Below are 275,606 nucleotides of genomic sequence, written 5' to 3' on the forward strand. Positions count from 1 at the left end.
CCAACAACAGGGCAGAGAGGCCAAGGCCTTCCCCTGAGAAGAACATCAGAAGACCCCTACTGGGTCAGACCAGGGAGGGTCCATCTAGTCCAGCATTCTGTCTCACCCAGTGGCCAGTCAGTTCCTCTGGAGGGCCAACAACAGGGCAGAGAGGCCAAGGCCTTCCCCTGAGAAGAACATCAGAAGACCCCTACTGGGTCAGACCAGGGAGGGTCCATCTAGTCCAGCATTCTGTCTCACCCAGTGGCCAGTCAGTTCCTCTGGAGGGCCAACAACAGGGCAGAGAGGCCAAGGCCTTCCCCTGAGAAGAACATCAGAAGACCCCTACTGGGTCAGACCAGGGAGGGTCCATCTAGTCCAGCATTCTGTCTCACCCAGTGGCCAGTCAGTTCCTCTGGAGGGCCAACAACAGGGCAGAGAGGCCAAGGCCTTCCCCTGAGAAGAACATCAGAAGACCCCTACTGGGTCAGACCAGGGAGGGTCCATCTAGTCCAGCATTCTGTCTCACCCAGTGGCCAGTCAGTTCCTCTGGAGGGCCAACAACAGGGCAGAGAGGCCAAGGCCTTCCCCTGAGAAGAACATCAGAAGACCCCTACTGGGTCAGACCAGGGAGGGTTCATCTAGTTCAGCATTCTGTCTCACCCAGTGGCCAGTCAGTTCCTCTGGAGGGCCAACAACAGGGCAGAGAGGCCAAGGCCTTCCCCTGAGAAGAACATCAGAAGACCCCTACTGGGTCAGACCAGGGAGGGTCCATCTAGTCCAGCATTCTGTCTCACCCAGCGGCCAGTCAGTTCCTCTGGAGGGCCAACAACAGGGCAGAGAGGCCAAGGCCTTCCCCTGAGAAGAACATCAGAAGACCCCTACTGGGTCAGACCAGGGAGGGTCCATCTAGTCCAGCATTCTGTCTCACCCAGTGGCCAGTCAGTTCCTCTGGAGGGCCAACAACAGGGCAGAGAGGCCAAGGCCTTCCCCTGAGAAGAACATCAGAAGACCCCTACTGGGTCAGACCAGGGAGGGTCCATCTAGTCCAGCATTCTGTCTCACCCAGTGGCCAGTCAGTTCCTCTGGAGGGCCAACAACAGGGCAGAGAGGCCGAGGCTGTTCCTGATGCTGCCTCAGAAGATCAGCTCCTCTGGAGGTGGGGGCTGATCTGGAGGCCAAAAGAGACCTCCAGGTTCCACTGCTTACTTGCTCCCCCCACCAGCACTCCAATTCTCTGCTCTGCCCCCCCCCCCGACCGACCAACCTACTGGAGGAGATGGTAGAGGTCGCCCCCCCCCCCCTTCCCATACTCCTGGCAGGCTGGTCTGAACCACACTGACTTGGAACAGTGCAAGCGTGGGGCCTCTCCCAAGAAGGGGGGGTGGGGGAGACATTTCCTCTGCTCAGAGGCACTCTTCTTCGGCTCAGGAGCCCTGGGGCTGCAACCAGCTCAGGGTCCAAGTCCCATGGGGGGGGGGCTGGGGCATGCCCCCCTCCCTCCCATTGTCCACAGAGTTCAGCAGCAGGCAAGTGAATGCAGACAGAGGCCGGCTGCTGCCCTGCCCTGCCCTGCCCCTCCCTGCAGGAGCGGCGCTTTGCTGACAGGCCGGTGAGGTGCCTGAGCTGCTGCGGCTGCTACTGTCAAGCTGCCAGCCACAGATCTTCCTGGGCTGCAATGCAGAGAAGGAGACAGGCAGGGGGCCAAGAAGGGAGAGAGAGAGGGCCGGGCTGGTGCATTCCGGGGCGGAGGGAGGGAGGGAGGGAAGGCAGCTCCCCTCCTCTCCCATCTGGCCTGCCTTGGTGAGGGGCAAGCGCAGCATTGGGCAGGGGGGCGGCGGGGGGGAAGGGCAGGAGCCCTGCTGGGGCTCAGGTCCCGGGGCAGCTGCTGCAGAGGATTGTGGGAAATGCAGTGCTGGGGCTGGGGAGGGGGCAGCTCCCAGAGCAAGCCAGAGGAGGGCAGGGGGAACAGAGGGGAGGCCTCCCCCCTCCAAAGAACCAGCGGGGCTTCCGTGCCTTGTCCTTCCTCAGGGCTTCAGCTGGGAAGCTCCCCTCCCCTGCCCCTCAAGAGTGGCCACGCCCAGGTGCCCCAGGCCAGTCTGGGGAGAGGGGCGCCCAGGCAACGGGCGGCGGGGGGGGCTTCCAGAGTTGGGTCTGCTGGCGGAGCCCCGCTGGCCCTGGGGTTGGGCTGCTCTGTGACCCAGAGTGTTGGAGCGGATGGGCCACCGGCTTGCCTTCCGTCCTTCTGCCTCGTGTTCTTGGAGCCTGGGAGACAAGAGAACTCTGAGTAGCCTCACTGCTGGGCCTGCTCCTGGTGGCCCCGAGTTGGGGCCAGCCAGCCGGGCCTTCTTGGCTCCCTCTGCTGCAGGAAATGGGGCTGCTGGGGGGCGGGGGGGGACCTGCCACCCTGCCTGCCTGACGCCCCACTGGAAGGGAAGCCAGGCAGAGGCCTGCAGGCCCTGGGGCGCGGAGAAGAGAGGAGGAGGTCCTTGCGCTCAGCACCGCCCCCGGGGAATCTCCTGGGGCGGGGCGGGGGGGAGTGCCTGCTGTCGGCTCTTCCGGGGCCCCCAGAAGCCGCTTCCCCAGCCAGCAGCACAGGGCTGGGGAGGGGGCAAGGAGCTCCCTCCCTCCCCCGCTCTCCGGGGGGCAAGCGGCTCCAGCCAGGGCGCGCTTCGCCCCCCCCCCCACGTGCTCTGCCGGGGCAGGAGCCGGGCGGCCGTCGGGGATCTTCGCCAGGCCTTCCGGGGGGGGGGCGGCTGGGGGCCCCGGGGGCGACACGGCTGCCTGGCTGAGGCCACTCCGCGCCCCCCCCGGAGGCTAGCTAGCCGCAGGCAGGGAGGGAGGGAGGGAGGCGGCGGCGAGGAGACGTTCCTCGCCGCCGCTGCTGCTGCTCGCCGCCAGAGCGCCCGAGGAGGAGGAGGGCTCGTCGTCTCCCGCCATGCCAGGTAGGCTCCCGCCCGCCGGGAGGGCTGTGCTGCGGCCGACCAGCCAGCCAGCCGGGCGCCCCGCGGGGGAGCAGCCCGTGGAGCCCGCGCTCCCCCCTGCCCGGGCTGGGGAGGGGAGGAAGGACGGCCTTCCCTTGGCCCCCCTCCAGGCTCCCTGGCGCCCCTTCCTGGGGGGGGGGGCGGAGGAGATAAAAGGCCTGGGGGGGGAGCTGAGGGACCCCGCCCCCTCTTGCCCCCCACCCCGAGGCAGGCAGCCGGGGAAGGACGGGATTCGCCCTCTCAGGCCTGAGGGAGGGGCGCTGGCTTGGGGAAGGCTGCCGCCCCAGTTGCTTTGAGCCCCCTTTTGTGGCGGGGGGCGGGGTCAAGCTGGCCCCACAGCCTCCCCTGGCACCAGGGGTCTCTTCGCCCTTGGGTGTAGTGCGGCCAGGCTGGCCTGGTGGTTAAGAGCGGGCAGACTCCTGCTCTGGAGATCCGAGTTTGATGCATGCAGCCAGCTGGGTGACCTTGGGCAGCATCAGTGGCTCTCCTCCTCCTTGGCCAGGCCTGCCTCTAGCAGCGCCTCCGTTGCCCAGGGTGAGGCAGCTCTACTGCTGGGACCTGAGGCCCTCTCCTCCCCCACCCCCCTCCCGTGCTGAGGGATGCACAGTTGCCTGGCACCCCCCCCCCCCCCTTGCTGTTCTCCCTGCCCCCCAGGGGGGTGATCCAGGGCTGCTGCTGGGTTACCTGCCCGCAGGGACTGTGCTTGTTGCCAGGGAGCCCCAGAAGGCACCTGGGCCGGAACTCTGCAGGGTTTGCTTTCCATCCTTCCCCAAGAGGGCCTCCGCCTGCAGGCATTTGCGTGACTTCTGTCCTCAGGCACTACAAGGCCTCCTCCTAATCCTCCCACCCAGACTGTCCCTCCAGATGCTGCCTTCAGTGTCTTCCATGCATGCAGACTTCTTCTCAGGTGGAACCCAGAGAACCTCCCAGGCTTGCCTTACTTCTTACAACATTTAGAACTTGCTTTGCCCCCTGAACAGACCCCTCCCACAGGACTTCATTTGACCCTTGTCTGGCTGAGGCCTGCACAGGGACTGCTTGGGGGCTTTCCTCTGGCCCCTGATGGCCCAGGTGACTGTGGGGAAGGGGGCCACTCCCAAGCAAGGCCCTGTGCCAACTTGCAAGGGAGTGAGTGGCCCTTGGGGTCTTTGTGCATCCAGCCATTGGTCACTCATTCAGAGGGGGGGATAATGTCTTAGAATTTGAAAAGACCTGTCCAGGGAGGTGGGGGTGGGGAAGCTCAGTCCTGGTGGTTTCCTCCCAGTGGGCCAGAGAGTGGAGGGCCCGTTCATCTTGGCCCCTTTCCTGCGTGGCCTGTGGGCTGACAGGGCTTGTGGGGGGGGGGGAGTTCCTCTTCCACGGCCCAGCCTCTCCGTGTCAGCGAGAGCAACAAGGCCACGAGTTCTGCTCTCCCTCCCCATCATGGCCTGCTCAGCTTCTGACTGTGGAGCATTCGTGGTGGGGGTGGGCTGGTTGAGGAGTGGGTTTTGCGGGTAGGAGCCCAGCTGGCTGCAGGAGCTCTTGTTGCAGCTGGTCAGGTGGTGTCCGGGGGGGGGGGGAATCAGCATCCCTTCCTGGACCCAGCTGAGCAAGCGTGGCTTTGGGAAGGAGCCTGGGAGGTACATGGAAAGGACTCCTGGGGGCACCCAGTAGCCAGGGCAGCGTCAAGAGTAGAGGCTCAGGCCCCAGGGGAAGGCAGCGGGGTGGGGGGAGCAGTGAGAGGAGCTGGTGCTGAGTGGAGCATGAGCTGTGCCCCGGAGCATGTGGACAAAGGACGACAGTGAGATGCAAGGGTGCCTTTGGACATGTGCAGAGTCCAGGGCTGACAGAAAGCTTGAGAGTCGCCTCTGCTGCCCCCCCCCCCCACCCTGGCTGGGTGAGCATGAAGGCCCTGGGGCCTGGCTGAGGGAGACGGTCACCCCAAGCAAGGGACCCTCATAAGAGCCCTGCTGGGTCAGACCAGGGAGGGTCCCTCTAGCCCACGGAGTGGCCAGCCGGTGCCTCTGGAGGTCCAACCTCAAGCACGGCAGAGAGGCCGAGGCCTTCCCCTACTGGGGCCTCCTGGCTCTTCTGGGATTAGTGCCTCTGGAGGCTCCTCAGGGCTGCTGCCCACTACAGACCCATCCTCCTCCCACAGTCTAGCCCCCTTTTGGTCATCACTGCATCCTCAGCAGCCAGCTCCACGTTTGTTTATCCAGAATCTGCTGCCCATGAACTTCTTTGCATGCCCTCCAGCTCTGGCGTTTAGGGAGAGGGAGAAGGCGCACTCTGCGAGCGTCCTCTCTCTCTGCTCCACGCTCGCTCAGCTCAACACTATGAGCCTCTTTCCTGTCCCCTCCCTTGCCCTGCCCCAGCCTCTCCAAGGGAGAAGGAGGCTCCAGCTGCTGCTTCACCATCTCGGCTGCCCTCCCCCTCCCCACTTTCCCCAGCTCTGCAGGGGTCTCCTTCGGGCAGGACCAGGGCAGCAGCCAGAAGAGAAGCACCTGAAGCCCTCAGTCCCCTCTTTTCTGGGAGGAATCAGAGGCAGAGGGAGGGGCCCCTCTCCTCTCCCTCTCCCCCCACCCTATATGGCAGCACCAGATTTGGGAGGAGGGTCCTTGAGCCCCCTGGGACTGCATCCGTGGCCTCAGGGAGCTCCCGGAGGGGAGGTGGGGCCCTTGCCCTCTTTGCCTTCAACTATTTCTCCTTTGCCTCTGGGCTAATGCGGAAGCGAGATTAGAGTGTACTGAAGGGCATAACGCCATGGGGGGGCCTCTGCTGGGCAAGGCAGCCTTGGAACCAACCGAGGTCTCCTCTGGAAGAGGGGCTGGAGAAGGGGGCACTGGGCTGAAGATCCCCTGGGAAGCCTGGGGGCGTCGCAGCCACCCAACCCCCGCCAGAGGCAGCAGCAGCTCTGGTTGTGTCGGAGGAGGGTGGTGGTCTGGGTGCAGACCACCGCCTCTACCCAAAGGACCCAGCCTTGGCAAGAGGGGGGCGGGGCTCCAGAGCGGTGGGTGGGGAGTGTCTGGCTCCTGAGAAGGGAGGGAGGAGAGGTGGCTGCTTTTTCTCCTCCTCTCGGCTGGCCTCCAACCTCTGGGCTGTCTCTCTTTGCAGGAAGGGAGTCGGTCAGCCTCTTGGGCCTGATCCTGGGCACCAGCCTCTCCCTCCTGCTCTTGGGCATCCTGGGCTATGCCTTGGCCAAGTGGTTCCGGGAAGGACACTTCTGGCACAGTGAGTGAGTCAGTCCGCACAGACAGCCTCCCGGCAGGCTTCTTGGCTCCAGCTGGGAGAGAAGCTCGGAAGGCGGGCAAGGCCAACTGTGGTGCAGCAGCCTTCCCTCCCTCGTCCACGCTGCTTTGCCTGGGTTCCCCACAGGCTCACGGCAGCTCTGGGGAACTGCTCCTTTTCAGGACAAGCAGAGGCCGGGCATCCTTGGAGTGGTACCACGCCTGCCTCCCCCCAGCAGCCTTCTCATACAAAAACGGGGGGGGGGGATAGTCATGTTACCCCTTTGGCTGCTCCAGGTGATTCATGTAGAGCAGCAAAACTGGCACAAGAACTCTGCCCTCACTGCTGGGGGGGGGGTTGTGTGAGCAGGCTGCTTGGAGAGGAGGCGGGAGCTCCCTTCCCCCCCCCCCACCCTGCCCTGCCCCGTGGCAGGGTTTCAGGCCTGTTTGTTAAAAGGTGCAGTTTCCCAGAGCAGCTGTGTGGCTGCAGGGAGGTCAGGCCAATGGAAGGAAGGCATGGGGGGGGGGCTCCTCCCCCTCCTCCTCCACCAGCCTGGCCCGGGATTGTTTCAGGTCAGGGAAAGGGGCGGGAATCTGGATTGTGTCCCCTTGGGAGCCCCAAGGTGCATCAGCCTGGCAGCCCCCACATGGGCTGCCTGAGAAGGTTCGCCTGCATTTGCAGAGGCAAGCATCATGTCAAAGAAGGGGGCTTTCCCAGGGATCCTCAGGCGGGGGGGGGGGGGTCTCTTCCCTGCAGCACAAGCCTCCAGACTGCCCAGGCAATGCCAGCCCCCCCCTCCAGTTCTCACGGTTGGTCCCCTCTTCATTTCCCCTCCTAGGGCCTCATTTTGTCTTCAACCTCTACCATATTCGGTGAGTATCGCCTCCCCCTCCCTCCCTCCAACTGCAGCTTCAGCTGGTGTGGAGCTGGACACACGCCCCCCCTTCGTGCCTGGTCAACCCCTGCCAGCCTGGGCACCCCACGGAGAGGAGAGAATTCTTTCTGCTTTGTCCCTTCCAGCAGCCTGAAGTCCGTGGAGCTGGAGCTGCCCCCCCCCTTCACCATCAGTGGCTCCGTGCGTGATGGCGGCAGCAGCTACCTGCGCTTCCACGAATGAAGGACCCCAGCAGGTTTGGGCACGCTCAGCCAGCTCTCCCCCTCTTCCTAGCCCCAGGAAGAAGCAGCCATGGGGGGTGGGGGGGGATGCCAGCAGCCTCCAAGTGGGGCCTGGGAATCCCTGGGATTACAGCTCAACTCCAGCCCCCCCCCCCCCCCGGAAATGGAGACTCTGGAGCGTGGTGGGCGCTGTGGCATGGCTCCACCCTCTGGATGTGGCAACCCTGGGTGGGTGTGAAGCCTGTTGGGCCTTTGCCCCCAACACCCCCCCTCCCGCTTCCACTCCCACTGATGGGGGGTAGGTGGCCCCTGCGCAGCCACTCATGGGGGGAGGAGAAGGCGCTCCTGGAGGTCACGTAGCAGGGCCTGTGGCTGGGCTTGGCAGACAGGTGAGGGGCAGAATCTGCCATCTTCCCAGCCCCCTCTCCTCCCACAGCATGCATTTATTGCAGCTGTAGCCCCCCCCCCCCTCAGAGGCATGAGATGCTGCCGCCTTTGGGGGTCTCTTTGTGTTGCAAGGGCAGGTGCAGGCGAGGAGAGAGCACAAGACAGGCTCCTGAATGCGAGCTTTTATTCCTCCGTCTTTCTTACAGCCTGGCCTCTGTTTCCTCCTCCATCATTCTGTAGGGGTGCAGTCTCCCTAATGGGACACCAGAAGAGCCCTGCTGGGTCAGCCCAGTGACGATCCATCCACTCCAGCCTCCTGTCTCACACAGGGGCCAGCCAGTTCCTCTGGAGGGCCAACAGTAGGACAGAGAGGCCGAGGCCTTCCTCTGATGCTGGCTGTGGGGTTCAGAGGATTAATTAGCGTCTCTGAATGTAGAGGATCCCCTGAGTCCCCAGGGCTAGGAGCCACTGAGCCTTCTCCTCCAGCTGATTCCCTTTTCCTGTCTCTTCCTGTTGCCATCACTGCACCCTTCTCAGCATCAGCAATGAAATGCACCACAGGTGTTGGAGCACAACCCCTCCCCCTCTTTTAAAAGAAAACAGGAAGCACCAACTGCACTCCAAAGTCCGTTGCAAAACCCTCAAGCCTTTGAGGCAGCTTTCTTTGCCTCTTGCCCCCCTCCTCTTGGCATGGTACACAAAGGACCGGGGTGTGGGGGGGAATCTGTTCTGGTATTCTCAGGGCTTCAGCAATACCTGTCAGGCCTTTCCGCTGCTTTCTGGACCTTGGGCAGCTTTGAGAGGTTCCATTTTCTTCCCTCCTTGAAGACGGCAGAATCCCCACGGATGTCTGTTGTCTGCAATGGCCTTGAATACCTGGAACGTCCCTTTCCGACCCTTATACACACACACACTGTGGCTAATAGCCACTGATGGACCTCTGCTCCATATTTTTATCTAACCCTCTGTTGAAGCTGGCTATGCTTGTGGCCGCCACCACCTCCTGCGGCAGTGAATTCCACATGTTAATCACCCTTTGGTAAAGAAGGACTTCCTTTTATCCGTTCTAACCCGACTGCTCAGCAATTTCATCGAATGCCCACGAGTTCTTGTATTGTGAGAAAGGGAGAAAAGGACTTCTTTCTCTACCTTCTCCATCCCATGCATAATCTTGTAAACCTCTATCATGTCACCCCGCAGTCAACGTTTCTCCAAGCTAAAGAGCCCCAAGCGTTTTAACCTCTCTTCATAGGGAAAGTGTTCCAACCCTTTAATCATTCTAGTTGCCCTTTTCTGCACTTTTTCCAATGCTATAATATCCTTTTTGCATGTGTTCTCTTATGTTCTTAAAAGGAGATTTCTGGGCAAGCAGTGAATTGGACCTTGCCTTCTGTCATAGAATGAGGAGTAGTTCTCTAAGCAAACCCCCAGTGTCTCCTGTGAAGCTGGTGTCCATGCTTGTGCAAGCTGGGGGTACTCCTTTGCCAGCCTGTTCGATCTCTTAACTAGGCCGCTGGCTCTTGGGTGCTACGGAGAAGGAGAAGGAGAGGCGTGAAAGGGAATTTGCTTCTCAGCAGAGACTAGTTGAGCCCCATCTTTTGTCAGGAGCTCTTGAGGAAACCCTTCTCTGGAAATGTATGAAAGGCATGAATTTGATCACTTCTTCTGCGGCAGCCTGAGGAGCAACGACAGCTTCAGCCATGTGGACTGATTTGCATGGTCAGTCTTCGGGCTGGTGGCCGTTCTTCAAATGGGCCCCCTTCTGTCCTGGGCCAGCTGGGCAGCTCCCTGGGGGTGGTGAAGTAGTACCAAAGGTTTCCTCCCCCAGTTCCCAGCCATGTCACTGGCTTGTTTGTCCCTTCTTGGCCATAGGAGTCCTGCTGTGGTGGCCTTGTGGGACAAGCCATTCACAGCTGAGCCGTGGGGTAGGGGGAGGGAAATGAAACGCCTCACCTGTGTGTAGGAACAACCAGGTGGTCACCGTATTCCACAACAGCTGCCTTGGGCAGGTTCCCCAAGAGAGGTGGCACAGAAATGCCCTCCATAAAGAAACGGAATGATCTGCTCTGTCATGGCCAGATCCTGCAGCACCTGTTTGCATGATGGAAAGGCTTCTGACATAATCTTCTTGGAAGGCCAGCCCTTGGTTATGTAAGCCCTTAGCACCTTCTCTCCGGGACTTGGCCTTCTCTCCGAAGAGGTGACACATTCTGTAGCTTTAATTATCCCTTGAGTTCCGGTTGCACTGTGTGACATGATCCTTTCTCCACCATCATCAAATTCCACTCTGTCCTCCTGACTGCACAGTCAAGGGAGGTAAACAACCTCGGTCATAGTCAAGGTCAGGCAGCTCCGGCTGCCCCCTTCCCCAGGCCTTAGGGGAGGGACGGTGGCTCAGTGGGAGAGCATCTGCTTGGGAAGCAGAAGGTCCCAGGTTCAATCCCCGGCATCTCCAACCAAAAAGGGTCCAGGCAAATAGGTGTGCAAAACCTCAACTTGAGACCCTGGAGAGCCGCTGCCAGTCTGAGTAGACAATACTTTGATGCTGAGGGTCTGAGTCAGTATAAGGCAGATTCATACCTTCAAGACCTAGAACTTTGGGGAGGGACAGTGGCTCAGTGGTAGAGCATCTGCTTGGTAAGCAGAAGGTCCTAGGTTCAATCCCCGGCATCTCCAACTAAAAAATAAGTGTGAAAAACCTCAGCTTGAGACCCTGGAGAGCCGCTGCCAGTCTGAGTAGACAAGACTGACTTTGATGGACCAAAGAGGGTCTGATTCAGTATAAGGCAGCTTCATATGTTCATGTTCAAACCTTTGTAGCCAGACCTTCAGGCCTCACAAGTCAATTTCCCACCCCTCGGACTGATGCCCCCAAATGTGACAAAGCCTCCAATAACAGAATATGTTTTTTTTCTGAGTCTGCTAGGGCTATGGAAACAAATGTAAGAGTAACTCCTTTACCATTTTTAGCAATTATGATGATGGTGCTGGTGAAGAAGAATTAGCTTGCCTGTCTCAAGAAAAACCAAGAGGGTTGAAGAGGAGGCAGAGCGGCTCCGTATGTGAGGAGGGGGGGTTTGTTTGTCAGGAGATACTGGAGGAGGAGGAGGAGGAGGGCGACAGTCCAGTGGAAGGTTCAGGGATGGCAGCACCATCAGTGTTGTGACTGGTCTGCTACAGATTTCTGGAGCAGAATGAGAAGGTGGGTGTTGCTGCCCTCCTGCAACAGCTCGACAGAGTTTTCAAACAAGATGACCCAGGAGTTATGGCGGCTTCAACTTCATCATCATCATCATCATTTTACTTTTATCCCGCCCTCCCCACTCCCCTGATGTGTGGCTGGGAGAGAAACTGCAAAGCATCCACAGTCAGGCATGTGTGCCTGCCAACTTCTTTCATCAAATGGTGGAGGAAGCCACGAGAGACCTGGCCATACTTGACTTGATATTGGCCAATGGGCAAGAGGTGACAGATAGGGTGAAGATGGCGGGGACTTACGGGGGGAAGTGACCATGTCCTGTTAGAACTTTTGCTGTGGGGGAGCAAGGAAGTTTGTAGCCCTCTATATGTTAAATTTCAGTAGGGCAGACTTTAATAAACTCAGAGGCATGATGAATATTCCATGGGCAAGACTGCTGGAAGGGAAAGCAGCAAGTGAGGGGTGGGCTCTCCTGAAACAAGGGCTCTTGCAAGCTCAAAGCATCACTATTCCAACAAGAAGGGAACATGGAAGGGGACCCAAAAAGCCAATGTGGATGAACAGAGAACTTTGTGATGTGCTGAGGGAGTAAAAGGAAACATCCAAAAAATGGAGGCTGCGACATACCGCTAAGGAATGTTATCTGTGGGTTGCTGGGCACTGGTCAGCCATCAGAGAGGCCAAAGCTCTCATTTTGCCATCAGAGAGGCCATCAGAGAGGCCAAAGCTCACAGTGAGCAAAAGCTGGCCAGGTAAGCTCGATAGAACAAGAAAATCTTGTTATATGTGAGGAGCAAATGTATGATAAAAGAGACAGGGCCTATTGTTGGGAGAAAATGTGACAGGACAGAGAGAAAGTAGAAAGGCTTAATGGCTATTTTGCCTCAGTTTTCTCTTGAAGAGCCCCGTGGTGCAGTGTGTTAAAGCTGCAGTACTGCAGTCCTAAGCTCTGCTCATGACCTGAGTTTGATCCCCGGCGGAAGCTGGGTTTTCAGGTAGCCGGCTCAAGGTTGACTCAGTCTTCCATCCTTCTGAGGTCGGTAAAATGAGTCCCCAGCTTGCTGAGGGGAAAGTGCGGATGACTGGGAAGGCAAATGGCAAACCACCTCGTAAAAAGTCTGCCGTGAAAGCAACGTCACCCCAGAGTTGGAAACGATTGGTCCTTGCAAGGGGACCTTTCCTTTCCCCTGAAGAAGAGTACAGGCTCATCTAGAGATGGTAGGAGGCAAGACACGGCATCTGGGCTGCTGGTTGACATGGACAGAGAAGTAGTTGAGAAGCATCTGGCTGCATTGAATGAGTACAGACCCCTCCCCCCAGGCCAGATGGGATGCCCCCAAGAGGGCTCAAAGAACGTTCTAGAGAGCTTGCAGAGCCCTTGTCCACCTTCCAGACCTCTGGGAGGACAGGAGACATGCCACAAGATTGGAGGAAGGCAGATGTTATCCCAATTTTCAAAAAAGGGAGGAGGAAACAACACTAAGGGGAAACGATACAATAGAGTCCAACCAAAAATACAAAATCTGTGGCTAACAGGCATTCCACAATAATAAAGAATTCTTTTTGAAAAAACTCTATTCTTCAATATTAATGAATATGTTTGCAATGTACAGTGGATTAGTTGCAGTGCAATCAGAAATAATCACTGACTAAACCATCATGGTGTTTCTCAGAGGTATGATTACACACCATGTTATGTACCACAACTCAATTATGTTCCTTTATAAAGTCCAAAAGTACACTCCCAAGTACAGTCAACAAAGATTGCAGATCTCTTTAGCTTCATTTTGGGTTATTTTCCACTAATGGACTGCTCTTGAGCACACATTCCAAAATGTGTGTGAACATGCCAAAGTATCTTATCTTCTCTCTCTTGTTCTTATAGTGAAACACCCTTCTGTAGTTCACACAGTTGTTATTTCCAAAGTGCTCCCATTCTACAAGTCCCTAGGGATTCAGTCCTACCACTTATACTTTTGGATTGAGCAAACAGCAGGCCACTCAGCCTGACTTCTGTCCCAGGAAGGTGCTGGTGCAGATTTTAAAAGGATCGATCGGTGAGCACCTAAAGAACAACTTGGAGATCCAGGGGAAGTCAACATGGATTTGCCCTCAGCAGGTCCTGCCAGACCAGCCTCATTTCCTTCTTTGATGGAGTGTCACTTTGGATTGAGGGAGTGTTGTTGACCTTAAACTTTTGACAGGGATCCTCGTGATGTTCTGATGGGTAAACTAGAGGGCTGTGGACTGGACTCTAGGACAGTGAGGTGGATAGAGGAAACTGGTTGGAGAACCCACTCAAAGAGGAGTTGTCTTCAATGGCGTTTCAGCTGAATGGAGGGAGGTGTCCAGTGGGGTGCCACAGGAGGGCTCAGTTCTGGGCCCAGGACTTTTCAGTATGTTTATCAGTAATTGGATGAGGATGTGGAGGGGCTGCTCATTAGATGTGCAGAGGACACCAAACTGGGAGGAGCAGCGAATACACCAGAAGATAAGAGACGGAATTCAATGAGATCTGAACATGCTGGGAAAGCGGGCAGATGTGAACAAGATGCAATTAAACAAGGATAAATGGCGAATTCTACGTCTGAATAACAAAAATTAGGAAAACACCTTCTGAATGGGGGATACATGTCTGGGTAGGGGTGGACTGTAAGTTAAATGTCCCCCTTTCCCCCATATTCCATCAACCCAAGGGGTTTACAGGTATTGTAATTATCACCATATTGGACTAGGATGCAATAATATTTGTCAGATGAATTGTTTTATTGTATTTTAATATTACTTTAATCCATTGTATGTATTCTTATTTGATGTAAGTTGCCCTGGCCCCACTCACTAGGACAGGTGGCCTAGCAAATTGAAATTAATAACTATGAGCAGCCAGTGTGATGCAGCACCAAAAAAGGCAAATGCCATCTTGCCAACAGAGGCATATCTTCCAGATTGCAAGATGTCCTAGTCCTGCAGTACCTGTGTTGGTCAGGTATTTTATAAAGCTCTGGAGGCCTCACTTCATGAAGGATGTGGATAGAATGGAGCATGTGCAAAGGAGAGTGAAGAGGATGGCCTAGGGACCCAGAAGCTGAGGAGGGAAGGTTCAGTCTGCAGAAGAGGAGGGGGAGGGGGACAGTCTAGAGAAGAGGAGGAGGGGGGTCTGCTTTTCTGTCTGTCCTCCAAGCACCAGCTGTGTATTTCAGCCCTGGAGGTGGGGGGGGGAGTGAGAGTGTCTAGCTAAGGTGCCTGCCAAGCTGCCCTGTGGTGGAGATTTTGGGGAGCCCCCTGCCAAGAACCCCCAGTCCAGGGGATCCCTGGAATGGTGGGCAGGGCTTCAAACTACACAACAAATCAGGAGTGCGAGTCCTCACAGACCAAGGGTGTCACCTGTCACCGTCCTGCCTGCCAGCGGGCAGATTCCTGAACTTTCTGGGATTAGAGCAGGGAGTCCATCTGCAAGGCTGGGCACTTGCAGAACGTGTTTCCATGGGCAGCCAGCTGGAAGACGAGGCAAGCCACAATTTTCGCAGAGCTGTTCTCTCAAGAGCAGTTCTCTGAGAGCACTCTCAGCCCTGCCTTCCTCACAGGGTGTCTGTTGTGGGGAGACGAGGGGAAGGAGATTGTAAGTTGCTCTGAGACTCCTTTGAGTAGTGAAGGAAAGGAAAGGTCCCCTGTGCAAGCACCAGTTGTTTCTGACTCTGGGGTGATGCCGCTTTCACAACATTTTCACGGCAAGACTTTTTACAGGGTGGTTTGTCCTTGCCTTCTCCGGTCATCAACACTTTCTCTCCAGCAAACTGGGGACTCCTTTGACCGACCTCGGAAGGATGGAAGGCTGAGTCAACCTCGAGCTGGCTACCTGAATCCAGCTTCCACGGGGGATCGAACTCAGGTTGTGAGCAGAGGGCTCTGACTGCAGTACTGCAGCTTTACCACTCTGCGCCACGGGGCTCTCTTTGGGTAGTGAAAGGCAGGTATAAATTTAACTCTTCTTTTTCCTCCTCCTCCTTCCTACTAACAATTAACCAATAGGTGGTTGCTTTGGTCTAGGTACTGAAATTAGATTGCACTTCTGAAGTACGGAACAACTCTTTAATACAAATTTTAATTTTTTTAATACAGGAATATTTCTAGATAACAGAGCAATGAGCAGAAAAAAACAAACGCTACATCTTAAGTTCTAGCTGCACAGTTGAATCTGAACACACAGTTACCATGAGTGAAGTCAGTCTCCTTTGTGCGTCAGGCCAGGGCCTCCCCAGTGCAGGATTAACCCCTCCCTTATTACTCCAGGAGAGAGAGCTGCAGCTGGTCTCCTCCAACTAACCGCTAACAGCTGCAATTCCCAGAAGCCCTTCAGCCTCTCCAAGCCCCAGGCTAACAAAGTTATGTTTGATATTGATCTGTGACAACCAACAGTCCAGCAGCGAAGCCATTCATGGCAGCAGGATGCTTTTCTCTGTAGTGTAAATCACAACCTCTCCCAATGACAAATGGTGCTGCTCCTTGTCACTGTTATTCAAAAGCACCAAGTCAGACATGTCCACTTTCTCATGAACCCCCAGAGGTTTCCCTTTGCTTTCCTCCCCCACATTTTAAGCCTGAGCCAAAGTGCCATACAAGAAGGAGGAATTGCACTGGAGGGTTGAACCCCTGGCTGGGGGTGTCTGGTCTGCCTCTCTCACCTTCTGCCTTTCAGGGGTGGCCCTGCCGGCTCTACACCTGTTGCCATTTATCTGCAGAGCAGAGGAATCCACCCCAATGGTGGGTGAGCCCTGCCGCACCTGCATGCCCAGCCCTGGGCCAGGGCGTTCCTTAGCTGAGTCCCCTTCTGCCCTCCCTGCTGACACTCGGGAGGTGTCTGCCTCTCTGTCATGGAAACCCTGCCTGTGTGCTTCACCTGGTGGTTGGGGGGGTGTCATGGCTGGACTCAGGGCTCTGAGCCACCATCTCCTACATACATCTCACAGCTTCAAGACACCACATCAGATTCATGGCCTGCTTTGGGGTTGGGCTATCAAGGGTGAACTAGGGCTTCAAGCCACCATGTCGACGTATGTCTCATAGATTCAAGTCTCCACATTTACATACGTTGTGGCACCCTTTGGGGACTGGGTGTCAGCCTGGACTCAGGGCTTCTGCACATGGTGCACCCTTGGGGGGCTGGTGTCCAGCTTGGACTTCGAGCTTCAAAGCACCATGTTTACACCTCTCAGGGCTTGGAGCCAACCTATCTACAGGCACTGTTGCACACTGGCTTGGGTTTGGGTCTAAGATGGACAGGGCTTTGAGCCATCACTAGGGGTATGCATTCAGATCTACCTGAGCCAAAAATATACCTGGAAAATACTTCTTTGGTATTCTTCTGGTAGTAGAAGAAGATATTGGATTTATATCCTGCCCTCCACTCTGAATCTCAGAGTCTCCAAGCAGCTCACAATCTCCTTTACCTTCCTTCCCCACAATAGACACCCTGTGAGGTGGGTGGGGCTGAGAGAGCTCTGACAGAAGCTGCCCTTTCAAGGACACGTCTGTGAGAGTTATGGCTAACCCAAGGCCATTCCTGCAGCTGCAAGTGGAGGAGTGGGGAATCAAACCCGTTCTCCCAGATAAGAGCACTATGGCTGACCCAAGGCCATTCCAGCAGGCGCAAGTGGAGGAGTGGGGAATCAAACCTGATTCTCCCAGATAAGAGTCCGCACACTTAACCACCACACCAGACTGGCATATTTCAGAATCCCAAAGTTATCTAGACCACACCCCCTCCCAGGAAAGTAAAAACAAAAATCCCCCCAAAAATCCTGGCTATATTTGGGGATTACTGGGTATATTTAAGAAAAACACAGCAGAGAGTCTGGAGCAAATTGTTCCCACGCTGCTTGCTGGGCTTCTCCAGCATCCCTCCCAAGTGCTCCTTCCCCAGAGTTGCAGAGGTGTGAGGAAAAGCCCCCTTTTTCCGAACATCGTAGTCACCAGTATGGTTGCCAGGGCGCCTGGAGAAGTGAGCTCACACATGTCTGGCCAGAGAGTGTGGGCAAAACTATCCAGGAATATAAAGGGACTTATGTGTACAAGCAGCCACAAGTTATACAGGCATTCTAAACCGGTACAGAATGCTTGCTAACACAAACGGACGTTTCCCCGTCATCGCATGGGCCAGCCATGGAGCGGAAGAGTCTGCGCCGCCACGGAGCTATCCAGGCAACCGGTTATGAAGCGCTGAACATGGAATCCATCGTGTAACGCTAACACCACTCGTAGCCATCTTCCCGCCAGGCTGGACTTCATTTCCTCATAGTGGAAGGCTCACGTACACACCCTATGTCACCTTTTAGCCCGCAAGCAACCCGTCTGCCCCATGAGTGGATTATCAACTCAAATGTCATCCCTGTTGTCTAGCAAAACCCTGGACAAAGACTTCTGCCCAGGAGAAGATAGGAAAAGAGGAAGACCATCTCCTGCCAGAGCCAAGTCTTTTGTCTAAACCGGGGGATACCTAGGTCAATATTTGATTCCCTATTATCACCTTCCCAGATAAGTCCGTCTAATCTTAAGTGTTTCCCCACCCAGTAGCCATTTCCATTCTTCTTCCCGACTGACACCTTGGAGCCGCCCCAGGCCCTGTTGCAATCTGGAAGTCCTTTCAGGTACACAGGACCTAGGCGAAGTTCATTGGTCAGGAGCAGGTACCCAATTAGGTGCCACCAAGGAACTTGCTATTGGCTCTGCAAGTGTCCACCCCTCATGGTCACTGCAGAGCCTCCCCTTTCTCCTCCCTCATACCTCCCATTCCCTGAGGGCTCAAGAGAGTCCTTATAACCTGTGGACTAGCTACCCACAGGTGTGCTTCTAGCAGTATCCCACCTCCCACTGCATAGATCCATCCCCGATTCCTGATCAGTTTCGGGTCCCTTACCCATTTCCTCTCTGTTGCCATTGGAGCCTTCCTCGAAGACTACGATAGGTAATATTACCCTGTGTGTCTACCCTTTTATGTTCCCCTATCGATCTATCTATTTTTACTAGGACTGTGTGTATGATTGTATGAATATTTTTATCTTGTATGGAAGACTATATTTTTCTCAATAAATTATAATTGGTTTTTACTAAATTAGAGTTCCGTTATTTAAGCATCACTCTCTGGTTGGTTAAATCTTGTATACATTGGTAAAAAGATCCCTAGTGAGCCAGGTGCCCACCTAACTAATTCCCCAACCTCGTTTGGAGGGCATTTTGGCTACCAGAGGAGAGACAGCCAGAGGGCCAGCTCTGCGAGGGGGGGGCGGGGGGAGGGTGCTCCTCGCTGGCTCAGCTTCGGGCAGGCAGGCTTCTGGTTTAGCCCAGTTTATTTGTTTTCACAGACTAAACATTTCCATTTATTTATTTTATTTTATTTATATTTACCCACACAAATGCCAACAACCAAACCAAAGCATATGATGACCCCATATCCTATATAAGAGATGATTCCCTCCTCTTATGGTCAGGTTCCCACCAAAAACAAAAGAAAGAAGCGATATAAACCAGTAAGCAGAAAACAGCTACAAAGGAGAGTCTGCCGGGGGGTCTTGTCTTGAGCTTGGCGTCTTGAGCCTTTGCTGAGGAACTTTTGCTGAGGAGAGCCAGTTTGGTGTAGTGGTGAAGTGTGCGGACTCTTATCTGGGAGAACCGGGTTTGATTCCCCACTCCTCCACTTGCACCTGCTGGAATGGCCTTGGGTCAGCCATAGCTCTGGCAGAAGTTGTCCTTGAAAGGGCAGCTGCTGTGAGAGCCCTCTCCAGCACCACCCACCTCACAGGGTGTCTGTTGTGGGGGAGGAAGGGAAAGGAGATGGTGAGCCGCTCTGAGACTCTTCGGAGTGGAGGGCGGGATATAAATCCAATATCTTCATCTACTTCACAGGGTGTCTGTTGTGGGGGGGGGAAGGAGATGGTGAGCCGCTCTGAGACTCTTCGGAGTGGAGGGCGGGATATAAATCCAATATCTTCATCTACTTCACAGGGTGTCTGTTGTGGGGGTGGAAGGAGATTGTGAGCCGCTCTGAGACTCTTCGGAGTGGAGGGCGGGATATAAATCTAATATCTTCATCTACTTCACAGGGAGTCTGTTGTGGGGGGGGGAAGGAGATTGTGAGCTGCTCTGAGACTCTTCGGAGTGGAGGGCGGGATATAAATCCAATATCTTCTTCTTCTTCTTCTTCTTCTTCTTCTTCTTCTTCTTCTTCTTCTTCTTCTTCTTTATTAAAAGCTTCCTGGAAGTCAAGGTAAGCAACATCTGTTGGGTCCCCTAACTTGCTCTGGGGCAATTTTTCAGAGCTAAGACAGAAATGTGTGAGCCAGAGTCTAAAAAATGGCGAGCCTGCTCACACTCACTCAGCTGAGAGGGAACCTTGCTCCAGCCCTGACCATCCCTCAGCAAAAGTCAGCCCCCCCCCCCAGGTGTCTGAGGCTGGTCCGTGCAGCTGGCCACTCGGCCAGTTTTGCAGAGGGAGGGAGGGGCCCACAGGCTCTGGGGGGCAGCGGGCAGGCCTGCACCCTGTTTGACGGGGGGGGGGAAGGGGGACGGGAAGCCGCTTCGCACACCTCCACTTCCTGGCAGAGCGGGTGCTGAGTGCTTTCGATGTCGCACTGGAAACAGTGACTGGTCTCTTGTAGCCTGCCAGGACTGGCTCCACCAGCTCGCTGAGAAGCCCTCTTCTGTCCTCTTCTGTGGGGGGAACCTCTGAAGACTCCAGGAAGAAGGGGAGACACCATGGTGGCTGTGGGGAGCCCCACCAGGGCCTTGGCTCTCTTGCTCTGCTTGTGTGAGTGGCACCAGCTGGGCGTCGTGGGGGGGGGCTGGGGGGGCCACTGCGGAAGGAGCTGAGGAGGGTCTGGCTTCTGTGGGGCTGGAGGAGGTGGGGGCACCCCAAGTGAGTCAGCCAGGCCTCCTTCTGGGATTGGAAGAGCTCCTGCACTGGCTGGGTGACCAAGAGCTGAAGGGGGAGGGGGCTCTAGCTGGTGGGGTGCAGCTCGAAAGGCCCCTTTTCACCAGACAGCAAACCGAGGCACAGAGCTGGGGTTGGGACTTCCCAGGCAACTTTTGCAAACCAGCTTCTTTCTCCCCCCCTCCCCGCCCAGAGGGACTGAGGGGCCTGACCCTCCACCCGCACTCCCCTCTGCGTCAACAAGGCTCAGAGCAGAGACAAGCAGAAAGGCAGAGTGTGCCCCAGCTGCCCTCCCCAAACCAGGTCTGTGGAGGGGGGGAGGAAGTCCCTCTGACTGGGTCTCTCAGGCCCTGGGGAGCAGAGCAACTTTCCCAGCTGCTGCCCCACAGTCAGGAGGGCCTTCCTGCCTCCCTTTGAAGGCCAGCTGTCCGGAGGGACCCTGCCACACAGGCTGAGGTGAGGGGCCAGCCTAGGGCAGGTGATCCTGACAAGAGGCCTCTCCCGTCACACCTGGGAGGGGGAGACCCACCCACCTTGGGAAGGAGCTTAGAACAGAAGAGACCCCCAGAGTCAGGCTGGAGGAGGATGAGATGATTTGTGGATGGCCCCTCCCTCCTACTGCAGGCCTCTGGCCAATGGTAAGAGTCCATGAAAACAGAAATAAAAGAGTCAGTAACTTAGAAACAGTTTTAGAATAAGATGGCAATAAATTAATCCCAGCCCATCCGGTCCAGCCCTCTGGGAGACACAGCAGGGACCACATCAGGAGGGAGTCCTCCCCCCCCCGCCCCGGGAGGGGCTGCCCCCTCTGGTAATTTGGAGGCAGAGCGGGGGGATGCACCACATCTGGCCTCCAAAGCAGCCATTTTCTCCAGGGCAACCGATGTCTGGAGATCTGTTGTCATTCCTGGAGGTCATCTGGCTCCAGCTGGGGGTTGGGTCTTGTCGGCTTCTGGTCTTGCTGGCCTTTTTGCGGGGGGGGGGGGGGGCTGCATGGTTTCTCCAGTGGCCCCCGAGTGGGAAACCAGCAGGCTGGGGAGGCTGAGCAGGGCCCACCAGGGCTGTGGGTCGGGAAGGCCTCCCGGGGGCAGGTTGGCGGCAGGGGCTGCGTTGGGGCTGCTGCTGCAGTAGCAACCAGGCTCAGAGCCGGCTCCAGGGGCTTTCTGAAGGGGCTGAAGTGACCTTTTGCTAACTGCTCTTGTGTTCCCTTCACAGCCAGCCCTGTTCGGGGACAAGGGAGTGAAAGTAAGTGAGACCCTTCAGCCACTTCCAGGGTGGGGGGGAGGCTTTCAAGGGCTCCTATCCCATCCTTTCAGTTGCCTGAGACGCTGAGGCTGAGGGGAAAACAGGGGCAGGGAACTTGTGGCTACCGGCTGCTCCGCAATTTCCCCCAAAACTTTGGAGTAGCAGGTTTGGGAGAGATTGGAGAAAAGCAGTAAAACCCCAGGCAAAGCATGAAGACACTGCAATGCTGTGGGGAACCACAGGGAATCTTGCTTCCCAATCCCAGCAGCATCAGTCTGGGAGGGTGTGGAAAGGGCTGTTGGCTTAAACATCCAAGTCCTCTTGCAACATCTTCCTTTGCTCTCTAGCTGGGGTCCCCCCAGGCAGACTGCAGGGAGCTTGGTCAAAGCCCTGCTTTTATAAGGGACTGGCCACAGGAAAGGCTCCTGATGAGTCTAGAGAGGGGCCGCCTTCTTCTTGCATGACTGTGGAAAAGGGGGAGCTGCTGGTGCCCCAAAGAGCAGGAAAGGGCGGACCCCAAGCACATCCCCCCTGACCTGTCCCAGGCAGGGAGGGCCACTGACCCTTTGTGGGGCCAGGAAATCTGGCTTCCTTGGGGGAGAGAGATGGGAACCCCCAGGCTCCGGCCTGCCCAGCCCCCCACTGGAGTTTGGCCAGAAAGGCCCCAGAGCCTGCCTGCGAGGTGGAGGTGGGCTGGTCAGCCGGACCTCTTTGGGCCGTTGCCCCTTGTCTTTCTCAGCCCGTCTGCTCTGCTGCAGAGATCCAAGTCAGCCTGGCTGGGAGCAACGTGACCCTCACCTGCCCCACAGAAAGTGACTCCTGGTGGAAGGAAAAGGGGGGCAAGGAAGAAAAGATCAACTGCTCCTCCCCAGCTTGTACCATAGTGGACTATCAAGGGACCCGCCACAACGGCCTGTACAGATGCCTCACGAAAGGGACCAGCATTTACCTGCAGGTCAAAGGTTAGTGCTGAAGCTGGGGAAGGGGGCGGGGAGGGCAGGAGGAGGGGCTGGCGGGGAAAGGAGCGGGTGGCTGCTGCAGGGGGTGGGGGCAGGGAGGCTGCCTAGAGCTTGCTGCAGTGGGGTGCCGCAGGGCTTGGTACTGGGTCCCATGCTCTTTAACTTGTTCATAAATGATTTGGAGTTGGGAGTGAGCAGTGAAGTGGCCAAGTTTGCGGATGACACTAAATTGTTCAGGGTGCTGAGAACCAGAGAGGATTGTGAGGAACTCCAAAGGGATCTGTTGAGGCTGGGTGAGTGGGCGTCAACATGGCAGATGCGGTTCAATGTGGCCAAGTGCAAAGTAATGCACATTGGGGCCAAGAATCCCAGCTACAAATACAAGTTGATGGGGTGTGAACTGGCAGAGACTGACCAAGAGAGAGATCTTGGGGTCGTGGTAGATAACTCACTGAAAATGTCAAGACAGTGTGCATTTGCAATAAAAAAGGCCAACGCCATGCTGGGAATTATTAGGAAGGGAATTGAAAACAAATCAGCCAGTATCATAATGCCCCTGTATAAATCGATGGTGCGGTTTCATTTGGAGTACTGTGTGCAGTTCTGGTCGCAGCACCTCAAAAAGGATATAGCATTGAAGAAAGTCCAGAAAAGGGCAACTAGAATGATTAAAGAGCTGGAACACTTTCCCTATGAAGAAAGGTTGAAACGCTTGGGACTCTTTAGCTTGGAGAAACGTCGACTGCGGGGTGACATGATAGAGGTTTACAAGATAATGCATGGGATGGAGAAAGTAGAGAAAGAGGTAATTTTCTCCCTTTCTCACAATACAAGAACTCGTGGGCATTCGATGAAATTGCTGAGCAGACAGGTTAAAATGGATAAAAGGAAGTCCTTCTTCACCCAAAGGGTGATTAACATGTGGAATTCACTGCCACAGGAGGTGGTGGCAGCCACAAGCATGGCCACCTTCAAGTGGGGTTTAGATAAAAATATGGAGCACAGGTCCATCAGTGGCTATTAGCCACAGTGTGTGTGTGTGTGTGTGTATATGGCTTCTCTTATGTTCTTATCCCTCCCCTCACCCCCGCCTCCCGAGCAGAGTGTCCTGGGTGCATGGAGATGGACGTCTGGGTCGTCACAGGCATCCTTCTGGCTAACCTCCTGGTCACTCTTGGAGTCCTGGTCCTGACTTACCACTGCAGCCGGAGGCAGCGGGCAGCCCGAGGAGGCCTGGGCGGGGGTCCAGCAGCAGGAGGCCCCCGAGCACGGCCACGCGGTGAGTACCCGCCACGGAGTAGGTTCCTCAAAAGGGAGGCTTCTCCCATTTCTGTCCAAGGCATTTTGGTGCGGGGAGGCCCGATGATGCTTGTTCAGCCCCCCCCCCCTCGGTGTGCTGCTGCAGAGTCTCCTCCTCAGGGTGTGTGAGGCCATGACTTGGGGGGCCCAGAGTTGAACTTGGGGGGCAGGAAGGATGCGGCTGCTCCGTTCCTTCTCCAGTCCAGCTGAGCAAGGGAATCCTGGCTGGGGGGTTCTGCAGGGAATGAGGGGGGCACCTCAAAGCTCTTGGGGCCAAAGCCTGCCTTGGGACCAGACAGCGGAGTCCAAGCAGCTTTGGCACGAGTGCCTGATTCTTTGGTGCTCTGCTGGGGGCACCCTGCCTGCCTGCCTCCCTGCCTCTCTCCCTGCCTACCTCTCTCCCTGCCTGCCTCTCTCCCTGCCTGCCTCTCTCCCTGCCTACCTGCCTCCCTGCCTGCCTCTCTCCCTGCCTGCTGGCCTCCCTCCCTGCCTGCCTGCCTGCCTCCCCTCCCGCCTCTCTCCCTGCCTGCCTGCCTCCCTCCCTCCCTGCCTGCCTGCCTCTCTCCCTGCCTGCCTCTCTCCCTGCCTGCCTGCCTCTCTCCCTGCCTGCCTCTCTCCCTGCCTGCCTGTCTCTCTCCCTGCCTGCCTCTCTCCCTGCCTGCCTGCCTCCCCTCCCGCCTCTCTCCCTGCCTGCCTGCCTCTCTCTCTCCCTGCCTGCCTGTCTCTCTCCCTGCCTGCCTCTCTCCCTGCCTGCCTCTCTCCCTGCCTGCCTGCCTCCCCTCCCGCCTCTCTCCCTGCCTGCCTGCCTCCCTCCCTGCCTGCCAGCCTCCCTCCCTGCCTGCCAGCCTGCCTCCCTGCCGGGGAGTACTTCAAGCCCAAATCAGGCTTTGGACCAGGGAACAGCAGACCCTTCAGGGGCTGAGGACAGGCCGTTTGGGGAGGTCCAACCAACGCTTGCCTCTTGAGGGGCAGAACTTCTGAAGTGGTGTCAGGGCTTGTGGCTGGGCTGGGGAACAGGGGACTGCCCGGGGCGGGGTGGGGGTGGGTGGGCTGGGAACCAAGCTTTTCTTCCTCCGGCTGGTCTGGGGGCTCTGAGGGGGAAGACCTGCCGTGTGCTGGAGGCAGGAGCCCCCCTGAAGCTCCTTGACAATGAGAAGCAGAGCCAGGAGGAACATCCCCACAGCACGCCTGGGGCTCAGCTGAGGGAGGCAGGGCCAGCCAGGGTGGGGGCATGGGCGTCCTTGCAGAGCTCTGTGAGGGGCCCCCAGAGGTCTTGCTGGTGTGTGGGGGGGCCACAGTCATAGGAGGAGGCTCCACTGTCCTCATCTTCTGTTGCAGGCCAGAGGGCAGAGTGCCCCCCACCTGTCCCAAATCCCGACTATGAGGTAAGGATAGCGCTGCTCTGCTCAGGGTGGGAGAAGCTGGAGGGGGCGCCACCTGGGGGGTTGGTGGGAGGGGGGCAGGGCTTTTTCCCAGGGAGGGGGAGATTCGACTGAGGTCCCAGCATTGCCTCATAGCGTCCCCCCCACCAGCCCACCTAAGGGTCACACCAACCCTTTCTTTCTGCAGCCCATCCGGAAAGGCCAGCGGGAGGTGTATGCCGGACTGGAGCCCCAGAGCTTCCGAGAGGGACCCCCTCCGGCCGGAGAAGCCAGCCCTGGCCTCACTGCTGCGGAATCTGGAACAAAAGGGGGAATTCGGAGTCCAGTCCGGCACCTATAAGACCAACAGAATGGTGCTCAAGGTATCAGCTTCCGTGTGCATGCACACTTCTTCAGGTACAGCGGAATGGAGGCTGCCAGTGTAGTACATGTAGGCAGAGAGTGAGCAGCAAAGTTGGCTACAATTTAATAAAGTTGCAAGGACCAAACTGGAATAATAAGCTCAGTTTATATGGTCACCATTGGCTTGGGTTTAATTCTGAGGGGGAACACAATGAAGAAAATAAATGTATCAGAATCAGTAGATCAATGGTGTAGTGCTGAGAATAAACAGGTCAGGCTCTGTGCCAAAGGATAAATGGACACAAATCTGACATCCAGAATCAGAAGCCAGAAAGGCCTGTCAGAGAACAATTCAGCCTTCCAGGACATTCCATGGCTGTTTTATTGCAAAGGAAGTTCAGGAACAGACTAGAAAGGGAAACTGCTGAGTTGCTAGTTGTTGCAACACTGAGAACAGTGGAACCCTCAGGACTTAACAGGGATATTGGGTTCTTATCCTTGCATCCATCAAGCACCATCTTTCTTCCTGCCGCCTGCTGCTTTGCTGCTCACCCTCTGCCTGTATTGCAGGGGTAGCCCCTTCCACAGCGCTATAACTGAAGAAGTGGGGGGGGGGGGCACACAAAACCTCATCCCTTGAATTAAACTGTGTTGGTCTTAAAGGTGCCCCTGCGGGACTCAAACGTTTTTCTGCTGCTTCAGACCAACATGGCTACCCACCAGCATGTCTGTCCAAGTTGGGGCCTTCACAGGACAGGATGGATTTTAAAAAGACCTTATGTGAACTAAATGTTTTAGTTATTGCTCAAGAGTTTTGGCTGGCTGTGTGACTTTGGGGTTTGGGTTTGCATCTGGACACTGGTGGAGACTCCAGGGAGGTCAATAGGAATCCCAGCATGGCCATCCTGAGCCTCTCGGAGAGACGGGCAAAGGGGCACTCCTCCCAGGGAGTCACAGGCGGGGGGAGCGGGGTCTCATCCTGATGCTCCCACTTCTGGCCTCGGGCGCAGGAGCCAGCGTGGGCTGCTGGGCAGGGGGTGAAGGAGGCAGGGCTTCACCAGCACATCTTGGAGACAGAGCAGGCCATGATCAGAGAGGTGCTGCAGAGCCCTCGGCTGTCTCCCTGGGCGTTCCCCCTCCCCCCGCATTTGTTAGTTTTTGTTAAAGGCCTTTTGGCATTCAAAGGAATGAGCTCCCCCTGGAGATGCGGGCCCTGCGGGATCTGCTCCAATTCCGCAGGGCCTGTAAAAGAGAGCTCTTCCGCCAGGACGTCACTTGTTAGAGGCCTCCCCACCCCCCTTCATTCCATCCCAGGGCTGTAGGACCTGCTGGACCTGGACAACAGGCCACGCCTGGGAGGCAGAACCTGCCATTTTAGTCTCTATTGTCACTCTGTAGCTTTAGATTTTATATGTCTTAATTGGTTTTAAGTGTTGGTTGTCTTTTATGATGTAACCCACCCTGAGCCTGTCCTGCAGGAAGAGTGGGCTAAAAATCAAATCAAATCAAACCAAGTCTTCCAAGTAGCTTGGACAAGTTCCAGACTGTCTCCAAGGGCGTTTCGTGTTTTCTTTTGGGTGGCTACAGCTGCTCTTCGCTGCTCTGCTGTGGCCAATGAGCAGAACCTGATGGGCTTTGGAAGGGGATGACTGGCGCCCTTTGGCATGGTCAACTGGAAGGTGTTTCCCTGGCCTGGGGACGGAGATCCCCTGCCCAGCCAATCCCCACACTGCAAAGGGGAGAAGGTGGCAAGGTCCCCTCCCCCCCCTTGGGGCTACTTGGGCTGCTCACTGATTTGGCGCAAGTGAGCCAGTATTCATGATCAGAACCTGGCCAGCGTGAGGGTCCAACTACCAAAGACCCAAGGCCAACTTTCTGCAAAGTGGCCTTTGATGCCCAACAAGGACTTCGGGGGGCAAACTGTTGGCATTTCTTAGTGATGACCGGGCAAGTGAGGGAGGAGACCTTCAGAAGGGTGTCAAAGTAGGAGCCGGGCTCCGGAAAGCCACAGAGGCTCTTTGGCCTCTCCTGCCCAGTTCTCCTCGACCTCCCTCTGGGGGAGTCTCCAGAATCTGGATGCTGACTGCTCTGACTGGCCAGAAGCCTCTGGAATTGCATGGCTCCTGGAAATGGGTGAGGCTGGTGTGATCTTGAAGCTCTGCAGCAAAGTGTGTAGAGAAACTGGGCAGAACCATAGAGTTGGAAGGGACCTTCAGGGTCATCTAGTCTAACTTCCTGCCCAATGCAGGAAATCCACAAGTACCTGCCCCTCCACCCTCAGCGACCCCCTGCAGGCTCCATGCCCAGAAGATGGCAAAATAATCCTCCAGGATCCCTGGGGCCAAACTGGCCTGGAGAAAAATTGCTGCCTGACCCTTAAGTGATGACCAGCATCTCCATGGACATGTAAGAGAAAGGGCCATGAGAACTCAGCACTGGCACAGCCCTTCCTGCCCTCCTTCTCATGACCTGCCTGAGTTCACAGAATCAGCACTGCTGTCAGGTGGCCATCCAGCCTCTGTCTGAAACCCTCCAAAGAAGGAGAACAGTGGAACAGATTTCCTCGGGAGGTGGTGGCCTCTCCTTCTTTGGAGCTTTTTAAACAAAAACTGAGATAGGCATTTGACAGCAATGCTGATTCTGTGAACCTTGGGGGAGATATTTGCCAATTTCCTGCATTGTGCAAGGGGTTGGACTAGATGACCCTGGAGATCCCTTCCAACTCTATGATTCTATGACAGCCCATCACCTCCTGAGGAACCCTGTTACACTGAGGAACCACTCTATCAGGAAGTTCTTTCTAACGTTTAGCCAAAAAAATGTTTAATTTCAACCTGTTGGTTCTGGTCCACCAGAAAACCCCACAACATTCTCCTCCATATAACAGCCCTTCAAGAGAGCCAGTTTGGTGTAGTGGTTAAGTGCGCAGATTGTTATCTGGGAGAACCAGGTTTGATTCCCCACTTGCACCTGCTAGAATGGCCTTGGGTTAGTCATAGCTATTGCAGGAGTTGTCCTTGAAAGGACAGCTGCTGTGAGAGTCCTCTCAGCCCCACCCACCTCACAGGGTGACTGCCAAGGCAAGTCTCCCCCCTCCTATAATTATGCATTTGATTTTCCCTACCTAAATGTAGAACTTTACATTCATCCCTGTTAAAATTCATTTTATTTGTTTTAGCCCAGTTTTCCAGCCTGTCAAGATGAAGAAGATGAATTAATTAATGAACCTTTTTGCCTTAAAATCCTTCTTTTTGTGTAGCTGCCATAAAGTAGTTAAACAGTATTTGTGTTGTGTTCTTTTCAAATGGAATTTAGCTTCTTTGTACAGAGGACTAAAAGATCCCTGTAAGAACTACAACACTGTTGGTTAAATCCAAGTAGGCAGCGGGTCTGAAGTAGTAGAACAAAATAGGAGTCAAGTTGCATCTTTAAGACCAACTTAGTTTTATTCAGAACGTTAGCTTTTGTGTGCTCTAAGCACACTTCATCAGACAAGGAATCCGGCACAGCGAGCAGAGACAGACATAGCTGGTAGGCAATGGCTCAAAATGTAAAATGGTGCAGATTTAAGATCCAATGGCACTGCCTACCAGATAATTTTACTATTCTGTCATTTTACATTCTGAGCCATTGCCTACCAGCTATGTCTGTCTCTGCACGCTGTGCCGGATTCCTCGTCTGATGAAGTGTGCTTAGAGCACACGAAAGCTAACGTTCTGAATAAAACTAAGTTGGTCTTAAAGGTTCAACTTGACTCCCACTTTGTTCTACTGTTGGTTAATGCTGTGATGAAAGAGGCCTGCTGGTGGAGGAAGGACATGGGGTGTGCTCCCCCCCACCAAGAAGGTGCCCCTCCGAACATGGCCTCTACCCCGAGTTGAGCCGCCTGGAAAAGCCCTCCCCGCTGCCCCTGCCTCCTGCCCAGCTCAGCCCTCCCCCAGGCCCAGCCTCTCCAGCTTCCTGCTCCTCCTCCACAGTCAGAAAGTGCTCACCGGAGTGTCTTCTTTGGCCCTGTCAAGGAGTGGGGGGGGGGGTTGGTACTACTGCTGGGGGCAAAGCAGGACCCCCTCCCTGGCGGCCAGAGGCAACAGTGAAGGCCCCCCATTGCTGAACCCTGAACACAAGAACCCCCCCAACCATCCCACAGTTGAGCAGCTTCTTGTTGGGGGGGGGGCAGGAGAGCTCAGCCCAGCTCAAGGCTTGGGTGGAGGGGTTGGCAGAAGCAAGGCCTGCTGGCTGCCCCCTGCGGCAGAGAGAGGGAGAAGCCAGGCCAGGCCTTCCTGCCCCACAGCTGCCCGGCCGAGAGGGCCCCCCCCCCCAGAGACCTCCCTTGCAGGAGGCAGCCTGGCACAGGAAGCGGCAACGGCAGGGGAGGGGCAGGGGGAGCATTGTGGTCTCCCCCAAGAATGTTGAGCAGCTCCCATCCCTGCCTCTGTTCACAGGATGTGGTTGCAGCAAGCGCAGCTGCACGGGGAGGGAGAGCAGCTCTGTCTGCCTTCGGAGCCTGCCCTTGCCTCTCGCCTCAAACCCACACAGCTCTTCAGAGGACACTTCTGAAATCAAGCCAGCAAAGCGTTTATTGAGGAGCTGGGGGGGGGGGGGCGCTGCAAAGACAGCTGGGTGGGGGTGGGAGCGGCTGCAGTTCTTTCAAGTCAGCCCTCCACCAATGTAAGTGAAGACCAGGCCCTGGGTTCAAGATTCTTTGCCCTATTCTGCAATGGAGCCCCCAGTCATTAAACCGGGAATGTTGGTACTGGGGGTCCATTTTTACCTGAAAGGCACCTCCCCTTGCAGAAACCACACCACATGTTCAAAGACAGTCCACAAGACTTCGCAGTCCTCTTCCCAAAGACCAGCCACTCCCTTGTTGGACAAAGTGGAAGGAACAAGCAAGCATCTCCCGTTCCTCTTCTTTAGAGACAGGGAAGCTCAAATCCAGGCCTGGACCAGCAACACTCAGCCGGCAGCTGCTTGGCTCTGCGAAGCCAGAAGGGCCAGCTGCTTCTGCGGGGCGATGGGAAATGGAGCCGGCTCCTCTGACGGACGGACGGCTGTGGCTTGAAACCTCCTGCTCCCCAGCAGCCCCCCCTTCCCAAAGGAAGGACGGTCAGCGGCAGCCAGATGTCAAGTGCGGCCACTCTGAGCCAGGCGCTCCTCGGCAGGCCAGCAGCGATCCCTTCTCATTCTCATCGGCGGCGGGCCTTGGCCACTCCAATGTGGCTGTACTGCCCATTGTGGCGCTCTCCAAGAGGCTGCGGCAGGCAGAGGGGAGGGAGAGAAAGAGAGGCCCACGTTTAGCGCTTGCCAGCAGCAGCTGCATCCTCCCAAAAGCAGCCAAGACCTTGGGGCCACTTCTGAGCCAGCCTCCCTGTGTGTTCAGCAGCCCATTTGCACACTGCTCCTCTTCGGGAAGATAAAGGGTCCTAACAACTTCACTGTGCCTCTGGCTGTGGATGGCCGCAGACGGGGAGGGTCTCATCCCTGCCCGGGTCTGAGACAGGACAGGCATCTGTCCAGATGCTCATGAAGCCCCCGAAGCCCAGGAGAAGAGCCCAGCAGGGCCACAAGCAGCCTCCCCCATTCTTGTCCCTCTGCATCTGGGATTTGGACATGGACGTCTCTTTTGCTATCAGGGCCCACAGCAGGCATGAGGCCTCTCCTCTTCCTCTGCGAATGTGCCCAAGCCCCCATGCCAGCCTCTCCACACAAGCTCTCCCCAGCAGCCCCCTCTGCAAGTGGCAAGTCAGATGCCCTCCTCCCACGTAGGGCCAAGAGCCCCAATGTCCCGGCGGCCAGGGCAGAAAGGACAGAGCAGAAGCCAGGGGAGGGGGGCAGCCGCTGGGGAGGCCAGAGAGGCCAAAGCTCTCACTCACCTGGTAGAGCTGGTCGGAGGCCAACAGCGCCTGCTTGTCAGAAGCTGCAGAGACCAAAGGCAGAAAAGCCCTGGTTAGCAGGGGTGGGGGTGGGTCTCTCTGCAGACCCAGGAAGGGGGTCTCTAGCACAGCATGCCTGCCCTCTGCCCTCTTTTCCTGGAGCCAGGTCATCAGGGTCTCAACAACTGCCCCCCCCAACCCTGGCCCTGGCCTCCTCCACCAGCAGGCTCCCTGGCTGGAACCCCTTCCGAGCGTCCCCCCCCAGCACGGCCTGCCACCCTCCAGGCAGCCCCCCTCCCCTCCCCCCCCAGCACGGCTTGTTCCAGCTTCTTGGGCAGGGGCTCTCCTTCCTCCCCCAGGGGTCCACTCGGCAACACAAGAAAGGGAGGGACTGTGAGGCCCGGGGACCCCCAGCTCCAGGACAGGCCCCAGTGGGAGAGGGGGAGGCCTCTGGCTGCCCATCCCCTACAGCCCCCCAGGGGCCATCCTCATCATCCAGACCTTTCCTTCTTTCCCAGCAGCCCCCTCTTCTAAAACCTCTCGCAGAGACACCAGAAGGGCACCCCCACCCCCCTGCCCACTCACACGGGTGCCCTTCTGCCCCACAGGGGACAGGCCCGAGCAGGAGGAGCCACAAACACCACTGGCCTCCCTCTCCTGCCAGTGACAGATGGAGCAAGGCACAGTGCAGGGACCCCCAGTGGCCACATCAAGCGGGACTGTGGCACGCCAGAGACCTCTGCAGCTCTGGAACAGCATCACCAAAGCTGCTTCCGCCCGCCGATGATGCCCCCAAGGGCACTTGGACTGCCATCTCTCCGAAAAAAGCAGGGGTGACATTTTCTGGATGCTGCCCCCCCACCCGCTCCCCTTTGAAAAATCTCCAGGTGGCAACAGCCCTTGTAGTTGCAGAAACATACCTTTCCTCTTGTATCTGCACAATGATATTTTTCAAAAAGAAATGCTGGGAGTTCAGAGGGCCTGGCGGATGGGTCGCCATAACTTGATCATGTCAAAGTCAGAGGCTGATGCCAGTTTTTGAAGCTTGAAAAAAAATCCCCTGGCTTTGGTCTTCTGACCCCCAACTCTCCCAGCCCCCTTTCACAGCCAGCCTCCCCTCTCCTCCACCCCCCCAACGCCCCCCAAAGCCCCTCCTACCTCTAGAGGGCTGGCCCGGCTCCTGTGCAGCAAGACACCACACTGCCCCCATAAGGGCCGCCGTGGCAATGAAGTCGGCCACCACAATCCCCAGCACTGTGGCCACGTTCAGCTGGACGCAATACTGGCACACTGTGCAAGGGCAAGAGAGAGCGTGAGTGTGGGCCTGGCACAGACAGCCTCCCTCCCGAGTCCAGATATGCTGCTGAGCATGTGCAGACTGCCTGCCCCTCCTTTCGCCACCCACTTACAATCTGTTCCGGAAACATTCTTGCCCTCAGTTGTATTCCTTTACACCTTGCCTGAAGGGCAATCACCCCCCTTGCTTACTCTGCAGCGTTTACGCTTGGCCTTGTGCCACAGCCAGTTTCTGCCAGCGTGGCCAACACAGCAACCCCCCCCCCCCAGCCAATGAACAGGGCAGAACCTCCCCCCGCCCCCCCCCCACATGCAGTGCCTTGGATGCCCTCTCTGGGATGCCCCCACCCCAGGAAATGGGATCCCAGGACAGCCTGACAGTGCAGATGCTGCGTGACAACAGGCGAGGTGGGGGAAGGGATCCTCTGCCCACCGAGCTCCTCTGCTCAGCCTCCAGCTCTGCGGGCGGCGGGGGGGGGGGACCTCCCTGGCGCTCCCCTTGCCTCTTCTCCTCTGGCTTCTGGTAGGCAGCTCCCTTGGTCAGAAGCAGCAACAGGACAAAGTCTGAATGCAGCAGCCGGGGTACCTTGAAGACCGGCCAAGTTTCATTCAAGGGAAGGGAGGAGCTTTTGTTTTCAGGTACAAGAAGTGGGCGGGGCCACACCACAAGGACTACAACTGGGCTGGCCTTCAAGCTGCCCTGCTGGACTCAGCCTTGGTTCTCTTGGCTTCCGTGAGCTTCAAACCCAGCCGGGATGGAGGAGGCCAGCCGGAAGGCCCCGAGCTTGATATTCACAGAAGCCACTGAGCTTTGGATTTACTTTCCTTCTAACAAAAGAGAAATGAGAATGGCACCAGTCTCCTCTGCCTGGTCTGATGCTGGCAGGAGGCTGGATCTCCAGTTCCCGCATCACACCCCGGCTGGATCCAGCATCCCAGAGAGCTGAGCATTGCCTTGCTCTGACACAGACCCACAGTGTGAAGCCAAATGCTCCCTTCTGGAAGAGGGAAGATCCCTTCAGGACTCAATGGGAGGATCTGGGTCACAAAGGAGACCTCTGCAGGGGGCCTCCCCTCCCCCTCCCTTCCCTGCCAGAGGCTGGGGGGCAAAAGGCCAATCCAGCCACACCAGCCGGCCTGCAGGGGAACTCTGGGCTGCCTCCTCCCTCCCATTCCTGCTGCCACCTGCTCCCTCCCTCCCCACAGCCACTCTGCAGGCTCCGCCCCTCCCAGGCCACATGCATCATGTATCAATATCATATGGATGCTCCCCTTTAACTGCAGGGGGAGGAGCACTTCCGGCTTTGGTGGGGGGACAGACTTCCTGGGCGGAAGAGGCCAGCATGTGCCTCCTCAAGGGAGGGGGGAATCTCAGGCCACGATTATCACTCAGCTGCTGCATGGGGGGCTCACAGGTTCCGGGGTGCTCAGGTGGGGGGTCCTGCGACATCCCTGACACGAGGACATCACCCTGAAGTGGCGTCATTGCACCAGGGACATCCTGCACTTATGCTCCGTTTTTTGGGCAAACTCTATGGTTTTGTAGCAACTCCCCCCCCCCCGCCGCCATAGCCACCGTGAGCCTGCTTCAGTGGGGAGGGCGGGATATAAATCTAATAAATAATAATAATGCTAGAGTTTTTGCTCCAAGCCCAGAGCCTCCTGTGGGGCCACGTCTGGGACTCCCAGGTCTAGCGGCCCTGCCAGAGGGGCTCACCCACTTCGAAAGTACAGCTGCAGGGATGCATTGCCCTCCGTGGAGCGGCACTGGTAGAGGCCTCTGGGGTCCTCCGTGGCCAAGCCCACAAGCAGCTTGCTGGTATTTGCACCGCCGATGTTGCTGCCATCTTTGCTCCAGCCCAGCACTGAGCGGTCCTTTTCCACCTTGCAGTGCAGGAAGACACGGTTCTTTTCATGCTTCACCTGGATGGAAACACCTGCAAAGCCAACAGGGGAGGGGAGGGAGGGGGGAGGCATCACCACAGGGGCCCGAAGGAGCTGCTTCACCTGCAGCCCCCACGCCTCTGGGCAGCACGCTCTCGCCTAAGCCTCTGGAGCAAGTGGGCCGGCGGGCGAAATGCCCAGGCCTCTGATTCTCAGGACAAGGGACCACCAGTTCAGTGCTCACAGGTCTCTGCGGGAATTCAGGATGGGAAAACCAGATATGTAGCAATGGTCTTGTCAGAGGCAGCTCTTAAGAGAGTGGGATACCTCTGCGGAGTCATAAACAAGACAGGCAAGAAATGGGGCGGGGGGGGGGCATGATGGCTTCTTTTCAAAGAGCTGTCCAAGGGAAGAGTGTGAAAACAAGGAGGGTCAGTCTGTACCTTGGCCAGAGTTCCCAGCGATGACAACAATCCCTGAGAGAGAGAGAGAGAGAGATGGAGAGGTTGAGAAGCAGCCGCTGCCCTCCAGCGACAAGGGTGGCATGCCAAATGTGCTCTAGGCTAGGTGCCCAAGCCTGGATCAGGCACCCATCAGAAAGGGGATCTGCCAGCGGAACCTGTGGAACTCATGGCCACTGAGGTAGGTGGCTGTGAAAGGTGACTAGACGGATCAGAGATGGGCTGCTGCTCTCCAAGGCTTCTGGTCACGGCAGCTAAATGGAAGATACTGGATTTATATCTCACCCGATACTCTGAATCTCAGAGTCTCAGAGCAGTCACAATCTCCTTCCCCTTCCCCCCACCCGCAACAGACACCCTGTGAGGTAGTGAGGCTGAGAGACCTCTTACAGCAGCTGCCCCTTCAAGGACAGCTCTGCAAGAGCTATGGCTGACCCAAGGCCATTCCGGCAGCTGCAAGTGGAGGAGTGGGGACTCAAACCTGGTTCTCCCAGATAAGAGTCTGTGCACTTCACCACTATACCACACTGGCTCTCGGAACAGCCTCTGGACCAGTCACTGCCAGGTGGGGTGCACCACCCAAACCCAAGACCTGGGGCTGGGGACGGGCATGCCCAGCTCACCGGCTGCCCAAAAGCACCAGGCCAGCCTCTGCGGCTGCCGGGAAAGTGGAAGGATGGCTGGCCACCATGTTCACACAGAATGGGGAAATACAACAATCCTTTGGGGGGGAGGGGGGAATTAGCTAGAAGGAACTCGAGGTGGAAGGTCTAGAGGCTCAGAGCTCTCCAGAACACTTAGGCTGGCACTGAAAATGGAAGTGCTGACAGAATTTCTGCCACAGCTCCAGAAACGTACAAGCCAGCTCCAGAGGATGCCGGTACAAGCCAGGGCTATATCTTTCTGTCCAGAGGATGAGAACACTGAATGCCTGTGGCTTGGAGGCCAAAGTCAGAGAAGGCCATGCTGGTGGGCTTCCCGGAGATACCTGCTTGGCCACTGGGGAATTCAGGATGGCAGACTAGGGGCTCTCCCCTCCCTGCCTGACTCTGCTCTTCTTCCCTTGTTCTCACAGCATGCATGTGTCCTGCTAGTTCTGGGCTGCCTTCTGCTCTCTGACCATGGTTTTCCGGGGGGGGGGGGGGGCAGCAGCATCTGCAGCACCTATTGCTTTTCAGAATGAACTATGGAAAGCCAATGCGGTAGAAGAATCGACTTTCCAAGTGCACTGGCAACTTCTGACATATGCATATTCTGAGGAGCACTTCTGAGGTACAGGTAACAGGTGAAAAGACCCCACCCCACCCCCCAAAGCAGTGATCTTTCTCTCCTCTTTCTCTTCCTTGCATCTTGGTCCCCCAGCTAGGACTGGCAACCCCCGCTTGGGAAATCCTTGGGGACTGGGGTGCTGGTGGAGGGAGGAGACTCTGGAAGGCTGCTCAGCAGTGATGGGACACCACAGAGGGAGCAGTGCTGGTGGAGGGAGGAGACTGTGGAAGGCTGCTCAGCAGTGATGGGACACCACAGAGGGAGCAGTGCTGGTGGAGGGAGGAGACTGTGGAAGGCTGCTCAGCAGTGATGGGACACCACAGAGGGAGCAGTGCTGGTGGAGGGAGGAGACTCTGGAAGGCTGCTCAGCAGTGATGGGACACCACAGAGGGAGCAGTGCTGGTGGAGGGAGGAGACTCTGGAAGGCTGCTCAGCAGTGATGGGACACGACAGAGGGAGCAGTGCTGGTGGAGGGAGGAGACTGTGGAAGGCTGCTCAGCAGTGATGGGACACCACAGAGGGAGCAGTGCTGGTGGAGGGAGGAGACTCTGGAAGGCTGCTCAGCAGTGATGGGACACCACAGAGGGAGCAGTGCTGGTGGAGGGAGGAGACTCTGGAAGGCTGCTCAGCAGTGATGGGGCACCTCAGAGGGAGCAGTGCTGGTGGAGGGAGGAGACTGTGGAAGGCTGCTCAGCAGCGATGGGGCACCACACAGAGGGAGCCGACTGTGGAAGGAGGGAGACTGTGGAGGGAGGAGACTGTGGAAGGCTGCTGAGCAGTGATGGGGCACCACAGAGTCATCCACCCTCCAAAGCTGCCTTGTCCTGGGGAAAGTTGATCTCTAAGGTCTGGGGATGAGTTGTAATTCCCGGAGCACCCGAGCCCCACCTGGAGGCTGGCAGCCTGTCTCCCTCCTCTTCCCTCCTGCCTGCATTGCTGGATCAACCTGCTGCCTCTGCCCGAACTAGGGTTGCCAGGCCCCCTTGGTCACCAGCTGGGGATTGGAGGGGGGTGGGGTTGCCAGGTCTGGGTTGGGAAACTCCTGGAGATTTGGGGACAGAGCCTGGGGAGGCAGGGACCTCAGTGGGGTACTATGCCACAGAGCCCACCCTCTCCAGGAGGACTGATCTCCATCGTCTGATGGTGAGCTGGGGTTCCAGGGGCAACCAAGACCTGCTCCATCCACCTGAGGCTTGTCCCACAATCAGACCCTACCTCTGACGATCAGTGCAAGGGCCATCACAATGAGGAGATGCTGGCAGCCACCCATGCTTTCTTCTAAGCTCCAGCGGCTTCTTCCCTTTGAGCAACAGGAAGAGACACAGAGCAGCAGGTCTTGCTGGCTGCCAACTTGAGCTGAGAGAGGAAAGCAGCAAGAAAACTTTTCTGAAGTCAGCAACAGGAAGCCGGCAGGGAGGGGAGGGGTTCTCTCTCTTTCTCTCCCCCCCTGCACATGGAGGTACATGTCTGTGTAGGTTGGAAAGAGAAAAAATACATCAATTTGAAAGAACTCTCACCTCAGAAAATGGATTTGAGTCACCAACACTTCCTACCCTTTAAAAAAGGGTACTTACTGGAAGATCAACGTTTATCAGGAAATAAATACATGCTGACGAGTTGGTAAAGTGTGGTTTGGATCCTGTTACCGTTAGGTGGATCTGGTTGAAAGATCACACCCAAAGAGTGCTTGTGAATGGTTCCTCATCCTCTTGGAGAGGAGTGACAAGTGGAGTGTCTCAAGGATCTGTCCTAGGGCCTGTTTTGTTCAACATCTTTATCAATGATTTGGATGAAGGAATAGAGGGAATGCTTGTTAAATCTGCAGATGATACTGAATTGGGAAGGGTAGCAAATACAGAAGAACACAGAAACAGGACACAGGATGATCCTGACAGGCTGGGAAACTGGGCTAAAACCAATAAAATGAATTTTAACAGGGATGAATGTAAAGTGCTGCATTTCGGTAGGAAAAATCCCATGCATGGTTATAGGATGGGGGAGACTTGCCATAGCAGTAGTATGTGTGAAAAGGATCTAGGGGTCTTAGCGGATCATACGCTGAACATGAGTCAACAGTGTGATGTGGTGGCTAAAAAGGCCAATGCAATTTTGGGCTGTATCGACAGAGGTATAGTGTCCAGATCACGTGATGTGATGGTATCGCTTTACTCTGCTCTGGTAAGACCTCACCTGGAGTCTTGTATTCAGTTTTGGGCACCACATTTTAAGTAGGATGTAGATAAGCTGGAATGGGTCCAGAGGAGGGCAACAAAGATGGTGAGGGGTCTGGAGACTGAGTCCTGTGAGGAAAGGCTGAAGGAGCTGGGCCTGTTCAGCCTGGAGAGGAGGCGGCTGGGAGGTGACAGGATCGCCATCTTCAAGCATCAGCAGAAGCAGTGTCCAGATCACACGAAGCGATGGTATCGCTCTACTCTGCTCTGGTAAGACCTCACCGGGAGTCTTGTGTTCAAGGGAAAGGTTGGAAGGGGGCGGCTGCGGGGGATGAAGGGCCGGGAGGGACCAGCCCAGAGGGGAGGGGGCGTGGCCCGGCAGGGGGGTGCGCGTCCCCTCCCCCTCAGGCGCGCAGCGGGGGGCGGTCTCCCCGAGGCCCCGCCCAGCACCCTCCTCCCTGCTTCCGGCGCGAGGCGGCGGCGCTTCTGTCCCCGGCTAGTGACGCAGCGGCGCGATGGGGTGACGTGTGCGTTGCCAAGCTGACTGGCCGGAAAGTGGCGAAGCGGCCCGCTCAGGTCAGCCGAGCGCCTCAGTCGGGCCCTCGGCGGCCGGGCAGCCCCGGGAGGAGGAGGAGGAGGAGGGCGCGGGCCTGGCGGGGATTGTGCGGCCGGCCCCGCATGGAGGGCGCGGGGCGGTGAAATGACGGACCAGGAGAACAACAACAGCGGCGGCGGCGGCGGCATCTCCAGGAACCCCTTCGCCGCCCTCTTCGGCTCCGTGGCCGACGCCAAGCAGTTCGCCGCCGCCACCCAGAAGCAGCAGCCGCCGCCCCCGCTGAGGCCGCCCGCAGGTGAGAGAAGGAGGCTGTGCAGGGATGGGGGGGGGATGGGGGGGGGGCAGCCAGCCTGCCAGGAACAGCCTCCCGGGGAAGAAGGCAGCAGGAATGGAGAGAAATGTGGGGAGGCTTTTGCACAAAGCCACGCCAGGTTCTCCGCATCTTATATTTCTCTGCTTTCTGGTGGGCGGGGCTTTGACCTTGCAGTGCCCTGGCTTGCTTCATAGATTCAGCTCTCCACAGACAAAGGCAGACATTGCTTAGAACAGGGGTGGCCAACGGTAGCTCTCCAGATGTTCTTCGCCTGCAACTCCCAGCAGCCCCAGACAGCATGGCCAATGGCTGGGGCTGATGGGAGTTGTAGGCAAAGAACATCTGGAGAGCTACCGTTGGCCACCCCTGGCCTAGAATAAGGTTTGGGATGTTCTAACCCAAAAGGGAGCAGGAGGGCTGTGGCCTAGAGGTCACTGGAGGAATGCAGAGGAGGACAGAGCATAAACAGGAAGCAGACCTAGACAGAGGGGGTCCAAAGGAAGAAAAGAAAAGGAGTACAGGGCAGGGTGTAGAACAGGGGTGGCCTACGGTAGCTCTCCAGATGTTTTTTGGCTACGACTCCCATCGGCCCCAGCCAGCATTGCCAATGACTGGGGCTGATGAGAGTTGTAGGCAAAAAATATCTGGAGAGCTACAGTTGGCCCCCCCTGGTGTAGAACATGGTGACAAAACAAGTATCCCCTTCAGAGGAGATGGTGTAGGTGAAAGCCAGGTCACAAAGAACAAGCTGTGTGCAGGGGTGATTGCACGTGAGTTTAGTGCAGGGTATCTCATTCCAGTTCAGAGGGGACATCATTTCTCAAAGCTGTCATTCCAGTGCCAGACATTGATGTTTCACTGAAAGGGCCCTCATTTGGTCTAATGGACCATGTTTGACTCACTTACTTCTCCTAATCTATACCTTTTTTTTGCTCTACCTTTGCACTAATTTAGTGGTGTCCTGTCAAGTCAGCTGTGATTCCTGGCCCTGCTACATCTAGGGAACTCCCTTTTTTTCCAAAGGGCTCCTTGTCATTCATTTTTATTACACCTGAAGCAGGTCAGCAGGCTGAGTCCCCTTTTGCTGCTGGTTTCCATGTAGGGCTCATGTGGGTGGTGGAGGTGGAAGTTCTTGGGTGCTGCATGCCCTCCCCGCAACCAAGAGTTGAAGGGTGTTCATTTGATAGTCGTCTTGTCCCAAAGGCTTGGGGATCTCTCCTGGACCCTTTGTCTGACCCAGCATCGTGTTCCCTGCAGTGGACAGACCGTGGCAGTGATACAGATATACTAGGCTTCCTCCTCTCCAGCTGGCAGTCAGAGAGGGGGTTATGTCTAGCTGTCATGGTTAATAGTCATTGATGATCCTTTTCTCCTTGGAACAAAAAGCTGCAAAACATAGAGTCTCCTAGGAGAAGTAAATTAGTTGAAAGTGAAACATCTGTTAGAAATCCCCACTGGTTACCTGAATTCCAGCCTCTGAGATGGAGGCATCCAGCTGTGCATCTTGAAGAGGAGGAGAGTTCCTGTTGGTGGAGCAGCTGTTGTGGTAGCTGCCCTGGCTTGGCATACAGATGGTAATCACACAGTTATTGGTACTGTATTGGGACATCAAGGGAAGGAAAGAGCTAAAAATGCCCAGCCTGTGTGTAGCTGGCAGGTAGCCTCCAAAGAAAGCAGTGCCCTTCAGTGAATCCCCTGAAGCTGCTGCTTTCCTTGAATAGAAACCAGTCTGAGCCACAGGCTCTGGGAGATTCCTCTTGCATCTTGACACTGTCCTTTGAGGGCTGCCTGCTTTTGGCCATAGTGGGTTGGGCTAGGCTTCTCATTAACAGCTGTCCTCTTCCAGTGGAAGAAACTTCAGCCAGCCAGGATGAGTCTGACAACAGTGTGTCTGAAAGTCTGGATGACTGCGATTACTCTGTGGCCGAGATCAGCCGTTCCTTCCGCTCACAGCAGGAGCTCTGTGAGCAGCTCAACATCAACCACATGATCCAGAGAATTTTCCTGATCACTCTTGACAACAGTAAGTCAGGGGCTTTGCTCTCTGGGGTTCTTGGCAGCCCAAAGTAATACAGCTGGGATGAACCAAGCCCATCTTCCATGGGGGTTCTGGTGGTTGTGTGGGTACTGCCTGAGGTCCTTGTGGAGGACAGGTGCTGACTTGGCTGCATTGGAGCCAAGACATCCTGGGCTGCTCAACATAGGGCCCTCGTGGCCTAGCAAGCCTGTGTTTTGTGGTTCACTGCCCCAGAAACTTTGTACTACATCCTGTTCTTCTGTACAGCATGAGACTAGCAGATCTCAAGGACTGGCCGCTTCCATATGAAACCACCACAACCATTGGCTATTTTCAGAGGACACCATTTAAGAGTAGGTGGGGGGCTGTCTGAGAAAAGGTGTTCTTGGTCATCATGGCACTAAAACTGTGGAACTCCTTCCCCAGTGAGATTATTTCCTTTATTTACATTATAGTTGGCCTTTCTCACCGAAACTCTGGGTGGATTACATCACATGAGTCAAATACAGTCCACAGGATGGAGCACCCAGTAGAATGTGCAGTAGGGTTTGGATTGCAGGAATCTGGAGCAACATATAAGTGTTTAAACATGATCCCTTAAACGATGCAGAAATTGCCTAGAAGGAGCATACCTAAAGCAAGAGACAGTATGTAGGAGTGTAGTCTACAGCTGCTATCCGTTTGTCAAAGCATCTTTTTGAACCATTTCGTTACAGTGTTGCCCTACCTGTGTGTATAAAATAAAACTCTCCTGAGTTTTCCCCCTTTTGCATAGTTTGTGGGAAACTGGGCCAGTGGCTTTCCCTTACAGATCCTTTTCCCTGTTTATGTATTTAAAGTTATTCTTAATGTCTTTTTAATGGTTTGCTGCCTTGAAAGCCCTAATTGGTGGGAAAGGCAAGATAAAAATGTCACTGACTTAGCTGTTCTGTGAGCTGAGGGTCAGCATTCTGAGCCCTCTCTTCCCTCCCACCTGGGAAATTTATCTGCTGTGTTTGTGGGATGCAACAGAGACATTTTCTTTGAAGGGGCCATGGGGTGGACCAGCCATTTAAGTGATGGGGAAAATTCATCCTGCATGCCTGACTGCAGCCCACCCAGAGGGCCCCATCCCAGCTATGTTCTGCTGGCACCTCTCGCCATTCCTCATTGGACTGAGCACCCGCCTCTCGCTGGGCCTCACACAGGGGCACGATGGGGCCACAGTGGTAATCCAGAAGCTGCTTCCAACTGATGCCTCTTGTGGACCTTGTGGCAGCTGGCTGGGGGGGATGGGGCACGGCTTGGGCTCTGCCCACTGCAGGGAGGGGTGGGGAATCCCCTCTGCCAGCTGGTTGTCATGGATTGAAAGCATAGCAAATGCCAACGGTCTGCTCCAGTATAAGGCAGCTTCATGTGCCATGTGAGCCAACCCAAGGACTCCAGTGAGAGCCAGTCCTGGCTTTCTGTCAATTAACTGGAGCAGGAGATGATCCAAAAGACCTCAGAAAGCATAACTCTTGCAGAGGGACTATGGCTCAGTGGAAGTCTCTCGTTTGCATGCAGAAGGCCCCAGGTTCAAACCCCGGCATCTACTCAGTGCCAGCCTGTGTAGACAACATTGACATGGGTGGACCAAGGGGGGCCTGATTCCATATGAACGTGAGACATGCCTCTCTGTCCCTTGACCCTTAAGGTCTGTGAGGCAGACAGCCTTGGCGGAAGGGGGAGTATGGTGTAGTGTTGGGGTAAAAAGTAGCAAATATTAGTTTAAAAGTTCTTTAGAGGTGCTAGTTCTGAATGCTGCTTGATTAGAAAGTGTTGTGGGATAATTTTGGGGTGGTTATATAGTTTTAATGTGTCTATTGTATACTTTTACTGACTTTTTAAAAGTTGCTTTGAGGCACGCAAAAAGCAAGAGTTAAAATATTTGTTAGTAAAGAGTTGTAAGTGCCTGCTGGTGACTTCTGAGCTTCAGAACCCTCTCCCCACCCCCAGGTGATCCCAGTCTGAGGAGTGGCAATGGGATTCCCTCGCGCTGCGTCTACCTAGAGGACATGGCAGAGGACCTGGAGGACCAGGACTGGCTGGACATGGAGAATGTGGAACAGGTGCCTGGGGAGGCTGGCTTTGCCCTTTGGGGTTGGTCTTGTGAGTGGGAGATTTTGGTCCTCTCTAAAGATTTTTTCGTGGCTTGGTTTCTACAGCCACCTCAATTGCTGGGTGGAACTTTTCCTTGAATCATAAAGGCGCTTCTGCCTTGCAGCCCATAATATTTAGTTTTCATTTATTTAAAGCATATATATGCCCCAGCTCCAAAATAAATCCAGTAATTGACCTAATTCTAATTATTGCTGCTAAGCGTTAAGGATGCAGCCTTTAGAAGAAGGGCTAGCCAGCATCTGATTTCTAAGCAAGGGTCTGATTTCTAAGCAAGCAGTGGTGAGTGAGAGCACTTGAGCACTTTCCACACATGCCCTTATCACCATCTTGGGATTTATGTTTCCAGGCACTCTTCACCCGACTGCTGCTCCCAGAGCCAGGGAATCACTTGATTTCCATGACTACCACCACTGCGCAGAATCTCTCAGCTGAAAGAGATGCAGGGGAGAAGCGCATTCTGCACTACCTTTTTGCCTGCTTCCAAAGAGCAAAAGAGGAGGTAGGTAAACGTGGCACGCCTCTCATTAGCCTGCTGGCCCTGAGCAGAGCAGACCACAGGCAAAGTGCTCTCTTCTGTTGCCCTAGATCACCAAAGTGCCAGAGAACCTTTTGCCCTTCGCAGTGCGCTGTCGGAATCTGACTGTGTCCAACACCCGCACGGTCCTCCTCACACCAGAGATTTACATCAACCAGAACGTCTATGAGCAGCTGGTGGACTTGATGCTGGAGGCCTTGAGAGGGGCTCGTAAGTTGAATGTGTGAAGCTGCCCTGTACACAACCAGAGTGCTGGTCTCTTTTCTCCTCTAAAGAGCAACAGCTCTCTGATGTCTCTGGCAGAGGCCTTTCACATCACCTCCTGCCTGATCTTTCTAACTGGAGCTGCTGCCAGGGACCCTCTGCATGCAAAGCCAGTGCTCTGCCCCTGAGCATGGCCCCCTCCTCTAAGCTGGGGCAGAACCTCAGGGCCCATGAAAGTTAATGAGCTGCAGCTTCTAGAAGTCTTTAACGGGTACTTTTAAATTTGCTTTTCCTTTCTCTGACCCTTCTCTATAGACTTTGAAGAAGTAACTGAGTTCCTGGAAGAAGTCATAGAAGTCATTACCTTGGATGAGGAAGTGCGGGCATTTGGGGAGGTCATGGTGCCTGTCTTTGAGATCCTTTCGGGGCGGATCAGAGAACTGCACCTTTGCCAGATCCTGCTGTATTCCTACCTGGACATGCTCCTTTACTTCACCAGACAGAAAGATATAGCCCAGGTGAGCCCTTGGCTGCTGTTTCCCGATGGTGCCAGGGAGCAGTAAAGCAACCTGCCACATGAACCTCCAGCCAGAGCTGCCCTTCTGAGGAGATGGCTGCTCCTTCTCTGCCGCACTTTCCTGCAAGACTCTTCCTGATCCACTGGACTGTGATGCTTGCCACGCAAGGAGCAGCTTCCGTTGCAGAGCCTTAACTTTCTGAAGGGAATTGCAAAGGGCTTATTTGTTGATGCTCATGGGGCAGCTGTTCTTGTTGTCCTTGTTTATCAGCACCTTTGGCTTCCCTTTGTTCAGGTCTTTGTGGAATACATCCAGCCAAAGGACCTGACCAATGGGCAGCTGTACCAGAAGACTTTGCTGGGAACCATCTTGAACATTTCATGCTTGCTGAAGACTCCGGGTGTTGTTGAGAACCATGGCTACTTCCTGTCCCCGTCTCGGTCCAGCCCTCAGGAGATCAAAGTGCAGGAATCCAACATTCATCAGGTGGGTGGAGGTGGCGCGTCTTCACAGCCAGTGCTGCTCATGTAACTGAACCAGGTAGCGGCTAAAATAGGGGAGGATGTTAGATAATGACCACTGCTTTCATTTTTAAATGTATAAACGCTTATATGCGGCCATTCCTTCCAAAATGGATCCCCAAGGTAACTCACAACAAAGGCCAAAACATCAAGTACAATACAGCCATGCAGACTGAACAACTAACCAAAGCCAGTCAGCAGAAAAAGAACAAAAAAATAAATAAGTTGGTCAGACAGACATTTCTCATAGCCTCCTTTTGTAAAGTGCTAGCAGAGAGGTCAGGGCAGCCAGCCCCCCTTGGCAAGGACTTACCCAGAGCAATGACCTCTGGTGTGTCCTTCTCACCCTGCATGTCAGAAGATGAGGCCTTTGAAGAAGGTCCACGTAGAACCACTTCATGGGGGAGAAAGTGGTCCTCAAAACAGAAGAGACGTTTGCCAGTGCCAGAGGGGTAAAAAGTTAGCCAGGTTCATTCTTAAACATATTAACACTTCCATGCTGCCATTCCTTCCAAAACGGATCCCCGAGGCAGCTCACCAGAGGCCTCTCTGATCTGGGAAGCTGCTGGTGTTCATTCTACAAACAGGGCACTGGGAAATACGACTGGTATGCAGGCTTAAGACCCAAAGAATCTTCCAGCTGTTAATGATGCTCACGTGGACATGTGTGTTAACAGTTCTGTTTTGGCAACAGTTCATGTCTCAGTTCCATGAGAAGATCTACCAGATGCTGAAGAATCTGCTGCAGCTGTCTCCACAGACCAAGCACCGGATCCTGTCCTGGCTTGGGAACTGCCTCCATGCCAATGCAGGCCGCACCAAAATTTGGGCCAACCAGATGCCAGAGATTTTCTTCCAGATGTATGCTTCAGATGCCTTTTTCCTGAACTTGGGGGCTGCACTCCTTAGGCTGTGCCAGCCCTTCTGTAAGCCCAGGTCTCCCCGCCTCCTCACGTTTGATCCCACCTACTGTGCTCTGAAGGAGCTGAACGAGGAAGAGCAGAGGAGCAAGAATGTGCACATGAAAGGTGAGCCACAAGTGGTGAGGCACTGCCCAGGCATGTGCTAGAGCTTCGTCCAGCTTTGCTTCTGGGAAGGTCTGCCACAGGGTTGCCATGACGCCAACTGGACATGTTCCAGGCTGTTCTGTTGTAGGCCACGCATTTTAGAAACCGTGCTAGACTGCTCTTAATGTGTTGTTATCATACCATTACTCTTTATTGATGTCAGTTAAGTCTCTCATGTGCCAAACTTCTTCTTTAATTGGTGTATTTTCCGTACTTTCTTGCTCTTCTGCTTATCTTTAGTGCATGGAAGAGAGAGGCCAGAACTTCTGAGATCTCTCTCATCTGTTAGGTATAACAACCTAGCTGTCCAAGTCCTTGACATTGAGAATCAAACCTGATTTTTGATACCAGACTGATCTATGACATCAGCCCTCAACTTCTCCTGTTTCCCCTCCCCTTTTGTAATTTGCTGGTTAAAAACACCAAATTATTTTCTGTCTTCCCATTGTATCTGAAGAAGTGAGCTCTGACTCACAAAAGCTCATGCTGAATAATTGTTGTGGGTCTTTAAGCAGCCCGACAACTTCTGATGATGCCCAGCCCCAGAGACGTCCATCTGACCTCGACGAGGGCCAGGGCCTTTTCAGCCTAGTAGAATGAGCTCCCCCTGGAGATCCAGGCCCTACGGGATCTGCTTTAATTCCGCAGGACCTGCAAAGCAGAGCTCTTTCGCCAGGCTTCCAGCTGAGGCAGTGGGCGTCACTTGTTATCAGCCTCCCCCCTTCATTCCATCCCAGGGCTACAAGACCTGCTGGGCCTGGACAAGAGGCAGGGCTGTGAGGCAGAACCTGCCATTTTAGTCTCTGGTGTCACTCTGTAATTTTAGATTTTATATATTTTAATAATTGGGTTTTTACTGTTGGTTGTTTTTATGAGCCCGTCCTGCGGGACTGAAACAAGGTGCTGCCGGGCTCAAGCCCTTGAAGGAGGCTGCTGGAGTTCAAGAATAGATAACAACTAACTGATAATTTTGGGGGTGGTGTTTTTATTGTAATATTTTCAGTTTTTGAGCTGCCCCAAGAAGGTCTCTAGACAGGCAGAACATAACGCCCTCCCCCCCCCCCCCCCCGCATAGAGCACGAACTGGGAAACTGAATCCTCTGCCAGCCCCTTTGGGGGGGCGGGGTGTTGCTTCTCAGGGCTGGTGGGAACCACTCACTCTGCCTTCCTTGAAGGTCTGGAAAAGGAGACCTGCTTGATCCCAGCTGTGATGGACCAGGATCCCGAGTTTGCCCCCAGCTACAACCTGGTGACAGAGAACTTGGTGCTGACGCAGTACACGCTCCACCTGGGCTTTCACAGGTACTGCCTCCAGGAGGACCAGTAGGGGGCAGGAATGGCAAAGCCATTGGGAATCCTGCTTCCTGGTCCCGACTCCAGCAGGTGGGAATGAGCAGAGGGCGTTTCTTCAGGGGCTCTGCTTGCTGATGTCTCCTGGTGTGGGAATAAGCGTGAGCACGATGTTGATTCTGAGAAAGGCTGTGGGTGAAATCGGGGCTGCTGGGCTGATGAGCATCTCCTCTCTAGTCCAGGCCCCCTTTCGGAGAAGAGGCTGCACTTTCCCGGGGACTGCAGAGAGAGACCAGGGTGCAGGTTTCTCCCTTGGGCAGCTGTCTGTCTTGTGCTCTGTCCTTGATCCTTTCCTTCCTTCTGGCTCATGCTTGTGTCGGTGTGGGCTGTACAGGTTGCACGACCAGCTCATCAAAATCAACCAAAGCCTCCACCGGCTGCAGTTGGCCTGGCGAGAGGCTCAGCAAAGCTCCAGCCCCACGGCGGAGAGCCTTCGAGAGCAGTTTGAGCGCCTCATGACCATCTATCTGTCCACCAAGACCGCTATGACTGAGCCACAGGTGCTGCAGAACTGCCTCAACCTGCAGGTGTCCATGGCTGTTCTCCTGGTCCAGCTGGCTGTTGGAAACCAAGGCACGGAGCTGGTGGAGCTGACCCTCCCTCTGCCAGAAGTGAAGGAGAGTGCCCTGGCCTATGTCCCAGGTGACTGAAATCTCTGGCAGCCAATGGGGTCTCTCCTTCCGCAGGACCTAAAAGCACTCCATGCTTGGGGCGCACTCACCTGCACATTAAGGCCTTGTTAAGTCACCTGCGTTGCGGGGTGGATTTCTGGCCGCGCTTGTCTGCTCAGCCTACCATGTCTGGCCATCTGCCGCTGGTAGATCGAAAGTGTTGTCCTCTCCAGAGGAGGCTTAGTGGAACGGTGTTAGCCAAGGGAGAAGAGGGTTGCTGATCTGAGCCACAGCACTGCACAGCCACTCCATGGGCTGTGGGGAAGGGGCGGGCGGGTGGCGGCGCCGTGACTAGACTCATTCCCAGCAAGCAGCTTATGTGGGGCTTCTGTTCACAGAGTTCTTGGCTGATAACTTGGGTGACTTCTTCATTTTTCTGCGCCGTTTTGCTGATGACCTCCTGGAGACATCAGGCGACTCCTTGGAGAACGTCCTGGACTTTGTGACAGTTTTTACTGGGGATGTGGGCAGGTAAAGGCATCCTTGGCTGCTTCCCCACAAGGCTTAGTGCATTTGCTTCTAGTGAATGGTGGTTGGGGGTGGGGTGGTCCAGGTGAAAGCCTTTGCCCCAAGCTGCGATTCCTCAGCCTGCTGCTCTGGCCTTTCTGGGGCTATGCAGACAGCTGGTGGCGATAGGTTCACAAGGGCAGTGCCCAGACCTATCTTTTCATGGGCTCCTGTGTCTTGGCTGCGTACCCAGAAGCTGGGCCATACCGGGCCTAGGACAGCTGCTTGGCTGCCGCTACTGTTGGGGAAAGTGATGCTGAGTCGAACCCTCCCAAGCCTTGCAAAGGCCAAACAAGCAGTGTGAGCTTAGAAGACCAGAGGATACCTGTGCAGTTGCTGAGGTTCCATTGTTTAAATTGATTGGAGACATTTATGCCCTGCCTTTTCATACAAACATCTGCCAAGTGGCTTCCTGTGGTTTCCATGTTCTGTTTCTGTGGCTGATGAAAGTATGTAAAATAAAACTCAACCTTTGGGCTATTTGAAGGCCTGAATGGCAGGTGTCTTGGACATCCCAGCATTCTTTTGTCCCTTGTAGGATGAAAAACCCACATCTGCGTGCCAAGCTAGCGGAGGTGCTGGAGGCTGTCATGCCCCACTTAGATCCCGTGCAGAATTCGCTCGTCTCCAGCGTCTTCCATCGTAAGAGAATCTTCTGCTCCTACCGGCATTCTGCCCATCTGGCTGAGGCACTCATCAAGGTCTTTGTGGACATCGAGTTCACCGGTGAGGCAGCCGGGCTTCGTGCCCATCCAGTCAAGCCCTGTGCTGCTGTGGGGGAGGGAGCCCTTTCCTCTGCCCTTCCTCAAGGAGCTCTCTTCTTTCTCTCTCTCTCTCTCTCTCTCTCTTCCTCTGCTTAGGAGATCCTCATCAATTTGAACAGAAGTTCAACTACCGCAGACCCATGTATCCCATCCTCCGTTATATGTGGGGCACAGATTCTTACCGGGAGAGCATCAAGGTAAGGCAAGGGAGACCCTGCTGGGCACGCGGCACACGGGGCTGCATTGGAGACTGGGAGAAATGGCTACCTCTTCCCACTTGGCAGGCACTGGCAGACCATGCCCTGGAGAACCTGGAAGCGATGACCCCCCCTCCTCTCTTTCTGCGCTTCATTAACCTGCTCATGAATGATGCCATTTTCCTGCTGGATGAAGCAATACAGGTAGACCAGTTTCCCCAGGCTGGGGCTGGTGGGGGGGGGGGAGGGGGAGAACCAACAGCAGTGGCGTACCAGTTGCTTTCAGGAGTGCCTGTTGGAAGAATCCCTCCCCTGCAGCTTCCCTTTATTTGGAGAGCTTTCCAGCTTCACCTGTGCTCTGTGTGGGATGTTCGCTTTGTGATAGCTCCCAGGGTCACTGGGCTGCAGAGAGCAGGCTTCCATGGCCAGGCCCTTGCACAGGAGGAAGCAGGCTCCTCCACAGAGCTTGTGCACACAAGTGACTTCTCCCAGCTCTGCCAGAAGGAACTGCCTGGACCTGCCTACCAGATACTCTCCCTTGTTCCTCCTTACTGGCCCGGTTTCTCCCTTGAGTACACTGGGATGAGCGGGGGGGATGGGGGTAGGGGCCTCTCTTCAGGTTGTGCCTGCCTGCGGACTGGGGGCAGGCCCTTGCCAGAAGCTACACCCTTCAAAACCCCTCACCCTCTCCCCTTCTCTTCCGTTCCCACCACAAAAGAAATGGCTTTAGAACCAGGCCACGTTGTCTTAAAACCCTGAATTTCTCCTGACCCCCATGGCCTTGATTTCTGTCTGTCTGGCAGCTTTATTTAGGTAGCAACATTTATTAGCTGCCTTTCTTCCGTATGGAGCTCGGTGGCATACAATACAGATGGAATACATAAAATAGATTACACAAAAATACATAAAACCAAAAAAATTTAATCACAATTTAGGACGGCTACTAACTTAATACAAGGCGGTCCTAAATAAAACTGTCTTCAGCTGCTTCTTAAAGATTGGGGTGGGGCAGGTAGCCGTGGAGCTGCCCCTGAAAAGGCCCTTTTTCATGTGCCCACCAAGCAGGCTTCTAGGAGGGCCTCTCCCTCTGATCTTAATCCCTGGGCAGGAGCCAGTGGGAGGGCAGGGTGCTTCAGCTACCACAGTCCCAAGCCATGCACGGCTTTAAAGGCTACATCCGTCACCACTGTACCATGGTCCCTCCCAGTGCCGAGAGGTGGCTCAGTAGGATACCATGGTGGTTGCTAGTATCAGAGGCCACTGAGAGATCCAGCAGAACGAGCAGGGTCACATTGCTGCCCTCTGCTTCTGGGCAGAGATTATCAACCAAGGCGACCAAAGCAGTTGCTGTTCCAGAACGTGGCCCGGAGCCAGATTGAAATGGGCCTGGAAAAGTGGTCTCTTCCAAGAGGCCCTGGAACTGAGAAGCAATCACCTGCTCAAGCTCCTTGCCCAAGAATGAACAATTGGAGACTAGCCAGAAGTTCTCCAACATGGTAGGGCTTAGGGGTGGCTTTTTAAAAGCAGGTCTAACCACTGCCTCCTTGAGGAAGCATTTTGCACTCCCCTTGCCCCTCCTCCTCAGCCAGCCTCTTTCTGGCTGCTTTTATCAGCCCAGAGGAGCAGGAACTGAGAATACAGGTAGTAGGTGTGTCACCTCTCCAAGGACCGTGTCCGTATCCTGGGGCTTCACAAGCTGAAAGGTACCCATATGAATCAGACAAGCAGATGCCAGAGATCCTCCATCTGAACACGCATCCACATTGGCATCTAACTCAGAGTGGATTGGGGCAGTTTTGTCTGCCAGGTAGCAAGTTGATCACGATGGGCAGTCATGTGATCAGAATCCAATTCCATGGGGCTCTCCTGTGAAAGCCTCTAAGCCAGAACAACTCAGCTGGACAATTGTGTGCAGATGCTTTCCTGTCTGAATGGTGCTTTGAGTCTGGCTTTGGTTCCGGTTATCACCGACCACTTTTTCACCCCCACCCCCTGTCCCTTCACCTCTGCAGTACCTGAGCAAGATCAAGATCCAGCAGATTGAGAAGGACAGAGGTGACTGGGACAGCCTGACCCCAGAGGCACGGCGCGAGAAGGAAGCTGGTCTGCAAATGTTTGGGCAGCTGGCTCGCTTCCACAACATCATGTCCAATGAGACCATTGGGACCCTGGCTTTCCTGACCTCAGGTAAGGGCAGCCCCCTCCACTTGCGGTCGGCATAGAAGGGAGGCTTGCTTGGGAGTCTAACAGCAGTGAGTTGGCTTCTGTTGCAGAGATAAAGTCCCTCTTCGTGCACCCCTTCCTCGCAGAGCGCATGATCTCCATGCTCAATGACTTCTTGCAGCACCTTGTAGGCCCAAAAATGGGAGCCTTAAAGGTCAAGGACTTCAGCGAGTTTGATTTCAAGCCCCAGCAACTGGTCTCTGACATCTGCACCATTTACTTGAATCTTGGGTATGTTGTGTGCTGGGGAGGATCGTGTGCGGTTGGGTGATGCTGGCCCTTGTGGGCATTGCCTGGAACAGGCTGCAGGGAACAAAGAGAAAACAGGTTATAAGGGGATTGTCAGGAAAGGGATTAAGAATGAAACGGCAAATATTGTAGTGTCCTTGTACAGAGATATGGTACAGCCTCTCTTGGAGTACTGGCTTCTGGTCACTCTAAAAGGATGTAGCAGAGCTGGAAAACGTGCAAGAGAGGGCAACCAAGATGATGAAACTGTTGGAACTTTTTTCCATGGAGAAAGGCTGAAGAGGCTGAGACTTTTCAACCTGGAAGAAAAGATGGCTAAGGGAAAACATGTTAGAGGTGTATAACAGGGGTGGCCAATGGTAGCTCCCCAGGTGTTTTTTTTTTGCCTACAACTCCCATCAGCTCCAGCCAGCATGGCCAATATTTTCTCTCCCATGAAACTAGGACTAAGAGACACGACTAAGTTTATGGATGGCAGGCTCAGGACAGAAGGAAATGTTCTTTACTCAGCAGATAATTAAACTGCAAAATTTACTTCCAGTGAACAGTAATGGCTCCAGGCACAGGTGGCTGCAAAAGGATTTGAGACAGATTCATGGAGGGTAGATCACCCCATGGCTAGTAGCCCTGGGGAGTGAAGGGGGAAGCTCCAGATTCAGAGGCAGCAGAATCCCAGTGCCAGGAAGCACCTAGGCTCTCTCACCTCTCCAGGGGAAGTGGACACTGGGCTAGATGGACCACTGGTCTGGAGCAGGAGGGCTCTTCTGAGGGCATACAATATCCAATAAACTTGCATGCTAGCTGCCAAGTCTGCCAGCCGTGGCTGTAAAGGATGGAGGCCCAAGAATCCTCCTGCCGATGAATGCCGAGTCTGTAGTTGCATCCCCTTCTGGTCCAGTGGCTGAGGGCATCCTGCATGTCCTTTAGGCATGCTGTCCTGCAGTGCCCTGGGTGGGAGTTCCTTTTCTGTGGGGTTCTGTGCATGCAGGTGATGATGGTCACAGCAGCCCCTGCTCTCCAGGTGTCCCGTAAAGACCAGGGGAGGCAGAACTGCTCCCCACTTATCAAATGGACAGCAATGCTGTCAGGTGGGATGGCCAGAAGACTTGTTTGCACTCCCTGAACTGCTGGTGAAGGGCGGATGCTGATTTACAGAGGGATCCCTAAGAACATAAGAGAAGCCCTGTTGGATCAGGCAAACGGCCCATCCAGTCCAACACTGTGTCACACAGTGGCAAAAAAATTTATATATACACATACATTGTGGCTAATAGCCACTGATGGACCTCTGCTCCATATTTTTATCTAAACCCCTCTTGAAGGTGGCCATGCTTGTGGACGCCACCACCTCCTGTGGCAGTGAATTCCCCATGTTAATCACCCTTTGGGTGAAGAAGTACTTCCTTTTATCCGTTTTAACCTGTCTGCTCAGCAATTTCATCGAATGCCCACGAGTTCTTGTATTGTGAGAAAGGGAGAAAAGTACCTCTTTCTCTGCTTTCTCCATCCCATGCATTATCTTGTAAACCTCTAAATCCCTGAAGGAGATGATAGCCTCCTGGCTCAGGGAAGGGCTGTCTTTGGCTGCAAGTTGGAAGACTCCTTTGTGCACACTTGGGGAATGCTGTGCCTTCAGCCTAGGATCAGATGTGGGAGAATGTTGAACTTGCAGAGATGCATTTTAAGCAGAGTCCTTCAGAGGGCTCTCTCCAAGAATGCTCTTCTTCTGAGCATTGCTCTGTAGGAAGCAGCGAGTTGGTCTTGGAACCAGTGCAAAGGGCGGGGATGCCTGGCTGACCTCAGGCTTGCCTGTGGCTGATGATGGCGAATTTGCTTGCATAGAGGAAGTAGCAGGGGGCCTTCCCCCTCCGTGCAGTTTCCTTTCAAACCCTTTGTCTGTTACAGGGACGAGGAGAACTTTTGTGCCACAGTGCCCAAAGACGGGTGGTCGTATTCCCCAACGCTCTTTGCTCAGACTGTCCGAGTCCTGAAGAAGATTAACAAGCCTGGTGACATGGTTGTGGCATTTAGCAACCTGGCAGAAAGGATCAAGGTGAGGGGGGGCGGGGCTTGACAGTGCCCCCTTGTATCTCAGTCCTTTCCTCTGCTGTCTGTATTTCTTCGTATGGGAGAGAGATGAGTGGGTGGCTGGATCCCTGCCACAGAAGAGGGAGCCTTGAGATGGCCCCCACCTGGCCTCTGAGCATGCCTTCTGCTCTTCCTGGACTCATCCTTGGCAAACTTTTTCACCCAAAGGGTGATGAACACATGGAATTCACTGCTCAGGAGGGGGTGGCAGCTGCAAGCATCCTTCAAGAAGGGATTGGATCAACATGGAGCAGAGGTCCATCAGTGGCTATTAGCCACAGCATATTGTTGGAACTCTCTGTCTGGGGCAGTGATGCTCTGTATCCTTGGTGCTTGGGGGACACAGTGGGAGGGCTTCTTGTGTCCTGGCCCCACTGATGGACCTCCTGATGGCATCTGGGGTTTTTGGGGCCACTGTTTGACACAGAGTGTTGGACTGGGTGAGCCATTGGCCTGATCCAACATGGTTTCTCTTATGTTCTTACTTGACATGGGCCTGGGCTTCTTTTGCAAGCTGCCCAGCGTTCTTTAGCGGAGTGGCCTGTGTGGAGATAATAATGCCTTTCCCCAGGAGCTGTTGCAGCAGCAGAGCCTGGACTTGGGGGGGCTTCCAGGTGCATTTCTTCTTTTAGGGAAGGGGCTCTGGCTCAGCCAGTCATCACAGGTGATGTGGCGACCCTGGAAAGCCATGGCCAGTCAGAGTGGGCAAGTCTCAGCCTGGCCTGGCTCAGGGAAAGGCAGCAATCTGCGTCCTCTTGCAGTCCCTTGCAGACCGCCAGCAGCTCGAGGAGGAGACCTACTCTGACGCATGCGACGAGTTCCTGGATCCCATCATGAGCACGCTAATGACGGACCCCGTGCTGCTGCCCTCTTCCCGGGTCACAGTGGATCGGTCGACCATCGCCAGGCACCTCCTGAGGTATTCAGAAGTGAACATTTGGCTGCTTCCCTTTCAGAGAGGGAGCACTTGCATTCAGTTCTGCCTCCCCCCTTCCTCCAGTCCTGCTTTTCTTCCTGGCATTGCCCTCCACCGCCTCCCTCCTAACTGCTGATCACGCTTGTGCTCTTTGCCCTCCTCCTGAAAAGCAGGACCTCGTTTACTGGAAGCAGAACTCCCCAAGAGGGTGGCAGAGGCTTCGCGCTCTGTCAGAGCAGCAGATAAGGCTTCCTATATAAGGAGAGCCCTGAGCCTACTTGCAGGGAGGGTGGGATAGAAGTTCAGTGAAATAAATCAGTGCATGAGGAGAAAGAAACCTTTCCAGACTCCTGATTTTGCATGTGTCAAGCAAGTGGATCTCAAAGTAATCAGTCCTTGATTTGAAACAAAGTATGATTTATTCGATAATCCAGGTTTGATTTGAGGATTGGAACTGATACATAGTAACAGTGAAAGGCACACTTAAAGGTGACACATCAAAGCATTTTCTAAACAAGGCTACATTCTCTAAACAATGCTACATTCACGTGTGAAGAGTCACACGGCAATCTCTTATTTCTCTTGTGGTTTCCGTCCTTGAGGTCAGGCCTGAGAACCATCCCTGGAGGCGCTTTATCTTCAAAGAGCAAATTCTTGCATTTGTTAGTAAAAGCGAGAGGTGCAAACTACCCCCTAAACATTCCCTGCTTTGATGTGCCCATCTTGACTTTGGTTAGTAACAGTCATGAAGCTTTACAGATACATTCAATTGCAATATTTCATTAGCATTAGATTATAGAAAGAAAGATTCACATTGCTTGACAGCATGGGAGTCAGAAAAAGAGCAAGCTTCGGTTTAAGTCTTCTTGACAAATTTCTTCTATAGTCTGTGCACAGTTGTTTACAGCAGGGGTGGCCAATGGTAGCTCTCCAGATGTTTTTTGCCTACAACTCCCATCAGCCCCAGCCATTGACCATGCTGGCTACGGATGATGGGAGTTGTAGGCATCTGGAGAGCTACTGTGGCCACCCTGGTTTACAGCATCAGAGAGTTCATCAGCTTATTACTGATATAGAAAACTGAATGTGCTCTCTTTGCAGAACAGCTTGATGCAGTTCACAAAGTGAAACAGTACACCAAAGATGAAGAGCCTGGGGGTATTCCTGGATGCCTCTCTGGCTATGGAGGCCCAGGTTACCCCTCATGACCTGGCCACAGTGACTCAGGCAACGTGCCATTTAGTTGCCCTCTGCTGAGGAGAGCGGGGTACAGAAAGCAAGGCTTGGAGGCAGATCTTGACTGGCAGGCTGGGCAATAAGGGATGAGGCAGGCAGACCCTGGTCGCAATCCTTGCAGGGCCTCCTTCAAGGTAAAAATTGTGCCCAGCAGTAAGCAGGAGGCCTGCACAGGTGGGTCAGTGCAGGGGTGACACAGTCGCTGCATCCTGCCCTGACGGTAGCCTGGACCAGGTGAAGTTTCTGGGCAGTTTTCAAAAACTGGTCTCCTGGAAAGCACGGACATCATCAGGGAATGTTTCCAGGGGCGGGGGGAAGAGAGGTAGTTGGTGTCCACTTACTGGGCCAACAGGGAGGGAGAGAGTGGTCTTGAACCCCTTCTGCTTCCTCTTTTCAGTGACCAGACTGACCCTTTCAATCGGAGCCCCCTTACCATGGACCAGGTCAGACCAAACACAGAACTGAAGGAACGGATCCAGCTGTGGCTTGCCGAGAGGAAGTCAGCAAAAGAGCAGATGGGGGACATTCTGTGACCTGGCTTAGCCAAAGCTGCTGTGACCTCCAAAGTCTTTCCTGCAGGTGACTGGACACTTGAGCCCACCCACCCACAGTTACGGGACTCCTTGGCCACAGAGTTCTCTGGGTGGGCTCTGCCCCCTATCCTTTGGTAGAAATCTCCAGTTGCTCATTGGCTGACTTGCCTGCTGTCATGTCTCAGTGGCAGTTGTTGTCACCAACACCCCACTTCTGTTGCAGCTGCAGCTCTCAGGCCAGAAACTTCTCTTGAAGCTCTGGTGTCACTGTGAAGGCAGAAAAGCTCTCTTCTATCACCCCCCCCCCCATTTTGGACAGGTCTTTGTTATGCAAGCCTGTCCTCACTGAGCCCATGAAGGAGATGCTGCCCTGACCAAGGCTCCCGCCCTTCCTGGTAATGCAGCATCCGCCACCCGGGGGGTTAAGATAGAGGGACTGGGAAGACTGAGTTCAGGGCAGCTTCCAGAGGTTGTGCTGCACATGATGCGTTGGCCAGCCGGCACTGCCTTGGCTTGGAAGGCCTGCTGAGGAGGAAGCACTGCGTACATGTTCCTACAGGTGCCCTATGACTCCTGCCTGCATTTGTACTGTGCCTGGTTTATGTCAATATGTATTCAGTGTGTATATAGCGTGAGAATTATCTTCAAACAATAAAAGTGGCAGGTTCATGTCTGGGTGGAGGGTCTTGGTTTTTGGGGAGCTGGCAGCATCAAGAGGACTGAGTTTCTATCCCAGAATTTCCAGTTAAAAGTTGGTAAGTTCTAAGTTGCTCCTCTGAGTATGTTGCTGCCTCTTTGAAGGGGAGATCTTTGGTCTTGCCTGTAAGAGTCTCTTGGGCACCTGAGGCAGCTTGCTTAGGTTTTATTTATTTAGAACATTTATGAGCTACCTTTCTTCATTAAGATCAAAGCAGCTTATAATAAAATACACAGAGTACAACAAAAATCTAAATTTTAAATCATGGTTTAGGTCTGCTTTAATCAAATGTGGTTCTATATAAAACTGTCTTCAACTGCCTCTGAAAGCTAGAAATGGGGGGGAGAGGGGTTGTTCCTTCCTATGGTGATGGTTCCATAATCATGGGGCTTCCTGACTATGCAGGGGAGTTGCTGGTGTGCTTTAGAGGTCAGAGTATCTGACTGGGTGCTGGAAGGCCTGGCTTCAAACATGCACTGTGCCATAAAATGGGGTGACCTTGGACAGTCACTCAGGCTGGAGGAGGGGAGAGTGATGTTATGCCACCCAGAGTTCCTAGAAAGAAGGATGAGGCAAAAAATTGCCAGTTGGACAGAGGAGGGGAGGGAAGTATGCTGGTTGAGTCCTCAGCACCTTGCCCAAGTAGCTTCTCTTTAGGGGAACATAAAGGCAGCTAGATGTGAAGAAGCGAGGGGAGGCTGGGGTTCAGTGGAAGAACATCTGCTTGGCTTGCTGAAGGTCTCAGGTTCAGTCCTGGCATTTCTGGTGGAAAGGGGCAGTTGCAGGTGATGCAAAAGACTTTGGCCTGGGTAGAGAACACTGAATTGATGGGCCGGTGGTCTGATGCACCTGCATGCGTTTTGTTACTTGCTTTAACAAGGTGAGGCATTCAGTGGCTAGAATTTGAGATTGTGGAGCATTAATCTCTTCCAAATATAGTTGACAACCTCTGTGCTGTTTTGGGGAGTGCCTTTATGAGGACAGTGCGTGTCAGTCACCACCTGGTGAGGTGAGCCCCCTTGGCTCTGAGGATGCTCTTCCCAGCGCTGTGAGGGTTCCAGCAGCACATGCGCACGTAGCGGAGAGCGTGCGGCTGCTTTGGGCAAGACCGGAAGCGTCAGGCAGCCGGAGCCTCGCCAGGCCTTGAAGGCGGCAGGGACCCGCCTTTTCCTCCTCTTCCGGCCTGAAGGCGGCTTCTGCGCATGCCCGTGCATGAAGGGAGCGCGAGGGCGGCCGTTGCGCATGCGCATCCTTCCCCGCCCGCTGCGGAGGTCGCCGAGACGCCCGTCCGGAAGGAAGCAGCTCGGGAGTGTGTGCGCAGGCGCGCGGCGTCCGCAGGCTGAAAGGAGCGCCGGGCAGGCAGGCCTGACCTTGAGGGCGAGGATGGCGCAGGCCGCGCAGAGGCTGGCCAAGAGGGTGGTCACGCAGGCCCCGCAGGCGCTCTCCGGTGAGCGGGGCGGGAGGGCGGGCGGGGGCGCTGGCCGGTCTGCATCAGTGCTTAGTTCTCATGGCCTCACTCCCTCTCTCTCTCCCCCCGCAGCCGCCGTCGCCTACTCCAGGCCGCGCCTGGCCACCTTCTGGCACTACGCGCGGGTGGAGCTGGCCCCGCCGATGCCCGCCGACATCCCCAGGGCCGTCGACAGCATGCGGGGCCTGGCCAGGAGCTTCCAGGCAGGCCGCCTCAAGCACCTCACCGTCAAGGTAGAGGCCCGGGCGGGATGGGGCGGGGGGCGGGGCTTGGGCTCTGCTGATGACCTCATGCCGCTCTTGCACCACGCCTGCTACGCGATGCTCAGACCGCTAGAGGAAACCTTCAAGACGGAGCTGGGCGTGTTTAGCTTGGAGAGGGGGGCCGTAGGATCATCACCTTCAAGGCCTTGTCATATAGAAGACGGTGTGGAATTGTTTCCTATGGACCAGAACCAACAGGTTGAAATTAAATCAAAAGAGTTTCCAGCTCAACATTAGGAAGAACTTCCTGATAGTTCAAGCTGGTTCCTCAATAGAACAGGTTTCCTGGGGAGGTGGTGGGCTCTCCTTCCTTGGCAGTTCTTATAGATGGCCACCTGACAGCAGTGCTCATTCTTTGAACTTAAGCAGATCATGAGAAGGAGGGCAGGAAGGGTTGCATCAGTGCTTAGTTCTCATGGCCTTTTCGTACACATCCAGAGAAATGCTATTTGCCACGTTGGGTAGCTTGGCCAGGGATCCTGGAGGGTGGTGGGGGGTTTTGCTTTTGGCATCTTCTGGGTGTGGAGTAGGTGTCACTGGGTGTGTGTGGATGAAGGTATTTGCAAGTTTCCTGCATTGTGCAGGGGGTTGGACTAGATGGCCCTGAAGGTCCCTTCCAACTCTAGGATTCCTTGTACATTGCTCATTCAATGTCTCCTCATATGCAATGTATCAATTTATGCTGTGTTTATTGTACACAGTCTTTTTGGATGTACTGTTATTAAGCAGTATTGTGTAATGCTGGTTGAGAAAAGCAAACTATAAACATGGTAAGAAAATACACGTGTGTGTGATGTGGGCAACTGTCATTGAATATGGAACCCTGGGAAATAGATCGGAATGTTTAGTGGTTGATCTGTCTCATTTTTATGAAAGAACTGCTAGGGACTGGGGAATCCACAATACCTTCAGGGCACCCCTGACAATGTGATGGTGGTGGCATAATTTGTTGTACTGTCATGGGTGAAGAGGAAGCTTCTGGGGTGTCGTGTCCTGCTTCTGGTGATGGCTTCTGGCATTCAGGCAGGAGCAGAAGGGGTTAAATTGTTTTTCTTGTCCTTCTTGTTTTTCAGGAAGCTCTGAGGAACGGCTTGGTGGCTACTGAAGTGCTGATGTGGTTTTACATTGGCGAGATCATAGGCAAACGTGGCCTAATTGGATACAATGTTTGAAAGTCCTTTGCTGTCGAGTCTGTGCTGTAATCATATTAAATTATGATGCTAAGATCAGTAAGTTTTGGTCTGACAGTACTGTTGAAGTGTGTGGCAGGATTAGGTGTGTGATTGGAAGGCTAAGGAGAGCCCCAGAGCACTCTTTTCTTTCTCTCCTTGCAAATGGGTTTACAGCTGGGTATAATAAGTCCCTTTGTATGAACCAGAAGGACAGATCCTTAGGCCAAATCTAGATAGCTGTTCTCACTCACTGCCAGCATTGGATATGGGTCTGTTAGGGACCCACTCATAGCCAAGGAAACCTTCATCTTTCTGGGGTGCTGCTTTAGGGAAATCAAGTGGAATGTTTTCCTCTGGAGCATATTAAAATACATACACATCTTAATATCGTCACGACTCAGAGCAGCTTTTAAATCACAACTAAGACATTACAAATTAAAATTGATAGACTAAAACTCTAGGCCCTCCCCCACTCTTGAGTTTTTCTGGCTGGTTTCCTAACAAAAACTGGTCAATCCTTTTGTCCTATTTTTTTTCCTTATAGAGCTTGTGATTAAGGAAAGTAAGTCTAAATTCTTCTAACTCGTATCCTAAAGACAACTGTGCTTAAGTATCAACTAGATTGGGGTCCAGTAACACCTTAGAGACCAGGATGGCTTTTGGGGCATGAGAGTCAAAGCAGCCTCTTTGTTGGAGAGTTATGACTCTTGAAAGGTGGCACTTTTGTAGAGCAACAGAACTACTCTCTGAAATTGTTCAAACCTTGGTTACTCTTCAAAAGTGTGTTCAGAGAGGAAAGTGTTAATGAACAGGTCCACTTACAAGGTCATCCTGGAAAAGGCCCTGCAGTCACCTCCAGTCTTGCGTCTTGACCCCTGAAAGTAAGGGAACTCCCAAGCAAGGAGGTCAGGAAGAATGAGCTGATGAGGAGTGCTGCCCTGGAAGGAAGATGTGATAGCAAAAGGCCTTCTTGAGTATCTGATAACTGAACTGCTTCCCGAGAGTGTTTGCGCTTCAGCTCTGAGCAGCCCATAGACTGGTTTTGGCTCTGTGCAATCACAGTTAAAGGACTGCCATCATTTCCACACAAAATGATGCCAGTTTTTGAAGCTGTTGATTGGTCTGTTTGCTTTTCTTGTATTATTGAAAAGAAGAACGACTGTTCTAAGACCTTGGGAACAAGAGGAACATAGTTGCTGCCAGCATTTTTTTTTCCTTTGGGGCTCTTTAGCACAAGTAGGATGGAAAATGCGTATGTCCATATTTATAACATTTCTCTTGAATTCTCCATTGATGGCCTCTAGATGGCTTGCAACTACGTCTGACAGCCATATAGCTTTCAACAGCTTTCCTAAGCAGCATAATTAGCCATCATCATACAATACCAGTTGCCAAAAGGCTGCCCAAACAACATCATCCTGTTACATAAATTCTCTTGAATAATTCAGCCTTGCAGAGTTTCTAGAAGGTTAAAAAGGGCCATTCCCCAGTGGGGGACCAACACTGTCTGATAACTGGGAACAGCCATTCTAAGTTGGTGCTGAGTAGAGAAGCAGAGCTGACCAAGACTGAGAGGGCTGGAGGGGGACAGCTCAGGGACAAACGCAGCAAACTCCATGCAAGGGGTTATTAGGCGAAGGACTGAAAAGAAAGCTGCCATTATTATAATACTCCTCTGTAGATCTGTGGTGCAGCCTAAACTGGAATACTGAGTGCAGTTTTGGGTGTTGGATCTCAGACAATACATTGCAGAGCTGGGGAAAGTGCAGAAGAGGGGAACCAAGAGAATAAAGGGGTTGGAAAGGCCGAAGGGTCCAGGGCTTTGCAGCTTCAGGGAGGGATATCATAGGTTTATTAACTAATGCAGAAGAAGAAGATATTAGATTTATGTCCTGCCTTCCACTCTGAATTTCAGAGTCTCAGAGCAGCTCACAGTCTCCTTTATCTTCCTCCCCCACAACAGACACCCTGTGAGGTGGGTGGGGCTGAGAGGACTCTCACAGCAGTTCCCTTTCAAGGACAACCTCTGCCAGAGCTATGGTTGACCCAAGGCCATTCCAGCAGGTGCAAGTGGAGGAGTGGGGAATCAAACCTGGTTCTCTCACATAAGAGTCTGTGCACTTAACCACTACACCAAACTGCAGGGGCTACAGTTTTTTCTCTTCTCATGCTAGAACTTGGGGGCACATAGAGATGTAAAATTTCTGGAAATATTGAAGCCATTGGTGGGGGAGGTCCTTTTTATGTTCATTTTGGAAAAATTTAAATATATGTAATACCTTTTTGTATCAAACCTGACCTTTTAGTGATTGAATAATGTAAAATACAGCATTTATAGTGTAGCATATACAATTCTGATATGTGGCATATTTACAGAACTTAAAAGTATAAATATCATTTTTGTAAGAAAGATTACAAAGTGCTGCACTCTGAGTTAGCATAGCACACATTTAATTTTTGCCATCTGAGAGAGGAAAATAAAAGTTGATGGTCAAAATGGTTCTTCATCCTCTTGGAGCAGGAGTGCCTCAAGGATCTGTCCTGGGACCTGTTTTGTTCAACATCTTTATAAATGATTTGGATGAAGGAATAGAGGGAATGCTTATTAAATTTGCAGATGATACTAAATTGTCAGGGGTAGCAAATACAGTAGAAGACAGACACAGGATACTGGATGATCTTGACAGGCTGGAAAAGTGGGCTAAGAGAAATATAATTAATTTTAATGGGGATATATGTAAAGTTCTGAATTTAGGTAAGAAAAATCCAATGCATAATTATAGGATGGGGGAGACTTGTCTTGGCAGTAGTTTGTGTAAAAGAGGATCTAAGGATTTTAGTGGACTGTACACTGAACATGAGTCAGCAGTGTGATGAAGAAGCTAAAAATGTCCAGACTGTGAAAAATGATGTTATTGCTTTACTCTGCTCTGGTTAGACCTCATCTAGAGTATTTGTGTTCGGTTTTGGGAACCACAATTTAAGAAGGATATAGATAAACTGGAACGGTTCCAGAGGAGGGCTACGAAGATAGTGAGTGGTCTGGAGACCCAAGTCCTATGAGGAAAGGCTGAAGGAGCTGGGGATGTTTTAGCTTGGAGAGGAGACCTCTCTGGGTTCCCATTGATGGAATTTGCCAACCTGGAGTTGGCAACTGGTAAGTCACACTGGCTGTCATAGGGGGGCTCCTGCTGAACAGGAGCAAGCAGGTAGGCGGCATCAAATCACCTAGGGTGTTGCCAGGCCTGGGGTAGCCAACCTCTGGATGGAGCCTAAAGATCTCCTGGGATCACAACAACTCCAGACAACAGGTCTCTCTCTCCCCCTGGAGAAAATAACTGCTTTGGAAGGTGGACTCTGTGGCATTCTATTCAGCTGAGGGCTCTCCTTTTACTGAGAGAAGCAACTTTGGTGGCCTAGCAACAGCCTCTGGCTAGCAGCTTCCCCTGGCTGAGGGAGGGAGTAATGGGAAGGCAGCGGCCGCCATGGCCTCTGTGGAAACGCTTCATGAGATTACAGAAGAGTGGCAGCCCTTTCTGAGGTGGGTTGATGGAGAGGACACAGAAGCATTGGAGATATGTCTGTCTCTGAGGAAAGGCTGTTTTGGCGGTTCAGTTTCTGGGCCTGCAGTAGGCAGAAGAGTCAGTCAATGGGAACCCAGAGGTGGTGACTGATGCATGATGGGCCAGTGGTTTGTTGAGTGCACTCATCAGCCAATGGGAGCACTCCATTTGACTACCACCATTAGGGAATTATATATGATGCAAGGAATAAAACAACACATATAACAACAAGCTATGAATGTATGTTCTTGGGCATGCAGTCAAAGTAAAACCAAAGCTAAAATTCTTATTCATAGGTTTCCTCTCAAATGGTGGAAAGGGCTACTATAATCCCACAGCATTCAGACAAGAATTCGGTAAAATGAGAAAACAGATAGTTAAAAGGCTTTTCAGAGGTCATGGCTTTTTATTTTAACAGCTTCTGTCAGACCACAGCAGATTTCAAGCAACTCCAGGCAACCTTGCCACACAAACTAAAATTGGGATGAGAGTATCCTTAAATTCACCCCTTTATTCTGAAGTAAGGGGCAATGGGAAGTAGTGATTACTGCTTAGACTCTACTTGCAGAAGCAGGCCATATTCTTCCTCCTGCAGCTTCCAGCCAATGCCCCACTGGTCTCAAAACAGAGTTTACAAAGGTGACAATCTCTGCCCCCCCCCTCGGAATGCGTGGGCCTTCTAGTCACTGCTTGCATTAGTCCTAAGGGAGATCAACCCAGACTGTTCACTGGAAGGTCAGATGCTGAAGCTGAAATACTTTGGCCACCAAATGAGAAGGGAGCACTCCCTGGAGAAGATCCTGATGCTGGGAAAGGCAGAAGAAGAAGGGGACGGCAAAAGAGGAGACTGCTGGACAGCGTTACTGATGTAACAAACACGAATTTGAGCAGACTTTGGAGGATAGTGGAAGACAGGAGGGCCTGGCGTGACTTTGTCCAGGGGGTCGCAAAGAGTCGGACTCGACTGTGTGACTGAACAACAAAAAGCATTAAGACTTTCTGTTCAGGAATGCGCTGTGAGAATGGCCATTCTTGGAAGCAGCAGTTATGTTCCAGTCTTCAGCTCTTCCACAATTTACATTGGATGTGGCCTAAGAATCTTTTGGAACAGCATCTGTGGGGAAAAACCCCTGGCCCATTGCTGGGTTCTCGGCTGTCGTCGTCACCAGTTGGATCTGCAGCTAACAAGCAGTGCAAGGGCAGCTACTGCAGGGAGCTACAGCCCAAAATCCAATCTGGTCAACAGAGGATGACCATTGTGCTGCTAAAATGCTCCAACAGTCATGCCCTGAAATGTTGGCTGGTCTCCAAGGTGCTCCTAAACCTGAATGCAAATGCTAAACATGAGCATTTCCAGAAACTGGGGAGTGAACCTGAGGGGACCCACACTGCCTCTCCAGCAGATTTGGGGAGCCTACTTAGTTTTGAGATCGAAGCCTTCCTCTTAGGCCAGTGCAAAAGCTTTGAGTTGCTACTGTATGCCTTAAGACTGCAGAGATGACTGAAGCAGGAAGTTTAATAAAGCAACAAAGAAGATTTATTAATGCACAGGTTATGTGGTGAATTCTCCTTAAAGATTAACGTGAACAGATCTGCTCATAACCAGAAGAGGTCCTTGCCACTCTGCCACACTACCAGGCAGAGCTCCACTTCAAATTGCCTGCTCCCCTGCTGAGCCCCCCCCCCACACACACACACTTCAGCTCTCTCCCACCCTCTCTGGAAGGAGGGATGCTGAAGCTGCACTGGCAGAGGCTCAGGTGGGAAGGCAGCTGAATGGCAGGACTGCCTCCTGTCTTACATTTCCCTCACATGGAGACAATATAGGGAAAGTGCAATGCTCTTATTGTCTGAACTTTTACAACTACTGTCCCAATATTCCCCACATAAAACTCTAGATTTGTTTGAATAACATCTACAGCACACTTGATTCCCCCCTAAATTAAATATGTCAAGTATTTAGTAGTATTGGGACATACATTGTTTAAGTACAGAAAAAAATTATTTACTAAGTCAAAATAAATATGCTAAGCCAGATCATACTCTAGGGCAGGAGTGGCCAAACTTGCTTAACATAAGAGCCATACAGAATGAATGTCAGATGTTTGAGAGCCACAAAACATGAACATCAGAAAGAAGGCAGGCAGGCAAATGGGAGGGAGAAGTGAAAAGAAAGCAACTTTAACTGCATTCTCCCTGCTACCAGCTGGCTTGGCTTGGAGAAGTGATTTAAAGAGAGAAAGCCAACCGACAAGGGTGGTGGGGGCTTCAAGAGCCACTGCTGCTCTCAAAAATATCCCCATTCATATTTTTCCATCACTGATGGTGACAGTACATTGCTGCCGCCACAAGCTTTTTATAAGCTGTTGTCAGGTTATGGTTGTGAGATTTTTAGAAACCCCACTCCAGACTTGCTGCCCACCCCTGCCCCCACTCTTCACTAAAGCACAGGCCCCGACCAACACTTCAGCCAATCCATGGCCCCCGCAGAAGGCATGTGCCACCAAGCGTGCCTCGGAAATAAAACATTTGTTTAAAATATTTCAAATTGGAGAGCCAGTTTGGTATAGATGGAATGGGCATCAGAGTAGCCCCCTTCTGATTCTGGCCCTCCTAAACTGCTCTCCCCACAGCCCTCCTTCCCAGCTCCGTGCAGCCATATACGCTCGCCCTGCCCAACTTCACAGAACAGCAGCCCACCCAGAATACAGCTGCCACTGCCAGGCACCCAGGAGCCTTCCCCTGCTATGGTACCTACTTTGTAAGGCAATACAGTCTGCCTGCCTGAGTCATATCATCAGATCTACCAGTGAGGAAATGCAGACCACAAGGACTGCTCTCTCCAGATCCTAGACAGGGTGCACCCCTGCTGGGAAGTGATGTTACTTTATTGGAGGTTGGAGTCTGCAGTTCTGCACCACTTAAAAGCAGAGCAGGTGAGAAGTGCACACCTTCAGGCCTTGCAGAAGGGGAGACCTGCTCCCCTGAAGAGTTCCAGCCACAGGTGATGTAAAGGGGCCAGGATAAGGGCATCCAGGCAAGCCTGCTCTTTGGTCCCCTTCCGCAGCCCTCTTGCTACACTGCAGGAATGGATCCGGCGCTTTGCAGAGGCGGGGCAGTGAGCCAAGGGGGTATAACCTGGAGGGAGGGAGGGAGGGAGGGAGTGGCTTCCCCCTCCCTGGTCCAGGCGGCGGGGGTGCGGGCATGCGCAGTGGCGTGGCGCGGGGCCCGGGGCCCTGGATAGGCGCCTGTGTTGTGCAGGGCGGTCGGCGGGGCGCTGCGGCTCATGCGCGTTGCGGGGCGGGGCCCGGGAACGTGGATGGGCGGCGCTGGGGCTGGGCGGCGGCGGGGCTGCGCGTGCGTCAGGCAGGTTCCCGGGCCCGGCCCGGCCCCGCTCTCTGGCTCGTCGCCTCACAGGGAAGATGGCGCACAGCGGTCGGTGGCGCTTCCCAGCCCGGCCGGGCACTGGCGCCTGCGGCCGCCGCGGGCTCGGGGGCTGCCGCGTGAGGGTGCCGGCCCTGCGGAGCCTGCGCGAGGAGCCGCCCGACGAGCGCGCCAAGGAGCGGGGAGCCGCGCCCCCGCCGCCGCCGCCCTCCTCCGCCTCCTCCTGCTCCTCCTCCTCCTCCTCCGCCGGGGTGGCCCCGGGCTTCGACGCCGCGCTCCAGGTCTCCGCCGCCATCGGCATCAACCTGCGCCGCTTCCGGGCGGCCTGTGGCGCTGAGGCGGGCAGCGGAGAGGTGAGGCCGGGCGGGGGGGGGGGAGGCCGGACACGCCCCCGCCACGCCTGCCTGCCTCCCGGGCCGGGCGCTCGGGGGTGCGCTTTCCCTTGGGGCAGAAGGGCTCGCCTCCTGCCCTTGAAGGCTGTCCGGAAATGTCAGCAGGGAGCATGCCTCGTTCTTAGAACACTGGTTGTGCATGCCCTTGATCTAGGAACCTACACGGCTTTCATACAGAGTGCTGCAAGGAGCATCTTTCTGCATCTGGGTGAGTGAGGCCCTGCCTTAAGCTGCCCTCGTTTCTGGGCACACAGCAGGGCCTTCTCAGCAGCTGCCCCTTCTTTGCCTTTTTTAGGAGGCAAGTGAAAAATGTGCCCTGTTTATCTGAAAGAAAGGCTGGCTTTTTCCCCCAGGAGGGCCACCTAGAAAAATAGTGAGCTGTCTTAAATTTACCTACAGCTTACAAATATGTACAGTAATATTCGTGTGTGTGACTCCCTTTTTAGGGGTCATCTTGCGTTCAGCATCATCTTCCTGTTGTTGAAATACAGTCCCTGTTCTCACACCTGTTTTGATTGGAGTTGCAGCTTGGCTAATTAAACTGGATACCTGTTACATTATTGGTTTTGGAATATGTTTATCACTTGATTTTTTAAAAAATGTTTTACTGGAGAGCCAGTTTGGTGTAGTGGTTAAGTGTGAGGACTCTTATCTGGAAGAACCGGGTTTGATTCCCCACTCCTCCACTTGCACCTGCTGGAATGGCCTTGGGTCAGCCATAGCCCTGGCAGAGGTTGTCCTTGAAAGGGCAGCTGCTGTGAGAGCCCTCTCCAGCCCCACCCACCTCACAGGGTGTCTGTTGTGGGGGAGGAAGGTAAAGGAGATTGTGAGCCGCTCTGAGACTCTTCGGAGTGGAGGGCGGGATATAAATCCAAAATCATCATCATCATCTTCTTCTTCTTCTTCTTCTTCTTCTTCTTCTTCTTCTTCTTCTTCTTCTTCTTCTTCTTCTTCTTCTTCTTCTTCTTCTACTTTTGTGAACGGCTTTGGAAGCTTGTTGTAAAGCAGTAATAGAATACAATAAACACAGCTGTAGAACTGGTATTTCAGTTACTAATAACTATCTTGGAATAATAATGCTATAGCTATGTTTACTGGTGGTGTTAAATTTGTGCATAAGTAATTTGGAATGGGAGTGAGTGTAGCAGCCAAGTTTGCAGTTGATACCACACTATTAAGGGTGGTGAAAACAAAAGTGTAAATTGAGAGAATACGAAGTTAAGTGTAGGCATGTGTAATGCGATGCACACTTGAGCAAAAAAAGTCTGACTTTAAATATGTGCTGATGGAGTCTCAACTGCTTGAGATTGAGAGGGAAAGAAATTTCAGGGTTCTTGTAGGTGGCATGATGAAAATGTTGACTCAGTGTGTGGCGACAGTGAACAAGGCAGACTCATATTGGGCATTCTTAGGAAACAAATTGGAAGGTCTACCGGAAGAGCCTCTGCTTGGCATGCAGAAGACCCCAGGTCAGTCCCTGGCAGCATCTCCAGTTCAAAAGGACCAGGCAGGAGGTGCTCTGGGAGACCCCTGCCTGAGAGGCCGCAGAGCTGCCCTGCTCCCAGTTTGAGTAGACAAGGCTCACCTTGATGGACGGATGGTCAGATTCCAAATAAGGCAACACCATCTGTGTTCATGAGTTTTGCTTGTGTGTTTGCTAATGATTGTAATAGATTTTACACTGCAGGTATTTTTTATTCTACTGGTATGATCTGAAGCCCCTTAGTCTCTCATATATGGCAATGTTCAGTTGTTGTCTCAGTATCTCAAAGAGGATTGGGGGGGGAGGGGTCAGGCAGCCATTTTTGTCCATGCCACTTTGCCTGGGGATCCTGGGGGGTTTGGTGTTTTTTCTTTTGCCATCTTCTGGGCATGGAGCACCAGGGATGGTGGGTGGGAACAGGGGCACTGGGGGTGTGGTGTGTGGGGAAGAGGTAGGTGTGAAGTTTCTTCATTGTGCAGGGGGTTGGAGTAGATGACCCTGGAGGTCCCTTTCAGCTCTATGGTTCTGTGTTAGAGAGCTGGGGGAAAATGCACATGAGAGCAACCCAGATGATTGTTTGGGGCACCCTTCCTGTGATGAAAAGCTAAGGAGTCTGGGACTTTTTAGTTTAGAGAAAACAATGACTGAAGAAGTTTATAAAATTATTCATGTTGTGCGAAAAGTAAACAAAGAGAACCCTTCCTCCCTCTCCCATAATGACAGCACTCAGTGTTATGGGGGTTTTCCAGGAAAATGTGATTTGGAAAATTTTCTGAGCTGTTGAAATTAATAATTTAACTATTTAATGTTAGCAAAATTTAAATAACATAAGGCCAAGAAGGCAAATGTGCCGTACACAAGCCTGGATGATGTACAAGCCCTGGGATTTGTCCATCCTTCATATCCCACATTTAGTCCCTCTAACATAATTGATCTACAGCACGAACAGACTAGATACAAACATATGATAGAATCCCGCCCCCCCCAAGGAGAACACAGCTTTGGGAAATGTTCTGCCTCGCTTCACTGTTAGCACTGAACAGCATTCATAAGAACATAAGAGAAGCCTTGTTGGATCAGGCCAGTGGCCACCCAGTCCAGTGTTCTGTCACACAGTGGCCAAAAAACCAGGTGCTGTCAGGAGGTCCACCAGTGGGGCCAGGACACTAAAAGCCCTCCCACTGTTCCCCCCCCCCCCAAGCACCAAGATCACAGAGCATCACTTGCCCCCGATTGAGAGGTCTATCTATATCCTGTGGCTAATAGCCTCCATAAAGCTGATGGGCAAAAGATTCAAGGCAGGCAAAAAGAAATGCTAGAGAGTCTGGGGCTGAAGAGGATTAGGCAGAGTTAGGGAGCAGAGGTCCATCAGTGGGTATTAGCCATAGTCAGTAAGGAGAACCCTAATCAGAGGCAGGGTGCTTCTGAGACCCAGTGCCTGAAGGCAGCACCAGGGAAGACCTTGGCTTCTGTATCCTCTTTGTTGGCCCTCCGGGACAACTGGTTGGCTGCTGTGTGGAAAAGGATGCTGAACTGGATGGACAGCTGGTTTCACCCAGCAAGGTTGTTCTTAATGGAAACTCTGTATTCAGAGAAAGCAAACCTCTGAATGCCAGTAATTGCTGTTCATACAAGTTGCTGGACTCGGCAGACCACTAGTGTGATCCAGCCATGGTTTTCTTATGTTCTTGCAGTGGAGAGAGAGGTCAGCAGGGCTGTAGAGATTAGACTGCCAGACTAGGACATGGGAGACCCAGATCTGAATCCCTGCTTGGCGGTGGGAGCTTCCTGAGTTGCCCTTGGGCCAGTCACACCCTCTTGGCCTAACCTACCTCACAGGGTTGTTGTGAAGATAAAATGGGGGAGGGGGAAAGTATGTAAGCTACTTTGGGTTTTAACATAGTTGGCAGGACACAAGGCTGTGGGGGCAGGGATCAGGTTGCTTCTCACAAAAACATTCTATCATTAACAGCTTTTTGGGTCTAGCAAACTGAGTGAAGTCTGTGGCTTCCTTTATAAAATCAGTTCCTCTGTTGCTGGGTCTTCCTCTTTTCCTGGCATTATTGTTTTTTCCAGTTACTTTTGTCTTTGCATGAGGTGACCAAAGTACAATAAACTGAGTTTAATTGTTTTAGCTTCAAGACGGGATTCAGACTTGATATGATCTAGAACCTATTTACTTGTGTTCTTTGCGGTCCACAGTATCCATAAAACTATTCTCCAACACCATGTTTCAAACGAATCATTTTTCATCATGTTAGCTTTCTTCACCTTCCAGCTTTCTCATCCATACACAGTGATGGGGAATACCCAGTTCCCTTGTTCTGGGTCTCCAGCAAAACATCCTCACACTTTTAAAGGCTCCAGTACATAAGGACATAAGAGAAGCCATATTGGATCAGGCCAATGGCTCATCCAGTCCAACACTCTGTGTCACACAGTGGCCAAAAAAACCAAGTGCCATCAAGAGGTCCACCAGTGGGGCTAGAAGCCTTTCCACTATGCCCCCCACAAGCACAAGAATACAGAGCATCACTGCCCCAGACAGAGAGTTCCAACAATAAGCTGTGGCTAATAGCCACTGATGGACCTCCGCTCCATATGCTTATCCATTCCCCTCTTAGAATCATGGAGTTGGAAGGGACCTCCAGGGTCATCTAGTCCAACCCCTTGCACAATGCAGGAAATCCACAAATACCTACTCCAAATTCACAGGATCTTCATCGCTGTCAGATGGCCATCTAGCCTCTGTTTAAAAACCTCCAAGGGAAGAGAACCCACCACCTCCTGAGGAAGCCTGTTCCACTGAGGAATCGCTCTAACGGTCAGGAAGTTCTTCCTAATGTTGAGCCAGAAACTCTTTTGATTTAATTTCAACCCACTGATTCTGATCCTACCTTCTGGGGCCACAGAAAACAATTTCACCCCATCCTCTAGATAACAGCCCTTCAAGTACTTGAAGATGGTGATCATATCACCTCTCAGCCACCTCCTCTCCAGGCTAAACATTCCCAGGTCCTTCAACCTTTCCTCATAGGACTTGGTCTCCATACCCCTCACCCATTCCAGCTTGTCTATGTCCTTAAAATGTGGTGGCCAAAACTGACCACAATACTCCAGGTGAGGTCTTACCAGAGCAGAGTAAAGCAATACCATCACATCACGTGATCTGGACACTATACTTCTGCTGATACAGCCCAAAATTGCATTTGCGTTTTTATCCACCGCATCACACTGTTGACTCATGTTCAGCATATGATCCACTAAGACTCTTGAAGCTATCTATGCTTGTAGCTGCTGCCACCTCCTGTGGCAGTGAATTCCATATGTTAATCACCCTTTGGGTGAAGAAGTACCCAAAGTACCAAAGAAGTAAGATGCTGATTCTGATTTGAAATCTTATGGTATGTTGAATTGGATCCAGCCAATGTTTTTGGTCAATCTCACCCTATTTCCCTCCTTACTATAAGTCCTATAATTTATTTATTTACTTACTTTTGATTTATATCCCACCCATTCCAAAAGCGGACTCAGGGCGGCTAAGAGTCATAGTAAAACCAACAATCTCAGTTACAAGTTTAAAGCAATAAAACGTAAACAACAATTTAAAAACCAAGATATTAGGTGCTATACAAAATCTTGAAGCATAGGTGGATCAGATTATATTAGGTCTTCTGCTTATCTGTTGGTGGTCCTTCTGATGGTATTGCTCAGCAGCATAGAAGCAGCAGCCTTCTCCCACTAGTTACTATAGAACTGTCGAAAAACTTGGTAATACATAGCTTCTGTTCATGCAAGTCCTGTGATCTCCCAATATAGATTTTTTTTTTTAGAAAAAAATTCAATGGGGTCTCCATTCCTTTTGCACTGTTTGGATGCAACGAATGGGAAGGCAGGACAGCATTTATTGCAAGTATTCCCTAATTGCATTTGCAAGAGAAAGCTAATGTGTCACCATTTCCAGAGTATGAGATCTGTTGGCTATGGAGAACTGCTGGTCCTTGCTAAAATACAAGGAGGCAAGAATTTATATGGCATCATTTTTTGTGGCTGCAACACTTGGCATTGTGCATAACTATTCAGGATGAAGTATGACCCAGTTACTTGAACATATGAACATATGAAGCTGCCTTATACCAAATCAGACCTTTGGTCCATCAAAGTCAGTATTGTCTTCTCAGACTGGCAGCGGCTCTCCAGGGTCTCAAGCTGAGGTTTTTCACACCTACTTGCCTGGACCCTTTTTTGGAGATGCCAGGGATTGAACCTGGGACCTTCTGCTTCCCAAGCAGATGCTCTACCACTGAGCCACCGTCCCTCCCCTACTTAAGCCTTATCACAATATTTTAGCAGCAGTAGACACCTTTGTAGCATCACAAGTCAGATGATGACCTTAGCGGACGGGGGGCGGGTGTGGCTTGGTGGTTGAGCTACTCTCTCCTTGGCATGCTGAAGGTCCCAGGTTCAGTCCCCAGCCGCAGGGGATAGGGAAGCCTTTGCCTGAGGCCCTGGAGATACGCTGCCAGTCTGAGCAGCCACACCTGACTTTGGTGGGCCGAGGGGGGTCTGCTTCAGTAGAAGGCAGCTTCTGTGGTCATTCATCTGGCATTGAAGTTCCCTGAAGGCTGTGATAGATGTGATGCTGGGACCCCTGATGTGACTGGATCCTGCTGTGTATCAGGGAGGGGCAAACTAGATGCAGCCACCTGGGGATGCTGCCTCCATCTAGAAGCATCCAGTGATATGGGTTAACAGTTGTGTGCTGCTGTGATCCTTGAAGAAGGCAGTGATTTATGATGGCGAGTTCAGGGTGCTTCTCTCCTGCAGCCTATCATGCTGGTGCTGAGTAGGTCCAGGGGCTGTTAGTTGCACCACTTCCTAGAGAACTGGAGCAAAATGTGCTCCTTAGTAGTTCTGGTCCAGGAGGCCATTGTTGTAGCTAAGAGCAATAGTGGTTATGGAACAGAGTGTGTGAAGGAATTTATTGCTTCAAAAGTGTATGAATGTAGGAAGGTGCTTTATATCAAATGCTGTCGGAGATTCTTTTAGCCAGAGACGCCAGGGATTAGAATGGAAGGCGGGGGAGCAGGCTTTTGTGTGCAGAACAGGAACTCTGCCTCGGGGGTTGTGGCCCCGTACAAGTCATAGAGTTGGAAGGGACCTCCAGGGTCATCTAGTCCATTCTTCTGGAGAATGCAGGAAACTCACAAATACCCCCCCCCAAGTTCACAGATAGAACAGGAGGTCTATCATGAAGCCGGTTTGTATTGTGTGGGCTATTGCTTGGAGGCTCTGCTCTTCTGCTTTTAAACTGATGAATTTGTCCACAAATACTTGAGAAAGAGAAACTAAGTTGAAACAATCATTGGGCTTCACCTTATTTGACCCTCACACCTGTCTACACCAGAAAAGACCGTTTGGATTTGGGTTTATTGACTTTATACATATCTACATAGGAAAAGTTTGCTTGCAGCAATTTATCATATTTTACTAAGATATATGGATTTGGTTTAGGACATTTGTTGTATTTGTAAATTGCTGATTTTGTATTCAGATATATGATTTTTATGATGAGTCACAATATATACAATTATTTGGAATAGTCTGGAATTGGTTCCACAGTTTCGTTTCCCTGTAAGTTTACAAAGTCAGCATTGTTGTCAGATGTCCATCTAGCCTCTGTTTAAAACCCTCGAAAGAAAGAGAGTCCCCCACCTCCCAAGGAAGCCTGTTGCACTGAGGAACTACTCCTAATTGTCAGAAAGTTCTTCCTAATGTTTTGCCAAAAGCTTTTCTGATTTAATTGCAACCCATTAGTTCAGGTCCAACCTTCCGGGGCAAAAGAAAACAACTCCACACCATCCTCTGTATGACAGCCCTTCTTGAAGATAGTGATCATCTCTCAGTTGTCTCCTTTCTAGGCTAAACATGCCCAGCTCCTTCAGCCTTTCCTCCCAGGACTTGGTCCCCAGACCCCTCACCATCTTCGTAGCCCTCCTCAGGACCTGTTCCAGCTTGTCTAGATCCTTCTTAAATTGTGGTGCCCAAAACTGAACACAAAACTCTGGGTGAGGTCTAACCAGAGCAGAGTAAAGCAGTTCCATGGCTTCACATGAACTGGACATGGTACTTCTGTTGATATAGCCCAAAATCACATTGCCCTTTTTACCTACTGCTTCGCACTATTGACTCATGTTCAGTGTATGGTCTACTAAGACCCCGAGATCCTTTTTGCACATACTGCTGCCAAGACAAGTCTCCCCCATCCTGTAATTACGCAGTGGATTTGTCCTCCCTAAATGCAGAACTTTACAGCTATCCCTGTTTAAATACATTTTATTTGTTTTCAGCCCAGTTTTCCAGCCTGTCAAGATCATCCTGTAACCTGTCTCTCTTTTACTGTATTTGCAACCCCTCCCAATTTAGTATCATATTCAAATTTAATATGCATTCCCTCTGTTCCTTCATCCAAATCATTTATTTTATTTTTAATTTTTTTTTCTATTTTATTCAATTTATACCCTGCCCTCCCCACCAATATAAAGATACTAAGCAGAGCAGGTCCCAGGATAGATCCCTGAGGCACTCCATTTGTCACTCCTCTCCAAGAGGATGGGGAACCATTCACAAGTACTCTTTGGGTCTGATTTGTCAGCCAGTTACAGAACCACCTAACGGTTACAGGATCCAAACCACACTTTGCCAACTTGTCAACAAGAATAGTATTTGGAACCTTACCTAAAGCCTTACTGAAATCAAGATAAACTATGTCTACAGCACTCCCCTGATCCAGTCAGGTAGTAGCCCCCCCCCCAAAAAAAAGAGGCTGATCAGGTAAGCAGGGCTATTTTTGTAGGGAAAACCCAGCAGGAACTCATTTGCATATCAAGCAACACCCCCTGATGTCACCATTGTTTCACATAGGACTTTTTGTAGAAAAGGCCCAACAGAGACTCATTTGCATATTAGGCCACACCTCCTACTGCCAAGCCACCCTGTACATTCCTGCTCAAAAAAAAGCCCTGCAGGTAAGTCTGTTGGGGGCTTGTTTTTGAAAAACCCGTGCTGACTCTTAGTAATCCCAACTGTTGTCTCCATTCCCAAGAAAGGAAAAAGGAGGATCCAGGTAACTACTGACCTATCAACTTAGTAACCATACCTGCTGCCCAGTTGGATCTATATACCTGGAAAAGTTTTAGAATAAATTGTCAGTCACTTAGTTTTTGGGCATTTAGAAAAGACAGTTGGGATTACTAAGAGTCATGTCACAGCCCAGGAAGCTCCCACAAGATAATGACTCAGCCTACCCCGCCTACCTGAGTAGATATAAATTACCTGCCTATCAACTTCTTCTCAATTTGACCCAGAGAGAACTCCAGTTTTCTGGGTTACACCTCTGAGGATGCCAGTCACAGTTGCTGGCGAAATGTCAGGTCTCACAATGCCAAGACCTGGGTGGGCTGGCCTCCTTACCTGTCCAGGGATGGAGACTCCGCCCCCTCCACTGGTGCAGGCCATCTACTCCCAGCCCTTTGCAGCAGGCTCTCTGCTGATTCCAGTGACGGCCCCTCAGGCTGCCTGGTTGAGATGGAGGCGAAGGCTGACCTCGGAGCATGCAAAGGGTCCCAGGTCAATAGTGCCCCTGGGCCAGCATTTCTTTTGTCTCAGCCAACACAAGGCTCTGCAGACTGGTCCCATTCCTCTCTTAATGGAGTAGCTTTTAAATTGTATTTTAAGTAACGTTTGCTACAGATGTGCAACAGTAGATTGAAGGAAAAAATCCAATTTTATATTACAATAAGAAAACAGTCCCACCTAAAGTAATACATTCTGTATATATATTTGAATAGTGAACCAAGAGTCAATTTTTGTGCCGGTAGGATCATAGAATTTCTTTTCTGCCTGGTGTATGCCATGAGTGCTTGTAGCCATACTGGTCCAAAATTAAAATCCATAAACAAGCCACAACAAGCCTTTTCTTAGGACCAGTTGCAGAGAACAAAACAGTGATCATGCTTTCAAGTCCACCAGAACTCTTCCTTGGGAGAGAAGAGTACACTGCAGGCTCTGTTGAATGTTGGATCAAGAAGGAAATTCATACCTCTGAGCAAGGGGGGCGGGGCTGTGTGTCTTCACTGTCCATTCATTGTCCATTTCTGCAGCATTCAAGGGTTTGTGTCACTGTCTTTGACTCATTAGAATACAAGAATATTTTCAACTATTTTACGGGCTGCCAAGACATTTATTATCAAATATGTTAAAATGGGATGTCAGTCTAAAAAAATGCATTAATATTATTGGTTGACTTAATGGTAATTTAAATAGCTGATTTGATAGTAAACAGTTCTCGAAAGAGCTCTCTCAGCCCCACGTTCCTCACAGGGTGTCTGTTGTGGGGAGGGGAAGAGAAAGGAGATTATAAGCTGCTCTGAGACTCCAAGCGAAGGGCGGAGTATAAATCCAATGTCCTCCTCCTCTGCTAATTGTTGGGCAGATAAAATGGAGTATTTCCAGCATTTGAACTACAAAGAAAACACCACTTCTCTTATTATAGAGAGCACCAAATACTCCCAACTTGGTTATACCAGCATCCAGTAAACATGAACACACCTGCACAGACCAGTGACAACACAGTGAAAAATGTCCAGAAAACCTTCCAGTGCCCTGAATAGAGTGTGATCTTATTGTTTATTTTGACATATAGCAAGTAAGATTAAAATACAGCATGTTATGCGTAGAGGCCTGGAAGAGCCAGTCTTTTAATTCCCTGAAAGCTTCACCGCTTCTCCATCTTCCTTTGGTTTTATTTCTTTCATACTCATATATCCCACCTTCAGCCTCCTCTTCTCCAGGCTGCCCCATTCCCTGGCATCTCCAGCTAGAAGGGTCAGGGAGGAGGTGATCCGGGCAGAACTGCTGCCAGTCTAAGTAGATAACACCCTCCTTGAGGGACTGACTGGTGAGGTCTGGTCAGTGTAAGGTCGCTTCAGGTGTGTTCCTGTTTATTGGATGCTGGCATAACCCCAAGACTTGCCATCCCGGGGACAGTCTGTCTGCAGTGGCCTCCTTGCTCTGCTTCCCCCATCCCCACCCCTCTACCCTTGTGGGGATTTGGACTTCCATCCAAGTCACTAAACTGGTTCGCTGACACCTCTTAAGAGCTTTTACATAGTAGTAATGGCTGTAATTGCTTTATGGCTTGTATTCTGTTTTAAATTTTTGTATGTTTTAAGATTGTTGTAACCCGCCCTAAGCCTGCTGCACTGGGGAGGGCACGCTGGTCAGGAATCAAACAGAATAAAGGAATAGGGCAAAGAACAGATCCCACATTAGCAGCCACTGTCATGTGTACAGATGATGAAGTCGTAAGGGCCCCTGAGGAGAGAGGAGGTTGTGAGCTCCTGGTTGTGTTGCAAGGGGGGGCATGGGGAGGACGTTTTGGGATCTGTACAGACTTGATATTTGGAATTGCATAGCTGAAACTGGAAGGCAGTTAGGTACTTTTGAAACCGTTTCAGTGACTGGGGTTGAGAGTCCCAAGTTCCTTTCTCAGACTTGCTGAAACCTCACAGCATCCTTTTCCTCAGAGGTGGCCATAGTGGTCTGCAGCAGTTGATGTCCAGATGTCTGTCTGTCCAGTGGCTCTTTAGAGACCAAGAGGATTGGAGGGGGGGGGATGAGCTTTGAAGAGTCAGCGCGCTCTTGGTCAGGTGCCTTTGGCCCTCGAACGCTTCCTTCCGCCACATCTTGTTGGTCTCCGAAGTGCTCCTGAATACGAATCTAGATGTGCTGCCGCAGACCAAGCCAGGTGCCCTCGGTTACGGTGAGTGGAAGCTACTGCTTGCTTCGTATTCCCTGGGATTTGTCTGCTTGGCTGTGCAGGAAAGGCAGATGCCCAGAGGTCACTGGCTGGCTGCCTCTACTCTCTTCCACCCGGGGAGGCGCAACAAAGGCTTCCTTTGTGTTCTCCGCAGCAGTAGCAGCAGCCCTTGCTGACTTTCACCTGCAGCTCAGTAGGGCAAGCCCAGACCTCTTCAAGCATCTCCGTGTTCTTGTTGTTGTGTACGTCTTGCAGAGAGCCCCACGTGGTTAAGGAGAGAGGTAAACTGTTGGGTTTATCTTTAACAGGATCTCCTTTCGAGGAACCAACAGGAATTTCGTCTGGCACATTTGCCCTGTGCTCTGCATGCCCCCCCCCCCCCGCCTTGCAGGGCTACTTCCTGCTTGACATAATGCAGAGAAAGAAGCCAGTTGTGGGCGTCCCACCTTATCTGTGTCATATCTAAGCAGCACAGAGAAAACTCATGTGGAATAAAAGCTTTTTTAAAAGGGCTGGCAGCTGATCCCTTGGTGATTGGCTGCCTGAGCTGCTCCATTGGAGACCCGCTGCAGCAGCAGCACCGTGGCGCCTGGCCAGCAGCTGGTGCCCCTCTTCTGTGCCCCCCTTCTGGCTGCAGCCTTGCAGGATGGTGGCTCCTAGCAGGACGAATGGGTTGTCCTTGGCTGTGCAGGGCGGGGGGGGGAGGGGACAGTCCCCCGGCAGCCTTTCTGATGATGGGGCAGGTGGGAAGGCTGCCCAAAAGGTGCTGCCGCTTGGCTTTCCACCCAGAGGCAGGCAGGCGGTGGGATTTCCTCTTGGCTGCTGAGGCAGGGCAGTGGCCACGAGACCTTCGCATGGCAGGTTGCCCCTCAGCTTCCCAGCACTGGGGCTTCTGCAGGGGTTTGGGTTTAATGGCTTTGAAATGGGGGGGCGGGGTATCATGATATTCATCAGGTTCACTGAATTCCCAGCTTTCCTTTTTCTTAAAAAAGGAAGGACAGAGAAAGGCAAAAAGGGCTAGAGGCGAATGGCTAAAACGGAAAGAAAGAAAGAAAGAAAGAAAGAAAGAAAGAAAGAAAGAAAGAAAGAAAGAAAGAAAGAAAGAAAGAAAGAAAGAAAGAAAGAAAGAAAGAAAGAAAGAGAAAGAGAGCTTGGATTTCTAAGAAGCTGAGACACAAATAGTTATAGCAGTAACTTAAAATTCCCTTGCTGCCTGGGGGGCGGGGGAGGGAGTCTGGGGCTATCGTCTGGGCAGGGCCAGGGAAATCTGGATTCTCCTACTCACATGGTCTCCATCCAGGGCTGGCTGCCATCTTCCCAGTCTTGGGGAAACCCAAGGCGTACTCAAATGTACCACAGTCCTATGGGGAAGTGGGGCAGGGGGAGACCTGCTTTCAGCAGCATCAAAACCAAGGTCAATAAGCTGTGTGCAAAATTCACAAGGACTTCATCTGTGAAGTAGGATAGAGCTCTCCCCTGCTCCATCCCCCGCTTTCAAGTACTTCTTGACGTCTGCAGTCACAATTGGCTATTCCTGGTGACAAGGCTGCTTCGGTTCCCATTTGCCAGTCAGCCACAAATAGTGACAATATTATAAAAGTCCTTAGTCCAAAATAAGCTTTGGCTACAGCAAATCATACACCTCCATACTTCAGGGGCTCGACCTGGTTTTGGGTTTATATTCCTTCACAGAACACAGGATAATTTGGGGTGGTCCACAGCTTTACTCGGGGAAATGGAATTATTTTGTAGCGTTCTTAGCGGGGAGAAGTACTTTTGCTTGCATGCTCCAGAACGGCTTTGGCTGGAGGAGTGTGGCTTTTTTTGTGGTCTTGCGGACAGAAGTGGTTTCTTCATTATCTTTCCTCCAGCCATGGATTCCAGGCAAGTGCTCCAAGGGAGGGCAGCCTCCAGGTGTGCTCTTCAGTTCTGTTTTGCGTGGGTATCCTGTGCCCCAAGAGCTGATCTGGCACACCTCTCATGGTTTGTGAATAGTGCTTCTTTGGCAATAAGCAGCCAATGCAACACATTTGCCCGACATGCAACATATGTACATCTTGTTATTACCTGCTTTCCAAGCTCCATTTATGTGTGAACAGTTGGCTTTAACTTCATAACTTCTTCTTCCTTTCCCTTCTCTTTTGTAGGATGAGCAGTTCTTAGGTTTTGGCTCAGATGATGAGACCAAAGGACAGAGTCCCACCAAATCTTCCACAGGTACGTTTAGACTGCAGAATGGGCTGTCCGCAGGGATGGGCTTTCCAAAGAAAGATGTCCAGGGGGGGGTTGCCATTGCCTGCCTGCTGTTCCTCGGGGGACTCCCGTCCAAATACCGACCAGGGCTGACCCCGCTTAGCTTCCAAGATCAGGCTGTCTTTGCTCTAGTGAGATCTAAAAGTGGCTGGATGGGAAATGGTTTATTTACAGTCAGGTGCAGCTTGTGCCACACGTGATATCTCTTCAGTTTGCCAGTGGGAGACATGGAGGACTATGGCTAGATCTCACAATTCAGATTCTGCTTTGGGCTGTTTGGAGAAGTGGGGTACAAGTCCCGAAATAGACGGGGTTTCAGGCTGGCTCTGCAGCTGCTGAAGCCCGTTGGGGAGGGCCCTGCCGCTGGGGTGGGTGGGAACTTCTGGCTGCGTCAGCTGCTGAGTTCTTGCTGACTGGCAGTTGAGCAAGGGGTGCCAAATCCAGCAGAAAGGCAAGCATGCACCCCCGCGGACTGAGGCATTTTAATTCCGCTCCCGCTGGCCTGGATCGCTCTCCTGATTCAGTTCTCCCAGCTTGGGGCCGTGGTGTTTCTGGCTACTCAGATTGTTTCAGATGGAGAGGAGGCTTCATCCCTTGGTTGGGGTCATCCTGGGAGTGGTTTGTGGGCTTTCAGATGTAGTAGTTGAATGGTCCTGGAATAATGGAAGCAGAAGTTAGGAATTATCTCCAAAGCTACTGTTCCCATTTTACGGTAACTTTAGAAGTCTTGGGAAAACTAATCCATTATCATCAGCTAGAAAGAAGAATTTTTCCAGCGGCAGAGCCTGTGGGATGTAGTATTCAGTGTACCTTATCTTGGTATCTTATTATCGCAAGCTAATCCATTGGCAGTGGGCTCACTCTCATACCTGTATACCTAGTGTGACTTCTTGATGCAGGTTTGGAAGTGGGGGCCGTGGCAGGATGCAGAGGTGCTGAATGTGCTCTCTTCCTTTCCTCCTCTCCCTTTCTCTTCCGTCCCAGCCAAGTCTAGTGCACGGAAACCACGTGGGAGACCCAGAAGCAGCTTGGACCGAAGTGCAGCCGTGCTCTGCGAATCACCTTCAACATATTCCCCTTTGAGCAAACCGGAGCTCTCATCAGCAGAAAAAGTGAAGAAGAGAGAACTGAAAAGTGGAGAAAAGAGACGAGGGAGGCCTCCTGCACTTGCCAGCATGAAGTTCAAAATCAGCCACATGAAGGGCACCCCAGATGCTCCAAAGGGGGGCAGCAAGGAGGAAAAGGAGAATCTTAAGAAAGTAAAGCGGGCGCCATCTACAGCTTTCCAGCATGCAACGAAAATCAAGAAGCTAAGAGCAGGAAAACTCTCCCCATTGAAGTCTAAATTCAAATCTGGCAAGCTCCAACTTGGAAGGAAAGGTGTGCAGCTGGTGCGCCGGAGAGGACGGCCGCCATCTTCCGACCGCTTAAGCCCGTCTCTGGTGACAGCGGATGGCTCTCAGCCAGAGAAAGCCCAGAGGATCCGGAAGGAGAAAGAGGGCATATCTCTGCTCCCCAAAGAAGCAAAGGCTGCAGTCAGGCAGAGCCCACGCAGGATAAAGCCAGTGCGGATCATTCCTTCTTCCAAGAGAACAGATGCCACCATTGCTAAGCAACTCTTGCAGAAGGCAAAGAAGGGGGCTCAGAAGAAGATTGAGAAAGAAGCAGCAAAGCTGCAGGGCCGGAAGGCAAGAACTCAGCTCAAAAATATCCGCCAGTTCATCATGCCAGTGGTGAGTGCAATCTCTTCCCGGATCATTAAAACTCCCAAGCGCTTCATCGAAGATGAAGACTATGACCCACCCATCAAAATAGCCCGCTTGGAGTCTACCCCAAACAGCCGGTTCAGCGCTACCTCCTGCGGGTCCAGTGAGAAGTCCAGCGGGGCCTCTCATCACTCCTCACAGATGTCTTCGGATTCCTCCCGGTCCAGCAGCCCCAGTGTTGATACATCCACCGATTCTCAGGCCTCAGAAGAAATGCAAGCACTTTCTGAAGAATGTAGCAATACCCCGGAGGCTGTTCCCCCTTCGTTGCCTGCCTCCCAGTCTCCTGAGAATGAGGGTGGTGAGAGAGGGGGCAGGAGGAGGAGGTTTTCAGTGGCAGAACGAAATTTTGGGCCCAAAATAGCTAAAAAGCTACCCAGCCTCCAGAGCATCTCCCAGCAGCAGTCCTCGTCTGCCTCTCCGCCACCGCCACTCCTCACCCCACCACCTCCCCTCCAGCCAGCTGCCAGCATCTCTGAGCATGCCCCTTGGCTCATGCCTCCCACAATTCCTTTGGCTTCACCCTTCCTGCCCTCCTCTGCAGCACCCATGCAAGAGAAGCGGAAGTCCATTCTTCGCGAGCCTACATTCCGATGGACCTCGCTCAAGCACTCTCGGTCTGAACCTCAGTACTTTTCCTCAGCAAAATATGCCAAAGAAGGCCTCATTCGCAAACCCATATTTGATAATTTCCGGCCTCCTCCACTGACCCCTGAGGACGTTGGCTTTGCCTCTGGTTTCTCAGCCCCCGGTGCCCCAGCTCCGACACGCCTGTTTTCTCCTCTGCACTCTGGGACAAGGTTTGATCTACACAAGAGAAGCCCTCTCTTGCGAGCTCCGAGGTTCACGCCCAGCGAGGCCCACTCACGCATCTTTGAGTCTGTCACCTTGCCCTCCTCTGTGAGTCGCGCTTCTGGGGGAGCTGCTGCCACCTCCGTCTCTCTGAGGAAGCGGAAGAGGAAGGTGTTCAGCCCGATTCGGTCTGAGCCCAGGTCTCCATCACACTCCATGAGGACGAGAAGCGGGCGCCTGAGCACCTCGGAGCTGTCTGCTCCCCCACCACCAGTCTCTCCGTCACTCGCAAGCATTTCTGTAGGTTCCTTGACTACCAGTGCCTTAAATGCCAGTTTCTCCTTCCCTGCCCATTCCCTTTCCCCACCTGGGGGGGAGTCGGTAGAGAAGAGTCAGAGACTGAGGAAGCAGCCAGGGGCTGCAGCTGAGCCCTTCTCCTCCAGCAGCCCTGCTCCCCTCTTCCCATGGTTCACACAGAGCAGTTCCCACCCAGAGAGGGGCAAGAACAAAGACCGAGCCTCTGAGGAGTCATCCAAAGACAAAGAAAGCGACCGAAGTGTTGAGAAGGAGAAGAGCAGAGAGAGAGACAGAGAGAGGGAAAAAGAAAACAAGCGGGAGTCACGGAAAGAGAAAAGGAAGAAGGCTCCTGAAATCCAGAGCAGCTCTGCTTTGTTCCCTGGGGCTCGTGTTTCCAAAGGGAGAGGGGTTGTCCACGAAGACCCTACCATTTCCTCATCTGCCAAAAAAACCGTGGGGCGAAAGAAGTCGACAGCCGCTGACCCAGTGGCTGACGTGCCTGCCGTGGTTCTGGTGGACTCAGCAACAGCCATCAAGACCAAGATGGCAAAGAGAGGCCGAGGAGGGCTAGAGAAAGCCAGCCTGGACCTTGCCCTTCCAGCCCCTGCAGCAGAAAAGGAAGGCGTGCTCAAGCTGCCCACCCCCTCCTCCATCAGCTCTATGCTGGCTCATGCAGACAAGCTGCCGATGACGGACAAGAGGGTGGCTAGCCTCCTCAAGAAAGCCAAAGCCCAGCTGTGCAAGATCGAGAAGATCAAGTCTCTCAAGCAGGCAGATCAGCCAAAGGGACAGGTACTTCCCCAGAGAGAGGCTGGGGGAGGAATGAATTGCCAGGCAGAGTTTTCTTTCTCTTCATGCTTCCAGTGGTCTGTGGTGCAGAACAACTGCGCTGTTTGCCCCCAAAGATGATGGACTTCAGTATATGACTGGCCCCCCTCTAATAGCAAAAGGTTGAGCATAAAAATGGGTGGCCCTGCACTCCAGAGGTTCTGCCTGCTGGGCCCCTGGGTCTCCTCCCCCTCTTGCTACCTGGCTGAGGGATGCTCCAGAGGCCAGCAGGTCACATGGCCCAGCTGGGGAGAGAGAGGGATGTGGCTCCTCCAATCCACCCCCACTCCTGTGGTGCCTGTCATTCCCAAACCGAAGGCATCCCTTCCCCTTCTAGCTGAAAACGTTTTAAAATGTCACCTTTTAAAATGTGAGTGACTGCAGTAGTTCTCCCCGTGTTCCCAAAGACTTGGGAGTGCATCCCTGAGATGACTGCTGGATATTTCCAGCCTCTCTGACGTTTTCCTAGTGCCCATTGGCTGCTCCGGTCAGAGGCAGGCTGCTCCGGTCAGAGGCAGATATTAGATATGATTTCTACGGGCAGCTGAGGGCAGAGTCCTTTGCAGGTGAAAACTGGATGGCAAATTTTTGGGATCTTTTACAGAATTAAGCTTGCTTTTAAAACTTGCTGGTTTCCACTGTGCCATCCGTGACAGGACAGTTTCACTTCCAAATTCTGAAAGCTGCAGCTGGCTTTGAGTCCCCTGAGAGAGCTTCTCTGGCTGATCCTTGTCTTCCTGCTTCCTTGGGATTTAGGGTCAGGAGAGTGACTCCTCCGAGGCCTCGGTGAGAGGGCCACGCATCAAGCACGTCTGCAGGAGAGCGGCTGTCGCACTTGGGCGCAAGCGAGCAGTCTTTCCGGATGACATGCCCACTCTGAGTGCCTTGCCGTGGGAGGAGAGGGAGAAGATACTGTCTTCCATGGGGAACGATGGTAAATGCCTGGCTGCAGGGGCTGAAGGCTGTTGGCCTCTCTGCTTTTTAGAAACGTCGTCACTGCCTTGAGTCTTGGGAGGAAGGCAGACTACAAATGGCAGCAGTGACAAGTTTTTTGGAATCTTTTACAGAATTAAGCTTGCTTTTTAAAATTGCCAGTTTCCACTGTGCCATCCGTGGAAGTACTGAGAGGCACTTGTGGGGGGAAGTTAAGTTCTTCTCTTATTGGCTGCTGAATTCACAGCTGATGTTTCCTTTGACAGACAAGTCCTCTGTTGCTGGTTCCGAAGAGGCCGAGCCCCAGGTGCCGCCCATCAAGCCCATCAAGCCCGTGACCAGGCACAAGCCCCCCCCAGAGCCTCCTGTCAAGAAGGGACGGCGCTCACGCCGCTGTGGGCAGTGCCCAGGCTGCCAGGTGCCAGAGGACTGCGGTGTCTGCACCAATTGCCTGGATAAGCCAAAGTTTGGGGGGCGTAACATAAAAAAGCAGTGCTGCAAGTAAGTGTGCAGGCCCCCAGCTTGGAGTACAAGCCCATGGGAGGGGTGGGACACTTTGCTTTTTAGCCTGCAGAATAGCCTTTGACTGTCAATCAAGCAAGGCCTCAGGATTCTAAGCCTGGTGGCTTTGTCTGGCTGTGAGCGTGACCTCGATGCACCCCATCTTCCGGAGTTGGAAAGAGCAGGTGACTGGGCCACTTGGGAAGGGGGGAGGGCTGCACCCTCGCCCTGCCCCCTCAGTTCAGGCCCCTCCTTCCAGGCTTCAGGAGGAGTCTCCTGGTTTTGAAACCTCTTTCTAAGAATGCAGCTGTGAGAAGCTGTCTCTGCTGGGAGGGAACCTGCCCCACAGGAGTCTTGCTCTTGGCCGAAGTTTCAGCTCTCCAAGCGAGAGGCAGGCAGTGGCCACTCACTCAGGCTGCTCCTTTCTGAGCTCCTGCTGCAGGGGCCCTTCTAGTTCCGTCACTGCCCAGGCTGATCTGGAAAGGGTTTCTGAGGGAGCCCTGGCGGGACCGGCTTCCAAAGCAGCTCCTTTTCACAGTCCAAAGAAGCCTGCAGTGCCAGAACAGGAATGCCTGAAGTTTGCAAGGGCAGGTGAGCCTTCTTGACTCTCCCTACTTTTCCGTTCCATCCTAGGATGAGGAAGTGTCAGAATTTGCAGTGGATGCCGTCAAAAGCCTACCTGCAGAAGCAAGCCAAAGGTAGGCCACGCAGAGGGGAGAGAGGCATTATTGGCCCTGTGCTGTGCACGTTTACTGCAGTGCGGGAGCCACCACCAGCTGCACTCCTGCTGTCGTGCCTGAAGGGCTCCTTTTGCTTTACAGCTGTGAAGAAGAAAGAGAAGAAGTCCAAGTCCAGTGACAAGAAGGAGAGTCAAGTCGTGAAGAGCCAGTTGGACTCGGGGCAGAAAGCTGCTCCACAGCCCACCCCAGCAAGAGAGGATCACACCGCAAAGAAAGGCAGTGAGCTCGTCCGGAAGGCCACTGAGGAGAAGGTCGAGGAGGGCCCAGCACCAGCACCCCCGGACAGCAAACAGGCCCTTCCACCTGCTGTCAGGAAAACTGGCAAGCAGGCACCAGTGCCCTCCCCTCCACCACCCTGCTCAGGCCCACCAAGAAAAGAAGCACCGAAAAGCATCCCTGTGGAGCCCAAGAAGAAGCCCACTCTGCCTCCAGAGGCAGGTAGGTGCTCGTGTGCTGCAAACACTGGTGGCGGCAGCCTCCTGAATGGTTTGGGGGTGGGGGGGGTGACCGTGCTCATGGCTGGCTTGTGGGGCCTGGGACTTTCCTGGGGCACCAGTCAGCAGTCCCTTGAGGAAGAGCAGGGAACCTTCGAAAGTGGGAGCTGCCCCTTGGCCCAGATTACACTGCTTGGATTTCTTAAATGCTTTCATGCTCCACTCTCAGCAGCAGCACTCAGCACCCCACTCAGAAGCCTGAGTCAGCAACAGTAGGACATGGCAAGAAACAGCATAAAACCAGCCGTGATAGTGGGTAAAAGCAGTCCTCTCCAATGGACTAAACGCATCAAGCCAGCAGGATGCAAATAAAAACTGGCAGGAAGCTCAGATAAAATGGGGAACAAAACAACCTCAAATAATATCTCATAGGGAACAGTTGATTAAAATGAATGTTGAACTCCTTGCCTGATATTGAAATCATAGTAAGTTTGACACCAGGAGAACCTCAGTGGAAAGGGAGTTCCCTCCGCACAGCTGTCCCTCGGACACAGCAGGGCCTCTGAGGACCTCTGTTCTGGTCACAGGCCAAGCAGGGCTTCGTAGGCTCATCGGCACTTCCTTCAGCATGGCAGACTGGCAGCCACTAAGAAAGAACTGTTAGAACCAGGAAGGGACATGATCTGGGAGTAGCCTGCTCCACCACATTCTGCGCTACAGAAGCTTCTCAGTCACGCTCAAGGCAGCCCCATGCGGAGTGCATTGCAGTAGTCCATGCATGCGTAACTGTGGCCGGATCATGTCTCTGGAGGAAGTGCTACATGCTACAGAGGAGAAAAGCACTTTCATCTGCAAGACCTAATTAATAGCCACCCTAGACTGCCTGAGTCTGGGCAGTGTCCTGTTCTTTCCTCAAGTCCCAGATTCCTCTTGGTTTCCAGTGGCAACTCTTAGGTTATGACAAGGTGTGCTTGTACTTCTCCTAGGCGTAGAGCAAAACAAACAAAAGAAAATAACTTCTCGTCCCAGCTTACCAGTGAAACAGAAGCCGAAGGAAAAGGTAACTTGCTTTTTGAATTTTGTCTCCAGGTTCTTCTCTCTCCCCCCTTTCCTCCATAATTGGATGCTTTCATGCAGATTTCCTGGCCTTTAAAGAGCCCATGCTTATATCACGGATTGAGAACTCCTTCCATTTCTGCCTCCCCTCCCTCCGTGTTCCAGCCTGGCTTGGGCACAGCGGCACTGGGAGCTGCCTTACACAGACTCCACAGCTGGTCAGCCAAGGTCAGACTGGCAGCTGCTCTCTGCAGTCTCAGGCACATCCCTGCCCACCTGATCCTTTGAACTGGAAATGCCAGGGATTGAACCTGGGGCCTTCTGCATGGCAAGCGCAGATGTTCCACCCCAGACTTCAGGATACACACGATGATATGTGAGGAGCAGCATATTTCACTAAAAGAGAAAGGAAATTAGTTCTGCTTTGAAAACTCTACATGACTGTTCTCAGACTCATGCTGGTTGTTCCTTAGTAGGTTTCTTTAGGATCACAGAGTTGGAAGGGACCTCCAGGGTCATCTAGTCCAGCCCCCTGCACAATGCAAGGAATTGTGCATTTAGCTCCCCCCACACAGACATGCATCCCGTGCTGCAACCCCTGCAGGCTCCAGGCCCAGAAGATGGCAAAAACCTCCAGGATCCCTGGCCACAGTGGCCTGGAGGAAAAAGAGAGTTCTTTTCTGGTTCAGGATACAAATAATCAAAGATTTGGGGTCCGGAGTGTAGAATTTGGGGTTGACAAGATGCCTTAATTCTCCAGGAAAAGCCCCTTCCCGTCAGCAAGCCTGAGAACAGCCTGCTCAACATGTTGACCACTCTGACAAACGGTGGCTGCTCCAAGCAGAAGCCTCTGACGGATGGAGTCCACCGGATCCGAGTAGACTTCAAGGTAAAAGGGCAGCTTGGGACGACCAGTCTTTCCCCCGAGGCCTATTCTGCCGAGAGCTGCTGGAGCTTGTGGCGGCTTTAATGCCCAAGAGCTGGCTCTCCTCCCTCCCAGGGAAAAGTCTGCAGGAGTCTGGGAGAGTGTGGGGGGGAGGGTCGCAAAGGCTCCCTGATTTGGTGCAGCAGATGGGATGGGAGCATCGGCTGGAGAAGCCATTTAATGGCTGGTTTCCAGAGCCTGCCTAGTGCTGCTTGTTGCCCGGGTTCCTGCCTCCACTGCATCCAGTGTCAGAATTCTTCCCTTCTGAAATGCTCCCTCTTCAATGCTGTTTAGGAAGACTGTGAATCCGAGAACGTTTGGGAGATGGGCGGTTTGGGTATTCTGACTTCGGTACCGATAACTCCCCGAGTGGTCTGCTTCCTCTGTGCCAGCAGCGGGCACGTGGAGGTAAGATGCCAGCAATTCAAGAGGGTCGGCATGTGTGGTTATTTGAGCTGCTTTTAATGTAAAGAAACATTTAATCTGTTCTGGACTGTAACTCTCAATAGATGCTGTCAATATTTTGCCGAACAAGCTACTGTTTGAGATGCTGCTGTAGCAACCCCTGGAAGCAAAGGCGAGCTGGGTGGGTGACCTTGGACCACCCCAGGCCCAGCTCGGCGGGGGGAGGGAGGGGGTTCCTGCTGTTTATTTATATATCGCTTGACAGGCCCCTGCCCCAGGAGGGAGCTCATGGTCCGGCATTTGAGCCAGCGGAGGTGGATGTAAAGAGGGGGAGGAGGACCTGCACATCTCCCAGAGACCTGTGCTTAGAAGACGTATTTTCCAGTGGGGGGGTGGAACTGGGGTCCTGGAAGATGAGGAGAGCTTTGGAGGTCATGATGTAGGGTTGTGCTGGATCTGGGAGGAAGTAGGAAGGTCACGTGGTCAGAGAGGTGAAGGGTGTGGGTGGCAGAGGTGAGGGGGCCGAGATGAGAGAGGAGGAGGAGGAAGGCATGGTGTTGAACAAGGCGAGTGAGACTGAGTCTGAAGCAGAGGGGCCAGCAGCTATTCCAGAGACTTCTAGAGCTGGTCTGGATCCTTGTGGGGCATTGGTAGCAGCTGGCCAAGCAGCTGGAGGAGGAAGGTGTGATGGGCAGGAGGACCCAGCAGCTCTCCTGTTCTCTCTCAGAAGTGTTCAGCTGCAGAAGAGCCTTGTGCGTGTGGAAAGTGCAGAATGAAGGGGAGGCTGAGAACTGGACCTTGGGGAAGGTGGTGCGAGCGAAAGAAGTCCTGATGCTGTCCCGAGCAGGTGGGAGGAAGGGTCAAGAGGCATAGTGTGGGGAGAGGCGGACTGTGATGCCGCAGTGGTGAGAGAGAGGCTGTTCCACTGTGGAGGGCTCTGGGGCAAGCAGTGAGGGAGTCAGCCGCACGGCGGAGAGCAGAAGAGGGGCTTTAGGGAAAGGAGAGGGACGGCAAGCAGCCCAGGCAGGCAGAGGATCAGCCTTGTCAGGAGAGGGGGTGGGAGACTTCCATACAGGGGGCCCAAAGTCCTCCTTGAAGAAGGTGGAGAAGAAAGAAGCAGGGTGAGTGCATGAGCCGCGGCTGGATATGAAGCAAGATATGAAGAGGAGGCTAGAATGAGCACGGTGGCCATTGGGGAAGGGAGGCTTCCAAGGGGGGGGGGGGCAGATGCAGCAGGGCCAGTGTCCGAGGGAAGGGATCACGGGAGGGGGGAAGGGAAGTGCTTCAAGGGGCAAGGGCAGGTGGGCCTCCTCGTGCTGGGAAGCAAGTGGCACCAAGAAGCAAGCAGGGGGAGGGAGGTGATCCACGGGCTTTGCCCTCTGAAGACCCAGCTCCCCACAAGCATCCTTGCATGGTGAGATCCAGCCCAGGGGCTGGTGGGGAAATGGTCACATGCTTGCGGGGGGGGGGAGGCTAGGAGGCACAAAAAGGGGACAGGGAAGCAGCCGCAGGAGAAAGTCCACGCTGGTGCAGGACTTGGAAGAGGAGCTTCTTAGGCAGAGGAAGGCAGGAGGGCGGAGGGGCCTGGCTGGCAGCAAGAAAAGGCCCTGTGCAGAAGCCCCTGGCTGGCTCTTGCTGGGGAGGGGCTCTGTGGCGTGCAGGGGGGAGAGAATGGGGGTCCTGCCAGCTCTGGCTCTGCCTCTGGGGGACTCCTCCGGGGCACAAGCAGAGAGAGGGTGGTGCCTTGGGGGGAGGGGGCATTGGGTTCCAGTCACACGGTGGGAACTGGTGCCGCTGCTCTCGGGGCTCTTCTCTTCTAAAAGGTGGTGGTGCTGGGGGACTGGAGGTTCTGCCCCATGGCCCTGGGGCTCCATGGGGCTTTGCTTTGTCCCTCATGCTGTTCAACAGCTGGGGAGGGGCACCTGTGGACTGAGATAAGCATTATCACAATGTGTGTGTGGGGGGGGGGGTGCTGACAAGCAAGCTTGGTCTGGCCAAGACATCTGTTTATTGGCTGCGGATTTGGCTGTCCTGGGGGAGGGTGCACTCCCTCTTAAGGAGCTGGGGGGGTATTCCCAGTGGGAGGTGGCATCTGTCGCAGCCGTGGTGACCCTCAAAGGCAGGCAGGCAGGCAGGCTTCCCCTGGGAGTGCCACGGATAAGGCAGGGCTGTCTTGAAAGGCTGCGTGGGATTTCCCAGCCAGGGCTCAGGCTTGGCAAGTGCTGCTTCTTCAGGGGCTTCTTACCTTTCCAGGCGCCTTTAGGGCCCTCATACGTACAGCTGGGAGCAGGAGCACTGAAGGGCCATGTTCCCCGTTTAGAAGCCTTTGGAGGTGAGAGGGAGGCGGGGGTGCTTCTGGAACGAGCCTCTTCAGGGTCGCCAGGGCCAAGTGGGTGCCTTGTTGGCAGAGCTTGGAACGGAGGGGTTGTGAGGTGGTTGCTGTTTAACGGCTGCTCAAGAGATTGGCTTTTGTTGCGGTTGGTTGTTATAGTTTTCTTTATCAGCTTTCCTGGGAGTCCTTTGAAGTCTGCGGCAGGGGTGGTATCACTGCTTCCAGGAAGGTGTCTGGGGAAATGGTGGTGTTGACTGCATGTTGTGTCACTACTTGCTGGAGTGTTTCTAAGCTTCTTTGGAAGGAATCCCAGTGGGTTTTCCTCCGCAGAAGCCGTAGCCCCCATTAAATGGTTAGTCCTCCTTGCGACACCCAAAGGACCACGTGGAAATGGGTTTTGTGGGTTCAGACCCTCCCAAGCAAACCTTTGCTTTTGGGGCCTTTGTTTCTTCCCTTCCCAGTTTGTGTATTGCCAAGTGTGCTGTGAGCCCTTCCACAAATTCTGCTTAGAGGAGAGCGAGCGCCCCCTGGAGGACCAGCTGGAGAACTGGTGCTGCCGCCGTTGCAAATTCTGCCACGTGTGTGGGAGGCAGCATCAGGCCACCAAGGTAGCTCCCGGGCAACACAACGTCCCTTCTGGCCCTTGGGGAACGGGGAGGAGTGGGGTTGTTGGTGGGCTGTATCCCCAGATTGTCCCGGAAGTTCTGTGCTGCTCACAATTCACAGCAGCTTGGTTATGCTGAACTAAAATGCTCCAGTGCAGCAGAAGAGTCTGGGTTTGTGTCAGCATTGCTTGCTGTGCTCCATTCTTCTGCAGCAGCTGCTGGAGTGCAGCAAGTGCCGGAACAGCTTCCACCCAGAGTGCCTGGGACCAAACTACCCCACCAAGCCCACCAAGAAGAAGAAAGTTTGGGTGAGTTCTAGACTCCGCTCTTTCGTTGCCTGCGAGGAAACTGCCAGAGAGCCAGAACTCTGCCAGTCTGCCATGTCCATTCCCACTGAGCAGCCCCTGAGTGGAGGCACATCTTCAGCCCTGGGGGAAGAGTCGTCTGAGCCTCGTGCGGGTTGTTTCCACACGAGAGCCCTGTCTGAAAGAGCACCACCCCAGCCAGCTCCACACAGAACTCTCCGTGCCCCACTGCTGAGCAGCTGTTGCAGCCCAGGCCCAGGAGAGCCAGGAGGGGGGCAGGCTGCAAGCAAGGCCTTCAGTGGGGGTCTCCTGTGGCAAGTGACCTCCTTGCAGTCCGCAGAAATTATTATAGTTAGCTCTTAATTGCGTCTTCATTATTTCAGCTTTTGTTACCACAGTTATGCTGTCGATTCCTAATGGGAGCCCAGAGCACATAATTTGCTCTCTCGTGCCGGAGCAGTTTGGAGCTTTGCTGTGTTGACTCCTGGGGGCGGCACTCAGGGCAGCCCTTGTGGCTCTTGCAGCTGGACAGCTGGAGTTCAAGGACTGCCTGAAAGCCGTGGGCAGTGCAGCCCCAAGATGGCGAGGCAGCCCCTTCTCCTGCCAGAGGCCTCCAGAGCACCCTGGGCTGGCTGGCTGCCTGGCGGTGCAGTCTTGTCCAGTGTCTGAGAAGGTGCATGAGGGTCAGCAGTGGAATGCAGGGAGCTGGTCGTGCCGTCCCCTTGATGGCCGTCGGAGCTGAGGGAAGGGATGGGGCTAATTCTGGGGGAGGCTGCTGTGAAGGAGAGCTTGAGCAAAAGGCCTTCTTGTCTTTCCAGATCTGCACCAAATGTGTCCGATGCAAGAGCTGTGGGGCGACAACGCCAGGCAAAGGGTGGGATGCCCAGTGGTCTCATGACTTCTCGCTGTGCCATGATTGTGCCAAGCTCTTTGCAAAAGGTAGCGGGAGCTTGCTTGGCCATGGGGCTGCCCGCCAGCCGTAGACGGATATGATGATCCTTGGTGCCCACGGCAGGAGGGGTGGGAAGCTGGGAGGAAGAGCCTGGCTTGGTCCCGGCCCCTTTGAGCTGACAGCTGCGCCTGCTTGCAGGGAACTTCTGCCCCCTCTGCGACAAGTGCTATGACGACGACGACTATGAGAGCAAGATGATGCAGTGTGGGAAATGTGACCACTGGGTCCACTCCAAGTGCGAGAACCTCTCAGGTGAGGCCTGGCTGTCTTCAGCCCGTCCGTCCTCCTTCCGGGAGGTCAGGATTAAAGTGTGCAGAGGAGGCCAGGCACAGGGACTGGTCCAGAGCCACTCAGGGTGCTTTCTGGCTCAGCAGGGATGCAAGTCCACACCACCCTTCTCTGCCAGCTCTTCACCCTGGTTTGGGTCATGACTTCCCTCCTCCTGTCTAGTCCACGGGTCCGGAGAGATGATCTGGGTGCTGGGAAGGGGGCAGCTCTTGCATCTGAGCCTCAGCAGGACAAGATGGATGGACAGCTAGCCAGGCGCAGGCTTTGCAGGAACCCATGCTGTGCTCTGTGGGAATCATAGCACCAAACCCACTGATGCACAGTTAGCCCCCAAAATATGCCCCCTGCCTGCATGGTCCAGCTCAGAGCTGGGCGGGTGGGCTTTCTGGCCTTGGCCTCCATGAGACTTGTCCACTCTTCCTTCAGACGAGATGTACGAGATCCTCTCCAGCTTGCCAGAGAGCGTGGCTTACACCTGCCTCAGCTGCACAGAGCAGCATCCTGCTGAGTGGCGCTTGGCCCTGGAGAACGAGCTGCAGCAGTCTCTCAAGCAGGTCGTGACGGCCCTGCTCAGTTCCCGGACAACCAGCCACTTGCTGCGCTGCAGACAGGTGGGCCCCCTGTTGACCTCTGCACATGCTCGCTAGGCGCTTGAGTGGAAGAGCAGGCTGAGGAGGAGGAGGAGGTGCCTCCTGCCAGCAGACGTTTGGTGGCATGTCTCCATGTGGCAGGGAGGGAGATGGAATAGGCCATTCTGGCATTTGCCGGGGGTGGGGAGAGTTGTCTCCCTGGCCCCGTGTCCACGGGGGGTAGTAGTGGTACAACCCGTGCGTGACCCAGCTTTGCAAGCTTGCTCAGGGTTGATCTTTTCCTTCTTCTTCCTGTCCCGTCCTCCCACCCTGGGGCCAGGGGCTGCCTCTGCCTTTTGTTCTTCTGAATTATGTATCAGCAGAAGACTTCTTATGCATCATCTCCTGGCATGTCTTATTCAGTGCCAGAGTCAGAAAACATTCTGTTGTCTTGCTGTCTGTCTCCAGGCAGCCAAGCCGCCTGATTTAAACCCTGAGACTGAGGAGAGCATTCCGTCCCGAACCTCTCCGGAAGGGCCAGACCCTCCTGTGCTAACGGAAGTCAGCAAGCAGGAGGAGCAGCAGCCTCTGGACCTGGAGGGAGTGAAAAGGAAACTGGACCAAGGAGGCTACTCGGCTGTGGTGCGTTGTGCTCTCCTGGGGAAGGGAAGGTGGGCGAGGGATGCTGGGAAGGAGCAGACAGAACCACCGGGCTCTTTCTGAACTGCACTGAAATGGGCTTCCTCCTGTCCTGTGTGCCGGGTGTGCTTGGGCTTCCTAGCCGGTGCGCTGTTACTCCCAGACCTGCTGCTGTTGTGGAGAACAAGGCAGGGCTTCTGGAGAGCGGGAGGAGGGGGGACCTTGCAAAAGAGGGTGGCAGTACAATGACCTCGGTGTGCCCCTTTAAGCTGGAGCTGAGTGATGATATTGTGAAGATCGTTCAGGCAGCCATGAATGCCGACGGAGGGCAGCCAGAGCTCAAGAAGGCCAACAGCATGGTGAAGTCCTTCTTCATTCGGGTAAGCCAAGTTTGCCCCTTCTGAGGGCAGGAGTGTGATTTCTGCCTCGTATTGCTCATATTTCTCTTTCAACTCCTGCATGGCTCGCTACAGGAAGTTGGCATCTGGGCTTGGCAAATCTCTCTCATCACGCTGTGGCAGGTCTGGGACCTCTTAGAGCATCTAATGTCGACCGTCTAGCTACTCACCACCATTAGAATTTTAATTGTTGTCTGAAACTATTGTACTAGCACCTGTGGATGTTTTAATAATTGTTCTTATGTTTTTATGTCCTTACTGTTGTTTTATCTTGCTTGGTGACACTAATCTGATTGCCTGACCCTTAATCGGTGAGCCGCCCTGAGCCTGCCTTGGCGGGGAGGGCGGGAGAGACGTTAACTAAATAAATATGTGAAGTCCAGAATAACAACTTCCTGGTTGTGAATTCAGAGGAGTTTCTTGAAATGTTTAGTGCTGTCTTGGACAGCATTTATAATAAAATCTTTTTTTCCCCTTTAGCAAATGGAACGAGTTTTCCCATGGTTCAGTGTAAAGAAATCAAGATATTGGGAACCTAATAAAGTCACAACCAAGTAAGTAAGTGCTGTGCAGTTGATCCAAGGAGGGAGCACAGCTGTGGCATGCTGTCAAGGAAACAGGAGTTCAATTTCTCGGCTGTCTGTCTTGCCTGCTGGGGGTTTCTGGGGTGGAGTCGGCTGCCTTGGCTTGCCTGCTGGGGGTTGAGTCCAGGGCAGGCTGGGGGATGCCTCCACGGGGGCTGCTCTGCCTGATGCCGGCCCTGTCTTTCGTTGCCTTTTCAGTAGTGGGATGCTGCCAAATGCGGTCTTGCCCCCATCTCTCGACCATAACTATGCTCAGTGGCAGGAACGCGAAGAAAACCGTTGTGCTCAGCAGCCCCCTCTGATGAAGAAAATAATTCCTGCTCCCAAACCCAAAGGGCCTGGAGAACCAGACTTCCCCATGCCACAGCCTCCACCCACAGCACCTCTCTCCAGTGAGTGATGGAGCCTTGTCTGCAGATGAGCTGCCGTGGCGAGGGGGCCTGGGATAAGTCCTGTCCTGCTGTAGGCCAACGAGACATGGGGGTGGGTGGTGGGGGTCAGGGCAAGGCTTGCCAGGGGGTCTCCAGAGCCTGGTCTGTGGTTGTCTCCTCGGCTGGATGGTCCATCTAGATTGGGTGCTCTGGAACTTTGTGAGCCCGTTGGTTTCTCCAGAGATTTCTTTCTGGGTGTGTGTTTGTTCCCTGTCTGTGTTATCTTCCAAGTGTTGCGGAAAGTGAACATCCCCCTCTTTTTTTGCTTGGAGGCTCTGAGAGAGGCAGAGAGGGCAGCCCAGACCTCACCCCCCCTCCAGATGTGGAAGACACCCGGCAGTGTGCCCTTTGCTTGAAGTATGGAGACGACGGGACAAATGTACGTACTTGAAGGGCTGTCCTAGAGAGGATGGGGTGGAATTGTTTTCTGTGGCCCTAGAAGGTAGGACCAGAACCAGTGGGTTGAAATTAAATCAAAAGAGTTTCCGGCTCAACATGAGGAAGAACTTCTTGACTGTTAGAGCAATTCCTCAGTGGAACAGGCTTTCTTGGGAGGTGGTGGGCTCTCCTTCCTTGGAGGTTTTTAAGCAGAGGCTAGATGGCCATCCGACAGTATGAGGATCCTGTGAATTGAGGGGGAGGTGTTTGTGAGTTTCCTGCCTTGTGCAGGGGGCTGGACTAGATGACCCTGGAGGTCCCTTCCAGCTCTGATTCTATGATTCTAAGTAGCTTTGGTGGGACGTGGGCTCTGGCAGGCAAGGGAGAAGGCCCTTGGACACCTCTCAGTTGTGGCCAGTGCTAGAAAACAGCCCAGCAGCTGAGCTGGCAGTTGCCTTCCTGTCGGTGTGTTCTGAGTGCCTCTGGCGACCCTTCCTGCAGGACGCTGGCCGGCTCCTCTACATCGGCCAGAATGAGTGGACGCACGTGAACTGTGCCCTGTGGTCTGCGGAGGTGTTCGAGGATGAGGATGGCTCCTTGAAGAACGTGCACGTGGCAGTGATCCGAGGGAAGCAGCTGGTGGGTAGGAGCAGCAGAGGTCGAATGGGGGCTTTAAAAACCATTCCCATCAGTCACTCTGTGCAAAATCTCTTCCCTCTTGCTCTGGCCTTGGGGAAGCCTGCGGGGTGCATCTGGACTTAGAGCCGGCAGGCAGAGTCGTCTGCGGAAGGGAAATTCCCACTTCTGCCTGCTAGTGACAAAAGGAAACGTTGAAGCCTGCTTCAGGGGGCACTTGGAGGGCAAAGCGCCTCTCCCACCAACGTTTGCACATTCCGCTGTTGCCTTTGTGTGGCCAGGGGAGCGGGCATTGGTTGGGCTGCTGAAAGCTTCGGTGAGCGGCGAGTTTGCCTTGAGCACAGGAGTGAGTGCTGGGGGCCAGCTGGCAGCACTGGACTTCTCTGCTCTTCCTCTGAATCGCTGACGCGAAGCTTCAGGAGAACACCTGCGCTGATGCCATTCCCGGACTCCCGTCCTGGACAGGACAGTCTGGGCTGGAGTGGAGCTTGAAGGGAGCTCGACCGTGGCTTGATGCTCACCTGACAGGGCCTGCTGGGGGGGGGGGGGGTGGGATGCGTCTCGGGAGGGCCTTGTCATGCAGCACTTTTGTGAAAGCCCCCAACCCTGATCTTGCAGAGGTGTGAGTTGTGCCTGAAGTCGGGGGCCACGGTGGGCTGCTGTTTGGCCTCGTGCACCAGCAACTATCACTTCATGTGCTCCCGAGCCAAAAACTGCGTCTTCCTGGAGGACAAGAAGGTGTACTGCCAGCGCCATCGAGACCTCATCCAGGGAGAGGTGAGGCCCTTGCCTGTTTGTGCCGCTTCCTCCCGCGGGCCTCTGGCTCCGGCTGCAGCACTTCTGCCTCTTTCCTCCAGCTGCAGGTGGTGCCTGAGAAGGGGTTTGAGGTCCTGAGGAGGGTCTTCGTGGATTTTGAAGGGATCAGCTTGAGGCGGAAGTTTCTCAACGGTCTGGAGCCAGAGAACATCCACGTGATGATTGGTGAGGCCTCTCGGGCACTGGCTTTGGGCTCGTGGCTGGTGGACTCTGCCTGCTGCGGTTGCTCTTCTTCATGGAGCTTTCCCTGTCCACCCAGGGTCCATGACGATCGACTGCCTGGGGATTTTGAATGACCTTTCTGATTGTGAAGATAAACTTTTCCCCATTGGCTACCAGTACGTACCAACTAAGTAGGCAGCCTTTCACCTTGGAAGGTGCTGTGGGGGACCCAGTCTGCTGTGGGAGGGCCTCTTTCCCTCTCTCCAGGCTCAAGGCAGGCGTGTCCCTCTGAACTTTTCTTGCTCATCTCTCTAAAATATTCTCCAGGTGTTCTCGGGTATACTGGAGCACAACAGATGCTAGGAAGCGCTGTGTCTACACGTGCAAGATTGTGGAGTGCCGCCCTCCCACCTCAGAGCCAGACATCAATAGCACCGTGGACCACGATGACAACAGGACGATCGCACACAGCCCAGTGCTGCCTCCTGGTGAGCCCCGCTCTGGGTCAGGCCCGTGTTGCTTCCCTCTTCCAGGATCAGCCTTCTGCTGTGTGCACTGCATCATCAAGGGCTGATGACCTTCCATGCGGGAGGCACAAGGTCACGGTCAGAGGCAATGCTCCCTCTCAGCTGGGGAGTCTTGTGAGCAGAAATTCTACTTTGTGAGCTGCTGGCATGAAAGTGGGGAGCTGCTGCATCAATTAGCTTGCTCTGGGGCCATTTTCCCTGAGCTAGGACAAAAATGTGTGGGCTGGAGGCTAAATAACTGAGCTAGCTCACACTCACTCAACTAAGTCAGATGCTGCCTGCCCGAAAGGAGGAAGGCAGCAGAGACACCTTCCCCCGACTGGAGAAATAGGCCTCAGTTGCAGAACGAAATACCTTCACCCTGTTTCTGTTAGAAAACTTCAAAGTCAGATATACAAAGTGAAATTATTTTTTTAAGCAGAGTTTCTGGAATAGTTTGACCTATAGAAAAAATTTTTAACTACAACGACAGCAAAGAGAGGCTAAGGATAGGGGCTCACAGACAGCCAAAGGCAAAGGTCAACAGGTCTCTGTTCAGGCCACACACTGGGTCTTGGTGCCAGTGGCAGGCCTCATGTGAGACTGCACAGGTGACCTCTCAAAGATCGTCAGTGACAGGCAAGCACCCTGTTTATCTACTCTGGTCTCCAAAAGTCCCCTAAGGTAGTGATTGTGTAATGAGTTTGCAGAAAGACAGCAGAGACTTAATCAAAGTGCACACTTCCCCACAATGGATCGCATTTCCTGTGCTATGAGCCACTTGTTCAGTTTGGAGCACCTCTAAATTGGTTTTCAACATTCTGAATAATCAGGTGTCACCTGCAAACTTGACCCACTTCTCTGTGCTCTGATGCCAGATCTTTTAGGAACCAATTGCCTAGCAATGGGTCGAACTCAGATACTTGTCAAAGCCCAGTGCTTTGTCAGAGCCAGTTTGGTGTAGTGGCTAAGTGCATGGGCTTTTTACCTGGGAGAACTGGATTTGATCTCCCCACTCTCACATGCTTCTGCTGGAGGGACCTTGAGTCAGTCATAACTCTCTCAGAGCTGTTCTCTCGAGCAGTTTCTGTCAGAGCTCTTTCAGCTCCACCCAACTTATAGGGTTAGGGTTAGGGTTGCTGTGAGAGGAAGGGAAAGGAGATTGTGAGCCACTCTGAGTGAAGGGCAGTATATAAACCCAATCTCCTCTTCTCCTCCTTGCTGCAAGAATTGTCCATTGTTCCCCTGCCTCCCAATGAATCCAGAATATTTCAAGAAAACCCCTTTGCAGGGAGAGAAGGGAAGAGGGACAGCCTCCAGAGGGAATGTGCAGAGCTGTGTCTGGTCTGCAGAAAACCCAGGTTGTGCCTCAGCTGCAGCAGAGCTAGCCAAGAGAGCATGCTGATTTATTGAGGCAATGGTTAAGAGGCAGGTTCTGTGCTCGGGGTTAGGAAAGGAATTGAAAACAAAATGGTGGATTTTGTATAGATCTCTGTGCAGTCTGATGTAGAATTCAGGGTACAATTCTGATTGTCCAGTTTCCAAAAGTGGTGGGTGGGTTGTGGGTCTTTATTCAGAACGTGACCCCGGAGATCCCGTCCAACTCTGTGATTGCTTTTGTGTAATTAGAAACGGGGGGCGTGTGGGGATGGCCGCTGGCCGACCACCTGGATGGCGATATGTTTTGAAGCAGGAGCTCTGCAGGCGCCAGTGTGGGGGGTGGGATGGGGGGCAGCAGCAGGAGGAAGCTTTGGGCTCTGGCCGCTGTGTGAAACAGGATGCTGAACTAGATGGACTGCTGGTGCAGGCCAGCAAGGCTGCTGCTGTGTTCTTACATTAGATTCCTGATTTCTCATTTTTCTTCTGCAATAGAAATCCTTGCTAAAGAAGTCCGTGGCATTTCCACAGCTGTGAATCCTCCGTCTTCAGAACTTCCTACACATTTGCAGAACTACAAGGCTCTGCGGATCAGAAGACCAAGTTATACCCCTGTTCAGCGATCCCCCGGCTCGAGGCCGTTGCCCTCTGCAGGTCTGATCTGTTGTGCTTTGACCTCTAAATGGCCTGCTGTTTCCCTGGGCTGTGAGCCTCCAGGAGCTTATTTTTGCTAGTCCAGCAACATCTGAGTTTCCTGGAGGGGATGATTGCAAGGGGTGCACCCAGCAGAGCTGCCTCCATGTCCCTCTGGCCGCCAGGTGAAGGCATCTGCTAGGATTTCTTGGCCTGGAGAGAAGTGCCCTTTATGGCCATCCCTCTTTCAGAAGGGGTGGTCTTAATGCTGAGCCTCTGCTGGATTTGATGCAATCATGTGGAGCTTATATGTGTTGATGGCAGTTTGTGATGCTCCCTTAACTCCTGGAATATGGTGGGCTCTGGGCTTGAGGCCAGTAGAACTTTAGAGGCTTTCAGGGTCTGAGCTTTTGAGAGCCAGATCTCCTCCATCAGATCTGAGTTGGAATAGAGATCTCTGAGTCCTTCTATCCCAGTCAGAAAGTGGGTGGGGTGTCACAGAGAAGGAATGTGGGACACACACTGTAAGCAGCTGGCTTAGAGCAGAGGGGAAAGGCTTAGAGGCAGAAAATTAGCATCTGTAGTAAGAGAAGAATCCTAGTCCCTAGTCAAGGGGGGGGGCGTAATCCATTGTCCTGAACTTGTGAATGAGAGGAAGAACAAAAGATCACACAACTAGGACCAAAAGCCTAAAATGTAGACCTCTAACTATTGTACCAGTATCCTTAACTGTTAGGTCTCTGGCTCTTCAGCCACTTGCCTTCGTGTTTGCAGGAATCATAAACCTTTGCCATGTTGCGTCTTGCAAAGCTGTTGGTTATATTCAGTCTTTCATTCTTCCGTTGTTTCCCCCTCAGTGCCCCCCCAGCCCCACTGCTTAGCACTTAGAGCACCAGAAGTCTCAACAGTCCTTGCGGGTTGACCAGTATTGATACCAACGGCAGCTGAGCTGGGAGGATCTGTCTTGTTCAGACATGGAGGCTTTGCTTAATGTGAGGCCACAACTGTACCAGACTAGTGGAGGCATCCCAGAGTCCTGGAGTCTCAGATTCCACATGCAGCTCTTAAATTCAGTGGGCCTCTTTCCTAAGACACTCCTAGACACTTCGGGGCTCTCATTTTGAACTGTATAATTAAATTGGAATTTGAAAGAACCCCAGGGGCAGCCAACCCTAAGCCTTGCACCCTGCAATTTCGAGCCACCATTTCATGAACTGTTGGGGGGGGGAGTAATTCTGAATGCAGAAGGGCTGCATGTGGCTGAGTGGTTGAGCATCTGGTTTGAATGCAGAAGGCCCCTTGGGGTTCAGTTCAGGACAATGGATCCCCCTCCTGTTTCGGACACAACGGATTTCACAAACAGATGGCTTCCAGTTTTTTAATTCATTGAGAAGCTTAAGCAGAAAATCCACAAAAGGCCTTTGAAAATGCAGATCCAACTTGGCTATTTTGAATGTTTGGTTGAGCAGCCAAATTCCATATGATGTGAGCAGGTCAGCTCTTGCCGATCTTGGTACGCCTGCTTTGGAACTCCACGGGAGGTTGTCGTGACTGGCCTTTTCGTCATAGCTCATTTTTTTATTCGCATTCTGTAAAATGCGCTATTACTGTTGCTACCCATAAATATTGCCCCCCCCCCCAGGACCAGGTGGTGAGTGATGGGAGAGACCCTTTTCTGCCTGGGACATTGGAGAGACAAGGCTGGCCTTGGTGGGCCCAGGGTCTGGGCTCCCACACAGAAGGGCCCCTCCACTGGCAAGGAGCAGGTGTCGGTAGAGAGGCCCTGGAGAGCTGCTGCTGCTGCTGCTCTGGAGGAATCAGGGTGGAGAGTCAGACTCAGCAGCGCTTCTGCTTCTGTCTTCTCTCTGGCTGGGTTGACCACTTTGCCAGAGGGAAGAAGAACAAGGCTGAATCAGAGCAAGAGAAGAGCTACATTGTCCCTCCGTTCCCTGAGGGGGGCGGTCCTAGTGAGTATTCAGAGAAAGATGACTTGCCTCGTTGACCCGTTAGCCTCAGTTGTGTAACTCTTCTTCTTCTTCTCTTCTTCCCCCCCCTCCCCTCCTTCTCCAGGGAGCCCCACCCCTGTGACTCATGAGATCGTGACGGTGGGAGACCCGCTGCTGCTGTCATCTGGACTTCGGAGCATTGGCTCCAGGAGGCACAGTGTCTCTCCTCTGCTCCCTCCGCAATCCAGACCCTGGGTGCTGTCTGCCAGCAGAGCCAGGGCTGCTCACTCCAGGCACAGTGTGTCCCCAGGGCCCCCCAGCCTGGGTCCCCTCCTCTCCCAAGAGCAGGCCTGGAGCACGCCACCAGCAGAACAGCCGCTGGGCCCAGCAGCCTCCCGGGCGGCTCTCCAGAGCAGCGCTGCCCCTCCCACTTCCCAAAGGTCCGTGATGAAAAGTGGCAGTAAAGGCCTTCCCCTGGAGGGGTCTGTGTCCTTGGAAGCAGTTCCCCCGGGAGGCTGCATCCCTGCACATGCCGAGAAAGCCAGGCTGCTGAGTTCCAGAGACTCCAGCGCTTCCCCCAGGAGTTCAAAAGCCAGCACTCAGTCAGCCGTCACAGCTGGCCCAGAGCCAAACACCAGCCCAGTGGGGAAGCTTCCGGAACCCCCATCTGGATTGTTTCCCTCCAAAGACACGGCAGCATCTCTGACTTCACATCAGAGAGCCCCCAAGAAGGAGCAGGACCAGCAGGCGGGCCTCCCACAACCAGAAGCAAGCTGTGCTTCTGAGGATTCTGCAGTGAAGGCCCCCAAGCCCCCTCCAGCCAGTGAGCAGCCCCTTCCCTCTGCGACCAGAGAGAGGCGGCAGAAAGGGAAGAAGGGGGCGAAGGAGAGGCAGTCCAGCAAGCCTCTGGCCAGCTCAGCTCTCCTCCCCAGTGGCAGTGGCAGTGGAGACAGTGCAGAGCCAGGACGCGTCCCTCACGGCCCCGAGCCCTGCAGTGCTGCAGCTGCTGCAGAGAAGACTCCAGAGGGCAACATGCTTCCTCAGAGGGCCTCCCAGGCACCTCCTCCCCATGGCGAACTGACCCCTTCGAAGGACCTGCAAGCCTCCCAGAAGCGCACCGTGAAAGTCACCCTGACCCCCCTCAAGATGGAGGGGGAGAGCCAGCCCAGAAGCAGCCTCCTGCGGGAGAGTTGCCAGGCAGAGGACAGCAAGCCGGCTTCTGTGGCGCAGCCTTTCCCTGGAGTCCAGGGTGGACCAAGTGACCCTGCAGCTCCAGAGTCCCAGGGCGACACCTACCAGGCTCTTCCTGGCCAAGACAGCAGCTTGATGCTCCAGGATGGAACGAAAGCACAGGAAGACGGAGGAGCCTACAAGCGGCGGTATCCAAGGCGCAGCGCCCGGGCCAGATCCAACATGTTCTTTGGGCTGACTCCCCTGTATGGTGTGAGGTCTTATGGTGAAGAAGACATTCCCTTTTTCAGCAATTCCACTGGGAAAAAGCGGGGCAAGAGATCTGCCGAAGGGCAAGTGGATGGTGCAGATGATGTCAGTACATCCGATGAGGAAGACCTCTACTACTACAACTTCACCAGAACGGTGGTGTCCAGCAGCACGGAAGAGCACCTCGTGTCCCACAACTTGTTTCGAGAAGAGGAGCAGTGTGGTCTCCCCAAAATCCCTCAGCTCGACGGTGTGGATGATGGGTCAGAAAGTGACACGAGCATCACAGTGACCACAAGGAAAGTCAACCCAGTGACCAAAAGGGGTGGCAAAGAGAATGGGACAGAAAGCTTGAAACACGATAGGAGTGAAGAAAGTGGAGAAAAAGCTCATGTAGCGAAGCTCTCTGCTGGCCACAAAAGCGCCGACCCAAAGATCGAGAACTGCCGGGTCAAGACGCAGAGTCAAGATCCTTTGGAGGCTCAGCTGAGCTCCTTGGATGCAGGTCGCCGGCCTCGCGCCAGCACGCCTCCCGAGAAGAACCTCTTGGACACCTTCAGCACAGAGCTCCTGAAATCTGACTCGGACAACAACAACAGTGACGACTGTGGGAACATCCTCCCTTCGGACATCATGGACTTTGTCCTGAAAAACACCCCCTCGATGCAGGCTCTGGGCGAGAGTCCCGAGTCTTCCTCCTCGGAGCTCCTGACGCTGGGAGAAGGGCTGGGCCTGGACAGCAACCGGGGGAAGGACATGGGCCTCTTCGAGGTCTTTTCTCAGCAGCTGCCCACAGCAGAGCCGGTGGACAGCAGCGTCTCTTCATCTATCTCTGCAGAAGAGCAGTTTGAGCTGCCTTTAGAACTTCCTTCTGACCTCTCTGTCTTGACGACTCGGAGCCCCGCCGTGCCCACCCAGAACCACAGCAGGCTTGCCGTAATTTCAGAATCGTCACTCTCCTCGTCTGGGGAGAGATCTATGCTAGCTTTGTCCGCTGCAGAGCCTGCAGAGAAGAGAGTGGCAGTCACTGAGAAGCCTGCCTCTAGTGAAGGAGAGCCAGCTCTCTTAAGCCCACGTGTGGACCCCAGCCCGGAAGGACATATGACCCCTGACCCCTTTATTCAAGGTCACATGGAAGCAGATCACATTGCTAGTCCCCCGTGTGGACAAGTAGAACAAGGCCATGGAGCCAACCAAGACTTGACCAGGAGCAGTGGGACGCCTTCTCTCCAAGTACCAGCATCTCCTACCCTCCCTCTCCAGAATCCCAAATATGGTCCAAACTCTGCAGAGAGCCCAGGTCCGTCTCAGATCTCTAACGCTGCTGTGCAGACGGCCCCCCACCATCTCAAGGCGGCCGCAGCTGCTGAAAAGCTCCTCGTGGTTAACCAGAACATGCAGCCGCTCTACGTCCTGCAGACTCTTCCCAATGGGGTCACTCAAAAGATACAGTTGACCTCCTCGGTCAGCTCTGCATCAGGCATGATGGAGGCGGCGAGCCCTTCCGTGCTGGGGCCCATGGGCACCGGGCTGGCGTTGGCTGCAGGCTTGAGTCCCAGCCTGCCCTCCTCCCAGCCTCTCTTTCCATCGGCCAGCAAAGGGCTGCTGCAGCCTCTGCCCCATCACCAACACTTGCATTCCTTTCCCGCAGCACCCCAGAGCGGCTTCCCTCCTGCTCTTGGCAGCCCGGCCTCGGGCGTTCTGATTGGGGTCCAGCAGCCACCTGACCCAGAAGCCCCTCCGAGAGCAGACGCTGGGCCTGCGGCCGCCACGCCTCCTCCCAGCCTTGCCAAGAAGAGGCCAATTGCTCGCCTGCAGTCGCGGAAGAACAAGAAGCTGGCCCCTTCCGCCGTGGCCTCTTCCGACATGGTCTCAAACATGACGCTAATCAACTTCACCCCCTCCCGGCAGCTGCACAGCCATTCCAGCCTGCTAGATCTGGGGACAGTCGGTAACTCCACCTCTCACAGGACCCTCCCCAACATCATCAAGCGCTCAAAGTCGGGGGTGATGTACTTTGAGCAGGCGTCCCTCTTGCCCCAGTCCGTAGGAACCCCTGCAGCAGCAGCTGGGGCTGGAACAACGTCCCCTCATGCGGCTGGACCGGAGGCAGGCCCCCTGGCCCCCCCTGGGCCTGCCCCAGGCCTCAGCTCCGCTCCTTCTGTGCTGAATGTGGTGTCTCTGCCTGGGCGAGGGTCGGTGGCGCTGGGCAGCCCCGGACTGCAGGGAGTCTCTGACCTCGGCCCCCTCAGTAGCCTGCTGATCAAAGCCTCTCCGCAGCACGCAGGGGCGCCCCCCTCTGGTTCGGGGATGTTTTCACAGCTCGGCACCGCATCTGCAATGGCTGCCGCCTCGGGGGTCTGCGTCTTGCCCTCTGCCCACCCCGTGGGCGCGACCACGGACCCAGAAGGCTCTTACCAGCCCATGACACCAGGGCTGGGCAGCAAAGCTGGGAGTGTCCCACCCAAGGGGGGCGACCTTGTTCCTGCCGCTCCACTCTCCAGCCCCCCCCCGACTCGGGTGGGTGTTCCTAGCGCTGCAGCTGCAGAGCAAAGCAAGCCTTCCCCTCTTGTCACCCGTTCCCACTCAGCTTCTCCCGGGAGCTCCCCCCCGCCTGCTGACCAGCCTGCTCCTGGGCCTGGCTCTCTGAAAGCCAAACTCAAAGTGAAGAGGCTCCAGCCCCCCTCGGACAGCAGAGCGCCTGGCAAAAAGCACAAAGCGTCTCACCCATGGACCACTTCGCCGGAGAAGCACATTCCCCCCCAAGGGGCCTCTGCGGCTGCTGGGTGAGAGGAGAGAGCTTGTCCCGGGTGTCCCTCTCTGCCCCCAAGCCCAGCAGCCAGCCAGCCAGCCGTCACCCCCACTTGCCCTCCAGCCGGAGATGGACCCAGCTCCTCAGGAGGAGCCATGCTTCTCTCTGGGTTTCCTCACTTTCTTGGCGGGGGGGGGGGCGGGATCCCAGTTGGCAAGGAGGCCGGCAGTGTGGGAGAGGAGGCTGCAGGGCTTGGCTGAAAGGCACAGGGTCTCCTTGGGGTTTCCAGGGCACCGCTGTCTGTTTCGGTCCACATCCTGCAAGGGCACTGGTGGCTCTGGTGCAGGGGTGGGGGGCTGGCCTGCCTCTGGGGCAGCCCTGAGTCTGTCCTTCTGCCCTAGGACTCCTGCCCTGAAGGCTCACACAGGAGAGGAAACAAGCCGAGAGCAGCCCTCGCCCAGAGCGCCAGGGTAAGTCATTGCTGCGCTGAGCACCTGGGGGGGTCTTTCTCCCTTTCCTTAGGGAGTGTGTGTGCCCCCTCCGCAGAGAGCGAGCTGCTCGAGGTGCCTCAGGGCATGAAGACGGTGCAGAAGCCACACAGGGGCAGAGGACTAGAAGCCCTCAGGAAATCGGCAGGAGAAGGGGGGGAAACCCTTAACAGTGGTCTCTAAAGGGGAGTCATGTAGGCAGCAGGAGAAAAAGGTCTCTACCTTCTTGGCGGCCTTGGAGCAAAGGGCAGGCTAGAAGCTGCTGTGGGGGTCCCCTCCCTCCCTCCCTCCGTGGGGATAATCCAAAGCAAACCCCTCCAACCGGAGTCCTGGGGTGTTGCATTCTTGCAGGGGGGCCCTCCTCCCTCCCTGCCTGTCTCTTGGCATGAACATCGTCTCTCCTGGTCCCTCCTGCTTGTCGCCAGGAGTTGCAAATGCAAAGGCCAGCCAAGAAGGGCGGAGGCTCATGCTCTGTGCTTCTTTCCACAGGCAAACAGTCTCATCTCTTCCAGAAGCACAGCCTGCTGCCCGGGAGCCGGAAAGTGCAGGTGTGTTTCTCTCCTCCTCTTCTCTTGGATCCCCCCCTCGGCTGGGGCTGGGAGGCTCCGTCCTGCCCTCCAGGCTGGGCCTCAGAGTCTGGTGCCAGGAGACTGCCACTTGACCCCTTGGGGTTCCCCAAGCTTCCGTCTTGCCCCCCACACTTTCCAACACCTGCATAAAGTTGCCAGGAGATTTGGGCTGAACTGCCATCACTATGCAGATGGCATTCTGCTCTCTCTGGCGCTACCAGCTTCAGCTGCCCCTGCCATCTGAGGCTAGGTGGCAACAACCTAAGAAAGGGCCTTTTCTGTCACGGCACCAGGACATCGGGACCCTACCCCCCCCCCCCCCCAGAGATTTGTCTGTCTCCCTCTCTTGGTGTCTTGCACCGGCATCTGGCATACACCTAGGAATGGGGGGCTTGTGTGTTCCCATTGCATTGTATAAGTCAACTGCATTTATTATGGTTTGGATGTTAGGCTCCTTGTGGATGCTGAGCGGGTGGAAAGGCAGCTTAAAAACGTTTTACATAAATGAAAGGAATGAAGAGGCCAGTTCCTGTGGGGAGGGGCCACCCAGGCCTCCCACCCCCTCTCAGTGCAGGGGCCACCTGGAGCATCCCTGACAAGGGTTCGCCCAGCTGCTGCTTGAAGCCTGCCTGCTGGGGAGGGGAGGGGAACAGGGAAGCAGCTGACTCCCTGTTGAAGAGCTCTGGCTGTCCATAGGTGAGGCCGCTGCTCTCAGGAAAGGCACCAACCTGCCCTCCCCCCTGCTCTGCTGTGAAGCTCCACAATCCTGAGAATCCCCAGGCAGCTGCAGACGGAGCTTCCCAGGAGACTGGGAGTGGGTCCCCTTTGCTCGACTTTTTTTTATCACAACTGACATGTGCAGTGTGCTATGGAGAGACTTGCCCAAGGGCCCCCCCCCCAGTGAGCTTCCGTTAGGATTAATAGTCTTTTTATTGCCTCCAGAAACCAAATACACAAAAGAAATATAAACAAACAAAAAATCAAAACCAAACAACATAGCAACATAAATTAGGATGGAGAATGCAGCTTCCATACATAACTTTCAATAATGCACAATCATATATCTTTTTCACAATTATTTTTAACCCCGTTTCACTCAACATACTACCTTACTAACCTTTTAACGGGCTTCATTCTCTAAAGAAATCCACATACCATTATTTAGATTTGCATATCCAATCATAAGGCGGTGACCCATGGAGAGCCAGTTTGGTGTAGTGGTTAAGTGCACGGACTCTTATCTCGGAGAACCGGGTTTGATTCCCCACTCCTCCACTTGCAGCTGCTGGAATAGCCTTGGGTCAGCCAGAGCTCTCTTATCTGGGAGAACCGGGTTTGATTCCCCACTCCTCCACTTGCAGCTGCTGGAATGGCCTTGGGTCAGCCAGAGCTCTCTTATCTGGGAGAACCAGGTTAAATTCCCCACTCCTCTCCATGCACTGCTGGAGTGGCCTTGGGTCAGCCAGAGCTCTCTTATCTGGGAGAACCGGGTTGGATTCCCCACTCCTCCACTTGCACCTGCTGGAATGGCCTTGGGTCAGCCATAGCTCTGGCAGAGGTTGTCCTTGAAAGGGCAGCTGCTGTGAGAGCCCTCAGCCCCACCCACCTCACAGGGTGTCTGTTGTGGGGGGAGAAGATATAGAAGATTGTAAGCTGCTCTGAGTCTCTGATTCAGAGAGAAGGGCGGGGTATAAATCTGCAATTCTTTTTCTTCCTCCATAGTTTATATTAATTTTGTTCTGTTCACAATATATTTGGCAGAAAATCTATCACTCTCTCTCTTTCTTTCCCCCCTTTCTTCTTTTTCTTTGTCTTTCTTTCTTTCTTTTTTGGAGGATTGAGATCATTTGTATAGACTAGAATTAATTTTGACCTTCTCTTCCTCACCAACCATGGAGTTTCTCTTAAGACCTTAATCTTTTGTTGTTCAATAATTTTTAATGATTGATCTGTTAAGACTTTCCAACCTGCCTCCTTACTCATTTTTCTCTTAAAGGTACTATGAACTTCCCTCAGAAGAATATTTTTTATTACTCTTATATGAATCCTCTGTTTCTTCCTCTATATCCAAGGGCTCTATTTCCATTACTACTGCCAATGCATCACTTGATATTTGTGATAAATCTTGTTTTTGTTCTAGAACTTTTTGAGTTCTCAAATTATAAATTACCTGTTCCATCTCAGAACTAACTAACCTTTCTTCTTTTATCTCTTGAGTTAACTTATCTACTTCCAATATTTGTTTAGCAACCTTCATTTTAATATCAAGAGGTTTTAGATACTGAGTTAAGCCCATGATTTCTTCCTTAGTTCCTGTTATTTGTTCCTGTAGGCCGTCCATTTTTGAGTTTAACCCACCCATCTGCTCTGCTAGATTCACCTGCATCTGATTCAGCACTCTCCTAAAATAGATTTGCATATTGTTTTGTAGTTCTTCGATCGTGTCCTGAGATATTGTGGGCCCCATTGATTTTGGGGCATCTAGTGAGGCTGCTGACTTGACTAACATACTCATTGTTTAAGATACTATATTTTAACCTAAAGACCAATGTCCTTATTTGTATTAGTATTCAGGGAGGGGTTAACCTCTTCCTCTTCCTTTATCTTTTTCCTTATCTGTGCATCTTATCCTTATCCACACACTTATATCACCTCTAACAAGTACACACTTAGGTATATTTAATTGTTGTTAGTTAATTATCACCTCTTCCACACCTAGTGCCTCTTACTCTCTTCCACTTAGCTACTTATACCCTCTTGCACTACTAGTGATTAATATCTTTCTTTTCCCCACCTTTGATCTTCCTTTAACCCAATTTCCTTTTACTCCCTTCCTTTTAATAATTAATAATTAATTTTACAACTATTACAATTAATAATTAATAATCAATAAAGCACAAATGAACAATTAATGTTAATTTCCTAAACAGTTCATCAACCAATTTGTTACTAATTCAAAATGTGAGGTTATGTTGCAGACTTTAGAATTCAAACATTCAGAACTAATTCATTACTGTTTCTCCAGTCCACCCTTTCAGTCAAGTCTCCTCATTACTAAGTCAGTCTCTTTCAACCTTATTCTGTCTCTTCAAAATTTTACAAAGTTAGTTCAGTCTGTCCATAAATGATTTCTGAAAAACTGATTCAGACCCTTCAAAGGTGGTTTTTCTCTTATAATCTAGTAAAAAAAAAAACACGTTCTTCCGTCTTCTCTGACTCTTCAATCTTCTGTACTTGTATATATTAGTTAAGGCACTTGCCCAGGCAGTCTGTTGCTAGTTTGTTTGTTTTTGTTTATGTTATAAATTCTCCATCAAGACTTTACCACCCTTACATGTATACAGCCCCCTCTCTTTTTTTTTCTCCAACAGCACGTCTCTCTAGTCGCACAACCACACCTCACTCTCTCATACCTCACTCTCATGCACATTTACTTATGCACTTATATACTTATATGCTCTTACTCTCAACTGCTCAGGCCTTACATACAAGCATTGCCTCTCATTTAAGCTCTATTATAAATCTTCTGGGTTTTCTTTCCTCTTCCTCTTCAACCCCTTTCTTCTCCACGTCTACACAATGATGGAATGTCTCTATTTGAATAATAAGCCAGTTCTTTAAGGTAAATGTTCCTCTGAATTCAAGAGCATCCTGTTACATTCCCACTTTATCCTATGATGCTTAGAAAACTTAGTTGGTCAGTTAATTGTACTCCATTCAGTAATTCTGCACCTTTCTGCCACACCAAAGCTTTTAGTCAATTTCATCTGGCATCGTCCCCACTTACTCCGCCTTCCCTCTCTCCGTCTCCACATAGATCCACCGTTCTTTTTCCTCTTCTGTCCATCAACTTTCCAAGCCATTGCCTCCTCTTTTTGCACCAAACCAGCTTCTTTGTTGCAAAAGAAATCTCTTCTTTGTTGCAAAATCTCAATTGCTATTCCCCTCGTCTCTGGTGTTCACGACCGAATCGCCAAAATGGCGTCTGCTGCAACCCAGACTTAAGGGGAAAAAGAGGGGGAGTGGTCTGAACTGAAGCTTACGTCCCAATTCAACCTTCCCCAAGCTCCCCCTTCCTCAAGAACCCCCCAATCGGGGTTCTAGCAGGTCTTAAACTTCAAAAGCCCCCAAAAGTTGCACAGTCGGCACATTCCCCACCCGAGAGGAGAAGATGATGATGATATTGGATTTATATCCCGCCCTCCACTCCAAAGAGTCTCAGAGCGGCTCATAATCTCCTTTCCCTTCCTCCCCCACAAGAGACACCCTGTGAGGTAGATGAAGATATTGGATTTATATCCCGCCCTCCACTCCGAAGAGTCTCAGAGTGGCTCACAATCTTCTTTCCCTTTCTCCCCCACAACAGACACCCTGTGAGGTAGATGAAGATCTTGGATTTATATCCCGCCCTCCACTCCGAAGAGTCTCAGAGCGGCTCACAATCTCCTTTCCCTTCCTCCCCCACAACAGACACCCTGTGAGGTAGATGAAGATCTTGGATTTATATCCCGCCCTCCACTCCAAAGAGTCTCAGAGCGGCTCACAATCTCCTTTCCCTTCCTCCCCCACAACAGACACCCTGTGAGGTAGATGAAGATATTGGATTTATATCCCGCCCTCCACTCCGAAGAGTCTCAGAGCGGCTCACAATCTCCTTTCCCTTCCTCCCCCACAACAGACACCCTGTGAGGTAGATGAAGATATTGGATTTATATCCCGCCCTCCACTCCGAAGTGTCTCAGAGCGGCTCACAATCCCCTTTCCCTTCCTTCCCCACAACAGACACCCTGTGAGGTAGATGAAGATATTGGATTTATATCCCGCCCTCCACTCTGAAGAGTCTCAGAGCGGCTCACAATCTCCTTTCCCTTCCTCCCCCACAACAGACACCCCGTGAGGTAGATGAAGATATTGGATTTATATCCTGCCCTCCACTCCGAAGAGTCTCAGAGCAGCTCACAATCCCCTTTCCCTTCCTCCCCCACAACAGACACCCCGTGAGGTAGATGAAGATATTGGATTTATATCCCACCCTCCACTCCGAGGAGTCTCAGAGCGGCTCACAATCTCCTTTCCCTTCCTCCCCCACAGCAGACACCCTGTGAGGTAGATGAAGATATTGGATTTATATCCCGCCCTCCACTCCAAAGAGTCTCAGAGCGGCTCACAATCTCCTTTCCCTTCCTCCCCCACAACAGACACCCTGTGAGGTAGATGAAGAGATTGGATTTATATCCCGCCCTCCACTCCGAAGAGTCTCAGAGCGGCTCACAATCTCCTTTCCCTTCCTCCCCCACAACAGACACCCTGTGAGGTAGATGAAGATATTGGATTTATATCCCGCCCTCCACTCCGAAGTGTCTCAGAGCGGCTCACAATCCCCTTTCCCTTCCTTCCCCACAACAGACACCCTGTGAGGTAGATGAAGATATTGGATTTATATCCCGCCCTCCACTCTGAAGAGTCTCAGAGCGGCTCACAATCTCCTTTCCCTTCCTCCCCCACAACAGACACCCCGTGAGGTAGATGAAGATATTGGATTTATATCCTGCCCTCCACTCCGAAGAGTCTCAGAGCAGCTCACAATCCCCTTTCCCTTCCTCCCCCACAACAGACACCCCGTGAGGTAGATGAAGATATTGGATTTATATCCCACCCTCCACTCCGAGGAGTCTCAGAGCGGCTCACAATCTCCTTTCCCTTCCTCCCCCACAGCAGACACCCTGTGAGGTAGATGAAGATATTGGATTTATATCCCGCCCTCCACTCCAAAGAGTCTCAGAGCGGCTCACAATCTCCTTTCCCTTCCTCCCCCACAACAGACACCCTGTGAGGTAGATGAAGAGATTGGATTTATATCCCGCCCTCCACTCCAAAGAGTCTCAGAGCGGCTCACAATCTCCTTTACCTTCCTCCCCACAACAGACACCCTGTGAGGTGGGTGGGGCTGGAGAGGGCTCTCACAGCAGCTGCCCTTTCAAAAACAACCTCTGCCAGAGCTCTGGCTGACCCAAGGCCATGCTAGCAGGTGCAAGTGGAGGAGTGGGGAATCAAACCTGGTTCTCCCAGATAAGAGTCCGCACACTTAACCACTACACCAAACTACACCACTGAGGAATGCGGCCGCCTGTCGTCGCACCAAAACCAGAACACCCCGCTCCCTCCCCCATGAGCTTCCTGACTGAGTCAGGATGTGAACTTCAGCTCCGCCCAAGTCAGATCTCGGCCCAGGATGATGCAGGTTGAGCTCTTTAGCCCAGCTGAGGACTGAAGGCAGAGGGGGGGCCTGTTTGTCTTCCAGATGCCAAAGCGGCTGAGGAGGAGGAGGAAGAGGAGGAGGAGGAAGGCACCTTCAGCTCTCCCCTCCTCTTCTGGCTGCAGCAGGAGCGGAAGCGGAAGGAGAGCCTTCTGGAGAGGAGGCCCAAGAAAGGGCTGGTTTTTGAGATCTCAAGTGACGACGGCTTCCAGATCTGCTCCGAAAGTATTGAAGGTGGGCAGGGATGGGGGGAGCAGGGAGGTGCCAGCAGCTTCTGGCACTCCGTTGAGGCAGGGTGTAGGTGTGCCAGCCATACGGCTGTGAGACAAGAAGATGGAAGCCGCTGCGTGGCACCTCGTTCCTTGTTTTTCTTCCCTTAAATCTCAGATGCCTGGAAGTCTTTGACAGACAGAGTGCAGGAGGCCCGCTCCAACGCTCGCCTGAAGCAGCTGTCTTTCACAGGTAGCAGCAGCATTAGTGGTTCATTTCCCCCAGTCCCCTTTTCTGCCTTGTTTTGTCTTGTCTTGTCCTGGAGCTTGTGGAGTTCCCAGGAGGGCTTGGGCAGCTCTTGGCACATTCTCAGGGCTCCGTTTGGCCTTCTGGCGCCACCTGGAGGCTGGGCCCAGCTCTCCGCTCTCCCCTTGAGCCTACAGCAGAGTTTGGGGCCTGGACCCAATCCCTTGCGGGGGGGGGGGGGCGGCTGAAGGGCAGATCTGCTCCGGCTCGGCCGTGCTGTGTTGGCACCAGGTGTGTTCCTTGCAGGGGTGAGCGGGCTCCGAATGCTGGGCATCCTCCACGATGCCGTTGTCTTCCTGATCGAGCAGCTCTCTGGAGCCAAGCACTGCCACAACTACAAGTTCCGGTTTCACAAGCCAGAGGAGGCCAAGGAGCCCCCCGTGAACCCACATGGCTGCGCCAGGGCAGAGGTGCACCGAAGGCAAGCAGGAGAGCCTTGTGGGCCTTGGGGCTTACCCATCCCAGGCGGGGGGAGGGAGAGCTAAAGGCCTTCAATAAGAAGTGGCTTCAGGTCTCGTCGTTTGGCCAGTAGGCTTTGGGGGACTGTGGGATGGCCCGCACTTAAAGGGGGTGGGGGGGTGGCTCCTGAGGGTGCCCTAATCCTGCTCTCTTCTGAACTCCAGGAAGTCTGCCTTCGACATGTTCAATTTCCTGGCTTCCAAGCACCGCCAGCCACCAGAATACAACCCCAATGAGGAGGAGGAGGAGGAGGTCCAGCTGAAGTCTGCCCGGTAGGTACCGAGTGGGTGTGAAGACTGGCAGACTTCCTTTCGGTCTTGCTGGCAGGCGTCCAGCCGACCTCTAGGCCAGCTCCTGCACAGTCTGCCCTGCAGAACGATTTGCAGAGCACTCAGATGGGAGGAGAACAGAGGCTGATGGGGCTCCATCAGTCACGAGTGGGGAGGCATGACGGGGGGGGGGGGGGCGGGGGTCCTTTACACTGCCCTGGTGATGAAGATGCCTCCTCTTGTTCCCCAGGAGGGCCACCAGCATGGACCTCCCGATGCCCATGCGCTTCCGGCACTTGAAGAAGACCTCCAAGGAGGCAGTTGGCGTCTACAGGTAGGTGGGAGACCACCTGGGCAGGCGAAGCTTGGGCTGCAGCTCCGCAGTCTGGCGATAATGGCGGAAGGCCCCCCCTGGGGAAGCACTGCAGTCAGCTGCTGGGGAGAGCCATGGCCAGTTTTTGAGAGCCTGCTTGGGGTGGGGGCAGCGGGGGTAGAACTCCTCCAGGCTTTGTGCCAAGAAGGGTTGCGCTGCTTGATGCTGCCAGGTGCCCCATGCGCTCTCCCTCTCCCCCCTCTCTCTCTCCCCCTCCCTCTCTCCCCCTCCCTCTCTTCCCCTCTCCCCCTCCCTCCCCCATCTCTCCCTTTCTCTCCCCCCCTCTCCCATCTCTCTCCCTCTCCCCCCTCTCTCTCTCCCCCCTCCCTCTCTCCCCCTCTCCTTCCCTCTCTTCCCCTCTCCCATCTCTCCCTCTCTCTTGCTCTCTCTTTCTCCCTCCCTCTCCCCCTCCCTCCCCCATCTCTCCCTTTCTCTCCCCCCCTCTCCCATCTCTCTCCCTCTCCCCCTCCCTCCCTCCCTCTCTCTAGGTCCCCCATCCATGGCCGAGGCTTGTTCTGCAAAAGAAACATTGATGCCGGAGAGATGGTCATTGAGTATGCAGGCAACGTGATCCGCTCCATCCTGACAGACAAGCGGGAGAAGTACTATGACGGCAAGGTGAGCTCCGGAAGAGGAGCCTTGGACAGGGAGTGGGAAGCTGGGGGGGGGGGTCATCATGGGATCTGCAGGCCAAGCAGCTGCTCCACCCGCTGGCATCTTGACCACTGCCTTGTCTGCCCAGATGGACTCCTGAGCTGGGCCTGGCAAAGGTACCCGAGGAGGGGAAGGGGGGTACTTCTAGGCGCCAAGCAGGGAGGTTGTAGGTTGTTTGGTGGCCTCAGATCCCAGGCGACAGGTGCAACGTGTGTGCTTCCCGGGGCTCCTGACGCATTTTGCCTGCAGTGCCTGGGGGGCGGGGGGGGAGTCCTTGGTGGAGGAGCTTCCCAAGGATCACAGCAAGCGGCTTCTGCCTGGCCCAACAGCAGTGTAAGCAGCCCTCTCTTCTCCCTCCGGCCCAGGGCATCGGCTGCTACATGTTCCGCATTGACGACTCTGAGGTGGTGGATGCCACCATGCATGGCAACGCTGCCCGCTTCATCAACCACTCCTGTGAGCCCAACTGCTACTCCCGGGTCATCAACATTGATGGGCAGAAGCACATTGTCATCTTTGCCGTGCGCAAGATCTCCCGTGGCGAGGAGCTCACCTATGACTACAAGTTCCCCATCGAGGACGCCAGCAACAAGCTGCCCTGCAACTGTGGTGCCAAGAAATGCCGCCGGTTCCTCAACTGAGCCGGCCTGGCTGGGGGCTCGCTTGGCCTGCACCCGTGGAGCAGGGCACCCCTCCTTCCACTCCGGAGAGGCTGGACTGGGTCCTTGGAGCACGAACTGGCCCTGCTTGTGACAGACGCGGAGTTCTGGGCCAGCAGTGCTGCTGTGGGGAGGGGGGGGAGGACTGTGACCTGGCTGTGTTGGAGGGGGGGGGGTGGTCTGTTTTGGCTTCGGCAGGCACATTTGTGGCGCTGCCCAGAACCGGCATCTGAGTTTGAGCAAAGGGGGAGGCAGTGCTGCTGTCCTGTCTTGCTACAGGGAGCAGCAGGGGGGTTCTCAGCCTTCCCCTCCCCTCTAGATGTCGCACCTGCAAAGAGGGAGAGTTCTGGGTCCTCCTTGAGCAAGCCCCAAGGGGGAGGTCCAAGGCAGGGGTTCTGCTCAGGCAGCCGGAGCGAACTTCCAGCTGCAGCCGTCAGCGGTCCAGGGGCTCTCCACACTGGTTCTGGGCAGGCCTTCCCGTGGGCAGGAAGGCAGGTGGTGACCTTGGAGCCCCCGTAGAGCACATCTGAGCAGCCCCCCCCCCCGGTGACCACCTCTTGAATTGCATCATTGGATTTACTGGGTTCTGTTTACAGGTTTAGTATTTAAGGTTTTGTAAATGTAAATAATTTTGTATATTTTTCTACGAGAAGCACTTCATTGGGAAGAGCACTTATGAGACTATTTTTTCAACTGTGGTGTCATCCTAATTTAAGCGAAATCTGACTTTGGCTGGGGGGGAGGGCCTTCAGGACGCAGCTGGCCAGGGGCTTCATGGGAGCCTTTCTGCGGTGGGGGGAGGAGAGTTTCCCAGTGGTTCCTTCTTCCCTAGAACCTTTGGCTGGACCTCGAAGGATTCTGTCTAATGGAACATTGGCAGGGGGGGGGGGAGATTAAATGGTGGGGACTGGAAGCTGTGAGCTCCTGCCTGCCTGGGCTGGGCTGGGGTACCCTCCGCCCTCTGGGAGCCCAGCAGCTCCTCTCTCCCTCCCCCCAGGGCAAACTCAGCTGTGGGGCTTCCTCTGCTGCAGCCAGGCCCCAGCAGGGTGGGAGGGCCTCTGGCCCTAGTTTCCTGTCAGGCCAATAAGCACACTCCCTGCCCTCTGCCCCTCGTGGATCCCTCCAGCCATTTGCCTGGAGGTGGCTGCTCAGCAGCGCCACTGAACACCCCCTCCCCCCCCCCGCCAGTGTTGCTTCACACTGGCTGCTTCCCCATTGGATACCGGCAGCCAGCGCAGGACCCTCTGTCCTTCCTCTGGGTGGCACATGTGGGAGTGCCTGGGCAGGAAGGCATGGGAGGAAGGCTGCCCCCCCCCTTCCCGTTGCCTTGAGGACGCTCTGACCGAGATGCCCAGGGACCTGGGAGAAGGAAGAGCCAGCTCTCACTGGCCCTTGCTGCTGCTGCTAATTCTGTCCGGGCTGCCATGAGCGGCAGCCGCCGTGGCCAGTCAAACTGTCTGTTAGCCGAGGAAGCTGTGTACGGGGCAGGCTTTGCTGCTCTGTGCAGGGGGTGGGGCAGAAGGGGGCCTCTCCGCACAGCCTCCCGGCAATATGAATGTATATTTGTAAGGACTGACGGAGATCATGATACCTGAGAATACGAAGACTCAAACCTTTAAGGTGTTTATTTTTTTAAAGGAAAAGCGGGTCATAGCAAAGGGCTGAGTCTAATCTTCGCTTCCCTTCCTCCGTTGCAAAGCAATACTGGGCTCTTCAGACAGACAGACGTCCTTTGTGCAGAATCATGTCATTTGCCCCTAGACTGCTGGTCCATCCCCCACCCAAATACCTGCAAGGTTTTATAACTATAAATGTGGTATATATAGGAACTACTATTTTAATGCTCCGTGTCTTGAAGCCTGGCTTTGAATTCTCTTTAACACTCTAGATCAAGGTTGTGTTGCAATTGCTCCAGAGGCAGGAAGCCCAGCCAGCCCAGGGGTCTCTCTCCTGGCTCCACCTTCTTCCTGGGCGGCCAGGCCTTCTCCTAGCTTTTCCGTGTGAGCAGTCGATACTTGTACAACTTGTTTCTCTCTTCCTCCTTGGACTCCTCCTTCCTTGTTGGGGTGCCGCAGCTGCCGTGTCACGCGCTTTCCTGGTCTCTGCACCAGATCCTGCTGCCGCTTCCAGGCCTCTCCGCCAAGAGCTGTCCGTGTGGTGTGTTCCTTGGATTCCGTGTCAGTAGTGAATAATCGTTTTGAGCCACGCAGATGCTCCGCTGCAAACACAGGGTTATGTTCCAAACAAAATGCAACTTCTTATGTCAAACCAATCTTCAGTTTTGTTTCTTTTTTCTCCTTGTGTTCTTCCAAACTGTTTGGACTTGTTTTTCTTTCTTTCAAAAGAGGAACTGTGTCTCGAGTGCGTCAGTGTTAATTCCCTGCCCTCCCAGGGACGAAGGAAGTTCTTTCAATGGTTCAAGAAATGACTGAATGTAAAAATAAGTGTATATAGTTGTAAAAAAAAGGAGTTTTTAAACATGTTTATTTTCTATGCACTTTTTTATTTAAGTGATAGTTTAATTAATAAACATGTCAAGTTTATTGCTTCAGAGGATGACGGGATTTCCCTTATTGATGGGGGGGAGATGCCCTGCCCTTGAGCTTGGGGGTGCCTGGCGCCACGGAAGAGGGTTTCAGAGTGCCCCCCCTCGTGAGCCTCACGCTGAGCCAGCCAACCTCCCTCTCAAGATTGCCATAGTCGGGGGTCTCTTAGAAGAAGGCGGGATGGAAAGGAGGAAGGAAACTGCCCAAAGAGCCACCCACCACGAGGGGGGGGGGCATTTCCCTCACTTGGTTTCTGCTCTGGATGATGGGCCAAACTGAGGGGGGGCTCAAAATCCAGGCGGCCTCTCCCTCGCAACAGAGTGACTGTGCTGCAGAGCATGAGCCTGTGGCCCCAGGGGCTGAGCTGGCCAGGAGGCTGCCTTTGACTTGGCCCAGGAAGGGGGGAGGGCCCTGGGGCTGGCAGGTGGATGTGAACGGGCTCTTTCTCAAGTCCCGGCAGTTCAGCTATCAACACCAGACCATTTAGCAAATAGGCTTCCATAGGCCAAGAGGGTTCTTGCGAAAACTATGGTGGGCTCTTGCCCTACACTTATAGCTATCTTAGCCATTATGCATTTGAATGCAATGGTGCCAAGCTCTCTCCCGCCAGAGATGGGTTCTCATACCCCCTTCTGCAGGAGGCAGGCCCCTGACCATGGCTGGCAATAGGCTTCATTGGGTGACTGCAGAAAGCAGCAGAGGCAACTGCAGGTCACAGACTAGAACTGCATCCATGGCAGGAGGTTCTCTTGGGCAGGGGCTGCGTCTCCTTGGAGAGCGGCGTTCTGCTGCAGACTCCCCCAGAGGCCCTGTCCATAAGAACAGAAGAGAAGCCATGTGGGAACAGGCCAGTGGCCCCTCCAGTCCAACGCTCCGTGTCACACAGTGGCCAAAAAACCCAAGTGCCATCAGGAGGTCCACCAGTGGGGCCAGAAGCCCTCCCACTGTGCCCCCCCCGCAAGCACCAAGAATACAGAGCATCCCTAAGGGCAAGGAGCAGGTGCGCCTCCAAGGGGAGGGCATGCCAGAGGCAAGGGGGCACCACTGAAAATGCTGTCTAGTCACCAACCTGGCCTCCCAGGTGGTTTGTTGTTCAGTCGCACCGTCGAATCCAACCCTCTGAGACCCCACATAAAATGAAAGTGAAGAAGTGTGCAAGCCCATGAAAGCTGCTACCCAGAATTATGCTTTGTTGGGACTTAAAGGGGCCCCTGGACTCTGACTTTTCTCTCTTGCTTCAGACCAACACAGCGACCTACCTGAATCTATCTTCACGGACGTTTGTCACAAGTTGCATTTGACTGCCCAAATGCAGGAGAGGCCAAACAAATTTGTGCAGATCATGCAAGACAGAAGCACGGGGGAAATCACAGCAACTGTCATTCTATAAAAATCCTTTAAACATCCACTTTAACCAAGAAATTGGGAAGCAGATCTTGAGTAGCAGGCTGGACAGTCCAGGACGAAGCACCCCTTTCAAGCTGAGTAGTGCCCTTAAAGGGACGAACCAGCATGTGGAATTCTGCATGGCCGCCCCCACAGAGCTAGCATGATGGTGTTTTCATGCCCAACCCCTCCCCTTCGCCTGCCTTTTTTCCCTGCCACTGCACGGATAGGTTAGAAACAGAGAATCAAGGGACCTCCAGGGTCATCTAGTCCAACCACAGAGGAGTTGCCCTTGTTGAACTTGCCCTCCAGGAATGGAGGAATCCCCCTTTAATGCCATCTATGCTTGTGGCCATCACTGTATCCTCTGACAGTGAACTCCACAACTGAATTATCTACCCACATTGTTAGGTTGCCCTGACTGCTACGAGGATGGAGAAAGGAAATTCTGCCCTCACTTTCTCTACCCCAGGCAAAATTTGGCAAAACCGCTGTCATGTCTCCCCTCCTCAGTCTTCTTTTTTAAATGAAAAGTTCTGAATTCTTTTCTTAAAGAGCCAGTGCAGTGTGGTGGTTGAACCACAGAATTATAGAGTTGGAAGCCCCTCCCCCTCAGAGCCGACCCCCCCTGCACAATGTCTCCCACACGCCTTCCCAGCGACCCTTCCTCCACACCCAGAAGGTGGCAGAACCTCCAGGATCCCAGCCTGAAGGAAAGTGCTGCCTGACCCCAAAGTGGCAATCAACATTTCCCTGATGCCCCCCCCCCCGCCTGCCCTCCCTCTCATGGTCTGCCTAAATCCTCAGAATGTGACTACAGAACTAAGCGGGACCACAGGAAAATAGACTGCAAATCTGGAAACCAAATTATCTCACCATGCCAACACTGAATGTGTTCAAATTCTTGTGTTTAAATTCTAACAAAATTACACTCAAATACAGAATATCACCATCCACCAAGGTTCACGTTACTTTTTCTAGTCTTTCTGTTGAGCACTCCATGTGTGTATGAACACATCCGAGCACAAGTCTGCACTCCAACTTTCCAAAAATGAATCCCAAATGATTCCCACTTTATTGCTCCATTTTGGTCCAGGGGATATTTTATTTTGTTGTGAATCCAAAAAGAAGTTGGCTGGTGCTCTGTCCCTTCAATTTGAATGCCTCTTCTCGGTCAACATGGAGTATCCAATTCAGTATGTTTTCTCACCTTGGCATTTATGCTAATCTCAAACCATTTACTTCCCAGAATGTCATAGCCAATGCTAACATTTAGCTCACATTAATCACGTTCAGTTTTGTTACGACTTTGGTCTCCATTTAGACCTCCCTATTTCATTACATTAGCATGGAATGAGCCTTGCTGTCACATGGCCCCCCAGGAAGGAGAGCCCACCACCTCCCCAGGAAGCCTGGGGAACCCCTCTCTCAGGAAGGTCTTCCTGGTGTTTAGTCAAAAACTTTTGACTTTTATGTCAACCTTGCTGGTTCTGGTCTGACCTTCTGGGGCCACAGAAAACAACTCCACACCATCCTCTATAATAGGACAGCCCTTCAAGTACTTGAGGATGGTGATCATACCACCTCTCAGAGACCTCCTCTCCAGGCTAAACATGCCCAGCTCCTTCAACCTTTCTTCATAGGACTTGGTCTCCAGACCCCTCACCATCTTCGTAGCCCTCCTCTGGACCCGTTCTAGCTTGCCTATATCCTTAAAATGTGGTGCCCAAAACTGAACACAATACTCCAGGTGAGGTCTTACCAGAGCAGAGTAAAGCGATACACTCTCACGTTGCATAATTTGGACATTACTGTTGATACAGGCCAAAGTCACATTTGCCTTCTTAGCTACCATGTCACACTGCTGACTCACATTCAGTGTATGGTCCACTGTCCCCTAGTTCCTTTTCACACATTCTGCTGCCCTGACAAGTCTCCCCATGCCTATATGTGTTGGGTTTTTCTCCCTAAATGCAGAACTTTACATTTATCCTGGTTAAAATTCATTTTATTGGTTTTAGCCCAGTTTTCCAGCCTGGATCCCGTCTCTGTCTTCTACTGTACTTGCTACCACTCCCAATTTAGTATCATCTGCAAACGTAATATGTATTCCCTCTATTCCTTCATCCCAATCACGTACAAAGATATTAAACAGAACGGGTCCCAAAAGAGATCCCTGAGGCCCTCCACTTGTCACTCACTCCTCTCCAAGAGGATGAGGAATCATTCACAAGCACCAAACCACATTTTGCCAACTTGTCAAAAAGAATATGATGTGGGCGCCATCTTATCAAAAGCCTGATTGGTTGGTTGGTTGGTTGACCATCAGACGAACCCACCTCCCCAGGTAGCTGAGCAGAGAAGAATGCCAGCTACTTTGGGCCCCCACTTTGGAGAAAGGTGACCTGCAAGTGAAGGAAAGCCGGTGCTCCCTCCTCCCGCGACCTCTCAGGCTTCCCAGCAGAGGCCCGGCCTCTCTCCTCCCTCCCCCGGCCGCTATTGGCCGCCTGTGGGCCTCCCTGCGGCTGCCCCCGGCCCCGGGAGCAAAGGCCTTCAGTGCCCGCTCAGCATGGGAAGCGCCGAGGAGGCCCGGGCCGTCCTGCAGAGCCTCTTCCACCCTCACCTCCCCCTCGGGGAAGGCCCCGATGAAGAGGAGGAGGAGGGGGAGGGGGAGGAAGAGCCGCTTCAAGGGGAAGGTGAGCCGCCGGCGGGCAGCACGCGGGGCTCCTCGGGACGGGGGCGAGCAGCAGGCGGGGGGCCGCCGCAGCAAGGCCCTGCTTCTGCCGAGGGGCGCGCTGGCCCTCGCTCGGGGTCCCCAGCTGCCGAGCCCGCCCGCTTCTCCCTTCTCGTGCCCGCAGGAGCCTTCGCGCCGGACGTGCTGGAAGAAGCACGGGCGCTGGAGCTGCAGGGCATCGCCGCCGCTGAGGCGGGGGACCCCGAGGCGGCCCTCGAGAGCTTCAGCCGCGCCATTCAGCTGCTCCCGGCCCGAGCCTCCCCCTACAACAACCGCGCGCAGGCCCGGCGCCTCCAGGGGGACGTCGAGGGTGAGCACGGCGGCGCCAAGGCCGTCGGGGCGGGCGGGCGGGCGGGCCAGGCGGCCTCCAGAAGGCCCTGCAATCTCTCTCTCTCTCTCTCTGGCGCAGGCGCCCTGGCAGACCTGGCGGCCGCGCTGGAGCGGAGCGCGGGGACGGGGCGGGCGGGGCGGCAGGCCTTGGTGCAGCGGGGGCTCATCCGGCGGCTGCAGGGGGACGACGAGGCCGCCCGGCAGGACTTCGCGCAGGCCGCCCGCCTGGGGAGCCCCTTCGCCCGCCGCCAGCTGCTGCTCCTCAACCCCTACGCCGCCCTCTGCAACCACATGCTGGCCGCCGCCCTCCGCAAGCTGCGAGGCCCCCCCGACGCCGCGCCCTGAGCCCTGCTGAAGCACCGGCCGGGGGGAAGGGGGGGGGGCTGGAGACATGATAAGATTAAAGTGGCTTCTTCTCCTCCGTCGCCTCGCCTCGTCTGTGTTCTTCCGCCCGTCCCGTCCCGTCCCCAGCGCGGGCTGCTGAGAGGGCCGCTCGAGCCCCGGCAGCGCAGGGAAGCTTCCAGCCCCCGAGCCAAGCGGCCCCGCGCGGCAGGGGAGGGGAGGGGAGGGGCGGCCTGCTGCCGAAAGTCCCCGCCCCCGAGGAGGAGCCGGCCCCGGCCAGGCCCCGCCCGCCTTCCCTCCCTGCCTGCCTGCCTGGAGGGCAGGCCGGCCGGCCGCAGCGGGGTGGGGGGAGGCTAGAGGGGCTCCGCCGCAGGACCCCGCCGCTGCTGCCCTTCCCTTCCCGCCGGAGATGCGCCAGCCCCGCGCAGCCCAGGAGCCGCAGCAGCCGCCGCCTTGAGCCTGGCCCGGGCCAGGGATGCCCAAGTCGCCTCCCCTCGCCAGCCATGGCGCTCCTCCTCCTCCTCCTCCTCGCCCTCCTCCTCCCGGCGCTGCTCCCCCCAGGTAGGCAGGCGGGGGGCGGGAGGGAGGGGGGCTCCTGGCGCAGCCGCCCCTAAGCGCCCTCCCTTCCCTCCCCTGCAGGCGCGGCGGAGCCGGAGGAGGCCGAAGGGCGCGCCGCCTTCTCGTGCCTGGCCGCGGCGCCCAGCCTGGCCTGGTACCTCGACGGCGAGAGCAACAGCTCCAGCGCGCCCGGGGCCACGCCGCGCCGCCTGCACCGCCGCCTCAACTGCTCGGCCCTCGACCCGGCCAGCGGCCGCCTGGCCCCGGTCCTCCTCCACGTGCACTGTGAGTGGGCCGCGCCGCGCCGGGAAGCGGGAGGGCCGGGCCGGGCCTCCTCTCCCGCTTGCCCCGACCGCCTGCCGCCTTGCCTTGCAGTTAAGCCCGAGCTGGTGCAAGTGGAGGCCCGCGCGGCAGAGGGGGGGCCCCAGCGGCCCGGCCTCCTGCTGGTGCTCTTGGTCCTGGTGCGCGCCAGCCCCCCCGCCAGCATCACCTGGGTGGACCCCGACGGCCGCCGCATGGTCAACACCTCCCACTTCCTCATCGTGGACGCCAAGACCTACCCCTGGCTGGCCGGCCACACCCTCGAGGTGCAGCTGCGGGGCTGGGCCCGCAACCTCTCCTCCCCCGACGACGACCCCGCAGGACTAGGCCTCAACGCCTCCCTGCTGCTGCCCGGTGAGGGGGCGGGGAGGGAGGGAGGGAGGAGCGCCTTTGTGGCCGGGGCGGCTGGCCCCAGCCTGTGTGCAGCGGGGCAAGGCGCTTGGGAGGGCCCTGGCCTGACCAGCTCTTCTGGCTGCTGCCTAGGCTTCCTGGACACCCACGTGGAGCTCCCCCTCCTCGCCCTGGTCATCGGTGCCGCTGTGGCCCTGGCGCTCTTTGTGGGCCTGGGCACACTGGTCAGCTTTGTGGGATACCAGAAAGGAAAGGTGGCTTCAGGTAAGGGGGGCCCAGCGGGCGAGGCGGCCGGGCACCACCCCCTCCCCTCAGGCTGACTGGCTTCTCTGTTTCTTTGCAGGACTCGCCCTGCCAGCCCAGCAGCCTCCCAGGTAACCTCCCCCGCCATGGGCCCTTGGCCCCCCCCCCGCCTGCATGGGCCCAGGGGGCCTCGGGCCTGGTCCCTGCTCCTCAGTCGCCTTCCGCTCTCACCCAGGGACTCCTCCAGCCATGCAAAGCCACAGGGACCCCCCCGGCTGCCTCGAGCAAACATGTCCCTCCCTTCCAACCTCCAGCTGAATGACTTCCCGCCGGAGCCTCCGAGCAAAGCAGGTAAGTGCAGCTTTATCCATATTCTCCCCTCCCCAGGGCCAGCCCCAACCTCTGTCTCCCTCCTTTTACAGCCACGGTCCCAGCCGAAGGCGCCGAGGACGAGGAGGCGGCCCTTTCAGAGCCCGAGAATAGTCTGGCCTTGGCAAACCGAGGTAAGGGAGAGCTTCCAGCAGTAGTGCTCCCCTCATCACCAGGGCCAGCTGGAGCCCCTCAGGCTCGGGGAGGCATCACCTGCGAGAGCAGAGGAGCATCATCGCTGTCCTGCTGTAGCACTGCTCGCAGGGGGACTGCTCCTTTAAGGCCAAGAACATGTCAGGGTGGAATCGCAGCATGTGTGAACCAGACCTCAGAGGGCGGCAGCCGTGGAAATGGCAAAGGTCACGCAGGGAACAGCAGAAAACTGGGGAGAAAGGCACCAGCAGCCTCTTGTGTGCTGGTAGAAATCTGGGGGGCGGCTGCCCTGGTGGGGCCCTCAGTGCAGTCCTGTTGGCTCCCTCCCCCCGCCCCCAACAGGCAGTCAGGTAGGAAGGGGGGGGGGCTGTCAATAAACTGACCTGAGGCATTTCCCTGGGGCAGGCAGGCAGGCAGGCAGGCCTGCAGCCAGGATTTTTTAGGCAGGGGGTGGGGGCCAGAGCAGGGGAGTAGGAAACTTAATTATATTTCTGATTTAATCAGTGATAATCATTCGAATCCAGCAGGTGGAGGCTGCCTCAGGAGGGCAAGACAATGAAGAGTGGCAGGCAGGGAAAGAGAAAGAGAGAAGATATTGGACTCATACCCCCCACCCTTCTCTCAGAGCGCCTTCCCTTCCCCTCCAGATGAGGTTCAATGTGGCCAAGTGCAAAGTAATGCACATTGGGGCCAAGAATCCCAGCTACAAGTACAAGTTGATGGGGTGTGAACTGGCAGAGACTGACCAAGAGAGAGATCTTGGGGTCATGGTAGATAACTCACTGAAAATGTCAAGACAGTGTGCGTTTGCAATAAAAAAGGCCAACGCCATGCTGGGAATTACTAGAAAGGGAACTGAAAGCAAATCAGCCAGTATCATAATGCCCCTGTATAGGTTGATGGTGCGGTCTCATTTGGAATACTGTGTGCAATTCTGGTCGCCGCACCTCAAAGAAGGATATTATAGCATTGGAAAAAGTCCAGAAAAGAGCAACTAGAATGATTAAAGGGGTGGAACATTTTCCCTATGAAGAAAGGTCGAAACGCTTGGGGCTCTTTAGCTTGGAGAAACATCGACTGCGGGGTGACACAATTGAGGTTTACAAGATAATGCATGAGATGGAGAAAGTAGAGAAAGAAGTTCTTTTCTCCCTTTCTCACAATACAAGAACTCGTGGACATTCGATGAAATTGCTGAGCAGTCGGGTTAGAATGGATAAAGGAGGTACTTCTTCACCCAAAGGGTGATTAACATGTGGAATTCACTGCCACAGGAGGTAGTGGCAGCTACAATCACAGCCAGCTTCAAGAGGGGGTTAGATAAAAATATGGAGCAGAGGTCCATCAGTGGCTATTAGCCACAGTGTGTATATATATGTGTGTGTGAATATATATAAAAAATTTTGGCCACTGTATGAGAGTGTTGGACTGGATGGGCCATTGGCCTGATCCAACATGGCTTCTCTTATGTTCCCCTCCTTACAACAGATGCCCTGTGAGGCAGATGGGACAGAGAGCTCTGAGAGAACTTGCAAGTGACTCAAGGTCACTCCAGCAGCTGCATGTGGAGAATCAAACCCATTTCTCCCAGATTAGAGTCTGTGCTCTTAGCCGTAGCCTGAAGGCAAGCTGGAAATACCCCAAAAAGCTTTAGGAAAAAAGATGTTTTTTTATTTCTCAATGAAGAGTGTGGCAAAAGTGGACTTAGAACCTTGTCCGTCCCCTGCAAAGGGGCACCAGGTTCCCCCAGGAAGAGGACAGGCAGCAGCTGGGCAAGAGGAAGGGGAGGGGGCTGCATGACCCAGAGCCCATCCCCTGCCCCTCATCAGGCAGGAAGGCATGTGTGCTGAGCAAGCTTCCCCCTTGCTTCTGCTAGTCACAAGAAGAGGAAGGAACCATTTTGGCCCCAAAGGGGGAGATGTGTTTTTTAATGGCTGGCTCGACTCTGAGGCTGTACTGATGAGGACCGGGCAGAAACCCCAAGGTCCTTTCCACAGCAGGTGCTGGGCTCCCGCTGCAACATCACCCTGTTTGTAGCAAGAGCTCTGAGGATGTCCCTGTCCTTGCAGGCCTCAGCCGCTTCCCCATGGTCGGGTACATCTACCGAGCCTCAAGTGGCAGCAGCGAAGAGATCTGGCTGTGAGGAGAGGGCTGCAGGGGAGGTGGCCAGCACAGACCGGGCCAAGACGCACCTGCGCTTGCACTTGGACAACGCTTCCCCTGCCTGGCCTCCAAGAGGAAAACCAGACAGGCCAGCTCCAAAGTTGGTCCCTCCAAGTTATCTATCCCCTCCAGGCAATATCCCCCCAACACCCCCCCACCAGCTGAGCCAAGGAACCAGCAGAACTCGTTCTCTTCCTCAGGCCAGGGGCACATTTCCCCTCCCTCTCAGCATGGCAGCTGATTCTTTGTGCATGGCTCCCTCTTTCTCACACAGCTGCTCAACCTGCACGTGTTTGGTGTTGGGGAAGTGGCTGCCAGGCTTACCAGCATCAGAAAGGGACTAGCTATGCCCTCCCTTATGGAATGGCCTGCCTGAGAGAGACAAGAAGGCTGCCCCTCTCCGGGCTTCCTGCAAATGAGGCAAAACTGGATTCTTCAGGAGGGCCTCCTTCTTGCACAGGTAAGAAGGCTGCACTGTACAAAATGGCTCACAGAGTTACTTGAATAAATTTTTAGGGACTGTGATGCTACAGTTTGGTGCAAGGGTTAAGTGTGTGAACTCTTATCTGGGAGAACCGGGTTTGTTTCCCCACTCCTCCACTTGCACCTGCTGGAATGGCCTTGGGTCAGCCAGAGCTCTGGCAGAGGTTGTCCTTGAAAGGGCAGCTGCTGTGAGAGCCCTCTCAGCCCCACCCATCTCACAGGGTGTCTGTTGTGGGGGGGGGAGATATGGGAGATTGTAAGCCGCTCTGAGTCTCTTATTTTAAGAGAAGGGCAGGGTATCAATCTGCAATTCTTCAGTTTATAGCTTCTACTGAAAGCAGGATCCTATTATGTAATGTTTGCACTGCTTAATTTGTCATGCTGTGCTTCAGTCCTATCTTTTCAGATTTCTGGCTAGTTCTAGACTTCTGCAATCATTGAACATCCCATTTTGTTGATTGTACCGATTCATTCTGTAATCCACCTGTAAGGACCATGGACTACAAATAAATTTTTAAAAGGCATGAAATATGACTTTGTAGGTTTTGTGTTCTCCAAATAAACTCTGTAATCCACGGATAGCCCCTTTCCTTACCCCCCCCCCCCCGGAGGGATAGAGCAGACACATTCCCGCCTGTAGGCTACAAGCTGCTGTGTCCTCCCACCTCTTCTCTGGTCCAGAACAGGGCCAGTGGGAGGGATTCCAGCCCCACCATCAGAACGGGCTTCCTTTGCCTTCATTCAGCCAGAGTTCAAGGCAGAGAGGAGCTGGGCAAGAGCCTGGAATGCCATCACCTGCTCAGAGGATCTCAGGGTTGAATAGAATTTATAAGCATTCAGATGTCATCACAGAACAAAACCAAAGCTGAGGCTTTCAGGACATGGCCCACATCTCCACCCCTTGCCACAGAACAGGAAAGGGCACTGCCCACGGCCCAGAACAAAGTGCAGGAAGGTCCAAACATCTCTCAGAAACTGGAGGAAGAAGGGGGCTGTGGAACTAAGAAGCAGCCCAAGGGCCTTTTGGACCAGTGGGGGGGCAATGCCCTAAGACACCTCCCCCTTGCAGTCCTGGCCCCACAGGAAGCCTTCGGGGACTTGTGCTGACTGGGCAGGCAGTTCCCTTGCACAGCTTAGGGGAAACTCAGAAGATCAGTCTCTCCAGCTTGCAAAGCAGAGTTGGAGGGAGGGCTTGTCCCCTTCTTGCCCTCTGCTGGGGCCTTGAAGTGCTGCAGAAGGAGAAAAGCTCATCAGAAGGCCCCATGATCAAGACAGCTTTCCTCTGGTGCTTGATTTCTCCCCAAGCTCAGACTGAGTGTTGGCAGGAGGGGGGAGAAGGCTCCTGTGCACGGAGGCAGAAGAGAACTGTCCCTCTCCCCGTTTCTCTGCAATCAGAGTGCCCCCACTCCAGCACAGGGACCAGTGCAGCCTCCATACCTGGGAGTTCTTGAATTCAGAGTAGAGCGAGAACAGGGTGTGCAGGGACTGGATCCGGCTCTTGTAGACAGGAATGTCCAGAAGAGCTGGGGAAAGCAAAGCTCCATCAAGGCAAGGCAAAGCTTTGCCTGGTTTCCAGCAGCCCCACTCTGGCCAGAAGAAGGGACTTACCACAGATCATGTCTGTATATTCTGCAAGGCTACAGCTGATCTCCGCTGTTGGCAGGCTCACCTGAACAGGACAAAGGGAAGCAGCAGCCGTCTGGCAAGGCCTCTGTGGAAACCTGCAGCCTCATCCTGGCTCCCACTGATAGGAGCTCACAGAGACTACCCGGGGGGGGGGGGGGAGGCTTAAGCCCTAAAACCAGGGAAGTTCAGTTTCTCTTGCCAGAAGCCTCCCTACCTTCCCAAGCAGTTCTTCAAACTCAGGGGACCATTCTTGCATCAGTGAGTCTATGTCAGGCATGGGCCTGCAAGGGGTGAAAAGGAAGGCCAAAGTGAGGCGGCCCTGCTGCCTGGGCCAGGCTTCCTTGGAAGGGCAGCTGCCCACTAAAGAACACCCAGTGAGTAGGAGCCTCTAGGAGGGGGGGGGCAGCCCACCTGGCATAGTGTACAGAGGCTGGAGGCTTGCAGCGATGGAGCTCGCTGATGCTCTCAATCCAGCTGTCAATGGCTTTGGGGTTCTTCTCAGCGTTCTCCAAGCTCTTCACTTTTATTTGCTGCTAGAACACCAAACAGATCTCACCCAGCAGCCCTTGCTCCTTGGGCCAAAGAGCCCCGCAGCCCCGTTCACATAGCGGCCTGCCTTCCGCCTCACTTACGGCCACGTTGTGCTGCTTGGAGTTTTCTGTCAACCAGAGGGAAAGCACCGTAGGGTCCGACTGCTTTGTGGATGGCTCATCTAGCACCAGCAAGCCCAGGTTATCTGGCTTTCCATCCGGGCGGGGGACCTGCGACAGACAGCGGCTTTGCCTCTTGCGCTGCCAGATGGCAGAGAGACAGACCAAAGTTTCCCCCCACCCCCGCCTCCTTCCCATCCTGGCCATTGCCCCAGTCCGGGGGGGGGGGCAGGTAGAGGCACCTTCAGGAAGGCGTCAATGTCTCCTACTGCGGGGATGAAGTCCGGGATGAAAGGCCGCAGCTTGTGCTCCAGGTCGATCATTTGTGGAGAATACCTGCGGGGCAGAGGCTGTCAGGGAGGCTGCCGAGAGAGGCCCCCCCGCCCCCCCAGGCTCACCTGCGGATGTACTGGAAGAGGTCCTTGATCTCCAGGGAGACGGGCAGGCAGTCGTACTCGGCGGGGTTGTAGGCCCTGCGGAGGGAGAGAGCGGGCGTGAGCGGGGCCGGGGCCGAGCGGGGGGGCCAGGGCCGCCGCCTCCCCCCCCACCGACCCCTCGAGGGGGGCTCCGTGCTCCTCGTCGTCGTCCTCGGAGTCCGTCTCGGAGGAGTCCTCGTCGTCGTCGTCGTCCTCGTCCTCCACGTCGTTCTCGCTGAAGCGGCGCTGCTGGTGGGCGGCCAGGCGGGCGGCGGAGGCCTTCTTGGGGCAGGAGGCGGGGCCCAGCGGGGCTGGCGGCGGCAGGGGGGGGGCCAGGCCGCCGGCCTTCGGGCGCCCCCCCTCCTCCTCCTCCTCCTCCTCCTCGAAGTCCTCGCTGCTGCGCGCGGCCGGGCGGGGGGCTGCGGGGGAGGGGGGAGGGGAGGGTCAGCAGCCGCAGAGCCCCTCCCCCTCCCTCCCGGGCTGCTGACGACCCCCCCTCCTCCTCCTCCTCGCTGCTGCGGGCGGGGCCCTGGGGGGAGGGGCTCTGCGGCTGCTGACCCCTCCCCCTCCCTCCCTCAAGGGGGCGGGCCCACCTGGCGGGGGCTGCGAGGGGGGAGGGGTCAGGTGGCCCCCGGGGGGAGGGGGAGGGGCTCTGCGGCTGCTGACCCCGCCCCTCAAGGGCCCACCTGGCGCGGGCTGCGTGGGGCTGGGGGCGTCGAGGCTGGCCACGTCCTCGGGCTCCGTCACGTCCAGGCTCTCGTCGTAGGGCTGGTTCTCCACCAGCCGCGTCTGCAGCGGCAACGAGGCCCCCGGCGCTCGCCTCCCCTCGGGGGCCGCTTCGGCCATGGCGTCTCCCGGGCGACCGCGAGTCTCGCGAGAGGGGCGGGGCGGGCCCAGGGCAGGCCACGTGGCCTCGCGTGCGTGGTGACGTCGCTTCCGCCTGGCAGACGTGGCTGGGCCGCCATCTTGTGCGGGCGTCGCGGAGGGAGGGAGCCCCGCAGTCGCCGCCATGGTGAGCCCGGGAGAGGGCCGGGGTGGGGGGTGGAGGGGTGGTGGTCTCTCTCTCCCCCTCCCTCTCCCCCTCCCTCCCCCCTCCCGCCTTGACGGGCCCGGCCTCTCCCTCCCTCCCTCGCGCAGGTGCTGTTGGCGGCCGCCGTGTGCACGAAAGCGGGCAAGGCCATCGTGTCGCGGCAGTTCGTGGAGATGAGCCGGACGCGCATCGAGGGGCTGCTGGCCGCCTTCCCCAAGCTGATGAACACGGGCAAGCAGCACACCTTCGTGGAGACCGAGAGCGTCCGCTACGTCTACCAGCCCCTGGAGAAGCTCTACATGGCGCTCATCACCACCAAGAACAGCAACATCCTCGAGGACCTCGAGACGCTCCGCCTCTTCTCCAGAGTGGTGAGGGGGGGGCTCGGGCGGCCGGCCGGGGGGGACAGGGGCTGGGGCCAGCGAAAGCCAGGGGACGCCGGCCCTTCTCTCGGCCCGCTTGGAAAGTAGGCAGGAAGCTCCCGGACACTTCCGCGGGGCTCGTGTGCTCAGCTTCAGGGTGGCTGAGGCTACCCTCACACGTAACCGTCCAGTTAGCATGACACGAATCTGGATGTGGCCTTGTTCTGTTATCCAGAGAGTTCTACTGTCTTGTCTTTTTACTGAGTGCATAAAGCAACCTACAGTGTTTTTTGGCACAGCAGCTCTATGACGTCATTTGGGTCTCAAAACTAACTAGCCTAAGGTCACCAAGAGGAGGCATCTGAACCTGGGACAGCCCAAATCACAGCTTGACGATTTGTGCTGGTTCCAGTTGGACCAGTTCAGTGCTGACTGAAGTTCCCCAAATATTTGCAAATTATATGAAGTCCGTTTTAATTGTCCCATCTAGAGATTACCCAGCATGTTTCTGCCTGTGAAATGTTGTTTTCTGAGCAGTCATAAATTTCCTTGTTGGAAAAAAGTATAAGAGAAAAGAAGTAAGTATACAAATATCAGCTCTCATTTTCTCAGGAAGCGTTTTATTTCTTGGTTCTATTCAGATCCCGGAATACTGCAGAGCATTGGAGGAGAATGAGATTGCTGATCACTGCTTTGATCTAATCTTTGCCTTTGATGAGATTGTTGCCCTTGGGTACCGGGAGAATGTCAACCTGGCCCAGATCCGCACCTTCACAGAGATGGACTCACATGAGGAGAAAGTCTTCAGAGCTGTCCGTGAGGTGAACCTGTTTGCTTTGTTCCGTTTATGCTGATGTTTTCGCCTGTAGGGTGTCTGATGCTGTATGTGCTGCTCCTCCAGCGCTATGGATTGGCTGCTTTCTGAAACAGGAGGCTGGACTACATGGGTCGATGGTCTGATCCAGCAGGATAGACATGGTTAGGGGATTAGTGTCCTTAATTTTTTGCACCATGTTTATTTTTGAGAACTGGTAGTATGCTTTTCTTTCTTAGACACAAGAACGTGAGGCAAAGGCTGAAATGCGTCGAAAAGCCAAGGAGCTGCAACAGGCACGTAGGGATGCTGAACGACGGGGCACAAAAACATCTGGTTTTGGTGGCTTTGGAAGTTCAGCTGTGTCAGGAGGCACCCCAGCTGCCATGATCACAGACACCATCATTGAGACAGAGAAACCAAAAGTGACTCCTGCACTGACCAGGTCTGAAAGCAGTGTTGTTGCGGGGTGGGCAATGTTTTTCTCAGAGGGGGGAGTCTCTGCAGGTATCCAGCTGGGGTGTGTTGTGTGAGCAGTGAAGGGCATATGAGTTCCTGAGCTGCAGTTTGTGTTAACTGATCTCGAGGTTCTGGCACTGCTAGGGAGCCCTCAGTAGCCTGCTCAGATGAGCCCTGTGACCGATGTGATTGTTAGACTGAGAGACTCGCGCTTGTTTGTTAGGGCGTCTGGATCCAACAAGGCACTCAAGCTGGGCGCCAAAGGGAAGGACGTCGATAACTTTGTGGATAAGTTAAAATCAGAAGGAGAAAACATCATAACCTCTTCAGTAGGCAAGCGATCCTCCGAAGCAGCCACAGTGTTTGCTCCACCTGTGAATATGGAGAGGTAAGTGGAAGATGGTCGTGCCTCTGGGAGGTCTGCAGTGCAGTTTGGTGTAGTGGTTAAGTCTGCGGACTCTTATCTGGGAGAACTGGGTTTGATTCCCCACTCCTCCACTTGCAGCTGCTGGAATGGCCTTGGGTCAGCCATAGCTCTAGCAGAGGTTGTCCTTGAAAGGGCTGCTGCTGTGAGAGTCCTCTCAGCCCCACCCACCTCACAGGGTGTCTGTTGTGGGGGTGGAAGGTAAAGGAGATTGTGAGCCGCTCTGAGACTCTTCGGAGTGGAGGGTGGGATATAAATCCAATATCGTCTTTTTCTTCACTTCTAGGGGACTGTGGGGGTTTTAGGCATCCTCCAGCCCCATCTTTCAGCTTTTCTGATGCGCAGGGCACCCTGGGTTTTTCCCTCAACTTGTGTGTTTGGGGGCAGGTATTGCTTTTGATTTTTGCCTACTGTTATGCAGAGCAGTATCTGAGGGTGCAGATCTTGCATTTAGTATAAAGTGGTCTATGGACAAGCTTGTGCCAGGCTGGAAGGATTGCGGGTGTAGATACTAGTGGATAACAATGTGCCAGGGATGTAGCAGCCAGGCTGGGGCTCTCCTGGTCAGTGTGGCTTGCTTGATAGGAAACAGTAGAGCTGCAGAGCCCCACGTAACGTGGCTGTCTTCTCTCCAGCGTGCACATGAAGATTGAGGAGAAGATCTCTCTGACCTGTGGCCGTGATGGGGGACTCCAGAACATGGAGCTGCATGGCATGATTATGTTGCGGATCCAGGATGAAAAGTTTGCCCGGATTCGAATCCATGTGGAGAATGAGGACAAGAAGGGTGTGCAGCTGCAGGTATGGCTGGCCCGGCTGTGGCCAGTGCGGAGGGCGGCAACTGCAGTCATCCCGAGAGAGGGCCTTGTGGGGATGGGCCCTGGCTGTCCCCCCCCCCCCCCCCCGGCTGCCTGGAGTTGTGCTAGAGTTAGGCCCATGGTTTTGGGCTGGTGGGCAGAGGTTTTAGCATTTGTGTGCACCAGGGAGCCCCTTTCTTTTCCTGTAGGGAGACGGGAAGAACATGCTTTTTTCAAACCTGACTGTCCCCTTACAAATGTGGTTAGAGAGCCAGGTTGGTGGTGGCTTGAAGAAGGGCCTGGGTCTCCTGGAGCTAATTTGGAGGTCTCTGCCTGATGTCCAGAAGTGGTTGAGCCAGTTAGGGGAAGCCCAGAAGTGAGAGAAGGCTTTTGATTCCTTGCTCAGGGGCTGGTGGGATTGATGGCTTCTCTCTCTTTCAGACTCACCCCAATGTTGACAAGAAGCTTTTCACTACAGAGTCCTTGATTGGCTTGAAGAACCCTGAAAAGTCTTTCCCCATAAATAGTGATGTGGGGGTGTTGAAATGGCGGCTGCAGACCACAGAAGAGTCTCTTATTCCATTGACAAGTGAGTGTAGCTGGGGTTGCCCCATGGATCTCCTGGAGCAGATGGGGAAGCTAGGGGTAGCTAGGTACAGTGTCCCTTTTAGAGTTTGGCAGAGTTGTCACCGGTGTGTGTCTGTGCTTTGCTTTAGTTAACTGCTGGCCATCTGAGAGCGGCAGCAGCTGTGATGTCAACATTGAATATGAGCTGCAGGAAGACAGCTTGGAGCTGAATGACGTGGTGATCACAATTCCCTTGCCGTGAGTCATGCGAATTCCTTGGGGTCCTGTCTCCAAGTCAGGTGGGAGGTGGGGATGTGCCGGAGGGTAACCCGTGGCCTCTGATGCAGGTCTGGCGTGGGCACGCCGGTGATCGGGGAGATTGATGGCGAGTATCGTCACGATAGCCGAAGGAACACCCTCGAGTGGTGCCTGCCTGTGATTGATGCCAAAAACAAGAGCGGCAGCCTGGAGTTCAGCATCGCTGGACAGCCCAGTGACTTCTTCCCTGTGCACGTCTCCTTCGTTTCCAAGAAGAACTTCTGCAACATCCAGGTGAGAGGAGCAGAGGCCTCCCTGCCCTGCCCTGCCCTGCCCCTCCTCTGCTGGGTCATTGGCAGTTCACCCCATTTGGGAATTGGAGGGGGGGGGGGTTGGAGCAGCAGGAGCAGGCTTGTCTGGAGTCAGACCATTTTCCTGTCCAGCTCAAGGTCTTGGCTACGACTTCCTGTGCCTGGAGATTCTTTTAGTTCCAAGTGGCAAAGGTTGGCCTGAGTGGGTGGCGCCATCGTGACCTGCTTTAGGTTGTCTGGATGCGTATCAGGGGACAAAATCTGCACTTGGCCTTTGCCCCCATCTCGTGGCACTTGCTGAAGTCTTTTCTGCTTCAGTCAACGGTGCCCTGTGGTCTTGCCCTACAGTGTGCTCGAGTGAGCTGTTCTGCATTGTGCTTCATCCCAGGTTACTGCATGCCCTTCTTCTCTCTGCAGGTTACCAAAGTGACCCAGGTAGATGGGAACAGCCCTGTGAGGTTCTCCACAGAGACCACCTTCCTTGTGGACAAGTATGAGATCCTGTAGCCCTCTCTGCAGAAAAGCAGCATGGAAGACTTTGAGGCTGGGGGTGCTGGGAGTGGGCCACCACTCTGTCCATGCCAGAGGACTCTTGACATGTTAGTTGGCTCGCTTACGTTTTCAAAGTCACAGCCAGGCAGGGAGAGGCTGCTTGCTTCTCTGGCGCAGCCGGCCAGGCAGACCTCCTTCACCCTGGGGCAGGGCTCTTTCCCTCTCCCCCATCCACTCCTTGGCGTCTCTTGTATTGCTGACCACTTCTGCTGCTCTGGGGAAAGAGAGGAAGTGGCTCTCCCACTGTCAGGGGAATCACCCGTGGACCTGGGACATCACTGGGCGCTGCCACTTTCTTGCCTTAGGCAGTTGAGCCCTTGCCAGGGAATCGGGCAGCAGCCCAGGCAGCTCTGTTCCAGGCTTTGGCTTGAGGACTCTTCCATGGCTGTGGGGAAGCTGCCTCCTGTCCAGAGGAACAAGACATAATTGGGGGGGAGCGAGGGCTGCAGCTTCTGCAGAGGCCCTGCTTGCATGCTGAAGGAGCCACCAGCCTCTCCCCCCCCCACCCCTGTGGCCACGATGCAGCAGAGGAGGCCCTTTCCTGAGTCTCCTGGGGGGAGGGGGGTCCTGTCCTGTAGGTTGTAGCTGTGAATCGATCCCCTTGGTCCGCCTGCGTTCCCACATGGTCAGTCTGGTTTTTAGAGGGGAGGAAGTTCCACCGCCCAGGGAGGCTTCGGTTCTGTGGGGGTGGTATTCAAAGGAGGCTCTGTAACCCTGTAAAGCAATGACTTAGGAAATAATACATTCCGATGTACACAAAGACTCCCAACCCCTTGATCAAATAAAGAGTATTCTAAAAGGTGTTGTCTGCGGCTGGTGGGGGATTGTTACACGAATGCCATGAAAGAGCATGTTGGAATGGGGGCGGGTTTTGTCTGAAGCTGTCTCAAACTGAACATGGTCTGAGGGAGTTGCCATGGCCCTGGCTGGGCTATGCTCTCTCCCCTCCCAGAGTGACCCATGCAAAAAGGCCTCCTTGTCCAATAACACACTGTCCTTTTGGGCATCACTTGGCATCCTGAGCATTTCAGGGTGTTTGAAACTACTCTTTCCACAAAGATCATCTTAAAAGTACCAGAGTGGTGGTGGTGGGGGGAGTTTGGGTTGTAACTTTGGGGCACCCAGTGAAATTGACAGACAGTAGAGGTAAAACAGATAGAAATAAATACTGCTGCATTCAACAAGGAATTCACTTTGCTGTCCCAACAAGTAGAGGAGGCTTGAGAGGATTCTGGTGCCCCCCCTCAGGAAGCAGTGGCTCTCTCCATGCCAGTGGTGGGGAAGGGATCGTGGGAGGCCATCAGAGGGGCCAAATCCCTGCTTGTACAGATCTGGGAACTCCCTGGTGGCTGCTGTGGATGTGAGGGAGCTGCTGACTTGCAACGCAGACCTGTAGCCTGCTGGCCGTGGGTATGAGTGGACATGGAGGGTGAGAGGAAGCAAGAGAGTCCATCCCCCCCCCCCCGTGTCTGTCGTCTGGAGCGGCTCCTTCCTTTTTCTCCTTGGCCTTGAGGTCTGTCTTGAACTGCTGCAGGCAAAGATGTGGTGCTGCTCCACCCACCTCATCTCACACACACACCCCCTCAATGGCGCCGTGTTCTTGGCCGTGCCCCAGGCTACTCCCCCACCCACACACCTGTCAACCAAGTTCCTGCAGGAGCCCTGCTGAGCTCCCCTGCGGCTTGTGGGGGCCAAGGGAGGCTGGCTGGGTGTGCTCGGAGCGCAGCACCTGCCGTGGAGGCGCCCGGGAGTTCTTTGGAGGGCTGGGCCTGGCTGGATTTCTTTCAAGAGGAGCCCTGAACCAGCTGGCAGGAGGCGGCATCAGCTCCGGGGGGCTCCTGTGACGGGCGCTGGGCGCGGCATCTTGCAAGGGGCGCCTCCTCCGTGGCCCGGCTCCGCCCCGCAGCGGCCCTCCTCCTCCTCCTCCGGGGGGCGGGGCGGGGAGCCAGGGCGCCCCCGGCGGGCGCTCGGACGTGGCACATTCCAGGCCGCCCCGTCTGCTGCTCGTGCTGCCGCGCCCGGCCGGCCGGCGGAGGAGGAGGAGGAGCCGCCGCCTTGGGTGAGGGGAGCAGGGGGCGGCTGGGAAGGGGGCCTCGCCTCGCCCCTCGGCTGGGGTGGGGGTGGGGGTGGGGGCCGGGGCGGGGGCTCATCTCGCCGGGGGGGGGCCTGGTCTGCCCTCGGGGGGCGGGGGCGCTTCTGGGGAGGGGGCTTCTGCTGAAGCCGGCGCTGCTCCCCTCCCCTCCCCTCCCCGGAAGGGGCCCAGCTGGGCCGGAGCCCCCCTCGCTCTTCTGCCTGCTTTGGGCTGGGCTTTCCAGCCTCGCTGCTTCCCTGCCGGGCGGGGGGGTGGGGGGGGGGGGAGGTGTGTGTGATGCAGCTGCTGGTTTCCCGGGGGCTTTTCCCTGCACCATAAGCTGCTTTGAGTCTTGTGTTGAGCTGAGAAAAGCTTGTTAAAAGTGCCTGAGCAAGAGGTGGGGGGGGGGGAGCAGGGGCCCGGCCTGTGGCCTGAGCTGCCCAGCCTCACCCAGTAGCCGCACAAGGGCTGCATTCTCCTGCAGCCCCAAGGAGAGAGAAGAAAGGCTCTTTGTCCACCTCCCTGAACAGAGGCTGCTTGTCAGTGCTTGCGGCCTTCTCAGGAGGGAAGGGCCTGGCGGGGGGGGGGGGCAGCAACAGGGTGCCCCCCCCCAAGAGAGCTCTTTGGCCCCCTATCCGAGAGAGCCAGCTGAGGGAGGCCGGCAGCTTCTCCCCCAGGTGACCCACCCAGGCCCAAGCCAGGTGTCCTGCCTCTTCCCCCTCTCAAGAGGGGCTGGGCTGGAGGGGCTTCGGTCTGCTCAGGCTGCATGCATGGGGGCTGTTTCTGAAGGGGGGCAGGGGTCGCCTATTTTGCATGCCCTGGGGGGAGCAAGAGGGGCAGGCTGAGATGCAGAGTCTCGCTGCTGTTATTTCACAGGTGCCTGCATGGAATTCCCAGAGCCTCAGGAGCTTGCAGAAGCTGCAGCAGGTGGAGGACAGCTCCCTGCCTGAGGGTGGCAGTCTGGAGAGGAGGAAGGGCAGGAGAGGTCGTCTGGGGCTCAGCCAGCTGGCCCTTTGTGATTTCTTCTTCTTCATTCTCTTGTTTAGAAAATGTTTATGCCGCCTCTGGAGGAGTCTGCCTAAAGCAGCTTGCAAAAACACAAGGGGGAAGACAGCCGAGTGGTGCGCCTTCAGGGGGGGCTGTGGCCATGGAGACCTGCAGCCGCAGTCTGGTCCCTCCCCCCTGCCGGGCACAGACGCCAGTCCAAGTGAGTTTAGCCCTCCCTGAGCTGGCTTAGGAGGGGGGCAGGCCAGAGAAGGCGCTGCTGCTAGGCTTGGGGGCTCTGTCCCCCCCCACTGTTCTCCTCTTTGGCCCTCCCTCCCCAGGCCCTCCAGTTACCCAGTTAGAGGGATTGGCCAGAAATCCAGGGCGTTAATTGGCTTGCTCGGTGATCCTGTCAGACTGAGCCCTCTTCCCTCCCCCCCCCAACCCTAACCCCAGGAGTTCCCTGCCGCTCATGTTTCCTCTCTGCCCTTCCTTCTTCCAGAGCAAGATTGTGGACCTGACCGAGGCCGGGAAAGGGCTGAAGGTGCAGGCCGAAAAGCCCCACCTGGTCAGCCTGGGCAGCGGGCGCCTCAGCACCGCCATCACCCTGCTGCCTCTGGAGGAGGGTAAGTGGGGAGACGCGGGGCGCTTGGGGGCAGGGGCCAGCAGCAATCCCAGCTGCCCCGCTGTGTGCTTTGTCCTGGCCAAGCGGGGGAGTCACTGGCTGTGTCGCTTTGCAGGCAGGACTGTGCTGGGCTCAGCTGCTGGGGGCATCGTCCTTCAGGGGGCCGGGGTGGCCCCTCAGCACTGCTTCATCGAGAACCTGCATGGGACACTCACGCTGCACCCCTGCGGCAACAACCCTTGTGCCATCGACGGCCTGGCAGTGACCCGCCCCACACGCCTCTCCCAAGGTAAGGAGGCGCCTGAGCAGGCTGCGTTGCCGACCGGCCTCCCGGGAAGGGGCATGGAATGGGCATGCCCTCCTTGGCGCCGAAGGCTTGGAACACCCCAGATTGAGTCTGTGGCTTGCAGCTCAGGGCAGCGGGCATCCTGTGTGCAGAGAGCCCCAGGTCCAGGGCAGTTCACTCTCTCTCTCTCTCAGCGGCTCACCAGCCCTGGCTTCTGGGGGAAGTCTTTGAGGTCAGCGAGAGTTTGGCTCAGGGCCTCCACAAGCCGAGCTAAGCCGAGCTCTGCTCAGCCTCCTCCCAGTTTCCGAACTGGCCTGCGCATCCTTCCAGCTTGGCAGGCTGTGGCCAGGGGCTTGTGCTGGGGCTGCAGGGCAGCAAACCATTTCAGTCCTGCCCAGTCTAGGCCCGCCTGGCAAACAGCTCTGGTCTGAGCACAGACGCAGCTCCTCTCCCGCCCTCGGAGGGGGCAAGGCTGGCCAGGCCCTCAGCCGCTGCAGAGACGGCAGGAGTGTGGGGCTGCAGGCTGCACGTTCCCTTGGAGACCCACAGACAGACCAGCCTGGCTGGAAAAGGGCAAGTGCTGGGCCACTCTTGGCAGCTGCCCCGTCAGGTCAGAAAAGGGAAACCCAGCTGGGAGGGAGGCAGGGAAGCAAGGAGCCCCTCCAACCCCCCAAGTTTGGGCCTAGTGCTGAATGGAGCAAAGCCAACGGCTCTCCCTCCACTCCTGGCTAGCCGAGCAGAAGGCATGTTCCTGGCAAAGACCGACTGGCATTCCTGCGAGAGCTACTCCCTCTGCTCTCTGGCTGTAGCCAGCCCTGTGGGGCAGCTGCCGCCTTCCCCTCAGATTCCTAGTTGTCACCCGGGATGTGATCTCAGTGGTGGCCCCAGGGCTTTTGTAGACTGACAGCTGCCTGAGACTGGGTGTGGCTTCTTCCTTAATTGCCCTCATCTACCCAGGCTTGTGTGCCAAAGGCAGGTGGCACTACGCCCTCCTTCCTGCCAGGCGGTGCTTGTCTGTAGAGCTGTGAGCAGAACCCCCCCCCCGCAGGGGCTTTCCTTTGCACCAGAGACAAGGGCAGCCTGTGGCCACAGGCAGAGCTCAAGCAGGGGGGTGGGGCGGGGGGCTGGCTCATGCTGCCATATTGCGGGAATGTTTGTCGGTGGGTCTTGATGGCCCAGCGTGGGGTAGTGGTTAAGAGTGGCAAATGCTCCCCTGGGAGGACTGGGTTTGATTCCCTGCTCCTGCTCCACATACAGCTGCTGTGTGACTTCAGGTCAGTCACAGCTCTCTCTCAGGTGTTCTCTCAAGAACAGTTATCTCAGAGCTCTCTCAGCCCGCCCTGCCTTGCAGGGTGTCTGTTGTGGGGAGAGGAGGGGAAGGGGATTGGAAGCCACTCCCAAGACTCCTGTGGGTAGCAAAGAGGGGGGTATAAAAACCATCCCCTCCCCCTCCGGGCGGAGGCATCAGCCATGGTGGGCAAAGGAATGATGGCCTGGCTGTGGGCCTCGGGCGCTCTCTGGCAAAGGGGGGGCCTGAAGGGCACCAGGAGGACTCAGGAGTGCTCTGGGCGTTGGCAAGACTTCCGGCTTTGTGTACCCAAAGTGCCTGTGCTGCTTGTGTGGCACTGCCAGAGCTGGAAGAAGGCCACAGTCAGAGAGCCGTGGTGGTATCTGGTCACGCCCATGTGGTACTGTCCTTGTGCTAGTGAGACTGGCACCTGAGAGAACGAGTTGCCCTCAGCCGAGCAGGGGCCGAAGAGCGTTCCCTGCAGGGGCTCATGCCCAGCCTTCAGGCTGGCAGAAGCTGGGGGCTCTTTGCAGGGATGGGAAGGGGAGAGAAGCAGCTGTTTCCATTGCCTGAGGCTCAGGGTGTAGAAGTGCAGGGTACGAATAGCAAGGCAGACAGAGAGGTCAGGACAGATATTTTGAAAGTGGAACAAAAACAAAATGTTGACCTTCAAACAGAAAGGCAGGCAACAATGATATGAACAATTGCATACATGAAAAATGTTTGCATTCGTAAAAACTGGATAGTAACAAATATCACAGTACATAGCAAAACCATCTGATAAAATTACAAAATAAATAATAGGCTTAGCTCCATATAAGCAATAAATTAAAAAATAGCATTTTTACACAGAAAATGACAAGAGAGACTAACAGAAGGAGCGTGAATCTCCACATTTGCATGAAAAAGACAAGGCAGCAGGAAAGCCGGTTTTGATGCTAACCAGAATATAACAAAATGATTTTGTGCCTCCAAACTGGGAGAGGGAAAAGCAGCTCACAGCCAGTGTGCTGCTGCGTCTTCTTGTAGGTCTGTCGAATTAATAGCCAGGGTATGAAAGGAGGTATGTCCTAGTTGCAAAAACCAACTAAGAAATAACTGGAATTCCCTTATAGCAACAGAGGCCGGTTTCGGAGAGCAGGTTATAAATTGAGTGAAATAAAATTCAACAGAATTGTAACGTCAGTGACTCCTTCCAATAATCGTAAAGCAGTTATTGTTTAAACACAGAATGAAAACATCACCCTATTTTAAATCGCACAATTACATTTGATACTGTACAGTATTGTTAAGAATCTAATCATAGCTGTAAATCAGCTGCTAAATACTTTTGTCTCGTTAAGGACTGGTCAGCATATTAAAACCATAACTGAATCTTGGGGGGGGGGGAGGGATTTGAGGAGCCTCTGCTCTCATGGCTGAGAAAACCTGATTGTTTGACTGGTCTTGTCTTGTTTCTGTCTTTTTGCCCTTCCCTCTGTCTGGTGGTTGCATTTGACAGAGTAGGGCTGCAGAATGCTTTTGAGAGAAGAACAGATGTGTGGCTCGGGAGGGAGGGAGGGCAGCAGAGCTGGCAGGGCCACCCTCCCCTGGCCAACAGGCTTCTCGGTCTGTCCTCTGCTGACCCCTCCCAGCCCAGCCCCACCGGCTCACTTTTTCCACCGCCCCCGCCCGCCTGCCTGGCTCCCGGGCTGGCCAGCAGCGGAAGGGGGGGGCAGCAGGGGGAGGGGGGCGGGAGGAGCGGCCGGCGAAGGAGCGCCTGCTCACCTCCTTCCCCGGATGCAACGCCGCCTGCCTGTAGGGGGGGGCAGGAGGAGGAGGCCAGGACAACCCCCCTCCCGCACGCCCCTGGCCCTGCCCTCTCTTCCTCCCTGCTCAGCTGTGACTTGTGGGAGGGCGGGCCTGGGCGGCGGGGGAGGGGGCGCAGCCAAGGGAGGCAGTGTTGTGGTATGCACAGAGAGGGGGGGCCTCCTCCTCCTCCCCCGCCCCGCTGAAGTCCCCTCCCCACCCCCAGTCCTCCAGAGAAGGGGGGGCCTGCAGCAGCAACAGAGGCCAGGCGCCTCCCCAGCCACCCCGCCCCCAGGAGGAGAAGGGCTTCTGTGCAGGAGGGAGCATCGTTCTGCCCTTGGGGGGCCTTGGTTCCCAGAATGCAGTGGGGGGGGGGGCTGGAAGAGCTCCTGCCTTTAAATGGGACTCTCCTGAGTGATCTTGGGCTGCGCATTTTATGCAAGAAGGCCACTTGCTCACCATGTGGGATCCACCGCAGAGAAGGGGCGATGGGTGGGCAGCTGCCAGTTTTACCTATTTCCCAAGTGGCACCTTCAGGAGGGGGAGAGCAGAGCAGGCCTCCAGTGCCATGAAAGACTTTGTAGGTGCCATGATAAAGAGTCAGGTGGGGGCAGCGTCTTGGCGGTTCTCCATTCCAGAGCCCCAAATGGTTTCTCCTAAGGGCTTCATATAGTGACTGAATAGATGAGAGAGACAATTCAGCCTCGCGACCCCCTACGGCAGAACCTGCGTTGAAACACGTCTCCCCTGCAGCACCTGGGAACTCTTACGGAATCCGTGCAGGAAGAAAGCAGCAAGAGTTGCTTATAGATATTTGATGTTGATGAATCTGACATGCCGAGTCTGGGGAGTGGAGAGAGGGAGGAGCTGGATCGCGGAGGGGGGTGGGGAGGTCTTCAAGGCTACACCTGCTTTTCCCCCTGGATATTAAAAGCTGCAACTTATGCAGCAAAAAACCAAAACAAAAGCAGTGTCCAGGAGCTCTTGGACACCACAGTGACTCCTTAGCAAAGCACTAAGTAAAGTATGTGGGTGCTGTAACTCAGGAGTCCCCAACCCCAATTTAGGGGGAGGCGTTTGTGAGTTTCCTGCATTGTGCAGGGGGTTGGACTAGATGACCCTCGAGGTCCCTTCCAACTCTATGATTCTATGATAACCCCCGGGTCGTGGAGCAGTACCAGTCCATGCCCTGTTAGCAACTGGGCTGTGAGTTGTATAATTATTTCATTATATACTCTCTCAACTTGACTTCACAAACGAAGATTTAAGAAAGGTGCAGTAGTCCACGTCATTATATACTACAATGTAGAAATAATAAGACGACATTGGACTTATATCCTGTCCTCAACTCCAAATTTCAGAGTCTCAGAGCAGCTCACAATCTCCTTTACCTTCCTTTCCCACAACAGACACCTGGTGAGGTGGGTGGGGCTGAGAGAGCTTTCCCCAGAAGTTGCTCTTTCAAGGACAACTCTGCGAGAGCTATGGCTAACCCAAGGCCATAGCTGCAAGTGGAGGAGTTGGAAAGCAAACCCGGTTCTCCTAGATAGGAGTCTGCAGACTTAACCACCGCACCAAACCAATAGAAATAAAGTGCACAATTGTATCATCCCAAAACCATCACATACACACACACACACACACACCCCAGTCCGTGGAAAAATTGTCTTCCACAAAACGAGTCTCTGGTGCCAAAAAGGTTGGGGGCTGCTGCTGTAATTCACAGGATGCCTCCCTTGAACATGTGCTTTGGGCCTGTCCAGTCATTTGGTTTTCTGGAAGGAAGTTATGACTCATACCAGCAGTTCTGCATGGGAATATTCTGTGCCCTGAGAACACTGGAGAGACAAACATCTGCCTCTTGGGACTCCGTGGACTTTGCAGCTTGATCCTGTAGATGAAAAGCGGCCAAGACGTGGTTGAGGACAAGGAAAGATGGCCTGCTGGCCTGGAGGTTGATTTAAGAAGGACATGGGGTGGGGTGGGGATCTTTACCTGCTGCCCATATTGCTGGCTCCTCACGCAGGATCCCCCCCCCCCCGAGGGTCTCTGCCTGCCATCACATGCCAGTGTTAAGCAGCTTCAAGGACCCCACAGCGCGGATGCCACTGCCCCCCCTTTCTGGAATCTGTTGATCTGCTTCTTGTGTGGAAGTGGAGAGAGTTGAAGGGCCAGGCGTACAGCCTTTTGCCACACAACTCTCTGGAGGGAGGGGGGTTGTCTGAGGGCAGAAGTCCAGCCCCCCCCCCCATTGCCATGTGTGGCAGGCAGGAGCCAGGGCTGGAGGGGGTAGCAGCTGCCCCAATGGCTGGCGCTGCAAACAGGCCCTCTGAGTAGTGGGGTGCGGAGAGCTCCCTCTGCAACAGCTGCAGCTGAGCCAGGGTTGTGCCTTTGCTGGTCCTGCCCTGACCCCGTCTCTGGGAATGGCATTTTAGGTGAAGCTGAAACTGGTTCTCCTCTCCATGGCTTGTGTGCCCCCCCCCCCCAGCTCACTGCCAGAGCTGCTGCTGGGAGAGCACTGCGGGGGGGGGGGGGGGGCTTTCACTCAGCAGCAGCAGACTCCCTTCCCCCAGGCCACTGGGGCTTATTCAATGTTATTAAATTGGCGCTTGGATATTTTTGTATTGGTAGAAAGTTATCCCTCCATGTGTCGCAGGCTCTGAATTCCCAGCTTTTAGTTTTTACAAAAAACTAGTCCATTCTGTCATAGAGATCCACCTTTCATCACTGCAAAAGGGGATAAAGACTTAACTTTAAATAAAAACAACAGCTGGAAATTCAGAGAGCCTGTGACAAGGGTTAGGGTAACGTATTGATAATAACAGTGCTCACCTCCTGATTGTTTTCAAAGATCACCCCCACCCTTTCTTTGAGGGGGTGAACAAACACGTGGACAAAGGAGACCCAATAGATGTTGTTTACCTTGACTTCCAGAAAGCTTTTGATAAAGTTCCTCATCAAAGGCTCCTTAGAAAGCTTGAGAGTCATGGAGTAAAAGGACAGGTCCTCTTGTGGATCAAAAACTGGCTGAGTAATAGGAAGCAGAGAGTGAGTATAAATGGGCAGTCTTCGCAGTGGAGGACGGTAAGCAGTGGGGTGCCGCAGGGCTCGGTACTGGGTCCCATGCTCTTTAACTTGTTCATAAATGATTTAGAGTTGGGAGTGAGCAGTGAAGTGGCCAAATTTGCGGATGACACTAAATTGTTCAGGGTGGTGAGAACCAGAGAGGATTGTGAGGAACTCCAAAGGCATCTGTTGAGGCTGGGTGAGTGGGCGTCAACGTGGCAGATGCGGTTCAATGTGGCCAAGTGCAAAGTAATGCACATTGGGGCCAAGAATCCCAGCTACAAATACAAGTTGATGGGGTGTGAACTGGCAGAGACTGACCAAGAGAGAGATCTTGGGGTCATGGTAGATAACTCACTGAAAATGTCAAGACAGTGTGCGTTTGCAATAAAAAAGGCCAACGCCATGCTGGGAATTATTAGGAAGGGAATTGAAAACAAATCAGCCAGTATCATAATGCCCCTGTATAAATCGATGGTGCGGTCTCATTTGTGTGCAGTTCTGGTCGCCGCACCTCAAAAAGGATATTATAGCATTGGAGAAAGTCCAGAGAAGGGCAACTAGAATGATTAAAGGGCTGGAGCACTTTCCCTATGAAGAAAGGTTGAAACACTTGGGACTCTTTAGCTTGGAGAAACGTCGACTGCGGGGTGACATGATAGAGGTTTACAAGATAATGCATGGGATGGAGAAAGTAGAGAAAGAAGTCCTTTTCTCCCTTTCTCACAATACAAGAACTCGTGGGCATTCGATTAAATTGCTGAGCAGACAGGTTAAAACGGATAAAAGGAAGTCCTTCACCCAAAGGGTGATTAACATGTGGAATTCACTGCCACAGGAGGTAGTAGCGGCTACAAGCATAGCCAGCTTCAAGAGGGGTTTAGATAAAAATATGGAGCATAGATCCATCAGTTCTCTCCCCAATGCTGTTTAACATTTATATGCGCCCCCTTGCCCAGATTGTCCGGAGGTTTGGGCTGGGTTGCCATCAATATGCAGATGACACCCAGCTCTATCTACTAATGGACGGCCGGCCTGGCTCCGCCCCAGGGAACCTGGATCGGGCCTTGCAGGCTGTAGCGGCGTGGCTTAGATTGAGTGGGTTGAAGTTGAACCCAGCGAAGACAGAGGTCCTTTGCGTGGGTCGCGGCGCCCAGGGAGGGGAAATAGCTCTCCCAACCTTCGACGGCGCACCATTGGAACCAGTGCGCCAGGTAAAGAGTTTGGGTGTTTTACTGGAGCCTTCATTATCAATGGAGGCCCAGATAGCAGCCACTGCCAAGTCAGCATTCTTTCATCTGAAGCGGGCAAGGCAGTTGGCCCCCTTCCTGGAACGCCGCGACCTCGCAACAGTGATCCATGCAACGGTCACCTCAAGATTGGACTTCAGATGAAAGAAATTGCTGAGCAGACAGGTTAAGACGGATAAAAGGAAGTACTTCTTCACCCAAAGGGTGATTAACATGTGGAATTCACTGCCACAGGAGGTGGTGGCGGCCACAAGTATAGCCACCTTCAAGAGGGGTTTAGATAAAAATATGGAGCACAGGTCCATCAGTGGCTATTAGCCACAGTGTATGGAGCACAGGTCCATCAGTGGCTATTAGCCACAGTGTATGGAGCACAGGTCCATCAGTGGCTATTAGCCACAGTGTATGTGTGTATATAACATTTTTTGCCACTGTGTGACACAGAGTGTTGGACTTGATGGGCCGTTGGCCTGATCCAACATGGCTTCTCTTATGTTCTTATGGACTACTGTAATGCCCTCTACTTGGGGCTACCTCTGTGCCGGACTCGGAAGCTGCAGCTAGTGCAGAATGCGGCGGCCAGGCTGTTACTGGGGCTCCCGAAATGGGAGCACATACAGCCGGGGCTGCGCGGACTGCACTGGCTGCCAGTTATCTACCGAGTCCAGTACAAAGTGTTGGTTATTACCTTTAAAGCCCTATATGGCCGAGGACCTGCCTACCTAAGGGACCGTCTCTCCCCGTATGAACCCCAGAGGGCACTGAGGTCAGCAAGTAAAAACAAAATGACCATCCCTGGGCCGAGAGAGGCCAGGCTCCAAAGCACCAGGGTGCGAGCCTTTTCAGTTGCGGCACCTGCACTGTGGAACCAGCTCCCGGAGGAGGTGCGGGCCCTGCGGAACCTCGACCAGTTCCGCAGGGCCTGCAAGACTGCCCTTTTTAGACGCGCCTATAATGATACGGACTGCTGAGTTGCAATGAACGAAGAACCGCCATCTTTAACACCATTTAAATTGGCAGAATCAGCGCCAGAACAGCTATTACTGCCAGATATATATATAATGTAATGTAAATTAAGTATTTTAATTGAATTAACGGGTTTTTATGTGTAATTTTAATTGTTAATCTAATGTTTTACTATTTATGTTAATATATTATTTACTGTTAGCCGCCCTGAGCCGCTTTGCGGGAAGGGCGGGGTAGAAATAAAATTTATTATTATTATTATTATTATTATTATTATTATTATTATTATTATTATTATCAGTGGCTGTTTTTTGCCACTGTGACACAGGGTGTTGGACATATGGACATATGAAGCTGCCTTATACTGAATCAGACCCTTGGTCCATCAAAGTCAGTATTGTCTTCTCAGACTGGCAGTGGCTCTCCAGGGTCTCAAGCTGAGGTTTTTCACACCTATTTGCCTGGACCCTTTTTTGGAGATGCCAGGGATTGAACCTGGGACCTTCTGCTTACCAAGCAGATGCTCTGCCACTGAGCCACTGTCCCTCCCTCCACTGTTGGACTGGATGGGCCATTGGCCTGATCTAACATGGCTTCTCTTATGTTCAGCCAGTGGCAGGGGAAGGAAACGGCTCCTGTAGGGACAGAGTCAGGGGAAACTGCTTCCATGTGGATGGGGAAGCCTGCATTTCCTCACGCATAGTCGCCACCCAGCCTTTACTGCAGTTGTTCCCAAAGCTTTGGAGCAAAGCAGATTTGAGCAAGTGCTGGAGAATCCATGAGGGGCACAAGTGCACCGTGCTGCTGTGGGAAAGCAGGAAGGAAATCCAAGCCCCCAACATTGACCCTGGGCAGAGGGTGCTTGCAGAGGGCCTGTGGCCATCACTACATCCTCTGGTCCCCTATTTTCGTGATGGGGAGTCAAGATTTATTTCATTTGTCCTGAATGCACTGCCTGTCCGCTTCATGGGGTGTCCTTCACTGCCAACATTTTGGGAGGAGGAGAAAAAGTTCTCTGCCCACTTTTTCTAACTTGTGCGTGACTTTATAAGCCTCTATTGTGTCCCACCCTTCTTTATGTCTTTTCTAAGCTGCAAAGTCCCGGACTCTCCAGCCTTTCTTCCTAGGGAAGGTGCTGCAACCCTTCCCTGCCTGGATTGCCCTCTTCTGCACTCTCCCAGCTATGCAGGGTCCTCTGGGAGACACAGCATTCTGCACAGTGTGAGGCTGCCCCACACATCTGTACAGGGAGGGGCATTCTGCTTGGCTCCCCCCCCCTTCCCATCTCATTCCCAGTCGTCCTCGGTGTGGAGTTTGCCACTTTGGGTGCTGCCTGTGGAGGCGGACCGTGAGAGGCTGGTGCCTGGAGAGACTCAGGGAGTCCACTTGAGCTCTCTCTGTGTCCCGGAGGGGGATTCTGAGCTTTGGGCTTCCCAGCAGCAGCCTCTAGCAGGCAGCATTCTGAAGCTGGATCTCTGCAGCGATGGGCTTGTTCCTCTGGAGCAGCCAGGGGAGCCCAGTGCTCATGCAAAGAGCTTGGCGGTGCAGGGGGAAGCGGCTCAGCTGTATGGGGAGGGCATGCTGCGAGGAGGCCTGCTTCCCAGAGCGGGTGGCAGGGCAGCCCACCCCACCTTGCTGCTCAGTCATTGTAGGTCTTTTCTGCTTGGCCGTTCCCTTTGGGCCTGTCTTGATGGGGGCGGGGGGGGGCAACTCTGTGGGAAGCACAAAGTCAGTGTGAGTTGTGGGTTGGGCTGCTCCTGGCTGGGAGGAATTGGAGGCAGAGCTGAAAAGTGCTCCCCCCAGGGTAGCTGTGTCACATGAGCAAAGGAGAGGGGCTGGGTGGGATCAAGGGGCTTTCCAGGCCCCTGCTCCTGCCTTGGGGTGTTGGGGGGGGGGGGTCAGGCGCAGAGCATGGAAGAGGCGTGGCCCTGGCTGCCTTCCTGCTGCTCACACCTGCTGTTCCGCTTGCTTGCCAGCTGCAGGCAGAAGCCGGCTGTGGAATGTTGCTCCCTCCGGCAGGGGAGGTGGCCTCACGCGGCAGTGGCTCAGGAGGTTTGGGCAGCCGCCCCAGGCTGGGGATTAGAGGTGGGATGTTTGGAGGCAGACTTTCTGGAGATGTGCCCTAGGGAGACGCAGTGCTCACCCGCATGGCAGTGGCTGTCCTCGGTTCTGGGGCAGAACCCAGATCTGGGCCTTTGGAACCCCTTTCTGATTTGCCCTGAAAGGCCCTCACTCTGCTGCTTGGCCCCTTTGCTCTCCTCTCCTGGAGGGCTGGCAGTATCTGCTCCCTTGGCTCTCTCCAGCCAGACCCCCTTGAGGCCTTTTTTGGCCTTTTCCCGACTGTGGTTGCCTTCTGGTTCCTCCTGTGACCTTGGCTTGGAGCTGTAACCTGTGGCAGCTGGGGATCTCTCTGGAGTGGGCTTGGGGGACCAACTACACTGCAGTGGGACTGGCTCCCAAGAAGCTGCCCTCCCAGCACTGATGGGCCCGAAAAGCCCACAGGGACATGGGTGCCCCTCAAAGAGGGATGCCGACTGGCAGCAGCCCCTGTGCCCCCCGCCCAGCCTGCACCAGCAAGGCCACGGGACGGTCCATTTCTCCTCGGGGCTCAGGAGCACAGCAGAGCCCCCAAGAAGGCTGGGTTTTGTGAGGCTCCAATGAGGAAAGGCTGAAGGGGCTGGGATGTTTAGCCTGGGGGGGAGGCGGCTGAGAGGTGATCTCATCACCATCTTCAAGTCCTTGAAGGGCTGTCATAAAGAGGATGGCGTGGAATTGTTTTCTGTGGCCCCAGAAGGTAGGGCCAGAACCAATGGGTTGAAATTAAATCAAAAGAGTTTCCGACTCAACATTAAGAAGAACTTCCTGACCGTTAGAGCGGTTCCTCAGTGGAACAGGCTTCCTCCTCGGGAGGTGGTGGGCTCTCCTTCCTTGGAGGTTTTTAAACAAAGGCTAGATGGCCATCTGACAGCAATGAAGATCCTGTGAATTTAGGGGGAGGGGTTTGTGAGTTTAGAGTGGTTCCTCAGTGGAACAGGCTTCCTCCTCGGGAGGTGGTGGGCTCTCCTTCCTTGGAGGTTTTTCAACAGAGGCTAGATGGCCATCTGACAGCAATGAAGATCCTGTGAATTGAGGGGAAGGGGTTTGTGAGTTTCCTGCATTGTGCAGGGAGTTGGACTAGATGACCCTGGAGGTCCCTTCCAACTCTATGATTTTAGGATTAGGAAGAACTTCCTGATCGTTAGAGTGGTTCCTCAGTGGAACAGGCTTCCTCGGGAGGTGGTGGGCTCTCCTTCCTTGGAGGTTTTTCAACAGAGGCTAGATGGCCACCTGACAGCAATGAAGATCCTGCATCAGTGCTTAGTTCTCATGGCCCATTCTTGCACACCCAGGAAATGCAGTTCACCACTTTGGGGTCAAGCAGCCATTTTTTTCTCCAGGCCAGTTTGGCCCCAGGGATCCTGGAGGTTGGGGGGGGGGAATCTGGGCTTGGAGCAAGGGTCACTCTGTGTGTATGTGTATACACACACACACAGGTTGTTTTGTGGAAAAAATAGGTGATGGAGCTCATCCAGGGATTTATATATAGAATCACAGAGTTGGAAGGGACCTCCAAGGTCATCAAGTCCAACCCCCTGCACATTACAGGAAATACCCCCCACAAATACCTCCCCCATATGTATATGAAGAGCCCCATGGTGCAGAGTGTTAAAGCTGCAGTACTACAATCCCAGCTCTGCTCATGAACTGAGTTTAATCCCAGCAGAAGCTGGTTCAAGTAGCCAGCTCCAGGTTGACTCAGCCTTCCATCCTTCCAAGGTCAGTCAAATGAGTCTCCAGTTTGCTGGGGGGAAAGTGTAGGTGACTGGGGAAGGCAATGGCAAACCACCCCGTAAAAAGTCTGCCATGAGAACATTGTGAAAGGAACATCACCCCAGAGTCGGAAACGACTGGTGCTTCCACAGGGGACTACCTTTATATATATATAGGGGAGGAAGTACGTAGTTGTGAAGTTCCTGCATTGTGGAGGTGGTTGGGCTAGATGACCCTGGAGGTCCTCCCTCCCTCCCTCCTCCCAGCAGTGTGCTTCTGTGGCTGGGCTGCGAAGAGCCCCTGCTGCCATCCATCCATCCAGTCCTTCAGGGGTGCTGCTCTCCTCCTCCCCCCCCCCCTCAGGGTGTATGATCTGCCTGGGCCAGTCGACCTTCCTCCGGTTCAACCATCCTGCGGAGGCGGAGTGGATGAAGAGCCTGATTCCCAGGGCGGGACGAAGCCCTGCAGCCCAGCGAGGAGGACTCCTGCCCGGTAAGAGGCTGGTCAGAGACTTCAGGCTGAGTGGACTGTTCTGGGGGACACATTGCTGCCTGGGGTAGAGTTCAGGTTCTGGGTTGGCTTGCTTTGGGAGGGAGGGAGGGGGCGCCGCAACAGTCCCATGTGCTTCGCAAGGAGGGAGGGAGGGTGTTTCCAAGGAGCAGGAGAGCTCCAGCTGTGGCGAGAACAGCTCCCTGCCTCCTCCACGTCCCTCTATCGAGCCTGCCTGTTTCTCCCCAGAGGCCCAGAGCCTGCGGAACGGCAACCAGGAGGCAGCCAAGACTTCCCGGCCCAGCCCCAGCGCACTGGTCAGTTCCATTGAACGAGACTTGCAGGACATCATGGACTCCCTAGTGCTGGACGAGGAGAGCATCTCCCCCAAGCCGCTGTCCCCGGACTCCTCCATCACGAACGGCAGGGGGGGGCGTTCCCTGCTCTCCCCGCCCCAGAGCCCCAGTGCCATGTCTGTGGGTTCCAGCTATGAAAACGCCTCGCCACCATTTTCGCCGCTCTCCTCTCCTGCCAGCAACAGCAGCAGCACGAGTCACTCCCCGCTGGGCCAGGATCTCAGCCCTGCAGCCCCCCCTGTGGTGCCTGTCCGCTCCTCCAGTTACAGCCACGTGATGCTCACGTCCCACGGCGGGCCCGGCCTGGAGTTTCCCAGCAGCAGCCCTCTGAGTCCTGCGCGAGGGACGGGGAGTCCCAGGGCTGCACGCAGAGCCACTCCAGAGGCTCCCCCGAGTCCCACACCCTGCCGGAGGGCTCGGCCTCCAGTGGACAGCGTCTGCCCTGGCCAGCGCATCTCCCCTCCGCCTGCACTGCCCATCCCCAGGAGTGGCGACGGTGTGCCAGGCAGCCCTCGGACGCACCCGCCCAGCAGCACACGCTTGGCACCCAAGTCCCAGCCATTGTTTGTGCCGCAGTCCAGAGCCGGGACGCTGCAGGAGAGGCCCCCCAGCCCCTCCCGGGAGATCCGAGATGTTCCCGTCAGCCCCTCCCGCCAAGGCCCCGGGAGAGGCTGCCACACCCCAGAAGCAGCAGGAGCTGGGCAGAGCCCCCAGTCGGGCCGGGGGCTGCATCCCCCCGACAGTCCCCGAGTGAACAGGCGAGACCTGCCGCCCCTCAGCCCTGCCCTCTCCCGCAGAGCAGCCTCGCCAGTCGCCCACCCGAGCCCCTTGCCACAGGCCCGAGGGCCCGAGAAGCCCTGTGCCCGGAGGAGGGACCGTGCAGACAGCCCCCTCTCCACCGCCTCGTCGTCCTCCTGCCTGCGGGGCCGCAGCCCTTCACCCACATGGCTGCTGGCTGCCGGGGAGCGCAAGCCCAGCTACAGGGGGGGGCTGAGCCCTGCCTACAGCCTGGGCTCTCTGACGCTGCCCACCTCCTCCCCGCACCAGAGCCCCCGGGCCGGCCGCAAGATGTCTGGGGAGCTGCCGGGGCCCCTGCGGGAGCGCAAGCGAAGCATTTCGGAGCTCAGCAGCAACCAGGGAGACCTGCTGCAGTACCACTGCTGGCAGCGGCAGGAGCGTCTGCGCGAGCAGGAGATGCAACGCCTGGTGAGGAGTGGGGACCCTGGGGGGGCTGGGAGGGGGAGGAGCCCTGGGGGCCAGAGGAAGGACGCAGCACTGCCTTTGGGAGTCAAGCTGGGCCCTGAAGCCTGACAAGCCAGCTGGGGCAGGTGCTTTCTAGGAAGAGCTGCAGTGCCAGGTCGAAGTTGTCCCCTGTGCAAACACCAGTCCTTTCCACTCTGGGGTGACGTCGCATCACGTTTTCACAGCAGACTTTTTACGGGGTGGTTTGCCATTGCCTTCCCCAGTCATCTTCACTCCCCCCCCAGCAAGCTGGGTACTCATTTTACCCACCTTGGAAGGATGGAAGGCTGAGTCAACCTGGAGACAGCTACCTGAAAACCCAGCTTCCACCAGGGATCGAACTCAGGTCGTGAGCCCCCAGCTTGGACTGCAGCACTGCAGCTTTACTACTCTGTGCCATGGGCTTTATTGCTCCCCACCCAATTCTCCCAACAAAAATGCCCCCCCAGCTGCTGTTTCATTCTGGTAGGAAGCAAGGCAAAGGAGCTTTTCTAGGTTCCCTGTTGGGGCGAATAGTGTGTTGGGGGGCAGTAGGAGGGAGAGCGGCCCTTCATTGACTGGAGCCCTCAGAAGAAATTGGGGAGATCCCCCCCAGCCCCCTCCTGTTCTTGCCAGGTGTCTGAAGAGCCAGTCAGGGAGGGGATGAAGCCCTTTGTGGGGAAATCACAGAAACCACAGCTGGGGGTGGGGGAGGCTGCCTTTCCCTGTGAGCCTGTGCATGCCCCTGCCTCTGGGCTCCTGGGAAGGAAGGGTGGTGTGGCTCCCTCCTCTGTCTTTGGCACTTTGGACATTTCCAGACTGGTGACCTCCCGGGAGGGGGTGGGAACAGCTGCTGGCAGAAGCATCCACCTGTTGCAAAGGTACTCCCCACCCCACCCCGTAATATGAGCACGGAGCAGGAAGTCAGAGCCTGCGTGGGGAGTGGGGGGGGGGTCAGGGGTGAAGTGAAGAATTCGCTTCATCTGTTGGGTGTGGCTTGTGCCCCCCCATCATTTTGTAGCCCCCAGGCCACAAGCCATACACTCTGTGGGACTTTCCCATTTGGGCTGGGCTGTGTGCTTTGGGAAGGGCCCCCCCCAGGTATTTGCTTCCTTATTTCACAGCCTGCCGGCTTAGACTTAACTCTTTGCCTCCCAGGGCTTCGGGGTGCACGGCAGTGTCATGCCCTTCTGGTTAGGCCTGTGGCTGCCCACATGAATGAGCCCTTCCCTCCCTCCTGCCCCCCAGACCCTTCTTGCCCATCCCGGCAAATCCTGCTGTGGCGCTGGGTCTGGGGGTGAACGACTCAGGATGCCCTTGGGGCAAGCAGCTGCACCTGCCTTTGGGCTGCTCGTGGGTGGTGGTGGTGCGTCCAAGGAACGGGCTGCCCAGCTGTGTTGGGGGAAGCTCCTGCTGCTCTTTTGACGTGGCCAGCAGGGAGTCCCCCCCCCCAAAGCCCTGAGAAGGCCCTCCCCTGCCTGCCTCTCCCTGCCCAGAGCTGCTTCCCCGGGAGGCCCTTTGGGCGAGGGGAGGCGGAGCTTGGGTGGAGGCCACGCCCTGCAGCGGGACGTGGAGCAGCTTTGCCACTTGGGGTGCACAGACCCCCCCCCCAATATTCAGATATTTATGCCCCACTTTTGCAGGGGGCCCCAAAGCTGCATGGGAGCATATTTGCCCTTCCTCCGCTTGTCCTCTCAAGAGCCCCTGAGGGAGGGCAGGGAGGCGAAGAGAGATTGGCTGGCCTTCCCAGCCTCAGGTCCCCAGTCCTGGCCTGGCACAAACCACTCGCCCACGGAAGAAGGGAGGAAGGAGCAGTGCCCCCCCCCCCGGGTTTCTGGCCAGTGTGCTCTGGTTCCCAGGTGAGCTCTCCGGGGGCTGGATCCCACCAGACAGACAGACAGACAGACAGACCTCTTGCTTCCCTTGGAACGGCGGGGGCAGCCTGAGTGGGTTGGCGGGCCGTTTCCTTTTCTCTGGGGGGGGGGGTGCCAGGCTCCAACATAGCTCTCAGTTTGCATCTGCCCTGCATCTGGCTGCCTGCCGTCTAGCAAGCACTGCATTCCCCCCCACCTGTCTCGCCAGTGACTCAGATGCTCCCCCCCCCATTTGCTTACACAGCGGCGGTGGCGGCAGGTGTGAGTGGCAGAGCAGCAGAGGGCTGGGGGGGAGCTGAGGCTTGGCCCACACCCTGCAATTAGCTTCTGCCTCCCCCTGAGTCACCTGGGGAGTGGAAAGCCTTCCTCACTTCAAGCAGCCCGGGGGAGGGGGGTGATGCAGAGAGCCACGCTGGATTGCACGGTGAGGAGGGTGGGAGAGGGCGAGCCACACATGTGCCCACGCCCGAGGCTGGGGGTGCAGAATAGGAGGCTGGTGGGAGGCAGCTGCTCCCCCTCCCCATGTAAATCCATACCTGATCTTGTGGGACTGGGGGGAGGGGGGAGTCTTGATCTGGGGCCTGCCAGGGCTTCTCTTAGAGGGGAGCAGATCCATTTCTCCCTGGGCCTCTCTGGAGGGGGGGGCGGTTGGCTGGAAGCTTCCATGCCCCTCCCACTGGCCCCAGACTCTTTCTGTTGTTCTGCTGACTTGGAGGGCCTGAAACGGCTGGGGGGGGGGGGCAGAGGGGTTTCCCTGTGTGCTGCCGAGGGCTCGAGGATGCCCGTGGAGTCTCTCTGCTTGAGTGTGATTCCTGCAAACATCCCCAGCAGCCAGAGCAGGGCTTGGGGGGCCTCCTCAGTCCAGCCAGGCTCCTTCCCTTCTTTCCCTTGACTCGCTCTGCTGGTTCCTCCTTCTGGAAACGGCTTTAGAGGGGAAGGTGGGGGGTCCCTTGGCTGGCCTTTCTCCCACCCCCAGCAGATTTATGCTGGCTTTTTAAAAGGGGGGGGGGAGTAAGGACATTACTGGGTAGGTGCTTGGGGGTTTTTTAAGCTGGCTGAAAGCAGAGTGCAGGGGAGGGCAGAAGGCTGCAGGGGGCGCTGTGGAGAAGAAGCAACCCCCCCCCCCCCCCGCAGACCTTCTGTTGCTCTCCAAGGGCCTCTGCGTGAGCCGCAGTGGTGAGCGAGGTTGCCCCCCAGGGGAGGGGCCCTGCAAGGTGGGGGGAACGGCCTCCTTAGGTTCTGGCCCTCTGAGGAGGGGCTCCTGGGAACACGCCCAGTGGGGCTGGCGCCAGAGTCCTGGGTGAGGGGGGGGACAGGTTGCAGTGAGGAGCTAGAGCTGCCTGGCACAGCTGACCTCTGCCCCGGGATGCCAAGGCCTCGGAGTCTGCCTTGTGCCCCCCTCCCCTCCCCTCTTCTGGTGAAAGGCCAGAGACCTGCATTTGGGGAACCAGGAGAGGGGGGGAGGGAGGGGAGCAGGTGAGGAAGAGGACGATTGGTGTGAGAGGGCCCCTGGCCTGCAGTGGGTGATTCCCTGCCCCTCCCCTCCCCGCAGGAGCGTCAGCGGCTGGAGACCATCCTGAGCCTGTGCGCAGAGTACAGCCGCAGTGATGGATGCCCCAGCCCAGAGCAGCAAGCCTTTCCCGGGGCTGCTGAGGGGGGCAGGAGGTTGGAGGCAGAGCAGCGCTTGGAGGAGGACCCCCTGAAGGAGGAGAGCAGCAGCACGGAGAGCGCTGGCCAGGAGGTGAGGCAGGCAGGGAGGGGAATCCTCTGCCCCGGAACCAGCAACAGAGCTGGGATGGTCCGCACTGGGCAGCAGGGGGTGTGAACAGGATGGCCTCACTGATGGGACCTCCTGATGGTGCCTGGTTTTTTGGGGGTGGGGGGGTTGGCCACACTGTGTCAGAGTGTTGGACTGGGTGGGCCATTGGCCTGATCCAACGTGGCTTCTCTTCTCTTCTTAAGAGCAGTGCTCCATCAGTGGCTGTTAGCCACAAGGCCAAGAGGGAACTCTCTGTCTGGGGCAAGTGATGCTCTGTATTCTTGGTGCCTGAGGGGGGCACAGTGGGAGGACTTCTGGTGTCCTGGCCCCACTGGTGGACCTCATGATGGCACCTGGGTTTTTTGGCCACTGAGTGACACGGAGTGTTGGTCTGGATGGGCCATTGGCCTGACCCAACATGCTCTCTCTTATGATCTTGGGGGGTGGGCGAGCTGTAAGTTAAATATGAGCAACCAGTGTGATGCAGTGACAAAAAAGGCTAGCACCATCTTGGGGTGGATCTCCAGAGGCAAGAAGCTCTAGTCCTGCATGGGTCCGGCTGCCCCTGGAGTCCTGCGCAGTTCTGGAGGCCTCCCTTCAAGAAGGGTGTGAGCAGAATGGAGCGGGTGCAGAGGACAGCCACGAGGATGACCAGGGGCTGGAGACCCAGAAGCTCTGCAAGGAGGAAAGGCTGAGGAGGGGCTGGGGCGGAGGCTGAGAGGGACAGGATGGCTTAGAGGAGGGGGGCAGGGGGCTGTACCTGTGGGCAGCAGAGGAGAAAACTCGCAATACATGAAGGGCAGGAAGGCACCGGCTGGATAGCAGGAAAACCCTTCTGACAGAGTTGCTCAGCAACGGAACTGGCTGCCTAGGGAGGTAGTGCTGGCAGTCTTCAAGCAGCAGCTGGACGAACCCTTCTAGGCTGATCCTGCATTGAGCAGGGGTGGGATTCTCGGGGAGGCAGGCGGAGCCTCGAAGGGCCCTTGCTGAGGTGCTAAGTCTCCACAGCACGAGGAGCCGCTGCATGTCCCTGCCGTGCGAGAGGCCACCCTGCTGGAGGAAGCCCGGGCCCGGCTGCTCACCAACATCGACCGGCTCAAGAGTCGCGCCCAGGAGCTGGAGCAGCAGCTTCAAGAGACGGCTCGGGAGGTGAGCGGGGGGAGCGGAAGGGGAAGGATCAGATCCCTCCGGAAGGGGGGGGGGCTGCAGCCTGACCTTCTGCTGTTCCCGGCAGGTGGAGATGGAGCGGGCCCTCGTGCAGGGGGAGCGCGAGGCGGAGCGGGTCCAGCTGCAGCAGGAGCAGAAGATGATGCAGCAACTGCAGGAACGGCTCTCGGATCTGGACAGCTCCATCCTTCGGGACCGAGACAAGGTAAGGAGAGGCCCTTCAGCCCTGGAGGGATCCCATGGGTGCTGGGGCAGAAACACCTGCTCGGCTTTCCTCTAGGGTCTCCTGGGGGCTGGTGTTCTTCTGGGTGCCAGGCAGGAAGCCGGGGGGGAGGGGGGCATGAGGCCCAGCTCTGGGCTGGGGGCAAGGAGCCAATTCTGAGGCTGCCTGCTGGCTTCCCAAGGCCCTGCTGCAGCTTTGTGGATCTGGGCCTGAAGAAGAGGGCTGGGGCTGCATTGCCAGAGAAGCAGGCCTCGGCCCCTCACTTGTGCTTTGCTCTCCTCCATCCAAGGAGGAGGTGACACTTTCCCAGACTTTCTCAAACCTTTGCTCACGCAGGGAGCCTGAAGGAAGCACACGCCCCCCCCCCACCGCCCTGACACTAATAACCCGGCCACACTAACCAGCCAAGCACTAACCACCTCGGGACCCCCCTCCCCTCCCCTCTCTCTCTCCCCCTCTCTCTCTCTGCCTGCCTTTGCTTCAGTGTCTTCACTCACAACCAGTCTCCCCCTGGTCCAGCTGGGGCCGGGAGGAAGGAGGAAAGTGCCCCCTCCCCCCCGCTGGGCTGGGCTCCCCCCGCCCCCCGCCAGAAGCAGCAGCAGCAGCAGGCAAGCACCCACAGCCTCTCCCCACCCCACAAGTAGGAGTTCTGTGCGCCTTCCCCCCAGGCCAAGCGATGGGCCGTCAGGGTGCGCTGGGCCCCTTCCACATGGAGGCTGGAGGGGGGGACAGTCCTTCCCTCCTCTCTCGGAGGACAGGATGCAGATCTTGTGCCCTCCCTCTCCCCTCCCCAGCCAGGCAGGGACTGACTCCTCCCTTCCCTCCCCCCCCCAGAACCTGCCTGCCTGTTTCAGCCAGCCCTGTTCTGGAAGGAGGGTCTTGGGGCTGCCCCCTGGGTGGCTTTCCTGAGCTGCTGTCCTGTGCAGCCCTGGCCCAGGGGCGAGGGGGGCAGCTGGGACCTCTGCTGCTACTAATTGTCTCTCACCCGCTCGCTGAGCTCGTCCTCGGAGCCCCCACAGGGCCAGGCCCTGGGTCTGTGTCTCAAAGGCTGCCCAAGTTTTGAGCCTGCTGCTGTTTGGGGAAGGAGGCAACCTGGGGTGGGGAGCTGCCCCCCCAGTGGGCGGGGCTGGGCAAGAGAGGGAGGTCACGGGCTTTGAGACGCACGACTGAGGCCCCCCCTGCCCTGTAACCTCTGGGCGTCCAGAGCCCCTCACTAACCCCACCCCCCAGCTTTGCATGCTGCGCTCTTGAGAAGAGTGTTTTCTCTCTCCCCCCCTCCCCTGTCTCTTCGGTGTGTGTGGTTTTCTCCCGGATTCAGGAGAGGGCAAAGGTTGATGCGGAAAGGAAGGAGCTCGAGAGACTGCAAGCCCTGTGCTCTGAGCTCCAGGGCCAGCTCCACAGCTGCCCCGAGTCAATGCGGGAGCAGTTGGAGGACCAGCTGCGCAGGGTCAGTGCTTCCTCCCTCCCCCCCCACCTCTGGGCCCAGAGATGCCGCTCAGCAGCCGGGGATGGTAAGCCGGGCACCTCAGCCGGGGCCTCCTGGCCCAGCCGACTCCTCTGGCTGCAGACAGAAGCCAGAATGCGCCAGGCTCCTCTGGCTGCTTCGCCTTTGGGAACTTGCAGAGGTTGAGACTGGAGCCAGACCTCACAGGAGCCGATGGGCCCAGCCAGCCCCTTTCTGGCCCAGGCAGGACTGGTGCGTTTGGCTTCCTGCTCAGCCTGCCCTCCTGGGCCCAAGTCTCTGAGCCCCTCCCCAGGCCCCTTTCTGGCACCCCCTGGTGGCCGCTGGCTGCCTTGCTGCACCACCTCTGCTTGGCTCTGGCCAGGCCCCTGGACCTTTTCTGAGCCCCCCACCCACCCCACCCCCGGTGCCCCTGCTGCAGGAGGCCGAGGCGCTGGAGAGCGAGGCCAAGGTGTTTGAGGACCTGGAGTTCCAGCAGCTGGAGAAGGAGAGCCGTCTGGAGGAGGAGCGCGAGGCGCTGGGCCAGCAGTTGCTCCACAGCACAGCAGAGAGCCACCGGGCCATGGCCCGCAGGAAGGTCAGCTCCTGCCCGCCCCCCCCCCCCCACTGAGGAGGCCCAGGAAGCCACCCCTCCCCCCCCCCCCCGCTCAGCTCCCCCTTCCGTCTGCCTTCCCCCACAGGAACGCATGGCGGCCCTGGAGAGCCAAGCCAACCAGATCCGGCTGCAGGCCGCGCAGGAGGCAGAGCGGCTGGGCAAGGAGAAGGCTGCCACGCTGCAGTTGCTGCAGAAGGTGAGGCCGAGGGAGCTCAGGCAGGGAGGGAGGCTATGCTCTGGAGCCCCAGCGCAGTCCCCAAGAGGGGGCCAGGAGGACATGCTCCCAACCCTCCCCGTCCTTCCTCTCCCGACAGGAGAAGGACGCCCTTCTGGCGCTGGAGAGACGGTACCGGGCAGTCACTGGTGGCCCCGGCTTCCCCAGGGCCTCTGCAGCTGCCCTTCGAGAGGTAAGTGCCTCCCTCCGGCCCAGCCCAGCCCACTGGGTCTCTCCAGCAGCCTCTCGGAGACCCTTCGGGGACGACAGGCAGGCCTGGTCACTGCAGCAACAGCACCCATTTTCACCCTCAGCCCAGGCGGAGACGGAAGCAATCAGCAAACCAGGCAGATCTTTCTACAAGCCCTAGAATTCATTTATTACTATTTATTATTACTTGAGTTTTCTATCCTGCCCTCTCCGCAAGCAGACTCAGGGCGTCTAACAGTCAAAGAGGAGCCCCAGGCTGCAAGACCTGAAATCTAAAAAGCAGAACATTTTGGGGGAGCAAAGAATAAAGCCAGGCCTCTGTCTTGAAGGCATGGAGGGCCTCCAAGGCAGGGCAGGGCAGGCTTGCCAGGGGGCTGCCAGTTTCGCCGTCATTACAGTCTGAGTCTCTGTCTTGGGGGGGCGGGGTCTATTGGGGGCTCCTCCAGCCCTGCTCCTTTTCTTCCTGCCCCAGAGGAGGGATTCAAGGGGGCACCAGGCAGCTCAGTGCCCCTCCCATCGCTCCCCTGATGGACTTGCTACAGCAGAACTTTTGCAACAGCCAGACATTTCCATGGGGAGAGAAGGGGGAGCAGAGAGCCAGCATGGCGTACTGCTAAGAGAGCCAGACTCAGGTTTGAATCTCCGCTCTGCTGTCATGGATGCCGGGTGGGTGACCTTGGGCCAGTGACTGCATTTCAGCCTCCCCTCCCTCCTGGGGCTCTGGTGAGGATAACATGAAGGGGGGGGGGAGAGGATGGAAGCTGCTGTGAGTTTCTCCCTGAATCAGAGACTCAGAGCTGCTTACAATCTCCCATATCTTCTCCCCCCACAACAGACACCCTGTGAGGTGGGAGGGGCTGAGAGGGCTCTCACAGCGGCTGCGCTTTCAAGGACAACCTCTGCCAGAGCTATGGTTGACCCAAGGCCATTCCAGCAGGTGCAAGTGGAGAAGAAGACCGCAGATTTATACCCTGCCCTTCTCTCTGAATCAGAGATTCGGAGCGGCTTACAATCTCCTTTATCTTCTTCCCCCACGACAGACATCGTGTGAGGTGGGTGGGGCTGAGACAGCTCTCCCAGAAGCTGCCCTTTCAAGGACAACCTCTGCCAGAGCTATAGTTGACCCAAGGCCATTCCAGCAGGTGCAAGTAGAGAAGAAGACTGCAGATTTATACCCTGCCCTTCTCCCTGAACCAGAGACTCAGAGTGGCTTATATCTTCTCCCCCCACAACAGACACCCTGTGAGGTGGGTGGGGCTGGGAGGGCTCTCACAGCAGCTGCCCTTTCAAGGACAACCTCTGCCAGAGCTATGGCTGACCCAAGGCCATTCCAGCAGCTGCAAGTAAAGGAGTGGGGGATTAAACCTGGTTCTCTCAGATAAAAGTCCTTTTGCCTTTCTCTGCCACAATAGACACCCTGTGAGGTGGGTGAGTCCGAGAGAGCTCTCCCAGAAGCTGCCTTTTCAAGGACAACTCTGCAAGAGCTATGGCTGACCCAAGGCCATTCCAGCAGCTGCAAGTGGAGGAGTGGGGAATCAAACCCGGTTCTCCCAGATAAGAGAGCTCTGGCTGACCCAAGGCCATTCCAGCAGCTGCAAGTGGAGGAGTGGGGAATGCAACCCAGCTCTCCCAGATAAGAGAGCTCTGGCTGACCCAAGGCCATTCTAGCAGCTGCAAGTGGAGGAGTGGGGAATCCAACCCGGTTCTCCCAGATAAGAGAGCTCTGGCTGACCCAAGGCCATTCCAGCAGCTGCAAGAGGAGGAGGGGGAATCCAACCCGGTTCTCCCAGATAAGAGAGCTCTGGCTGACCCAAGGCCATTCCAGCAGCTGCAAGTGGAGGAGTGGGGAATCAAACCCGGTTCTCCCAGATAAGAGAGCTCTGGCTGACCCAAGGCCATTCCAGCAGGTGCAAGGGGAGGAGTGGGGAATCCAACCCGGTTCTCCAGATAAGAGAGCTCTGGCTGACCCAAGGCCATTCCAGCAGCTGCAGGTGGAGGAGTGGGAATCCAACCAGGTTCTCCCAGATAAGAGAGCTCTGGCTGACCCAAGGCCATTCTAGTAGCTGCAAGTGGAGGAGTGGGGAATCCAACCCGGTTCTCCCAGATAAGAGAGCTCTGGCTGACCCAAGGCCATTCCAGCAGCTGCAAGAGGAGGAGGGGGGAATCCAACCCGGTTCTCCCAGATAAGAGAGCTCTGGCTGACCCAAGGCCATTCCAGCAGCTGCAAGTGGAGGAGTGGGGAATCCAACCCGTTTCTCCCAGATAAGAGAGCTCTGGCTGACCCAAGGCCATTCCAGCAGCTGCAAGTGGAGGAGTGGGGAATCCAACCCGTTTCTCCAGATAAGAGAGCTCTGGCTGACCCAAGGCCATTCCAGCAGCTGCAAGTGGAGGAGTGGGGAATCAAACCCGGTTCTCCAGATAAGAGAGCTCTGGCTGACCCAAGGCCATTCCAGCAGGTGCAAGTGGAGAAGTGGGGAATCCAACCTGGTTCTCCCAGATAAGAGAGCTCTGGCTGACCCAAGGCCATTCCAACAGCTGCAGGTGGAGGAGTGGGGAATCAAACCCGGTTCTCCCAGATAAGAGAGCTCTGGCTGACCCAAGGCCATTCCAGCAGCTGCAAGGGGAGGAGTGGGGAATCCAACCCGGTTCTTCCAGATAAGAGAGCTCTGGCTGACCCAAGGCCATTCCAGCAGCTGCAAGAGGAGGAGGGGGAATCCAACCCGGTTCTCCCAGATAAGAGTCCTCACACTTCACCACTGCACCCAACTGGCTCTCAGGAGAGAAATGGGCAGCTGTATGGTTGAAAGAAAGAAGTGATGAAGAAAGCGGAGGGTGTGTGGGTGGGGGAGATGCAGACAGGCATAAAACAAACTCAGGGGCACAAGGACAGGAAGCGCTGCTGGCATGATCTCATATACAAGACCTTGTCTTTGGATAAACAACAACCCACAGCACATGTTGCTGAAGCAGTTTTCCAGTCCAGGATCGCAGCAGTTGTGGCAGTGGGGAGCCAAGGGAGTCTCTGCATGTGTGTCATGAATTAAACTGCTGCTGCTGCTGCTTCCGCCGCCCTGTAGCTGAAGGGGAGACGATGCTGCCCTCCCCTGAGCAGTGAGTAGGAGTTCGGAGGGAAGAGCCTGCTTCCTTCCCCAGGCGTGACCTGATGGTCCCGGGCTCTGCCCTGGCCTGCCTTGCGCGGAGCTGCCTCCTCTCCTCCCGAGGAGGCCCAGCCTTGGAGGGGGGAGGGGCCCAGGAGAGGTTTATAGATGGAGTTCCCTCACTCCCCCAAAGTGCTAGAACTCCTTCAGTGCAGCTGATGGGACAGAAAGGAATGCTTCTTTGCACAGGTGGAATTCACTGCCAGAGCTGGAAGGGGCACTAGGCGGAGTAGGAGAAGTTGGTCACTGGTTACTTGCCCTCTGGCCCCCTTCCCCAGGAAGAAGAGGCAGCCGGCTGAGATGCTGGGCAGGGGGGCTGTAGGGCTTCTTGCTGCTTCTGCCGGGCCAGGGGGGCTTTGGGGCATCAGGAGGGGAAGACCAGCCAGACCCCCGAGGGGGTAGGGAGGAGAGCGGCCTCCTGGTGTTGCTCTCTCTTTTGTCACCTGGGCCAGCAAGGGGGGCATGCTGTGACTGCTCAGAAGCACAGCCCCTCCCCCGGCTGAAGCTCCCGGTTCTCTAAAGCCAGGCCAGGTCACTGCCCCCCCCCCCGTCACCTGCTGCGCCTTCTCCCCCTCTGCAGGTCTGTCGCTCCAAGACGGAGGCCCACTCAAGTGGCGTGGTTTGGCCAAGGAGCAGCAGCTTCTCCTCTCAGGTCAGTGTGGGAGGGGCAGCCCCAGCAGAAGGGGGCGGCTGCTGGCCTCGTCCAGACCTCCCGTTGGGCCCCCTCTCTCTGGGCTCCAGACGCTGGCTGGCTTTTCCATCTCCTCTCCCTCCCTCCCTCAGCTGCAGCCTGGCCCCCCAAGTTTGCCAGAACGGTGTGCACAGCCGCCCCTTCCCCCGCCAGGAATCTAGGCTCTGCTCCAAAGCAAGAGACTCCTCTAGTGCTGTGGGAATGCTCCCCCCCCCAGCAGAGTCATGCTGTGTGCTCCCACGGGGATCAGTACTGTGTGCCAGAGTCCTGCTCTTCCCCACACCTGACCCTCAAGTTAGCAGTTCCCTCCCTCCCCCCGCCCCCATTCCTGAGCCAACTCTTCATTCATCGGTTCCGGGAAGGGGGTGGGGGGAGGACTACTGGCTTTCTCTGTTCAATATATTTTTTCTTTTGGCTTCTCCGGTTGCAACTGCATTCTAAAACAATGTCTTTTAATAAAATGGGCAAGAGCTCTGGCTGCAGAGGAAAGCCGGCTGCTGGAGGCTTCATTCGCCCCCCCCCCCGCTCTGGCCTCTCCCCCACCCCGTCCAAGGGAGCCGCACTGCTCACCACGGGGGGTGGCCTTGGCCGTTGCTTTAAAATCCACCGTTCATAAGGGGGGGGGGTTGGCATGTGGCATGACTTCTCCATTCTGGCTGGCGCAGAGGGGACCTGAAGGCCTATAGTTTCTGTCTGTCCTGCAGAGCGCCGTGTTGCCACCGTCACCTCCGGAGAGCTCGGGCCCCCTGCCTGGGAACTTGGCCAGCACCCTTCAGGATATCGAAGCCAAGCGCCAGCTGGCCCTGCAGCGGAAGGGTAGGCACTTGGGGGGGGGCAACACGAAGCGCTTGCAGCAGCCCCCTCTGCCGCTAGGTCTGTGGCGGACATGGGGCGGGGCTCCTCCAGCCCCCCATGTAGGTGAGGCTGAGCCGGCTTTTGTCCTGGGCCCTCTGCAGGGCAGCAGGTGATTGCCGAGCAGCGGAGGCGCCTGGCAGAGCTGAAGCAGAAGGCGGCCGCGGAGGCCCAGTCTCAGTGGGAGGCCCTGCACGGGCAGCCCCCCTACTCCCCCCTCATGCCCCATTCCATCCTCCATCATCACGCCCCCGGGGGCCTGGCCATGCACGGGAATGACCCGGAGAACGCCTACGACACGCTCAGCCTAGAGAGCTCCGACAGCCTGGACACCAACCTCTCCACCAGCGGGGCCTCAGCCTGCTCCCCAGACAACATCTCCAGGTACAGGCCAGCCGCAGGCGAGGGGCAGGGAAGACCCTCCCCCCAGCCCTGAGCAGAGGCAGAGCTTCTGGGGGAGGAGGGGGGAGTTGCCCTCAGCTTGTCCCCAGGGGTGCCTCCTGAGTGCGGTGAGTATCCCTCACCTGCCCATCCATCCATCCATCGTCCAGCTCCTGGGCTTCCCTCTGCCTCCCAGGGCTGCCTCTGCTCTCTCTGGGCACAGGAAGGCCTCTGCCAGGGGGCAGGGGGAGATCCTGTTGGGGGGCTGCTCTGGGGAAATAGCAGGAGGATGAGGGGGAGGGAGGGAGTGACTGCCTGCCTGGCCTTGCCTTGCAGTGCCAGCGGAGCTGATGTGGGGAAGATGGAGGAGATGGAGACCATGCTGAAGGAGGCCAACGCAGAAAAGTCCCGCCTGATGGAATCACGAGTGAGTGAGTTGGGCAGCAGGGAAGAGGCCCCTTCCCAGGGCCACTCTGGGAAGGCTCTGAGAGTTCCCCCAGGATGCCCCTCCCAGCTTGCCCTGCCGGCTCTCTTCACTGATGCCCCCCGACCCTGGCAGACCATCTCCTCTGCTGGCAGGAACCAAATGCCGCCGAGCCCAGTGAGAACAGCCCCGCACACTGCTGCCAGCTCTCTGCCTGGCGGATGTTAGAATAATGCCGGGGGGAGGGGTGGAACCTGAGCTGTGGGCAGAGCAGATGGGCAGGCTGCTAACCTGGTGACCGCTGGCAGGAGGAGGAGATGGAGCTGCGGCACCAGGCACTGGAGGAAGAGCGGCGGCGGCGGGTACAGCTGGAGCAGCAGCTGCAGGATGAGGCCGCACGGCGGCAGAGACTCATTGAGAAGGAGGTCAAAATGCGGGAGAAGCAGTTTGCACAGGTAGGGGCAGGGAGGGGGGAGGGCAGCAGTGCAAATGTTGGATTATTGTGGCCTTGTGGCTGCCCTCGCCCTGCTGGGTGCCAGCTCCCGGACTCCAGGGTCACCTCTCTCACACAAGCAGCATGGCTTCCGTGGGGGACGGCCCCGCCTTCCTTCCCCAGTGATGATGAGATCTTTAGCCCTTTGGTGCTTTTGCACAGATACCACATTGTGTGTGTGAGTGGGGTAGGGGGGCCATACAGATGCTGCCCCTCCAGAACCTTCCGCTCTCTTGCTCCGGCTTCCGCAGCAGGGGAAGACTTTAGCAGTCCCACCAGAAGGTGACGAGGTCCAGGCTGGGCCTCTGAGCGGCTCTGCTCTGCCTCCCCTCCCCAGGCACGGCCCCTGACCCGCTACTTGCCCATCCGCAAAGAAGACTTTGACCTGCGTGCCCACGTGGAGTCCTCGGGCCACAGCGTGGACACCTGCAGCCACGTCATCCTCTCCGAGAAGATGTGCAGAGGCTACCTGGTCAAGATGGGGGGCAAGATCAAGTCCTGGAAGAAGCGCTGGTTCGTGTTCGATCGCCTGCGGCGCACCCTCGCCTACTACGTTGGTAAGGCCCTGGCCTGCCCTGCTCCCCACCCCCCCCACCCCGCGTGGGCCTTGGAGTCTCATGGCCTCCTGCTTCCCCCACAGACAAGCACGAGACAAAGCTCAAAGGCCTGATCTACTTCCAGGCGATTGAGGAGGTTTACTACGACCACCTCCGCAGCGCAGCAAAGGTCAGTGCCAGGGCAGGGGGCGGCTTTCCCACGAGCCCTGAGCCCGGCCTTCCCTTTCTCACCCGTCACTCTGCCTCTCTTGTCCTCCAGAAGGGGTTCTTCTCCCTGAAGCGGGTCAGTGTAGGTACCATCCTGGTTCTTGGCATGGCTTTCAGCCCCTCTAATCTTGAAGTGCCCACAACGCCTGGCATTAACAGCTTTGCCCACCCGCACTTCCACTGGAGCTCAGCTCAAGGGTGGAAGTGGATCAGCGGGGCAGGCTCCTTGGTAGCTTCCTTTCTTTAGGGAAAGCTAAGGGCGGGGGGGGGGATGCTGCGTGAAACTGCAGGAGGGGGAGCATGGTGGGGGAGTGGTTGCACCCTTCTGTAAGGGCCAGGCCAGAGTCTCTGTGCCCCCCCCACTCTCTGGCTCCCAGCTGCACTGGATGGGGGGGGGGCACATGCCAGCATGAAGGACCGTTCTGTGGGCAGGGCATTAAGCAAAGGCCTGCTGCTAACAACCAGCCCCTGCCTCACTAACAGCTTCTGGGTGCCCCTGCCAGTACCAGCCAATGTAATGCTGGTCTGTTTCTGTTGCCTTCTAGCATCTAGCAGACTTCCTCCCTCTTCCCTTCAGTAGAGAGGTTGGTCTCCAGGCTCTCGTTTCTCTATTCTGCCCTCCACCCCCCCTGCAGCATAAGGGTTGGGCTCTCTCTTCTGCCTCTTTTTTGGGGAGGGGGTGTCAAGAGAACCAGTTCTTCACATTCCAACCAAGCTGGGGGGGGGGGGGAAGAGTCTCTCCCTGCCCTGTTCAAGCAGCACGTCCTTCTTTGGGGAGGGGGTCCAAACACCTCTCCCTCCCCTCCTCTTCCTTCTCCCGGCAGAGCCCCAACCCAGCCCTCACCTTCTGCGTCAAGACCCACGACCGCCTTTACTACATGGTGGCACCTTCCGCGGAGGCCATGCGCATCTGGATGGATGTCATCGTGACCGGAGCAGAGGGCTACACCCAGTTCCTGAGCTGAGGTGCTCCAGCAGGACGGCCAAGCCTCCGGGGAGGAGGAGGGGAGGGGGCTGCCCTGCCAAAGACCCTCCAGGCAGAAGGGCCCCTACAAGAGCCCTTCGACCTCCCCACTGTGCAGGCCCTGCCATCCACCCAGTGCCTTGCGAGGGGAGGGGAGGGGAGGGGGACAGAGGACTTGGCCCTCCCTTCCACACCACCTTCCCTGAGAACATCCACATACCCCAGAGTGCTCCCTCTGGACCCACATTTTGGGGATCCGGGCTGCTTTGTTTCTCGCTGTTGCCCCAGGCTGCTCAGTTGGGGGGGGGAGGGGGGGAATAAAGCTTTGTAAGCTCCCTGATGCTCCCAGCGACCTTCTTGCCCTGGCACCAGGAGAGCTGCTGGACTGCAGTGGCATCCTGCGCCCTACAGCTGCATCAACACACACACACACACACAAGCTGCAGTGGGGGGGATCTGTGAGCCAAGAGCTGCAGCCTGACATCCCCCCCCCGCCCCCGGATGGAACAAGGAACAGCCACAGAAGGGGGCCCTGAGGCTGCGGGGGGCGGCTTGCAGGTGCTGAGCCCCCACACACACACACACAGGCAGCTCAGCCAGGCTGCCTTCAGAGAAAGAGGCGAACACGGGAAAAGGGGAGTTTGGTTAGTTTTTAATATTGCAGAGCAACGCCAGCCTTCCGCCAGCAGCCCTGCTGTGCTCCTTGTGCCCCTCACAAAGGCTGCTGCTGTGCAAGCAGCAGGGCAAGGAAGGCCCCAATCCAGGCCCAGGAGCAGCGCGGCAGGGAGGAGCCTGCAGCAGTGAGGCGGTCACCAAAGAGATCCAGGAGCTGCAGGGCCACCCCATTTGTCCAGCCGAAGCCCTCCTGCCAGAGAAAGAAAAGACGGGGCTAAGCTGGCTCCACCCCCATTTGGGCAGGCGAAAAGGGCCCAGCTCCCCCCGCATCCCTGCCCAGCCTGGGCGGTGATGGGGGGCACAGCCCCAAAGAGATTCGCGGGAAGAAGCCATTGTCGAAAAAACACAACAGATTAATAACTCTCAAGTATCCTATGTACAATGTCAATAAATATTTCTAGCCATTTGTGTCAGATTTCATTCAATAACGTACAAGATCTGCCAAGTGCATTTCCTACTCCTACAAATCCATGTCTCTTCCAGAGTCTCATATCCATTCAGTAAGTTCCAAAGGTTCCAAAAGAATCTAAAGGGCCAGTAAGAGTCTTGCTAAGGTCAAAGTGCATCCAGCTTCCAACTGGGAAACTCGAGTAGACAAACTGGGCTGCCCTTTGAGCCCCCGGAAATGGACTGCGTGGAGCCAGGCAGCTCCCTCCTCCTTGGGGGCGGGGTGGGAGGGTGTGTGTGTGCAAAGGGGTCCAGTCAACTACCTGGGGGAAATCTCAGGCATTTGCAGGCCTTGTATGTACACTGCTGAATGAAATTTGACACCAAGGATATTGTTATAAATATTTATTGCTATTATAAGTAAAAAAACCCAAAAGGTCGTGCCCTGTGCAAGCACCGGTCGTTTTCTACTCTGGGGTGACGTTGCTTTCACAACGTTTTCATGGCAGACTTTTTACGGGGTGGTTTGCCATTGCCTTCCCCAGCTGGGGACTCATTTTACTGACCTCAGAAGGATGGAAGGCTGAGTCAACCTCAAGCCGGCTTCCTGAACCCAGCTTCTGCTGGGATCAAACTCAGGTCATGAGCAGAGACCTCAGACTGCAGTACTGCAGCTTTACCACTCTGTGCCACGGGACTTTATAAGAGATTGTGCAGGAGTGGGTCAAACCTTCAAATGGCAGTAAAATTTAGAAACACCAGGCTGTTGCCTGTCGGCTGGCTTCTCTGTTTCAGTGCTGGGGCCCGCTGCTGGGGCACACCCACCCGGCAGGCTCTTTGTCCAATTGACATGGTGTGCTGACATTTCCCGCCACAAAGCCTTCAACTGCTGCAGCGGACTCCGGTCACACCCAGTGGAGAAGCATCTGCCATGGAAGCCATGCCCTTTCTTAACTTCCGACTTGCTGCAGCGACAGACATGCATCACCATATTGCAGCTTCACTCACTGAAGAACTGCAGTAGGTTTCACTCCGCTGCTCAAAAACCAGATAATGGAGGAGCCCTGCTTAGAATCCTAGAGTTGGAAGGGACCTCCAGGGTCATCTAGTCCAGCCCCCGCACAATGCAGGAAATCCACAAATACCTACCCCAAATCCTCTGGGGCCCATCTCACACGGGGCAGTGCCACTGGGGGGGGCTGCTTGTCTGCACTCTGCTGCCACCCGGGGGACATTCTTTATGTCATTGGTAAAAATACTGCCAAATTCCTTTAAATGATTGCCATTTTAAGGTTTTCATTGGACTCGCCCTTGTACATAGCATACTGGAGAGTTAGTTTTCTCTGCGATACCCACAGGACAGGGACACGTAGTTTAGCCTCACCTGAACGACATACTCCCCACCTGCGCCTGGGCTCCCGTCACCTTCAACATTATACTGGAGAAAAAAGGAGGGGGCATTTCTGTGCTGGATGCTGGGCAAAGGCAGCATCTGGGAGGGGGCAGTGGAGACAGGGCCAGGCCTAGACTGTCTGGCGCCCCCCTCCCCCGCACTGATGACATCATCCAGTCACTTGGGGGAGGGCCCAGTTTGGTGCCCCCAGAAGGCTAGTGCCCTAGGCAATCACCGAGTTGGCCCTAGTGGCAGGACCAGCCCTGGTTGGAGGTGATAAATGGCACAACATCCCTGCAAGTATGACGGCAAGCAGTCTCACCCCCTTCTGACCCAGCCAGCTTTGTAGAAGAGCTGCTAGAGCAGAAGGTGACGCGCACCCTGAACTCTGTCTGCTGCCCCCGGGGGCATGCCTACCTTCTCAAACATGGCCTGGTACCTCTCGTAGACAGCCAGGTTCATTCTCACCCAGTTCTGAGCCAGGCTGAAGGCTAGGGCTTGGGCCTGCGGGGAGGAGGACTTGGCCAGACCTGGGGCAGGAAGCAGAGGGGGTGAGGGGAGGGCGGAGGCAAAAGCAGCAGGGCTCTTGCAGACAGGAAGGGGACCAGGCAGGGCACAGTAGCCGCAGCTACCCAGAGACCCGGCACACACACACACACACCACAACTGGCCAGCGAGCACACAGGTATGGCTTACCTGGCTGGCTGGGATGGCCTCACCTGCAATCACCATATGCTGGAGCGGGGCCCATGCATTCGGAAGGTCCCACTGCTGGCCTGTGTGAGCCAGGGAGGTCGGCAGCCCATGGGCATAGGACAGGGCAGGGGTGCTCTGTGGGCAGGCAGAAAAAACAGCACCCAGGAAGGAATGGTCAGGCATTCTGGAGACGGTGGCAGAAGTCATCGATGACACAAGATGAACATTTGAAGCTGCCTTATACTGAATCAGACCCTTGGTCCATCAAAGTCAGTATTGTCTTCTCAGATGTAGTTGTCGATTTTTAAAAAATTTCTATCCTGCCCTCCCCACTGGGGGGTCAGGGCAGCAGGGAGCCAGCCTGTGTAGCTTCCACAGGGCCTTGGAGGGAGGCAGAAAGCACTGCCCCCCCAGGGGGCAGGAACCAGAGGGGGTGAGAGAGGAGCCTGCCCCAGCCCTCCCCCGCCTGGTTTGCAAATGACCTGCCAGTGGCACCAGCTGCTGTCCTCCCATGGCCACAGGTGGCCCATGCCCAGCAGCCCAGGGGCACTGCAGGCACAAAGGGAGGGGTGGCACCACTTCTGCCAGGCAGGTGCCCACACTGCAAAGCTTGCCAGCCATCTAAGACCACTCGGGGGTGGGGGGGAGCAGAGAATCCCCAGGGGCACACGATACTGAATGCCCCCCCCACATACACAGGTGGTTTCTGCTGTGTCAATTGCCCCCATGAGGCTGGTTCCCCCTTGGGGGGAGGGAAAGGCCCCACCAGGGAGAGAGGAGGGGGCCGTTTGGATCCAGCCAGCCTCTCGCCCCTCCTCCCTGGTCGGCCTGCAGCCTGGCTTCCCGGGGTGGTTGGGGTTTCAGGGGAAGGAGGAGGGGAGGAGAGAAGTGTGCTGCTGGGGAAACCTATCTCCTGCACAGATGCCCCCTTGCCCACCCTGACACTTCAGCAAGACCCCAGCTGGTGCTTGACGCCCCCTGAAGGAGGCCAGCCAAAGCCACGAGGGGCTGCTGCCCTGCTTACCTCAAGGTAGCGCAGGGCCTTCTCGGTGGCAGCACCCTCCAGGTCACACTTGGCCCACAGCGGGGTTAGGTTGGACGGGTAGAAGGCCTGGTTGTGCCTGCCGCGCGCCAGGTTGTAATCCAGCCAGACGCCGGCCGCCTCGTTCCACAGGACAGCCCGCACTGCCGCCACCCGCCGCTCGTGAGCTGCCTGGAACCGCTCAGCCCCCTCAGCATCCCCTGAAGGGAGGGCGAGGAGTCAGCGAGCCACGGGGGGGGGGGGGGCTTAGGGTTGCCAATCCCCAGGTGGGGGCAGGGGATCCCCCGGTTTGGAGGCCGCCCCCCCACTTCAGGGTCGTCAGAAAGTGGGGGGAGGGGAAGGAAATGTCTGCTGGGAACTCTGTTATTCCCTATGGAGATTTATTCCCATAGAAAATCATGGAGAATTGATCCGTGGGTATCTGGGGCTCGGGAGGGGGGCTGTTTTTTGAGATAGAGGCACCAAATTTTCAGTATAGCATCTAGTGCCTCTCCCCAAAATACCCCCCAAGTTTCAAAAAGATTGGACTAGGGAATCCAATTCTATGAGCCCCAAAAGAAGGTGGCCCTATCCTTCATTATTACCTATGGAAGGAAGGAATTGAAAAGGTGTGCCGTCCCTTTAAATGTGAGGGCCAGCACTCCCTTTGGAGTTCAATTATGCTTGTCACAGCCTTGATCTTAGCTCCACCCCTAATGTCTCCTGGCTCCACCCCCAAAGTCTCCAGATATTCCTTGAATTGGACTTGGCAACCCTAGGGGGGCTGCTGCTGCCCACCCCCCACCCTGCCCCCGGTCAGGGCCCTCACCCACCAAGCGCCTGGCAGAAGGCGGCCAGGAGCGCTTCCACGCGGCACAGGATGGCATTGAGGTCGACGGGCACGACGGCGCTGGTCTGCGTGTCTTGCAGGGTGGCCTCAGCAGGCGGCGGCCCTGGCAGGAACCAGCGCGACGAGAAGTCCCAGCCCGACTCCGCTGCGCCCTTCAGCTCGGCCCACAGTGCCTCCTGCGCCTCTGCCCACCGAGAGGAGGAGAAGGGAGCTCAGCACCGCACCCGGCCTCCACGGCCCTTCACAGTGCCCAGCCCCGGGGGAGGGGGGAGGCTGACCTGCCGGTAGGCCCTGCACAATCTCCACGTCCTTGCTGTAGGACTCCGGCCTGGGAGGGAGCGAGGGGAGGGGAGGGGAGGAGAGTCAAGTGTGGGGGGAGGAGAAGGACCCCCAGCTCCACCCCCCCCCCGCTGGCCCAATCCCCCCTCACCTGGGCTCCCCCACCGGCACGCTGTAGCGGTTCAAGGAGTGCTCCTGGCCCCCCACGCTGATGTTGACAGCCCTCTGCTCCTGCCAGAAGCGGTACTCCTCTTCCAGGAGATGGAGGCTCTGGCTACAGGCCACACACACAAGCAGCCCTTAAGCGGGGGGGGGGGGGGGGGGAGGGCAGCCACATCCCTGCTCCTCCCCCCACCATCACCCCCCCCCCGCTTACTTGAGGAAGGCCAAGTCCTGGGTGCGGTTCAGGTAGGCCTCCATCATGAGGGTCAGGAAAGGCGGCTGGCTCCGGCGCTCGTAGTACACCCGGCCTCCGTTGGGGACGTGCCCGTACCTAGCAGCAAGAAGCAAGACTGGCACGTGCTTGCACTGAGGGGGGGAGGAGCCACCCCACACACACACACCCCTTCTCCCTCCTCCGGTCTGGGCTCTCACTTCTCCACCAGATGAAGGAAGTTTTGGATCATGCCCTTCACCGTGGCCGTCATGTTGGAGAGCAGCAGTCCTTCCATGACCCAGAAGGAGTCCCTGCAGGGAAAGAGCAGGCCTCAGCACTGGGGGCACAGCAAAAGAGCCCCCCCCCCCAAACACAGCCGCTGCCTTCAAGCCTCTGGGTCGGACAGGCTGGCCAAGCCCGGGCCCACCTGCTGCTCTGGAGGCCAAACAAAAGTGCCCCCCCTGCCCAGCTACTCACCAGTAGTAATACTCTCTGAATCGCCCCCCGGGCACCACCAGTGGGTTCGGCACGTAGATCAGGGAGTAGCGGTCTGGTCTGGTCTGGACGTCAGCTTTGATCTGAAAGGCAAGCCACCTGCAGCTGCCTCTCCTGTCTGGGGACACAGCCTGCCCCCCCCCCCAGCGCGCGCGTGATGTGGGGAAATCCTCGCCCCTCACCTTTCTGCCCAGCACCTTCCACTTGGCGTTCAGCGCCTGGGCCCAGGAGCGCAGCCTCTGGTCAGAAATCCGCCCGAGCAGCTCTGGGCTAGAGAGGGAGAGGAGCGGGCTGGGGAGCACTGCCCTGCTGCGGAGGGGCCGCCTTCCCACCCCCACCCCGGAGGAGACTCTAGATGAGGGCCAAGCAAGGGCCAGGCTGGTCAACCCCAGCCCGCCCCCTCCTCACCAGTCAGCCAGCCTCTGCCAGGCTTTGCGCTGTGCCAGGAGGAGAGCAGGGTGGCCACAAAACAGGCCCGGGGCTGGAAGGGCTCTGCGGGGCAAGGCAGGTGGCTGGGGTCGGGGTCACACCCCTGCTGCCCTTTGGGGGGGGGGGGGTGGCAGCAGCACAGAAGGGAGCTCCTTCATGCCTTCTGCTAGGCGGGCAGCCAGATACCTCTGGGTCCAGTCTGCAGGCTCCCAGGGATCCAGCTCCTGCCCAGGGGGAGAGAAGTGACTCTCTACAAAGTCCATCAGCTGTTGTTTGGACACAGCCCTGCCGGGCATGGCATTCACCAGCTGCTGGAAGTCCTGCAGAGCCTCCTCTGGACGGCGGGGGGGGGGGAGAGAGAGAGAAAAGGGCCCCCCGTCAGAGCAGAGGCCGGGTCTCATCCTGGCAGCCCTGGCGGTGCTCAGGAGCAAGCTGCACAGTTCCCACCATCTGGAGCAGAGCAGAAATGATGCCGCTCGCTCGAAGTCTTGCCTGCATTCCTCCCGGGGGCGGGGAAGGAGGGCTTCTCCTTCCAGTGGGTCTGAGCAGAAGGGCTCCGTCCTTGAGTGACTGTGGCTTGGAAGCCAGCTGTGCACACCAGGGTGAAAGCTCCAGGGAGGCGGCACCTTAGGCTGCTGGCCGAAGCAGGAAATGCGGCTCTTCTGTCCGTCAAAAAGGTTCCCACCCCCCCCACCCCCCACCAGCAGCCACGGCCCCAGCGGGAAAGAGGAACCGCAGGAGAGACAGGCCTGGGAGTGCCCCCCCCCCACCACCACTCACCTGGGCTCCCTCGCAGGGGCATGTCCACAAAGTGCTTGTCGTCGGGGAAGAGCCTGCTCATCTGCACCTGCCTCAGCAGCTCCCCAGTGCAGTAGACCTGGCTGGAGAAGGCGGCCCCAGGGGTCAGGGGGGGCTCTTGCTCCAGCTCCCCAGACAGGCCCTTGCACCGTGGTCCGCCCTCAGCAACTGACAGAACTCGCCTTGAAGGGGGGGGAGGGGGTCCCTCAAGGCTCCTCTCCTCTTTCCTCTCAGCCTGGGTTCCTTCTCTGCCACGGAGTCGGGCTGTTGTGAGGAGCAGGAGGGCCCTTCGCCAAATTCGGGGTGCTCCCTACAGGGACCCTCCCTGACCAGTCCCTTACGGCTGTGGCCATCTCAGCAGAAGAGCTCCCAACTCTTCCCAAAGAGCTCCAGTTCCTGCCTGCCACGGAAGAACATCCCCCTTCCCCACCCACCCCCGCAAAGGCAGCGACTGAAGAGCACCTAGAGCCCAGCTCTGGGAAGGAAGGAAGGAAGGAAGGAAGGAAGGAAGGAAGGAAGGAAGGAAGGAAGGAAGGAAGGAAGGAAGGAAGGAAGGAAGGAAGGAAGGAAGGAAGGAAGGAAGGAAGGAAGGAAGGAAGGAAGGAAGGAAGGAAGGAAGGGCTGTGTGCAAATCAGCTTCTGTCCTCCCCCCATGGGCCAGAGGCCCTGGTGCTGGTGCGCACCTTCCCTGGCACCCAGAAGGGCCCCCTGTCCCTCACTGGCCAGGCCTCGCGATTGCTGGGCCCCAGTACCTCCCGCTCACCTGGCACAAGGGGGTGGGAAGCTGCCTGCCACTGCTTGCAGCCCCGGGACAGCCGCACAGATGCCCAGCAGCACCCACCAGGCTGGGAAAGGCATCCTGTCTGCAGTGAGGGGCAGTCGCAGAACCCCACCTGCCCTGCAATGAGTGCCTGCAAGAGGCGGCGGCACTGGAGCAAGGTCCAGAATGCAAAGTCTGCCCAGTGGGCTCCAGCTTGATTGTGGGGGCGGGGCCTGGCTTGGGAGGGAGGAGACTGGACTCCGGGGCCCTGCAGCTGGCAGGAGCTTGTCAAGAGAGGCTGATCTCAGCCCCCAGCGCTCTGTTGCCACCAGACCTCATCCATTCTCTCCAAACCATTCCCAGCAGAGTTCTCCCCCCTGTCCAATTGGTCCCACCAACAGCCCCTCCCCAGCTCAACAGAGAATCATACCATGGGAAGGCACCTCCAAGGTCATCTAGTCCAACCCCTCTGCACAATGCAGGGAATTCACAAGCACCTCCCCCCCACACACACCCCTGAGACCTCTGCACCATGACCAGGTGGCTAAACAACCAGCTCCAGGACCCCTGGCCAAAATGGCTGACCCCAAAGTGGCAACCAGCATTCCCCCCCCCTTCAGCCAGGTAACCTGCTGGGGCCTCAGTAGGGTCAGCCCCTCCCCTCCCAGTTGTCACGGGGTGGCAAAAAGTGGGGACATCTGTCAAGCACCCACAGCTGAGAGGGGGGAGACTAACAGGAGAACTCATCCCAGGATGGCTTCCCCACTTCTCTCGCTCCCCTGCTCTGCCAGCCCCCCCCCATCACCACTGACTCCACCCATTGGCCGGGCTGCCTCAGATAGTGCAGCAGAGAGACTCTCCCTGCCTGAGCCTTGAGGGTCATCTGGAAGCCCCTCCTAGCAGCGCAGAAGGCAGGCTCTCCCAGGCCCTCCTCTACTCGGATAAACATTGCACCACACACACACACACACAGTCTGTCTAAGCCGTGGAGTCTGGTGAGCAAAAGTTCTGCTTTGGGAGCTACAGTATTAAAGGTGAGGGCTCCTGCATCAATTAGCGTGCCCTGGGGCCATTTTTTCCTGACAAAAACGTAGGGTTGCCAATCCCCAAGTGCGGGCAGGGGATGCCCCGGTTTGGGGGGCCTCCCCCCGCTTCAGGGTCGTCAGAAAGCTGGGGGAGGGGAGGGAAATGTCTGCTGGGAACTTTTTTATTCCCTAGGGAGATTTATTCCCATAGAAAATAATGGGGAATTGATCCACGGGTATCTGGGGCTTTGGGGGGGGGGGCTGTTTTTTGGGATAGAAGCACCAAATTTTCAGTATAGCCTCTAGTGCCTCTCCCCAAAATACCCCCCAAGTTTCAAAAAGATTGGACCACGGGGTCCAATTCCATGAGCCCCAAAAGAAGGTGCCCCTATCCTTCATTATTTCCTATGGAAGGAAGGAATTGAAAAGGTGTGCTGTCCCTTTAAATGTGAACCCCCTTTGGAGTTCAATTATGCTTGTCACAACCTTGATCTTGGCTCCACCCCCAAAGTCCGCAGATATTTCTTGAATTGGACTTCGCAACCCTACAAAAACGTGTGAGCTGGAGGCTCCCACGCACTCCACACAAGCCTGGTTTCTGGTAGAGGAGCTGGGAAGAGCCACACCCCCTGCTCTTGAGATCACAAAGGCTTCTTCTTCCACAGTCTTCCAGTCCCCCCTCCCTTGCCCCAGCCAGGCCTGCAGCTGGCTTTCTGCAGATGGGCTTGGGGGGAAAGAGGGACTGGTCCTGAGGCATGTTGATCCTCCATTTCCCTGCTTCCTTCGGCCTTCCTCCTCCGTAGGAGCCAGCGCAGGTGTCGCAAGTGCTGGGGACAGGATGTCTGGGAGGGAGACTTAGCCCCCCTCCACCTGAAGGCTTTTTGTTGTGGCAGGACTGGCTGGCCTTCTGTGGCTCTTGGAGGGCTTGCCAGCAGCTTCCAGTGTCTGGCTGGGGGGAGCTCCAGATCAGGGGGAACACCCCCTGGCTTCCAGGGCAACCTGAACCCTGCCCCAGAACACCTCAGCCACACCACCCGGTGCACAGATGCGGTCAAGAGGGATTGCACGCTGTCAGAGGCGGCCTGCAGCTTGCTCTTCCCAGAGGAATGTGGAAGGCTGGAGAAAGGCAGATGGGCTGGAGGAAGCTCTTGGAGGGCTTGCCTGCAGGACACAGAAGCAGCTGACCCAAGAGGCAGGCCTGGAAAGAAGAGAGCTGCTGCCCAAGGGGGTGGTGGGCATCCCAGGCATCTGTGGGGTTGAGAGCCCAGTGCCTCAACACATGGCAGGGCGCTCAGCCACAGCCTGCTCCAATGAGAGGCCAGACCTGGCTGCAGAGCCTTGTGGGGTGAGGCACTCTGAGCCGCTCCTACTTCGCAAGGCTGCTGTGCATTAAACTGAGCTCCTGGTTGGGAACAACTGAAAGAGGCAACCCTCCTGCCTCTATCCTGCAAGCTGTGGGGAAACCAAAAACTCCTTTCCCTCAAAAAAGAGAAACCAGAATGAGGGAGGGTCAGCAACTTCAGCTACCTTTGGAAGGTCCCAGGACTTCCTGACAAGGAAGGAATGAAAGGGTCACCTATCCCAGACCTGATTCTAACCAAGAGGGAATACAGGGAGCTCAGGGGGAAAGCAGCCACGTAATGCAGGAATTCTTGATCTCATGGAAAACTCAGGATGAGCAGAGCCAAACACATACCTGGAACTTCTGGAACGCTTATTTCACAGAACTGAGGGAAACTCCAGGAAACTTCCATGGCTGGAGTCTGAGATGTGGGGCTCCCTCAAAAAGGAGTTGCTGTAGTCACCGTTGCAAACCAATGGAAAAGTGACATGGGAAGCATCCAAAGATGCCAGGGTAGCTGCATGAAAAGATGAGCTGAAAGCCAAAGAGGACACCTGAGAAGCAGCAGGAGGAACACAACACTGGAGGCAGCTGCAGGTGACTAGTCTGAACAGTACCAGGAAACCCAAACGGAGCAGAGATGGGAGCGGTCGCTAGGAGCAACAAGAGGGTATGTCTGGAGGAGGAAGAAATTATAGGAGAGTGGATGGTTAAATGCTGATGGGTCTCCTGGGGAGGAAGAGAAAGAGCAAGAGCTGGCTTTGCCCAGCTCCTTCAATCATACAGGAGATACAAAGTACCTTTAAGAACAAAGTTTTATTCACTGTAGGAGCTTTTTGCCTTGATACAGCAAGAGAGAGAGAGAGACAGAACGAGAACTCTTGGATGCAACTGGTTTCTCCCCCTCTTTTTCACTGTATTCATGCCCTCGTGATTCAGTCTTTCCCAATAAGAAAGCAATGTGAACTGTTTAGATGAGGAATAACAAGCCAGTGAGGTGGGTTATGCTGAGATTGTGTGTCCAGACGAAGTTCACCCAGCACATTTCCTTTGTGGAATAGAGTTTTAGAACGTTGACTTCCCAGAGAGTAGGAGGATAGTGACCACTATACATTGCTGCCTCTCTATTCTTGCACTGTCTCATAGGAGTTTTAGTTATTTATCTGGGGAAGAGTATAGTTTTGTAGACAAACACAAAGCCCTCAGTCTGAATCAGGGGTGGCCAAAATTGCTTAATGTGAGAGCCATATAGAATAGATATCAGATGTTTGAGAGCTGGAAAAAAGGAAGGAAGGAGGGAGGTAAATAGATGGGGAGAGGAGGAAAGAAAGCAACTTTAAATGTATTTCCAAGTCACTAGATGGCTTGTCTTGGAGAAGTGATTTAAAGAGATGCCTTCTGCAAGCTGGCCAATGGGGTGGGGTGGGGAACTTCAAGAACCACACAATATGTGTGAAAGAGCCACATGTGGCTCCCGAGCCGCAGTTTGGCCACCCCTAGTCTGTATTATGGCACCTTCACATGCTCTGGACCACCATACAAAGCAAATTGTGTACAAAAGCTTGCAACACCCAGTCATTTCATGTTTTCCTCTGCATCTTAGGCTTAGAGCATAAATCAAAAGTAGGTTTGCAACTTAACAATACATGCCTGAACAGCATACTTACGATGGCTACAGCACAGACATTGTCTCTAGATTTTGATGCAATAACTCAGAGCAAAAGGTGTCAGTTATCAGAGACTCTTGGACTTCCGGGGTTGGTAAAATGCCAAGCTGAATTGCTTCTCAGAAGGGGAGCAGGCTGGGGCTTCTGTTCGGGGTAGTGGAGGGCAATTTAATGCCTACTGCCTACTTTTCTCAGTCAGAGATCAGTCCAAGATATGCACAGGAAACTCTGAGATTTACCTTGGCTAAAAGGGAGTCCCGGGGGGGGGCTCCTTTGAGGCTTTGAGGGGTCTCCGGAGATGAGTTGCATATTCATCATCTGCAGTGGAGTGGAATAGGAAGCAGAGAGTGAGTATAAATGGGCAGTCTTCGCAATGGAGGACGGTAAGCAGTGGGGTGCCGCAGGGCTCGGTACTGGGTCCCATAACTTGTTCATAAATGATTTAGAGTTGGGAGTGAGCAGTGAAGTGGCCAAGTTTGCGGATGACACTAAATTGTTCAGGGTGGTGAGAACCAGAGAGGATTGTGAGGAACTCCAAAGGGATCTGTTGAGGCTGGGTGAGTGGGCGTCAACGTGGCAGATGCAGTTCAGTGTGGCCAAGTGCAAAGTAATGCCCATTGGAGCCAAGAATCCCAGCTACAAATACAAGTTGATGGGGTGTGAACTGGCAGAGACTGACCAAGAGAGAGATCTTGGGGTCATGGTAGATAACCCACTGAAAATGTCAAGACAGTGTGCGTTTGCAATAAAAAAGGCCAACACCATGCTGGGAATTATTAGGAAGGGAATTGAAAACAAATCAGCCAGTATCATAATGCCCCTGTATAAATCGATGGTGTGGTCTCATTTGGAGTACTGTGTGCAGTTCTGGTCGCCGCACCTCAAAAAGGATATTATAGCACTGGAGAAAGTCCAGAAAAGGGCAACTAGAATGATTAAAGGGCTGGAACACTTTCCCTATGAAGAAAGGTTGATACGCTTGGGACTCTAGCTTGGAGAAACGTCGACTGCGGGGTGACATGATAGAGGTTTACAAGGTAATGCATGGGATGGAGAAAGTAGAGAAAGAAGTACTTTTCTCCCTTTCTCACAATACAAGAACTCGTGGGCATTCAATGAAATTGCTGAGCAGACAGGTTAAAATGGATAAAAGGAAGTCCTTCTTCACCCAAAGGGTGATTAACATGTGGAATTCACTGCCACAGGAGGTGGTGGCAGCCACAAGCATGGCCACCTTCAAGAGGGGTTTAGATAAAAATATGGAGCACAGGTCCATCAGTGGCTATTAGCCACAGTGTGTGTGTGTGTGTGTGTGTGTGTGTGTGTGTGTGTGTATATATATATATATATATATATATATATATATATATATATATATATATAAAAATTTTTGGCCACTGTGTGACACAGAGTGTTGGACTGGATGGGCCATTGGCCTGATCTAACATGGTTTCTCTTATGTTCTTATGTTCATATTTAACATGTTGCAATTTTTAGTAAAGATCTGGAGGATACAGCAGACTCAACAGATACTTCAGTCTTTCAAAGTTCCTGCTTTCATTTCTCTAAGCTTCTTGTAAGGAGCACATGCAGTGATTCTCCTTCTCTTGAGAGATTCACAAGCATCCCATTCAAAAGCATGAGTACTAGTGGCTGGTTCCTTCCTTAGTATTCAACGACTCTGAAGCTGGCCTTTGAGTAGGTTAGGCTGAAAGGGTGTGATTGGCTCAAGGTCACCCAACAAGCTTCCATGGCTGAATGGGCAGTCTGACACTGCAACCACTACACCATGCTGCCTTCCATTTGATCCAATTGGCAGCTGAGGGGACTGTGAGAATGTGACCAACAGGAGAATACTTAATGTCAGCAAAGCACCTGAGTTCACCTCCTCCCCTCTGCCAATATATTGACTGGCAAATGAATTAGATGTGAGAAAGAGGCTGGCATGACCTCCTTGCAGGGAGTTCTCGCAGGGCGTCTCCTCCAGCCTCGAACTCCTCAACATCCTTATCAAAGAACTGGATGAGGGGTGGAAGGAATCTGGTTTACAGCCAGCACACAACCAGGAAGGACAGTCTACACCACAAAAGACTCAAGTCAAATCCAAAGTGCCCTGAATAGGTTAGATAGTTGAGCTGAAAGGAAGAAAGCAAGATTATAGAATAGAGCTGGAAGGGATCCCCAGGGTCATCTAGTCCAGCCTCCTGCACTATGCAGGAACTTCACAAATACCTCCCCCCGCCCCCCTCCACACACACATCCCTAGTGACTCCTGCTCCTTGCTCTCCATGATCCCTGGCAAAACTGACTTGGAGAAACACTGATGCTTTGGGGTCAGCCTGCAATCAGCATCCTTGGATATGTAAGAAAGGACCATGAGAACTCAGCACTGAGGCAACCCTTCCTGCCCTCATAATCTGCTTAATTTACACAACCAGCATTGTTGTCAGATGGCCCTCGAGCCTCTTTAAAAACCTCCAAAGGAGAGCCCACCACCTCCTGAGGAAGGCTATTCTACTGAGAAACCCCTCTGTCAGGAAGTTCTTCCTAATATTTAGCTGAAAACTTTTAATTTCAACCCATTGGTTCTGGTCTGGTCTTCTGGGGCAACAGCAAACAATTCTGCACCATCCTCAATATGACAGCCCTTCAAATACTTGAAGATGGTGATCCTATCACCTCTCAGCCGCCTGCTCTCCAGGCTAAACATCCCCAGCTCCTTCAACCTTTCCTCACAGGACTTGGTCTCCAGATCCCTCACCATCTTTATCACCCTCCTCTGGACGCGTTCCAACTTGTCTAGATCCTTCTTAAAATGTGAAGTCTAACCAGAACAGAGTAAAGCGATACCATCACCTCATGTGAACTGGAAACTAGACTTCTGTTCTGTTGATACAGACCGAAATTGCATGTCTTTTTAGCTACCACATCATATTGCTGATTCATGCTCAGTGTAGGGTCCACTAAAGCCCCTAGATTCTTTTTGTACATACTACTGCCAAGACAAGTCTCCTCCCCTCTTATAATTATGCATTTGATTTTCCCTATCTAAATGCAGAACTTTACATTTATCACCATTAAAATTCATTTTGTTTTAGCCCAATTTTCCAGCCTGCCAAGATCATCCTGTCTTCTACTGTATTTGCTATGGCTCCCAATTTATTATCATCTGCAAATTTTATAAGCATTCCCTCTATTATTTCATCCAAATCATTTATAGAGTTGTTGAATACAACAGGTTCCAGGACAGATAAGGATCCACTTGTCACTCCTCTCCCAAGAGGATGAGGAACCATTCACAAGCACTCTTTGGGTGCGATCTGTCAACCAGTTACAGATCCACCTAAAAGCAACAGGATCTAAGCTACATGTTACCAACTTGTCAACAAGAACAGTATGTGGAACCTTATCAAAAGCCTTACTGAAATAAAGATAAGCTATGTCTACAGCATTCCCCTGGTCCAGCAAGGTAGTAACTTTCTCATAAAGAGAGATAATAGAATCATAGAGTTGGAAGGGTCCACCAGGGCCATCTAGTCCAACCCCCTGCACAATGCAGGGAACTCACAAACACCTCCCCCTAAATTCACAGGATCCTCATTGCTGTCAGATGGCCATCTAGCCTCTGTTTAAAAATCTCCAAGGAAGGTTAGATAAGGTAAGTCTAGGACTTGTTCTTGAGAAACCCAGACTGACTCTCAGAAATCAAAGCTGTCCTTTTTAAATGCTCAAGGATTGACTGATTTGTTCTAAAACTTTTGCAGTCATGAAGCTGACCGGTTGGTAGTCACTCGGATCCTCCTTTTACCAGATACAAATGCAAAGTTCCACATTTTGGCAGCGCCCCCCTCCCCACCCCTGCAAAAAAAAAAAAAAGAACACTGAAGCATAGGCTGCCTAACTTGGCAGAAGTGCATGTAAATGCACTCTAAGTTAATTTGAAGGCTTCAGTATGTTCAGAGCACTGCACCTGGGTTGTTACGGTCCAAAAGCTGCATTGGCAGTGATGGGGACTGTTGCACGACTGTGCTGCTACCTGTCCTCGTTAGCAGGCTCCAGACCACTTGACATATTAAAAGCTTGTGCTTTCTTTCAGCTCCTTTTTTGAGATTTCAGTGTTCAGATTCCTGTAGTTCAAACCCTCTTGTCCTTTCAGGGGGTGCCCTATCCTGTCGATTGTTCTTGACTCACACGAATATAATCTGCCTGGAGACTCAACAAGAAAGGAGGGCTATAAATAGCCAAATAAACAAATAAATAGGATCTCTGGATTAAAAGCTGAAAACCTGGAAATGTAGACTGAGTTGCCACCAATATGTGGAGGACACTCACTTCTATCTCACACTTCCAGCAGATCCAAGGGAGAATGTGGAAACTGGGAAATGGAGGCAGTTTTAGACTGGAGAAAGGGCTAACAGATTATAAAATGAAATTGTGCTGGACTTAGAATGAGCTGATTTTAAAGATATGTGGGGACTAGGCCATTATCGCTAGAGAGGAACACTGCTAATTGCACACGGCTCTTCCTGTCTGTGTGACATTGACCAAGACACCTGTGTGTGTTCCCCAGTCGCTGGGGCCACAACCACCAACTCATTTAGTAATTCTTTAAACGTTTTGCATTTAAAAATTATACCGTTATAATAGGCTTCATTGAATGTGAAAATAATTTGATGATGCTCAGTGGAATAATTGTTTCGCAAATCTCTATACTGAACGTTCCCTATACATATTGCATGGTTTGCTTATCGCCAGGTAATATTTCTACAAATGGTGTCATCTTTTCCCACAGTAACATTGGGTAGTGGCCCATGACCACTGTGGAATTAGCCATCCGCAGCCCCATGGTGCCAGGCTTTCTCCTCCCTGTCCAGAGGGGATGACTGGCAGCCTGCTTGCCTGAGCAGGGAGGACTTCCAAAACCAAGGAGCGTGCTGGGCAGTCCCCGGCCCTCTTCTCTGATCCTGCAAGAGGTTCTCTAGCTTCTTTGATGAGGCTGAAGTCCAGGCTGACTTGGCCCAAATGGCCATGGGTGTATCTTGCACCCCTCCCCCCATCACACAAGGAGAGCCATGGGTCCTGAGTCCAGATGCTGAAGCAGTTGAGGCTCTGAAGAATGGAAGTTGAACCCAGGGCTTCTGCCATTAGGATTAGCTGCTCAGAACACATTGTGAGGTTCTCTGTGGGCGATGGTTCACCAACTGTGTCACTGGCAGAGGGCACAGATCATAGAATCACAGAGTTGGGAAGGACCGACAGGGTCAACCCACTGCACCATGATGAACAAGGTATCATTCCAACAGCAGAGCCAGTCTGGCCCCAACCAAACTATGAGAAGGCAAAGGAGGCGGTAGCAGTTGGACACCCTCTGAGTGGAACTCGGGCCCGGGCAGGCAAGAGCCGGGGGGGGGGGCAGTGCCTCCGCTCCGGACGCAGCCCAAGCACAAGGCCTGCATCAAATGCAGCATCTACGTCATGGGGGGGACTCACCATGCTGGAGGGCCAGCGCCAGTCCAGGGAAGAGGAAGGGGAAGAAGGGAAAGGCCAGCCATGGCAGACAGCCCAGGAACCAACCCCCCCCCCCCACTCGTTCTCCCTCCAAACAGGAATACCCCTCCCTCCCCGCCCTGTGCTCCACGCAACCACCCATTTAAGTCAGACAGAAAATCTAAACAGATTCAATCCCAGTGAACTTTTATTGAGCTCCTTCTCTTCTTTAAAATAACCCAGTTTCTTTTACCATTCAGCGCTTTTGCTTTCCAGCACCAGGACAATCAAGCTTTCCACCCTGTATCTTGTGTACAAAAACGCACATTGAACCAAAAACTGAGCTCAAGTGGACATTTGCCAATTACCAGTTTCCAAAAGAAAGTTCATTTTCCCTCCCACCCACCCCCCTCCTTTCCCATTGTAGTCCCCCCGGTTCACAGAGAACACAGCCTGGACGGAGGACCGATGGAAATGCCACGTTGCTTAAATTGAAAACAAAACAGCCCTCCCCTCCCCCCACCCAAATTTTCCGGTTGCTTTAATAAAGGGAATAGTGACTTTATTTCCAGATTCTGCCCCGCCCCCCAATTCCTGGCCAAAATACAGCAAGGCTGTATCTGTGTACGCCCCCCCCCACCCTCCCCACATGCCTGCACAGGACATCTGAACTGCCAGAAGGGGGAGAAGAGGGCCTGGTCACCTTCCCAACCCCCAGAAGCCACCAAGAACAGCATCATCTGAATCTTCTGAAACTGCCAGGAGAGGAGTGACTGCTGTGCCCCATTAAAGGTGTTCACTGTGTGCCCCACACCGTGGCACTCGTGGCACCAGCAGGAGAGGTCAGCCTACTGCTGGCAAAAACAGCCCTGTGTGGCAGCCACTCCCCCCCTCCCCCTCCAGCATGGACCAACAGATTCCTATGCAGGCAAACCCACCCCTAAAAGAAAACCAGAATGAGATGTCAATGCTAACACCTCCCTCTGCCTTTGTGCCCACCTTCCAAGATCTTACCAGCTCCTGACACAAAAGCCAGAGGGGAAAAGGAAAGATGCTCCCATCTCATTCTGCAGAAATTAAAAGCACCAAATAAGACCAGTCCCTCCCCCCTCCCCTCCAGGGCACCCCAGGACAGGGAACTTGAGGCCGGCCTCACACTGGACAGGCCCCTCTGGACACACTCGCCTGGAGGGTGAAGCCGGCCACAAGCCACCTCTCCCGTGTTTCTTCCCTCAGGGACTTCAGAGCATGCACAAGAGGCTGCTCTTGGCTGCTGCAGTCCACAAATATCATGGGCAAGTTCCCTTCAGGAATGCCATCCCTAGGGTTTGTTTTCAGATGGGAGAAAAAAAAGAGACCAGGGTCTACCTAGTCTGGAGCATCTTTCCATTTACGAGTCCTTCTATGTCCTAGAAAGAGATGGCAACTCATGAGCACCAGGTGGCTTCCTGTCCCTCCCCCCCAAAAAAGAAAGGCCACCTGGAAGCAAAGCTCAGGGATCTGGGCCAGTTGCCTTCCTCTTCTAGGAGGCCCTGCTTAAAGTAATACTACTTCCGACTTAAAAATGCTGTGCTTCAAGAGTGGCACGGGGCACAGCACCCCTAGCCCCCACCTCTGCTCATGGCACAGGGCACTACCATCAGGCTGCACGCTCACAAGAGCCAGCACTTCTGCGCACACTTCCCCCCTCTGCACTCAAACGACCCTCTGCCCCCGCTGCCGGGACAACCAGCTGGCTGTCGGAGAGAAGGTTTTGCTTTGGGTCAGAATTCCCCATCTAACCCTTGCCTCCCGACAGTCAGACAGACAGACAGAGCGCTCGCAGCCTGTCCAAGGCAGACCCAGGAAGGTCCTCAGCAGCTCAGCTGAATTTAAGTGCAGCTTTTGCTACGCTACTACGGAGTTACTTAGACAAAACACTTTCACTTTGAGTGGGGCTGTCAGGAGGCACGTGATTCTAGCACAGAGCTTCGAGGAATGGGTGGCGCAAAGTGGTGGTCTTCTCATTCCAATCCAGAACAAATCCAGGACCTCTCAGGGCAAGAAAGCATGCCACTGCAGGCACAATGCCAGACGACGTGGTGCCCAAACACAGAGGCGCTGTGCTCCACCAGGTGCCTCCTGGCAGCCTGTTGCTGGTCAGGGCGAAGGGAATTCTTAAGCAGTTTACGGGTCTGTGTTTCTCAGTCCTTTTGCCTGGAGATCAGGCCAAACATCAAGCATGTTGGGAGGGGCACAATGCAAAGCAACACTCTGCAGCTCTAAAGCGCTCGCCGGTCTCGGGCTAGAAACAACGCGAGGGGCAGCCTCCGTAAGACAGGCAGGTGTGGGGCAGAAGAGCAAGCCCATGCCAGGAGGACCCTCCACCACAGGCAGCAGTCCTTTTAGCACCAGTCCCACGTTCGACATGTTATGCTCCACCTTGACTGCGGTGAACAAGATCTTTGTCTCCTGAAATGCATGCCACCACTGTGAAGGGTTGGGTTTCTTTGGGAGGGGGGCAGAAAAAAGGAACAAAAAGGACTGGCTCACAGTTCTACCCCATGCCTGGATCTCTTCCAAGAGTTGCAAGTGCAAGAGAAAGTGTGACCTCCCAGGAGGCCAAAACGGCAGCACTTGGCATTGCAGAGAGTGTTGCAGAAAACTGAGCCCCTCTCACCTGTAGCTGCTGTCAAGATCTACCTGTATTCCCTTCAGCCCCAGCAAACTTCAAAGAAAAAAAAAAGAAAACAGTTATATATGAACCCATAACAGAAAAGAACACATATTTACAGAGTCTATACAAGTATACACATCCGATTTTCTGTGGACCACACTTCAGAGAGGAAAGACTGCCATGGCTCTGAACCAAGTCTCCCTAGCAAATGCTGCAACCACCAGGGGTGACTCATGGAAACCAGCCTGTAGTGTTCTGCCAGAGCACAAGAGCTTGTCACAGGTTCCTGCTGCAGCAAGTGGGCAGCGAGTGGTCTTTCCTCCTGGAGTGCTGACGTTGCACTGAATCAACCCAGATGCTCCAGGTTTTTCTTTTTCTTTAAATACACGTATTTACAAGGTGGCTGAACTGCAACTGCATCTCAACTCCTCCATTTGATTTTTTTTCTAAAAAAAGGTTAAACAAAAGTATTACTGACAAGTGTTACATCCCAGCCCGGCTTGTTTGGAGGGGGAAAGAGAGACAGTTGAGGCAAGGGGATGGAGGTGGGAAAGACTTTGATCTGAACCAAAATGACTTCTTGGGCTGTGTCTGAAAGGTGATATTCTGAAGGGTCTCATAGCATAAGGCACTTTGCACAAATAAGGAACAAGCTCTTTAGCTTCAAGACGGATGAGGAGCCAAGGAGAAGTTGAAATGCACTCAGTTGGGTGGCTGGAGGGGAACTGGAAACTGCAGTCACGCTTGTGTTTAGGAGTCTTCTCTTTTCAGAGTTCTTCTTCTCCACAAAGAAAGAAATTAAAACCAGCAGTTAGTGCAACTAATTTCAGTCAGCACACAGTGCAAACAAGTGGGAAAACAAAAATGGTATTTCCTTCCTATCTTCTGCTTTCTTCCTCACAGCCAGAATTTTTCTTAAAAAGGGAAAAAGAAAAAACAGCTCTTTAATCTTCATAGATCCAAAATGAAAAGATGAAAAACCCATAAAGAGAAGGGAATCCCCAAAGAAACACCGAGTCACACATCCAGATCAACAGGCTTTCGCTTCTGTGCTTGGGCAAAGCCTGAAAAGAAAAGAAGAACCCCGTGAGCTGCAGACTCCCTGTACTCAAGAGCTGCTCACATCTGTGCGGCTGGTGCAGAAACTGCCCTGTGCCCTGCCAAGTGCTCCATCTCATGACCCTTGCCCATGGCACATGAGCCAGCCACAGGCCCAGGAAGGACAGAGAAGCAGGCGCTTGCTGGTTGTTTCTGAAGCCCACAGAAGAGGAAGCGAGAGCTCCTGGCCAGGCAGCTTCCCAGCTCTCCTGCTCACTTCAGGACTTGGCCCAAAGACTAACTGGGCTTCTGCATCGAAGGAAATAGATTAGATTTATACCCTGCTCTTCACTCGAAGTCGCTCGCAGCCTCCTTCCCTTCCTCTCCCCACAAGACACTCTGTGAGGTAGGTGAGGCTGAGACAACCGTGACTGACCCAAGGTCACCCAGCTGGCTGCATGTGGAGGAGTGGGGAATCAAACCCAGTTCTCCCAGATTAGAGCCTGTGCACTTAACTACTAATTGCTACTAAACTGGCAGCAATTGCAGCAACTGTACTCAGGTGCAAGCGACAACTATACATTGCAGAATGGTGTGCTTCCTTCAACCACCACTTACTCTCCTCCTCCTCCACCTTGCCCAGGACAACACAACAGGAGCACAAAGCAGTGGGTCATCCATACGCATCTGGCTGCCAGACACAGCTCACTCCTGCATGGGGCTCCTCCCAGGGATCCCCTCCTGCTCAGCTTCCCACATCCCAGACCCCCACCCCCACTCCTCTGCTGCTAGCCTTCATCGAACCCAATAAGTATGGCCAGTCTGTATCCAAAGAGCAATCCAGGAACAGTGGGAATAACTGCTTACACCACCATGCCAAGACCAAGAAGGCCCCTGTGCCCCACCCAGCACGCCACTGCACAAGTCCAAGTCCCATGAGAAGCCACGGTACTCCTAAAGACCAAGTTATAAACTCTTATCTAACCTTGTAGGCACAAGAATCAACAGCTAACGAGAGCAAAGTGCAAAGTGGTGCCATCAGTGGCTAACAGCTAGCCAGTAACACAAACAGGTAAGGCAGCTGGTGAGAGTGAGGGAGAGAGAGCAAGAGAGTGCGCGCACACACTCCTTCAGAAACCTCCAGGGTTCCCCCCTTTCAACACGGCCCCCTGATCAGCCACTTCCCCCCCAAGTCTGGCCTCCAGATGAGCTACGTACCCAGCAGTTAAGGTTTCTCCTCTTCTACAGGTTCGCTATGGTATTCTGCCACATACAGGCTCTTGTCAATGTTACTGGGGATGGGCTTGATTTCTGTCCCCAGCTGCTCTTCAATACTTTTCAGGTTGAATCGATCATCGTAGGTGATCAAGTTGATGGCCAGGCCAAGGTGGCCAAATCGACCTTCAAGGAAAGAAACCAGTGGATGTGAGAAGGCTTCAATCAGGCCCCACAGCTGCATTTGCTGCTCACTGGGAGCGCGGCTCAACAGAAGCACTGAAGTCAAGGGAAGCACACTTTCCCTGGGGCAGAAGCAGCTAATTAATTATGGCGATTACTGTCTTTGTTTCATGTTCCTCTTCCCTCAGAGAGAAGGCTGCAATGCAAGCTGAGGAACATCTGCATTTGGATCCCAGCTGTAAGTAACAAGGAACATCAGCTGCTTTGGGGGAGCTGGCAAGTCACACAACAGAACCTCTTATGACTTGCACAATTCAGAGAGCAGTCAAAAAGCAAGCAGGAATAGCGAAAGTCAAGGGCATTCTTCACAGCTGGTCATGACAGCACCCAGAGGCAGCAGCCAGTGCCAGGGATGTGGGAAGGAGCCTGGAGAGCTCCTGCACTGAGCACCCCTCGGCCTTGGTTCGGGAGGGGGGGAGGGGCATGCACACCCCCAAACACAGTGCATCAGGGGCAGTCAGAGAAGCACCAGGGGCAAGCTGTGTCACTCTACAGTGGCTGCATGGAGGACCAAGAGGGTCTTCACAAAGGAACGATGAAAGCATGATTAGACTCATCTGGGGCATCAAGAAACCACAGCAGCCTATTTCTAGGAGTGGGGCTGGATCCAGAAGCACTCCTCAGCAGGGGACAGACTTCCTGAAGCTGCTGCAGATCCCCCGGCAGAACCATCTCCCCTTTGCCTGCCCACCGTTTCCTCCTGTGCCTTGCCCCAGTCACACCCATGACCCCCCAAGCCAGTTCACCACACAGCCACTTGCTGAGAAGCCTCGGTGCCTGCCAGCACGTGGGCTCAGCAAGGGGGTGGATGGGCCATCCATCCGCTGAAACTGTGGTCTCTTTGCAGCCGCCCTGCACCAGAGGCCTGCACTGAAAGCCCGCGGCTGCCTTACAGAACCCCCGCAACAGCATTTCCCCTCCCACCAAGCTGCTGAGCTGCCTGGATCAAACAGTCCCTCTCATCTGAAGGCTCACCAAGCCAATGTATTCTCTCTTGAATGCGAGCTTCCTTACCTGACCTGCCAATACGGTGGAGATATGTCTCTGCCAGCTTTGGAAAATCAAAGTTTATCACAACATTCACAGCTTGGATATCAATACCTCGGGTAAACAGATCTGAAAGTCAAGAATTCCAGTTTAGGTGACCGGACGAAACAGCAGACAGGGCCCTCCACAGCCCAAGAATGGCGGAACCAGCAGCTACACAACATACTTTTTACGTCAGGTGGCTCATTTGGCATGAAGCTTTAGCCTTGGCCATTCAGAGGACAGATGTGTTAAAAGCAGCTGCATTTTTAAGGACAAGCACTGGCCACACTGATGACAGTGGCAGGTGTGAACAGCGCCACCTCTTGCCCTCTAATGGCCTTTTTACCAGCCCAGGAAATCCAGAACGCCAAACAAGCCCATGCTCAGCAGAGAAGAGGCACAGGGCTTGCACACAGATGCTGTTTATAATTTACAACCTTAGCCTCTTTGTTTTCACACTACTTCACACTTGCCCTTTTCAAAACAGCCATTAAAAATAAAGACATTAAAACACAATCATTAAAAAACAAGCGGATGCCACTAAAAAAAGACAGAAAAGCAGCATAAAACAGCCTAAAATGATGTTTAAAAGAAAATCTTAGTTAAAAACCTAGGTAAAAAGGAACATTTTGGCCTGGCATCTAGAAGAAGGTAAGGTAGGTGCCCAGTGAGCCTCACAGGTGACAACATTCCAAAGGGGAGGTGCCACCACCAAAAAAGCCTTTTCTGTTTGGCCACCAAGAAAAAAAAATACAATGCAGAGAAAAAACAAGAGAAACTTACCAGTGCAAACAAGATTGCGGCATAAGCCATTCCGGAAATCGTGGAACACTCGATTGCGGTGCTCCTGGCAAAGAAGAACAGTCGATTACTCACTACAACCCTCCTTTAGTACAGAGAGAGGGAGCCTTTGGGGCCTCCAAGCCACACAGGCCCAGTCACTAGAAGAAAAGGGGCTCCACTCAATGCGGACGGTCACATTTTGAACTCTTGCTTTTCTTTTGCTTTTCCTTCACCACTCTACAAAACAGCTACTTGGCCATCAGCAGCACACAGCAAAGGCCCTCTTACAGACAGCTACAGAATGTGCCACAAGGAGCTGCCCCCTGGAATGCCACTGCCACAAGGTCAAGGTCAAGGCACTCACCTGCCTCATCTTCGCATGGATATAGAAGCACGAATATCCCAGCTGAGAGATTTTCTTGGCTAGCAGTTCAACCCGTTGGGAGGAGTTGCAGAAAATGATCGACTGGTTAATTTGGAGCTATGCGGGGGGGAAAAATCAATTGCAATTGGTTCACTGCCTTGAAATGTCAAACTAATTAGTATTTTCAAATATATCTGGATTACGCAGGGCAATACTGTTCAAGTAACTTATCTATAGCTTCTGGCTAAAGGTTTATTAGATAGAGACACTTCGGTGAGAAGGGCGGGATATAAGTCCATCAAATAAAATAAGTTATCAGCGGGCTCCTGTAAACTGCAGAACACTCCTCCCACCACCAAGACAGGAAGTTTTAACTGAGAAGCACAATCTCTCACATATCCTGGCATGTAGCCATGCTGGTCTGAAGCTATACAACAAAGCTTGAGTCCAGTGTCACCTTTAAGACCAAGTTAAAAAATAATTGTTAAATAAAAAATGTTAATTTTTATAAATACTTGCAGTGGTCTGTGCATTTTGAATTATTTATGCTTTGTTTCTGCTTTTAAACTATTATGATTAAAACTCTTCCTCTGATTCGTGTGGGATATCATGTCTCTCATGCCATCCTAACCAGCCTTCCCTGATGCCACCAACACCTCCTTCGTGAACTTTCTGACATTCCCTGGCTTATACCCAACTTGAAACAAGCCTTGGCTTACATGTGCACATTTACCCAGATGAATGGCCTGTGCTTTGCTTCCTCCTTCCATTTCCTTCTCCTGATGCTCCCCTTGTGTCAAAATTTAGATAATATATGACAGAAAAGAGCGGCCCTTTTATAAAGTATATATATGTGTGTGTGTGTGTTGTAGTAGAATACATACACTACGAGTTTCTTTTCCCCTTCCAAGAGAGCTGTGTTGAAGCAGTCATTTACTTAGATTTAAACCCTAGACCAGGGGTTCTGGGCAGATTATTTTGAAGGAGATGTATTCAAAAGCAAATGTACTTTCAGCATGAGAGCTTTTTTTTTTTAAATGTTAGTTTTTATATGTTGTAAGCCGCCCTGAGCCACCTGGTGGGAAGGGCGGGATATAAATTACAAATAAATAAAAAAATAAATAAATAAATAAAATAAAAGGAAGTTTCATTCTGGGTGTCATGCCCATTATACCCAGAATTAAACTTTGCTGGTCTTAAAGGTGACACTGGACTCAAGCTTTGTTTTACTCTCTTACAGTTACAGCAGTGCTGCCCTCTATCTTTCAGGATGGGAGTGCAGGCAGAAGCAGCACCTCACCAGTGCCCTTGTCCCAACCCTTCTTGCTCTATCAAAAGCAGCAGACCTCATGTCTTTGTCCCAAGTATGAAGCAGGCAGAGAATCACAGCGTTGGAAGGGACCGCCAGGGTCATCTACTCCAACCTCTGCACAATGCAGGAAATTCACAAGTACCCCCCACACCCCCCGTGACCCCTGTTCCATGCCCAGAAGATGGGGGGGGGGGGGAGAACCCTCTGGGATCCCTGGAGAAAAATGGCTTCCTCACCCCAAAGTGGTGATCAGCATTTCCCTGGGAGTGTCAGAAAGGACAGTAACTAAACAGCAGGGCTTGAGAGTTATTTGGAGACACAGCTTGTATTAAATAGGGCCACAAAACAGAGAAAACTACATGAAATTAAACATCCAAGGAAATGAAGTATTGTGCTGTTTCATATCTCTACTACATTCCCACACAGTATCATGACTGGGCATTTATGGGGAGATTCTTACCTTTTCGTTTCCATTCCTGCTCTCTAGAATGGAACTGATTTATTTAGTTGGTTGCTTAAGCATACAATTTACTCATATTGGTTCCATGCAAAGGAGAGAATCTGGAGGGTGCTAGGCAACGCTGCTTACCCTGGAGAATAATGTGTTGAGGCAATGCACTTTCTGGCGCTCAGTGACGTAGGCATAGTACTGGGTAACTCCCTTCAGTGTCAGCTCCTCCATCAAGTTAATCTCATAGGGTTTCTGCAAGTGGGAATTCTGAAACAAATACTCAATGCTTAGGAAAACTCGCAGCCTACATTTGACTAGACATCCCACTAGCCAATTTTTTTTAACAATGGGCTTTTTCAGAAAAGAAGATGAAGATAAGAATATATTGATTTATATCCCACCCTCCACTCCAAATCTGAGTCTCAGAGCAGCTCACAACCTCCTTTCCCTTCCTCCCCCACAACAGAGACCCTGTGAGGTGGGTGGGGCTGGGAGGGCTCTCACAGCAGCTGCCCTTTCAAGGACAACCTCTGCCAGAGCTACGGCTGACCCAAGGCCATTCCAGCAGGTGCAAGTGGAGGAGTGGGGGATTAAACCCCGTTCTCCCAGATATAAGAGTCCGCACACTTAACCGCTACACCAAACTGGCTCTCAGTAGTACACAGCAGTAGCCCAGGGTAACATGGAGATCAGCACTGCACTTACCATAAACTTCTGTACACTTAGAGGGAAAGTGGCCGAGTATAGCAAGATCTGCCTATTCTTAGGTAGCGTGAGAATAATGTCCTCCATTATTTGAACAAAATCCTGGGACAACAACTTGTCTGCCTGCAGTGAGAAATGGACAGGTTCAATATCAATGCGCTCTTTCAACTTCTGGAAGCTTGTTTCAGTGCTGACCCTAACAGGCCTCTTGATTCTACAATCACCAGGCCACATTCTCAGCTTCAGTTTTAAAATATTCCTGTTAAACCCGCTCCAGTTAAGAACAGGGAAACTAAGCTGGCCACCTCCTCAAGCTCTGCAGCACCCCTACAGCTCAACAGAAGAAGGAACCTTTTGGGCAAAACACAGGCCTGATTTCAAACAAACCTGCACAGACACAACTGATGCCCATATTACCTTGGTGCTTGGGAGGGACAACAGAGTGAGGACTTCTAGTATCCTGGCCCCACTGATGGGCCTCCTGATGGCACCTGGGTTTTTTGGCCAGAGTGTTGGACTGGATGGGCCACTGGCCTAATCCAACAGGGCTTCTCTTATGTTCTTACCTCATCTAAAACAATCATCTGGACGTGGTCCACTTTTGCTACTCCTTTCTTGATAAGGTCCAGAATCCTCCCTGGTGTAGCTATCACCACGTGCACTGCAAAAGGAAAAGCAGAGAAACTCCAACTTGAATTGACGGGGATCTGGCACTGGGCAGAGTAGTAAAATCAAAGCCGCCAGCTGGGGCCTTGACTACCATTAGTCCTTTAGTGCCCAGTCCACCACCAGCCCAGAGGCCCTACCTGTATCATCAAGCCTCATTATGTCATCACGCAGGTTGGTTCCTCCGGTGGTTGCCATCACTTTGGCCCCTCCCATATGTTTGCTGACCTGGATGCAGATCTGACTGACCTGCAAGGCCAGCTCTCGTGTGGGGACGATCACCATTGCTATAAGAGGGGAGAAGAGTCAGGGCACAGCCTCTCGTGCTCAGCACGTGCCAGCAACAGAGGATGGGGAAGGAGGATGTGATGCACTCTGGCTTAGAGGGCTCTAAAAGGAACCTCTTCGCTGGCAGACAGCAACAGAGGATGGGGACAGTCAGAGCAGACCACATAAACTAATCCAACAGGGCTCTTAACTCAACTGGGGGGGGTGTCATCTGCCTCTCCCCTCTGGCTGCTCGTTCTGCTTATGGGGATGAGCAGCTTCACAATTCAGGCCTTCTATTCCTCCTTGCATTAAATGCTGCCAAAGCCAACCCCTGCCCTCCTTAAATGGGAAGATGCTCAGAAGAAAGTGGTGTTGCTAAACCAGCAGGGCTGAAGCATCACATCCAACCTTGACTTCTGTACCCTGATAACCACCAAGTGGGAGTCCACAGAGTGGACAAGCATTTAGGATACCTAGCCCTTTTCACTGGGAAACCACCTGAGTACCACTGACCTTGTATGTTGTCCTTCTTTAAGTCAAGCCGTTCAAGTAAGGGGATGAGGTAGGCACCACTCTTGCCAGTTCCATTTTTTGCTCTTGCCAAGATGTCCCTCCCAGACAGAGCAATAGGAATGCTCTCCTCCTGAGAAGAAGCAGCAGCAGCCATGAGGGTCAGCACAGGGCCAGCTGCAGCACCCACGCAGCTTACAATGCCTACCGGTGCTGGGGTGGGTCAGAAGGCTAATCTGAATGCAACCATCTATAAAAGTCAACCCTCCAGCACCCAAACCCCATTCCTGACCATCTATTCTTGGCAGCAAGGGACTGTCACCAAAGCTAAGCCATGGCCAAGTCACCAGAAGCTGAAGTGGGGCTCCCTCCCATCCACCTGACAGGCTAACTAAGCAGCCGTAGAGATTTGGATCAGAGGCTGCTGCCAGTCCCCAGGTGTGCTAACGGGCATTTGACAGAGAACCTCTTTTGACATTTTTATGAAACACTAGCATGAACAGCATATGCAGACGCCAATTTAATTTTAATTTTTGCATTGAGTGTGCGTGCATGCCTGGAAAGCACAGCTGACTTCTGGCAACCCTTAGTAGGGCTGGGAGGCAATGATGTTCAGAGAGGTGGCTTCTGCCTGCCTCTGCGTCCCAGCCCTGGTATTCCTTGGGGGTCTCCCACCCAAGCACTTGCCAGGGTTCGCTTTGCTTAGCTTCTGAGATCAGGCTTGCCTGGGTTACCCAGGTCAGGGCCAGAAAAGCCAGATTCTAATCATGGTTTTCCTGCTGCTCCCAGCTCTGAAAAGTCTGTGGACTGCCCACAATACAGATGAGCTGGGCTTGGTACCAACTCTGTCCAACTGTCTCATACAAACAGCTGCCATCTGCTCTCTGGATGACAGCTGAGTCCCAGTGAAAGCAAGAGGGCTGCACAAGAGATCTAAAGCACCAGGCCACGCATGGCCTCCCCACCTCTCTGAGAGGCAGCAAAGCACTAAAGCAAGCAGAGTCCATCAGCTGCCAGAAACCAACCTGGATAGGAGATGGCTTTTCCCAGCCCATTTCAAAAATTCCCATCAGCAGCTCCCGTTTCAGACAGTAATCTTCAAACTCATTTCCTTTTGTGGAAGTCACATCCTGAACCAGCAAAGCAGGATAGTTAGTCAATGCTTTCCCTGAAAGTGGGATTCATCACACAAAGTATTGTACTTGTACATCAGGAAGACAACCCTGAATGTAAGACAACCTCCCTAAAAATAAGGTTAGACACAAAAAGTTATTTCTCATTGTACATCCACACACAGATATCGAAAGCCAAAGCTGACCCCCCAAGCACAGCAGACTGCCCCAGAACCACACATCTGCTCGCAGTGGGGTGCAAAAAATAAAGCAAGGGCACTGTAATGATTTGAATGTGTGTGTGTGTTCCTTTAACTGTTGGTAAATTGCAGTAGAGAAAGGGGGGGAATAAGTGGGTGAGGTGACTGAGAAAGTGTGGGCGGAACTAAGGAGCATGTGTGGAGGAGGGAGGGAGGGAGAGGTCAGTAGAGGGACAGCAGTTAACAGTGAGTCCTGCTCAGCCAGCAGCCTGCAGAGTCTGAGAAGCAGAACTCCTCTGAAACAGATATAGTGCTGTGAAAGGCATTAAGATTCTGCAGAAGAAAAGTAGAATACTTTAGAGGACATATTAGAGGCTGGATGGAGAGCCAAAACCTAACATTGACAGAGTATTACAACAGAGACAGAAGCTGTCAGAAAGTGGAGTTAGGAAGGGAAAAGAGGATTTAAGAGGGAGTGTGTGAAGTGACTTAGTCAGAAGTTATTATTATTCACTGAAGAATTAAGCTATAAACCAATATGCTTTATTTTCTTTTATATTAATATGGAGTCCTGGGCACAATTCATGGGGAACATTACATAAAGCCTTTGGAATTAAATTCCTGGTGGCAGCATTACATGCATTAAGAGGGAAGTCATGACAGGCATATATCTGTCCAAACCTTGACCTCTGATCTAGAAGACATTAGCGAAAACAGCAGACCCTTTGCCAAACACACCTTTCAAATATTTATTTCATTTCATCAACACATTTTCATGCTGCCTCTCCACCCACTCCAGAGTGCTCACAGGTGGCAAACATTACAATGTCAGAAATTAAAAAGCATTTTAAATACAAACAAACACAACACACCCAGATAAGGAGAAGACTACTAAGAATTACTGAAGGAGTGTCTGACAAAACCAAAAGAACCTTCATCAGATGGCAGAAGACAACTCCCTGGAGAGGGATTTTCAAAAGTTTTGGTGCCATCATGACTGAGAAGGCCCCTTTTGGCCTTGCCACCCATCTACCTATCTCAGATGGCAGGGGAACCTGGGAGAGGCCCCCTGAATGGTCAGGTAGCTTCCTATGGGTGGTCCTTTAAAGCTCTTTTTCGCTCAAGGAGGTTTAAAGCACAGTAAGCAAAATATAACTACTCCAAACAGCTTTATCCTTTGTTGCTTCTTACCGAAGTTTTGATTCGCAGATCTTTTGGAGGGAGTTTCAAAGTCTTCTTCCAGTCATCACCAGGTCTAAAAGCAAGAGAACAGCATCAGGTCAGCTACTGGACTGCATTTTGCCACTGTGAAGAAGGCTCTGCTCTGGAGATGCACCATTTGGCCAAGAATAACACAAAGCCAGAAAGAGAACACAGTAGAAACCATGCCATGTCTCTTTAAAGGGCAAATCTACACCAGAGATTTAAATGATTTTTCTCATTCCTTTCCCCTCCCCCACAAACTACAGTTATGCAAGAAGGCCCTACAATCTACCACAGAAGATCTCAGCACATTCACCAAAGCACAGTTTCCAGAGTCCTTTGAGTAAGCAGCCATTGTGGGGTTAAAACAGAAAGGTCTTTATGCCAGGTACTGAGACACTGATAACATGGCCAGAAAGCTGGACCAAATGAGCATTATCTGGCAAACCATATGGGAAGTTTTCATATAGCTATAAGCAGGATTCTTACATGGCTTCCCTAAAGAATACAACGGTGGTGAGCTAAAAACCAGCCTGTTTTAAGACAACTCCAGCCAAATACACCAAAGCAGTGTTAAGAAAAATCACTCAAAGGTGCAGACACACTTTATATCTGTATATACTGCAAGTCCAGTGATGCTCTGTATCCTTGGTGCTTGGGAGGGGCAACAGTGGGAGGGCTTCTAGAGTTCTGGCCCCACTGATGGACCTCCTGATGGTACCTGTTTTTTTTGGCCACTGTGTGACACAGAGTGTTGGACTGGATGGGCCATTGGCCTGATCCAACATGGCTTCTCTTATGTTCTTATTGGCTACAGCGTATTGTTGGAACTCTCTGTCTGAGGCAAGTGATGCTGTGTATTCTTGGTGCTTGGGAGGGGCAACAGGGTGAAGGCTTCTAGTGTCCTGGCCCCACTGATGGACCTCCTGATGGCACCTGGGTTTTTTGGCCCCTGTGTGACACAGAGTGTTGGACTGGATGGACCACTGGCCTGATCCAAGAGGCCTTCTCTTATGTTCCAGTTAGTAAAGCCCATGATAGCCATTGACAGAGGCTGACTGCTTCCTTGCTCACGGTAATACATTCCTCATTGTTTCTGGCCCAAAATATGCTCTATTACAATTATTTCCAGATCCCCGGTAACTGGGGAATTATACACCTTTATCTAATTTTCCTTTGCAAGCCAAGAGGACTGACCAACAGTAGGCTAGCCTGTTCCAAACAAATTAGTGAGACCCACTTCAATCTGGTTTGGACTGCCTTGGACCACGTTGTCCCTCCTCCTCATGGCATGCCTGTCCATCTGCTAGGCCGGCTGGGCTCCACGGACAGTTTCATGCTTGTGCTGCTCTTACCTCCCTCCCTGGACAAGGTGGAAGGTCATGCGGGAGGGGGGAGGGGCTGCTGCTTTTCTCTGGGGGAACCCCCTTGAGCTGTCCTGATCTATTTGTCCTCCAGACCTTAAACCAGCTACATAAACCTGCTGTGTGAAGGCTGCTGTAACATGCTGCACATCTGGCTGCTTTCAAGTACACCTCTAAAACTTCAACCAGATCAGAATATGGCAGCCAGACTAACTGCAAGAAATGGATCTTCTGAAAGAGCTCCATTGGTTGCCAGTATAATTCCAAATGAAGCTGAAGGTTCTGATTCTCACCTGGTCCAGTAGACACTGGCCTGTTCACAGAGATCCAGCAGAGAAACCTTGTTGTAGGTTCCCAGGCCAGATGAGTGACTGCCCTCAACTATTAAGCGCTTGCTCTCGGGAGTACAACTCCCATCAGTCCCAGCCACTGGCCATGCTGGCTGGGGCTGATGGGAGTTGTAGGCAAAAACACCTGGAGAGCTACTGTTGGCCACCCCTGACTTACATAATTGCCTTTCCATCCATGATATGGCATCTCAGTCAACTCACTCAAGCAGTTAAAACTTTTGCTCATACAAACTCTTCATAATTATGAAAAGAATATGAATTATATATTTCTGGTAAACTGTTATTTTGGTTTATTAGATTTTGGCACATTGTTAACACTCTTCCACTTTGGAAGCTCTGTTGAAAAGCTCATTGTAATAGAGACCAGTGTTTGTGTTTCAGCCACGACCCAACACTTCATCCTTTGCCTCCACTCCTATTTAACATTATTCTGTAAACGTCTGGAGAGAAGAATCTGCCTTTCCTGCCTGTGCCAGCCTAGACTGCCAAAGAGACTGTACAATGTGGAAAAGGGAGCAGCAGCACAAGCAGCTGTGCTCAACCTGCACTCAGCTGAAAGGCAATTCATTTGCTGAGCCAGCTGTCTCCAGCAGGCTGCAAGTCAGTTGAGGAGAAACGGAATCTCAGGATATTCTGCAAAGGGATTTAGAGCTCCAGGAAAATCTCAACAGATTCAGTGAATGGGCAACAGTGTGGGAAACCAAGTTCAGTGTAAGGGCACATGTAAGACGATGTGCACAGGAACAAAAGACTCCAACTTCAAGGATACGCTAATGAGGTCTGGCCCTGCTGAGACGGAGAGAAAGAGAGACCTTGGTGTCATGGCGGATACGTCAATGAAGACATCAACTCAGTGTTCCATAGTAATGAAACAAGACAAATTCTATGCTGGCCATTATTAGGAAGGGACAGAAATTAAAATGGCCAATATTAGTATGCCCCTGTATAGTTTACATATTAACTTTAACATATGAAGCTGCCTTATACTGAATCAGACCCCCCCCCCCCCAGGTCCCTCAAAGTCAGTGTTGTCTACTCAGACTGGCAGCGGCTCTCCAGGGTCTCAAGCTGAGGTTTTTCACACCTTTCTGCCTGGACCTTTTTTTGGAGATGCCGGGGATTGAACCTGGGACCTTCTGCTTCCCAAGCAGATGCTCTACCACTGAGCCACCATCCCTCCCCCAAATCCATAAATCTATGGTGTGGTTTTATCTAGAATATTGTATGCACCTTTTGGTCACCACAGCTCAAAAAGGCCACTGCAGAGCTGCAGAAAGTACAGAAGGTGGCAACCAAGATGATCAAGAGGTTGCAGCACCTTTCCAAGAGGAAACGCAGAAGAACCTGGGACTTCAGTTTAGAAAAGAGACACCTAACAGCACATGACAGAGGTTCATAAACTTACATATGGGACAGGGAGAACAGGCAGAATTTTTTCCCCTCCGCATCTATTGCAGCTGATGGGCAGTATATTCAGGCTGGTCAAAGGAAACATGACTATACAGAACACGCGAGCAAAATGTCCTCTTTGCTACCAGAGGACACAGGGATAGCCACTGCCATAGACGGCTTTAAATAGGAATTAGACAGATTCATGGACGAGAAGTCCATCAGTGGCTACTAGGCATGGTGATTAAAGGGAACCTCCACGTTCATCCCAGCACCAGGAGGCAGTATCAGGAGATGGTCTTGGCCACTATGCCCCGTTGCTGGCCTTTCAGAACAACCAGTTGGCCACTGCGTGAAACAGGATGCTGGACTGAACAGACCACTGGCATAATCCTGCAGGGCTCTTTTGATGCACCAATGTCCCAATTTCTGGAACAGAAATGTTGGGTGTGTGCTCGATGCGTGCAGCTCTTGGCTCTTAGGTGGGGGTCTATTTCCTTGGGCTGAGGGCTTTCAGCACTGGAGAGGTATGTGGACCCCCTTTGGACTTGCAAGAACTCTCTCACTTCTGTGTTATAAGCTCCTCTGCTGATGTGGACAGAAATAATCCTTAAGAAAGGACATATTCCTTGCATAATGAACCAATACCCTCTTGTCCCAAGGATAACCCCTCTGGGTTTAGGGTGAGGCAGGCTTTTAGAATTATCACATTAACTGGCCAAGTATGTTCTTGAAGCACACCACAGAAACAGGTTTTCTAGAATCACAGCTGGCCACAGTGCCAATCAGAGGTACACCAACTCTGGACTGGGCTTTGAGCAAGGCTATGATATAAGCAAGACCATTTTCCTGTAACACTCAGCTCATTAACAAGAAGTTGCTATTTTTTAGTCTAATTCTTACTATTTCTGTAACATTCCTCAACTTAATAAAGTTTATTATGAAGTTAAAAAAATAAAACTTGCCTCTAAGTTTGGTTGGTTTTTTTTTGGGGGGGGGAGGGACTCTCAATTTCAAAAGAAGGAACTTTGCTAAAATAAAGGAACTCGTCTGTTAAAAGCGAAAACTAAGAGAGTCAGATTCCCCCAGGATTCCTGGAAATGATTTAAAGCTACACTAACAGAGGTCCTGGTAGAATGCAAACCTCAAACTGGCAAAGTTCTAAAAGAATGGCTGCATGGTTAAGGACAAGACAGCCATAAAAGGCAAAAAGGCTTCTTTTAAAAAGTGCAGGGTTTTTCTGAATGTGGTGAACAGAAAAGATCACAAGGAAAAGAAACGTAAGTTGACAATAATGTGGGCAACAAAGAACTTCAAAAGTAAAGGTGGTCCCCTGTGCAAGCACCAGTTGTTTCCGACTCTGGGGTGATGTCACATCATGACATTTTCATGACTTGTTGTTATGGGGTGGTTTGCTATTGCCTTCCCCAGTCATCTACACTTTACCCCCAGCAAGCTGGGTACTCATTTTACCAACCTCAGAAGGATGGAAGGCTGAGTCAACCTTAAGCAGACTACCTGAACCCAGCTTCCACCAGGATCAAACTCGGGTCATGAGCAGAGCTTGGACTGCAGTACTGCAGCTTACCACTCTGCGCCATCGGGCTCCTAAACTGGAGGGGTGCAGATGCCCCAAAAGAACAAGACAAACTAGCATGTTTTCAAATACAGCAGGAGCAGGAAAATGGCCAGGGAGCCAGCTGGACCCATGGATAAAATATAAAAGAATTGCTCAAGGAAGACAGGGAGATGACAGAGAAACTGGACTATTTCTTGGTGTTTCCCTTCACTGTGAAAAATGTGGGGCACATACCTCCGCTGGAGCTGCTGTTTTAAGGGAGGTTAAAAAACAAACAAACAACCGCCTGGGATTACAGTTCAAATTACAGGAACTACAAGCAAACAAAGACTGTGATATACTGGTTAGTACATTCAGTAAAACCTTTTAAGGAGTTATATAAATCTATTATGGCTGTGAGAACTGGACCATATGAAAGGCCAAGTGCAGAATAGATGCTTTTGAGATGTGGTGCTGGAGAAGACTCTTGAGAGTCCCTTGGACTGCAAGAAGATCAAATCAGTCAGTTCTAAGGGAAATCAACCCAGACTGTTCCCTGGGAGGTCAGATGTTGAAGCTGAAGCTCAAATACTTTGGCCACCAAATGAGAAGGGAGCACTCACTGGAGAAAATCCTGATGCTGGGGAAGACAGAAGGCAAAAGAAGAAGGGGATGGCAAAAGATGAGATGGCTGGACACCATTACTGATGTAACTAACATGAATTTGAGCAGACTTCGAAGGATGGTGGAAAACAGGAGGGCCTGGTGTGACTTTGTCCAGGGGGTCGCAAAGAGTTGGACTCAACTGTGTGACTGAACAACAACAAATCTATTGCACACATTATGAAGAAGTACAGCTTTACAATGTTATGAAGAAAAGTCCATCCAATGAGCACCTAGGCATAGGCTCATGTTGTCAAAAGTTTCCGTCAGGGGTGTTCCTATTTCCTTCAAAAGTAGCCAGTGGTGATACTGGGAGCCAGCCAGGTCATAACCTCTTCTCCAAACAGATGCAAAAACCTTCAGAATGTGGCTGGCAAAATGCTGTTTGCATGGAAGGGAATTTTAAAAAATTAAACAGTCATTCACTTCCATTCACCTTTGTGTTGCATCTCATGATCACCATGGTTTATTCCAGGATGACATATTCTGAAGAAAATAAAGAGGTTGCACAGAGCATTTTGCCAGCCAAATTCAGATTAGAGAAGAGGTTAAGGCCTGGCTTGCTCCCAATATCCGCACTGAATTGTAACAAGAGGCTGATACCTTCAAAGGAAATAGGAATACCCTCGAGGAAGATTTTTGACAAAATGAGCCTGTATCTGGGTGCTTGTGGGATGGACTTTTCTTTGTAACACTGTAAAGCTATACCTGTTTATAATGTGTAAAGGAATATCTCCTTAAAAAGTTTTACTAAATGTGTTAGCCAGTATATCACAGTGTTTGTCTGAATTTAATTCCTGTTTTAAGGAAGGTGTCTGAAGAACTGAGTAAAATTGAGGTGATGAGAGATGAAGCTCTGGGATTACTGGGCAAACAGAAAACTGGCCCACGTGGCCTACAGCTGAAATGTGAAATTGTTGACCTACTAAACAATATATTATTTTGACACTAAAACTGGCTTCCATGCTAGATGACTGGAAAATAGCAGATGTCTCTCCAGCTTTTAAAAGTGGTCCAGAGAGGATCTAGGAAATTACAGGCCAGTTCGCCTAACACCTGCTGCAGTTAAATTAGCAGCGACTGCCCATCCCAGGGAGGCCTCGGGAACCACAAACAGGCACCCAGAAGCGGTTCTGGATTGGGTGAGAGTTAAGTGACACTTAATTCCACCAAACTGGGGGTCCTAGTCAGAGTGGGTAAGCTTGGCCAAGGAAATGGATTGTTTTGTGTTCTGAATGGAGCTACACTTCCCATAAAGCAGCAGGTTTGTCCACTGGGGTGCTGCTGGACGCAAGTGGCCACAGGAGCCAGGGTGCCCTTTATCAGTTCAGACTGGTGGAACTGGAATTGTGGTGCACTGCCCTGAACATCTAGATTAGATTACTGCAACATGCTCTACATGAAGGCTGCCTAGACGCTGCAGTTGCTACAGAATGCTGACTGGGGGGGGGGGGGGGAGTCCCAGAGACTGCACCTCTATAGTCTTGTTCCATCCAGCCCAATTCAATGACCTTTAAAGCCCTCCTCTATGGCTTGGGGCCTCGATGCCTCCTTCTCCCAACGGAGCCTCCCCATCCATTCCCGTCATCTTTGGAGGCCCTGCTTCAGGTGTCCCAGCTGAAGCTAGATGGTTAGCAACTCAAAGAGGGCCTTTTTGGTTGCGGTGCCTAAATATTGAAACTGCCACTCAAGGGAGATTCATCTGTCCTGCTCAGTCCACTGTCTTCCATCAATGGGTGAAGACTTATTTCTCTCATTTGCTGTACCCCCAGGAAATTCTCCCTACCTGTGTGTGTTTGTTGCTTGCATATGCAGATAGTCTTACTGTACTGTATTTTAAATGTTATAATGCTCACCTCCATAGGAACGCTATTTGGGTGGGTTAGCAGCATATTAACATTTTAAATAAATAAGAGAGAAAATTATTAAGCCTACCGAGGCACAAATTCTGCTGAGGGAAAATCAGAATGGCTTCTGCCATGAGAACTTCAGAGTTCTTTGAGCAGTCTAACAAGGATGCAGAAGACAACCCAGTAGACACAGACTTCCAAAAGGCTTTTACACCTGGAACCTCACCAAAGACCCATGAGTAAGCCTAGATGTCATAGGCTAAGAGAGCAGGACCTTTTATGGATTAAAAACAGGTTAAACTACAGAAAGCAGGACTAAAAGGACACTTCTCACAATGGAATGAAGCAAGCAAAGGGATCCTACAGGGATGAGTATTGGGGCTGGTGCTATTAAATTTGTTCATAAACTATCTGGAACTGGGGGCAAGCAGATTACTAGCTAAGTTTGCAGATAACATTAAAACACTCAGGATGATGAAACCCAGGGCTAACAAAGTTACAAGACAATCTCTCCAAACAGGGCATGGGCTACAACATGGCAAATTAATTTCAACATACAGGAACAAAAAACCCTAATTTTAAATATTTGCTGAATGCCTGAAATGGAAAGAGGTCTTGGGGGTTGTGCAGAAAAGCTTGATGAAAATGTCAACTCAGCACGCAGCAACAGTGAGAAATGTAAACTCCATGCCAGGAATTATTAGCAAAGGAACTGAAAATAAAACAATATTGAAAGGCCCTCGTATCACAGAATCGCAGAGTGGAAAGGGGCCACAGAAGCCATCTGCTTCCACACCTTGCTAAATGCAGGATCAGCTCAGAGAATCCCTGAAAAGTGTTTGTTAAGCCACTACCTAAAGACTGCCAGTGAGGGGGAGCTCACCACTTCCCCCAGTAGCTGATTCCATTGTTGAACAACTCAGCAAAAAAGCTTTTCCTCATATCCAACCAGTACCTTCCTGCTCTTAATTTAAACCCATGATTTCAAGTCCTCTCCTCTGCTGCCAATAGGAACAGCTCCCTGCCCTCCTCTCAGTGACAGCTCTTCAAATGAGCAATCCTGCCCCACCCCCTCCTCTTCTACAACCTGAACGTTCCCAAGTCCCTCAGCCTTTCCTCACAGGGCTTGGTCTCCAGAGAGCCAGTTTTATGTAGTGGTTAAGAGCTGTGGACTCTAAACTGGAGAACTGGGCTTGATTCTCCACTACTCCACATGCAATTGCTGGGTGACTATGGACCAGTCACAGTTCTCTCAGACCTGTTCTCTCAACAGCAGTTCTCTCAGAGCTCCCTCAGCCCCATCTACCTCACAGGGTGTCTGTTGTGGGGAGGGGAAGGGAAAGGAGACCGGAAGCCACTCTGAGACTCCAAGTGAAGGGTGGGGTATAAATCCAATTCAATCTCTTCTTCTAAACCTATGCCATGGCCTCATTTGGAATACTGTGCGCAGTTCTGACAGCTGTGATAGGCAAGACTGAAGCCATTTTAAACTGCTTACTGCTTTGAACAGCTCAGGTCAGAGGCCAGATAATTCCTTAGGCAAGCTAATTTCACTTGAGCAAGCTAAGCTAAATTCAGTTAAAGTGCAAAACAGGATGTGACAAAGTGGGTAAGGGGACTCAGATAGTTAAAAACATAGCTGGTTAAGCAAACGTGGCTGTATTTAGGGACAGAGTAGCTTTGCGAGGCTCAAGAGACATATGAGCATTTCAAACAAAAATAAATATATACAACTATGCTAATGCTTATATCAACATTAAATAGTTTAGACTATCTCATATATATATATATATATATATATATATATATATATATATATATATATATACACACACACACACACACAAACTTTCATGGTGGCAAAATGGAGCACCCTGATTGGTTGGGACTGTACTGCACCAGCCTTTGGCCCATCAAACCATCAATCTAGTTTGATTGGCCAATTTGGTGTAGTGGTTAAGTGTGCGGACTCTTATCTGGGAGAACCGGGTTTGATTCCCCACTCCTCCACTTGCAGCTGCTGGAATGGCCTTGGGTCAACCATAGGTCTCGTAGAAGTTGTCCTTGAAAGGGCAGCTGCTGTGAGAGCCCTCTCCAGCCCCACCCACCTCACAGGGTGTTTGTTGTGGGGCAGGAAGGCAAAGGAGATTGTGAGCCACTCTGAGACTCTTTGGAGTGGAGGGCGGGATATAAATCCAATATCATCTTCTTCTTCAATCAAGGTATGTTGCATTATATATATACACACACACACACACATACACACTCACACTGTGGCTAATAGCTACTGATGGACCTCTGCTCCATATTTTTATCCAATCCCCTCTTGAAGCTGGCTATGTTTGTAGCCGCCGCCACCTCCTGTGGCAGAGAATTCCACATCTTAATCACCCTTTGGGTGAAGAAGTACTTCCTCAATTTATACAGCGGCATTATGATACTGGCTGATTTGTTTTCAATTCCCAGCATGGTGTTGGCCTTTTTTATTGCAATCCCACATTGTCTTGACATTTTCAGTGAGTTATCTACCACGACCCCAAGATCTCTCTCTTGGTCAGTCTCTGTCAGTTCACAACCCATCAACTTGTTTTTGTAGCTGGGATTCTTGGCCCCAATATGCATTACTTTGCACTTGGCCACATTGAACCTCATTCCATTGGCTGAGGGTGGAAGGAGGGAAACAATCACAGAAAGCCTTCCCCCAATTGGCTGGATCTTCCTGGTGAGTGTATAAAAGGAAGAGAAGTGAGCAGAGCCCCTCTGTTTGTTTGGAGCTGCTCTGCTTTCATTTTCTCGTTAGTCTTAAATTGGTTGAAATACAGCAGATGGTTCCAGTGAGTTAATTGCTCCAGTGAGTAACTGCCCCAGTGAGATCACAAAAGTGTGTGCCTGCAAACTGTGTTTATTTGGCTGCTTTGTGCGCAAGTGTGTGTGCTCACTTTAATTTAGTGGAAGTGCAGTCAGCTGCTGGGGACAAGGAAATGAAGACTGTATTCAGAGGAACAGCAATGTTGGGGGGTTTTTTTTGGGGGGGGGGATGGGATTTTCTGAGTTGGACATGGCAACCCTACAGCCAAGTTTTGGTAAAAGGCAGGAGGAGGAGGCCTTTTCCAGGCCTATTTTGATGCCACCTGACTGGTATGACTCAACCATGCCTGGCTGCTTGCTCCTGATCAGAAAATATAAAAAATAAAAAAACCAAACCAACAACCACTGTGATATACTGGCCAACAGTATATTTAGTAAAACACTTTAAAGAAGTCATCTAAATCCTTTTAAACACATTATAAAGAAGTTCTGCTTTACAAATTGCAAAGAAAAGTCCATCCAATGAGCACATGGATGTAGGCTCATTTCATCAAAAGTCTTCCTCATGAGTATTTCTATTTTCTTCAAAGTTATCAGCTTCATATTACAATTCACTGTTAACACTGGGAGCCAGAAAGGCCTTAACGCCTTCTCTAAACAGATGCAAAAGCCTTCTGAATTTGGCTGGCAAAATGCTCTCTGCAACCTCTTTTATTTTCTTCAGAAGTTCTCATCCTGGAATAAATGATGGTGATTATAGCAAGCTACAACACAAAACTGGTTGGAAGTGGATAACTTTTAGAATTTTTAAATGAATAATTTTTTAAAAAGATATATTCTTGATTGTTATCAAGAACTTACCTCTTATTCTCACTCAGGGCTTTGTTTGTAGAAAAAGTCCAGTAGGAACTCATTTGCATATTAGGCCACTCCCCTGACATCACCATTGTTTCACACAGGGCTTTTTAACAGGAAAAGCCCAAAAGGAATTCATTTGCACATTAGGTCACACCCCTGTGTGTGCATTCCTGCTCAAAAAAAGCCCTGATCTCACTTAAGTGTTTATATTTATACTAGGAGCAAGCCAGTTCTAAACCTCTTCCCTAACCAGATGCAAAAGCCTTCTGGAGTTGGCTAGCCAAACGCTCTCTGCATTGCATTTATATTAGGAGCCAGCCATTCCTGAACCTCTTTTCTAACCAGATGCAAAAGCTTTCTGAATCTTGATGGCAAAATGCTCTCAACACCACTACAATGTTTAATTTAGAAGCAATCCTGTCCTGAACCTCTTCTCTAACTAGATGCAAAAGCCTTCTGAATTCTACTGGCAAAATGCTCTCTCCAAAAAGCTTGAAAACTAACTCAATGCTAGCGGCTCAGAAAGTAGAATTTTTGCTCACAGGACTCCACAGCTTAAAGGGTCTTGAATATCTCTTTCTTAAAGGTATAAGACACAGAGATATAGTAAAGATTCATAAATGGTGTTCCATTGGATCCCCGGTATTATTTTAGAACATTTTAAATACTTTTAAAATGTTTTAAACACTTCATTCATGTAGCACTGAAGGAGATGGTGCTGCAGTTATTTAGTAAATGTAAGAAATAGAGCCCAGTTCATCTTTTAAAATTATCATATTTAACGTACCATTGAAGTGGAAGTCTTACACATAGTTTCATCCCACAATAACTTTTGACAGCCACTGTGACGTGACAGTCAGCACTTCAGGCAGGATCTGCCAGACCCAGGTTCCTACTGTGGAAGCTGACTGGGTGATTTCAGACCAGTCACAGACTTTCAGCCTAACCTACCTCATGGGGTTGTGCAGATCAAAAGGAGGAGAGGAAAATTATGCCAACCGCTTTGGTCCCCACTGTGGAGAAATACTGGAGGATGCGGGGGAGGAGGAGATGGAAAGCTAAAGTCAGGGGTCCGATAAAGGTAGGTTGGTGGTGGGCTGGGAAAGAGAAAGGGCTGCCAACTCCAGATTGGGAAATTCTTGGAGATTTGAGGGGTGGAGCATGGAGAGGGTGGGGTTTGAGGAAGAATGGGAACTCAGACAGGTACAATGCCACAGACTCCACCCCTAAGCCAGCCATTTCCTCTTAGGGAACTACAGCTGCTCTCCAGAAGGGCAGATATCAGTTCCCCAGGAGAAAATGGTACACGGAGTCATTATATCCTAAGTTCACCCCCCATGACAGTCAGTGTGATGTGACAGCTGGCACTTCAGAGCAGAGTCTGCCAGCCCCAGCTTCTTGCTGTGGAAGCTGACTGGGTGATTTTGGACCAGTCACAGACTTTCAGCCTAACCTGCCTCACAGGGTTGTTGTGCCGATCAAAAGGAGGAAGAGGAGAATGATGTAAGTTGCTTTGGTTCCCACTGTGAAGACAGACTGCACTTATCCTAGATAGAGGCTAGAGGGAGGGGGAAGGAGATGGAAAGCAATTTACTCCATCTCTTTTGCCCCCCCATCCCTTCTTTCTGAAGATACCCCCTTCTCTGATAAGCTACCCCACATTTCCCCACTTTCTCCATTTCCCTTCCCAACCATTGCCTTCTTGACTTACCTTGTCTATCTTTTCCTTCCCTCCCTAGCCCCCCGCCAAGGCCATGAAACTCACCCATAGCAAATTTCTAGAGCCCATTGTATTTCTCCTCACAACGGGCCTTATTACTAGTCTAACCATAAAACATCTGAGCATGTCTCAAAGTTGTCTGTCACACAGTATAAAAAATTAATGTTGATGCCTTACTAATGGCTCCCGTGGTGTTTTGCTTTGGGCACAGGCACATCAGGCTATAATAGGGGGCCTCTTTAGCTAATAACACCTGGTCACCTGGACACTGTGCGGACCTGGCCTGATGACGTGCCTTTCTCCGCCGGCATTGGATCGGTTGGGTCACTACTTTGGATCGGCTTGTCACTACTTTAGTCGAGAAGCTGTAACTCCTCTGAGATTTTGGAAAGGCAGACAGAGGATTTGAAGGTGCCATGGGAACTGGATTTTGTTGCTATTTGGGTCTGGATTGGTTGAGATAAACCCAGGAGTAAATCAGGCATAAATTCCCAACAAGGAGAGGCTGCGTATCTCAGCACTCACAATGGGAGCTAAACAGAGTAAATCTGGACAGCCTTAGAGCCCTCTACAGTGCCTGGTTAAGAATTATAATCAACTGTCCTCCTGTATCCCACTTAATTCATCGTTCTACTTTGGACTGGCCATTCTATGCCCTCAATAATATTCCTTGGCCAGAGAACATACAAGTTAAATATTGTGTGGGATTTGTATAATTTTTGTAAAAGAGAAAGAAAGAATGAAGTAGACTGTTAACTTGTAGATTTATGCTTAGCCCCTAGCTAAGCAGGTGAAAATTACATTTAAAGCGTAGGTGAAGAGACAGGAAGAAAAGTGAATAGGGCGACAAGCAGTCCTAATTGCAGCAGTTGTAAGACTGCAAAGTCAGACAAGGCGGGAAATTTTTCCCCCAAGTAAAGGGCAAGCTACTAAGGAACAGAAGGGCACCCTTGACAAAAGAAATGTGCACCTTTTGTTGTTGAAAGGGCCATTAGACAACAGTGCCCTAAGCTGGAAGAAAAAATGCTGCAGAAAGATTTGGAAAGTTGCAGGTGGTGGGAAAGCAGGTAAAGAAAGAAGTGTGGTGGTGTTTGAGGCTGATGGGCCACTAAGGACTAAACACTGATGCAGCCCTTCCTGCCCTCCTTCTCATGATCTGCCTAAGTTCACAGAATCAGCATTGCTGTCAGATGACTGTTGGGTACATTCTGGAGCTACTTATTCAGCCAGTGGGTGCCCCTAATCAGTTTCAGACAGAGAAAGAACGATCTAAACAGTTGTGAGGATTTACCATGCTATTTCTTAGGGCCCCAGACAACTCACAGAGATAATAGCCTTTCTCATTCTGCAAAAAAAAAAAAAACCAGCACCATATTTTGCCCCTGCCTGTGTGACATCTAACAGAGGAACTCTTCAACATTGAGATCAAAACTGGTTGCTTTTCTAAACCCCCAGGCCAGGAAGTCTCACTGACACTGATTCTTTCTTTCCTATGACCTCTCTTCTAGTTTTATGCAAACTGCTCATATTTGCTCTAGTAGAACCAAATAGGTCCTTTTAAATATTTAATTGCACAGACAAACTGGTTTATTAACAAAGAAAGGTTATTACTAAACAGGAGCACCCCTCAGACCCCCACCTTTTTCTCTGCGAGCATTTGAAAATGCTTGAAGGCACATGCACACATATTAATGGGAATTAATAGAAACTCTAAAAAGCAAACTTTTCTACAGCCTTTAAAATTCAAGAATAAAAAGTCATCCATCAATTTCTGTTAATGCCAGAATTTCCTGTACTCTATTAGAGCATTAGCTCTATTGTTAAGCAAATTACATGCAAGTATCTCTTTTAACCCAAAAACTCCATAACTCTTACAACCCCAAAGCAACAAATGTGCCTATATTAAATGCTATTCACTGGGGGGGGGGGATTCAGTCAAAAAAAATGAACCAGATTCCTCATCAGATTTTTGGTGTGGGCAAAGAGTGGCTCCCTGGGAAGGGCAAACAACACTACCCCATTCCAAATTCACCCATTTAGCTAACAACTGTATCTCAAGAACAAGACAGAAAAAGCAAAAAGGGGTTAGAACATCTTTCCAATGAGAAACAGCTAGTGTGGGACTTCTCAATCTACATAAAAAATGACTAAGGAGAGACATGATAGAAGGTTATAAAATGATGTATGGGGTGGAGAAAGTGGATAGAGGGAGCTTTTTCTCTCTTGCCTGTAATACCTGAATGGAGGGGAGCACTCAAAGAAGTTGAAGGAACAGAGGCTTAAGAAAGACCTCTTTACTCATCAATTAAACAAATAGTGGAATTCATTTCCAGCGGACATACTAACAATATCAAGCAGACAGTTTTAAAAGGGTGTCAGCCCGATGCATGCAAGACAAGTCTATCAATGGCTACTAGACATGGTTACCAAACGGATCTTCCATCTGCAGAGGCAACAAACATCTGAATTCCAGTGCTTGGAAGGATCAGCAGGGGATGGCCTTAGTCTAATCCAGGGGTGGCAAAACCTACTTAATGTAAGAGCCAAATAGAATAAATGTCAGATGTTTGAGAACTGCACAACAGTAAGGGAGGGAGGGGAAGGAAGGCAAATAGATGGGGGAGGGAGATGTGGAAAGAAAGCAATTTTAATTTTAAATGCATTCTCCAAGCCGCCAGCTAGCTTGACAAAGTGATTAAAAGAGAGAAATGCCTTCTCCAAGCTGTCCGACAGGGCTGTGGGGGCTTTGAGAGCCACACAATATGTGTGAAAGAGTCACATGTGGCTCCTGAGCCGCGGTTTGGCCACCCCAGTCTAGTCTCTATGACCTGTTTGTCTGGCCCTCCAAGGCTACTGGTGATACCCCTGCTGTCTGAAACAGGATGCTGAGTTAGATAGACCACTTGTATGATCTAGCAGGCTCTCACCACCAGAAACTAATGAGAATGTAGGTAAAATAAAGTGCCAATTAATACCCAGCATCAAACACTGCTGTTGCCCTAAGCTAAGATCACAAGTATTCCCACCAAGGAATCAGAATCCTGGTAGCTATTATTTAAGTGACACCATGTGTAACCAGACTTCATGCAAGTACTTACTTGAGAGTAGAGGGCATACCCTGGGCTTGCTGCTGAGTGCCGTTGTTGATTGTGTTGGGATGTTTCAGCTGGTTTATCTGCTGCTGAGCCTGTGTTCCCCCGCCTCCTGGACCACCGCTGGGTTTTACTGGGCCCCTCAACTGTCCATTTTGACTGGAGAGACCCATTATAACAGGGTTCTCTGTTCTGGCTGTACTCATGTTCTGTTTTATAAAGATGTCTTTCTTGACTCCAAAACTTTGAAAAGTGAGTACGCAAACTGTAATAACAGTTTATTAGGCTCTTCAAGATGAAGAGATAAATAATGTCCTGCTCAGTATATGAGTCCTATTGCAATGCAGGCAAGCACCTGTAAAGTCACTCAGAAGTAAAGCAGTCACTTGCGCTGATGCACTGCGGAACAACTCCTTCAAAACGGTCTTCTGGCAAACTGGAGTTCTATTCAAAGTCACTCAGTCCAATCTGAAAAGACAGGCAACACAGTTAACATACGCAGGGATTTCTTGGAGCAGAGACATGTTCAGGAGAGATAAAGAGTTGTCCAGGATGGTAGCAAATTACACAGGTGAGGACATTTACTTGAGTAACCAAACAAAGGTCAGTGTCTCCCCTCCAGCTCTGCTGGTAAAAATGCCGAAGTCATCGCTCCCCACCAACTCCTGCATTGCAAGGAAACATTTTAGTGAATGCCAACGGTATGGAACTAACCAGAAACTGTGAGATGATTCCTTGTTTAATCTAAGACCTCTTCATCAAGGAACAATATTTTGGTAAATCAATGTAACTATATTAGTTTGGGTTTCTTGATGTTTTGCTATTATCCCTGTACTGCTAGGCAGAAGGGCCCCACACCACAAACTGTTTGTTCCGTGCTGCAGGGCACCCTAAATATGAGATGGTGGCAAGACGCCTTTCCCATGAGAAGGGCCTCTTCTAAGCCCATTGCAATAGGAAGTGCAACGGCCAGAAGCCGGGCTAGAAAGAGGCCTACACGTCTGCCTTGTGCAGGGAGATGTCAGCACGGGGCCCAACGGCAGCCCTGCGGCCTTGAGGGCCCTCCCGGCCTACTCCCCGGCGCGGCCTTCCGGACCAGGCCGCGGCCCCGCCGGCTCTCGGGGCTCCCGGGCGGCTTCCGGGCCTCCCGGGCGGGAGGGAGAGGGCCCCGATCCCAGCTGCGCGCCACCCCCTCCCTCCCTCCCTCCCCTCAGGGCCGCGGGAGCGAGGAAGGAAGGAAGGGAGAAGCGGCCTCCTCACCGCCGCCACTGGCCGGCCCGGGCCGCTCTCGCCAGGCGCCTCTTCGGCCTCCTGCTCCTGCTCCTCGCTCGCTCTCCTCCGGACTATGGCGGCGGCGACGCGACGACAAGATGGCGGCTTCCTCCCTTCCTGGCGCTCTTCCTCCTCCTCCTCCTCCTCGGCCACTGCTGGCCCCGCCCCCTCGCCCGGCGCGCTTCCCGAATCACGCCGAGCCCTTGGCGCCTGCGCAGGAAGGCCCGGCGGGAGGGGGAGGAGGAGGAGGAAGCGTCTGCTGCGCCTGCGTACTTGGGCGCCCTCGCTCGGCGGCCTCCTCTCGCCCGTTCACACGTGCCCTGGCACGGCCTTGCAGGATCGGGGCCGAGGCATGCCAAGCGAAAGGGGAGGCCAGGGGGCTCCGGGGACAGGCAGGCACTCCTCAAGGGGGTGGAGAAGAGGCCGCCCCAGAGCACCCCGGCGAGGGTTTCTTCTCCAGCCACCCGCCTTCCTTCTACTTTAGCTGCTTAAAGAGTGCCGCGGAGGGGAGGGAGCCCATTGCACCCTTTGAACAGCTCTGTTCCTGATATCCAGCCGGCACCTTCCCGCCCTTCATTTAAACCCATTATTTCGAGTCCTCTCCTCTGCTGCCAAGGCGGACAGTGCCCTGCCCTGCCCTCCCCTAAGGGAAGCCCTTCAAAGACTTCGGGAGAGTAGTCCTGCCCCCCTCCTCTTCTGCAGGCTGGGAAGGAGGAAGTAGCCCAAGGCCTTCCAGAGGCATCCCGTCTTTCTCTCTCGGCTTGGCTTCGCGAACGAAGATTTAAGAAGGGTGCAATAGTCCACGTTTGCTGCAGGCTCGCTGGTGGCTGACAAGACCAATGTGGGACAGGCAGGTCCGGCCACAGTGGCTGCAGGGAAAAGTCTGATTTAGGGTTGGTCCTGTAGCAGTGCGATTCTTCCTCAATCTCCTTTTGTCCCAAGACCAGCTATGCGTGTGTTCTCAAAGGAAGAAACAGCCTGGTGGATGGTGTGCCTCCATGCTTTGCGATCTGAGGCTAGGTCAGACCACTGGTGATGGTTGATGTGACAGGTGCTAAGGGATTTCTTCAAGGAGTCCTTGTACCTCTTCTTTGGTGCCCCTCTATTTCGATGGCCGGTGGAGAGTTCGCCATACAGGGCAATCTTGGGAAGGCGGTGGTTTTCCATCCTAGAAATATGCCCTGCCCAGCGCAGCTGCGTCTTCAACAGCAGTGCCTCGATGCTGGTAACCTCTGCCCGCTTGAGGACTTCAGTGTTGGTCACAAAGTCACTCCAGTGGATGTTGAGGATGGTGCGAAGGCAGCGCTGATGAAAGCGCTCAAGGAGTCGCAGGTGATGACGGTATAAAACCCACGATTCGGAGCCATAGATGAGGGTTGTCATCACAACCGCTTTGTAAACATTGATCTTTGTGCCTTTTTTCAGATGCATGTTAAACGAGTCTTGCTAGAGACAATGGGATGGGACACTTCACCCCCCCCCCCCCCCCCCGTTTTGCATGCAGGCAACATAGAGGCCTGGAGGACTTTTTGCTAGACAGGTTGCAAGAAGGGGCTTCCTGGAGACAACAGGAAAAGAAGACTTGACCAGAACAAGACAAGTTGGTTTTTATAGCCTGCCCTTCACTACCCAAACAAGTCTCAAGATGACTTTCAGTCTCCTTTCCTTCCTCTCCCCACAGCAGACACCCTGTGAGGTAGATGGGGCTGAGAGACCTCTGAGATATCAGCTCAGAGAACACCAGCTACAGCTGGAATGACCTCAGGTCAGCCATAGCTTTTGTAGGCATTGTCCTTGAAAGGGCAGCTTCTCTCAGCCCCACCTACCTCACATGGTGTCTGTTGTGGGGGAAGGAGATAAAGGAGATTGCAAGCCTTCTGAGATTCAGAGTGAAGGGTGGGGTAGAAATCCAACATCTTCTTCATCTGTATCTGCATATGAAGGAGTGGGGAATCAAACCTGGTCCTCCCAGATAAGAGTACTTCATGATTAACCACTACACCAAGCTGGTTCATGACTGGGGCCAAGGAGGAGGAGATACAAGTTTGCTAAAACTGCCTGGCAAGGGGAAGGCCTTTTCCTTGGGGTGCTGAGCTGAGGATGGGAGCAGGCCTCCCTTTGGGATCCTGTGCTGTGTAGACCCTGAGCATGGACCTGAAGACTGGGCAGGGAGCTGGAACTCACAAAAGCGAGAGAGCATGTCCTAGTTTAAGATCTGTTAGGGCATGTATGGCTGAGAGGGACAGAGGACAGTTTCTTTTGTCCCTCCTGGGTTGCTTGGAAACATTTTCTTTGTAACAAATGCTTTAAACTTTTGTTTCTGGAAGTGGTTCTCTGTACCACACAGACCCCCACTGTTTCGGACCCCCTATTTCAAAGGGGAGCCCCAGGAGGGGGGAAGGCAGGCAGTTGGCAACCGGGTATTCTCCCAGGGGCACACAAGGCCAGTTTGGTATAGTGGTTAAGAACGGCAGACTAATCTGGGAGAGCTGGGTTTGATTTCCCACTCCTCCTCCACATGCAGCTGCTGGGTGACCTTGGGTCAGTCACAGTTCTGGAAACAGCTGCTTTCTCTTTGCCCCACTTGCCTCACAGGGTGTCTTGTTGTGGGGAGAGGAAGGGGAAGGAGCCTGGGAGCCACTTGAGTGAAGTGTGGGGTATAAATCCAATCTCTTGTCAGCCAGGTGTTGGGCAGTGGGAGACCTGAGGCAAGGCCTGAGAGCTGGGGAGGGAAGCAGTGGGTCCTGGCCCCATCTGTGGGAAGTCCCTGTACTGACCAGGCGGAGGTGGCAGCTGCTGGGAAAGAGAAAGGAAAAGCCCCTCCAGGGAGCTGGCAACCCAAGGAGGGCAAGGTAGAAGCTGGGCTTGCAGGCCCCAGCAGGCACTTTTGGCGACCTTTGTGGGGGCTTCAAGCTGGAATTCCTTGGAGCTCTTCCATCCAAGTGCTAACCACACACACACCCTTAGCCTCACAAGAGACTAAATGTGAACTTTCAACCTGAGGAGGGCTGGCTCTAACTGCCGGTTTCTCCATGGTGCATCAGAGGGGGCCGCTGTATCTGTGTCCATCAAGCAAAAATGAACTGTAGAAGTATCAGAGCCCGCTCCCCATTACAGCATGTCTGACCTAGGAGGGGCAGAACAAGCCGCCCAGGGCATTATGGAGGCTTCCTGAAGGACATGAGGGGCCTGGAAGCTTTGGCAGGGCCCAAGCCAGTGGTGGCTAGCCCTGGGGTAGAAACCAGGCCTCTTTCCTCATGTGTGGTGTTTGATCCCATGGCCAGAAATACTTAAGGAGAAGGGAGTTCAAGAGGGGTGGGAGTTTTGTAAAAGCAAAATATTGAAGGCACAATCACAAAAAATTCCTATGAGGAGGGAAAATGAGAGAAGCCTAAAGAAGACATTTTTAAAAATCATTTAGGAAATGGAAGGAGGGCCTTATAACCAAGGGTGAATATAAATAACCAGTGCTTGTAGAGGGAAAGTTATGAAAGCTAAAGCTTAGGCTAGTGAGAGATGCTAAAAACAACAAAAAAGGATTCTTATGTTCAGAGAAAGAAAAAGAGGAAGGACATGGTACACCCTTTGTCAGGATAGGAAGTGAAATTGTAACAGGTGATGAAGAGAGGGCAGAACTGCTCAATTTCTACTTTTCCTCAGTCTTCTCTTGTGAGGGAAACAAAACAGAACACATGATGAGGGGAGGGATCAGCATAGAGGTCATACATCAACACCTCGTTCTTTAAATGACACTAAGTCCTCGGGCCAAATGAACTGCATCCAAGGGTACTAACAGCCCCACTCCCTCAGCTGCTTCTGCCCGCTGCTCGGAGCGGAGCCCTGCCCATGGCGAGACTGCCCAGCGCGCGCCAGGGAAACTGTTGCACTCAGTCCTGAAACATTAAGAAAGGATGGCTGTGATCATTAAGAGCCAGCATGAGTTTTTCAAGAACAAGCCCTGTCAGACTAACCTTATATCATTATTTAGAGAAAATTACTATCTTGCTGGATCAGAAGAATGCTGTAGACATAGATTATCTTGATCTCAGTAAGGCTTTTTATAAAGTTCCACATATCATTATTGTTGACAAATTGGTAAAACACACATATATATATACATATATATACACACTGTGACTGATAGCCACTGATGGACCTCTGCTCCATATTTTTATCTAACCCCCTCTTGAAGCTGGCTATGCTTGTAGCTGCCGCCACCTCCTGTGGCAGTGAATTCCACATGTTAATCACCCTTTGGGTGAAGAAGTACTTCCTTTTATCCATTTTAACCCGACTGCTCAGCAATTTCATCGAATGCCCACGAGTTTTTGTATTGTGAGAAAGGGAGAAAAGTACTTCTTTCTCTACTTTCTCCATCCCATGCATAACCTTGTAAACCTCTATCGTGTCACCCCGCAATCGACGTTTCTCCAAGCTAAAGAGCCCCAAGTGTTTTAACCTTTCTTCATAAGGAAAGTGTTCCAACCCTTTAATCATTCTAGTTGCCCTTTTCTGGACTTTTTCCAATGCTATAATATCCTTTTTGGGGTGAAGTGACCAGAATTGCACACAGTATTCCAAATGAGACCGCACCATTGATTTATACAGGGGCATTATGATACTGGCTGATTTGTTTTCAATTCCCTTCCTAATAATTCCCAGCATGGCGTTGGCCTTTTTTATTGGAAACGCACACTGTCTTGACATTTTCAGTGAGTTATCTACCACGACCCCAAGATCTCTCTCTTGGTCAGTCTCTGCCAGTTCACACCCCATCAACTTGTATTTGTAGCTGGGATTCTTGGCCCAAATGTGCATTACTTTGCACTTGGCCACATTGAACCTCACCTGCCACATTGACGCCCACTTACCCAGCCTCAACAGATCCCTTTGGAGTGCCTCACAATCCTCTCTGGTTCTCACCACCCTGAACAATTTAGTGTCATCTGCAAACTTGGCCACTTCACTGCTCACTCCCAACTCCAAATCATTTATGAACAAATTAAAGAGCATGGGACCCAGTACTGAGCCTTGCGGCACCCCACTGCTTACTGTCCTCCACTGTGAAGACTGCCCATTTATATTCACTCTCTGCTTCTTATTAATTAGCCAGTTTTTGATCCACAAGAGGACCTGTCCTTTTACTCCATGACTCTCGAGCTTTCTAAGGAGCCTTTGATGAGGAACTTTATCAAAAGCTTTCTGGAAGTCAAGGTAAACAACATCTATTGGGTCTCCTTTGTCCACGTGTTTGTTCACCCCCTCAAAGAACTGTAACAGGTTAGTGAGGAAAGATCTTCCTTACAGAACCCATGCTGTCTTCCTCAATAACCTCAATAAGATAGTGAGGGGTCTGGAGACCAAGTCCTATGAGGAAAGGCTGATGGAGCTGGGTATGTTTAGTCTGGAGAGAAGACTGAGAGTTATATGTTCACTATCTTCAAGAACTGTCATGAAGAGAATGGTTGCCCCAGAAGGTTGGACCAGAACCAGCAGGTTGAAATTTAACCAAAAGAGTTCTAACCAGTTATTTCAAAGGCAGGGATGGACTGTGTTCTCTGGGGCATATGCTTTTACTGCTGGGATATTACACCAAGAGAGCATTTCCACCCATAAACTTGCCTTGAAGCTTGATCTGAGCGGGCGTTCAGAGTAATTGAAGGCAAATCTTGCATGTGACTGTATTATGGGCCCCCCACAAGCAGAAAAGGCAGAGAATATGTTTATCTGGGCCATTTTCATACCACATGGGGTACATTTTTTAATAACACTTTCTGCGACATCTGCCAATGGAGGGGAGAGAGCCCAGAGACAAGAAACCTTTGAGAAAGAGCTCATGATAACCAGAGCTGAAGAGAACACGTCCTCCCAATGTGGTGACGAAGGAAGGGCTGAGGGAAAGGGGGCTCCTCCCTTAGGCAGCAAGAAGAGGGTCTCTCATCTGCTCTACAGCAGAAGGGCTCCCCAGCAGAGTGTAGAAAATCCCAGAATAGCTGGCAGGGAACCTCTGGTGGCTGCCTTTGGAAGAACAGCCACAACGTGGGACTGCACAGAAGATTCCTTGATGAACAAGACGTACATTAACGTGTGTCAATGCTTCTGACCACAGAGGAAGGCCAGTCGTCTGAAACGCGTTTGGTCAGGGTTAATAATGGCCTATATTTGGGATTAATCTATGGTTTTATTCTGGAGTGAGGCTATTATTTGGGCCTATATTTGTTTTTACTGAATTTTGTAACAAATACATGTATATTTTCATATATTTAGTAATATTTACGGTTTCAAGTTTAGACACAAAACTTATATTCTGATTTCCTCAACTTTTTGGTTCTTAATTCATTTTGGCTTAATCCCCCCCCCCCCCCACAACATACATACACCTCTGTAGGCTTCATCTGAGCCCTCTAGACAGGAAGAAGCCATTTAAAGAATCAGTCATGTATGGCAGGGTTCAGAAGCCCATTTGCCTTGCAAACCAGGGAAGGAGGCCTCAGGCTGCTGAGGTTTTTTCCCCTGAGAAAGCCCTGCCAGACCAAGGAAGAGGCTGTGGGTGAGGCTGCATCCCAGAGAATGGGGGAGTTCACCATCCCTAGCGACTGGGTGAGTTGGGGCCCTTCTGAGGAAGCTTCCTTGGTGTGGCCAGGGTTGATCTTGTGGGTGTCGGGAAGGGGCAGCCTCTCCGAGGGCCTGAACTCCTGGGTACTTTGGGCGTATTTAAGTTTACAGTCAGGTGGTGGAAGCAGAGCTTGCGGGCAGAAGGTGGCACCGGTGTGTGTGTGATCTTTGTGGATTGTGTTACACTGGGGCCCAGAACTTCACTGCCCCGAAAGGGCAACACTGGGAGAGCCAACCTTTGCCTAAGAAAACGTCTCGTACAACAGAGCCATGGAATGTCTTGCAGCTCCTTAAAGATAGTCACACCAGAATGAACAGGAGGACATCAGTTAATCTTTCTGGTACTGCAGATTTGTTGCTTCCAGCTCTTAGGACTGGGGGAGATGCAGGAGTTTCATGTGGCTCTGGGATCCATCCTCTGGCCTCCCCACTCAGCTTCCAGGCTGTTCCTTCAGCAACTGGGACTTCTTACATCCTTTCCTGGTGCCTGGAAATGCCCTGCCAGAACTGGGTAGTGCAAAACTCATCCCAGCAGGTGCCCAGGCAAGCAGGGTTCTCAGGCTCTTGTGAGGGCTGCAGCCTCAGTTCCACTTCACAGCCCTGGCTCCTTTCCTGCTTCCCTTTCTCTGTGCCCCAAGGGAACAGTGTGGCCACATCCTGGCAGCTGAACTGCCGTGGCGGATGGACACCTTTTAGTCCCCACAGCCTGCTACCTGCAGCCTGGAAATGCCCTCAGAAGGGCAGGTGACTCTTTTACCTTCGCCCAGTTGTGGCTCATCCTGTAACGAGGGCAGAAGCAGCCACACATGGCTGGACTGTGAACTCTACAGCCTTGTGAAGCCCATCCACCTGCCCAGCCACATGGAGCAGAGCAGGGTGCGGAGGTGCAGATGAGCGTGTGTTTGGGACACAACAGGGGTGTTGCTGGAAGTGAATGAGCCCCAAAAGGGCCACACAGAGCAGCTGCAAGCAGCTTTTGGGCGGGTCCCTGGGAGAGGAAGGGGCCATCTGTCACAGTGGTTCTGCAGGCACTTCACAGTTTGTGAAGCTTCCGCTGCAGGCAAGACCACAGCCGCCTCAGTCCCATGGGAGGCAGCTGGCCTGCTTTCTCCCCTCCTCCTCATCCCCCCACTGCCTGGCTCTTCTCTTCCTGCTCCTCCTGGCCCAGTGAGGGCTGGCCGGCCAGGTCCCTCTGGTCCACCCCATGACCCGGCACCCTTTGCTGGGTGGGGACTCCTCTCTCTCCTTGGAGTGCTTTGTGCAGCCAGAATAAACAGGAGCCTCGTGGAGCGAAGCCCACATTCCCCTAATACTCCTCAGGGGCAGCTCAGCTCGGGAGCAAGGAGGGCCGGGGGGCCCTGATGATGCCTCTTGGCAGGGCTGAGGGCTCTATCTGCCATTATGGGATGGAAGCTGAAGGAGAAGGAGACTTCCACGGAGCTCTGAATATAGTGCCCCTAGCCCCATGCTCATGATCCTAAATATTTACTCAGAATTAAATCCCAGTCAACTCAGTGGATTTATTTTGAAAGAACTGCACTGAGGCCTATGGAATCCCTGCTTTGGAGAACTGCTGTGGTCTGCTCCAGAACAGGAGTGAGGGACTCAGTGGTGGAGCATCTGCTTGACCTACAGTTGATCCCAGATTAACAAACCGCCCCCCCCCCCACAGCATCTCCAGCTAGAAGGATCAGGTAGGAGGTGATCCAAAAGACCTCTACCTAAGACCATGAAGAAATGCTGCCAGTCTAAGTAGAAAATACATCCTTTATGAACTTTACATGTGCTCATGGTTCCTCTTGGGACAAGTGGAGACTTGTTTTTTGTTTATTTGTTTTTGCCACAGTGTGACAGAAAGTGTTGGACTGGATGGGCCATTGGCCTGATCCAACATGGCTTCTCTTATGTTCAAATAAGAATGGCCCATCCAGCCCAACACTCTGTCACACAATGGCCAAAAAAAACAGGTGCCATCAGGAGGTCCATCAGTGGGGCCAGGACACTAGAAGCCCTCCCACTGTTGCCTCCCCAGCACCAAGGATACAGAGCATCACTGCCCCAGACAGACAGCTGCAACAATACGCTGTGGCTAATAGCCACTGATGGACCTCTGCTCCAGATGTTGATCCAACCCCTTCTTGAAGCTGTCTATGCTTGTAGCCACTGGTATAACTTGATTCTGGTATAATGCTAGGAGAACTGCATTTTCCTATTCTGTGAAAATTTCAAGGAAGAACAGAAAAATCTTATCTTAATTGTTCTCCTAGCAGATAAATGCCTAGCAGAATAAATGTTCTCCTAACAGATTATAGAAAAGGTAGCTAAATTTTGCTCAGCAACAAAATCTGCCCATGCTTCACAGGAAAAGTAGTTATGTTATTGTATTTTATTAAACTATGTTAATTTTATATTTGCATTTTCTTTTTTTGTTTTATTGATTTTTATGGGATCATAATTGATTGTATAAAGGAAATATTGTTAATTGTTTGTTGCTTAAGTACTCTGGTCACTGACTGTAATAATAACTACTTCTACTTCAAGAGATGGCAGAGTAATACCTAAGCACTTTTGCCCCTCTCTCCACCCTTCCTGGATTGTGCTGTAAATCCAGTTCTTAATCCAGTAGGCGAGATTGCAGTCTACAGGATTATTTTAAAAAACTAACGAAGCTTGTGTGCAGAAAAGAAATTAAGTACAACACTGAGAGGGAAGCCTAACTGGGTAGCATAACCTAATGGTTGGGGGGCTGGGTATGGTGGTTGGAAAGGGTGGGGGAGGCAACACCATCCCTCCCTTAAAAGAACCAAGTAAGACAAATGTACTGAATGAAGGGAAGAGATTCGCTCAAGATCTTACAAGCCCTGTTCACAAGTCACAGTGAAGGCATGTACAGTCTATGTACACTTTGATTATTTTTATGTGTGTTCAGTATTCAGTGCATGTACAGTTGAATGTGTGATTTAAACCTCACATTTGTCCCTATACTGATACCTGTGGGCAAAGCAAAATAAGTACATGCAGGGCTTTTTTGGTAGAAAAAGCCCAGCAGAAGCTCAATTGCATGTTAGGCCGCGCACCCCTGATGTCACCATTGTTTCACACAGGGCTATTTTGTAGAAAAAACATAGCAGGGACTCATTTGCATATCAGGCCACACCCCTGACTCCAAGCCAGCCAGAACTGCGTTCCTGTGCGTTCCTGCTCAAAAGACGCCCTGGGTACATGTACGTATATGCAGGATGCTTGTATGTTCACTGTAACTTGTGAACAGGGCTCGAGTGGTTTTCTGCTAAGAAACTGATTATTTACCAGAGTGTTTTTAGTAGTGCCAAGGGCGGGGATGGGGTTTAAATTAGAGGTAGTTGGCCCTGGCTGCACCCACTCCCCGACTGAAGAACAGTGCACTCCTTATATCTGGCATTGGCTTTTTTAGCTACTGCATCGCACTGCTGATTCATCTTCATTGTATGGTTCACTAAGACCCCTAGATCCTTTTCAGCCATACTACTGCCAAGACAAGTCTCCCACATCCTAAAATTATGCATTTGATTTTTTCTACCTAAATGCTTGCCTAATTATTGACTTACATTGCTTTTGCCAGAGCCTGTAGTCCTTTCTGTTCAAATCAGCAGGAAAGACCATCCACATAAAAAAATAAAAAAGAACATGAGAGAAGCCATGTTGGATCAGGCCATTGGCCCATCCAGTCCAACAATCCGTCACACAGTGGCCAAACAAACAAACAAAAACCCAGGTGCCATCAGGAGGTCCGCCAGTGGGGTCAGGACACTAGAAGCCCTCCCACTGTTGCCCCACCAAGCACCAAGAATACAGAGCATCACTGTCCCAGACAGAGTTCCAACAATATGCCGTGGCTAATAGCCACTGATGGACCTCTGTTCCATATGTTGATCCAATCCCCTCTTGAGGCTGTCTATGCTTGGAGCTGCCACCACCTCCTGTGGCAGTGAATTCCATGTGTTAATCACCCTTTGGGTGAAGGACTTCCTTTTACCTATTCTAACCCGACTGCTCAGCAATTTCATTGAATGCCCATGAGTTCTTGTATTGGGAGAAAGGGAGAAAAGGACTTCTTTCTCTACCTCCTCTACCCCATGCATAATCTTGTAAACCTTTATCATGTCACCCCTCAGTCATTTTTCCAAGCTAAAGAATCATAGAATCATAGAGTTGGAAAGACCTCTAGGGTCATCTTGTCCAACCTCCTGCACAATGTAGGAAACTCACAAATACCTCCCCCCAAATTCACAGGATCTTCATTGCTGTCAGATGGCCATCTATCCTCTGTTTAAAAACCTCCAAGGAAGGAGAGCCCACCACCTCCCGAGGAAGCCTGTTCCACTGAGGAACTGCTCTAACGGTCAGGAAGTTCTTCCTAATGTTGAACCTCTTTTGATTTAATTTCAACTAATTGGTTCTGGTCCTGCCTTATGGGGCTACAGAAAACAATTTAACTTTCCTTCATAGGGAAAGTGATCCAACCCTAGTTGCCCTTTTCTGTACTTTATCCAATGCTATAATATCTTTTTTGAGGTGTGGTGACCAGAATTGCACACAGTACTCCAAATGAGACCGCACCATTGATTTATACAGGGGCATTATGATATTGGCTGATTTGTTTTCAGTTCCCTTCCTAATAATTTCCAGCATAGCGCTGGCCTTTTAAATTGCAATTGCACACTGTCTTGACATTTTCAGTGAGCTATCTACCATGATTCCAAGATCTCTCTCTTGGTCAGTCTTCATCAGTTCGGACCCCATCAACATGTATTCATAGCTAGGATTCTTGGCCCCAATGTGCATTACTTTGCACTTGGCCACATTGAATCTCATTTGCCACATTGACGCCCACTCACCCAGCCTCAACAGATCCCTTTGGAGTGCCTCACAATCCTCTCTGGTTTTCACCACCCTGAACAATTTAGTGTCATCTGCAAACTTAGCCACTTCACTGCTTACTCCCAACTCCAAATCATTAATGAACAAGTTAAAAAGCATTAAACCCAGTACTGAGCCCTGTGGTACCCCACTGCTTACCACCCTCCACTCCGAAAATTGCCCATTTATACTCATTCTGTTTCCTGTTAATTAGCCAGTTTTTGAGCCATGAGGGGACTTGCCTTTTCCCCTATTACTATTGAGCTTACTGAAAGAGCCCCATGGTACAGAGTGGTAAAGCTGCAGTCCTGCAGTCGGAGCCCTCTGCTCACAACCTGAGTTTGATTCCAGGGAAGCTGGTTCAGGTAGCCGGCTCCAGGTTGACTCAGCCTTCCATCCTTCTGAGGTCAGTAAATTGAGCACCCAGCTTGCTGGGGGGGAAGTGTAGATGACTGGGGAAGGCAATGACAAACCACCCCGTAAAAAGTCTGCTGTGAAAACATGAAAGCAACGTCACCTCAGAGTTGAAAATGACTGGTGCTTGCACAGGGGACTACCTTTACCTTTTATTGAGCTTACTTAGGAGCCTTTGATAAAGAACTTTATCAAAAGCTTTCTGGAAGTCAAGGTAAACAACACCTATTGGGTCCCCTTTGTCCACATGTTTGTTCACCCCCTCAAAGAACACTAACAGGTTAGTGAGACAAGATCTTCCCTTACAGAACCCGTGCTAAGTCTTCCACAATAACTTTTGTTCATCAGTAAGCCTACAACCAACTTACCTGGTATTGATGTCAGACTAATTGGCCTATAGTTTCTCAGATCTCTTCTGGAACACTTTTTAAAGATGGGGGTGCCATTAGCTACCTTGCAGTCCTCAGGAAGGCATTCATTTAGGTTTGGCAGTGCATTTCCTTGTGGAATCCATTCTGTCTGGGCTTCAATTAGTGTGGCTCTGAATAGCATCCATGAATCCTCCAGAGAGTTGGGTCTCTTGTGTTTCCCCTTCAGCTTCTTTTTTACTATTCCCCTCATTTTTGTAAAGTTCCTTCTTTTGAAATCATATGTTACAGTTTGGGACTTTAGGAATAACTTTCCATTGACCTGAATGCTGAACTTAATAGCATTGTGGTCAGTGTTCCCAATTGGTGTTTAATAAATACTAAGTGAATTATAGAGAAAGGGCTATTGAAAGATAACTCTTTGTGTAAAAATTTTATAACGGTGAAAAGATATTTAGTAGTTCAACATTAATTGAACTTTTAATGTTAAAGAGGTATTATGATATTGTGATAAAAGTATTAGTAGAACATAGCTATTTGGTAAATATATATATATGAGAGTTAAGATAAGACTAAGATAGGGGGAACTCTGGAACTGAATTAATAATTATGAGCGTTGTGTTTAATAAGTGCTAAGTGATTATCAGAGGAAAGGTTAGTGAATGATAATTTTTTTTTTCTTTCTAAAGATTTTATAATTGTGAATTTACCTTTAATATGCTTTTCATTTGTTTTAAGTACCGGCGGAGGTCATGAATAAGAGTGGGGGGAGGGAAATATGTAATGTATTGGAGAAGTATATTTGAATTTGAATAGATGAGTAGATGAATTTATTCCAATATATTGCAAAATAAAAAGTTTGGTTACCCAATTGGTGTTAACAGCACATTTCTCACCAGAACTAAATCTGAGATCACTACCCCTCTGGTTGGCTCTGTGACCAATTGTTCCAATGCACAATCATTCGTGATGCCATTTCTACAGCATGAGTCGAACACACATTTGCCCAGTCAATGTAAGGGTAGTTGAAGTCTCCCATTATGTGCTTCAGTCACCTCCCTTATTTCCTTCTTTATTGCAAGATCAACTTAAGAACATAAGAACTAAGAGAAGCCATGTTGGATCAGGGCAATGGCCCATCCAGTCCAACATTCTGTGTCACACAGTGGCCAAAAAATACACACACACTGTAGCTAATAGCCACTGATGGACTTCTGCTCCATATTTTTATCTGACCCCCTCTTGAAGCTGGCTATGCTTGTAGCTGCTACCACATCCTGTGGCAGTGAATTCCACATGTTAATCACCCTTTGGGTGAAGAAGTACCTCCTTTTATCCATTCTAACCCGACTGCTCAGCAATTTCATCGAATGCCCACGAGTTCTTGTATTGTGAGAAAGGGAGAAAAGTACTTCTTTCTCTACTTTCTCCATCCCATGCATAATCTTGTAAACCTCTATCATGTCACCCCGCAGTTGACGTTTCTCCAAGCTAAAGAGCCCCAAGTGTTTTAACCTTTCTTCATAGGACTTCTGGGGGAGGAAAATGCCGAGCTGAACTGCTTCTCATAACGGGAGCAGGCTGGAACCTCTGTTCAGGGTAGTGGAAGGCAAATTAATGCCTACTGCCTACTTTTCTCAGTTAGAGATTAGTCCAAGATATGCACAAGAAACTTTGAGGAGATTTACCTTGGCTAAAAGGGAGTCCCGGGGGGGCTCCTTTGAGGGGTCTTCGGAGAAGAGTTGCATTTTCATCATCTGCAGAAGTTCTCAGAGTCATTTATTTGACATAAGCACAACAGAATCCTAACCTTCTTGGACTTTGCTAAACATCTAAAGCTACACAAGACTGGTGTGGATCTGGATAATTGGCAGAAAAGGTACAGATTACTATCTTTCATTCCGGGAGTATTTACAGTTAAACAGAATAAATTCAGAAGGTGGGAAATGGAAATCTAGAAAGCTTGGAAGAAGATAGGAGAAAGAGGTGAAATTTGGACTTTGTAAATGTAAAGGACAGTGCCAAAAAAGTGGAAAGGAATTTATTGTTTGGTCTACTTGCGGTTTTGAAAAAAAGAGCACCATCGTCACAGACCTGCAGCATATACAATCAACACAGGAAGTACGTCAAGCATCGTGAGATCTCTTTAGCAGTGAAAATGAGATTTGGTGGCAAGTAAAGCAGGAAGTAGCAGATGAAAAGCCTACTCTAGGACTATAATACCATTGAGAAACATCGGTGGCCATTGCTTGGAGGTCAAAATTAAAATAATGTTTTTAAAGTGTTCGGGACATTAAAAATTGTTGGAATTAATTGAGATGATGACAAGAAGTTAAATACTATTGGACATATTGTTTGTAATGGACTTTAGAAGCCTTTAAAAGAAAAAGGGGGAAAAGTTGCAGAGAGAAGCAAAAAGTCGTGATTGCCATTTTGAAGGATTTAAAAATTTTAAAAATTAATATCTCAGCCTGGGAAGCTCTGAGGACGGCGAAATTAGGCTTGTTATAAAAAGCAAACTCTAATCTTTTGAATCTGATAGTTAAATTTGAAATTGGTGAGATCAAAATGTTCTGTGTTTTTAAATGTCAGAACACAAGCAAACCCGTACAAGGGCTACTTCATTGGAGAAAATGCAGGATCAATTAGAGGCAATGGAGGCCAGAATGATGAAAGGCATGAGAGAGATGATAACTGCAAAAAAAAAAGAAATTATTGAAGAGATTAAAAAAGATATGGAAGATCTCAGAATGGAAACAGAGGAAACATATAAGAAAGTGCAGGAGGTAGAAGGGAGAATGAAAGTACATGATTCCACCTTGTTGAAAATGCAAGAAAAAGTGACAATCCATGACTGCAAATTGATGGAGACTCAGATACGTCTGAGAGGAGTACCTGAAAAGGAAGATGGTAATTTGAAAGAATATATAAAAATAATTGCAGAATTTTTGGAGGAAGATCCTGAAGAGACTAAAAATATGTATGACTATATGTATAGGGTGAACTCACTCTATGCCAAGAAAAATAATTTACCAAGAGATGTTGTCATAAGATACATGACAAAAGAAATGGTGGGAAAGATCATGAATAAAAACTTTGAAAAGACATTGATAGTGGGAGGCAGCAGAGTAAGAATTATGAAGGAGTTGCCAAGGCAAGTGATAAATGATAGAAGAACATATAAAAAACTGACAGAAAAATTACAGGACAATGAAATGAGGTTTAGGTGGATAATACCTGAATGTTTGAGCTTTGAACTTCGGGGGAAAAGAATCACAATTACAAATGCACAGGAACTGCGTAGATTTTATGAAGAACATAAAGAATTTGCACCTTGATGGATTACAAATTATTGCCTTGGAATGTAAATGGACTAAATTCACCACAAAAAAGAAGGGCAACATTTAATTGGATTAAAAAGCAAAATTGTTATATAGTTTGTTTACAAGAAGTGCATATTAAACAAAAGGATTACAAATTTTTATGGAATAAACAATTGGGGTTAGAATTTTGTTCATTGGCTGAACAGAAGAAAAGGGGAGTGATTTTTTTATATTAAACAAGAATTGGAGCCAAAATTAGTGTTTAAAGATAAAGATGGAAGGTTTGTAGCAGTAGAAATAATATTAAATGCAAAAAACCCCCCGTTGTTATTGGGACTGTATGCACCTAATGGTGCAAAGGATGCTTTTTAAAAAGACATTATACAACAATTTGATGAACTGACTTATGACCAAGTTTTGATAATGGGAGATTTTAATGGAACAATTAAGAACTCTCTGGATAGGTCGGGGGGGGGGGAATAACAAAGAAGGAAAATTGCCAAAGTCTTTTTTTGAATTGGTCAAACAAGAAAATTTGGAGGACATATGGAGGAAATTTAACCCTGAAGTGCGGGACTATACCTTTTTTTTTCAGCAAGACATAAAACTTTTCTAGAATTGACATGTTGTGGGGCACTAAAGATTTAGGTCTTATAACAAGGAAAATAGAGATTTTACCTAAAATTGGGGCTGACCATAACCCAATAATGTGGATTACAAAATTGTCTAAGAAGTTGAGAAGATGGAGATTGAATGAAGACTTACTAAAGAATAAAGAAATAGTGACATACCTAGAAAATGAAACTAAAACTTTATTTCAAATGAATGACAAAGAGGATATAGAATTTCAGATGGTCTGGGATGCCTATAAAGCAGTAATGAGAGGAATATTGATTACCTTGAATAATAAAGATAAGAGAGCAAAAGAAAAACAGTTGTTGGACATTCAAAATGAAACAAAGAAAAAAGAAGGGGAGTTGAGAAAAAGGCCAGAGAAAAAGAAAATTATAAGGGAAATCACAATATTACAAACGCAAATAAGACATTTGTTAAATAAAGAATTGGAATGGAATTTGAAAAGACTGCAGCAGAAATCTTTTGAGGGAGCAAATAAACCTAGAAAGTATTTGACTTGGCAACTGAAGAAAAAGAGAGAAAATAAAATTATTAATAAAATTGCGGTAGATGGAAGAGAGGTGGTTAGCCAAAAGGGAATAAAAAGAGAATTTTTAAAGTATTATGCCAAGTTGTTTAAAGGTGTCAAAATAAATAAAGAAAAGATGGATGAGTATCTACAAAAGATAAAAATAGAACCCTTAACAGAAAATATGCGAAAAGTTTTGAATGATCCAATTGAAAAAATAGAAATTGAAGCTTCAGTTAATGCAATGGAAAGGCACCTGGGCCAGATGGATATACAGCTAAATATTTTAAAACCTTTAAAGATGAGTTAACACCAAAATTGCAGAAGTTGATGAACATGGTAAGAATAAAAGGGAAAATACCAAACACATGGAAGGAAGCTGTTATTTCATTGATACCAAAGGAAGATAGAGATGTCACGAATGTAAAAAATTATAGACCAATTTCGTTATTAAATAATGACTATAAAATATATACAAGAATCTTGGCAGAACGGCTTAAACAACATTTGATAAATTTTATAAAGGAAGATCAAGTGGGGTTTCTTCCCAAAAGGCAAATAAGAGACAATATCAGAACTGTTGTAAATATTGTAGAATATTATGAAAGACATCCAGAAAAGGAAGTAGCATTATTCTTTGAGGATGCAGAGAAAGCATTTGACAATTTAAACTGGGACTTTATGTTTGAAGTAATGGAGAAAATGGAGTTGGGAGAAAGCTTTATAAGAATGATAAAAGCAATATACACTGAACAACATGCAAGGCTATGTATAAACGCAGACCTTACAGAAGATATGATAATTAGCAAAGGTACAAGACAAGGTTAAACATATGAAGCTGCCTTATACTGAATCAGACCCACGGTCCATCAAAGTCAGTATTGTCTTCTCAGACTGGCAGCGGCTCTCCAGGGTCTCAAGCGGAGGTTTTTCACACCTGTTTGCCTGGACCCTTTTTTGGAGATGCCAGGGATTGAACCTGGGACCTTCTGCTTCCCAAGCAGATGCTCTACCACTGAGCCACCGTCCCTCCCCTTTGTCCGCTTTCCCCATTGTTGTTTATAATGACTCTTGAAATATTACTGATGCAGATCCAAGAAGATAAAGAAATAGAAGGATTAAAAATAAAAGGATTTACTTACAAATATAGAGCATTTGCAGATGATATAATGTTTATAAATGAAAACTCCATACAAGTCACACCTTTGTTGTTAGCCAAAATACAAGAATATGGGGAGTTGGCGGGACTTTGTATTAATAAAGAAAAATAAAAATTTCTATGTAAAAATATGCAAATAAATAAGCAACAAGAATTACAGAGACTAACGGGCTGTGAAGTCACCTTCAAGGTAAAATATTTGGGTGTGGAGATAACAATGAAGAATATTGATCTATTTAAAAATAATTATGAGAAGCTATGGCGTAAAATGGATGAAGATATGTTAAAATGGAACAAACTTAATTTGTCATTGCTGGGTAGAATAGCTGCAATTGAAATGAATATTCTACCAAGAATAATGTATTTGTTTCAACCTATTCCCATTGTGAAAGAAAGTAAACAATTTGATAAATGGCGAAGAAAAATTGCAGAATTTGTGTGGGCTGGGAAGAAACCAAGGATCAACATGAAAATTTTGACAGATGCAAAAGAGAGAGGTGGATTTCAACTACCAAATTTAAAATTATATCAGGAAGCAGTTTGTTTAATGTGGATAAAAGAATGGATAACGCTGTTAAAAAACTCTTAGTGCTGGAAGGTCACGGAAATAAAATTTAGCTGGCACGCGTACTTGTATTATGGAAAAAAGAAGATGGACAGTTTTTTCTCTCACCATTATATAAGAAATAATTTGCTAAATACATGGATGAAATACAAGAAATATGGGGATGAGAGAAAACTGTTATGGATAGTGCCAGCTGAAAATAAAAATAACGGCTGAGATAGGTGAAGAAAAGTGGTTGCCATATAATCAATTATTAAAAATACAAAATGGCAAAATAGAACTGAAAACTGCTGAAGAGTTGAATAATAAATATGATTGGTTCCAAATGCAACAAATGGTGGATAATGATATCAAAACTGAAGGAATAAGAAAAGAAGGAATAAGAAAAGGATATCAAAACTGAAGGAATAAGAAAAGAACAAACAGAAATGGAAAAAGTTCTGCTTGCAGATAATGAAAAGTTAATTTCAAAAATATATAAATTACTGTTAAAATGGTCTACGGAGGATGAAGTAGTGAAATCTCAAATGATTAAATGGGCAATTAATGTAAAAGAAATACAGATGGAAACTTGGGAACACTTGTGGAAGAATTCTATGAAGCTTTCGACATGTAATAGTATTAAAGAGAACTGTTTCAAAATGATGTATAGATGGTATATGACTCCTAAAAAATTGGCAAAGATGAACAATAAGATGCCAGATAGATGTTGGATTGTAAAAAACATGAAGGTTCTTTCTACCATATGTGGTGAACTTGTGAAAGGGCAAAAAAGTATTGGCAGATGATTCAGCAAGAAATTTCTAAGATCTTGGGATATGAATTTAAGTTGCAGAGACTATTCTGTTGGGATTACAAATCAAAAAATTTCCAAAAGAAGATAGAACTGTAATTTGGTACTTGCTGTCAGCTGCTAGGACATTATATGCGCAGTTGTGGAAGCAAGAAAAAATACCAGAGAAATAGGATTGGATTATAAAAGTTATGACATGGAGTGAAATGGACAAATTAACAAGAATATCAAGAAACTATGATTTAGAAGTTTTTAAGATGGAGTGGGAAAAGTTTAGAAGATATGTAGAAAAAGAGTGGAAAATAAAAGGACATTGGACAATTTTTGATAATGATTAAGTTTTAGAAAGAAGAAGAATATAAGTTTTTGTTTTAATACTTAAGGGTACGTTTAAATATTAGCATTTTAAGTAAATAACACCGGCGGAGGTCAAGTAACGGGGGGGAGGGGTGGGTAGAAAGTAATATATGGGGTAGATAAAAGAAGTTATTAACATGTAAGAAATAGATTTGTTACCATATGTTACCAATAAAATTGTTTTAACATGAACCTTTCTTCATAGGGAAAGTGTTCCAAACTTTTAATCATTCTAGTTGCCCTTTTCTGCACTTTTTCCAATGCTATAATATCCTTTTTGAGGTGTGGAGACCAGAACTGCACACAGTACTCCAAATGAGACCGCACCATCGATTTATACAGGGGCATTATGATACTGGCTGATTTGTTTTCAATTCCCTTCCTAATAATTCCCAACATGGTGTTGGCCTTTTTTATTGCAATCCCACACTGTCTTGACATTTTCAGTGAGTTATCTACCACGACCCCAAGATCTCTCTCTTGGTCAGTCTCTGCCAGTTCACACCCCATCAACTTGTATTTGTAGCTGGGAATCTTGGCCCCAATGTGCATTACTTTGTACTTGGCCACATTGAACCTCATCTGCCACGTTGACGCCCACTCACCCAGCCTCAACAGATCCCTTTGGAGTGCCTCACAATCCTCTCTGGTTCTCACCACCCTGAACAATTTAGTGTTGTCTGCAAACTTGGCCACTTCACTGCTTACTCTGAACTCCAAATAATTTATGAACAAGTTAAAGAGCATGGGACCCAGTACTGAGCCCTGCGGTACTCCCCTGCTTACCGTCCTCCACTGCGAAGACTGCCCATTTATACTCACTCTCTGCTTCTTATTAATTAGCCAGTTTTTGATCCACAAGAGGACCTGTCCTTTTACTCCATGATTCTCGAGCTTACTAAGGAGCCTTTGATGAGGAACTTTATCAAAAGCTTTCTGGAAGTCAAGGTAAACAATATCTATCGGGTCTCCTTTGTCCACGTTTGTTCACCCCCTCAAAGAAATGTAACAGGTTAGTGAGGCAAGATCTCCCCTTACAGAACCCATGCTGAGTCTTCCTCAATAACTCATGTTCATCAATGTGCCTACTCATTCTGTCCTTGATAATGATTTCTACCAACTTTCCCGGTATTGAAATCAGATTGAGTGGCCTGTAGTTTCCCGGATCTCCTCTGGAACCCTTTTTAAAGATGGGGGTGAATTTTGCTACCTTCCAATCCTCAGGAACGGAGGCAGATTTCAATTAAAGATTACATATTTTCATCAGATCCACAAGTTCAACTGAGTTCTTTCAGAACTCTTGGATATATGCCATCCAGACCTGGTGACTTATTAGTTTTTAATTCGTCTATCAGTTGTACGACCTCTTCTGTCACCTCAATCTGACTCAGGTCTTTCAACACCCCTTCCAATATAAGTGGTTCTGGAGCAGGCAAACACTTCTCATCTTCCACAGTGAAGACAGAGGCAAAAAATACATTCAGCTTCTCAGCCATTTCCCTATCCTCCTTCAGTAATCTTTTGACCCTTTGGTCATCCAAGGGCCCCACTGCCTCTCTGGCTGGTTTCCTGCTTCTAATATATTTGAAGAATTTTTTTATTGTTGGTCTTTATGTTTTTTGCAATATGCTCCTCATAGTCCCTTTTTGCCTGCCTGATCACAGTCTTGCATTTGATTTGCCATATCCTGTGTTCCCTTTTATTAATCTCATTTGGACTAGCTTTCCAGGGTTCAAGGGTTTGATCAGGTGGGCACACGCCCACTTTTAAGTAACCTTTAGAGCCCAGTATTCCCACCCCCCTTGCTTCTTTCTTTCTCATGTCCTGAGTTTAAATAAGATTCGTTCTCCCTCCTGCCTTGGGATGATCTTATTGCCTTTCCTGCTTCTCCCTCTGTTCCCTTTGGGTGTGGCCCACTAACAGAGTGTGAGGTAGTCACAGTCAGTCGCAGCTCTTGAAAGAGCTGTTTTTTCAAGAACAATTTTGTCAGAGCTCTCTCAGCCCCACCTACCTCACAAGCTGTCTGTTGTGGGGAGGGGAAAGGAAAGGGATTGTAAGCTACTCTGAAACGCTGAGTGAAGGGTGGGGTATAAATCCAGTCTCTCCTCTTCCCACCACCACCATTGTCCTACTTCAGCCAGAGTCGTAAGCATAACCAAGAGCCAGAGTGTTCTGTGATGGAGCTTGATGGCTCTTCCCTCCTTCCTTTCTACCAGCTATTGGTTTCCAGCTGGTTCTTCCTGTTCATGAGTAGAGTGAGGTCCCAGTGACTGAAATACTGGGGGGTATTTCTCCTTGGACACTAAGCACCAGCAACCTTGTTCCCTTCTGGTTCAAGTGAAGTCTGTCTCTTTTTGAACAGGTTTGGTATCCCAGAACGTTCCCCAGCACCAAACAAATCAAAAGCCTTGACCCCAGAACTACTTTCTCACCCACTCACGGAGACCCCTAATCCACACATCTTCAAGACTATTGTGAGTGAGGGCAAGTAGGTGCTTGCCATACCAGGAATTTAGCCCTCGAGCTGGAATTTAGCCCTCGAGCAATAGCAATGGAACTTTGCAGCAGTTTGGCTCTTGCAAATAGCTTGTTCTGTTAAAGGTTTTCTCCTGATGTCCCTGGTGGTTACAATAATGTTGCTGCTGATTTTGTACCATCTGTCTGGCCTCCTCTTCAGGCAGCTGAATAGTTGGGGGGTGAGGTCTGCAAAACTAATCTTCTGAGGGGAAGGGGCACATTTTGCCTGCAGAAGACTGAGGGGAACAAGACTACTCTTCGTATCTGGATGAGCTGCCCCACGGAGGAGGGAAGGACTCGTTCCCTCCTCCGTGGGAAGAGGGAGGGATGGAGGGATAGATAGATAGATAGATAGATAGACAGACAGACAGACAGACAGACAGACAGACAGACAGACAGACAGACAGACAGACAGACAGATAGATAGATAGATAGGGCTTAATACCTGGATGGCTGAGGCCGCAAAGACATCTGACTGTCCTCAACCAGGGCCAGGGTCTTCTCAGCCCTGGCCCCAACCTGATAGAACTCTCTGCTGAATACCATCAGGGCCCGGTGGGATCTTTTGCAATTCTTCAGGGCCTGCAAGGCAGAGATATTCTGCCAGGCTTTGGGTTGAGGGCAGTGACGGGTCCCATCTTGGCTGCACCCTCTTCTGATCTCCACTTTTGTCTTGCCCCTCTTTCCCCCCTGCCCTTGAAGTCTGCAACTGTAATAACTGGATTTCACCATCTGATGTTAGATTTGGATACAAATGACATTTTAGTTGACTATTTTTATTCTTATTGTCTATTGCCCAGAGCCCTGCTGTAGCAGAGATGGGATGATTCATAAATCCAGTAATAAATACATAAATGGCTTGGGGTCAGCAGAATGTTTTACCTCCACAAGAGCTTAAGAACATCAGAAGAGCCCTGCTGGGTCAGACCAGTGAGAGGGTCTATCTAGTGCAGCATGCTTTGCCCCACAGTGTCTCTGGAGGTCCAACAGCAGGTCCCCTGGGATGCAGAGACTGCCTGCCTCTGGGCGTGGGGTTCCCTTCAGTCGCCAGGGCTAGTAGCCACTTTCCTCCATTAATCTGTCTAATCCCCTTCTAGACTGTTTATTCTTCCTGTGGCCACGACATCATCCGGCAGCAAATTCTGCGTTTTAATCACTCTCTGTGCAAAGTAGTATTTCCTTTTGTCCATCCTGAGCCTCCTGCTCATCAGCTTCATGGGATGCCCCCCTTGAGCTCTAGTATTTGGGGAGAGGGAGGACATTTTGTTAAGCTCTTTCCACCTCATGCGCAATTTTATAAACGCCTGAACTTTTATAATAGCGGATCCTTCTGCCATCGTAGGGAGGCAAGAGATAGCATCAGTGCTGCCAGGATCACAGAAGACATCCGTTTGTCTCCCTGCTCTGTAGTCACCTTGCCCTGTAAAGTCTTACTCAATCCATCAATCTCTCCCCAGGCCTGGAATTACAGCACCTCAGACAACATCTCTGCCTATGACGACGACTACCTGTGCTCCGAGACGGAGGACGGCACCAGACACCCCCTGAAGAAGCTCTTCCTTCCCTTGATCTACCTGGTGATCTTCACACTCGGGGGACTGGGCAACATCCTGGTGCTGGTGATTCTGCGGCGCTATCGCCACAGCCACACCTCCACGGAGCAGTTCCTCTTCCACCTGGCCTTGGCCAACGTGCTGCTGGTGCTCACCTTCCCCTTTGGGGTGGTGCAGTGCCTGGCAGGCTGGGTGTTTGAGACAGCCTTCTGCAAGGTGATCAGCGCTATCAACAGGATCAGCTTCTACAGCAGCAGCCTGCTGCTGGGCTGCGTCAGCGTGGACCGCTACTTGGCTGTGGTGCATGCAGTGAGGACCTTCCAGAAACGGCGGGGCCTGTCTGTCCACCTGACGTGCCTGGGGATCTGGCTCCTCTCCCTCCTGTTGACGCTGCCGGACCTGCTCTTCACAGAGGTCTGGCAGGACAGCAGCAACAGCAGCATCTGCCACTTCCAGAAGGACGGGATCCACGGCAGCAACGCGTGGCTGGCGACTCGCTTCCTCTATCACATCGTGGGCTTCTTCCTGCCCTCGGGGGTCATGTGCTACTGCTACGCGGCAATCGTGCGGGTCCTGTGCCAGTCCCAGCGCTGGCAGAGGCGGAAGGCCGTCAAAGTGGCCATTTCGGTGACTGGGGTCTTCCTGCTCTGTTGGAGCCCATACCACCTGGTGATCTTCCTGGACACCCTCACCAAACTGGAGCCCGGGGGCTGCAGCCTGCCCTGGTTGGCCACAGCCACAGTCGTGAGTGAGATGATCGGCTACAGCCACTGCTGCCTCAACCCCCTCCTCTATGCTTTTGTGGGCGTCAGGTTCCGCCGGGACGCCTACCGCCTGCTGCGTGACCTGCACTGCCTGAGTCCAGCTGCTCTGCAGGACCTCTGGGGGACGGAGAGCACCACTGAGACGGAGACCCCCCAGCCCCTGGTGTGGCAGCTCTCTGCACCTGGCTCTCTGCCTCTCCAGGCCACGGCTCCAGAGCCCCCTGCTGCCTTCTCCCCTCACCATGACCCCCCCAGCCCCGGGCACTGCACCCCTCTGCACCCGGCTCTCTAAGCCATGTCTCTGGAGCCCACTGCTGCCTTCTCCCCCCAGCCCTGGGCACTGCACCCCTCTGCACCCGGCTCTCTAAGCCATGTCTCTGGAGCCCACTGCTGCCTTCTCCCCCCAGCCCTGGGCACTGCACCCCTCTGCACCCGGCTCTCTGCCTCTCCAGGCCACGGCTCCAGAGCCCCCTGCTGCCTTCTCCCCTCATCATGACCCCCCCCCCAGCCCCTGGCACTGCAGCCCTCTGTACCCGGCTCTCCAGGCCATGACTCTGGAGCCCACTGCTGCCTTCTCCCCCCAGCCCTGGGCACTGCACCCCTCTGCACCCGGCTCTCTAAGCCATGTCTCTGGAGCCCCCTGCTGCCTTCTCCCCTCACCATGACGCCCCCCCCAGCCCCTGGCACTGCAGCCCTCTGTACCCGGCTCTCCAGGCCATGACTCTGGAGCCCACTGCTGCCTTCTCCCCCCAGCCCTGGGCACTGCACCCCTCTGCACCCGGCTCTCTGCCTCTCCAGGCCATGGCTCCAGAGCCCCCTGCTGCCTTCTCCCCTCACCATGACCCCCCCCAGCCCCAGGCACTGCACCCGGCTCTCTAAGCCATGTCTCTGGAGCCCACTGCTGCCTTCTCCCCCCACCACGACCCCCCAGCCCCTGGCACTGCAGCCCTCTGTACCTGGCTCTCCAGGCTATGTCTCTGGAGCCCACTGCTGCCTTCTCCCCCCACCATGACCCCCCAGCCCCTGGCACTGCAGCCCTCTGCACCTGGCTCTCCAGGCCATGTCTCTGGAGCCCACTGCTTTCTCCCCCCACCATGACTGGCCACACAGCCTAGTGGTCAGACACAGGAGGAAGCTGTGGGCCAGAGGCTGGAGTGGCTGACCAGTGGCCATTTCACGCCCCCCCCCCGCCCTTGTATACTCAACTGCCATCAGGGTTGAGATCCTGCTTTTGCTAAGCACAGCAGCTTCTTTCTTCCCTGGGCACCGCATTACTTGCCCCCAACCCCCTTTCTGTCCCTGAAAATGGGGGCAGCTGCCATTTCCCACCTGGGGAGCTTTTGGCAGGCGGCAGAGGAGGCTGTGGGGACCCCAGAGAGTCCAGTGGGAGGGCACAGCTGCTGGAGAGGGCGAGTCGAGCGAAGGGAGGTCAACACATCTGCTTTTTGCCATCTGTTCTGTCTTGCTCAGTAAAGCCTGCCCTGCTCTGCCCAGGAAGTTGGGCACACGGGCCTTCTCAGTCCATCTGAGCCCTCCCCCCACCTTAACCATGCAAAACAAGCAGCAGCCTCGCTTTCACCTGCGCAAGCAGGACTCTTTCAACCCCACCCCCAGGCCAGAGGAACACCCCCCCCGCTGCCACCTCTGTGAATTTACCCCCCAGCGGGGGGGGGGCAGGAGATCAAGGTGGGTGGTCCTGCTAGGCTGTCTGTGGCAGCAGCAAAGGGCAGGGTCCCTGCAGCCCCTTCTTCGAAGAGTCCGGCAGGAAGCCCCTCGGACAGGGGCCCAAGTCCCCTGGGCCAGCCAATGGTCCATCCAACAGGCTTGGCTGCTGCCCCCCCTGCCCTTTTGAGCCCTGAATCCCCCCCCCCCCATTAGCTCAGAAGGAAGGTGGCAGGGCATAGCAGCTCAAAGGCTTGTGCAGCAGAAAACCAGGGTGGGGAGGACTGCAGAGCTACGCTGCTTCAAAGGAGGTGTGAAACCCAGAGACCCCTGCCTGAGGTCCCCCCCCCCCCCCCGTGACTCTTGTGGACTCCAACTGGCAGCAGCTCTTCAGGCTTCCCATTGGCTGCTCCTTGGACTGGGACTGCCCACCTGCCCAGCAATGCTGCATCCCCCCTGCTCTCACTGCCCTCGCCAGCAATTTTTTAAGTCCCAGACAGAGTGTGTGTGTGTGCGCGCCTGCCTGAAGAGATTGCTGTTGGCACCACAGAAACATAGTGCTGGAAAGGACCTCCCGGGTCCCTTTGTCCAACCCCCTGTACTATGCCGGAAATTCACAAATACCTCACCCCCATTGACCCGTCCTCCACACTCAGAAACTGGGACTCCTGTGGCAGTACAGAGCATTTGAGGGCACCCTCAATAAGTGAAGCAGGCCTTCGAAGGAACCTGGAATAGAGGACATACTGAGTGTCTCTGAGCATGTGCAGAGTGCAGCCCTCTGCCAGCCTCTTGGGGCTCAGGTGGCTTTGAGGAAGGCTGCACTGCTTCCTTTCCCTGGCAGCTGCCGCTCTTGCCTGCCCCCCACCCCACCTCCCCGCCAAAGATGCCAGCAAAAGCCGTCCTCCGGGCAAGGTTTGAAATGTCTCTTTTTAATAAAAAAGCACCCTATAAAACAGGTCAATCAATACGTTACAAGCAGCACGGATACCCAAAAACAAGCCTAGAAATCATTTCAAAATAAAAACCAAGAAGATGTCCTCACATATTGTATTTATATATTTATATTTATATATATATATATTTATATATATTTATAGAATGGTACAAAATGCATGGAGGGGTAGGATTCCGCCCCCCCCAGGATGACAGGCAACTGGGCAGCCCCCACTCCACCGGGCATCAGGGACTGCTGGGCTTTGCCTGGAGCAAGCGGAGAGGCTGCCGCTAGGAACAGAGGGGATGGGGGGTCAACAGGGAGCAGGCCCTGCACGGGCCAGGCAGTGGAGCAAGAAGCACAAGACGCAAGACAGGACAACATTCACAGCGCAAGGCGAGGCAGGCAGGCAGGCAGGGGCTGGCAAACGAGACACCACAGGAGGGAGGGAGGGAGGGAGGGGCCACCAATGGACAGGGCTGCCTGCAGACGGGGCCAAGCAGCAGCTTCTCCGGGCAATGGGCTTATTCCCACCTGCCCCCCCCCATTATTGACCGGACCCCCTGCCCTGACCACACCCCTTCATCTTGGTCTTCTGTGGGGAGATGGGTGTGGGACAAGCCACGGGCCAAACTGGAAGCTGAAATGGGGCATCAGTTTATGGCTTTGTCAATAGAGGGAGCTGCAAGTCTGGTGCCATGAGCTGGCCTGGCAAGGAAGCCCTGGGGCAGCTTCAAGGCCCTTCCCCAACAGAGCAGAGTCAAGCCCCAGGCCTGCTGCAGTGCTGGGTGGAGAGGGCGGCCAGGAAAGCCCCTCTTCCCTTCTGCTCTCTGTGCAAACAGGGCAGTTCCAGGAAGGAAAGGGGGGTATGTATGGGTTAAAATGGGACTATTCCCCTCTTAGGAACAAATTCAAAACAAACACTTGAGAAATTCTCACAGAGCAGGACCCCCCAGCTGTTTCTGGCCTCCAACGGTGGCAAAATGCTCTCAAGGAGACTTGAATTGGGGGCAGGAAGAGGGTGGGTTCGTTCCAAGGCCTTGAGCCACAGGCCCTGACGGGGTGACAGCACTGCCTGCCTCTCCCTGCCCCCCAGCCCCTGCTCTGGGGGGGGGGTTGCCTGCTGCCTCAGCTAGATGGAGGAGGGGGTGGGGCAAAGACCTGCCTGGGGCGCCACAAGGAGCTGGCTTTGGGTCAGTGGGATTGTTGGTTTCATTCAAAACAGGTTTTTGAGGCTTCTATTAAAACACAGAAATACAACAATTTCAAACCAGCAAAACTTCGTTGTTGCTTCCCCCCACCTATTTACAGCTTTCCCGATCCCTCTTGCACATGTCGGCTGCTTCTCTTCACGAAAAGCAGAGAGGGAGGAAGGAAGGAAGAAGGATTCACACGCAGGGCTGGTTCAAACCCAACTGGCGTCCTCAGAAGGGCAGGTTGGCCATGCTGCCAGCTCCCGGTCCCCCGTAGCTCATCTGGCTGTCCAGGGAGACGCTGCGCTGGCGCATGGGATGCGAGACCAGGAGGTTCTGCTGCGGGGGAGGGCCCATGAGGGAGCCCTGGGGGGAGAGCAGGTGGCCCGGGGGGGCATACATCTCGCCCGACACGGACATGCTGCGCTGCTTGGCCTGCATCAGCAGGAAGTTCTGCTGGGCCATCAGGCTCTGCTGGGGCAGCATCATGCCCTGGTGCATGCTGTTGCCCATCATGGCTTGCTGGGGCGCCAGGCCTGTCCTGCTCAGCACGGGCACCTGTCCGGGGTGGCACATGGCCATGGAGCGGGGCATGCCCTGGGGGCCGGGCCGAGCCGGGGCCTGCTCCACCATCATGTTCTGCAGGTTCATGAGGTGGAGGTTGGAGGGGGGCTGTGCCTTGGGGGGCTGCCCGTCGCCCTTTGGGAAGTACTGCAGAGTGCTGCTGGGTTTCTCGGAGGGGATGATGCGCGACAGGTCGAACTCCGGGATGCCGGTGGGCGTGGGGCGGATGACGTCACTCAGCTCGGGGTCGTTCAGCACCGAAGCCACGCCGGGGAGTACAGCGGGGGGGTAGGGCTCGGGCATCCTCCCCCCCATGCGCTGCGGTGGGGGCAGCTCCTCTGGGGGCAGCCCCAAGCCGGGTGCGTAGTGCTGCTGCTGCTGCGGCACACCTGGCCCCCCCACCCCAGGCAGGCCGCCCCCATTGGTGGGGGGCTGCTGGAGGCGAGTGGGGAACACCAGCTGGCCGGGGGGGCCGCACGACTGGCCGAGCGGGTCCTGGGCCCCGGGGGGCAGCATCAGTGCGGGCTGGGGTGGAGCGCTGCTGTGCAGGGGAATGTTGGGGCCCAGTGGGCTTGGGGAGGCCAGGCTGGGTGCCGGAGGCTCATGGGAGAGCGGCTGCTGCCCGGGGAGGCTGAGGGCCATCGGGCTCTGTGCTGGGGCAGCCCCCCCCACAGAGTTCATGTGCAGCTGGTTGGGCTGGGTGCTTCCCACGCCTGCCGGAAGGAAAGAGAACAGCGCCGTCAGCCCGCAGCAGAGATCTCCCCAGAGAGAAAACCACACCTCTGGCCCACTGATTGAGCAGCCTCTGGAGAATCAGCATCCCTCCCCCCCCCCCCCCGAGGTGTGAGGGCTCCATGCTGCCCCCACCCCCCGTCTCAAGCCCACTGCTCATCTGGGTGCTAAATTCCCAGCAGCCCTTCAGGGTGTGCAGGCCAGTGCTCCCCCCTCCAAAATGACAGAGCAGAGGAAGCCATCAGCACCGCACCCCTCTCTCCCCCCCCCGCCAGCCTCACTCCAGCACTGGGGGATCCCAGGCAAGCCCCCCCCCCCCGCCATGACCTACCTGCCATGCCCCCCGGCGGCAGCATCGGCCGGTCTGGCAGCATCTCGTCATCAGAGGTGGCGATGGTCTTGATGGCGTTGTGGTAGAGAGGGGTGGAGCTGGGCATGGCGTACTTGGACATCTGGCTCATCATGAGCGAGAGGGGGTTCTGGGACGGGGGCGGGTCTGGAGAGGAAGGAAAAGGCAGGTTGGGGTTGCCAGGGGGGGCAGAGGAGCTGCTCTGAGGACCTGCAAGGGCAAACACAGCGAGGGAGGCCTGAGCGGAGCCTCCAGCCACGGCGAGCTCTGCCTTGTGCTGCTGGGGGGGAGGGGGGCAGCAGCTCAGAGGAGATCTCCCCCCACCCAGCACAGCTGGGCAAATGTGCTGATTAGAATCTCAGAGCTGGAAGGGACCTCAAAGCTCAACCCCCGGCACAAGGCAGGAAACTCACAAACACACACGCACACCCCCAGCGACCCCAGAAGACCCTCCAGGATCCCTGGCCGAACTGGCCTGCAGGAAAGTGGCCCCAAAGCCAGCATTTCCCTGGCTGAGCAAGAAGGGGCCACGAGAACTCAGCCCTGAGGAGCCCTTCCTGCTCTCCTGCTCAGGATCCGCCTCATTCACAGGGGCCTCACTGCTGCCAGGTGGCCACCCCCCACCTCCCAGGGAGGAAGTCTCTTCCACTCAGGAACTGTCAGGAAGTTCTTCCTCATGTTAAGCCAGAACAGGCCTGTAGCCACAGTGGGGCCGGACACTCCATTCAACCCCCCCTTCCATTTGCATGCCCCCCCCATTGGAGGGCCTCCAAGCGGCCCCAGAATAGCAGCAGGAGGAGGAGGGGGAGGAGGCGCAGGCCACAAGGAGGGGATGGAGGGGCAGCAACCCCAGCAGCAGAAGCTATAGCAAGAATCCGGTGGGCGTCTCCTTTCTGAAGGGGGAGGCGCCCCCTTCCAGGGCGGGCTGGAACCTCAACCTTCCCCTCCTCTACACCTGAGGAAATTGCTCCACACAGCTCGCTCCTGGCTACCTTCCTGGTGGATCGGCGCCCTGTGCACACCCCCAAACAGTCCCCGGAGCCCGGGGGGACCTCTGCTGCTCTGCAGTGAGCCCGAACACCAGCACCCCACCCCCACCAAGCCCTGACCTTCGCTCTGCCCGAGAAGCCGGGCCAGGCCAGGCCCCGAACTCTCTTTCCAGCGTGCCGACGGGGCTCCTAGAGATCCCAAGAATGCTAGGGTAACCAATGGCAGGCTGTTTTTTGGAAAAGTTTGCAATGTCATTTTGTCACCCCCCACACACCTAAAATGTTATCTACTCCCCCCAACCCCCGTCTAAAATTTTCTGGCCATGAGCCTGAGCTGGAAACTCTTTGGATTTAACTTCAACCCACTGGTTCTGGTCTGGCCTTCTGGGGCCACAGAAAATAATTCCACCCCATCCTCTATAATAGGACAGCCCTTCGAGCCCTTGAAGATGGTGATCACGTCACCTCTCAGCCTCCTCCTCTCCAGGCTAAACATGCCCGGCTCCTTCAGCCTTTCCTCACAGAACCCAGGGCAGAAGGGCTGAAACACCTTCTCAGCTGGAAAGTCACACATTTTCTTACAGGGTATGGACTCATTGGCTCATTAAAACAAACTGATTTCCAACGAAATCGGATCTCCTCTTCTCTAATGAAGAAGGGACTTTTGCGGGACACCCTGCTTTCGGTCCAGCTGCAGCCTCAGGGTTGCAGCAATTGTCTGTCTGTCTGTCTGTCTGCAGGAACACCCCTCCTGCCTCTGTTTCACCCGGGGCTCCTGCCTGGGCCTCCCCGTTCCCTTCTCAACCCCCCAGCACCCGGAGGAGCCAGGAGAAGATGCCCTTTACCTTGCTCGATGTTGCCCAGGGGTGCAGAGTTGCTCAGTCCGAGGGCTGGCTTGCTCTGCCCAATGCCAGGGCTGGAGAGGGCATTTTTGGGCGATGGTGCCCAGCCTGGTGAGGATGCGGCCATGGATGGCGACTTGAGGTGGCCGGGAGAGCTGGTGGGGGAGCGGACGTTGAGCACAGAGCTGAGCACCTGAGGGGACTTGAGTGGCCCCCCGCTGGGGGCACCGGCAGCTGGCAGGCTGACCATAGCCGAGGGCGTCTGGGGGGACTTCAGGTTGGAAGAAGGGGAGTTGCCCAGTGGGGAGTGCACCTGGCTGAGCGTCGGGGACTTCAGGCGACCCACGCCGGGAGAGTTCATCTGCCCCATGTTGAGGGCCAGGTCCGAAGGGCGCCGGCCGAGGCCCCTAGTGGGGGCTTGGGGCACGTGTGCAGAGGGGGCGTGGGTGGTGGGGGGCAGGGGGATGTGGCTGAGCCGGGTGGTCCCAAACATCTCTGGCGCGCTTCCCATCTCCTGCGACACGGCTGGGTAGGGGCCCTGGCCCTGCTGCTGCCCTTGCCCAGGGAACGGCGAGCCCATCAGCATCTTGTGGGGGGTCCCCACCATGGCTCCGTTGCCGCTGGGCGCACGTGCCCGAGCCACCTCCTCCGCGGGCACCAGCTTCTGCGACATCAACATCTGCTGCTGCTGCTGCTGCGGCGCCATCTGCACATTCAAGTTCATGTTCATGTTGAGGTTCATGTTCATGTTGAGGTTGCCGGGCCCCAAGGAGGCCTCCAGCTCCCGCAGGGGGGGGCTCAGCACTGCCCGCGCCCCCCCAAACTCCAGGCCCAGCGCCTCCCCTGCAAAGAGGCCGGGCTCCACCTGCCGATGGGCCTGCAGCAGGCGCTCCATCTCCATGCCGAGCGGCCGCTGCATCCCGCCCTGCCGTTTCTCCAGCAGCTGCTGCTGCTGCCGCAGCATCTCTTCCCGCACCCGGGGGGTGAGGAAGCGCTCGGCCTCGCCCTGCCCTGGCGGGTAAGGCAGGTTCCCGGGGGCAAAGTTCCCAGGGCCGCCCAGGGGCATCTCCTCGCTCCAGGCCAGGGCGGGCCTTGCCGGGCGCTGCATGGCGCTCAGGGGCTCAAGGGGGGCCACAGCCTGCATCCCCCCAAAGCCCCGCTGCATCTGGCCGCCGCCTCCGGGGAAGCGTGCTCCGGCAAAGGGGGCCCGCATCTGCATGGGGTCGGGCAGAGGGTCCACGGGCATGCCACGCAGCAGCCACTGCTCCCCGGGCTTGCTGTGGTAGGGCGGGGGAGGCCCCCGCAGCATCATGCCGCTCATGGCCTGTGGCGGCGGGGGCGGCGGCAGCAGCATCTCCGGTAAGGGCCGGCCCCCGTGGATGCCGACCTGCTCCTCTTTGCGGCGCTTCTCCTCGTAGTACTCCTCCTGCAGCTTGCGCCAGGCCACCTGCTCCGGTGTCAGGCTGTCCTGGCCCAGCCGCTGCATCATCAGGTTCATCTGCTGGCCCATGTCGACCCCGGGGGGCACGGCCCCCTCTGGCTCCAAGCCCGGCCCCCCCAGGCTCTGGGTCTGCGAGATCATGGACTGCAGAGGCGGCTCTTCGTACTTCTTCATGCTGGAGCTGGCGGGGGGGGCTGGCGGCTGGGGGGGAGGGGCCTGGGGCAGCAGAAGGCCTCCTCCCTCGCTCGGCCCCTGGGCCCCCCCCTTGAGGAAGGGCTCGGCCTCGGTGCTGCGCAGGAGCAGGCGTTCGATGTCCCGCAGGGTCTGTAGCGACCGCTCTCGGTGCTCCAGCTGCTCCTTGGAGAGGCCTTCGGTGTTCAGCGGGTGGCGGGGGCCATTCCCTGCAGAGGGGGGGCCGGGTGGGGCTCCTTCCCCAAGCAGGCCATCTGCAGCACTCCCGGCCGTGGGGGTGTTGGGATGGGTGCTGCTGGGGGCTGTGCTGCTGCCGCCGCCATTGCCCACCGAGTTGGGGGTGAGGTCTCTCCGGGTGTCGTCAGCGGCAGCTGCCCCCTCTGGAGGCAGGGCGTTCGTGGAGGGCAGCGGTCCTTGGCCAAGGCCCAGTGGGGCAGGAGCCGGAGGCTGGGGGGGTGGGGCATGAGGCGGAGGCGGCCCTTGAGCTTGGCTGCTGGGTGGCGCGGCGGTCTGAGACTGGGGGGTGCTGGCGGGAGAGGGGCTCAAGGGCAGCGGCTCCGGCACTGCGGCCATCTTGGAGGCAGGGACCTGAGGAAGGGGAGAGAAAGGGGAGGCTCGTCACAGCTCCGCCCGCCTGGGGCAAGGGCCTGGGTGGATCTGGGGGGCCCAGGCTGGAATCCCTCCTCCCTCGGCCAGGGTGTCCTTGGCCCAGCCCCACACGCTCAGCCCAGCCTTCCTCACCCGGCTGTTGAAGGGAGAAGAAAGGGAGGGGATCCGTGAGGTCAGTATCCAGCCCCTCCCCCCAGCCCGTCTCCTACCTGGTCCAGCTTGGCCCGGGGAACGTGCTGCTGGTGGTAGCCGAGAATGGAGTCCGCTCGGCCCTGAAGTACGGCATCCGCAGCCCTGAAAAGGCCGCGGCAGCAGTCAGGGGGACCTCAAGGCCCTGCCGGGGGGGTGAGGAACAGCCCCCATCCCCCCCTCGCCCACCCAGGAGGTGAAGGGCTGAAGCGAAGAGCAGCTGTGCCTCAAACAGCCTGGAATGCACCCCAGCCCCCAGCCAAGCCGGGAGCAGACCAACAGAAGGGAGGGGGTGGGGGAGAGTGGGGTGGTTCTAGCAGAAATGCCCCCCTTGGATCCCCCCCCAACCCAGCGTATTGGAGGAGAGGCGTGGAAGAGAGACCAGCTCTGCGGGCTGCACTCACGTGTTGGCCAGGTGGGTGGTGAAGACGTAGACCACCTGCAGGGGCTGCTTCCCACCCCCACTCCCCGTCTCGGGCCGCAGGCTGGGGGCCGAAGTGGGAGGGGTGCCGGATGCATTGTTCTCACTCAGGGCTGGCAGCGGATTGGACCCTGGGCCCAGCTGCGAGGCTGCGGTCATCGCCGACTCCACTACATTACAATCTGCAAGGCAAGGGGGCCGGCCGGACGGGGTGAGCAGGACTCTCCCACAGAGGCAGCAGTCATGGAGGGGAAGGGGCCGCGGCAGAGGCGTGTGTTTGGTGGCGGGGGGGGGGTGCACCGTGACCACCACCTCTCTCCTTTCCAGCACTCTGCTTTCTGCAGATTGCCCAGCAGGTGGCAGCACACAATGGGGACCCCCCAGCTCTGCCTGGAAGGGTTTGGCTGATGGGAGAGGGCTGAGCCCGCCCACCCCACTGTGGACACTTCTGTTTCCAGCGCAGGGTGGGGGGTGGGGGGGTCCTGTCCACCAATCATTCAAGCGGCCGCTGCGTCCTAAGATGGCATTTCCTGCTCAGACTAAAACACTGCCCCGCCCCCAGAAAGCACTGTGGTTGCCGCTACCCCAGGTCTCCAGCTGGGGAGTTTGGTTCATGTTAGGAGAGAGGGGCTCTTCCCAGGATGTGGAAGACAACAGCCATGAGGTGTGGTGGGAGAAGAGTTTGGGGGGAGAGGTAAAACGAAGGTAGGGTGGCCCCCTTGGCCCCACGCCAGTCTCTCCAGAAGCTGCACATTTGCAGTAGAAAAAAGCCCTTTAAAATGAACCCTGAAGAAAGGGCACCAAAGAGTGCGAGAGGATTTGCAGGGAGGAGCCTCAACTGAGAAGAACCCTGGATAGGGGGAAGACACCCTCTCCTCTGGCCTCCACCCAAAGGGCATGTCTTGCCGTTGGGGGCCACAGGCAGAGAGAAAAGAGCTGCCAGAGGTGACGGTGGCTTCTCGGTCCCAGGGCCCTACAGCCCCACTCTCTCAGAGGCCCTCCTCCAATACCCCCTTCACAGCAGAGGGAGGGAGGGAGGGGTTCTCAGCACCATCACTCCAGCTATGGAACACCCCTGCCCCCCTCGGCCAGTGCTTCCTCTCAGCTGAGGGAGTGTGAGCCAGCTCATTGTGTTTTAGCCCCCAGCTCCCACATTTCTGTCTTGGCTCAGGAAGGAGGGCCGCAGAGCAAGCTAAATGATGCAGGGGCTCACAACCTCAATGGCAGTGGCTCACCAAGGAGAACGTTTGCTCCCCAGCTTAGAGGGAGCATTGCCCCTGCCTGCACCAGCACCTTGGAGGCAGCACATGAAACCCATCTCCTCCTGTTGCACTATGAACTGCGTCTCAGCGGCGGTTGTGCTGCTTCTGGTTTTGTGGCTGAGTGGTTGCATTTGTTTCTAACTGGACCCTCATGGTTTGGAGGGCCTTCCAGGCAGCACGACAGCAGCATCTGAAATGCCACTACTGTCTGCGAAGGCAGCGGAGGGAGAGACCCGCTTCTTCCTTGCCTGGACTTTTGCTCTCACTTCTTGCTCTGGAAACTCTTTAACAGGTTCAGGAACTTGCTGGCAGTTCTCGGCGGGGGGGGACGGGGACTCTGAACCCGCAGGGCCAGAAAGAAGCCCCCCGAGGCTGAGGAGGTTTGTGGCCCCAACTAACCCCTGCAATGCCCCCCCGGGGGGCCCACAAGGCAGGAGAGTCAAGCTGGACTCACTGTGGGGGCCGCCAAGCGCCTTCTCCTCATCCTCGCTGTCGGGGCCGGAGCACCACTCGTCCCCACTGTAGGGCTGCTTCCTCTCCAGCACGCAGCGCCGCTTGCTCCGGGGAGCCACTTCCCCTGAAAGGGAAAGAAGAGCATGAAGCCCCTTGGTGGGCAAGACACCCCCCCCCCGCCCCACACCCTGGCCAGCTGGCCCCACACGGGCGCCCTCACCTTTCAGCTCCTTGTCCAGGGAGGCTGCGTGACCTTCTCGCCGCTCTGCAGAGTCCACGGAAACACTGCGCTCCCGCTTCACTTTGCCCTTCACGGCCCCAAAGACGGGGAGGGGCGCCTGGGTGGGTTTCAGTCCAGAGCTGCCAGGAGGGGGCTGCCCCACTTTGCCCCCATGGCTCCCTGCCCCTACGCCCTTGGTGCCCAGGCTGCAGGTGGGGCCTTGGCTCACATTGTGGGGCTGGGGCTGGCCGCTGCTGTTACCTGTCTTTCCATGATTGGTCAGTTTACTGTCCGGGTGCATTTGATTGGCTGAGTCCGGAGGAAGCTCCAAGTCTCTGCGGTGTCTTCCTGTTGCAGGGGAGAGGAAAGAGGAACGGGGGTCAGCCACGGTGACGGTCTCAATCCAGAAGCTATGGGGCAGGCTGTGTAGTCCCCACCCTGGTCAAGCTGAAGCCTCGGGGTCTGCAATGGAAGAAAGAGAACCCCTTCTCCAAAGCTACTTGGAAGAAGGGTCTGCATCACTGTGCAGCCAAGCTAAGATGGAGACCAGCACAGAAGACGACGCAGCAACCAAGGTGGGCAGGCCCAGTCATGGCGCACATGGAGAGGCTCATGCAGCACTCCACGGGCCTGGCAGAGGGGCTCCAAGGAAGGCCAGCAAAATTCAGCTGCCTCCTCCGCCCAGCCGTGCCTCGACTCATCCTCGCTGGGTGCTGGAATGGGTCTGGAAGCACTCCCCTCCCACTCAAGAGGCAGGCCCTTCCTGGGGGTGGGGGGGCAGGCGTGGGGCTCTAAGTCCTCCAGGGTGACCTCCTCGCAAGGAGGGAGGGGAGAACCAGGCCCGCCCCCTCTGGGGGGGAGGGCAGGGCACAGAGTGCCACCAGGCTGGAGGGCCCTGCTGCTAGGAAGGGCCAACAGCGGCCCTTCAGGAAGCAGGGGGGGGGAGAGTACAGGAAGTGGTTTCCAGTGGAGCCGCTCCTATGTAGACATTAAGAAGACATTCAAATCAAAACTTTTGGGAACAGAGAGGCAGAATGAAAAAGTTTTTTTAAAAATCAATGGTGCTGCCAAATAAAGAGGGGCTGCCAAAAAGCCCCCCATGGGCCTGGCCAGCCTTTTGCAGAATTCACCCCCCCCCCCGCCCCGAGCCATAACTAGGTAAGCCCCCCGCTGGAGGCAAGAATATGACACGTGCTCCCTCTTCGGTCTTTCATAGGAGTTACTTTGTTTAAAAGGTAAATACATAAATAACAGGAGAGCAATTCGAACACAAGCTTCATTCTAGTGCAGCCCTGCCACAGCTCTGCCCACCCCCACCCATGGAGGAGGAGGAGGAGGCGGCAGTGGCCCCGCTCCAGGCCAGGCGCAGCGCCTGCTGCTTTGGGAAAGGCTGCGGAGGTCACCCGGGGTCAGGGACCACAAACAGGAAGCCGCCACTCCTCCCCCCCCCCCAGGCTCCTGCGGGCTGGCCAGGGCCAAAACCTCCAAGGGCTGCCTGCCGCCCCCCAGCCTGTGGGGAAAGAGGGGCACCCGGGTGGCCAAGAGCAGAGGCTGCTGCCCCTGAGTGGAGCCGGGGACGGGCTGAGAGCAGCCAGGGAGAAAGAAGAGCAGGCCCAGAACCCTGGCAGGCCTGGGGAAGGTGGGTGCTGTGGTCACCCCGCCCCTCTAGCTGCCAGGTGGTGGCACTTGCAGAAGACTGGCCGCCCAGCCGGGAGGAAGGGAAGGGGCACCGTCCCTTTAAGTGTCAGCTGCCACACGACTGCTGGCCGGCGGAGTCTCTGGGGGCCTATTAATAGCAGCTGGAAAGATCACTTCACTCCTGGGATATTTATACCCCTCGTTCCACCCCAGGAGGGATTTGTTTCCAGGCTGCCTAACCCGGGGAGGGGGAGGGGCAGCAATGGGGCTGCCTGGCCTGCACACTGGGGGGGGGGGCGAGGAGGGAGGGCCACGTGCCCCCCATGGCCTCTGCATGCCACGCTCCACAGCCAGAGCCCCCTTGCTGCAGCCCTGGCCATGGAGCCCAGAAGCCCAGCCTGCCCTGTGCAGAACATCTGCCCAGCCTGGCAAAGCCACCCACTCTAGGAACTCACAGCGGCCCTGCCCATTTCCGCAGGGGGGGAGGGCAGGACAGGGAGCACAGCCCCCCCTTGTCCCCCAGGTGGGGGGGCAGTCTTTATGGAAAGCGGGGGTAGCCTGCTCTTTTCGTCGCTTTGGGGATTTTATCATGGGGGAGGGGGGCGGGGAAGAAGAATCCAAGCCCAGCCTGCTCCAAAAGAGGGCCCCCTCCCCTCCCCAGATGGGCCGCTGCACATTTCGCTGCTAGTCCGGGCCTGCCTTGCGCTTGGTCTGGGCTGCTGCATGCTGCAGCCATGTTCCTGCCTGGGGATTCACGGGCCGCTTCTCTCTTCTCTCCTGCTTTGCAGAGCGAAGACTTGAGCAAACAGAAGGTTCGCAGGCTGATGGAGGAGCTGGACCACTCTGAATGGCAGCCTCCCAGTTTCCAACCCACCCAAAAACACTCGTGAGGTTTATAAAGCTCTGCATCCCCCCCCCCCCTCCGGAATACCACAAAGGATACAGCCTCACATTTCAGGGCCTCCGGCCTACAAGGGGCCTGGCCCAAAGCCCGGCCTTTGCACTCCCTGCTCCAAAGGGGGGTGACCCTGGAGAAAGGGAGACAGAGAAGCTGGAGGGAATGAGGGAGCCCTGCAAGGTGCCCAGTCCACAACGTGCGGGTTGAGAAGCCTAGACCAGTAGACCAGAGAGAGGCACTGGGGCAGCTGCATCCCTTTTGTGCCCCAAAAGAGCTTTGCCCTTCCCAGACACCCTCCCCCCCCCACACACACACTCAGAGAGCTCTGACCCACGCAGGACTCTGTGCTGTTCCCAGCTCCAAAGTCTGCCCAGACAGCTAAAATCCCACCCTCGGAACTCTACTCAGCTTTCTGAATGTGCACCAGCAGCACAGGCCCCAATAGAAACAGCCCCTGTCTCCTGTCTCCGTCTTTCACTGCTGAAGGTCTGCTGCCCAGCTAGGGAGGTGTCAACCGCAGGGCCCCTTCTCCTGCTCCTCTGCACCACAGGTGGGCTCTGTGACCTCCTGTAGTCATGCAGGGGGGGCCAGATGTAAGAGCCACATAGAATAAACATCAGATGTTTGAGAGCCGCAAGATGGACCAGTCTTGTCTACTCAGACCGGCAGCTGTTCCCCAAGGTCTCAGGATGAGGTCTTTCCCATCACCTCCTACCTGATTCTTTTAACTGCAGATGCTGCCGGGGATTGAACCTGGGACCTTCTGCATGCTGAGCAGATGCTCTGCCAGTGAGCCACAGCCACAGCCCCTGCCCTCCCCTCCTCCTGGGACATAAGAACATGAGCTCTGCAGGGGCCCCCCTGGGCCAGCACCCTGTTTCTTGCAGTGCCTCAAGGCCTAGAAGACCCCCAAAGCGAAGACAACCCAAAGATTCCCCAGCTGCTGCTCCCCACCCCATGCAGCTGCCATTCTGATGGACAGGCCACCCAAAATGAAACCTTGCTCAGCTACTGTGGCAAACAGCTTGCAGGCAGGGTGCCACAGAGACGGCAGCCACTACCCCCATGAACCATCAATGGGCCATGCAGAGACAGCGGCAGCATAATGTCCATGCGGTCATTTCTCCGCATCTTCCCTGCCTCTGAAGCCTGGTTACCTATAGTGTACTGGATCCGTTTCAAGGTGCTAGTTTTGACTTTTAAAGCCTTGCGTGGCCTGGGACCAACATACCTGTGGGACTGTCTCTTCCCATATATGCCCCGGAAGTCGCTGACTATCCCTCGCCCGAGCAATGCCTGTCTCGCCTCTACCGGGGCCAGGTTCTTTTCAGTCCTGGCCCCAACCTGGTGGAATCAGCTCCCTATGGAGATCCAGGCCCTACCAGGCTTGTTAGCCTTTTGGAGGGCCTGGAAAATGGAGCTGTTCCGCCAGGTCTTTGGGTGAGGTAGTGGGCATTTATCCATTAGATCGGTTGGCCTCCCCTCCCACACTACTGTACTATCCTACTGCGCTGATTTGCTGTACTGTCCTACTACATAATTTTATTATACTGTCCTGCCAGACCATTTTGTTGTACTGAATATTGTAATTGGGTTTTTTATTATTATGTTGTTGTGATTTTATTGTGGTGCTATTATTTATGTTGTACTCGGCTCTGAGCCCCTACAGGGGAATGGGCGGAATATAAATAAATAAAAATATTTATTTATTTATTTATTTGGTACATTTATAGCCCGGCCTTTCCCATGAAGGGCTCAGGGCAGATTCCAACAAGCTAAAACATTAAAACCAACAATAAAACATCAAAATAGTTAAAACAATTAAACCAATACATTAAGTCAACCACTTAAGACGGCGTGGATGGTAGAAGCACTGGAGGCGTGATTATCGTGGGCAGCCTAAGTTGCCCCCAGATGTCAACAGTCTTGGCCCCAAATAGTAGGGGGAGGACGTCTGCTTGCCTCAACCATAGACCATAATAATAATAACAACTCACAGGAATTTGCTCGACCTGTTCTTTTTAGCAGAGCTGGACTTCCAACAGATACCTAGGTAACTGAACTCTCCCATGACCACCATGTCCTGTCTCTTTGAGCACTTTGCAGTCTGTTGTAGGAGTGTCTCATCGAAGTCCTCTGCCTGGCCTGGTGGTCTACAGCAGACCCCCACCATAACATCGCTATTATTTCTTACTCCTTTTGTTTTTACCCAGAAAGCTTCTTCACAACCCCTCCTTCCCAAACCTGGACATTGCTAGAGAGCGTTATAGAGACTGCCACGATCTACTAGTTCCCAGGTATGATTTTTTTAAAAAGTCTATTCCCAGAGCCTTTCTTCTTGTGCAGGCATAAGGGGAAATGGGCAGCCTGCACACCTTTGGGGCACCTCTGTGGTGGTGGAGGAGAATTGGTTTTTACAATTGCCTTCCTTTCCCCATAATGGGTGTCTTGTGAGGCAGGAGCGGCTGAGGGAGTTCTGAAGGAACAGTGACTGGCACCAAGGGCATTCAACTGGTTTTGTGGGGTGGGGGTGGGGGAGGAGGCATGAGAATCAAACCCAGGTCCCCATGCTGGCCATAACACAGCTAGCAAAACATCTGACTACTGTGTTAAACTCTACAATATTGAAAATACTGTTCGGTAGTGTAGTTATTTCTTCATTTTGTTAAACATATGTAGCACCCGAACTCTGCTGCTGCAGGCTCTGGGCAATGCACATCATTTCATTAAAAAAAACAGGATTTAAAGAATCACACAAAAAACTGTACTAGTATAAAATTCCTTAAAAGTCAGTGGGTAAAATTTCTTTCAGATGTCTATTTCAGACTGCGGTCACCTCTCAGACTGGGGGAGGAACCTGGAGGGGCGGCAGATAGAGTGGAAACCCTTGCTACCTTCAACCCGAAGCATAATTACATACGTTGGCATGGTGATCCTGGAGCATTTCTAAGACCAGAGTCGTTCAGAGGCGGTTGGCCCTTGCCCGCCTCTGCACAGCAACCCTGGGCTTCCTTAGGGGTCTCCCATCCAAGTGCTAGCCAGGACCAACCCTACTTAACTTCCAAGATGTGATGAGTTTGAGCTGGTCTGGGGAGTTCAGGTCAAGGCAAGATATGAAGAAAGGTGGTTTGCCAGCCTGCCTCTGCGCAGCAACCCTGGGCTTCCTTGGGGGTCTCCCACCCAAGGACTGGCCAGGGCTGAGCCTGCTGAGCTTCTGAGATCTGATGAGACTGGGCTAGCCTGGGCCATCCAAGGCAAGGCAAGAGACACTCAGAGGCGGCTGGCCCTTGCCTGCCTCTGCGCAGCAACCCTGGGCTTCCTTAGGGGTCTCCCATCCAAGTGCTAGCCAGGACCAACCCTACTTAACTTCCAAGATGTGATGAGTTTGAGCTGGTCTGGGGAGTTCAGGTCAAGGCAAGATATGAAGAAAGGTGGTTTGCCAGCCTGCCTCTGCGCAGCAACCCTGGGCTTCCTCGGAGGTCTCCCACCCAAGGACTGGCCAGGGCCGATCCTGCTGAGCTTCTGAGATCTGATGAGACCGGGCTAGCCTGGGCCATCCAAGGCAAGGCAAGAGAGACTCAGAGGTGGTTGGCCATTGCCTGCCTCTGCACAGCAACCCTGGACTTCCTCGGAGGTCTCCCACCCAAGGACTAACCAGGGCCAACCCTGCTTAGCTTCTGAGATCTGATGAGACCGGGCTAGCCTGGGCCATCCAAGGCAAGGCAAGGCAAGAGGCATTCAGAGGCGGCTGGCCATTGCCTGCCTCTGGACAGCAACCCTGGACTTCCTCAGAGGTCTCCCACCCAAGGACTAACCAGGGCCAACCCTGCTTAGCTTCTGAGATCTGATGAGACTGGGCTAGCCTGGGCCATCCAAGGCAAGGCAAGAGACACTCAGAGGCGGCTGGCCCTTGCCTGCCTCTGCACAGCAACCCTGGACTTCCTCGGTGGTCTCCCACCCAAGGACTAACCAGGGCCAACCCTGCTTAGCTTCTGAGATCTGATGAGACCGGGCTAGCCTGGGCCATCCAAGGCAAGGCAAGAGGCATTCAGAGGCGGCTGGCCATTGCCCGCCTCTGCACAGCAACCCTGGACTTCCTCAGAGGTCTCCCACCCAAAGACTAACCAGGGCCGACCCTGCTGAGCTTCTGAGATCTGATGAGACCGGGCTAGCCTGGGCCATCCAAGGCAAGGCAAGAGACACTCAGAGGTGGTTGGCCATTGCCTGCCTCTGCGTAGCAACCAGGGACTTCCTCGGAGGTCTCCCACCCAAGGACTAACCAGGGCCGACCCTGCTGAGCTTCTGAGATCTGATGAGACTGGGCTAGCCTGGGCCATCCAAGGCAAGGTAAGAGGCATTCAGAGGCGGCTGGCCATTGCCTGCCTCTGCGCAGCAACCCTGGGTTTCCTTAGGGGTCTCCCACCCAAGGACTAACCAGGGCCGACCCTGCTGAGCTTCTGAGATCTGATGAGACCGGGCTAGCCTGGGCCATCCAAGGCAAGGCAAGAGACACTCAGAGGTGGTTGGCCATTGCCCGCCTCTGCACAGCAACCCTGGGCTTCCTTAGGGGTCTCCCACCCAAGGACTAACCAGGGCTGACACTGCGGAGCTTCTGAGATCTGATGAACTGAGCCACGGATTGTGGATTAACAGATCTGCAAAATGGAGCTAGGTACAGATGGTAGGATTTCTCCATAGACCTGAATGAAATCCAGGAAAATGCGAAATCTTTGAAAAAGACGAATTAAATCTCCAAAATAACAGAAATGATGCCTGTAGCTTTAAGAAAATAATGCCCCCCTGAGCTCTCAGTGGTCATTTTGGAGGTTGCTAAGCAACCACAACAATACTGATCAGCCCTTCAAGCCTTGTTCTCTGCAAAGTCAAGCCATGGAGGGGAGTAGAGGTAGACTTGGACCCCCAAACAGTGGTGGACACACCGATTGTCGTCTTGTCACATATCCTGATAGTGGAGGACTTGCTAGGGACAGCCTGGTGCTGGAAGCCACTGTACAATTCAGTCCGACTTTTCCCCAGGGGAGGGAAGTAGGAAAAGCTGACACCCCTCACAGCAACTTTCCCTCGGTTTTTGGGGGCTTCACATCTACTGGCAACAGATGTCACTACAGTCTATACCCTGCCACTCATCATTTCATCTCTCACTAAAAGCAAGCAGCAAGCCACAGTGGGCGCAACCTCTGCGCACAGGAGGCAATGGTGCACGAGGGCTCCTCACCCAGAGTGGGCTGCTGAGGCCTCACCCTGTCAGTAGAAAGGCCCCAGCTTGGGCCACTCGACATGCAGACTTGTGCAAGCCAGACGGCCAAGCCAGCCCCACCACCCACCACCTTCCCTGGGAAGAAAGACACCATGTCAACACACACAAGGGGCTGTGGCTCAGAGGCAGAGCAGGAGATCTCAGATGGAGGGCTGGTGTCCACATACCAGCTCCGTGCCAGGGCCCCTGTCCCTCCCCTGCTGCCCACCCACCCTTCCCCCACCATGCATGCTTCCAGCTGCACATGCCCAGCATCCTCTGGGTGGAACAGGCAGCTGTGAGTGCAGGTGGTGAGGGGGGATGTACAGGCATGTGGGTCAGTAGATGGGAAGGGCAGCAAAGGAGAAGGGAGGGACCCCCAAATTCTGGAAGCAGCAGAATCCCGGGTGCCTCCGGTTCCAAGGAGCAGGCAGGAGGTGATGTGGAAGGTCTCCCGGAGGCCCTGGGAAGCCAAGGCTGGCCTCTAAGGAAGCCCCAGAGGCACACCTGCCTGCCCAGCTGGCTCCCCAGAGGCCAGCCAACCTCCTGCTCCCCCTGTGGGTCTGCAGGGACCCTGGGCCAGCTGGGTGGGCCACAAGAGCCAGGGCCATGAGGGGGTCCATTTCCACAGCCCTGGGTTCCAAATGCAACAGTGGGTGGGAGCTGCTGCCATAACCCTGGTTTGGGGACCAGTCCTTCTGAGGGCCACCTAGCTGGACAAACAGGCCCCGGCCTGGAGAGCTGCCCTCCCTGACTGGGCCCAAAGGAAACAGCAGGAAGAAAAGCAGGGAGGGGGTGGGTTTTAAGGCCATTTCCTACCTGCAGTATTCCTCAACAGACTTGGATACTATTTATTTCACCAATGGGCATTCTTTCTGCCTCCCTCCCCACCGAGACGCTCCAGGGAGGGGGGAGGCTCGTGAAAGACATAACAATATCTAACGGCACAGGACATCAGCAACAAATTTTAAAAAGAACCGCATTAAAGCAGCAATAGCATGACCCAAACAGACAGAACACTGTGGCATCAAGAAACCAAATGATAAACAGCAGCCCCCCCCCCCCACCTCTCACACAGCTTTTGTGACCTGGGCTCAGTGGGCAACACTACCCAGCAGCGTTTCTTGAGACGGAGCCCCCCACAAACAGTGGCACTTCCTGTCACAGTCAGCGCTCTAGCTGGTGACTCTAAAAACTGACATGTTGGCTTGCATCTGCAATATATTTCACAATCTCCGATGACGGAGTCAGCTGCTGGTCAGAGGCAAAGGTGGGGGGGGGGGAATAGACATGCTGGGAGGCCCAAGTGTCCCTCTTCTGTCTCCAGTGTCCTTTGGCCCTTGGCAAGGCCCCTGACCTGAAGACTGTGGAGAACCCCCACCCCACCCTAGGATTCACCCTGAGCATTCTGCCCCTAGGCTGCCCTGCCCCCACATCACAAGAGCCCCTTCGCAGATCTGTAGCCAGCAGAGAGGAGAGGTCCTGGGAGCAAGGCCTGCCTCCCCCGAGCTCCAAGCACCCCGGCCGGCTCTTAGCTGGGCAGACAGTGGCTGGGACGTCACCCCTCAAGGGACAGAGCCTCGGGCAGCCTAAGGGCCAGGCAGTCCCCTCTTCCTCTTGAGGCAGGAAGAGCAGAAGAAACATGGGGGAGCCTCTGCAAGCGGCCGTTCCAAATCCCTGGGACATGGGAAAGCAGCTCTCTTCCCACAGCTTCTGGCAGGGAGGCAGGAGCCATGAAGGACTAAGGAAGCCTTTGCCTCGAAAGTCCATCTTGCCCGAATGCAGAGGGACCGCAGGGAGAAGTCCCCACTCTGAGAACCAAGGCAACCATGATGGGCCTTTATCTGCAGCTTCAGAAAACACTAGCCACTCCTAATTAAACACCATTTAATATAAGAACATAAGAGAAGCCATGCTGGATCAGGCCAATGGCCCATCCATTCCAACACTGTGTCACACAGTGGCCAATATATGTGTGTGTGTGTGTGTATGTATGTATGTATGTGTGTGTGTGTGTGTGTGTGTATGTATATATATATATATATATATATATATATATACACACACACATATACACACACTGTGGCTAATAGCCACTGATGGACCTCTGCTCCATATTTTTATCTAATCCCCTCTTGAAGCTGGCTATGCTTGTAGCTGCCACCACCTCCTGTGGCAGTGAATTCCACATGTTAATCACCCTTTGGGTGAAGTACTTCCTTTTATCCGTTTTAACCTCGGATCAATTTAGGATCAATACCGAGTGCATGGAGAAAGGATTGTGTGTTTTCACCTTTTCTTTGTAAACTTGCTCAGCCTGATGCTTGAATGGACCATATATACTGTTTTCATCTTTCCACAATTAGAAAAAAATGTGTTTGGTAAGAGCCTTGCAAACCTAATAAGGAGGGTTTTAAACTAAATCATATGGGGGAGCAAAACAAAAATTCAAAGCCTAGTATGATGCCAATAACTAAATATAAGAACGCTAACGATTTACATGGAATAGCACATGCACTACAAAACATTAACTCACAGTTAAGTACAGAAACAAAAAGCTAAGGGCACATAAAACATGGTTTCTGATGTCTCTACACTAATGCCCAGAGTATGGGAAACAAGCAGGAGGAACTGGAAGTCCTAATACAGGAAGAGCACGACCTAATAGGCATTACTGAAACTTGGTGGGATGACCCACAACTGGAATATTAGGATTGAGGGATACAATTTATTTAAAAGGGACAGATAAATAAGGAAGGGCAGAGAAGGAGCATTATATGTAAAGGAGGTATATACTTGTGAGGAAAAATGTGAATCTGAGTGTGGAAGTTCAGTTGAGAGCTTCTGGGTAAAAATAAAAGGAGTAAGAAATAATAGTGATATTATGGTGGGGGTCTGCTATAGACCACCAGGCCAGGCAAAGGACTCGAATGAGACACTCCTAGAACAGCTTACAAAGTTCTCAAAGAGACGGGACACGGTGGTCATGGGAGATTTCCATCGCCAAATACCTGCTGGAAGTTCCACTCTGTGAAAAACGGAAGGTCAAGCAAATTCCTGATTGTCTTTCTGACAACTTCATTTTCCAGAAAGTGGAGAGAGAAACTAGGGGATCTGCCATCTTTATTAATTTCCCCGATTGTATTCTACCCTCTTGGCAAGCAGGCTCAGGGCGGATCACAGACAGTAGTCAGGTCAATCTTGGACTTGATTCTCACCGAGTGGGAAGAACTGGTTGACCGAAAGGTGTGGTGCAGCCTGAGCCAGGAGGCTGGAAAGCACCAAGGAAGTGAGAGTCACAGGGCGCGGAGCGTGACCTCAGCCGTCTCTTGTCCGGGGGCTATCGGGACATTTGAAGCCTTCAGATTGAAGGAGCCTTTGAGGTAAGTCAGGGCCTCCGGCCCACAAATGCCCCACTGTAGCTGCCCACGCCTGGGCTTTGAATGAAATTAAGTCCTGAGGGGCCAGATGAACTGCATCCAAGGGTACTAAAAGAACTTGTGGGTGGAATTTCTGAGCCTCTGCCCATTATTTTTGTGAATTCTTGGAGAACAGGTGAGTGCCAGAAGACTGGAGGCAGGAAAATGCTGTCCCCTCTTTAAGAAGGGGGGAAAGGAGGATCCGGTAACTACTGACCCATCAGCTAGACATCTATACCAGGGAAAAGTTTTAGAAGAAACCATCAGTCAGTCAGTCCTTGAACATTTACAAAAGATGGCTGTGATTACTAAGAGCCAGCATGGGTTTCTCGAGAACAAGTCATGTCAGACTAACCTGAGCTCTTTTTTTTTTTTAGAAAGTTGCTACATTTCTGGATCAGGGGAATGTTGTAGACTATCTTGATTTCAGTAAGGCTTTTGATAAGGTTCCACGTCATATTGTTGTTGACAGATTGGTAAGAAAATAAGAACTTAAGAGAAGCCATGTTAGATCAGGCCAATGGCCCATCCAGTCCAACACTCTGTGTCACACAGTGGCCAAAAAGACCTCTGCTTCATATTTTTATCTAACCCCCTCTTGAAGGTGCCTATGCTTGTGGCCATCACCACCTCCTGTGGCAGTGAATTCCACATGTTAATCACCCTTTGGGGGAAGAAGGACTTCCTTTTATCCGTTTTAACCTGACTGCTCAGCAATTTCATTGAATGCCCATGAGTTCTTGTATTGTGAGAAAGGGAGAAAAGTACCTCTTTCTCTACTTTCTCCATCCCATGCATTATCTTGTAAACCTCTATCATGTCACCTCGCAGTCGACGTTTCTCCAAGCTAAAGAGCCCCAAGAGTTTCAACCTTTCTTCATAGGGAAAGTGTTCCAGCCCTTTAATCATTCTAGTTGCCCTTTTCTGGACTTTCTCCAGTGCTATAATATCCTTTTTGAGGTGCGGCGACCAGAACTGCACACAGTACTCCAAATGAGACCACACCATCGATTTATACAGGGGCATTATGATACTGGCTGATTTGTTTTCAATTCCTTTCCTAATAATTCCCAGCATGGCGTTGGCCATGTGGTTTGGATCCTATTACCGTTAGGTGGATCTGTAACTGGTTGTGATCTATCTGGTTGACAAATTGTTCAACATCTCTATAAATGATCTGGATGAAGGAATAGAGAGAATGCTTATTAAATTTGCAAATGATACTAAATTGGGAGGGGTAGCAAATACAGTAGAAGACAGAAACAGGATGCAGGGTGACCTCGACAGGCTGGAAAACTGGGCTAAAACCGAATTTGAACAAGGATTAATGTAAAGTTCTACATTTAGGTATGAAAAAATCAAATGAACATATGAAGCTGCCTTATACTGAATCAGACCCTTGGTCCATCAAAGTCAGTATTGTCTACTCAGACTGGCAGTGGCTCTCCAGGGTCTCAAGCTGAGGTTTTTCACGCTTATTTGCCTGGACCCTTTTTAGCTGGAGATGCCGGGGATTGAACCTGGAATGTTCTGCTTACCAAGCAGGTGCTCTCCCACTGAGCCACCATCCATTCCTAAAATACATAATTACAGGATGTGGGAGACTTGTCTTGGTAGCAGTATGTGCAAAAAAAGATCTAGGGGTCTTAGTGGACCATACACTGAACGTGCATCAGCAGTGTGATGCAGTAGCTAAAAAGGTCAATGCAATTTTGGGCTGTAGGAACAGAAGTACAGTTTCCAGTTCATGTGAAGTGATGGCATTGCTTTACTCTGCTCTGGTTAAACCTCACCCAGAGTTTTCTGTTCAGTTTTGGGCAGTACAATTTGAGAAGGATATAGACAAGCTGGAACAGGTCCAGAGGAGGGCAGCAAAGACGGTGGGGAGTCTGGAGTTCAAGTCCTAGGAGGAAAGCTTGAAGGAGCTGGGTATGTTTAGCTCAGAGAGAAGCGAGAGGTGATAGGATCACCATCCTCAAGTGCTTGAAGGACTGTCATATAGAGGGTGGTGGGAGTTGTTTTCTGCTGCCCCAGGTCAGACCAGAACCAATGGGTTGAAATTAAATCAAGAGTTTTCTGCTAACCTGACAGAGTGGTTCCTCTCTGACAGGGTTCCTTGGGAGGTGGTAGACTCTCATAGAAACACAGAGCTGGAAGGGACCTCCAGGGTCATCTAGTCCAACCGCTTGCACAATGCAGGAAATTCACAAATACCTCCCCCTCAGTTCACAGAATCAGTATTGCTTTCAAATGACTATCTAAGCCTTTGTTTAAAAACCTCCAAAGGAGGAGAGCCCACCACCTCTCAAGGAAACCTGTGCCACTGTTCTCCTTCTTTGGAGGGTTTTACAGAGGCTAGATGGACATCAGAAAGATTGAGAATTCAAGCAGATCATGAAAAGGAGGGCAGGAAGGGTTGCATCAGGGCATAGTTCTCACGGCACCCAGGGAAATACAGATCACCACTTTGGGGTCAGGCAGCAATTTCTCCAGGCCAGTTTGGCCCCAGGGATCCTAGAAGTTTTTTGCCATCTTCTGGGCACAGAAGCAGGTATCACTGGGAGGAGTGTGGGGGAGAGGTGTTTGTGGGTTTCCTGCATTGTGCAGAGGGTTGGACTAGATGACCCTGGAGGTCCTTTCCAATTCTAGGATTCTATGAACCGGGCAGAGCCTTTGAATGGCAACACAAGCGCAGAGTGCTGTACACACCAACTTGTGCAGCAGGAGACACTGTCTGCTGGTTACTCTGCAGCTTGGGAGGGAAAGGGGGCAATGCTGCCAAGCTGAGGCCCGGGAACTCCTGAAGGAATGGGCCCTACCCATCGGTTCCATCACAAACACCAGAGATACAGTGATGGAGGAGGGACATGTCTTCTTTTCCTTTTAAACACTAAAAACAGTCCGTGAGGGAGCCTTGAGGAGGGGACTTAACCTTTTCCCCTCTGTCTACTCTGCCGCTTTTCCACCTGTGAAGACAAACAGAGGCGGGGAAAGCTGTGCAGGTTTGGCCTAAATGCCCAGAACAGTCCCAAAGCAAGCACCACAACTGACTGGACAGGAGTTGTGGTTCTCTGTGAGAGAGCACATGACACGGGTCTCCAGGAAATACAGACACAGCAGTGTCAAGCAGGCAGCCTGAGGGGGTGATTCTACTGAAACACATAAGAGCACGACTAGACACCCCCCCCCACACACACACACAAAGTTCCTGCCTCTGGGTCCAGAAGCCCTGACACAATCCCAGCACCACTACCCAGCTTCTGCCACCCGGACCATGTTGTGCTCTGCTCGCAGTTTCTCCTTTGCATGAAATTCTGCCTCTAACACAGGGTATATGATGGGGGGGGGGGTCTAGATGCAGGCAGGAACTGCTGGTTATAACCTGCCTGATGCTTACATTTAAATTTCACTTCCTTATTATTAGTGATCCATTCTTGCTAGGCAAAAAAATTTGCATAATAACAAAACATTGATTTTCATTCACTCTGAAGAAAAAGTATGTGATTGGGGGGGGGGGGGGAGATGAAGCTGCATGCCTTTCTTCCTGGGACCCTGGGGGCCCCATCCAGAGCTGTCTGGCTTTCTGACAAGCAACCCAACAAAACTGGCTCACAGGTGGGCACCGTTGCTGGTTGCCTCCAGTGATGCTCAGGCATTGCCATATCTGAGGCAGGGAAGTCAAACGTGCAACCCATGGGCCATATTCACACACACACACCCCGCCCCACTGCAAGGCTTGTATGCGGCCTGCGGAAGAACTGACTTGTCTGCTTCCTTCTTCCTCTCTCCTGCTTTCTTCTGCATCACAGCTTGCTTTGCCAGGCTCTCTCAATTGCACAGCAGAGCTACTGAGTCAAGCCTCTCTGCCCTCCATTGGTTGAGGTTCCTCCCCCTCCTTGTCCTCTGGGGATGGGGGGAAAGAGAACTTGCCTTGCCCATTCCCCTCAATGGCATGAGAGAGAAACAAAGAAAGCAACTTTAAGACCAATATTTTTTATTCAAGGTATGAGCTTTTTGCCTTGCTACAGAAAGAGAGCGCGCGTTTTTTTTGGATACGTTTTGCCAGAGCTCTCTTGGGTGCAACTGAGTTCCCCTCCTCTTTTTTATTGTATTCATGCCCTCCTGATCCAGTCTTTCTCAGCAGAATGCAATGTGAACTATTTAGATGGGGAATAGCAACAAGCCAGTGAGGTGGATTAAGCTGAGAGTGTGTGTCCAGACTAAGTTCACATCCAGCATATTTCCTTTGCAGACTGGGGATGCTGATGTTTTAAGCATTTTGAACTTATGTTTCCCAGACTGTAGGGTGATACTGACCACTATACATTGCTATCTCTCTATTCTTGCACTGCTCATAGGAATTGTAGTTATTTCTCTGGGGAGGACTACAGGTTTGTAGACCAACACATAGTTGTCAGTCTGTGTCATGGTGCCTTCACATGTTCTTGACCATCACACAAAGCATCTTACATACAAAAGCTCACAATGCCCAGCCATTTCATGTTGTCCCCTGGGTCCTGGGGCACAGAGCATTGACCATGAGATTTCTCTAATGAATGTCAACAAATCAAAAGTAGGTTTGCAACTTACAGATACACACCTGAACAACATATTCAAGATTGCTACAGCAAAGACACTGTCTCCAGATTTTGATGCAATAACTCAGCAAGGTGTCAGATTTCAGAGACTGCTAACCAAATATTGCAAGAATGTTAATGTTCTAAGGCAGGGGTGGCCAACAGTAGCTCTCCAGATGTTTTTTGCCTACAACTCCCATCAGCCCCAGCCAGCATGGCCAATGGCTGGGGCTGATGGGAGTTGTAGGCAAAAAAACATCTGGAGAGCTACCGTTGGCCACCCCTGTTCTAAGCATTAATGCTTTATCTTAAGTCTCTAAAAAATCTTTATCATGTTTGTGTCCTTTATAAAGTTTATATCTCCACTTCCTGGCATTACATTTTATGGCACAGCCCATCAAGGTCTCATTTATGTCAGATCCAGCCCTTGGAACCAATGAGTTTGACACCCTTGGGCCAAGGGGGTTTGCTGGCTGCTCCTGGGAGGACCGCATTCTGCCAAGAAGACAGCCAGGGAGTTCTACAGGCCACCAGGATGGAGGTGGACCCAGTTCAGAAAGGGCCCCTGGGCTTGCAATGCCAGCCTTCTGCCACCATAGCTGGACAGACATTTGGAACCCCTGGGCACCGTTCCTCCAGGCAGACCGCTCCTGAAATCTGCCCAAGGAGTCACAACGGCATGCCCCCCTCCCTTGCTGGGAAAGGACTGCCGTCATCTTCCCTTCCAAGACCCCTCCCCCAAACACAGCAGGATGGGCCAGGAGGGGACGACACAGGCTCCCCAGGGCAAAGTCTCTGACCCCAGAAGGAAAGCAGTGGGTGGGAGGCGCTGCAGTCTCTCTTCCTCTTGCAGAGGCTGCAGGGAGCCCAACACCCAATGGTGTGAACAGCCGCCCCCCAGCCCAAATGGAAGCGGCCCCGCCCCCTTCATGCCAAAGGGGCCTCTCTCTCTCTCTCAGCAGGGAGGCCAGTCTGAGTGGGGGCTGGGGGCAGCAAGAACAGAGCCCCCCCACACACCCAGCCCCATTCTTAGTGCTGCCCCCCAGCCCGCTCTTCCCATGGAATCCAGCTGGCTCACACCCATTCCAGGCTCAAGGGGAGTCAGGCAGCCGGGGCTTTGTTGTGAACACACGAAACTGTCGCTAAGTGAAGAGGGGGGGGGGTCCAGGCAGGAGGGAAAGGGGGAGAAAGCAGCTTGACTTCCAGCCAGCTCTCTGACTCAGCCAGCTTGGTTGCCTGCCACGCACTGTCCAAAACAAAACATTTCTGCAGCTTGGGGGAAGATTCTGGCCACAGTGGCACCACAGGCCAAAGCAGCAGGCCCAGCCGGGCTCAGCTCCAGCACTCCCCTGCCGGGCAGACCCCGCTCTGGGTGAGAGAAGGAGGCTTTCTGCTGGCAGTGCTCCAGACAGCAGGACAGGCCACTGCTGGGGAAAGAGGTGCGAGGAGCGCCCTGGCCCTCTGGGCTGCCCGGTCAGGTCCCCTCCGGGAGAGACCCTTCGGTTCAGGAGGCGCCAGCCAAAGCAGCCCCTGGGAGCAAGCCCACCCACCTATGCCCAGGCCCACCACGGGAGAAAGCTGGCCCTCCCCCGCCCCCACACTGAGCAAGTACTGGCCAAAGAGCAGGATGCCCCCAATCCCCGAGTCAGGGCAGCAGTGCCTGAGCCCCTCCCCCCACCCTCGCTTGACCGTGGTGCGGCAGAGAAGTGGGCCGAGCGGAGAACATGGCTGCTTTGCGGCAGGCGTCTCTCTCGGGCTGGAGCCAGAAGGTCTGGGAGCAATTTCTGCCTCCCACGTGCCGGGCTGAGTTTGTACTGGGGGGGTTAAAGGTCAGTGCTTTTCCAAAGCACTCTGGGAAAGATGCCAACTGGAGCAAACTGCTAACACCCCTCCTGCTGTACAGAGCAGGCTGCAGTTTCGTTAACCCATCGCAGGAAGTGCCTGGAAGCTCCACTTCACCCCAAGCAAGGAAGCCTGACGTACACCAGTTGGGTGCAGTGGTTAAGTGCGTGGACTCTTATCTGGGAGAACCGGGTTTGATTCCTCACTCTTCCACTTGTACCGGCTGGAATGGCCTTGGGTCAGCCAGAGCTTTCATAGAAGCTGTCCTTGAAAGGGCAGCTGCTGTAAAAGCACTCTCAGCCCCACCTACCTCACAAGGTGTTTGTTGTGGGGGGCAGAGGGAAGGTAGAGGAGACTGTGACTGCTCTGAGACTCTGAGATTCAGAGTATAGGGCGGAATATAAATCCAAAATCTTCTTCAAATCTTCTACTGATTCGGGCAGAAAGAGATCCACCTGAGATCCAAGTACCTGCAGGCTGCAAACACACCTGCCACCATCAGCTCCAAGCAGCCTTCTATGCCGGGCGGTGGGAAGGGAGGCCCAGAGCTAGATGTGGGGTTACCACTGTGGCTGGCAGGTGCACCACTCCAAAAACACCCAGACCTTCACAAGACCTGCACTGGATCGCAACCCCTTCCAGCCAGAGGAAATGGAAGCGGGGGGGGGAGGGGGGCTAGAGGCCAGGCAGCATTTGAGGAAGGATAAGCACTTTGGGGAGGGAAACCTACGAGGGACCCCCGTGCCCCTCTCCTCGAACAAGAAAGAATTCATAGAACCTTAGTCACGGAGCCGGAAAGGGCCAGACGGGCCATCTAGTCCCACCCCCTTCTCAATGCGGGGTCAGCCTGGAGCATACCTGACAAGGGTTTGTCCAATTGGGGGAGGGGGCTCTTCACCCCCCCCCCCCCAGGCAGCTGAGTCCACTGCTGAACTACTCTTAGTGTCACATTTCCCCTCCTATCAGCTGCTTTCTTCCCACCCATAATGTAAACCCATTCCTCCGACAGAGCAGCTCTCTGCCTTCCTCTGACAGCCTGTCAGGTATCTGAAGGGGGCAAAGGTACATCCCTGATGGCACTTCCTGCCCCCCCCTGAACAGCACACAGCTTCACGTGAAGGGGAGACATTAACACCCCCCCTTCCTCTGGCTCTTGCCAATTGGGCGCATTTCCCAGCCAGGCTGCCTGCGTGTGCCGTCTTGCCCTCCAAAAGCTGCAGGCTATGCAGAGAGCTCCCTGCTAGCCTCTCAACACCTCCCAGGGACGCCATGCTCCCACCCTGCAGAGAGAGGGGGGTGCAGCATGCTCCTTCCCCTTCCCCCATGTCTTCTGCTCGGCTGCAACCAGGTTCCTCCCCCTCCACCCCACGGAAGAGGGGCCCAGCCAGGCACGTGCTGCGGGCTCCTGGGAGAGGGGCAGCACAAAAACCACACCTTTGGCTTCTCAGCAGATGAGCTGGGCTGTGACTCAGCCTTAGGAAGGCCATGCGCTCCAGGAAAGCCAAGCCTACAGGCAAAGGCGCTGGGGTGAAGAACAGGCCTCGCTCTCACTGGTACTTCCGGAGAGCAACCGGAAGGCAGAGCCCCAAATGAGGGATGTCTCCGCCAGCAGGAAAGCCCCAGACGGCCTCATTTGTTCTGCAGTCAAGAGGGCAGTAGGAGCCC

General features: G+C 53.4%; 13 protein-coding genes and 1 long non-coding RNA gene across 14 annotated transcripts; 9 read left to right on the top strand and 5 right to left on the bottom strand.

The window, feature by feature from the left end:
- The first annotated feature begins 23,230 nt into the window (after positions 1 to 23,230).
- On the top strand, positions 23,231 to 24,912 carry LOC132580514 (uncharacterized). The gene is made up of 3 exons (XR_009556057.1): positions 23,231 to 23,278; positions 24,637 to 24,683; positions 24,868 to 24,912. It is a non-coding gene; the product is annotated as an uncharacterized LOC132580514 (long non-coding RNA).
- Positions 24,913 to 29,576: 4,664 nt separating this feature from the next.
- On the bottom strand, positions 29,577 to 37,162 carry LOC132580635 (T-cell surface glycoprotein CD3 gamma chain-like). The gene is made up of 6 exons (XM_060251608.1): positions 37,021 to 37,162; positions 34,519 to 34,551; positions 33,913 to 34,128; positions 32,054 to 32,185; positions 30,896 to 30,939; positions 29,577 to 30,274 (listed from the first exon to the last, which is right to left on the bottom strand). Exons 1-6 carry the CDS (start codon positions 37,073 to 37,075, stop codon positions 30,209 to 30,211), a joined length of 546 nt encoding a protein of 181 aa, XP_060107591.1. The 5' UTR covers positions 37,076 to 37,162; the 3' UTR covers positions 29,577 to 30,208.
- Positions 37,163 to 38,644: 1,482 nt separating this feature from the next.
- UBE4A (ubiquitination factor E4A) lies at positions 38,645 to 57,252 on the top strand. The gene is made up of 19 exons (XM_060250591.1): positions 38,645 to 38,810; positions 40,678 to 40,868; positions 42,840 to 42,952; positions 43,351 to 43,503; positions 43,590 to 43,749; positions 44,059 to 44,261; positions 44,556 to 44,747; positions 45,477 to 45,810; positions 47,025 to 47,151; positions 47,534 to 47,841; positions 48,209 to 48,341; positions 48,916 to 49,103; positions 49,238 to 49,338; positions 49,426 to 49,542; positions 51,351 to 51,525; positions 51,612 to 51,792; positions 53,716 to 53,863; positions 54,660 to 54,817; positions 56,448 to 57,252. Exons 1-19 carry the CDS (start codon positions 38,677 to 38,679, stop codon positions 56,581 to 56,583), a joined length of 3,252 nt encoding a protein of 1,083 aa, XP_060106574.1. The 5' UTR covers positions 38,645 to 38,676; the 3' UTR covers positions 56,584 to 57,252.
- Positions 57,253 to 58,503: 1,251 nt separating this feature from the next.
- ATP5MG (ATP synthase membrane subunit g) lies at positions 58,504 to 60,244 on the top strand. The gene is made up of 3 exons (XM_060250893.1): positions 58,504 to 58,727; positions 58,821 to 58,981; positions 60,085 to 60,244. The coding sequence occupies exons 1-3, from the start codon at positions 58,523 to 58,525 to the stop codon at positions 60,181 to 60,183; spliced, it is 465 nt and encodes a 154-aa protein (XP_060106876.1). The 5' UTR covers positions 58,504 to 58,522; the 3' UTR covers positions 60,184 to 60,244.
- Positions 60,245 to 67,148: 6,904 nt separating this feature from the next.
- Positions 67,149 to 118,443, top strand: KMT2A (lysine methyltransferase 2A). Its single transcript, XM_060251632.1, has 36 exons — positions 67,149 to 67,483; positions 80,973 to 81,042; positions 82,063 to 84,725; positions 85,518 to 85,695; positions 85,961 to 86,195; positions 86,829 to 86,893; positions 87,017 to 87,373; positions 88,356 to 88,429; positions 89,186 to 89,314; positions 89,645 to 89,758; positions 92,549 to 92,695; positions 92,905 to 93,000; positions 93,816 to 93,936; positions 94,088 to 94,201; positions 94,664 to 94,848; positions 95,275 to 95,448; positions 95,715 to 95,825; positions 96,324 to 96,397; positions 96,626 to 96,819; positions 97,131 to 97,237; positions 97,738 to 97,875; positions 98,491 to 98,649; positions 98,736 to 98,853; positions 98,948 to 99,026; positions 99,178 to 99,338; positions 101,229 to 101,387; positions 103,437 to 107,538; positions 107,922 to 107,974; positions 108,482 to 108,540; positions 114,835 to 115,051; positions 115,205 to 115,279; positions 115,580 to 115,754; positions 115,957 to 116,064; positions 116,312 to 116,395; positions 116,923 to 117,052; positions 117,454 to 118,443. The coding sequence occupies exons 1-36, from the start codon at positions 67,169 to 67,171 to the stop codon at positions 117,727 to 117,729; spliced, it is 11,616 nt and encodes a 3,871-aa protein (XP_060107615.1). The 5' UTR covers positions 67,149 to 67,168; the 3' UTR covers positions 117,730 to 118,443.
- A 5,805-nt stretch (positions 118,444 to 124,248) lies between these two features.
- On the top strand, positions 124,249 to 125,088 carry TTC36 (tetratricopeptide repeat domain 36). Its single transcript, XM_060251633.1, has 3 exons — positions 124,249 to 124,375; positions 124,541 to 124,723; positions 124,823 to 125,088. The coding sequence occupies exons 1-3, from the start codon at positions 124,249 to 124,251 to the stop codon at positions 125,086 to 125,088; spliced, it is 576 nt and encodes a 191-aa protein (XP_060107616.1).
- A 500-nt stretch (positions 125,089 to 125,588) lies between these two features.
- Positions 125,589 to 130,250, top strand: TMEM25 (transmembrane protein 25). The gene is made up of 8 exons (XM_060251634.1): positions 125,589 to 125,646; positions 125,725 to 125,928; positions 126,019 to 126,318; positions 126,448 to 126,579; positions 126,659 to 126,689; positions 126,794 to 126,909; positions 126,981 to 127,061; positions 129,150 to 130,250. The coding sequence occupies exons 1-8, from the start codon at positions 125,589 to 125,591 to the stop codon at positions 129,221 to 129,223; spliced, it is 996 nt and encodes a 331-aa protein (XP_060107617.1). The 3' UTR covers positions 129,224 to 130,250.
- A 285-nt stretch (positions 130,251 to 130,535) lies between these two features.
- Positions 130,536 to 133,429, bottom strand: IFT46 (intraflagellar transport 46). The gene is made up of 10 exons (XM_060251635.1): positions 133,105 to 133,429; positions 132,555 to 132,837; positions 132,401 to 132,475; positions 132,245 to 132,338; positions 131,985 to 132,113; positions 131,764 to 131,885; positions 131,567 to 131,633; positions 131,335 to 131,395; positions 131,164 to 131,249; positions 130,536 to 130,955 (listed from the first exon to the last, which is right to left on the bottom strand). Exons 1-10 carry the CDS (start codon positions 133,427 to 133,429, stop codon positions 130,860 to 130,862), a joined length of 1,338 nt encoding a protein of 445 aa, XP_060107618.1. The 3' UTR covers positions 130,536 to 130,859.
- Positions 133,430 to 133,546: 117 nt separating this feature from the next.
- ARCN1 (archain 1) lies at positions 133,547 to 138,791 on the top strand (the record flags this gene model as incomplete). The annotated part of the gene is made up of 9 exons (XM_060251636.1): positions 133,547 to 133,819; positions 134,452 to 134,631; positions 134,864 to 135,069; positions 135,307 to 135,471; positions 136,143 to 136,308; positions 136,746 to 136,893; positions 137,021 to 137,129; positions 137,219 to 137,423; positions 137,858 to 138,791. Coding segments are annotated over 9 exons (1,542 nt in total), but the record flags the coding sequence as incomplete, so codon positions are not given.
- Positions 138,792 to 141,194: 2,403 nt separating this feature from the next.
- PHLDB1 (pleckstrin homology like domain family B member 1) lies at positions 141,195 to 171,435 on the top strand. The gene is made up of 22 exons (XM_060251637.1): positions 141,195 to 141,270; positions 141,550 to 141,673; positions 141,788 to 141,961; positions 154,490 to 154,618; positions 154,865 to 156,177; positions 159,619 to 159,807; positions 160,834 to 160,974; positions 161,060 to 161,197; positions 162,534 to 162,662; positions 163,099 to 163,254; positions 163,358 to 163,468; positions 163,587 to 163,679; positions 167,435 to 167,506; positions 168,250 to 168,361; positions 168,502 to 168,781; positions 169,115 to 169,205; positions 169,511 to 169,657; positions 170,033 to 170,252; positions 170,336 to 170,421; positions 170,512 to 170,541; positions 171,005 to 171,043; positions 171,284 to 171,435. Exons 1-22 carry the CDS (start codon positions 141,211 to 141,213, stop codon positions 171,422 to 171,424), a joined length of 3,975 nt encoding a protein of 1,324 aa, XP_060107620.1. The 5' UTR covers positions 141,195 to 141,210; the 3' UTR covers positions 171,425 to 171,435.
- A 623-nt stretch (positions 171,436 to 172,058) lies between these two features.
- On the bottom strand, positions 172,059 to 179,680 carry TREH (trehalase). The gene is made up of 15 exons (XM_060251638.1): positions 179,586 to 179,680; positions 178,805 to 179,004; positions 178,211 to 178,358; positions 177,778 to 177,865; positions 177,578 to 177,678; positions 177,319 to 177,411; positions 177,101 to 177,217; positions 176,876 to 176,998; positions 176,724 to 176,773; positions 176,429 to 176,629; positions 175,599 to 175,816; positions 174,598 to 174,709; positions 174,296 to 174,408; positions 173,870 to 173,923; positions 172,059 to 172,288 (listed from the first exon to the last, which is right to left on the bottom strand). The coding sequence occupies exons 1-15, from the start codon at positions 179,678 to 179,680 to the stop codon at positions 172,136 to 172,138; spliced, it is 1,866 nt and encodes a 621-aa protein (XP_060107621.1). The 3' UTR covers positions 172,059 to 172,135.
- Positions 179,681 to 191,587: 11,907 nt separating this feature from the next.
- DDX6 (DEAD-box helicase 6) lies at positions 191,588 to 219,047 on the bottom strand. Its single transcript, XM_060250892.1, has 13 exons — positions 218,519 to 219,047; positions 202,849 to 202,912; positions 201,371 to 201,475; positions 200,349 to 200,478; positions 199,706 to 199,852; positions 199,466 to 199,560; positions 198,900 to 199,022; positions 198,333 to 198,461; positions 196,432 to 196,548; positions 196,068 to 196,131; positions 195,270 to 195,371; positions 194,016 to 194,198; positions 191,588 to 192,823 (listed from the first exon to the last, which is right to left on the bottom strand). The coding sequence occupies exons 1-12, from the start codon at positions 218,716 to 218,718 to the stop codon at positions 194,023 to 194,025; spliced, it is 1,452 nt and encodes a 483-aa protein (XP_060106875.1). The 5' UTR covers positions 218,719 to 219,047; the 3' UTR covers positions 191,588 to 192,823; positions 194,016 to 194,022.
- Positions 219,048 to 226,354: 7,307 nt separating this feature from the next.
- Positions 226,355 to 244,547, top strand: CXCR5 (C-X-C motif chemokine receptor 5). The gene is made up of 2 exons (XM_060251639.1): positions 226,355 to 226,384; positions 243,396 to 244,547. The coding sequence occupies exons 1-2, from the start codon at positions 226,355 to 226,357 to the stop codon at positions 244,545 to 244,547; spliced, it is 1,182 nt and encodes a 393-aa protein (XP_060107622.1).
- A 3,516-nt stretch (positions 244,548 to 248,063) lies between these two features.
- Positions 248,064 to 256,690, bottom strand: BCL9L (BCL9 like). The gene is made up of 7 exons (XM_060250889.1): positions 256,311 to 256,690; positions 256,092 to 256,214; positions 254,359 to 254,557; positions 253,975 to 254,059; positions 251,527 to 253,744; positions 249,675 to 249,839; positions 248,064 to 249,324 (listed from the first exon to the last, which is right to left on the bottom strand). The coding sequence occupies exons 1-7, from the start codon at positions 256,609 to 256,611 to the stop codon at positions 248,279 to 248,281; spliced, it is 4,137 nt and encodes a 1,378-aa protein (XP_060106872.1). The 5' UTR covers positions 256,612 to 256,690; the 3' UTR covers positions 248,064 to 248,278.
- Between the last annotated feature and the right edge of the window lie 18,916 nt (positions 256,691 to 275,606).

The sequence above is a fragment of the Heteronotia binoei genome, chromosome 12 (genome assembly GCF_032191835.1).
Source record: "Heteronotia binoei isolate CCM8104 ecotype False Entrance Well chromosome 12, APGP_CSIRO_Hbin_v1, whole genome shotgun sequence".
Lineage (NCBI taxonomy): Eukaryota > Metazoa > Chordata > Lepidosauria > Squamata > Gekkonidae > Heteronotia > Heteronotia binoei.

Coding starts and splice junctions, on each gene's coding strand:
- LOC132580635 (XM_060251608.1), bottom strand. CDS start 37,075: ATGGGTGGCTGCCAGCATCTCCTCATTGTGATGGCCCTTGCACTGATC. Junction 34,552..37,020: donor CCTTGCACTGATCGTCAGAG/GTAGGGTCTGAT, acceptor TCTCTCTCTCAG/GGATTGTTGTCATCGCTGGG. Junction 32,186..33,912: donor CCTGCAGCTGTACTTTCGAA/GTGGGTGAGCCC, acceptor GCCCTTGCACAG/TGTGCCAGTATTGCGTCCAG.
- UBE4A (XM_060250591.1), top strand. CDS start 38,677: ATGACGGACCAGGAGAACAACAACAGCGGCGGCGGCGGCGGCATCTCC. Junction 38,811..40,677: donor AAGCAGCAGCCGCCGCCCCC/GCTGAGGCCGCC, acceptor TCTCATTAACAG/CTGTCCTCTTCCAGTGGAAG. Junction 43,504..43,589: donor TCCAAAGAGCAAAAGAGGAG/GTAGGTAAACGT, acceptor CTGTTGCCCTAG/ATCACCAAAGTGCCAGAGAA.
- ATP5MG (XM_060250893.1), top strand. CDS start 58,523: ATGCGCATCCTTCCCCGCCCGCTGCGGAGGTCGCCGAGACGCCCGTCC. Junction 58,728..58,820: donor GGCCCCGCAGGCGCTCTCCG/GTGAGCGGGGCG, acceptor CTCCCCCCGCAG/CCGCCGTCGCCTACTCCAGG. Junction 58,982..60,084: donor TCAAGCACCTCACCGTCAAG/GTAGAGGCCCGG, acceptor CTTGTTTTTCAG/GAAGCTCTGAGGAACGGCTT.
- KMT2A (XM_060251632.1), top strand. CDS start 67,169: ATGGCGCACAGCGGTCGGTGGCGCTTCCCAGCCCGGCCGGGCACTGGC. Junction 95,449..95,714: donor AAGGAGGCTACTCGGCTGTG/GTGCGTTGTGCT, acceptor TGCCCCTTTAAG/CTGGAGCTGAGTGATGATAT. Junction 115,280..115,579: donor GAAGCAGCTGTCTTTCACAG/GTAGCAGCAGCA, acceptor TGTTCCTTGCAG/GGGTGAGCGGGCTCCGAATG.
- TTC36 (XM_060251633.1), top strand. CDS start 124,249: ATGGGAAGCGCCGAGGAGGCCCGGGCCGTCCTGCAGAGCCTCTTCCAC. Junction 124,376..124,540: donor AGAGCCGCTTCAAGGGGAAG/GTGAGCCGCCGG, acceptor TGCCCGCAGGAG/CCTTCGCGCCGGACGTGCTG. Junction 124,724..124,822: donor CCTCCAGGGGGACGTCGAGG/GTGAGCACGGCG, acceptor TCTCTGGCGCAG/GCGCCCTGGCAGACCTGGCG.
- TMEM25 (XM_060251634.1), top strand. CDS start 125,589: ATGGCGCTCCTCCTCCTCCTCCTCCTCGCCCTCCTCCTCCCGGCGCTG. Junction 126,690..126,793: donor CCAGCCCAGCAGCCTCCCAG/GTAACCTCCCCC, acceptor GCTCTCACCCAG/GGACTCCTCCAGCCATGCAA. Junction 127,062..129,149: donor TCTGGCCTTGGCAAACCGAG/GTAAGGGAGAGC, acceptor CTGTCCTTGCAG/GCCTCAGCCGCTTCCCCATG.
- IFT46 (XM_060251635.1), bottom strand. CDS start 133,429: ATGGCGGCGACTGCGGGGCTCCCTCCCTCCGCGACGCCCGCACAAGAT. Junction 132,476..132,554: donor CACGGAGCCCCCCTCGAGGG/GTCGGTGGGGGG, acceptor CTCCCTCCGCAG/GGCCTACAACCCCGCCGAGT. Junction 131,634..131,763: donor GCCTCTGTACACTATGCCAG/GTGGGCTGCCCC, acceptor CACCCCTTGCAG/GCCCATGCCTGACATAGACT.
- PHLDB1 (XM_060251637.1), top strand. CDS start 141,211: ATGGAGACCTGCAGCCGCAGTCTGGTCCCTCCCCCCTGCCGGGCACAG. Junction 159,808..160,833: donor CGGAGAGCGCTGGCCAGGAG/GTGAGGCAGGCA, acceptor AAGTCTCCACAG/CACGAGGAGCCGCTGCATGT. Junction 163,680..167,434: donor CTGCAGCTGCCCTTCGAGAG/GTAAGTGCCTCC, acceptor CCCCCTCTGCAG/GTCTGTCGCTCCAAGACGGA.
- TREH (XM_060251638.1), bottom strand. CDS start 179,680: ATGCCTTTCCCAGCCTGGTGGGTGCTGCTGGGCATCTGTGCGGCTGTC. Junction 179,005..179,585: donor TTCCCACCCCCTTGTGCCAG/GTGAGCGGGAGG, acceptor CCCCCCTTCAAG/GCGAGTTCTGTCAGTTGCTG. Junction 174,710..175,598: donor AGGCCCTGCGCTACCTTGAG/GTAAGCAGGGCA, acceptor GCCTGCCCACAG/AGCACCCCTGCCCTGTCCTA.
- DDX6 (XM_060250892.1), bottom strand. CDS start 218,718: ATGAGTACAGCCAGAACAGAGAACCCTGTTATAATGGGTCTCTCCAGT. Junction 200,479..201,370: donor AAAAGCCATCTCCTATCCAG/GTTGGTTTCTGG, acceptor GCTTCTTCTCAG/GAGGAGAGCATTCCTATTGC. Junction 199,853..200,348: donor AAAGAAGGACAACATACAAG/GTCAGTGGTACT, acceptor CCCCTCTTATAG/CAATGGTGATCGTCCCCACA.
- CXCR5 (XM_060251639.1), top strand. CDS start 226,355: ATGGGGGAGTTCACCATCCCTAGCGACTGG. Junction 226,385..243,395: donor TCACCATCCCTAGCGACTGG/GTGAGTTGGGGC, acceptor ATCTCTCCCCAG/GCCTGGAATTACAGCACCTC.
- BCL9L (XM_060250889.1), bottom strand. CDS start 256,611: ATGCACCCGGACAGTAAACTGACCAATCATGGAAAGACAGGTAACAGC. Junction 254,060..254,358: donor ACCACCCACCTGGCCAACAC/GTGAGTGCAGCC, acceptor CGGCCTTTTCAG/GGCTGCGGATGCCGTACTTC. Junction 249,840..251,526: donor CCTGGGCAACATCGAGCAAG/GTAAAGGGCATC, acceptor CTTCCTCTCCAG/ACCCGCCCCCGTCCCAGAAC.